The sequence below is a fragment of the Lepidochelys olivacea genome (genome assembly GCF_965140295.1).
Source record: "Lepidochelys olivacea isolate rLepOli2 genome assembly, chromosome: 11".
Classification (NCBI taxonomy): Eukaryota; Metazoa; Chordata; order Testudines; family Cheloniidae; genus Lepidochelys; species Lepidochelys olivacea.
Genome location: NC_140421.1, coordinates 43,828,119 through 44,116,476, shown reverse-complemented (window position 1 = coordinate 44,116,476; position 288,358 = coordinate 43,828,119). Strand labels below are relative to the sequence as shown.

The 288,358-nt window shown below is 40.3% G+C and overlaps 2 long non-coding RNA genes across 4 annotated transcripts; one reads left to right on the top strand and one right to left on the bottom strand.

The window, feature by feature from the left end:
- Positions 1-62,213: 62,213 nt before the first annotated feature.
- LOC311528386 lies at positions 62,214-144,718 on the bottom strand. Of its 2 annotated transcripts, XR_014713594.1 has the most exons (6): positions 144,635-144,718; positions 143,569-143,655; positions 95,785-95,852; positions 84,850-85,632; positions 69,974-70,072; positions 62,214-62,346 (listed from the first exon to the last, which is right to left on the bottom strand). It is a non-coding gene; the product is annotated as an uncharacterized lncRNA (long non-coding RNA). The 2 variants fall into 2 exon arrangements; XR_014713595.1 differs by lacking the exon at positions 95,785-95,852.
- Positions 144,719-145,909: 1,191 nt separating this feature from the next.
- Positions 145,910-229,119, top strand: LOC311528385. Of its 2 annotated transcripts, none has more exons than XR_014713592.1 (4): positions 145,910-146,236; positions 148,979-149,065; positions 228,630-228,798; positions 228,916-229,119. It is a non-coding gene; the product is annotated as an uncharacterized lncRNA (long non-coding RNA). The 2 variants fall into 2 exon arrangements; XR_014713593.1 differs by having other exon boundaries at positions 145,911-146,236; positions 228,627-228,798.
- The last annotated feature ends 59,239 nt before the right edge of the window (positions 229,120-288,358 follow it).

Here is a 288,358-nt window from a genome sequence, read left to right as displayed (position 1 = left end):
ATTTTAGCTCCCTGAAGCCAGCCCTGTAAGCCGTGTCATCAGTCGCCCCTCCCTCCATCAGAGCAACGGCAGACAATCATTCCGCGCCTTTTTTCTGTGCGGACGCCATACCAAGGCAAGCATGGAGGCTGCTCAGCTCACTTTGGCAATTAGGAGCACATTAAACACCACATGCATTATCCAGCAGTATATGCAGCACCAGAACCTGGGAAAGCGATACCAGGCGAGGAGGCGACGTCAGCGCGGTCACGTGAGTGATCAGGACATGGATACAGATTTCTCTGAAAGCATGGGCCCTGCCAATGCATGCATCATGGTGCTAATGGGGCAGGTTCATGCTGTGGAACGCCGATTCTGGGCTCGGGAAACAAGCACAGACTGGTGGGACCGCATAGTGTTGCAGGTCTGGGATGATTCCCAGTGGCTGCGAAACTTTCGGATGTGTAAGGGCACTTTCATGGAACTTTGTGACTTGCTTTCCCCTGCCCTGAGGCACATGAATACCAAGATGAGAGCAGCCCTCACAGTTGAGAAGCGAGTGGCAATAGCCCTGTGGAAGCTTGCAACGCCAGACAGCTACCGGTCAGTTGGGAATCATTTTGGAGTGGGCAAATCTACTGTGGGGGCTGCTGTGATGCAAGTAGCCCACGCAATCAAAGATCTGCTGATATCAAGGGTAGTGACCCTGGGAAATGTGCAGGTCATAGTGGATGGCTTTGCTGCAATGGGATTCCCTAACTGTGGTGGGGCCATAGACGGAACCCATATCCCTATCTTGGCACCGGAACACCAAGCCGCCGAGTACATAAACCGCAAGGGGTACTTTTCGATAGTGCTGCAAGCTCTGGTAGATCACAAGGGACATTTCACCAACATCAACGTGGGATGGCCGGGAAAGGTACATGACGCTCGCATCTTCAGGAACTCTGGTCTGTTTCAAAAGCTGCAGGAAGGGACTTTATTCCCAGACCAGAAAATAACTGTTGGGGATGTTGAAATGCCTATATGTATCCTTGGGGACCCAGCCTACCCCTTAATGCCATGGCTCATGAAGCCGTACACAGGCAGCCTGGACAGTAGTCAGGAGCTGTTCAACTACAGGCTAAGCAAGTGCAGAATGGTGGTAGAATGTGCATTTGGACGTTTAAAGGCGCGCTGGCGCAGTTTATTGACTTGCTTAGACCTCAGCGAAACCAATATTCCCACTGTTATTACTGCTTGCTGTGTGCTCCACAATATCTGTGAGAGTAAGGGGGAGATGTTTATGGCGGGGTGGGAGGCAAATCGCCTGGCTGCTGGTTATGCGCAGCCAGACACCAGGGCGGTTAGAAGAGCACAGGAGGACGCGGTACGCATCAGAGAAGCTTTGAAAACCAGTTTCATGACTGGCCAGGCTACGGTGTGAAAGTTCTGTTTGTTTCTCCTTGATGAAACCCCCCGCCCCTTGGTTCACTCTACTTCCCTGTAAGCTAACCACCCGCCCCTCCTCCCTTCAATCACCGCTTGCAGAGGCAATAAAGTCATTGTTGCTTCACATTCATGCATTCTTTATTCATTCATCACACAAATAGGGGGATGAATACCAAGGTAGCCCAGGAGGGGTGGTGGAGGAGGGAAGGAAAATGCCACACAGCACTTTAAAAGTTTACAACTTTAAAATTTATTGAATGACAGCCTTCTTTTTTTTGGGCAATCCTCTGTGGTGGAGTGGCTGGTTGGCCGGAGGCCCCCCCACCGCATTCTTGGGCGTCTGGGTGTGGAGGCTATAGAACTTGGGGAGGAGGGCGGTTGGTTACAGAGGGGCTGTAGTGGCAGTCTGTGCTCCAGCTGCCTTTGCTGCAGCTCAACCATACACTGGAGCATACTGGTTTGGTCCTCCAGCAGCCTCAGCATTGAATCCTGCCTCCTCTCATCACGCTGCCGCCACATTTGAGCTTCAGCCCTGTCTTCAGCCCGCCACCTCTCCTCCCGGTCATTTTGTGCTTTCCTGCACTCTGACATTATTTGCCTCCACGCATTCGTCTGTGCTCTATCAGTGTGGGAGGACAGCATGAGCTCGGAGAACGTGTCATTGCGAGTGCGTTTTTTTTTCTTTCTAAGCTTCACTAGCCTCTGGGAAGGAGAAGATCCTGTGATCATTGAAACACATCCAGCTGATGGAGAAAAAAAAAGGGACAGCGGTATTTAAAAAGACACATTTTATAAAACAGTGGCTACACTCTTTCAGGGTAAACCTTGCTGTTAACATTACATACATAGCACATGTGCTTTCGTTACAAGGTCGCATTTTGCCTCCCCCCACCGCGTGGCTACCCCCTCAACCTTCCCCCCTCCCTGTGGCTAACAGTGGGGAACATTTCTGTTTAGCCACAGGCAAACAGCCCAGCAGGAATGGGCTCCTCTGAGTGTCCCCTGGAGAAAAGCACTCTATTTCAACCAGGTGACCATGAATTATATCTCACTCTCCTGAGGATAACACAGAGAGATAAAGAACGGATGTTGTTTGAATGCCAGCAAACATACACTGCAATGCTTTGTTGTACAATGATTCCCGAGTACATGTTACTGGCCTGGAGTGGTAAAGTGTCCTACCATGAAGGATGCAATAAGGCTGCCCTCCCCAGAAACCTTTTGCAAAGGCTTGGGAGTACATCTAGGAGAACCGCAAGTGCCAGGGCAAAGTAATCCTTTCACATGCTTGCTTTTAAACCATGTATAGTATTTTAAAAGGTACACTCACTAGAGGTCCCTTCTCCACCTGCTGGGTCCAGGAGGCAGCCTTGGGTGGGTTCGGGGGGTACTGGCTCCAGGTCCAGGGTGAGAAACAGTTCCTGGCTGTCGGGAAAACCGGTTTCTCCGCTTGCTTGCTGTGAGCTATCTACAACCTCCTCCTCCTCATCATCTTCTTTGTCCCCAAAACCTGCTTCCGTATTGCCTCCATCTCCATTGAAGGAGTCAAACAACACGGCTGGGGTAGTGGTAGCTGAACCCCCTAAAATGGCATGCAGCTCATCATAGAAGCGGCATGTTTGGGGCTCTGATCCGGAGTGGCCGTTCGCCTCTCTGGTTTTCTGGTAGGCTTGCCTCAGCTCCTTCAGTTTCACTTCAGGTCCCTGTTATGGCCTCTGTCCTTCATGCCCTGGGAGATTTTGACAAAGGTTTTGGCATTTTGAAAACTGGAACGGAGTTCTGATAGCACGGATTCCTCTCCCCAAACAGCGATCAGATCCCGTACCTCCTGCTCGGTCCATGCTGGAGCTCTTTTGCGATTCTGGGACTCCATCATGGTCACCTCTGCTGATGAGCTCTGCATGGTCACCTGCAGCTTGCCACGCTGGCCAAACAGGAAATGAGATTCAAAAGTTTGCGGTTCTTTTCCTGTCTACCTGGCCAGTGCATCTGAGTTGAGAGTGCTGTCCAGAGCGGTCACAATGGAGCACTCTGGGATAGCTCCCGGAGGCCAATACCGCCGAATTGTGTCCACAGTACCCCAAATTCGAGCCGGCAAGGCCGATTTAATCGCTAATCCACTTGTCAGGGGTGGAGTAAGGAAATCGATTTTAAGAGCCCTTTAAGTCGAAATAAAGGGCTTCATCGTGTGGACGGGTGCAGGTTTACATCGATTTAATGCTGCTAAATTCGACCTAAAGTCCTAGTGTAGACCAGGACATAGATGTTGCAATGCTGAGCACTGCAATGCGTAAATACCATTAAAAATCTGGACCTAAGTCACTGTTGCTGGCTTGTGCCAAGGAATTCTTAATAATATAACGGATGCTGGAAACCAGTTCCGAATAATGTAATCTGAGAATGCTGGATATCAAGCAGCAATCTGTTTTGCCAGAAATCCAGATTACATTTAGGATTTAGTTTAGACCTTTTTTTAACCTTTGGATATATGCAAAATATATATATAGAATTCCTAGGCCATCAGTAGTGAACTGTGCAAAACATTCTCCTTTTACATTCATCCTGAGATATTTCTCTGAGTGAGGTGTGATATATGTGTTGAAAAGATGCCAGAAAAAAAACAGTGTATTTTGGACAGCATACTTCCATGTTGTCAGGTTTAACACTGGTAACTCACACTAAAAAGTCTCTGCAGTGAATGTTAAATGATTTTTGTTTTGTGCTTATATGGCTGTACTTTCCCAGAAATATTCAAATTAAATTCATCAAGAAAAATGTAGTTTGACTAGATATAATGAAACAGATGGATATAATGGATGCCAAACTAGCTGAAAGTGCCAGTCCTGTAGAGTTTGATAAAGAACTGATCGCTATTTCTTCTGTATCAGATTTCCAAGTAGTTTAGCTGATCCTCTTTTTAGTCAGGTCTCAGTATAGTCCCACCATGATCCCTAAGTGTTTCTGGTTTTGTATTTCATACTTCTCTGAAATTTCTTTTCCATTTTGAAGTGTCGTAGATGCAACCTAAATGATGAAGGCCCTTGGCTATACTAGATCAGCTTCCTGAACCTGGTCCTGGCTAATATCTGAGCTTTGGCCTATAAGGAATCCGATAATCAGGAGAGCAGGCTGTTGTACTTTGAAATGACACATAGAAGGTGTGTACCTTTCCCAAATCCAACTCTTCTTAAAAAAACAAACAAACAAAACTTACAAAAATAAACAAGACCACACACTGTAGGGCAAGATTTAAAGTGAAGATCCTATATCTACATTTAGCTGCTTTGCACTTTTGAAAATCAGGCCATTAATTTAGGCACCTCATGGGGATTTAGAACTCTAACTTCAGGCTTCTATTTTTTAAATCTTAGCCTAAGACTTTTTCTTTTATATTTCAGCTATGCTTTTGTCATCTTTGGCCCCATCTCCTTCTGAACACCTTAGAGGGAGGTCAGTTTATAATTTAAATATTATGATCATTTGTTTCCTGAGTATTTTAAGGAAGAGTTTGAGATTTGCTTCTTTATCTGATCTCCACCTGATACGTGAGGATTGATATGAAAGGTGTGTTTATTGTTTACATCTTCATTTTGCCAATAGTCAACAAATTAATTCCTAATGAAGTTCAAGTAGTTTAATTTAACCTGTAAAGTCCTTGATGCTTTTGGCTCTTTCACTCTAAGGAAACACCCCTCTAATTTTGTGATTCAGGCACAATCCTGCAGTACTTGAAATCACTGGGAATATTGCCTGAATAAGGACCACATGTTCAGGCCTCATACGAAATAATTATGAATAAGTAATATGTAAAATGAATAAGGATGAATAATTATAGGATAAGGTAGAGAAATTTGGGATGGTTTACAATCCCATGAATGACATTACAGTAATATAGACCTAATTCTGCATGTGTTATGCACCCAAATCTGTCACAGAATAGGAGATCAGGCCCTCTCTCTATTTGTCTTTGACTTCATAGACTCTGGGTATCCAGTTGGATGAAAACACAAAATAAATATATAAAAAACCCCTATTGCAACTGTAACATTTAATGACAGGTTTTAGAGTAACAGCCGTATTAGTCTGTATTCGCAAAAAGAAAAGGAGTACTTGTGGCACCTTAGAGACTAACCAATTTATTTGAGCATACAGCTCACTTCATCGGATGCATACTGTGGAAAGTGTAGAAGATGTTTTTATACACACAAACCATGAAAAAATGGGTGTTTATCACTACAAAAGGTTTTAGATAAGCTATTACCAGCAGGAGAGTGGGGTGGGGGGGGGGGGAGAGAAAACCTTTTGTAGTGATAAACACCCATTTTTTCATGGTTTGTGTGTATAAAAACATCTTCTATATTTTCCAAAGTATGCATCCGATGAAGTGAGCTGTAGCTCACGAAAGCTTATGCTCAAATTAATTGGTTAGTCTCTAAGGTGCCACAAGTACTCCTTTTCTTCTTGTAACATTTAATAGTAACATGCTAACAGCGTTTGTGGTTTACGTAATGTGGATAAATCCTTCTACTCCATTGTAAACTTGATTTAGTATATTTTAATTGGGGTTTTCCCCCTGATTTTTACAAGAAGATAAACTTGCAGATGAAAATTCTTTTAAGTCATAAATACCACTAATGCTGTCATGTCACAGAAGTTCAAATAAAGCCATTGGGATGTTAACAACTGCTGAAGTGCATTCCTTCCCTACCTAGTTGGCTCAGATGAAACTGCCCGCTATCAGTTTGTTTGAGCAGACGGTGTTTGACCCTTGCTTGTAGATATAAACTAAATAGAGCTCCTATCACTTAGTCAGAATGCACTAAATGACAAATTTGTCTACACCGTTTGACCTGAAAAGTGGAGGCTTAACCTTACACGGCAGCCTCTGAAGTTTCATGCATCTGCTTTATCTCTGTAAACATTCTCCAACCTTACCCATCTTATTCCTTGTAGACAAGGCCCCTGGGACTCTGTGATTGTAGAACTGTTCTCTGTACTCACTTCTTTATTATTCTTTTCTTTCTTTGCTCTTTTTTCCCTGTGTAATTGTGGATGAAAGGGATGGGATGGATGCCATTTCCTCTGTGTTACTTGGATTTGCTCTGCTGTCTTCTAGAGACTTAGATCCTTATTTATTTCATTCTCAGTTATTAAGAGCACTGGGCACAGTTAATAAATGTGTGACTGCGGTATTTACCTTGATTACTTTATTACAATTTTTGTGGTATTCCTTATCCTGAGAACGAGAAATACAACAGCTAATGTAACTACTTCAGGTGGTAAATTAATCAGTAATGGCCAAAGTAAATGTGAAGTAGCAAAAATAATTCTCAGAATATTTTCACAGTCAGGTGCTTCGACTCACCAGATCCTGAATTTGTATTCTCAGGTCAGGGTGTAAACGCTTAACATTACATCTGAGCGTCAAATGCAGGATATGATATCCTATTAAGAAGCACTGCCTATAAAAATAGCAGTTAACAACTATTGCACTGTCTCAACTATCCACTAGAAGGTTGCTGGAAAGGAGCTGTGTAGCAGGGAGAGAGGAGAAGGGGTAATTTCTGGAGTTCGTGTCTCAACCTCTAAACTCAAGAGACCCCTCAAAAGGATGAGAGGACATTTAAACCTCTAGATCAGTCAGTCCTTAACCCACTGAGACTGCCACGAAAGATGCCAATAATAGTGGTACCTTCTGTGATATAGTCAGCATATGAAAATTTGTCCAGGAACAATTCTTCCAAGAAGCTGGAATCAGGCTGTACATTTAACTGACAGGTGCTAAGAGCACAGTGAGCTAAATTTGTGTTTCATATATGGATTATTACTTACATTTGTTCTGTTCAGCAAACCTTGTCAGTCCTTGGGTTAAATAGGAGGTAGGGGAAGGAAGGAGAGTGGGCTTATTACATAAAGCTTACTCGTACAGCTTCAATTCTTTCTCAGAAATGAGAGAGAAGCCCCTTTCTAAATTCAATCAAGAAACAGGAATGTGATTACCAATCCTCCTTTTTTGTTCATTTGGAGGGCCCTTCTCTCTCTTCCTTCCCGCCCCCGTCTTGTTCTTTCTCTTTCTTTAGACCTTTCTGAACTTTGTACAACTTTTTACAAACATCTCCCCATAGATTAAAAATTAAAAGATTGCAAGATCAAAGGCTGAAGAATAAATGGAACTTGATTGGAAAAATCATGGGTGGATTCTAGACCTGGCTCCTTTTCTGACACTCTCTTGTGGTTCCACCTCTCTCTTTTGTGGATAGAATTTTAGTTCTAGTCCTCTCCATAACTGTTTGCTTACATATACAGAGAGAGAGAGCCAATTGAATTTAAGCCAAACACTACAGTTCAGTAATGGCAGATCTTTCCCAGTGGATTTCAGTGTGTCAGACATTGAATGTCCAGGTACAGACAAGTTGGTTAAACATTTCATACTATGCCTGTTGACTTAGAGCCAGATCCTTGGCATGCCATACCCCCTTTGCACTGTACTGCCCCTCAAAAACGTAATAAAGCTGGCTTAACCAGCTTTATTCCCCCATAATAGCAACTCTACACCTGCTCTGCCACAGAGTGCATGGTTCATAGATTCATAGATTCCATGGCCAGAAGGATCTAGTCTGGCATCCTGTATAACACAAGCCATAGAACTTCCCAAAAATAATTCTTAGAGCAGATCTTTTAGAAAATCATCCAAACTCAATTTAAAAATGGTCAGTAATGGAGAATCCACCACAACCCTTTGTAAATTGTTTATTACCTTCACTGTCAAAAATTTATGACTTATTTCCAGTCTGAATTTGTCTAGCTTCAACTTCCAGCCATTGGATCATGGTATATCTTTGTCTTCTACATTGAAGAGCCCATTATTAAATATTTGTTCCTCATATTGTTACATATAAACTGTAATCTACATGGGGAACAAATGGCTGGAAGTTGAAGCTTGACAAATGATTGGGGGAAAAGGCCCCAGTAGCTGGGTGTAATGTATAGCAGCCTTGAAGCAATGGGGACTTGCTGAGCCCCCAGATAGCCTCGGGAATAGGGATTGACAATGGTAACATAAAGCTACCATTGGCCTCCCTTTCCCCCAGGTCCTGTGCTGAATACATCTTGGCCAGGTAGGAGGATCCAGACCTGAATTTGTTCAGAAAAAAAAAAAAAAGAAAGAAAGAAAAAAAAAAAAGAGGCAGAAGAGAAAGAAGAATGAGAGTTCTCCCACTTCTAGGCTCTATATTTCCCCATGTATATTTATTCTTATTCAGATAATTTTGTATACAGGATATTAGTGTGGCTAGATTAGTATGAAAGATGCAAATGATAGATGTGTTATGGGAATACCCTTGACACACCAGCTAGTTTGGGCCCATGTAACTATATAGTAATGGTTTAAGGGCAATCCTGCAAAGCATTGCCCTTTGTAAGGCTCTGAGTGCTTTAAATTCCTATTGAATTCAAGGAAATTGAGGAATGTGCATCACATCACAGGATCGGGTCCTTAGTGCTCTTTTTCCAGCTTGACTAGTCACTCCAATGACTTTCAGTAAGGTGATGGAGAGAAGGAGGAGGATCCCATTAGCAATCCTCCTCCATGTCTCCCTCCTGCCTGAGAAACAAAGCTTCTCAAATTCATCTAGAGAGGATCAAACACCTTCTGCTGTTGTTCCCATGCATTGTTAATTGTTGTTAATTTCCAACACGTCATTAATTATTTGCTATTGAAGATGTGAAAGAGGGAAATGCCCTTCACCCATGGGTAGTCACAAGAATGGACCATTAATAATTCCAAAAAAATGTTTTCCTTTTTAAGTTGAAAGCAAGTTTGAGCTTTTGGAGTGAAAGTTGCTTTGTTTACAGAGAATGCCTGATGTTGCATCAGGGTGTCACTTCATGGAGGGCTGGGCCTGTGCCAGACCTTATGCTACAGAACAAATAATGCTGATGGGACAGTGATGTATTAGGAGATGGGGTAATTAAGAGAAAACTATGGAGAGAAATTACCCTCTGCACCCACCCCAACTTCAAAATTACCCTCTGCTCCCACCCCAAACCTCAACTAATCTGCTCAAAATCAAGTTAATTTTGGGTCAGTACTTTTAGAAGACATTTCAATATGTGTAAAAAATGTGCTATCTCTGGGAATTATAAACATTCTATTGTAATTTGCAAAACATATTGGGTCACTTATTTGTATTACAGTGGCAGAGTCAGGAATTGAACCCAGGTCTCCTCCCAAGATCATCCTTTGTTACCACTCTTAAATTCAGAGGGCTGAGTAAGGACTTCAGAGTCCCCCATGTGAAGGTTAGGAACTAGTGTAATGGTTTGCAGGGAACAGGCACGGGAATCCTTTGCCAATACTGTTCTATAGGGGCTACTGCAGGCTCCCTCCTATGGCAGGAGCTATGGCTCTCCACTCCACAGAAGCATGGTGGATTTTAATAATGTTGGTGGATCTCACAGATTTTGGCCTGAACTAAAGGAGGAGGAGTTCTCTTCTTTCAACTCCACGGTGTGAAATAACAAAGCATGGCCCTGCATTTTATTCTTTACAAAATTATGCACCAGTGTTCTAGAAAACAGCCATCAGTTCATAGATTTTTAAGGTCAGAAGGGAGCATTAGATCATTTAGCATGGCTTCCTGTATAACACAGGCCATAGAATTTCACCCAGTTATCCCTGGTTTGGTCCCAATAACTTGTATTTGATTAAAGCATTTCTTCCAGAAAGGCATCCAATCCTGAGCTGAAGACAACACTTCCCTTGGTAGTTTGTTCCAGTGGTTAATCACCCTCACTGCTAATAATTTGTGTTTCCTTTCTAATCTGAGTCTTTATTTCACAAGCACTTAACCATTATCCTGAGCATGAATATGTATTCAAAGCACAGATTGACTTACTACAGGGCACTGCACTCCCCTAGACCTTTATCTGTCTTGGATTTTACTTGGCAAAGAAAAAGCCTTCCCAGTAAATATTTTCATTAGATGCCAGTGCCATGTTTTTGTAGAGAAGCTGAAGTGTAATGATGTATCTGCCTTAAGACTTCCCAAGATAAAAAATGCAAGGTTAAGGCTAAAGCTTCATTCTTAATTCACTCTTTTATTAAGAAAAAAGAAAAGGAGTACTTGTGGCACCTTAGAGACTGACAAATTTATCTGAGCATAAGCTTTCATGAGCTACAGCTCACTTCATCGGATGCATTCAGTGGAAAATACAGTGGGGAGATTTATAAACACAGAGAACATGAAACAATGGGTGTTACCATACACACTGTAATGAGAGTGATCAGGTAAGCTGAGCTATTACCAGCAGGAGAGCGGGGCGGGGCACGGAGGGGAACCTTTTGTAGTGATAATCAAGGTGGGCCATTTCCAGCAGTTGACAAGAATGTCTCAGAAACATATGGGTGTGGGGGGGAATAAACATGGGGAAATAGTTTTACTTTGTGTAATGACCCATCCACTCCCAGTCTTTATTCAAGCCTAAATTAATTGTATTCAGTTTGCAAATTAATTCTAATTCAGCAGTCTCTCGTTGGAGTCTGTTTTTGAAGTTTTTTTGTTGAAGAATTGCCACTTTTAGGTCTGTAATCGAGTGACCAAAGAGATTGAAGTGTTCTCCGACTGGTTTTTGAATGTTATAATTCTTGACGTCTGATTTGTGTCCATTTATTCTTTTACGTAGAGACTGTCCAGTTTGGCCAATGTATATGACGGAGGGGCATTGCTGGCACATGATGGCATATATCACATTGGTAGATGTGCAGGTGAACAAGCCTCTGATAGTGTGGCTGCTCACCTTACCTGATCACTCTCGTTACAGTGAGTATGGTAACACCCATTGTTTCATGTTCTCTGTGTATATAAATCTCCCCACTGTATTTTCCACTGAATGCATCCGATGAAGTGAGCTGTAGCTCACGAAAGCTTATGCTCAAATAAATTTGTTAGTCTCTGAGGTGCCACAAGTACTCCTTTTCTTTTTGCGGATACAGACTAATATGGCTGCTACTCTGAAACCTTTTATTAAGGGAGTTGTTTGGTTTGAGAATTTGGCAGTGTTAGAAAGCATAACCACTACAGATAAGAGCCTGTGAACTCTGCCCTGAAAACTGACAGACTAGCAGAGGTGAGCAGTCAGTTATACAAAAGACAGCTCTTTTAGGTGTAATCCAAGCTGAATGTGTTCTTAGTCACTTCCCATAATGAGTCCCTAAAACCACAATCGCAATGCATAATGAAATGTGGTTCTAAAAGTTTGTCATGACCTATTTCTCTACAAGATATTGTAAAGAAATAACAAGTAAAGAATGAATACTATGAAATTTTTGTGACCTCTCCTATGCCCATGTATATAAGGTTGATATATTATTTGAATATACACAAACAATCCATATATCTGTATTGGAAATAGAAGTCACAGAAGTCGTATAGGAATGTGGGTGTGAGTGTTTTAATTTAATAAACCAACAATCCAACACAACCACCACAACAACTGGCTTCAGCTGAGTAGATGGTGTACAGAGGGACATTCTGGTGAGACTGTTCATAGTTGGGGTGATCCTGAGTTTGTTCAGTGGAATGTAACAAGAGTATATCTGTGGTGGGCATAGCTGACCCATGTCCTTAGTGAATGAATGGTCCCAGATTTTTCCCAAAGATTTAGGAGATCCTCCAATTCTATATGTTTTCTTTTCTGGGGTTAGAAAATACTACTAGTCCATTCAGCAGTAGTGGACAAAGATTCCTGAGACCAGTGGTGCATGGTACAGCTTCTCCTCAGAAGAAACAAATAAAAAACAAAGGCACTGTACAGCTAAATTAGAATTATTTGTTAGCCAAGCTATACCTGCAAAATTGGTGCATGCCAGTCTCATATTTGCACATTCCAACAGACACTAGCACGTGGAAATCAACTCACTGCATAAAATTTTGAAAAAGTAACATAGATAATCTTCTTTGAAAATGTAGCTCTAAGGGTCTAATTTGGACAAGCAGCAGGTGTCCTGTGAAAGCAGCTTTTCATGATGACCAATATTGTCTCGGTGTTACCACGTGACTGTCTGCATCCACTTGTTGTCTTATACTTGGGCCTGGTCTAAACTAGAAAATTAGGTCAATTTAACTATGTTGGTCAGGGGTGTGAAAAATCCACACCCCTGAGCAGTACAGTTAAGATAAACTAAGACCCCCTGTAGACAGCACTAGGTCAAAGGAAAAATTCTTCCCATGCCCTAGCTAGTGCCTCTTGGGGAGGTAAATTACCTATGCCAATGGAAGAATCCATCCTGTTGGTGTAAGTAGCGTCCACACCGAATCGCTACAGCAGCGTCGCTGTAGCATTGTAAGTATAGACAAGCCCTTAGATTGTAAGATCTTTGGGCAGGAATCATCTTTTTGTTTTGTGTACCGCGATAGCACAATGGGCTTCGGTTCATGAATGAGGCTCCTAGGCACTGCTGCAATACAAATAATAAATTATAATAATAATTCAATTCCTCAGGCTATTGTAAATGTGCTGGGGTCTGAACTAGCTCCTGGCTTCCTGTAGACTTGGGGGACAAAAAGATGGATTAACACCAACTTGGCCTCCCCCTGTCTCCTATGTTCAGAGCTTTGATATTCATGAAAATGTAGCTCTTAGTCTGAAACTTGCATTCATTTTGACTTCTTGTGCCTGGGATGGACAGCTGACATTCCTGTCTATCAGCTAATGACAAAGTTTGTGCCTTTCTTGAGTTTTCTGGGTCAGATTTTTCAAAAATTGGCATATAAGTTTTGCACATACTCAATTGTGCATTGCCCATTTGTGAGTGCAAGGGCTGAAGTTGCACTTGTAAGCAGGTAATTTTGTGTTCCAGAACAGTAATCACGTACCTAATGAATACCTTGGCATGTGCAAATGTAGTAACTATATGCATAAATGAGTATACATGCAAATTGTGCATGTGCAGAGTAGGAGGCTGGGTTGAAGCTGCCTGAAAATTTAGCCCTTCATGGTCTATGAACATTTTTATTTGTTTGGGTGTGAATAGCTTCAGTCCCATAGGAGATAGTAAAATGCATTGTTTAATTATCAGCATAACATTTTCAAATTCATTAGTTGTTGGCAAAAGCTTATTTCTTATAAAATAAAAGCTGGAATCTTGCAACGAGACTATTTATCTCTCTTTAGGGACTGGGGGTTAATATCTGATAGCTCATAACATCTTTATTATAATGCATTTATAATGATTTACTGGAATGATGCTATAGCTAAGTATCTAATGTCAAAGCCTAGAGCTGGCATGGAATAAAATGTCATATCCTTGGGTAGCTCTAGGGAAAATAAGGCCTCAACCAGTAGTTTCCCTGTAATTCTGCAGACTGTAATAAGGATAGGGGTAATTGCATTAATGTCAATTAAGCTATTAATAATGCCCATCTTGTCATTCCTAAATATAGCAGTCACTCATACATATATTACTGTTGCCTGTAAAGACTATACATAAATGAGATCATGGTTTAACTATGCTTCGAAATCTGGCCAACTTATATCTCTTGTATAATACGATACTATTATTTTGGGGGGTGGAAATGAACTCTGCTACTTAAACAATATAATGTACTATTTGTGTGCTGCTGATTGCCCCATCTTGAGTGCCAACTCCTGGCTCATTTTCACACTCCCAGTGTGCCAGAAGGCATGACTTTTTGTCATTTTCAGCCTCATCCCTGAGGATTCTTGGTGATGGCTGACAATGACGATCTTTACAAGCAATGTAGCCAGCATCCCTCCACCCCAAATCAAATGTCATCTTTATTCATTAGTTCACGTTTCCTGTGAGACAGTAGCACTGCTAGATGTGGGCTTTCACTGCTAACTTGCTGCTACTGAACATGTTACATTGGCTGTTTCCATCACGTGAAATTGTATTTTAATGATATTTAGTGAGATTGCTAATTTGTCTTTGGTAAATTTATAGCTAGACAGTTTAAAGACAGAAACCTGCTTTAATGCAAATGGACACGCAGTCCCCACAAGCCACACACAGATCTGAATTTAAAACAATTGCTGGAAACTGACACCGTCGTTTAATATGACAGAGGGTAGTTGGTGGATTGTGTTGTGCTCTGGAGACTGTGCCTGAATGCCCAACATCATCCGTTATAGTACACAGCAAAGGGGTAATTAGCAAATCTCCAGAACTCGATGAGTTACCGAAGAGGGTCACTCTAAAAGTTGAGCTGTCCCTCAGGGAATGAGGTGGGGGAAAAGGAATGACAGAAATACAGGAAGAACCTTTCCATGTTAGATCATGATAAATGACAGGCACTGGCCAGTCCCCACAGGAGGACAGAGAGAAGTACCATTGTAATCCTACTTCCAGCAGCAGGTGAAGGAGGGAACAGAGGATGTGTGTGTATGTGGGGGGAGGAGATGGGGGAATTGAGCATGAGACCTGAATTGCTTGTGAATACCAGTTATATTCTAATGCTGTTCAGTACTACATCATCCTCCAGAGAGCCCTGAATAAGGTTATTATAGGTGAAGTCATTTTTGTAATAAAGTCGGCTGTAGCTCTAGGTCATAAATCATGGGTTCTACTACTAAAAATTATCAAACATTCCTCTCTTACCTCACACTCTCCTTCCATTAAATACTTCGATTTGGCTGCAAATTACCGTTGAATCTAAAGGGGAAAAGTTAGAGGAAATAAGCAATTCCTTTAGCCCTATAAAGAAAAACATATTTGCCGTCTTGGATTATTTTCTGAATAGAGGCCATATGGATTCTCCCTCCAAAAGGAAAAAACAGTTCCAATTTGCCTATTGGCTTTTCCCCTGTGATTTAATTGATTCTTTACCACAAAGGTTTTTAATACTTCTCCAACTGGGCCATTCTCTGCAACTTTAAATACGGTGCGTTAAATACTATAGAGTCAAATCTCGAAGACTTTACTCAACTTTTACTCATTTCTTTGCTCAGACAAACTACCAATGAAGCGAGGATTTGTCCCAAAATAAGTGAAGTGTTAAAACTGTTAAATGTCAAAACTGTCAGGAAAAAAAATGGGCATCTCTTTCAAGTCTATTAGTTATTTTAGGAACAGTTTAGTAAAATAATAATATGTTCTTGTCCTTTTCCAAGTCTATCACCTTTGTTAAGTTAGGATGTTAGGAACTGTTACAAAGAAAACAAAAACCACATGGGTTGTTTAATTTCTTTCATAACTTCTCCTTTCAAATAAGGGCCCAATGCAGAATGAGAAAATGAATGTTATCATATGAAGTGCATTTTGAATGCAATCAGGCAGAAAGGAGTTCCTGGCCCCTGTGGCAGTTATAAGAGGGGAGATAGTGTGATCAGTGTAGCTCAGTAGCTGCAAAGCAGAAAATGAAGATTGTAAAAACGTCACATAAAGAAAAAATGCACAGTGGATTCGTTTTGCGATGCTCATAATTCAGTAATGCCTTTAAGTAGCTAGAAGAAATATAATAAATGTTTTTCCACAACATTGATCATACTGTATCAGAGGAAATATTAGTGTGCAGGGAGCCATGATTATGCTGGTAGTAATTCTCAGTGCAGAAAACTACTAGAAGATGGGACCCTTTATGGGCTGAACTTTTATTGGCTGCAGTTATTTACCTTTAAGAATATGCCTAATACATTGGTCCTATAGCTAAATATTGTTCTGAAAACTCAAACAAGCAACTGTCAGTAAATCAGAAACCCTGCCACCATTTAATAGAATTTATATTTTTCCTACGGATGCTCTGATATGTTCTGGGATACAAAAAACAGCCAATTGACCATATAAAAATGATAGAAAGCTTGTAAAACAAATTTTTCAGCTGTGTTGTAAGGTCTGGATTTGGTCAGACAGGTTTATTGTGTATGTTTCCATCAAAATATTGCTGGAAGTATAAAATATCCCTAAAAATTAATGGATTATTAGATTACCCAATATAACAAAGTACATGGTTATCTGTAGGATGTAAGAAAACATACACAGACCACTATGGGCTTGTTATATGTCAGGCTGAAGAAATCTTCATAAGTCACAAGAACATGCCTGCAATTTGGAATTTTATGAGGAAAATATGAGTACTGATTCCTAGCCCCAGTCTGTGCTCCTCTGCGTGGCAGGACTCAACACCTAGGGGAGAGAGTGTCTTGTGTGGCTCAGCAACAATCTCTCTAGCTGGGTATGGAGCTGCATGGCAAGGCTCCAAAGAAAACCACATCCAGCCTGCTTCAGTTTCAAGGATGGTGGTGGCCACAATACGTGTCTTCAAGCCGGTGGCGGGGAAGACTGAAGTGAGAAAAATGGAAGACTTTCAGGGCTCCTTCAGGAATACAGAGGCCTCCCTCTCCTACTCCTGGAGGAAAAAAGAGAGAGCTGCAGTAATGGTAATTTATTCTGAATAAGGTTTAAAGTTTTGAGCTCTGTTCTCCTCTCCCTACACATGTGCAGCTCCTCTTGGTGGGAATGAGATTAATTTATTAGCGTTCAGGAAGAAAGATCTCTGTAGCCTTCATTTCTTGCTCATGCCAAGCCCCAAATGGAGTGACTGGAGATTTTGGGTGCCAAGGAGTGCAGAATTGAATTCTAGTTTCTATTTTTGGGGTCTCTAACATAAACTGTTTTGTGTATCATAGGCATAGAAATGCCTATATACTATTGCCATTAAATTCCCAATTTAGCAAAGCATTTAAGCATGTATATAATTTTAAACACATGCCTAGTCCCATTCATTTCAATGGGACTAGTCTCATGCTTAAAATTATATATGTGCTTAAGCGTTTGGCTGAAGGGAGGCCTAAATCACAAGACTTCCTGTGATGTTCATATTATTTAGGCATTACAGAGCATGCAAAGTGCAGCTTTAGCCTCTGAACATTTGGAATTGGATTGGTTTTCTCAGCACAAATTTATGAGCAATCCAGATATGGTTGTTTCTCTGAGATCAAATCAGCCCTGAAGAAGGCAAACTAACAGCAATGGCACTTAAACTGGTATAATTCCATATTGTGCAGCCACAGTATGTGGCCATATAAATACAAACATCTTCTACTGAGGTCTCAGTGGAGCTCTGGAGAAACCTTGATTCCAGTTGGCCAAACTCTGCAAGGCTAGGAGGAAACATTCCCTGGGGCATGTCAGGGGGCAGGGAGAATGCCTATTGCAGGTGCAGGTTTGCACCTTCCTCTAACGTATGCTGCACTGGTCACCATTGGCAACCGGATACTGGGCTCGATGGACGGCTGCTCTGAGACAGCAAGGCAATTGTCATGCACCTTTCTTTTAAAATAAAATCCAATGGAGCCACTTTGGGGAGGAAAGGGAAAGATCTTACAATTCAAATGCTATCAGACAGAAAACACCTCCTAAAAGACTAACTGAAATGTTTCTTTCCTTTCATACATTAAAGTATCCTTTTCATGTCCTGAAAGATAGGGCAGTAACCATTTTTGTCAGTCCCTCCCACGACTCTAGTGTGGGGTAGTTGTTTGTGCAGAGGGCTAAGGGTCCAGGCTACTTGTCCTATTCCTTGGCTGCTTTGCTAACTTGGTGCATGGTTTTGAGCAAGTGACATACCCTTTTCTGTGCTTCAGTTTTTCCATCTTTAAAGTGGGTATAATGATATTTACTTGTCTCACAGGGCTGTTGTGTGAGACTTAACTAATTAAAGGCCCTTGATTCTTTTTGATACCACCAAAATTGCCCTTTATGCATGGGAAGTAATCTGAGTGCAATTTTATTGCATATGTTTTTTTCTTACACCTTTTGTAAAGCAACAGTGAGTACTCAAGGATCCTTATAAATAAGGTATGGTAATAATGGTAATTTATTTCTATATAATATTCCAGAAAACATGGGTCTGGTCTGTGTAATCGTATCTCTCTCTGTGTGTATCTGTGTATGTATATTGTGCAATAATAAGGGCTTTCAAATCGTACAATCAAAAGCACTATGTTAGTGCAAAGTGTTGTTGTTATTATCATTTGAAAAGGACTCATTGCCACAGAAGACAAGGAAGGGGTGGGATTTTAGTGTCCTAAATTGGAAGACCTAAATTTCAATTAGTCTCCAGATTAGTCACAGAGACTTAAACTGAGAGGTCAAATTCCAAAGCCCTGGATTATTTCTATGGATATATGCAATTCTGAATTTTGTAAAAGTATTGTATACCAAGAGTGTTATTCTTCTGTCCATATGGCAGATCACCTCTCCCTCCCCCCGCCATGTTACACATAGGAACGTAAAGCCTGATTTGTAGTGTTAAAATGTGGTAGAAAAAGTGGATACAGGATTTTGCAACAATTCAGTGCTATTCTTGCACTGATTCACTTTAGTTAACATTTGATTTGAATCCAGGTTACAGCCTTTAAAAAGAGCATATTTATTTTATTTGATTATTCTAAATTGTAATGACTGCAGTATTCCTCATGTACACATGTGAGTAATCTAAGCAGCCACTAGATGGCACTGTTGCATGTATCTGGCGGTAAAAAACTTACCTCTTATTAAAGACCACAATTTGAAAATGATAGTTTAGGGGTCTTAAGCATAGTTGTCCTGTGTGTAATTACTAAAACAAATTGTGCCATAATGAGAAATTCTTATAGCAAGATGGAAAGTGTAAAAGCTTGTGTCTGTTACACACATTAGTAAAAATGGAAATATGTCTTTAATACTGTTACACCTTTGTAGTTGTCCAGTCACACATTTCTAAAAGCAAAAAGGGAGAGACCTCTTATTAAGACACTGATTTTAAATATTTCCACTCCGCTTAAACTGGAAATCTTGCAAAGATCTAATATCTTAATTACTCTGTACACCTTCATCCGCACAAATGAACAGAGAGGAAAGAGACTTAAGAACAGTGAATAGTTAGCTAGGCCAATTCAAAAAACAGTTTGAATTTTGCTAGATATATTAATTTGCAAAACTAAATGCATCCAAATCTCCTTTTACTTAACTTTTTAAACCATAGAAACAATTTTCATGTAATATAATTGGGTTTTCCCAGACAGTGGAACAAATGTAGGGCCTGTTGCTTGAGGAATAGTGCAAAGAATGCAGCACCCTGTCTCTATCTACTCTATGTGTTTTGCTATTACAGTGAGGGACAGGAATGTGCTTGATGCCCAGAAATCAATTCAAAATAGAAAAATAACTGTTTGCTCTTTTCTATATTTAGAAATCACCAGAAGTTTCACATCAGTATTTTCTCAAGCTAGGCTCTCTCTTTGTCCTGAACCCCTCAACCCCCTTTTAACTTCCTTGCATGTTTATCAGTACAGGATTATTGTACTAGAATTTAGCTATGGGATTACATTCTGTTTTTTATAAATTATTACAGAACTGTGTTGCCTGCCATCTAAGGGATGCTTTGATCCAAAATTTTAGTCATTGTTTCCACATTTAGGGGCTGGAATGAACATCAAAGAAATGGGTGTACTGAATTTACTGAATGCCAGAGCAGTACAATAACATACAAAGGATATAAGCAAATCCCAAAGGCAAAATGTGCTGCCAAATCTTGCACATAATAGAAGCACGAAAGTGACAGTCTGTCTTTGACAAATGCATAATGATATCAATGCCAAGGGAAGGAACTAGCATACTGAAAGGTGAATAAAAGAGTTGGGAACAATTCACTGCATTTACACATTTCCTCACTGTGTTTTCACACAAGGAAGGCAGATGACACAAATGCATTAGGTAATCATCACAAAGGACCACAAACCTGCCAAGGTTTTTATACCAACCTGGCTCTTCCTGTGGCTCAAACTCCACAGTTAAATACAAAACATAGATAGAAATAATTCCTCTTCAGGGAGAATTAAAAAAAATAGTTACAAGGCAAGTAAAAATGGTTAATTGGTTCTTTCTTTGACAAATTCAAATTGAATATCCTTGTGGTATTTGCAATATACTGGTCTCCTTCCTTGGTTGATGCATTCCAAAAATGTTTCAAATAGTTTGTAAGCGAAAATTATGGGTTCCACATATATACACCAGCCTTTCCACAGCTATGGACTAACAGGATAATTTAAATGCTATTACTATTAGAACCACAGCACAGAAATCCTACGATCAGGTCCTCCTATGAAAATCTGAAATCTACTTGTTAAAGCCAGGGCACACCACCTCTCACTCAAATTTGGCCCAGCCACTCCTCCATCATTTTGGGGGCCCTTTCAAGTGCGGGGTCCAGGGCCCTTTTCCCCAGGCGTCTGAGTGGCTCTGGAGATGGGGCAGTGCGGGAACATTGGTTAACCAAGCCAGGGAGAGTAGGGGGAGCTCCCCACTGCTTTTTGCAGAGGAAAAGGAGCTGTACTCTTTCCCACTTCACACCTGACTTTCCTGTATTTTAACCCCTTGTGTTCCCATAAAGGCACTGAGCACTTTCTTGGGAGGTGGAATAATGAGCTTTACTATTGCTTCAAAGCAAAGATGTTTCTACAATGTAAGATTGTCAACTATTGTGAAGAATGTTCTCTAGTGTTAGATATAATCCTGCTTATCAGAACTTTTCAGAGTAGTGATCTAGGCTAACATATTTTACTGGTCCTTTTATTTCATGACCTCTCTCTACTTAAATAATTGGACAATAAAATTCAAATTTATTTGAGACAATCTGAGTTAGGTCTTTTTAACTGGGAACAATCATTGATAGGTATCTTGGAGAAAAATTAACCTTTTAAATGGGAGAAAGCAGGGAGAGAAGTAAGTGCTTGTAATCAAGGCTTTCAGCATTATGGAAATTGCAATCACTCCTCTCTGACCAGGACCACAGATAGGTTAGTGCTGGCCAGATGGTGCCAGGAGGAAACAAAATGCCTTGAAAGTTTTGACGTTTGGTTGCAGCTACTTTATTGGACATCTCAGCAGAATGACCAAGGATTAAATGGTGGTCCTAGATGATCCACTCAGCCCTTTAGGTTTGGGTTGCAGTGTAGGAGAAACTTGCACAACTGCTGTCTATGTTGTATCTGTATTAGTGCGGAGGAGAGGATGCCATTCTCGAGAGCTCAGGCTGGCATTTTTCAAAAGAACTAATTTCACACACAAAATTCAAGACATCTGCTTCCCCATCCTCCCCAAAAATGGGATTAGTGCACAGGTATTTCTTTGTGTCACTGTCAGAAACAGGTTTCAGAGTAGCAGCCGTGTTAGTCTGTATTCGCAAAAAGAAAAGGCATACTAGTGGCACCTTAGAGACTAACCAATTTATTTGAGCATAAACTTTCCTGAGCTACAGCTCACTTCATCGGATGCATCTGATGAAGTGAGCTGCAGCTCAGGAAAGCTTATGCTCAAATAAATTGATTAGTCTCTAAGGTGCCACTAGTACTCCTTTTCTTTTTGTCAGAAACACATGCACATGTGGGATGACAACAAATAACTAAGTATAAAGAATGCTCAATGCTATTATCAGACGTTGTGTACACTGTTACTTCTTAGTCCTGCCATGAGTGCAGGGGTCTGAACTAGATGACCTCTCAAGGTCCCTTCCAGTCCTACGATTCTATGATTCCATCACCAGCTCTGTTCTTCCAGTGGTAGCAGGGGTGGGAATGTGAGTATAGACAAGAAGCCAATGACAATCCAAACACCATCTCATGTTGAACTGCTCTGAGCACAGTCAGGTGACATGGTGCTTAAAATGTCATTGCTCACTGGAAGCCCTATTGACAATAGTGCTCCCACTAGAGCTGGGCAAAATTTTTCTGGTAGCATAGTTTAGTCCCTGAAGAATGAAGTTTCAGAATGACCGAAACTATTCATAAATTTGGGTTGAATTTGGCAAATAATTTCAGCTGAATAAAAAATGGAAGGAAAATTTTTTTAAAAGTTGAAATGATTCATTTCAACATTTTTGAAACTGAATGATTTTACTTTTTATTTTAAAATGATGATTTGTTTTGAAATTGAGCAAATTTTTTTTAAAAAGGTTAAAAATACCTAAAAATCTAATGTAACAAAAAAATTGGCCTGCGGGCACAGAGTGAGCTGTTCCATATCGGGGCCAAAGGTCAGATTAGTCTGGGGCCAACTCAAAACTGCAAAGTCAGATTCCGCTATCAACCTGAGAGGTGAGAATCGGGGTTGGGCCTGGCCAAAGTCTTTCACTGGGGTCAGCAAAGGTTTTAAGTTGGACACAGAAAACCAGGATCAAGGTTGGGAGCCAAAAATAGGTTGAGAGCTGGGAGTCTGGGATCAAAGAGAGTTTCAGTAAGGTGTGGTGAGTGGGGTGTAAGTCAAAAGCACACCAAAGGCTGAGTTGTTCAGACAACTTCCAGAAATGGCTCCCTGGTTTATATGGGGAGTGCCAGCTAATCAGGGAATCACAGAGGGTTGTTGTTGCTCATGTCCCTCAGGCAGAACTTCCTGCAGGGCTTAGCCTCTCAGTTCCTCTTTTTGGCAATCCTGCCTGGGCCCCTGTTGGCAATGAGGAAACAGCACCTGTCTCGTACCCTGCAGACCATGATTCTTGGCCTGTGGGTTCTAGCTATTATTACTGGGAAGTGTGGAGAGTGGAGCACATGGAAGTATAGTAACTCACGGTGCTCTCCGATTCTGGCCCTAAAAGAACAGTTTCCTGGGTTACTGGATCGGATGACAGGGGTGACTCATTGATTATTTTCTACCAGCTCCAGTGAAAGTTTGGACCAAAGGGGAATTTGTAGGATCTGGGCTGCCTTTGCAGCTATAAAATTATTGGCAGCAATGTCGTTGATCATGGCTAACTGCAGGGGCATTGACCTTGATCGCCCTAAGACACGTAATTGCAGTGATCTTTGTAAATGTGGAGAGACTGTGGAGTTTGGATTGGGCTCTTTTCAAAGGCAGAGAAACAAGCTCAGGGGTTGGTACACTGATGATGCCCAGGCAGTACCCCTTACTGGGCTTGGGTTCGTCCATATCTCCATTTTGGTCTGGATAGACAGGAAATTTCTCAACATTCTCCAGTAGAAACAGAGGTTAAGTTGCCAACGACATTCCTTTTCCTCCCAGGGCAAACATTTGTGACCTAGATCCACCTGCATTCGTTCAGGGTTTGCTTCCATGGGCTTGGGTGCAGTATGTGGGCATGGTGGCATCAGGCCAACTTTCTCTTCTCCTTTTGCTTGCACAGCCAGGTGTTAATATGAAGGTCAAGATAAATGAAGGCTTTGAGTCGAGTAGAGTTCTCTAAACTAGGTAACTCGTCTTTTACCTCTGCAAGGATACCCCACAGGAACTGGTGAAGTTGAGCTGCCTCTTTCCACTCAACATCAGCCACCAGTTTTCAGAAGTGAGCAGCACATGAAGTGGTCATGCCTTTCCCCAGCCTCAGCTTCTGGATGGCAGCCTCTGCTGAGCAGTCATGGTGTGGGTCATTAAAGATAATGGAGAATCCCCACAGGAAGGCATCCCATTTGGATTATACTGGGCAGTTTTGGTCTAACAGAGGAGAGGTCCAATTTAACGCTTTTTGCGTGAGCAGGCTAATCACCAGCCCCAACTTTTCTTGGTCTGTGGGTACGTTCAGGGACATAGCAGGAAAAGCACTGGTTTAGAGAACCCTGATATTTCCAGCGGTCCCTGTAGAATCGCTCTGGTAGCAGTGCTCTCCTGCTCAGGAGGGAGTGAGCTCTCAGGGCAGCTGCCTTTCCTTGTGACTCTGCAGGTTGCTCTTGGAGGGCTTGTACTTCTGACATGAGTTGTGTGGCATGGGTCTATGACTGAGCCAGCTGCTCATGCAGGGCCAGCCCTTCAGCCGTGGCCTGTGCTAACTGGGCCTGCAGCGTGAGGGTCTCCATTTGCAATCATGTAGCTCATTCCTGAGGGTTTGGGACCCTGTGGAAAATGAGAGATGGACCTGCCCCATCCCTCTTCTGTTGAGGGATTGGCAGAAGGGAGAATTTTGGAGGGGGTCTGAGTAATCTGTCAGGCCCGGGTCATGGGTGGCCTGGGGTATGGCGTGAGCTGCTCAGTATCGAGGCTGAAGGTCAGAGATCAATCCAGAGCCAGGCCAGGTCAAAACTGCAAAGTTAGATTTCATTCCCAAATTAAGAGCATGAGGCGAGGGTCAGGCTGGGCCAGGGTCTTTAACTGAGGTCAGCAATGGTCTTAAATCGGAGCCAGTAAACCAGGATCAGGGTTGAGAGGCAGGAGTCTGGGATCAAGGTGAGTTGCAGCAAGAAGCAGTGAGGTAAGGTCTAAGGCAGAAGCACACCAGAGGTCTGCATTACTTGGATAACTCCCATAAATGGCTTCCTGGCTTATATAGGGAGTGCCAGGGAGTCATGGAGGGCTGTTGCTCGTGGTCCTTAGGACAGGATTTCCTGCAGGGCTCAGCCTCTCATTTCCATTTGGTGGCAACCCTGCTTGGACCCAAAGCAGTGCTTGTCTTGCATCCTGCACTCCCTGATTCTAGACCCGTGGGTTCTTACATAAATGATATTTTTTGGTTCAGCCACCAAACCGAAAAATCAGTTAGAGCTCTGCAAATAGCTCCCACTGTTCTTTTGGGCTTTGGAGCTACACAGATGTTAACTGTAGTGGAAATTTTATAGAAAATAAAGACTAGTGTAGTCACAGCCTACGTGGACATGCAATAGGCAATTCAATAGAGTAAACTGCTAGTATATATTTTAAAAAATTTCACAGCTTAGTTAAAGACAGCTCTTCTATATTTCTGAAAGCAAAAAGCTGAATATACCCAGACATTGTTGTTCCCTTGCATCCATCAAAATAGCTCTGTTTTAAAATGATGTCCCACTGTCAACAGAAGGCAAGCATGTCCTCTAACATGTATCCTTTTAATTTATTTGTACCACAATTTGCTAAAGCTCATTAGCGTATAGTACTGTGATTTAGTTCATAAAAAAAGACATGCTTGAATAAATAATCTCTTTTAATTATAATTAGTACTTACCGGGTCCCAGGTAAATTAGATGATTTGGCTTCTTCATTATTTTAGAACTTCTTAGTGAAGTAACTAAATGTCCAGGAACATAAAAAAAAAATGTACAAATGGATGTTCAGTTGACTGTATGTAGTAAGATTTTCTGGCATGAAAAGCAAATTATTTATGAGTTAATTTAATCAGAGAAGAAAAATATTGAGTAGGTGACTGAGCAAAAATGATGACCGTGTATTATATTTTTGCCATGCAGCTGAACAAACACATTCAATGACAGACCGTGGCAAGAGCTGCAAAGATGTTCTCGAGAATGGCATGAATAAATATTAGGTGCTGCATACAATTCACTTCATCCCAGGTCTTGAGCAAAACCAGGTGAGCTTTGGCTGGAAAATGTGGAAGAAACAATGTAAGCATGTTGGGGTAATGTAAACATCTACAGTCCTCTCCCCAGATGCTTTGCTGTAACATTTTCATTTGCATCAGCAACAACTCCGTCATTTTTTATCTGCTTTGCTTTCATTGCACTTCAAGGAATCAATTAAAACCACAGCTGCTTTGGAGTTCATGGCAGGCACTTCAACAATATAGCATAAATAAAGGACTTTGATACCGGCTGAACAGAATTCCCCAATCAGATTTCATCCCTGCAACTGCAACCAGTTTACAAGCACATAAAGAAAAGTAAGTTGCTTGCGAGGTCCATTCAGAAACAGTGAGGATGCTTCCTCATGATTTAAAATTGAGTTTATCCCAAAAGGCCTCCTTTGTCTTCTCTAGCGGGAGGAAAGGGATGTGCCTGTTAGAAGAGTTGTGGTAAACGCTGGTTTTAGGGTAATACTCTGACATTGTCTCCATTAAAAGAATATGTGAGAAAACATGGAGGAAAAGCTCATTTTGCTGCTCATTGTTACTCCAGGGCTGGGGCATGGTGATACTGTTTGACTAGGGCCTACAGAACTGCAGCTAGTCTGCTAAATGGAACCATCTGTCTGCTAAATGGAAAAGATAGACAAGAACACTTCACACCAGTACTGTGCCCAAAACACTGTCTCCTCATTGAGTATGAAATTCAGTTCAAGGTCAGAGTTCTCATCTTCAAGCACCATGGGAGTTTGGCACCTAAACACCTTCGAGGATCTTGGCCTAACTGTTGAAAGAACACTTTCTCCTTCCACCCTGCCCCAGGAACCAACAGGGATGATGCAGCTGCTGGTGGTTTTAAGACAAAGCTGGAGAAAAGGTGTTTTCTGTGAAGGGTCCAAGCTCTTCTGCAACAGATAATGATGAACGTACATCTTTCCTACTTTAGAACAACATTCAAGACACATCTGTTTGCACAAGATATACCTGTGTTGGGGACAAATAAGGGCTGTAGCTGAGAAGAACCTAGTATAGCTAGGGGGAGAAAGATAGCTTTATGCCACTTTTGTGACTCTCCATCCTGTGCACATCCTAGTTATCCTAGCATAACTCAGCAGCTTCAGGGCTGCTCCAGTTGTCCTTGATTATCCATTGCCCAAAAAGGATGTTTCAGAAGCTGGTGATTGGTGGGTGTAGGAGTGCCTTGGCTATACCCCCTTTTCCCATCTAAACCCCTGTGCTGGAGTTTAAAAGAGGGTACATAGAGCTGCTTTCTCTGTAGTGAGGGAATATGTGCTTTTTGCCACTAGAGTGGCACAGAGCAAGTGGGATAAGGCTGAGGATCTTGCTGAGTGAGTGTAGCCTTCTTCTCCAGCTTCACTGCCTGTTTCCCCATTAGAAATGAAATCCCATTGAGGGAGGAATAGCATATGTAGTTCTTACAGGATGTCACTGCAGCTTTTCTGTTTAGTTCCTAGATATCAAGGTGACTAGCAGATTAAAAAACAGAGAGACACTGTACTTGGGGCAAATCAGTGCTTTTGGATGTGTGCATTTTGGGGTTTCCTTCTGAGTTTGTAAGGGTGAATTCTTTCTTATTGCAAGCCAAATCTGTAATGTATATGGTTTCTGTTCCTTAGCCATTGTCTGTGATAATCAATATTAAACAAGCTGGATGGCATTTCTCAGGCTCAAGATGCTCTTGTTTCCTGCCTCGTTTCCCCTCATCACTCCGTAGCATACTGCATCAGAAAGCCGAGCAACATTAGGACGGAGCTTACACTGAATGTGAGTTGGGCAAAGACCTTTTGGGATGGGGTAGCCTTCCATCAAGGGCAGTAGCACCTAGTGGTCAGCGTACCCCCTCCATTTAGCATGGACCTTTGAGTGTTTGAAAGGCCCAATAGGAAGATACAGAGAGACCTAAGAGAGGCAGAGATCATGAAGAAGCAGCCATGGGAATGAATACTGCTTGGAAAAGGAATCCTGTTACTGTACCTTCAAGAGCCTTGTAGTGGGGGTGGAGCAAGGTTCTCTCACTCAACCAGTTAGGAAGTTGTTGGGAGAAGGGGACTAGCACAAAGGCTGCCTACTTCCTCACACTAGGGCAGCCACTAACAGGAGAAGGCTGGCCTGCTGAATGCAAGAAATTGGAAGGCTAATTGGGAAGGGTATCCAGCTGAAGGGAGCTTGCAGCTGATTAACCTAAGGCTTCAGACACAAACTTCAGCTCAAGAAAGAGGGAACTTGTACTTGAAGAATAAGACTGACTGACCTAAAGCAAGAGATCTGAAAAAACTGCTAGCACAACAATCCAGTTGCTGCAGGGAAGAGCTGAGACTGGCTTTTAGGAAGTGCCTCTGTAGCTGGCCCCAGGAGAAGCCATGAGGAACCATAAAGTTCAGGTGGGTGCACCAGAGTCTGCAGATCTTGTGAAAAAGCTGATGATGAATCTGAGTCTATAAATGAAGTAAAGATAGGAGCAGCCCAGGGAAAATGGTGGAGGGATTGAAAGAGTAGTCCTTAGCTGCCTAAACAAGCTCCATGGACAGGAACCCAAAGGAGAGGGTTGGGCTGGGTTCCCCTATTGTCTTCCCCCAGACCAGCAGGAGAAACACAGGTGTCAAGCACAAAAGAAGCCAAGGACAGCAAGTGCCAGAAAGAGGCAGGGAGATGGGTTTGAGGGCCATTAGATTTTGTTTCCTATTTTCTGGACTCTTTGGTTAACCCCTGGAAGGGGAATGGACTAAGCAGTGACCTGGTCAGAGGGCTAGGCCATGTCCAGTAGCAGACCATTGTGTCACCAGAATAACTGAAGGAGGCGTTAAGCTGAGAGAACCCCAGCAACACTGCATCTGAACTCGAGGAGGCACTCAGAGGTGACAGGTGCAATTACAACCTGGTTCTATCATTCCTACTCTCACTGGGTTGTACCTTTTGTCAGCACCACAATAAAAGAAGATGTTCAGAACAGCTCAGCTCCCAATTAGGCACCAAAATAAGTGGACACATTTCCAAGAGTGCCCTCAGCACATTGAGATCTGAGCCTCATTTTTTAAAAAAAAAAAACTGGACGTAAGTCTCACAGTGGAAGCTGTCAGGTGCTACATTCTTTTGAAAGCCTGGCCCTTGTTTGGGTGTTTAAATGGGAACTGAGCTCTCCTTAGACTCCAGCTGCAGTTATGAGGCTGAACATGTGAAAATCCAGCTCTGAACTCTTTGAACATCTGGCCCGTAATATTTGATAACATAACTGATTTTTGTTTGTTAGATTAATGCTAGTTACCCCTCAAACTTGTCATTATTGGTCAGCTGCTTGCTTGTTGTCATCACTGTTGAAATGGGCCCTTAGGATAGACTTAAATGCTGGTAGGGTATCGTGTTTTGGACCAGTTCAGGAAGGATGATCCCAGCATAAAATAAATGTGATCAATATTTGTCATAGTTTCATGTCAGACATGTGGGGAAAGGGAGCTGGATCTTGCCTTGAATGATGCTTTCTCCAAGATGGTGAGTTATTTTACCCCCACCATCCTTCTACACTTATACAGCAGTAACTTAGTTAATCAGCTCTATAAATGTCTTGCTTTTCTATTAAAATGTTGAATATAAATATTTTAAAAGTGTGACACCATTATTCTCCCTTTATCCTTATGTGCATGTTTCTTAGAGTTCTCTGTACATATTTTCTCCACTTGACCTAGATCAATATCACCTAGAAGGAGTCTGAGCTAATCTGTGATGGCACATCAAATAGAACCCGGCAGTAGTGTGAGCAATCTGCTGTATGCTTGGACTATAGAAATTATACATGCAGGCGGATGGTTCTCCTGAACTTACAGAAGCACTGATGTTCCTTGTCTAAACTCTCCCCTCACTGAAACCACACCATTCATTGAGGGTCACGTCACAGCTCAGCTAGGCTGAATATTATGCTGGAGGAAGGTAGGATTGCCAGGTGTCCAGTTTTCGACCAGAATGCCCAGTCGAAAAGGGACCCTGGTGGCTCCAGTCAGCACAGCTGATTGGACTGTTAAAAGTTCAGTTGGTTGCAGCAGCCAGCTCTGTGTGGCTCCTGGAAGTGGTTGGCATGTCTCTCTGGCTCCTACGTGCAAGGGCGGCTAGCAAGACTCCGCGCAATGCCCCCACCCCAAGGGTTGACTCTGCTGCTCCCATTGGCCGGGAACCACAACCGATGGGAGCTGCAGGGATGGTGTATGTGGACAGGATCAGCACACAGAGCCCCCTGGCTGCTCCTGCACATAGGAGCCAGAGGGATGTGCCAGCTGCTTCCGGGAGCCACCTGAGGTAAGTGTTGTCTGGAGTCTGCACCCCAAACCCCCTCCCATGCTCCAACCCCCTGTCCCAACCTTGAGCCCCTTCTTGCACCCAAACTCCCTCCCAGAGCCTGCGCCCCCTTCTGCACCCCAAACCCCTCATCCCTGGCCCCACTCTGGAGCCCATACCCCCTCCCACGCCCCAATCCCCTGCCCAGCCTAGAGCCCCCTCTCACACACTGAACCCCTTGGTCCCACACTGCAGCCCAGAGCTCCCTCCTGCACCCCAGCCCTTTGCGCCAGCCCAGTGAAAGTGAGCGAGAGTGGGAGAGAGCAAGGGATGGAGGGATGGAGTGAGTGGGGGGTGGGGCTTTGGGGAAGGGGTGGGGCCACAGGGCAGGGGTGGGGCAAGAGTGTTCAGTTTTCTGCAATCAGAAAGTTGGCAACCCTGGGGGGGTCCTTGTTTTGCATCTTTTCACTCCATGCCCTTTTTTATGTGTTAAGGATGATTTGGAATGGCAAATAGCTATTTCTTTCTAACATGGCTAGGGGGCTGGGTACGGCCAACAATTACAGTATCACAAAGAAAGAGGGTGGAAGGTCAGTATCTCTCCTGGAAACCATAAATCCTCCCACCTTGTTATAAACACATACAGTCTCTCTCTCTCTATCTTGCTCCTGCCCCTCCCCAACCTCTCTTACACAAAATTTAACAGGTTATTCACCCTCATTTTTTTAACTTTATCATTTTAATTGAAGACATGCATAATGTGCCGTATTTATTGTACAGAAGTTGTGGTTCACGTTGTAAAGAGTGTTGTGTTCATATTTTGATTGCATTCATGCTTCCCCTGGCTTGTATTTTAAAAAGTTCAGATACAAAATTTTACTATTCTTAAGAAAAAAAGGAAGGGGAGGGGAAAGAACAAAATGCCAGTGGTTTCTCATGTTACTAGGAATGGGCTCTTGTTTCTGGGCTAACAGTGTAACTATTTCTGAACTCTTTATTGATGGCACCCAGAGATAATTAATTTTCATGCAGCTTTCCATACATATTCCTCAGTGACTGTTTTGTCTGGTATCATTGTTACCCAGAGGGTTGTGTGAGGTTTTGATACCATAGAAAGTGAAGTATACAAAAGTGTGGGTGTTTCCCCAGAACCTTGTTAGGAACTGGCATTAGAGAACAAGCTTGTAATAACTCCTAGGTGATATTGAACTAGGTCAAATATTTATATTCAGTGTTTTAATATAGCAAGACATTGATAGAGCTGAGCTACAGGGGATCAGCCATCTCCTGCTATCACTGAACATGGACTTTTTGGGTAACTTTCATCTATGCTGCAGTTTTCATTGCAGGATCTCAAGATGTTTTGGTCAGGCATTTTTTATCTATGCTTCAGATCCTAGCGTGGCACCATATTCAGGGGAGTACTCTGTCCTTGATGTGCATTCAAAATGTACATTTATATTAATGCAAGTTATGTGGATAAATCATGGGGAGGATAGATCACTCAGGGTGAAATTCCCATCCCTTGATGCTCCCACATAGAACCTGAATAAGTGGACCTTGTGCAGGGGAAGGGGCAGGGTTAATGTGGTGCCCCCAATAAAGTTATGGGGCAGCTCCACAGCCTTTCTTCAATACAGCTGCTAAACCTACACTTCCCCTACAGCAATCTGCTGGCTCTTAGAGCCATTCTTTAGCCTATAGTGTCTACTTGGTTTTGTTTCTTATATATGATCACTGACAGCAATTAAACAAAGTTAGTAGGAAAGACACATGTTGTCTCTCCTAGGGATTTACTAGAGCTGGCTGAAGGAAAAATGCTTAATTTATTCTTCAAATGGTGGGGAAAATCTTCACAAACAATTAGGGATTATTATGAAACCAGCTTTAGCTATTACATATGATGTACATGATATGAATTCTTAGTATGGAATAACCATGTTTTGGAGAGTTAGACATAGATTGTGGAAATAAGTTCTTGGTTTAGTTTCAATAGAGTTTAAAATTACATCTAATATATAATGTATCTTGTTTCCTTGTATTATTACTCTACATACTAAAATGTAAGCCTAACTTTAAAAAAAAAAGCCCACATTAGAGACAAATTCTTAGCTCTCCAAACTTTATTTTTACTTCAGTAGAGGTAAAGAAATAAATTAAAAAACTGAGGTAAATGGGACCCTTTGTACAATACAAGGACAAATTTTGGCCCTTCCTATGCTTCTGCCTTTAACCTGCAGATTTTATGATGAACTTTTTGGAGCAAATTATTGCACTGAATCAAATTTGGAGTTGTTAAACCAATGATACCCTGCAATTAATCTTGGCATTTACAATTTACAAAACTCCAAACACATTTCTTTTGTACACACTACTGAGGAATGTTACATAAAATTAAGCACCAAGTAATGATTTAATTTGTGGTTAATTAATAATACACAGATGATCACACTGCTGAAAAGTCTATCTCTTGGGACAGTAAGAGAGATACAGGCAAATGAGAATTTGAAACTGGCAGGCTATGAGCTATACATTTAAGAGGGAAAAGTCAGATGTACACCATCAGTATTTCTGCGTACTTTACCACACAAGCCTCATGGAAGGATTTTATCAGGAGAAGCCATCCTGCATGACCTTTTGTGTTTCTTAGATTACTTGCAAGTTTTTTTTGACTCCTTGCCCAGAGCAGGGATTTTACAAAAACTGAAAGGGGCCCTAGCTTAAGTTCCCACAATGGTCTAGACTCCCACACCATAATATGAACTACTGCATTTCACAAGCTACTGTAAAATTTCTTGGCAATTGGTGATAAACAGATATGCCTTATGAGGAAACCTTTCTTCCTTTTTCTTTTTTCTCTGTTCCTTTTTTTTTTAAACGAAAAATAAAATTCCAGACTTAATCCAGAATGAAATCAAACACTGTCACCATGTAGAAATAAAAAGGGTTAGTAACATAATTTGGATATGATGCATAAGAGCTAGATTGTGCCTTTAGGCTCGGCCAAGATGGAATGAATGGGTGGCACACAACTGTTCCACCTCAAAACAGCAACAGGAAGGAATTCTGAGTCATAAGCGCTGCATTCTCCCTGTTCCTTACCGCCCACTTCCTCACAGGGGAGAATATTTGGAAAATTGGACTGCTTTCTACACCAGATGCAGGTTGTCTGATACTACTACACATCACTCTAGTATCAAACTCTAAGGATACTACACTGCAGGTGAGAGTCCCAGTTCAAGGAGACACGCTCACTCTAGGTCTCATGGAGATGCACACTAAAAACAGTAGTGCAGCTCTGGTAGCATGGGCAGTAGCTGGTAGCAGGAGAATCTAGCTGTCCTGAGTACAAACCCATCTAAACCATGTGGGTACATTTGCAGTATTGGCTCAGGCTACCCACCCATGGCTACACTATTATGTTAATCCACTAGCTCGATGAATTTAATTCACTGACTCAATGAAAGCTAGTGTGGGTATGTCTTTTAGTTGGGAATCACACCCCAGCTCCAAGTGTAGACATATCCTATGATAGACCCAGACCCAGGATCCAAATAGGCTGAGCAAGAGGGTGAGGGGAAGCATACTCCCCCTTATTCCTTTGCTTGACTGAGTAAGGTTTTGTCTACATTAGAGACCTTACAGTGGCACAGCTGCACCTCTGTAAGGTCTCCCATGTAGCCACCCTATGCTCTCCCATGGGCATAATTAAATCACCCCAACGAGCATCTCCTGCTGACCTAGTGCTGTCCATGCTATTTGTCTCTTTTTTCCCCTGTTCATTTTGTGTGTCTTCTATTTCTCTACACTACATTCCCCCCCTCCTCCCCGCAATTTCTTTCTTGCTCCCTTCAATTTGGGTTTCTCCTCTCTCCCCTAGTAGCTGCACTCCCGGTTCCCCTGAATACTATGATGTTTGGCAGGGGAGCTAAGCTGAGTACCAGAGTGTAGAGGCAGCCATTATCATATGAGATGCTCTGGAGGTGGCTACATTAGGGACTGCCAGAGGAACAGGCCGAGGTGAAGTGGGGGTTGAAGGGATTAGATTTCAAATAAATATCTGGATGATTCAACCAAGAAAAATATTACCCTTTGAAAAAATAAAAAGTGCAAAGTGCTGAAAGGCTAACGAAGTTGCTAACTTTACTTGTATGTAACTTTTTGGATATGGTATTTTTTTTTTTTAAAGTGAGGTACCTTTTCAAGCAATCTAGCCCCATTTTCTGCTAAAGTACATGCAGCACTAAGAGCAGTAAACCCTGAAGTCCTTATTCTATATTTCTTTTTCAATTCTATGATGCCCCAAATATTCAGATTATGAGGGATTTTGTGGGTTAATACTTTTATATCCCTGTAAATTAGTGTTGTTTTTAGCAATATTAGCTATTGCCCATTTGTTTAAGATCATAATGTTTTTCTTCTAATTTGGTTTTGCCAACTAGTACATTTTTTTTGAGGTGTGAAAAAAGCCATTTGGCTCATGAAGGCTCATTCGCTTTATTAATAAACACGTACCATCCACAATCTCATTGTACTTGGTGCATTAAGACAGTCTCTTATTTTATGGTAATACAGAACTGATTTTTCAGTATGTAAAAGGCTTTGTACTGTCACTGTTTTACTTTGAATTTCTAGTTAGTGGGGTTGAGTAGATGTAAGAAAGCAGAAGCTGGCTCTTAACACTCAAAAGTGTAATTAGTAGAATTGACTTGACAAAGTATAAGGATTGGCTAAAGCCTGCAAGGTTGCTCATCTTAGAATGTGCCACTGCTGAGTCACCCTTAGGGTTGGACCAACAGTGTATGGTGCCTTTATAGGAGATGTAGGTCACAGTGCCTGGTCTGAGTAGCTGAGCTAACACAGCGGAGGTGTGCAGAGCAGGAATTATCCTCACTTATTCCATGGAATGGCTGCAAAGTCACTCTGGAATGGCTGAATGCAGCTTGTTTACTCAGGTTTCAGAGTAACAGCCGTGTTAATCTGTATTCGCAAAAGGAAAAGGAGTACTTGTGGCACCTTAGAGACTAACCAATTTATTTGAGCATGAGCTTTCGTGAGCTACAGCTCACTTCTGTAGCTCACGAAAGCTCATGCTCAAATAAATTGGTTAGTCTCTAAGGTGCCACAAGTACTCCTTTTTTTGTTTACTCAGTCTCTCCTCACCCCCATGTTGGGGGTGGGACTGAGGAGCCACACAATAGGAGATCATTTGTCCCTGTTCTCTCCTTTCCATATGAGCATACTGTGTAGGAAGTGTCACAAACAGGATGTACAACCTGTTGATGGTTCTACCAAATCGTCCTCCCCCTTGCCCACACATCTTTCACAGTGAAACCTTGCCATTCTGATGCACGTGGGCCTTAGTGCAGAATTCTATAATTTCATTCTATCTTGCCCAGATTTATCTTGTACTGTTCTAAGTACTTATTCAGCAGTTCTACCGAATGTTTTTAAATCATGTTAACAACATTATCTATTATGTATTACACCATATTTTTCAGTCTTATGGTCCCATTTCAGTTCTATTCCTTGTGTGTTGGTATTAATTATTTTTGTCAGTACTATCTGTGTTTGTCAATAATACATTAGATTTTCCATATGTCAGTTCTTCAGCCAGTCAAAGCACCCTGTCCTACTAGTTCTTAATCTTTTTTTCACTCATCAGCCACTTTTTTTTTTTTTTTTTGCCGACAGCCAAAATTCAAAACTAGAGATGTGCTGAGAGGTGGTGTTTAGATCCAAATTTGGGGTTCAAGGTTGAATCAGGGATAAGGTTGGTTTTGGAACTGATAGTGTAAGTAGAATTTTGATAGCATGAAGAGCTTGTGCTGGTATTCTGCATAGGGTGAATTATTAAATGCACTGTCACTGCTTGCTTTTTTTCTATAACCCTCTCAAAACTTGAGTCTGTTCTGCCCTAAATATAATCTGACAGTATGTATCTTATTACTATACTTAGCAAACTGTAAATAACTAATCCAAAAAATCCATCTTGCTAGTATGTTTCTATGAAACCTCTGACTTCAACCTGGAAGACTTATTTATGGTAGGGTTTCCACTATCAGAACTTTCTAATGGCTGTGTGATTTTTAATAACGTGAAATTTAGACATCTGCTTTTTTTTAAAGTATTAAAAACAAAAAATAGCACTTGTGCTTTTAATTTCCTTATGTCATCCTGTGTGATAAGCTACAACAAGATAATATGTTGCAAGTAATAAGTCAGTGTTTCCAAAGCAATAGATGCATTGTGCATCCAAATATACAAGGCTATTTCTAATTATCTGCATACCATTTAAAGTCCAGGATAATTCAGTGTCCACATCTGTACTTCACCTCTACTTATTTCCATTACCTTGCATATTATAGATGTCAAATTGATGGGCCTGCAGTTCCCTAGAGTGGCCATTATAAATATCAGTACTACAGTGAAATGCTTCCAGTCTTCTGGAACCTCATTTGAACTAAGCAAGTTCTCTATAATGATCATTAATGATGTATTGCTTGCATATAAATGTTGGATATTAATCTTTTGTATATTTACACTATTCTGTCAGAGGTTTGTTCATCCCTCTAATACACAGCTAATCAATGAATGAAACAGTGTTGTGCTTATGAGAACTCTGCATGTATACTTAGTGAAGTACTATTTTTATTTGTAGCTCGTTTGGTGGTGAGCCTTTTCACAATTCTAACTCTCTTCTGTTGAATGAACTGCAATGTCCTTTAAAACCAAACGTTGAAAATGCACTGAATAAATTAAGATGTACTCATAACATAAAAATATTTGCCGATTTTTATATACATTTGCTGATCATGTGAATTCCCCTTTGCACGTGTTTTTCACGAACATTTGAGTGATTGAATCACAAAAACCCAAATGTTCATGGAGTGTTAATTGCAAAGTTATAGAATCTGATGATGATTCATGTTTCAAATTAAAATGCAAAAGTGCTTCTCTAGTCATCCATTGAAGGAACAGAAAAAAACTTAATGTGACTTTTCTGACCAATTATGACTAAACAGTGCAGCTTAACTAACAAGCCCTGAATTCTTGCAGTGACTATTCATGATTTACAGAATTTTAAAAAAGTATATGTGGAGGGGAGAGAGAATGAATAACAAATACATTTGAAGAAATGAACTGCTTATCGACATTCCAAGAGTGGAGAAAAAAGAGGCTAAATTAGTTGAGACAATCCTAAAATTAGGGGCAGGAGTTTTGTCCTGCTCCTGGTGGGATAGGTGAGAGGTGATTTTTGTCCTGTGTGGATTTTTTTAAGTGTGTATTTGTACTGGAATGAGGCAAGTATAAAGCTTTGTCTGAGGTTATGATGAGTGTCCATTTCAGTCTTTTCAGGTGTTGCCAGCTCTTATGATTTTATCACCAGTCTCATGATATTTAGGGGTTTTCTTCAAGCTCCAAATCCTGAAAGCTTGTGAATCAATGAGTATGTAAAATTTTATTTTGAAATAAAGTCAATTTCTAGCCCTAATGGTCATGGAGAAAAGTTTGGAAAAGCAGCCCAAGTGTCCCTTGACGGCTCAAATCAGATAAACATTTTTGAAGTATTGTATTTTAAGTCAATCTTGTGTGTGTGGCATGACTTTTTTTTGTGTGTGGTCTAACTCATGATGGTAGAATGCTTGGATTTGGCAGTAGTGATGCCAATTTAGTTTTCTCCATATTCCAAAACTGATGATGCTACTTTGCCTTGGACTGAAGGGAAGTAGGCTCCTCCTACCATGAAAAAGGTGGCCTGTTAGAAACTTGTAACTGATATCAAAGAAGCAAGGAATAGTGTGTGTACTGCAAGTGAAATTTTTCAATCACACCTAAGGCACAGATCTTCAGAATGTACAGTATTTAGGCTTTTAACTTCCATTGAAAACAATGGAAAATAAGTGCCGGAATGCCTTTGAGGGTCTGTGTGTCAGTGATTTTAGAAGCACAGTTTCCATTGAAAGGGCCTTTTGTGTTCGTGTACATTGGTGTAGCTCCACTGACGTCAGTGAAGTTACTCATATTTATACCAGATGATGATCTGGCTCTCTTTCAGTGCATAGATGAGTGCCTTTCTGCAGCACAGTCAGCAGCCAAGCTGTTTGCTGCTGCTTGTTATAGAGGAGACATGCAGTGTGACTTCTCACTGAGACCTTATTCTTGTGCTTTCATGATTTGTTGTGCTGTTAATCTAAAATAAAGGTCATTCTGACTCAGCAGATATAGAATATGGAAACATAACTGACACATTTCAGTTGGAGAGGCTCTTAGTTGGTTCCATCAGCAGTTTTTAATGATCTCAAAATCAAAAATGAAGACTACAAAAAGTGGAAACATGGATGAATTGCTACGGAGGACTACGAAAGAATAGCACAAGCATGTAGGGCCAAAATCATAAAGGCTAAGGCTCAAAAATGCCTGCATACCTAGCAAGCGACATAAAGAAAATAAGAGGTTCTTTAAATACATTAAGAGGAAGAGAAAGACAAAGAAAAGTGTAGGTCCTCTAATTAGCAGGGAAGGAGAACTAATAACTGATGAGATCAAGATAGCAGATGTTTAATGCCTATTTGCTTCAGTCTTCATTAAAAAGGTTAATGGTGACCAGACACTCAACACAATTAATATTAACAAGGGGAAGGAACGCAAGCCAAAATAAGGAAAGAACAGACTAAAGAATATTTAGATAAGTTAGATGTATTTATGCTGGCAGAGCCTGATGAGATTCATCATACTGTACTTGAGGAAGTAGGTGAAGCAACCTCAGAATAGTCAGCAATTGTCTTCAAGAAGTCATGGAGGACAGGTGAGGTCCCAGATGAATGGAGAAAGGTACTATATTTACTCATCTTTAAAAGGAGGAACAAACGGGTCCCAGAGAATTATAGACCTGTCAGCCTAACTTTTATATATAGAAAGATACTGGAACAAATTATTAAACTATCAATTTGTAAGCACTTTGAGGATGATAATATAAGGAATAGTCAGAATGGATTTGTCAGGAACAAGTCATGCCAAACCAACCTAATTTCCTTCTTTGACGGGGGATTACTGGCATAGTGGGTAGGGGAAAGCAGTAGACATAATGCATCTTGTATTTTTTAATAAGGCTTTTGACACAGTTGCATATGACATTCTCATAAGCAAACTATGGAAATGCGGTCTAGATGAAATTACTATAAGAAGGGTGAACAACAGGTTGACAGACCATACTCAAAGAGTAATTATCAATGGTTCGCTGTCAAACTGGGAGGGTATATCTAGTGGAGTCCCACAGAGGACAATGTGAGATCCAGTAAGAGTCAATATTTTCATTAAATGACTTAGATAATTGAGTGGAGAGTGTGTTTATAAAATTTGTAGATGACACCAAGCTGGGAGAACAGGATTAGAATTCAAAAGGACCTTGACAAATTGGAGAATTGGTATGAATTCAACCGGATGAAATCTTATAAAGATAAGTGCAAAGAACTTCAGTTAGGAAGGAAAAATCAAATGAACAACTACAAAGTGGGGCATAGCTGGCTAGGTGGTAGCACTGCTGAAAAATATATGGGGATTATAGTGGATCATAAATTGAATGAGACAACATGATGCAGTTCAAAAAAGGCAATATCATTCTGAGGTGTATTAACAGGAGTGTTGTCTGTAAGATGTGGAAAGTAATTATCCTCCTCCACTCTGCACTGGTGAGGCCTCAGGTGGATTACTGTGTCCAGTTCTGGGAACCACACTTTAGGAAAGATGGGGATAAATTGGAGGGAGTCTAGAAGAGAGCAGCAAAAATGATAAAAGGTTCAGAAAACCTCACCTCTGAGGAAAGGTTAAAAAAATCCTGGGCATGTTTAGGTTTGAGAAAAGACTGAGGAGGCACCTGATACCAGGCTTCAAATATGGTAAGTGCTGTTATAAAGAGGACTGCGATCAATTGTTCTCCATGTTCACTAAAGGAAAGACAAGAAGTAATGGGCTTACTATGGTTTTACTTTGGGGTGTCTATGGCACGAATAGCTAAGATTCTGCACCATTCAGATCTGATGAGTGAAGTATATGAAAGCAGACATAGGACATGCAGAGCATTTGAAAAACGTGGCTGAAAGGTGCTGTCTGGCAGGACTAAATGGACACTGAATAATGCCTAGCTACACTGGCATATTTAATGACTTGTCACTTGTATTTTATAACCCTTTTGTGGTCTTGAAAATTTGCTTAGTTTGTACCTTGTAATAAAAGCTTGTGGCAGGATTTTTTTTTTATTACAAGCGTAGCCCACACCCCCACTTCTCCCACACCAAAAAGTGGTAAATTAACATTCTGAAGCTCAAATGATTTTTATGTCAAAAGGCATGATTTTGTTGTATATTGCTGAAAAACATAAATTGGAGCCCCTGGAGTATTTTGTGTCAGAACAAATCATCTTTGAGAGAGTCATTTCTTTTAAGGAAGTCATTTTGCCAATCACTAATTTATTTCAGTCAGAGTTTCATAATATTTTTTCATATGACTTTGTGTGATCATTTTAAAAACCTTAGCATGAAACCTTCTAATGTGTGGAGGAAGAGTTGACACAGAGTTCTTGAGACTGTTTAGGGAGGGGCTGAAGAACCTAAGAACTCTCTCTAGACCTTGAACGCAGGGCTGTCTTGCCTGAACTCTGCAAGAGATACTACATTTGAGAGCTATTAGCTGCAGTTTTGCTTTTGTCATCAATATCCCCCTTCCAAGGTGTACATGCCTGTCAATAAAATTAGAGTGGAAATTCAGTATCCTATGTGTACATCTATGTGCTTTTCTTCCAACATGGAAGTAACTCACTGCAAGATTCCCAGCTGCCCAGAAGCTGGGACAGTGAATTTTAGAGCTTGTCTACAGGGAGTAATTTATCCATATGACTATACTTAAGTCTCTCTAGAAACAATACTCGGTCCAGAATAAGAGTGACCATATAGGAAGTTATGCCAGTATGATTATACTGCTGTGTGCATGCTAGTAAGCTTCCACATATAGATAAGCCCTGAGTCACACTCTTAACTTTATTAAATTGCAGTTTCTGAGTATGAATAACAGTATATGGAATCTCAGAAATTACAGGTGGAAATGATCAGTTAAGTTATCTCATCAATCCACTGGGGGCCAGTGCATGATTGTATCCACCATACATTGTTAGTGCTTTGTCCCTTCCAACTTTAAATGTTACAAGGGATGGGCTTTCGCCATTTCCACTGAGATACTATTCCACAGCTCGTACTTCTTAGTGTGAAAAAGATACCCCTTATACTGTGCCTGCATTTTCCTTTAATTTGATGGCATTTTTAACTGTCTGGGGAATTAACAAAAATAGAGTGAATATTGTGAACGAGGAACTAAAACAAACTTTCTCCTATTTTTAAAAATATATCCCCTTAATGATCAGGTTAATGAATTTTATTCATCAGCTGTTTTTGCTGTCAAAGCAGAGCAAGTAGTTTTCAGAAAACAAGTTGAACTTCCCCTGTAAACAAAAGAGGGAAAATACCCCGGATTCATTGTCATGGATTTCTATTAATTTCACGTCTGCTTTAAATAAAGGAGTTTTTGTCATAGTTTACAAATAAAGACCTTGAAATGAAATGTAGAAGGGGGAGTTAACATTAAAAACATACCGGCTTCCTCCCAAACAGGGAGTGCTGACAAGTATAATCATATTACTGAAGTCACATCAGCAATGCGATATATTAAATAAAAACATTGTCTGCAGCAAGACTAGTTTGTATTTTGTTCATGAAAACACTGTTACATCAATCTGCCCAGAAAATGGGATACATCAGAAAACAATGTTAAAAAGGCTTTTAAAACACATCATTGAGATTACAACACCTTTAAAAATAAACAGCACTGAATACCAACGCAGGTAAAATGTCATTGTGAAACCAAGATCTGAAATTCAACAGCATGCTTTATCGCTTTCCAGTGTGTGATAAAATCTGTTCACCAGATGTACTATCTGTCTCCTGTGTAGCATACTTGAGCATCCTGTAGGCCCGAGGCCCATTTATTTCATGTAATTGCCTTCCCTGTGCACACCTCAGGGCACCCTAATTCTCCATTTTATTTCAGGCACTGTTCAGGGTACCATCTGGTAGAGTTAAGCTCATCTCATTTACTGCGCTACTGCAGTGGCTATATTCAGCCCTATAGCATTTTTTCAGTGGAGAGAGATCTTACTGCCAGCTATTTATTGTTGCCTGAAACAAGGTAATCTTTAACTATGCACGTTCAGAGTTCACAGGTGTATCAGTATTCCCTGAAAAACAGGTCACCAGTTTCCACTTCACGTTCTGAAATAAATAGTGAATTGCTAATATCCAGGTACAGTGCCATGTCGGCAGAGCATTTTCTTCTGTTAACTTGTGGGAGCAGTAGTTCTAAATTCTACTCCTGGTATTTCAGCTACTGATGTCTCTTTAGTATCTCATTTTTATTATTTCTATTAAAATGAGCACAAAATATTGTATCACCTTGAAAAAAGGTACCTTACTGAAATAGCTTAATATTCAAAGAAAGCAATACATTTCTCAACTGTACCTCATTACAAGGTTCATTACTATTTTAGGCCCAAATTTACTCCATCCCTCATAGACATGGTGTTATCTTATTGTTTATCATTGTAAATCATTGATTTGATACAAAAAGGGTTGAACTTGAAAGTGAGATCGTGGAAAACTTCATCCATTTCCAGCATCTTCCTTCTCCTCTGATTTTTTTTTTTTTTTTTTATGATCTCTCTTTCTCCTTTTGGGTTTTGGTCATGTATTTTAGTGGCCTCACTCTTCCCCCCCCCCCCCGGCAATATAACTTCCCTTTTTGTGCCTGCAATTTTGAGCCCACAGTTATTGCCATTTAGATGTCTGTCTACCCAATTGTGCTTACAGATTCGGTGTTCAGTGTAATTGCTCCCAATTTTCATGTGCTAATTGAAAGTCCTGCATCCCTAACTCTGACTCCAAAAGATGGGGGTGAATCATCTTCATACCTTTATGGATTTGAAACTTACATCCAGTAGAATTCAAAGAGCCAAATTCTGTCTTGATGTAAATCCCATTGACTTCAGCACAGCTGCAAGGCGCATAAGGCAGTACAGAATTTGCCCCACGACAGCAGCTTTCTCTTGTAGGAGAGAGATGCCCCTTCTCCAAAAGTCGCTATGAAACGGTGTATGCATCATATAAAACATCCCCAGTTTCAACTTTGGACAAATCCTATTGAAGCCTTGAGTAAAGACCACAGAACTTGGCTCAGCGTTTCTTAGGTGTGTAACCAGCTTCTCTAGAACAAAAATTAGCTACTACCCTTCAGGGTCCAATCCCACATTCCTTGTGTACACTAAAATTTCCACTGAGATGAGTGGGATTGTTGACTATGCAAATATGCAGGACCAGGCCTGTGGCCTTGAGAGAAATAGATCCTATTTTTCCTGTCACAGCAGCATGCATGTTAAAAAATGAGCTACTCTTCTCCCGCTAGCCTCTTTTTAACAAAACATCTAAATCACACTTTCATTGCATCCTCTTCACCTGAACTTTCTCTCCAGGCAAGGTCAGGGCAAGATTATGGCAATCTGATGTAGGCACACTGTAACATGGCCCTTTGTGGCTCTGCCTCCACTTCAAGTGGCAGTGACAGTAACATAAGGCCAACGCTGCGCTCTCACCCAGGAGTAGCAGCAGGAGGGTCCTCCTTCGAGGCAGAGATGGCGGCTTGGGAACCTCAAGTACTTAGCCCAGCAACTGGGATATATCTGCTTGGGTAGGTCGGCTAGGCCCACTGCACTTCTTGATACATATGGAGTGGCTTTGGCAGGATGCCCAGAACAGTGGGTCTTGGAGCTAATACCCCATTAAGATAATAGAATCATAGAATATCAGGGTTGGAAGGGACCTCAGGAGGTCATCTAGTCCAACCCCCTGCTCAAAGCAGGACCAATCCCCAACTAAATCATCCCAGCCAGGGCTTTGTCAAGCCTGACCTTAAAAACTGCTAAGGAAGGAGATTCCACCACCTCCCTAGGTAACACATTCCAGTGTTTCACCACCCTCCCAGTGAAAATTTTTTTCCTAATATCCAACCTAAACCTCCCCCACTGCAACTTGAGACCATTACTCCTCGTTCTGTCATCTGCTATCACTGAGAACAGTCTAGATCCATCCTCTTTGGAACCCCCTTTCAGGTAGTTGAAAGCAGCTATCAAATCCCCCCTCATTCTTCTCTTCCGCAGACTAAACAATCCCAGTTCCCTCAGCCTCTCCTCATAAGTCATGTGTTTCAGTCCCTTAATCATTTTTGTTGCCCTCCGCTGGATGTTTTCCAATTTTTCCACATCCTTCTTGTAGTATGGGGCCCAAAACTGGACACAGTACTCCAGATGAGGCCTCACCAATGTTGAATAGAGGGGAATGATCACGTCCCTCAATCTGCTGGCAATGCCCCTACTTATACATCCCAAAATGCCATTGGTCTTCTTGGCAGCAAGGGCACACTGTTGACTCATGTCCAGCTTCTCGTCCACTGTAACCCCCAGGTCCTTTTCTGCAGAACTGCTGCCTAGCCATTCGGTCCCTAGTCTGTAGCGGTGCATGGGATTCTTCAGTCCTAAGTGCAGGACTCTGCACTTGTCCTTGTTAAACCTCATCAGATTTCTTTTGGCCCAATCCTCTAACATGTCTAGGGCCCTCTGTATCCTATCCCTACCCTCCAGCGTATCTACCTCTCCTCCCACTTTAGTGTCATCTGCAAACTTTCTGAGGGTGCAATCCACACCATCCTCCAGATCATTAATGAAGATATTGAACAAAACCGACCCTTGGGGCACTCCACTTGATACTGGCTGCCAGCTAGACATGGAGCCATTGATCACTACCCGTTGAGCCCGACAAGCTAGCCAGCTTTCTAAGCACCTTATAGTCCATTCATCCAGTCCATACTTCTTTAACTTGCTGGCAAGAATACTGTGGGAGACCGTGTCAAAAGCTTTGCTAAAGTCAAGGAACAACACGTCCACTGCTTTCCCCTCATCCACAGAGCCAGTTATCTCATCATAGAAGGCAATTAGATTAGTCAGGCATGACTTGCCCTTGGTGAATCCAGGCTGACTGTTCCCGATCACTTTCCTCTCCTCTAAGTGCTTCAGAATTGATTCCTTGAGGACCTGCTCCATGATTTTTCCAGGGACTGAGGTGAGGCTGAGTGGCCTGTAGTTTCCAGGATGCTCCTTCTTCCCTTTTTTAAAGATGGCCACTACATTAGCCTTTTTCCAGTCGTCCGGGACCTCCCCCGATCACCATGAGTTTTCAAAGATAACAGCCACTGGCTCTGCAATCACATCCGCCAACTCCTTTAGCACTCTCGGATGCAATGCTTCCGGCCCCATGGACTTGTGCTCATCCAGCTTTTCTAAATAGTCCTGAACCACTTCTTTCTCCACAGAGGGCTGGTCACCTCCTCCCCATGCTGTGCTGCCCAGTGCAATAGTCTGGGAGCTGACCTTGTTCATGAAGACAGAGGCAAAAAAAGCATTGAGTACATTAGCTTTTTCCACATCCTCTGTCACTAGGTTGCCTCCCTCATTCAGTAAGGGGCCCACACTTTCCTTGACTTTCTTCTTGTTGCTAATATACCTGAAGAAACCCTTCTTGTTACTCTTAACATCTCTTGCTAGCTACAACTCCAGGTGTGATTTGGCCTTTCTGATTTCACTCCTGCATGCCCGAGCAATATTTTTATACTCTTCCCTGGTCATTTGTCCAATCTTCTACTTCTTGTAAGCTTCTTTTTTGAGATTAAGATCAGCAAGGATTTCACTGTTAAGCCAAGCTGGTCGCCTGCCATATTTACTATTCTTTCTACACATTCTTTCTACACATTCTGTCCCTGTAACCTCAATAAGGATTCTTTAAAATACAGCCAACTCTCCTGGACTCCTTTCCTCCTCATGTTATTCTCCCGGGGGTCCTGCCCATCAGTTCCCTGAGGTTGTCAAAGTCTGCTTTTCTGAAGTCCAGGGTCTGTATTCTGCTGTTCTCCTTTCTTCCCTGTGTCAGGATCCTGAACTCTACCATCTCATGGTCACTGCCTCCCAGGTTCCCATCCACTTTTGCTTCCCCTACTAATTCTTCCTGGTTTGTGAGCAGCAGGTCAAGAAGAGCTCTGCCCCTAGTTGGTTCCTCCAGCACTTGCACCAGGAAATTGTCCCCTACACTTTCCAAAAACTTGCTGGATTGTCTGTGCACTGCTGTATTGCTCTCCCAGCAGATATCAGGGTGATTGAAGTCTCCCATAAGAACCACGGCCTGCGATCTAGTAACTTCCGTTAGTTGCCAGAAGAAAGCCTTGTCCACCTCATCCCCCTAGTCCGGTGGTCTATAGCAGACATCACCCTTGTTGCTCACGCTTCTAAACTTAATCCAGAGACACTTGGGTTTTTCTGCAGTTTCATACCAGAGCTCTGAGCAGTCATACTGCTCTATTCGATACAATGCAACTCGCCCACCTTTTCTGCCCTGCCTGTCCTTCCTGAACAGTTTATATCCATCCATGACAGTACTCCAGTCATGTGAGTTATCCCACGAAGTCTCTGTTATTCCAATCACATCATAATTCTTTGACTGTGCCAGGACTTCCAGTTCTCCCTGTTTGTTTCCCAGGCTTCTTGCATTTGTGTATGGGCACTTGAGATAATTTGCTGTTTGTCCTGCTTTCTTAGTATGAGGCAGGAGCCCTCCCCTTTCGCGGTCTCCTGCCTGTGCTTCCTCCTGGTATCCCATGTCCTGACTTACCTCAGGGCTTTGGTCTCCTTCCCCCGGTGAACCTAGTTTAAAGCCCTCCTCACTAAGTTAGCCAGCCTGCTTGCGAAGATGCTCTTCCCTCTCTTCATTAGATGGAGCTCGTCTCTGCTTAGCACTCCTCCTTTGTGGAACACCATCCCATGGTCTAAGAATCCAAAGCCTTCTCTCCAACACCACCTGCGTAGTCATTCATTGACTTCCACGATTTGACGGTCTCTACCCAGGCCTTTTCCTTCCACGGGGAGGACATTATCTGATGATTATAAGATAAGTTCAAACCTTTCATATTGTTCCAGGCTGATACTCCTGCTTTGATCACACTCAGTTTGTGTTTTCAAACTTTTCTTTGCAACCATGAGGACTAGAAACTTACTTTAAAAAAAAATCTGATGTAATCACATGACTCCAGGAGCTGTGGCCTGAGGTACTGTTGAGCAGTGTCTGTGTCTTAACTTAGCCCTGGTCAAGGTGATGGGTGAGGGGCTACTTTTCTGGTCTGTGGAAGTACTGCTTCTCAAACAGGGAAGGGATTGTAAGTGATAGCTCACCTGCCACTTTGGTGCTCAAATTGGTTATCTCTCTGCATTATCTGCAGCATTTGACAAGAAGAAGATTCCAGAATCATTCAGAGCACAATCTGTTATGGCTGAGGTAACCAGCACAAATCAATCCTAGACCAAATCATTTCTAAAAATGCATCTTTTCCCGTTCTCCTCCCTTGTTACATTAATGATTGGTAATAGTCAGAGGATGGCATTTCACAGCTGCGTCTGAGAATACTGTCTTCTAGGTAAACTATAATATCGTAATTCCACTTTTTAAAAAGAGAGTTTGTTGTGTGAATTCTGTATGTTTTGTACTCATGGGCAATGACAAATGTAGGTAGATGCACCTGGATGTAGCTGTCTGCTTTGATATAAAATAGGGTTGAAGGAAAAGGATAATGCCCACTGTTATCCATTGTTGTAAGGAGAGTTTATTTTTACTATTTTTAAACTCAGCTGAAATCAGAAGTGCTGGATTATTATCAAACTGACAAATTCTTAATAGCCATAAAAATGCCTTTGGCTGATGTCTTGTAAATCCTTGGAAGTGTCCAATGACCAAATAGATTCATATTTATTTTCCTGGCAATTTACCCCTTTGAGATTGCTTGAGAGTTAGTCTATAAAAATGTTAATGTTGATTTCAATCTGAAGAGTAATTCTCCTCCCCCCATGTATTCTGTCAAACATTGCTTCCTAATAATTACACTTGCTTCCTTGTGCTAAGAGCAAAGTGGATGAACAAAGCAACCACAGGCCTTTGAGGACTGGGAGCTTGGAAATTTTTTAGCATATAATTCAATGCTGAGGCTTTTTGGATACCAAATATACTAAGAAAATATTCCTTAAATAGAGGAAAAAAGATCCACCATGGCCTCAATCTGCAGTTGATAGTGCATGGTGCCCTGCTGTATCCATGCTTTCATGTCTGGGACTGGAGCCTTAACCAGTGGTGAGCTGGAGCCGATTCACACCAGTTCGCGCGAACCAGTGGTTAAATTTTGAAGCCGGTTTAGAACCGGTTGTTAAAGGGGTGGGCAAACTCCGGCCCACAGGCCACATGCGGCCCGTGGGACTGTCCTGTCCGTCCTGCCTGAGCTTTAAGCTGGGGAGGCCCCCCTGTGAATTTTTACTCACCCAGCAGCATTCCGAGCCTTCGGCGGCACTTCGGCGGCGGGTCCTTCAGTGCCGCCGAAGGCTCGGAGCGACTGAAGGAACAGGTTCTTCAGCTTCTGGCAGCTCATCACTGGCCTTAACTATAATTAAGGCTGTCTGTTTTCCTCCCCATGAGACAGACTAAGGCCTCAGCTATTTCATTGATCAAAAAGGCAAGTGATAATTTAATTTAAAGGGGGAAAAAAAAGAAAAGTCATGGCACACAATTCTTAAATTTATTTTCCATTAGTCAAGTGCTAATTAATTGCCATTAATTTGTAGAAAAACACACTCCAAAAATCCAGCTATGTTAACAAATTCTCTGGAAGAGTCTTGCATAGTCTTGTGTGGACACCAGGGTAAAAAACACCTTTTTAAAAGGTCCACAAAAATCATGGCTGTGACAGTCTTAGTTATGACCATATGAGTTACAACTACCTAGGCAATAGTTGTACTGCGTGCAGTTGCAGTGATATAAAAGTGATACTGAAACAGTCTTCCCTGTTTCTGCCATTGTATAGTGAGGAAAATATTAGGGTTTCCATTGTACAGCCTTTCAGAGGAATTTCCATTGCAGCATCTGAATCTAACCCATGTTTTCTCTAAGTCTGAAGGGTGGCTTCTTAGCCTGATTTCTCTCTTAACCCTGGGAGACAATGAGTGAAGTAATATTTTCAGACCAACTTCTGTTGTTGAAAGAAACAAGCTTTCAAGCTACACACCACTCTTCTTCAAGTCACCCTGAGCTCATTCTTGATCAGGTCCCATTGAATTTGACAAGAGCTTTGCGTGCATATGGCCGGCAGCATTCCCCACCTCCCGCCCCCCGCCCGGTGTTTGTATGGTAAGCCCTGCTGGCATTTCCTGTTTATTTCAGGCTCTGGTCTGGATCTTGGAACACAAGGCCTCAGCCTGGAAATACTGTTCTTATTAAATGTAATATGTGTTCAAATTCCTGACAAACTATTTGGCTATTATATTTTATAGAATATTCCTGTAATAAAACAATTGGTTCATTGTCCCCTTGAACTGAAACTTACAGAATTTCAGTCCATAAAATGGGGTAGGCCCTTTTCCCAGTTATACACAAAATCCATAATAATCAATCCCACATCTGAGATAGTGAAGATTAAAATCAACCATTGTGTAGTAGATGAACAGTAACTATTTTTCATAAGGATTTTTACTGCACATTTGGGATTATGATTTCGTATTATGCACATACATTTTATGAATCCATAACACAGAAATGTGTTCTATTGTTAATACACATTTGCTGCCTATCATATAAAGACTCTAAAAGAGCTATTTTGGTGTCTGCTGTCAATGTGTATTCTGAATAATAAACAAAACTTGGCTAGACATATTCTGTATTCTGGAGAAATAATAATAAAAAAATCATACTCCTGTTAATATTCACTGACAGCATATACTCTAATGTCCCAAAAGGAGTCGTTCCAGTGCACATGAATGTTAAGAATACAGAAAAGTTGCCTAAATCATAAAGGATTGTGGGCGGAGCTGCTGTTGGGTCAGCTGTATCAGTGTTTCACTCAGAATGAAGGGGGAAAACTCAAAGTGAAATAGATGCACCCAAATCTCCGTTCTACATGCCAGTCACCTCTTAATTTCATAATGGGATAGCCCTTCTACGTGAAGAATTTGTCAGGGTAATTTCCTCCAGTGCCAACGCCAGTAAAGTAATACGTCTGGAAAGGGTCATTGCTGTACATACTCAACTAGGGGCTCCAGAAAGCAGTGGCAGATTGAACAACCTAGTACCCACCACAAAGTCCTGAGGAGTACTTTCAAAAGTGTCCTAAATGAATGAGTTGTATGCCGTGTAGTTGTAGCCATGTCAGTCCCAGGATAGTAGAGAAATGAAGTGGGTGAGGTAATATCTTTTATTGGACCAACTTCTGACGGTGAGAGAGACAAGTTTTCAAGCCACACAGAGCTCTTCTTCAGGTCTGGGTGGCTTGAAAGCTTGTCTCTCTCACCAACAGAAGTTGGTCTAATAAAAGATATTATCTCACTCACCTTTGTCTCTCTAAATGAATATGCTCACGCGTAACTAAAAAAGATACTTACAATACCCTACCTAGAATCTAAACTGTAGCCAACACTGAATGATATTTAGTTTGAAAAAGCCATAAAACCCATAGGATCTCTTTTTTCTTCTTCTTTAATATTAAGTAAAAACAAAGTAAACCACTATATATCCTACCTCCAGGCTGATGTATGTCCACAAAAATTATGAATGCAGCAGTTAAAAATGACTTGCAATTAAAGGGCATGCTCCTTCTTCCATTGATTTTTTTTTCATGGACTTCAGGCCTATATGCTGAATGCCTCTTTTTATGTAGTCCATGAAGCTGCACCAGCTGGTTTCACTCTGCTGTGATGCCCCGGAATGCATCTTTCTCTGGTATCACTGCTCTCAAGGTAGCACAGCTGGAGCCTGCCACATAACTATGCCATATAATTTTTTAAAAAAATACTACTCATTCTAACTCAGTGTGCTGGCCTCGTACCCGAAAAGTGTGTGTTTGGTATGTATGATATCGCAGAACAATACCTTCTGGGGTTTCGCTATGGAGTTGGCCAGTGCAACTTTGGGGGAAACAGAGAGAAATGGACAAATAGGTCAGTCTTATGGTTTGCACAATCAAGTATTTAGCTAGGTTAGTAAGGGTATTTTTCTGGAGTAAATGAAATGGCCTTGTTTAATTTCAGCTCAGTTTTATAGCTGAAACTCTTATCCTAAATTACTTTATATCATATCTGGTGTAGACATTAAAAGGAATCATGCCCACATAAGCTTCAGTACCAGAAGTCTTAATTTTGGATTACTTGTACTAATGGGTTGAAGACAGACTTTGAATATTATTTTGACTATTATTCTGTAAGACTTGGAGCTGTATTATGGTACTTCTAGCTTAACAACCTCTCTGCTAGTAAAGCTAGAAAAAATTAACAGAAGAGAATAAATCAATACAAAATGCCTGAAAGGCAAGGTCTCTAGAAAAACTAGTTTTGCTCAAACACACTTTTCTATTTTGAAAATTCATGCAAGTGTCCATTAAAGAAGAATCCATTTCTCTTGGAATGTTACAAGCATGGCATCCAAGACTAAAGAGATGTAAACACTCAAAATTATAGGGTTTTTAATGAAAATTGCATAACTATAAAGCCTTTTTCCCCCCTACTGCAGAATACATTTGTATAGGTAATTTCAGAAAACATTTGGAGAATTGGAAGTGTTTTTCTATCCATATGGTTCTTTATGAAGAGGTAATTTTTATCTGTGCTCCACTTAATTGAATATTTATAAGACTGCTTGGCCTCAAAGGTACCTGTTAAAAAAAAATACAATTGCCCTAGAATGCCTATAGTAAGATTTATTCAGTTACCCTTTAAGTACTTTGCAAGTTATTTTCATTTTCTTCCTATACAGTAATTTCGCTCCCAGTAAAATCCTATATTTTTCTAATATGCTTTATTTTAATTGGTCAATTCACTCTTAGTTGTACAAATAAGCAGTTTTAAGTTTGAGACTGTAAATCAGTCATCCATTTAAAAACTCTATTTCCTCATACTGCAAGTTTGATTCATTTAGAAGAGAAAAAACATTGGCATGGAACAGAATTATGCAATGTCATGGACACATTAACATTTGGATCAAAATTTTACATTGTGTCAGCCAGTAAACAGTATAAATGGTTCAGATTTGCAATAAATAATTGTCTATTAATACTCTGGCATGGTGTAGCAAATTAAAGTCTCACTCCAGTAAGCACAGATGTAGGTAAGAGCTAGGGCCTAAAGCAAAGCAACTGCCATACAGCATCGAATAGTAAGAGAGCATCATGAAGCATTGTTCTCATTGCTAGAAAAAAGCAATGTCTACAAATTTAAACAGCAATATAGAAGCATAGGAGGAGGTACATGGTGGGTGAAGAATCCAAACATTTCAGATTAGGACCATTATGTTTTAGGTGCCCCGGCAGTGGGAAACATATGTTATAAGAGTCAGAAGGGCATTCTTATTCGTAAAATGGTATGCTGTTTCTAGATCTGAACCAATAATTTATTCCATGAAGTTAGCCTCCTTTCTGTTTACAAATTGTCTGAAACTATCTTGTGATTTGTTTTCAAATGTATTCACTAATTAAATCTTTTTGCCAAATTACTTCTGTGATTTTCTTCATCTGTAGATTGTTTGTTTGCAAGCAGATAATCCTGAGTATTTGATATCTGAAATTCACAATTTTAGATGCACGGGTTAGTTTTTTTCTTGGACACACTGGGGCATGTGGTATTTTTGCTACCTGATTCTGTGATTTGCATTCATTGACTCAGGGATCTGGTGAGACTACTTGTGTATAGGAGTCTAACATTCAATTTCTTAGCATGTACTGTTTCCTTGACAATTCCTGCAGGTAAACTATGCTTGCTAGTTCAGGGTGGAATATGAACACAAATTGAGGTGTAAATAGGGACAAAGCAAATTCATCAGAAAATCCAAATGAATAGAAATGTTTCTGTTATTCACCTAGCTCTAGCTGATGCACTGTAGGACAGTTGAACCTTAGAATCCAGAGTGTGTTCTCTGTGTACTATGCTTGTTGTTAGAATCGACTCAAAACTGCTGTATTTGCCTTTTCTAACCGAATCAGTCTGTACTACCATAACACAATCTAGTCTTTCTCTACTCTAATGAGAAGGCCTTAGCAAATAAGGTGCTGTCTGTTACATTAACCATAGAGCAGAATATCCCTTTTCTTTTCCATATACTGTTTAAATATGAAGATCCAGTATGCTGGATGACACAGTTTTAACACAGTGTCTGCTTGGATGGCCAGAGAATCTCTTATCTATCTAGGCATTTCTACTGTGTTCATCTCCTTAGTATCTGGGTGTTTGGATCAGTGGGCTTTTGTGAAAAATGTATTGTTCCCCCCAAATATATAGGGATTGCACTTTGTAGGTAGGATAAGCATTTAGGGTCAAATTGACCATGGCCCTTATGCGCGTGCACGATGGGGAAGAAGGGGAAAGGAACTTCCCCCACCCCTTTGTACTTTAAAGGCCGCAGCTCTCAGGGGAACTCAGAGCAGGGAGGCCTGGGATTGAATCAAGATGGCTAGTGAACCACCTCCAATGTCACCCCTTGAGGTCACATTCCAAGTCAGGATTGAGGCACACTGTATTGGTATGAGGGAAGTCTAAACTGTTGCTGTCCATGCTATAGTTGTCCTATGGACAAATAAAAGATAGTCAGCCCTAGAGACTTAATGTGTCACTTTTCATGAACCTTACTTCTACCATTTCTATGAGTACGTACTTAATATATGAAAGAGTCCCTTAATGACAGCTCTCAAAGTTTTGCATCTTAGAACACAAGAATTAACTGGATGATACGTGACCAAACTTCACCAATTCTCCAGAAGATTGCAAAGTATTATTTAGATGAAACCTTTCATAAGGAAAATAATTTTTTTCTGTGTCTAATACATCTCATTGCAGCCCCAACATTACAAAGGCACACAGGCAGCATGCAAAAAATATGATCAGCATATAGGAATTTTCACAGTTAATTATAAAAATTCAAATAAAAAGCAACAATGAGAAGTTGTAGGTGAATGTATTAGACTAATTAAAAATATAAAGAAAGTGGGCCCTGACTGAGCTTTTGACAGACCACTAAAAACATAAAATTGAGTCAAGTACAACAGTAGATTCAATATAACAGAGTGGAATAAAATAGCGAGGTCTGAATTTACAATGTTTAAGTATCTCTTGCTCTTCTTAACTCAGTTTCCAGGGTTTGATGAATAGAGCGCAATGCTCAAAATTTCAAGTCCCATGTAATTTACTGTATTAAGTGAAAGATCATCTGCAATTTCCTCTTGTTTTTTAAATCATTATCTATTTGACTAGCAGCATCACCACTTGATTACATCTTCATTGGTCATTTTTAACCATGAATGAGTCATTTTCAATTATCTGAAATTATTTCAATCTACAGATACATATTTTCTGTTTTGAAAAGAGCATTGATTTGAATTGGGGCAGATTTGGTGCTGGTGTGTCATCTTTGGTTTTCAAGTAACCGGTAGCTGCAGGATCATGGTCTGGTAAGCATTTTTTTTCATAGTGGTCATGGTATATGGGTTGTTCCAATGGCTCACTTTGTGAATATCTTTACTGTTGGCCTTTGGTGACACTGGTGAACATACTGGGCATGAATTCTCTTACTTTGACTTCAGTGGAGTTCCTCCTGATTATACCGGTGTAAGAGAGAATCAAGCCTGTTGTTTCTGTAGTTATCTTTTTGGGATAAAATTCTGCCCTCATTCAGGCATGCAAAACTCCAATTCACATCTTCAGAAGTCTGGATTAGAGGGCTGATTTGAACATACCTTTCCTGACTAGACACCTTTGCATCCTTTCCTGCCTAGACACCTTCACATCCATAGCTCAGTTTAGAGTGTGAGGAATTGTCTCCTTGTTATGACTGGAGAACAGCCTGGTGTGCCATTGTGTTTTCAGCAATGTTCACTTCCCCCAAATGATTTGACAATAAGGAGGAGACCATAAGTCCTATAATTAAACAAGAAAGGTGAATTTTCTGCTGATTGTTGACCAGACCGGGAAACTTTCAAGAGGGGTTTTTTCAGTGTTTAGTCTGGGAAGCTCACCTCAGCTCAGCTTCAGCACTTGATTTTCAAGGAAGTCATCTTGCTTTTTATCCATTTCCTATATTTTGGTTGACTTAGAACCCACATACATCAGGCTTCATACCAAATTGAGGAACAGTCTTGAACAAAGTCTCAACCAATTTGGTTTCTAACACAATTTGGCCAGCCAGTGACAGGGCCAAACCATGTTTTAACCTCCCTCTCTCCTCCTCTCCCCACAACATGTTATAGCCTAGGTACAGAGTCAGACACTGCATGCTTATGTGTCAGTGCTCAAAAGGGGTAAGGAGACAGAAACTGTTTCCCTCTTAGATACCTGCACAGGGGACAGTCAGAATCTTGATGCTGAGCATAAGGGATATGGGAGGGGGAGGGAATGTAAGTGCCATCAGGAGTGCTAGACATCCCAAAGAGGACATAGCAAGGGAAAGGACATGGTTAGTGTCTAGAGTCCATCACTGCTAGGAGTGTGCACAATACCCTTTTAAAAGGTGTAGCAGTTGCTGCCTCAATCTGTCACCTCCAGCACTCTGAAAGCATTCTTCCTGCCTTTCTCCATAGTAGGAATCATACCTCTGGCATTTGCCACTGGTGCTGTGCACCTCAGCACATTTCCTTACTCCTCAGCATAGCTGTTCTTTAACAGCCACATTCCAGTGTTTGGATTAGAACAGTTTTACTATGTCCATATGGAGCAGGTGAATCGTGCTAGAAAATGTTTTAACTGGAGAAGTGTTTAACTGAACTGAGAAACCATATTTAAATTCAGTTATTGGTCTGGTGTGGATGGAGCCTCAGAAACCAGGTAAATGAGTAGCACAGGTTCACCCATGATCCGCCTAATGCCCAGCTCTTTTCTGCTGCCACTAGCTCACATGGGTATCTTTTCCGTAGCATCTAAGTTTGATCAGTCACAGAATTACTAAAATACTATAAAACAATAGAACAGGACAGAAAATTGCTTTCTTACATGACGGCAACAACATGCTCCTTCTTATACCCTCTGGAATGACAATGAGACATTTATCTTTGTGCAAAAAATACCAGTTCACTGTATGAATTGCCGAGTTATATATGGCTAAAACATTCCACTCAAAAAGTTATTCTTTGCTAAAATGAAAACTTCCCTTTTTTAAAGATCACAGGGAAAATCTTAAGCTTCTGAACACAATAATACCAATAGGTTAATATTTATAGACTGCCTTAAAACTTTTCTCCCAGTCATTCTTCTTCCTGATAATATTTGCTTGAAACTTGTGCCAAACTCTCGAACAACCTTATTTTTCTTAAATATTTTTAAATCTACTCACAAGGGGAAATGCTCATAAAATTCAGCTTCAGCCACAATCTGGACTACGGCCTGCCAAGCTCCACAGAAATAAATCATCAAGTCATTTTGGCATCCTGTGGGCCAGAAAGACCATCTTCTGAGGTAGATTTAAAGCGACATTGTTCTGTAAGCTATGTCTTCTGTGAAAGAAATTGAGCAGTAGGTTGAAAGGCTGTATTTTTGACTCTTACTTACTTGAATTTCTGCATATGATCATCCTAAATAAATCATGGGTGGGTGCGGGGGGGAGAGGAGACTGTTAATTACAAAATCATGGATCCCAGGACTGGTCATGAGATTCCCAGGCCAGCAGGAACTTGAGGGGCACTGTAGTGACCCCTCTAGCTAGCTGAGGAATGGCAATGCTAGACCCAAAGGAGTCCTGTTCATCTGACTCCTAAGAAAGGAAGGTTTCCTTGTGGGAGGGGTCTAAAAATAAACCAGAGTGACCTGTTTTCTGCATCCAAAAAGGCAAGTCACAAGAGACCATAGTCTGGCCCAAGGTCTCTTGACAAACCAGTGAAAGAGTCTTTACTGATTTCAGTGAATGGCACTGGGGTTGTGGCATAATGACAGACATAGGAAACTTGGCTTATTGTACTTGGACTGTGTGAAACTACTGAACGGTAACAAAAACAACTCAGAGGAAACTTGGTAGTGTCAGGTTTTGTTAGAACCCAAAACTTGGGGCAGATTCACAAAATATTCAAGACTCTAGTCTTGCCTGAGAAGGTTTTTGGGTGGAAAGCAAGCAAAATATGATGGCCTTGAAACCAGGCAAAAGTCAGAAGTTTTGTCTGAGTTTTGCTTTTTGTGGTTTCACTACAACTCCAAGGAAAATACTGAGGCATGCAAACTTGCATGAACTGAAAAAGGAAAATATTTGAACTTCCTGGGAAGTGAAGCAGCAGAATCTGGCAACGCTCCAACTGCACCATCAGTGGATCAATAACTGTTTTATGCCACCTCTGGTGGGGATGTAGCTGCTGCAGCCAGAATCTGGGAGCCATTTTCAATTGTCACCTGTGAGATGTAATCACACTAAAACAATTGTGGCTGTGCCTTCTAAAATCCTAATGGAAAAATTTCCCTTGAAGTTAAAAACAATATATGTTATGTGAAGACATGGTTACCTATTTCATTATCATTACTGATGAGCAGAGTTGGGCCTATGCTTTAAAACTTGGACCTGGATCTAGATCTGAAATCAAATTTCAAATACTCCAGAGTTTGTGCTGGTTCAGAGGCAGGGCTTTGGCTGGTCCGTTATATACACAGCAATCATTTAAAAAAACGTGGATTTCCCTCCCCCCCCAACTTCTCTCAAAGCTGAAGTTTCAGCTCATCTTTATTTATACAAAGAATCCTGTTAAATATTTTAGAGATCAACTGAATCAAAATAATTTTTCACCAGGATTGGATGACTCTGCAGATTATGTGTCAGGTTACAAGCAGTGTGGTCTAACTCTACTGAGACATGACAGTAGGTATAGTTATCAGATAATTCCTCCTTGATTCTCTTTTAATTAAATCTCTGTTTTTGTAGTAGTGGCAAGATAAGACTGATTTCAGCACTGCTTGGTTGTTGGAGCATTTATGCACTTATTTCCCTCATACACCTTTGAGCTGCAAAGAGGTACTGAGAAATACATACCAGGCAGTTAGAGGTTAAGGATCATTTGCATAAATTAGCAAGTTTTGCAAATGAATTCATCTAGTGAAAAGTAAGACACGGGACACTGCATTTTAATAATTGACATTCCACATGAAATGCAATGTTCTTGAGGAGGAAATTGAGCTCCAGGTTGCTATTAGACCCAGCGGAGCTGCAAGAGCTGGAAAGAAATGCCATCTCACATTATGAGAGTTACTGCTCCTGCATAACAACTATCTTCCATGCTGATGGACTTTTTAATAAAATTACTAGTAGGCATAGAGAGGGAATCAGGAGAAATCCAGGCATCAACAATACTGGACAGGAATCTAAAATGCAAGAGGTCTTTATGATGTGGTCTAAACATCCAGCCAGGAATTCATTATGCTCTGCTTCTAAAACAACCTCTCATTTTCCATTTTATTTGGCAGCAAAAATCCCTTTACTTTGTAATTTTACTAACCACTTATAAGATTACTTCAAAGTATGCACGGCTGAGTGGAAATTATAAATTATCTATTTTTGTGCCTTGTCACAGCATTGGTTAAATTACAAAATAAAGATAAGTGATCCACTTACCTGCCTCCTGCTGTCCTGATCAGTTTAAGAACACATTATGTTACAAATATTGGTCTTGGTACATAAGTAATGACTTTCATAAGGTGCTAGTCAGTCATTCAATGTCAGAGTACCTACATCATGTGCCATAAGTACAAATTATGCTCAGGAAGAGTTGGAAACAAATCTGCCCTTAATGTTTCCTGGCTTAATTTAAAATGATCTTAAAGTGAATTAAATCATTTTACTCAATGATATACTTTCCTAGGTTCAGGAAGAGTAACTATGTCATATCAATTAAATCTCAATGAACTGCAGCAGCCGATAAAATTTTCCCCATTGACTTGTAATATTCCTAGATATTGATGGGAGAGTTATTGTCATTAATCTGAATATAAACCTGAAATCATGTAGGGTGAGTGCTCTGGTAAACTTCCTGCACTGGAAAAATAAACTGATTAACTATACTAGCTGTACACTATCTTTACCATTGTGTTGTCCTTTCTCACTGTGAAAATTGTATACCGATACACTCTTACTTTTTGTATGTGTAATTGTAGTTACCCCATTTCTGCCACTGTATTTTCTCCATATTTTGCAAGTAATCTGCTAGCCAGTTAAGAATGACGGGATGAGATAATGTTACTAAGATTCTCTCCCTCCAGAGCTTGGAACACTTTGAAACTAGATTGTACAAAGTACTAGGAAATATACGGCAGTGAATAATGCTTTACTGGTAGCAGGTTGGACAAGTTCACCTAAAAGGTCTTTTGTGTCTCTAATTTCTATGATCCTATGACATGAAAGAATTCTTGATGGTTTATTTGTATTCTTGAATATGCTGTATTTCCTTCAGCAACAAACCCTCAACCTTATTAATGATATTTATTATAAAAACAATTAAGACTTTTAAACTTTGAAATACAGACATTGAGATTCCTAACTGAAATGAGTTTTGTGGTCTCAGCACACTGTTGAGTTGCTATGGGTCACTTTATCCTCAAAAATGCCACAGACATTATTTAGGCAGATGACAGTCCATGCTGAAGAGTGAATTCATTCAGACTGACTTCAGTGGGGTCAGGACTTCAACCATAGAGTGAATTCTGTAGCTCTCAACCTAAGAAGTATTTTCTAAGTCTTTGGATATATCATATTATGGAGAAGTGCCTTCAGGACTGTTTAGCAAGCCTGTGGATAAATAGAACTTCAATTTTTAACTCTTCATGAACACAAACAACCATCCCCGACAAATATTAATAGGAATGTTCATACAATTGTTTTCCAAGAAAATAAAAAACAAAGGGGATCTCAGATTTTTCACTGTAGGATAATTTAATATGTTTTCCCAACAAAAAGAAAAGGAGTACTTGTGGCACCTTAGAGACTAACCAATTTATTTGAGCATGAGCTTTTGTGAGCTACAGCTCACTTCATCGGATGCATACTGTGGAAACTGCAGAAGCAAGTTTTTTCATGCAGTTGATAGATTTCCACTCCATACAGCTAAATGCAGTGCCTTGCATAATGACAGGTTTCAGAGTAACAGCCGTGTTAGTCTGTATTCGCAAAAAGAAAAGGAGTACTTGTGGCACCTTAGAGACCAACCAATTTATTTGAGCATGAGCTTTCGTGAGCTACAGCTCACTTCATCGGATGCATACCGATGAAGTTTCCATGGTATGCATCCGATGAAGTGAGCTGTAGCTCACGAAAGCTCATGCTCAAATAAATTGGTTAGTCTCTAAGGTGCCACAAGTACTCCTTTTCTTTTTGCGAATACAGACTAACACGGCTGTTACTCTGAAACCTTTCCCAACAAAGTAACCCTGTATCTTAGATCAGTTTAGCCCTACAACATGTCATGTGCAAAAGAAACAGTCAGCTGGCCTAATAGATGCCCACAGCTCCATGGAATGAAACTTTATTCTTAAGAGTGTGGTAGCAGTATAAAGAGCCTTTTCACCAGTGTATTGCTGATGGATCTGAGCTACTTTTCATGTATGGATGCTACAGACTCCTTATATTTCTACATTTTAATAACAGTGAACAGCATAAATTATCTCTAATTCTTGATTCTGCAAGGAAGCAGCCATCTGGTCTAATACCACTGTGACAGTGATATAGGACTGAACACTCTGTGCTTGGTCTGCTGCACAGAAAAGGACAATAGGACATATTTTAAAATGTCAGGATACATCAGAACCATATTCAGGAAAGTTTGCATTTATGAAAATTGATTGTATTGGAGATATATCATGATGCAGATCTAATCATGGCTGCTGGTGTGGTGAATTAAATTAAGAGCTGATTTGAATTTTTCTAATTAAAGATGTTGTTCCTTCTCCTATCATGCTTTCTCTTTCTGTAAAGGAAGCTTATTTAAACAATTTTCAGAAAAGCTTAGTGGGACAAAATTAAAGCATTAACAGAGAGTCCTGAGTTCAATGGTCAGGTACATGAAGTGAGTTTGATTGCCTCATTTCTGTATTCAGTGGGCCCTCGTTTGTATCCCAAAACTATCAGTGGTATTTGCATAATACTTATTATTTGAACTGGACAGGCTTAGTAACAAGCAGATCACAGGTACAGCAAGTTAGCATTGAGGTACATAGGCAGAGTGGTTTGGAGAGCCTGCATGGTGCATGGTCTTGGATTTGCAAAAGTCTCTCATACACAAGACAGAGAAATGTAGCCTTTTTTGGAAGTAAATAGTCTTTAGAGGTAAGCAAATGAGTAAAACCAAAGGTATGGCTTGCCATTGACAAATTAATTTCAGCTTTACTTAGTAGTTTGTTAAATATTTTTGAATAAAGAAGCAAATTTCTGAAAACTTGTTAAGCTGTCATTAAAATTAATGGTATAGTGTATAGCTTTAATTTCACTGGTGGCCTACCAAGTTTTCAGACACTTACATTTGATTTAAAAATAAACTTTAAATACTACTTTATACAGCAGTTAAACTGTGGAGGGCAAAGAGTTAAATACTGTAGCAGGATTTTTAAAGGGCTACATAATTTTATGACCAGTAATAACATTTGTAGCTTTACTTGCTAGAATGGGGCAATCAAACTGCATAATTCAGGGTGATGATTACCATAGAGATATGAAGTAACCCTCCCACCCTTTCCACCATGGCGAACCCTGCATAATTGGCCAGCTGTTTTTCTTTCGGAGCATCAAACATAGTCCATTAGCAAGACAGAACTCCAGTCTTGATGGATAATTGGTCCAATCTGGTATGGTAAACTGTATGTTCCTTAGATGAGATATGGTTGGGTTTTTCAGCCTTCCAACTTGCTGTTCTGCCAGTACGTATGCCAGGACTCTGAATGAAAGGAAGTGGTACTTCTGGGACTAGATATCATCGTTCCTGACAATCAGAGTTGTCAAATGCTGTGACTTCACTTCAGGAAGCATAATTTCTAGAAGCATTATTTCCTGGACTTCATTCAGAATGATGCCACATGACAGTCTTTCTGGGTAAGTTGTGTAGTATCTGATCCATCTTTGGTGCTCCTCTAGATTCTGACATCACAGCCAATTCATCTTCCCAGTACCATAACACCCCCCATTCCTGGAATGATGCTTTCATTGATTAATTCCACCTGAGAGAGAGAGACAAAAACCAAATCAGTGAGGTTAGAACAAGATATGCACAAACAAAGGTAGCTTCCAGCTAAAGTGATCTGAGCATAGTTCCTAATGGGTTGGCCAGAGGGAAAGTCCCTGCTAGAGCTTCTGCCTAAGGACAGCCAGAGCTCTTTGAATCACAGTTGTGGTCATGTATACAATGCAAACAGGGTGAGTACAGTCACCAGATGTGAGGTTATGATAATTAAGGGCTTGATCTTCCATGTTTTGTGCACACCAAAATCCTGAGCAAAGAACCTGGAACCTAACTGTATCTAGCAGAGTCTCACATCTTACATAAACATAGTGTGTGTTTGTGTGCAAGGAATGCAAGGATCCAGCCCAGTGACTGTGCTTTATGTTCAGCCACTAGTTGGCCGCCACAAAAAAATCAAAACACTCATTCAACCCAGAGGTATCCGGAGGTTTTCCAGTGTTGAAGAGCACCTAATTTTTTTTGACAATAGTTTGGCTTATCTCTACTTAAAATTTATATCAGAGCTTGAGGGAAGATATAAAGAGTGATGGGTGATAAATATAATAAAGCTTCTTCAGGTATTCGAGATGCCCCGTTAGCTCACTGATAGATCACTTGACGAGCTAGTGGAAAAGCCAGGGGGTTTTAAAAATTATTTCTCCCTATTTCCTTCTGTTGCATATCTGATTCTTTCCTGTTCCACCATTTAACTTTGTGTTGTAGCTTGGTAAATAAAAGTGTAGTTAGGAAGCCTCTGAATGTAATTTTGTAACCCTTCTATTCCATAGAAGTGGCTACAAAGTATAGCAAGAAAATCAGTTTGACTTAACTATTTTGTCCGCCACTTTTGGGGGACCAAAGGAGAATCTATTTAAATCTATTTAGCTTAATAGGAAAAATGAACTTGAGTCTCCTTCCTTTCCCTGACAAAGAGAGTAGTAGAAATAGCAGTTTCCTAAAATTTCCACGTAATTACTGCAAATTCTATACTTTAGAAAATTGCTATCCTGGAAGCTGTAACTAGATGGAAATTAACAAACATACCTGGCCATATTCATATGTATCCCTTTTGCAACTCCATTAATGTTACACTTCTGTAGGTGAATGAGGTTATACAAGGGATAAATTCAACCCACTGTACTGAATTAAGGGTAAGAACTCTCGCTATGGGATGTATTATTAAAACAGGACATTAACAGCAATTTTGTTTTGTAGTTGAGGTGATTCACTCAGTGAAGTTTTGACCTTCTCTTCTCCTTTCTTTATATTTTAAACAAGTCTGTTTCCTCCTGCTAGTGCTTCTTCAACCTAAGATATTTAAGTCATGGGTTGAGGGGAGGGAAGAAGTAGACACTGATTAATGACCCTGCAATCAGGGGTGTTGGAATAATTTGTATAGTGGGGGTGCTGAGAGCCATTGAACCAAACTGTAAACCCGGCATATGATTGAAACCACTTGAAGCCATGGGGTGCAGCAGCACCCCTAGTTCCAGCACCTATGCCTACAATAACTCCTTGGGCTGGGATCTTGTCACGACTCTGAAGTAAGGCAGGGTCATGCCTGGCCAGTGCTTGTATGGGAGTCCTCTGAGAAAAACCCAAGATCGTACAGTAAGTAGCTCTCTTCTCTGTGCGTCGGTTCTCAGCCAGTGCCCAAGATCAGTGCTATGGGGAAAGCAGTGTGCTGTTGAAAGTATTGATTTTTGGGGGATGAGATGTAAACCCAATGTCTTGACTATTTGAATAGAAGAATATCAACTCAGATCATGGTCCAGAACCTTAATATATATGTTAGCAGGGCTCAGGAAAGTATAAAGAAGTAAAACCTTAGGACAAATTCATTGCTGAGATTGTAATCCAGCAAGAAGCTTGCCTTGTTGTGTAATCCAGAAAGAGGCTTGCCTTGTCAATGTGAAAGATTTATCTGAGCATGTCCACTATGGGCAACTGAGGAAGGCTGGAATGGTAAAAAAACTGACCTGGGTTAGAGGGGAAGTGAAGGGATCTATAAAAAATTGTATATAAGAAAGGAGAAGTTCATAGTAATGAATATGAATCAGAAGATAGGAATTGTAGAAAATTTAATAAGGGAACAAAATGACACAAGGAGAAATCTATGTCCAGCTGAGTTAAGGACAATAAGGAGTTTTAAAGTATATTAGGAACAAAAAGAATCCTAACAATGGTTTTGGTCCATTAGTAGATAGAAATGTTAGACTTATCAGTAATACAGAAAAGGCAGAAGTGTTCAATTAATATTTGTTCTATATTTGGGGGGGGGAAACAGCAGATGTGATCATATATGATAACTCTTTCCATTTCTTTAGTGTCTGGAGAATGTTAAATAGCAGCTACTAAAGTTAAAAAAAAGTTTTTAAAATCAGCAGGTCCTGATAACTTGCATCCATAAATTTTAAAAGAGCGAGGTGCTTGCTGAACTCTCAAATGTTGATTTTTTTCAAAAGTCTTGGAACACTGGGGAAGTACCAGAAGAGTGGAAGACAGCTAACATAGTGATGGTATTTAAAAAGGGTCTACACAATGACCTGGGTAATTATAGACTTGTCAGTGTAACATTGATCCTGGGCAAGATAATGGAGCAGCTGATACAGGACTTGATTAATATAGAATTAAAGGAGGGTAATATAATTAATGCCAGTCAACATGGATTTATGGAAAATAGATCTTGTCCAACTTGGTATCTTTTTATGATGAGATTACAAATTCAATTGATGATAATTTATACATAATAATCTGTAATATTCTTTTGCCTTCTATAAGGTTCTTGATTTGGTACTGCATGGCATTTTGATTTTAAAAAACTAGAAAGATGTAAAATTAACATGGTACACAGTAAATAGATTAAAAACTGGCTAACTGATAGGACTCAAAATCCGAGTAATTGTAAAGGGGAAAATCCTTATCAAACAGATGTTTCTACTGGGATTCCACAGGGATCAGTCCGTGCCCCTACACTATTTAATACTTTTATTAATGATATGGCAGGAAGAATCATCACTGAAAGTTTGCAGATGACCCAAAAATTAGGGGAGTGGTAAATAATGAAGAGGACAGGTCACTGATCCAGAGCAATCTGAATCACTTGGTAAACTAGGTACAAGCAAACTATGCATTTTAATAAGTCTAAATGTAAATGTGTACATCTAGGAACAAAGAATGTAGGCCATACTTACAGGATGCAGGACTCTTTCCTGGGAAGCACTGGTTCCAAAAAAGATTTGGGGGTCATAGTAGATAATGAACTGAACATGAGCTCCCAGTACAACGCTGTGGCCAAGGGAGTTAATACAATCCTTGGATACATAAACAGGGGAATCTTGAGTGGGAGTGAGAGGTTATTTTACTTCTGTTTCTGGCACTGGTGTGACTGCTGCTGGCACACTGTCCAGCTCTGGTGTCCGCAATTCAAGAAGGATGTTGATAAATTGGGGAGGGTTCAGAGAAGAGCAAGAGAATGATTAAATGTCTAGAAACATGCCTTATAGTGATAGACTCAAGGAGCTCTATCTATTTAACTGAAAGGTTAAGAGGTGACTTGATTAGTCTACATGTATCTTCCTGGCAAACATATTTAATAATGGGCTCTTTGATCAAGCAGAGAAAAATATAACATGATCCAATGCCTGGAAGCTGAAGCTAGACAAATTCAGACTGGAAATAAGGTGTAAATTTTTAACAGAGTAACTAAACATTGGAATAATTTACCAAGGATCATGGTAGGTTCTCAATCACTGACAACTTTTAAATTAAGATTGACTTTTTTCCTAAAAGAGATGTTCTGGGAATTATTTTGGGGAAGTTCTGTGGATTGTGGTATACAGGAGATTAGACTAGATTATCACAATTGTCCCTTCTGACCCTGAAATCTCTGAATCTGGATATGAATGGGTGCTAGTGAGGAGAAGATTACCAAAGCCTTGAACCTTTACTGTGTATGAACAGTGCTGAACAGCTCGTTTTCTATATCGTGATTAGGTTCTCTGGAAGCTGAGCAAAAGAAATCCAAAGAGAGTTTCAGAATACAAACATCAGAAAATCCACTATCTGTACATTCTAAAATTAATTTTCAGTATTATATAACTACAGTAGAACCTCAGTTATGAACACCTCAGGAATGGAGGTTGTTCGTAACTCTGAAATGTTCGTAACTGAAAAAAATTATTTTCAAAAGTTTACAACTGAACATTAACATAATAGAGCTTTGAAATTTTAGTATGCAGAAAAAGTCTGCTTTCCCTTTATTTTTTAGTAGTTTACATTTAACACACAACTGTACTGTATTTGCTTTTTTGGTCTCTGCTGCTGCCTTATTGTGTACTTCCGGTTCCAAATGTGGCGTGTGGTTAATTGATCAGTTTGTAACTCTGAAGTTCTACAGTATAGCCTGGTCCATGTTTCTTGATTAAACAGCAGGCATCAGTTGACTCAGATAGTTTTGTATAACCCACATATCATGAAAAGCAGTTTGAACTTCCTTTAACTAGCAGGAGAACTTCACCACTTATGCAGCTTGATTATTCACTCCAATTCTATGCATTCTCTGATTTTTAAAAAAATACATAGGGTTTTGAGAGGAGGAAAAGTAAATAAAAGGACAGTTCCAGTATATTTTCTGATAAAATCTGCCACACTGGAGATACTTCCTCCTCTGTACCATAATGAACTATGTGAAACACAATGAAATTTACTGAATGTAAAAGGAAAGTAAGACATTGCATGTTTCATAATGTGGGAAATATAGACAGCAGAACAAAACAGAAGCTGGATGGTTTTATGCTACATTTTATCCTATTATTTTAAAAGGCTGAAAATATTTTTTCTGGATTAGTGATATAAATAATACTTTTTTGTGTGTTCACTCAGTAGACTGTTAGCAAACGTTTTCCTTTCAATCAATCACTCAAGAAGTCAAAATCTTTAACCACATAAAAGTCTATTGAGAACAAGTTTTATTTACAATGGTGACCTGGCCAAGAAGGCACAGTAACTGAAATATGTGTCATTACTTATAGACAGACAAGCACTGTTGTATATTACTAGAAAGCTCCCAAACATCTCAGAATGCATAAATCAATTATATAAAATACCACAAACATCAAATAAAACAATAAAATAGAAAAGGTCATAACGCCACCAGACAGGTCATGAATAACTGCTACAAGCATCAGCCAGTGATTGATCCAGACTGAATAAAAGACCAAGAGATATACAAGTTGTTCCTATTGGAGCCTTTTGTGCTGTGTTCAAAAAAGTGTCACAACCTTTGATATTGTCTCTAACTTTCATTACTTTGGTCTATATTTCATTATAAGACATTAATTTTAAAGCTTTATATTTATCAAAACTGGGTTTTACATGCTTTGTATAAATGCTCATTCTTAACAGGTATATGTTGCTTTACAATTTTCAGTTTTCAGGCTATATTTATGAAGATTAATAATATTTGGCCCACAGTAATACTGTCTGAGCTATTGTAGAACCATTTATCCAAGAGAATTTGGTCAAGGAACATTGTTGGTGATGACACTTTTTTAGATAACCACATTTTTCCATAATTCAAAGTAACTGATTTCAAGAACACTGACAGTTTGAAATAATATTGAGCCAAATCTTGAGAGGCTGAAATCAGTGGGAGTGGTGAGTGCTCATGACTTCTAAGAATTTGGCTGATTGTTTGTATTTATATGTATTTGTCTTACGTACAGACAGAAATATAACAACAATCAAGTCAGTCTTTAAAGCTGATATAATCAGCATGTCTGAGCTATCTTCAAAGATAAAAAATCATGGATAATGCAATTTTAAATACAAGATCAGGGCTTTGTTAGTATTTATTTGTATGTCCTGTTCCCAGGTGCCTGTGCCCATGCCAAATGCCCACAAGCTCTGAGGGCCCTACTGCCCACTGCCTTGCACCTTATGAACTTATTTACATCTGTGTAAACCAGTGGCTCTCAACCAGGGATACACATACTCCTGGGAGTACACAGAGGTCTTCCAGGGGGTACATCAACTCATCTAGGTATTTGCCTAGTTTTACAACAGGCTAAATGAGAAGCACTAGTTAGCAGTACAAACTAAAATTTCATATGGACAGTGACTTGTTTATACTGCTCTATATGCTATACACTGAAATGTAAGCACAATATTTATATGTCAATTGATTTTTTTCATAATTATATGGTAAAAATGAGAAAGTAAGCCAGTTTTCAGTAATAGTGTGCTGGGACACTTTTGTATTTTTATGTCTGATTTTGTAAGCTGGTTATTTTTAAGTGAGGTGAAACTTGGGGGCACGCAAGACAAATCAGACTCCTGAAAGAAGTACAGTAGTCTGGAAAGATTGAAAACCACTGTAAACCATAGGCATAGTTTGACTTCTATATTTGCGTTGGGGGCAGCCATAGTCAGGCCAGTGGGGTCACACGTGGGGGGAAAACTCCACACCTGCCCATGACTTGCAGTTTGGGGGGGCAACGCCCCCACATGCCACCCCCAACTATGCCCATGGTGTAAATTCTGCCATTCTGATTAGGTAACATCTTACTCTTGCTTTGCTCAGGCATAAATGACTACCTCAGATCAAGACAGTGGAGAATCAGGTGCTGAGACTAAATTGTTTGTTATCTTGGAGTTTTTCAAAATTAGGAAGCCACATATGAAATTCAGAATGCAGCATGTATAAAAAGATTTATTTAGCACTTTCATTGCACAGCATGTAAGCATGCACCAGATGCCAGTCAACCATAATGTCAGTCAATCAGATAGCATGTTGCAGCACCAGGTTGTAGGGTCTCATCAATAAGATCTGGCATATAATTCAAAGTTCAGACCTTTCCAATGAAGATTTCAGCCATTTACATTCTAATACTGTGCAATTCCTGTTCTCCTAGCCTGGACAAAGTGATTTACTAAGCTGGCAATGCAGTGCCCTGCTTGAAATAGGATTCATTATTTAAAGAAAAAGAAAACCACCATCTTTGTGACTGCACCAAAAGCTTGTTGAATGGAAGGGTAAATGTGGCTGAAAACATTAGCTCAGATAAATTCCACCTCATTCAGCTCCAAATATGGCCATAATATTTATATTGAAATTCAGAGAAACTGGATCATACAGATGCTGTATTCACATCTCCAGGCTTCAGAGGGTTTTGGGTAAAAAAACTTAGAATGCTAAGCCATTTTGGACACAATAGTTTTTGCTTCATTGATGACATATGCATTTAGAAACAAATACTTCCCATTTAAACAACAAACAAAAAGCCCCCCTCAGTTTTCAAATACAGACCCTCCTCGCATACAGAGCCCGAGCAATCTGTTTTGCAACATGACATCCAATATGATTAAGAAATGTAATACATACTAAGAAAGTCTTAGATAATTTACATTATATATTAAAGTATTTTGCATGAGAATATAGTATGATGCAGACAGCAGAAGAATTATGTCTTTCATTAAAAGGTTTGAAACTCAGTGTGTTAGGATGTAACTACAGCAGTTTTTCTGTCTCAGTGAAGGCTTTTTATTTTAAACACTGCCTTGAAAACCAAGGGATGCATATTGCAATAGCACTACTTTAGCGATATGTTTTAACTTAATATCACCTCTTTGTAACGACACACTGTCAGTTTGCCTGATGTCCTGGGGTTATGGGTGAACAACTGTGTTGTCACTGTTCTTCATCTTGGTGCATCTGATGTGAGCTGTAAAATAAGGGGGCATTTTTTCATCATTTAAAGTAACAACAACAAAAAATCCTAGTTCAAAGGCTATTTGAAGCTGTGCATGAAGAATGATCTACATTCAGGTCAGGATTAAAAGACAACCCGTTACATGGAAGAAATATATATATGCCACAGATCTCTTATTTGTAAATCAAGATGTGTATTTGTTGCCTAATTTCAAAAGCAACAAGAACAACTTGCAGTGGTACATTTGGATAGCCTTTGAAGAAATGCAGATTTAATTTCTATGAAACTTAAGATGGAGGGAGGGGAAATATAGCATGATTCACCTGAGAAGGTGGCTCACGTGTTGGGAGAGATCCGGGCTCTTATTCTACTTACTTTGTACTGCTTGAGTGGTACAAAGCAGATGAAAAGTTGGTTTACCTGCATAGGATAATTCCCATGTAGTATACCACATGTATAACCCGATCATACCCCTACCCCATCTTTGTTGCCCTGCGCAGGATGGGAGTAGAGGAGATAAAAGGGATATGGCCAAGATGTTGCTGCACTTCAGTGCTTCCTTATTGTCAGAAGTGCCGCCCACACACCTCAATGGCTGGGGGAAGTTGATTGGGCTGGTAGTGAAGAGGAACAGCTCCAGCAGTGAGGGAGGGAGATACTCGTTGAGGGACACTGGGTAGCTCCTCCCTCCCTTCTTAGAGTCATTGGCCAGTCGGAGGAGGGAGGAAGCGGCTTGTGAGGTTCTGGCCAAGGGTATTACTGGTGGTCCTGCATGTGCTCACTCAGGGAACCACTCTGAAGGGGCCAGGTGGAATGCTCTGTCCCCTCTCAGGATGATGGAGTGTGGGTCGGGGCACACCTAAACTTTGTGTGCTGAGTGGTGGTGCCCGGTGAGGCATTCTGTGCCCATCTGGCATCACCCCACCCCACCCCACCTCAAAAAAACCAACAAAACCTGTCCACTTTACAGGAATCACCAGGGAAATGAAGTAAGATTTAGAAATGTGGGAAAGATTTCTGGAGGAGTTTAATAGGTTTCAATATGGTGTTCAGACTGGTTGCTCAAGGCCAAGCTGCAGGTATAATCCAACACCTTGAGGAGTGAGTTTTTTGGGGTTTACTTTCAAGGTAAGGGATGTGCTCAGAGGTGGCCAGAAAGTTGGGTGGCTCAGGGCACTTTGTGGATGTCACCTTGCTAGAGGTTTTTTCCCCTGTAGTGGTGGCAGTCATCATATCTGGAGCGACAACTGATCCGTGCTCCATATGGTGAGTAGACCGTTGGCTAAGAATGCTTGAAGCATGGGGCAGGTGAGGGCCTTCGTTTTACACTGCCGGTGGTTAAACATCCTTTCTTTTTATAAAGAGTTTTATGTTCATGAACTGCCTGTCCCAGGAGTGGATAATAGTGCTGCTGGGGCTCTATCTCAATTTCAGGATAGCAGATTATCACCCCGCCTGTCAGCAGGGATGCATGGGCAATGCCTTTGGAACCTGGATAGCTATAGGACTAGTGAGGACTCAGTTGCCCTGTGGACTCAGTGGGCCTATCAGAGTTCACAGAATTTAGGGCACAGGAAGAGTTTGATCACAAATGGCCCATACTTATACACCTGGTGGTGGGATACACTATGTCTTTGGCTCCCTCCACTATATTCCAGAACTGGCTACTGGTACGCCATGTGGGTACTTCATAGTACAGACGCTCTTAAAAGGTGGTCCAGGAGAGAACAATAGGTTATCCATAACAGTGGACACCCTGACCTGGCTATTAAAGGCTCTAGCATGTGTATGCAGCTGTGGTAGGGAGGCCATTTTATTTAGAGTGGCATTTGTTGCTGCCTCCTTCTGCACTTTCAGAGCTAGTGAGCTGGGCCGTTTGGAGCCACAGACAGATCCCAGTGGTCATTGAGCTCTGAAACACCGGCACTGGAGCTACTTAAATGTCTGGTATAGGAGAGTATGGGTGAACGGTGAGTAGTGCCCCTTCCCTGTGTCTAAGTTATAGTTGTGGCCTGCTGCTTAAAATCCATCCCTGTGTCTGGTCATTTCACTGCTGGGTCTGGAGCAATGGGCCCTGACAGAGGCTTAGAAAAGCTGGCTATGAGGATCTGGCCTTTTGTGTGTATTTTAATGCTGTTCTAGAAATCAAATCCAGTACAGAGGCATAGATTCAGTTTGCAGTAGCATTTTTCTAAAGCAGTATATTGTCATTCAGGTGACTTCGTCTCTTCCCCATTTCAGCCAACTCACTGCTGTACCTCCTACATGCTCTGTTGTTTTTGTCTTCTGTCATCTTCCTACTTTATTTCAACATCTCTCCTCAAGTTACAACATGCATTTGTAATGCCTACAAGCTTATCACATTTTTATGATAAATGTTTGGAATGTTGTTAACAAAACACATGAGAACAATTTTTCTACTGCAAAACTTCTCCCTTACATATTTTCAGGAAACGAACATGGAATTCATTCTTTGTCTTTCTCAAACAACTAGAGACTGTGTAAATGACATTTCACAGAGCCATAATTTCAGCACTTAGCCTTTGAAAAACTGTATTTCAGACCTGCTCAGTAGACACTTGGAGTGGCTAAAATCTCTGGAGATTTCATCCTCAGTGGCATGCTCAAGCCTCTCTCAGCTCCTAGTGCTGCCCAGACTGCACATGCACTATCTCCGCAGAGCAACTGAGCACGTTTCCTTCAGCCTAGGGGCAAAGCCAGTCTTTCCCTGTAATGGCCACTTCTGGGCACTAGAATTGAGAGCAGGGACTGTCTCTCTTGTACTCTCAATGACCCACTCTGTAGGCACCCAGGTAGTGTGTAGAAGGAAGCCCTCTGATTTGAATGTAGAGGGATAAAATCCAGAGGGGTGAGGGAGGGAAATTACTAGAGTGGGACAAAGAGTCTGATAAGACTGGAACTGGAACTGGGTATAGATACTGGCACTGGCTAGGCAGGGAGACTAGGAGCTGGGAGGGGAGGCTGGGACTAGTTGGCCAAGGAAACAGGCTGGGAACTGATAAAGGAAATGAGCGGGGGACCTGGGAGCCAGTTGGCTGGTGGGGAGACAATGTGACTGGGCAAGGAGCTGGGGTAGGGAAAGAGACTGGAGCAGGCTGCACAAAGACTGGGACTAGGGACCAGAGGTAGGGAATGGGAAGAGGGGAGGGGAAACGGATCTGAGAAGGACTTGGAGTTCAGTGGGAGAACTTGTACTGGCTGGGCAATGACACAGGGCTGAGGAGCCAGGGAGGGGGAGACTGGGCAAAGGAAATGGGGGCTGGAGACTGAGATTGGATGAGGAGTCTGGGGAGGGAGACTAAGATTGGGAGCAAGTGGGGTGAGGAAGGGAATAGATATATCTGACAAGGAGCTGGGAGGAGTAACTGGGAATGGCTGGGCAAAAAGACTTGGACTGGGTGTGGAGAGGAGGAGAGACTGGTACTTGGACAGTGAACCTGGAGGGGAGACTGGGACTGGCTGGAAAAGGAGACTGGGTGAGACTCCTGAGGAGTGATTACAGGCACTGGGTAAGTCAAGGAGAGTGGGACTGAGACAAAGATGCAGGGTGGGGAAAAGACAGGACTGTGATAGGGACAAGTTGAAGGGATGGGGCAGAAGGGGATCCAACTTGGTGTAAAATGGGCAGTTGAATCTGTGCCCACTACAGCACACTCCACTTCAGAGCCTGTAAAGGAACCCAAGATTCCTGAGTTTCACCCTTCCTGTACTTTCAGTAATTATCTGTGAAAACCTCTGGCAAAGTGTGTGTTTCATTCCCCCCTAGTGCTGGTCCACACAGAGGATGACAGCCTACTATTGCTATTGGTTACTCTGTGTGCTCAAGAGGCAAAGATCTGTATGGTGGATCTAAAGGTTCTGATCATGTGGTTGTCAGTATGATGCCATATGATGGAATTTCTGGTTGTTTTTTTTTTCTGTTTGTGTTCCTAAAAACATAGGAAATGATACATACACAAACTACATTGAAAGTACATTATTAAAGTTGCAAAGTCAAGCACTCAAAAGTTAGGAAATGCCAGAATTAAAGTTGTTTGTGCAACCTTAATTCAGTCCCCTTGTGCATATGCATTATTATGCTGTCTTTAATTACATGATCACATGCTATTTTCCCCACAGGTCCCCTGCCTCATTCAGTGCACAGGATGAACAGTGATCGATTAATGAATATCTATTCAATATATTATTATAATTACATGGACAACCTTAATTCTGGCATGTTCTAACTTTTTTGACTATGTGGCTTTGCAACCTTAATGTAGCTTTTGGTATAATTATTATATATATTGGTTGTGACCTTGAGAATCCAACTTGATTTCTTCTAATTAAGGCCCATAAGCTATTTCTTTTGATACAAAATATTAGGGAAATACTAGTATTTCACTTAATCTATGTATGTAACCAGGAGCATTCTGTGCTTCTACAGATGTTTGTATCCATAACTAATCATGGACAATTATTAATAAGAATTTAGGGAATGTTGCTTCTTTTGTGGTGTGAAGTTATATAAATCATTCTGCAGAAAGGAGAAGATGCCCTGGAGATATACAGTATATTGAATTTTTCAGAGGAAAATTATGTGTCAGTGTTTGCCATTTGATTCAATGATTGCCATGGCAAATGAAAGCATTTTAGAAAAAATATAATTTACATAGATTATCACTCTTTTCTCCACACCAGGGAGTCTTACATTTATGACAAGGAAATTTCTCTGTGCTTTGATTATCCTTATTTAGGTTTCAGGCCTTAGATGTCCATATAACATTTTGCTTTAGATGTCTTCTGCTTGGTTGAATTATGAAGATTTAAGGTATTGAGGTTTACAACCTGGAGTGGAGGCAGACTTAGGGAGTAGTTCAGAATGGTTAGCCCTCTGTGCTGTTGCTCTGAAATGTGAGATTCCTCTCACTAGTCAGGACTTGTGGCCTTTTCCCCCTTCTGAGGCCTATAAACTTGTCTCTATTGGGGTGGGGGTGGGGGTTTGATGGAGAGAAGGGATGTTCACTTCTGCACATAGCTTCCTATGCTAGGACTTGTGGCACCTTAGAGACTAACCAATTTATTAGAGCATAAGCTTTCGTGAGCTACAGCTCACTTCCTCAGATGGCTTATGCTCTAATAAATTGGTTAGTCTCTAAGGTGCCACAAGTCCTCCTTTTCTTTTTGCGAATACAGACTAACACGGCTGCTACTCTGAAACCTTCCTATGCTAGTTACTCATTACTGGGGATTTTCCCATCCAAAGTGATGATTTTGGCCTCTTTATCTGGTAAAATACTTTATCTCTCAAACTCTTGTATAAATGGTGAATGAAGGACTGTCAGTCCCACTACTGGACCAAATATATACCCAGTGGCATCTCCCTGCCTTGTTTTTTTTTTTAAAGTATGAAGTGCCACTTAAATTTCACAATGAAATTAAGGGCTTCTGTGTATCTTCATTGACATTGTTTTGCACATATCCATTGCCTCATATCCTAAACAAACGACTTCACATCATCTGACAAATCACATACAATGTTCTTTTTTGGCCCAGTTAATAGAAATGACATATAATGTATTACTGATCCATAACAAGGGGAGATGAATACATACTGCTACCGCAAAATAAGATCAAATTTCTAAGTTTCACTAATGAAATCAGAAAATCAAAATTATGGTTGTAAGTTTGTTTAACTGGCTCTGCTGTCATAGGTTTTATCACACATATAAATCTTGTTATGGTGTTGCTGAGCATCTGAAACTTCTACTGAGCACAGTAAGAATTGCAGGTATCTAGCATGCTGCAAAACATTATATGTTTCAGCATGAAGTTTGAGGCAGAACACTGCACTGCCCGACTTCCTGCTGGCTGACTCAGAGACAGGAACTAGCTGCTGAGACTGGGACAAGGAACAGAGCCAGGCTAGATCATAGAAGCACCAGTAATATGTTTACTTTAGAAGTTATTTGTTGCTATTAGCTAATAAATAAATTATTCTAAAAGCTGGCCTCAGTCATCACTGAAATACTACACCCAACATTAAGCCAATTAGAGCAAAATAGCCCACTGTTCTAAGGTTCCTGAAATACATAAGTAACTATGGAAGGGTGGCTTTAAGTCTACATTTCCTTGTGTGCAATCACTTTGTTAGATCTTTAGCCTTATTTTATTTTTTACTCTTATATATTCCTGTTCAGCTTATACAGAGGTGTCACTGTCACCTGGGTGGCAAGAAGGTGCCTTGCTAATAGCTTGGCTTTGTACCTCCTCTTAATTGTTAAACTTCTACACATTAAGAACTGTGGAATAGGTTTTTAGTTTGCCTTGTGTCTATAATTTACATATTTATTTGAGCAGACATGCAGACTGGACAGTACAGTATCAAAAAGACACTAGAAGTATTAAGTTCCCCAGATTTCACTTATCTTATGTCATAAAAATAGAAAAACTGTTTTGTTTTTTTTTTTAAAAACTGATGGATATGATATACTATTGTATATGTCTTAGGCAGTTAGAGAGATCACTAAAGGATGCCCTGTTCTTTTCATTTAGAATACATTTCAAAATTATTTGCAGTTCATTCCAATGGCACAATAGGAAAGATAAAGGCCCCTATTTCTTATAGTTGGTAATGTTTCTTAGATCCCGAGTTCTGCTCTAAGGCCTTGCAGGATCTGGCACTTAACATAATCTGCTAGCTTGAAAAATGAAACAGAAAAGACTGATGTAATGGTTCTATCACACATCTCAGTATATTGTACATTAATATTTATGTCCAGGGAGAGTACACTGCACTGGCTTACAGTCCCATTGACTTCCTGTCACAGGGTGGCTGGCCCCAGTAAATGAAGTATGTACAGCTCCCTTGTAATAGTGCATGTCCATTCATGTGGCCAGTTAAGAGGGTGGTGCAGCACCTAGAGCCTATAAAAGGTCAAGGAGAGACCCATGAGGAAGAGAGTCCCAGTTAGAGTAGAGTAGGTCAGGTCTTTGGGGAAAGCTGCAAAGAGTACTCGGCAGGCCCTCCCTGGGAAGAGGGAGGAATTGAAGGCAGTAGAGATGCAAGAGGAGTTTGCTGGCTGGTATCCCTGACCAGGCCAGAGGGCCGAAGACAGGATGAGCAGTAGCAGTTCCCTTTGCTTGCTGGCTCTAAGCTGGAGAGCTGGAGCTAAGGGACAGGAGAGGGTTGAAGGCAGGGGAGCCACAGAGGAGTTTACCTGCTGACATCACCATGGGCTAGAGAGCTGGACCCAGAGGAACTGAGAGAGAGAGAGAACTGGGGAAGTGAGGGACGCTCCCCAGGCAGTGATGCTTCCAGCAGAGGTTGTGGGGGTTCCTGCTGGGAAGAGTGGGGTTGCACTGCAGTTGGAAGGCTTTGGGTGGCTGTAGGGTTGCCAACCCTCCAGGTTTAGTCTGGAGTCTCCAGGAATTAAAGATTAATCTTTAATTAAAGATAATGTCATGTGATGAAACTTCCAGGAATTCATCCAGCCAAAGTTGGCAACCCTAGGTGGCTGCCTGGTACAAGGACACGAGAACTAGGGTATGGTGAGAGATGCCAGGGCTGTATGGTGTATGTATCTGGACTATGCTGAGGGAAATCTGGACTATGGTTGTAGGACTTGTGTTTTGATTTATATGCATGTGACTTTTATCCTAAATTAACCCTGTGAGGGCTGTCCTTCTACTTGGGGAGTGTCTGTGGACTTAATTCAGGCAACTCTGGGTAGATAGAAAACTGCAGAGGGCATGTCTGTCATGCTGTAGCTTGCTGCAGGAGGGTGCTCTGGATGCGGTGGCCCTATAAGACTTCCAAATATACTGTAATAATTTGGCCTGGTATTTAGCAGTTGATTATTTCCACCAGTGGCTCTCAACCTTTCCAGACTACTATACCCCTTTCAGGAGTCTGATTTGTCTTGTGTACCCCAAATTTTACCTCACTTAAACTACCTGCTTACAAAATCAGACATAAAAAACAAAAGTGTCCCAGCACACTATTACTGAAAACTGGCTTACTTTCTCATTTTTACCATATAATTATTAAATAAATCAATTAGAATATAAATATTGTACTTACATTTCAGTGGATAGTATATAGAGCAGTATAAACAAGTCATTGTATGAAATTTTAATTTGTACTGACTTTGCTAGTGCTTTTTATGTAGCTCATTGTAAAACCAGACAAATATCTAGATGAGTTGATGTACCCCCTGGAAGACCTCTGTGTACCCACAGGCGTATGTGTGCCTCTGGTTGAGAACCACTGATTTACACTATCGATATGACTATCTACAAATATAAACAATATAAAAGTGGAGGATTTTGTCTCATAAAGGGTAATTAAAATTGGCTACATATATTTTTATTTCATGTCTTTTCATATCTTCTAAAACTTCATCTCACAATTAATGCAGTGGCTTCCAACATAAGTGTTCCCTTTAGCCCAGCATGTGCTGAGGCCCCAGTCCTGCAAGCACTTACATATATGCTTGACTTCAATGGGACATAAAGGTAAGCATGTGCATATAGAGATAGAGATAGCAGAAGGGCCTTGCTATGTCAATGGTGGATGATTATTTCTATTTGCTGGGGAAGAAGCCTGAATTTGAAATGGGAAAATAAACAACTTTTTTTCCCACTCAGAGTCCAAATGAAACTTTTAAAACTGGGTTTTCTTTCTCCGTAATGAACACCCTCACTTTGAGGCAAACTGTACTTCTGAAGTATGTTCTACCTGCAATTCCCTGTGTGGAACTCCCACTGGTGGCCAGGGAAGATTAGCACAGTGAATTGATTGAGGACAGTCATGGCCTCATCCAAAGCTCATTTGTGTCAATGGAATAATTCCCACTGATGTCAGCCGACACTGGATTGGGACCTACAAGGCTCAAAGAGATCATTCTAGAGAGTTGCTGCATAATTGTGGACCAAAAGCGTTTGAAGGCAAAATTCTTCTCTGTGATCTGCACCGATATCTGCTTACCCATGCTGCAGATCAAACAATTCTGTGTATTCTACACAGAAGTCTCAGCGCCATCAATGATATGTGAAATGAGTGCATGACATCTGAATGGAAATACCCCCTGCAGACATGTTACTCTCAGTGCCTATTCATATTTTTTTTTTGGTAAAAATACTCAAAGCCATATATGTTTGATTCAGACAGCAGTCAGGTTAAAGCCTTATTTACTGTAGTACTTGAAGGGTTATTTGTTTTATTTTGAAGGTGTACTTAATCCATTGTAGTTGGTTAAGGAAACATATCTTAGTGAATCCAGAATTTTTCTTTACAGAACACTTTTTTTTGTTTTGGAAAACATATAATTTAAATGTACTTTCTCTTTTAAAGTTTTCCTTGCCTTGGCTCATGCATGTACAATATTACAAATATATCCGCTCGGAAAAAGTTAACTATGGAAATGATCCAGTACTAGAATAATAGAAATGTAGGGATTGGAAGGGACCTCACGGTCATCTAGTCCATTCCACCCTCCATGCAGAGGCAGGATTAAGTATACTTTAAATATTCGTTGAAGCCAATGAACTCTTTGTATTGATGTCAATGGTCATCCGACTCGGCACTAAAATCATAAAAGGGTGTGTGTGTCTGATTAACTCCTTTATTTCTTCAGAAACAGAGTGCATTAATTGTCTACAGGATTGTTTTAATCTTTATTTATGCTGTTTGGTCTACTTTGTTGATATTTCTAGTACCATCCAGTCTTAAATTGTAAGTGACACAAATTAATTACATAAGCCCTTAACATGGGTGTAGTTTGGCAGGGAACAGGGGGCGTTGCCCCCCCAAACTGCAAGCCTTGAGCAGGTGTGAAATTTGCCCCCCCCCCCATGCAGCCCCATTGATCTGACTGGCGCTGACTCCCCAAATATAGAAATCAAGCTACGTCTATGCTTACTAAAGCAAAGGTCCCACTGAGTTTAGTAGGAGTTTTGTCTTAGTACTGCCAGACCAGGCTCATAGAAGTTTCAGAAAAATAGGGCAACCTACAGTTACCGTAACTACAAGGTAGCTCCATGTTAAGTATACCAAAACTTGCTTAAGCACTGCTTCATTATCTATTGATAACTGTGCACTTAACTCAGATCACTGGTGTATAACATAGAACAACTAAGGAACTTTGAAAAACATATATTCCAGTTGTGAAATTTTGACCCCATTGATTTGATGGCAAAACTCTGAGGTATTTAGTTTCTGTGTGGTAAAATCTGTAGTCCTTTTGGAATCAAAACTTCCCTTCCCTTTAATAGAATCTATACACATGAAAAGGTCTGCAAGATCAGGCTCTTGTTCCTGAAAAGATTAGATTCATAGATACTAAGGTCAGAAGGGACCATTATGATCATCTAGTCCGACATCCTGCACAATGCAGGCCACAGAATCTCACCCACCCACTCCTGCGATAAACCTCTCACCTATGTCTGAGCTATTGAAGTCCTCAAATCGTGGTTTAAAGACTTCAAGGAGCAGAGAATCCTCAAGCAAGTGACCGCTGCCCCATGCTACAGAGGAAGGCGAAAAACCTCCAGGGCCTCTTCCAATCTGCCCTGGAGGAAAATTCCTTCCCGACCCCAAATATGGTGATCAGCTAAATCCTGAGCATATGGGCAAATGTACTGGCCAGATACCCAGGAAAGAATTTTCTGTAGTAACTCAGAACCCACTCCATCTAACATCCAATCACAGGCCATTGGGCCTATTTACCATGAATACTTAAAGATCAATTAATTACCAAAATCATGTTATCCCATCATACCATCTCCTCCATAAACTTATCGAGTTTAATCTTAAAGCCAGATAAGTCTTTTGCCCCCACTGCTTCCCTTGGAAGGGCTATTCCAAAACTTCACTCCTCTGATGGTTAGAAACCTTCGTCTAATTTCAAGTCTAAACTTCCCAATGACCAGTTTATATCCATTTGTTCTTGTGTCCACATTGGTAAGGAGCTTAAATAATTCCTGTCCTTCTCCGGTATTTATCCCTCTGATATATTTATAGAGAGCAATCATATCTCCCCTCAACCTTCTTTTAGTTAGGCTAAACAAGCCAAGCTCCTTGAGTCTCCTTTCATAAGACAGATTTTCCATTCCTCGGATCATCCTAGTAGCCCTTCTCTGTACCTGTTCCAGTTTGAATTCATCCTTCTTAAACATGGGAGACCAGAACTGCACACAGTATTCCAGGTGAGGTCTCACCAGTGCCTTGTATAACGTTATCTATGGGTCCAGTATTCCAAATTCCAGTGTGTCTATATTCTAGTTTGTCAGCATATAAGATCATTTTATACAAAAGATGTTGAATGACCTTTCCAAATCTGAAGTGAAATGTTACATTTATCTAAATTGATTTTTCCACTCTAGCCTTTACTTCATGTGTTTGAGTACACAGATATAAATCCTCTGATAAATTAATGAATTGGAGATATTTTTAATTTTTTTGTAAAGTCTAAGACAGTGCAAGGTTTGCCTATGTTTTTATTGTAATGTAATTAATTCATTTAAAATATAATTACTTTTGAAATTTAACTTTCTTCACATACATAAAGGGGAAAACCCCAGTCTATTTTATGTGATTGTTGTCTTTCCAGTGATGATAGAGAATTGAATATAGCTATGACCACACGTAAACATGATGTTACCCAAACAGTGTGCTGGTCTTAGAATCAATCCTTACTAGTGAAATTATAGAAGCTTGGATGGCAAACAGTATCCAAAGAAGATAATTGCAACTTTATCAGGCTGTGCTCAAGTAAGTGCTGTCACTGCCTGAATCTGGTGATAAATTGCATTGTTCATGTAGGTTACAGAACCCCTATCAGTATCAAAGAAAAGACATTATGTTTTGACAAAAAGAAAAGGAGTACTTGTGGCACCTTAGAGACTAACCAATTTATTGACAGTGGTGCCTCCTTTGCCAACTTCTGGAAGTGTTGTACTGCACTACTTTGAATGGCTTATTTAATAAATGTTTGTAAATTTTAAAGCAGAACTGTATTACTATCAATGTAAAAATATTTGGAACATTTTAGAACACTTAATTTTAAAGAGCAACTTCAACTAGGTAACAGTTCTTAACGACAACCATGCTAATATTATCGATATTTGTTTGTGGAAAGGCTTTGCTAACTACACCAATCATACAAGAGCATCACATTAAGTATTATGTGATCAGTTACTGTGAGTTTGGCAGGAGCAGTGAAGGGAAGAGTCTAGAGGTGAAATCCAGGCCTTGAAGTCAATGGGAGTTTTCCACGTCTGTTTGTTTATTAAGGCCCCATACCTTCCTTCCTTGGGTTCATTAGCATTGTTGTGCTTGTGCAAGGAGTTCTAGATTAAGCCCACAATCCTAGTATTTAATTTGATAGTATATTATTGATCTTGCCACACAGGACTAGTACTCAGGACACAGCTATGTGTGGTTAAAATATTAGGTGATGCTACAACTATAGGCCTGCCTTGACATAATTTCTTGCCTCATTTCTTAGTGGGCATAATTGGGATGGTGAATGGAAGGTTAAGTTGTAAATACAGGCTTGACAAACAGTACGCTGGAGTCAGGATGGCTGTGCTAGCTAAAATAAGTAGCAACACCTGGATGCTAGGGACTATGAATAAGATAAATCCGGAATGTAAAGATCAGGTTCCATGTGAACAACATGCTGTACAGGGATTCTTTCCTGCAAAGTAACCAAGCCAATTCTAAAAGGTGTGGTGTAATGTGTAGCAAATGCAGTGTCATATGTAAATAAAGGAAGAGATTGTTGTGTAACTTTGGATGTGGTATGCCCTAAACCTACCCCCTACACTGAGTCTGATCAACTCAGCATAGCTTTGCTGTATGCCAAATAAAGGAACCTGAGTGACGAAATCTAGAGTCGAACTAAATGTTTTGTATCCCAGAAAACTGTATGAAGTGCTCTACCAGAACAGGATGAGATGTTCTGGATAAGCCGGGTGGAAAAGGTTTCGGAGGGAGTCCCAACAACAACTTTATTAATTTTAAACAACAAATTGGAATTAAAAGGGAAGTCATATCAACCACCCACTATTTAGCACATAACTATCCAGTGCAAATTTTCTATACCTGGCCTCACTCCTGCTAAAAGAGGGCCCCATAAGCCATATATAGAAGGAAAGCTGTCAAACTACCTCTGTCCTTAATAAAGGGATATACTCCTGCAACTGCATTCCCTGGCTATACCTTTCTCATGTGAGAGTTACAGTTATAGAAGAAAGGTTTCAGAGTAACAGCCGTGTTAGTCTGTATTTGCAAAAAGAAAAGGAGTACTTGTGGCACCTTTGAGACTAACCAATTTATTTGAGCATAAGCTTTCGTGAGCTACAGCTCACTTCATCGGATGCATACTGTGGAAAGTGTAGAAGATCTTTTTATATACACACAAAGCATGAAAAAATACCTCCTCTCACCCCACTCTCCTGCTGGTAATAGCTTATCTAAAGTGACCACTCTCCTTACAATGTGTATGATAATCAAGTTGGGCCATTTCCAGCACAAATCCAGGTTTTCTCACCCCCACGCCCCCTCCCCCCCACAAACCCACTCTCCTGCTGGTAATAACTTATCTAAAGTGACCACTCTCCTTACAATGTGTATGATAATCAAGGTGGGCCATTTCCAGCACAAATCCAGGGTTTAACAAGAACGTCTGGGGGGGAAGAGGGGGCAGGAAAAAAGAAGGAGAAATAGGTTATAGATGAGGGGAGCCTCAATCCCCATTCAGCTTTGAGACTCTCAGTTGCCTTGCATAACATACCACACCCAAAGCTTCCTTTGGGTCATCAGTTTGCTAACCAGGCATTGAAAAGGCCACAATGCACAGTGGATACCTGCAAAAGTTGAGACATAAACATGGATAACACGAGAAACCATGATCTTTCGGTTACTGAGATGAAGCTGCAAAAGCCCACTCTGCAATTTTGGCATCATGGAAAAAATTCCTTCCTAACCCCAAAATGCTATTGAACTCAACACTTGGGAAAAATCCAGCACTAAACATACAGCTACTAACTAAATCACAGGGTGAAGGGAAAAGTGGATGTCAGATATGGCAGTCAGTCTAGGAGAACAAAGAAATCCCTGAAACGAATGAAGTCCACTTCTATGGCTGCTGGACCCCACAACAGCCATAGAAGTGGACTTCATTCGTTTCAGGGAATCAGAGGCTGCTGAGCATTCACACAGCTCCTCCCCCACCACAAGGTGTACAATAATGTAAAGCAAAGTGGGAGAACCTCCAGATCTTCTCCATCCTTGACCAAAACCCTCCTTATGTCTGGCTGACCAGCTCACATTCCCATTCCTTGGAGCAAGGTGAGTGGTATTTGTTGCCCTCTGCAGTTCAAAATAACATTTTTGCCATGATCTCAGTTTTGTATTCTCATGTTAAGATATAAAGTGTATATTTCCATGGTTTTCATTTCTACTTCATTTCTTGGAAGAGTGGAATTTATCTCCTCTTTACACTACTCATCACCATGGTATCTGAGCACCTTATTAATCACTAGGATGCCTTGTATTTACTCTACTATTTTGGCTTGTGCTCTTCCTACTCACAGGCTGTGAGCCTGCTACTCTTGAAGTAAGTTTCAGTGGGAGCAGGATCATGCTCTTTATTGCTTCCTTTATTCTTTTATTACTTTCTCAGTGCAGCAAGTCTCCATGATAGTTTCCACATTCATAGCTGTTTTGCCCTCCCCCACATACACACACAGTTTGTATGTAGTAGTATAAAGCATATACTTACCAACATGATAGGAAAGTAACACCAGCTTTATAGATGGAAAACGTTTAAGGTGAGCATGTGGCTAATTTTGAGCATTGTCGTTAGAACAACTGACTTTCCCATCCAGCGCTCAATATTGACAAATACAGAACAGGCATCTAATACTTCTGTTCCTTGTTAAAACAGAAAATCAGATCTTGATTTCCTTGCACTTATGCCCATTCAACAACAGATATTTTGGAGAGGTAGGTTTTGAGTTTCGATGTAGCCTTTTCTCTCTGTGTTTCTTAGCTGTTTCTTAAGTAATTCTACTCTGATTTTTAAAGAAGGAGTCAGGGACCACATCAACTATCTTAGCTGGCTTCAATAAAGAGTATTCGGAATTCAAAATAAACTGTCCCACAGGGTATGCCTGCTAACAAATTTCCACTAATTGACATCAAACTGGTTAATTTCCACATAATAAGTGTTGACTGATTCAAGGGCTTGATTCAACTGACTAAGACTTTCCTTGCAATGCTCACATATAGGCAACCTGTTTGGAACACAGAGTGCAATATTTAAGGTCTTGCCAAATTCAAAGATGCTGGGACTTGGAACAGTGTTTTTAATCTTTAGCTCTTTTGGCTACTAATTATGTGGCAGAGGCATAAATTGGGTTTTGCAAATCATTATTTCCATTAGAAAGGTGTTGGAAGCAATTCCACTGAGGATTTCCCTCCTATTTATGCAGCTGTTACTCCCACGGGAGGAGGCCATTGCAGTCCTGGCTGAAGCATGGGCTTCTGTTCTGTTTCCACAGCACTTGGAAGAAAAACAAAATAGGACTAATGAAAAACACACACGGGAAATGCTTTATTATTTCATCATCCTCACCTACTGAGATCTGGCACCACTCTGTGTTTAGGAAGAACTTCTCCCGCCCTCTCTCTCTCTCTCTGAGTATGGTTATAGAAGGCTGACACTCTGTCATTTCCTGTCAGATCATTTCAGAGGAATTTGCTCTTATTTCCTCCCAGCCTCATCCTGGCCTCAGCATTGGCCACATGCCCCAACACCCATGCTGTGTTTACTTAACCACATGGAGCACTGGGCAGGCTATGCTAGAAATTCTGGGGCACCACACACCCATATTAGTGAAACATTGCAAAACTTACCCTTCTATTCTGGAAGAATTTACATTTCTGTAAGGAAAACACCCAGGGTTCAAAACAAACTTATCCAGAGTTTAGTCAGATTCTGTGTTGGTGAATTTTAACTTCTCCACAAAATTCTGACAAAAAGGTCATTCAACCAAAATCAGACTTGGTTGGATTTTAGGCATGTCAACAAACCTCCCCAGGAAATGCATCTTTTTCTTGATAGCTGTAGCTAGTCAAACATGGATAATATGCTTAATTTATCTATACATCTGTGAGTTCAAACTGCATTTCAGACCAATTAATCAGGACCATTTTAAAATCCAAATAAAATTAGATATTTAAATAGATAGAAATTAAATTTGTGTAGAAATATTTAACACACCCAACAAATGTGTGAAAGTAAATCAACTGGCAACAGGACATTTATACTTGACATGTGAAGTTTTTCAGTGCTTAAAGTGGTCACAGTTGGATGCCTTTTAAAAAAAATAGACTTAAGTTACTAATAATCTTCATACTAAGATTTATGGTAAGGAAGGAAAAAAAGGTAAATTATCTGACTGAGGAGTCATATCTTCCTTCCCTGGCAGCACAAGGTTTGTTTTAATGCTGTTAGGAAAAGTCCAATTAAAATAATTTCTGTCAGAAAGCTAGGAGATATGTAGCTCCAGCCCCAGTTCAATGGTCTTGAGCTGGAATGACAAATCTTTCCTTAATTGGTACTTAATATGGTTGTGTGGGATTGGTAGTTTTCCGGGATAAAAGAAGATGGGAAATAGAAAACAGTGGAAATTAGATTAATAAATACTTCTCTCTGAAGTAGTTAAATCAACAACCATGATTTTGGGCATCGTTTATGAAATAATAGGTAACTAAGCGTATTTTATGAGATCTTTTAAATGGCACTTAAACACAAACACCTATCTTCAATGGAGAAAGAGAAACTAATGCCTGCCATTCCATTTACAACTCATTTTGTTCGTCCAGCCTGTTGTGAGGGTCTCAATCATTGCACACCTATGAAATTCTGTACTTCTATTGCTTGGAGCACTGTGGACTTCCTAGTGGATCTGTGGTCCCAGCTGAGACTGGAAAAAAACTACAGTTGTTCTTTTGATATCCTTTTTAGATTCATTTATTTTGCTTTATCACTGTTACTAAAATTTATTTAAACATAATAGATACAAACAAGAAAATAGCATACAACATTTCCATTGGCACACTATAGATTTTTCAAATATAATGAGCTATCAAAGAATTTTTAGGATTCATCAGTCGTCCTGGTACATATTTAAAAATGGAAGTTATTAGAAAAAGCCTCGATTGCCAAGATAAAAATATACCCTAAATTCTAATAGTATCAGAGGTATGTTTCTGTGTGATTGAATGTTTGCTATCAATTTAATATTACAGCATCATTATACATGTACAGGCCCAGATTCTGTCATCTTTAGTATTTATCAATAAAACTTCCCGTTTTAAATTAATTGGTCTGCTACAGGAGTAAAGTGCAACTCAACCTGAGGAAGGGTTGCAGAGTCTGAGCCATAGAAAGATGAATAGAATGATCAGGTCATTTAGTTTTCCTTTTGCTGTATAGTACATTTCCTAGTACTTTGTCCAGTTCAGATGTCCCAAGTGATGGGGCCTCCATCACTTACTAGGGAGAGTTTATTACACAGTTTAATAGATCTCATTGTCAGGATGGTTTTCCTGATATTCAGCCTAAGTCTTCATTCTTATTTCTTGGTATACTGTCTTTTTTACCTCCTTGCTGCTTACATTCTTTAAATATTGGAACAATAGATTATCTCATACCACTGTTAGTCATACTCATTTAGGCAAGCTATACACTTGTAGCACTCTTGACCTTTCTTCATATTTCAGTCCTTCTGGGTTCTCCTAGTAATTAAGGCCAATCAAAAAATATTGAGTATTTTCAGTGAACATTTTTTAAAAAGTAACATTTTTGTTTTGTTTTTGAATGGAAAAATTCAATTCCATAATGAACTGAACGGAAGCATAACATGTTATGTTGAGTAAATAATATATGACAAATATCATATTTGACGTATTTAGCCTCTTTTTCTGCTCATGGACAATCCCTGAGATGACAGTGATTGTCTTGAATGTATTCAACAACTCTTTACCTCAATGAGCTGATCATGAACAATTTTGCTGAGAATACTCACTACTTGATAGTCAAAATCTGAGCTAAGTTGCTTACTTGTGATTTGGCAGATAAGTCATATCAGTCTTGCCATCTTGGCATTTATACCAAAATCATCATGGTCCTAGAGGAGCATCTTAAAATAAAACAAAACAAGTGTTTATTGCCAGACAGTTCTCTCAATCCTCAGCTCCTGAAATATAGTGTCTAATCCCTGACTGGATGAATTGGCAAGGAGAAGGGGAGAGGAATTGATTACTGGAGCAGGGAGGAGCCTGAAGGGATTTGCGCCTCCTCACAACTTCATCCTGTACTGAACTTGGTATTGGCCATGAGAAAATGCAAAGAAAAAGAAAAGTGGTTGAGTCAGGAATGCCACTGCCTAATTACTCCTCCTTAGGGCATGTTTACACTTAAAATGCTGAATTGGCACAACTGCACCGATGCAGCTATGCTGCTTTAGCACTTTAACAAAGATGCTCTACGCCTACAGGAGAGATCTCTCATATCGGCATAGTTAATCCTCTTACCAGAGAGGCAGTAGCCAGGTCAATGAGAGAAGCTTTCCCAGCAACATAGCGCGGTCTACACGGTGGGTTAGGTTGGGATAACTACGTCACCCAAGCGTGTGGATTTTTTATACCCTAGTGACCTAGTTATACCAATATAGGTCTGTAATGTAGACCAGACCTCAGATAGGTATTTGAAACACTATATGGCCAAAGCTAAATATCAGAATTTGATTTTATTATTTGCTCAGTGTTGATAGTGTGCTAAGTACCTGGAAAGAGACAATTCCTGTTCTGAAAAGCTTCCAAACAACTATGACCTAACTTTTTTTTGGATTTTGGTCCACTGTGCCTAATAGCAGCCAAATTCTGATGCAATCCTAGCACCTAATGACATACTATTCATATTTTTCTTTGAGGAAAGTGATTGGTGGCAGTGTTTGTTAAGCACAGATCCATTTTACCAGGACACGTGCACATACATTGTGATTCCTCATGTCGTTTAGGAAATGGTTGTGCACTCTCTCTAGTTGAGGCCTGATGGTCCTATCCTTTAAACTGATGTATATCAGGAGGAACTTCCCAGAAATCAATGTCATTACAACAGTGTAAGATAGAATCATGCCTTGTATGTTTTTAAAGGAAGTTCAATAATGCATATTTGGTAAATTGACATTACTTTACAATAATTCAACTGTAATGCACACAAAACTAAGATCCATTACTTTCAAATAGGAGAATGCTATGTATACAGTAAACTTACTTTGCTTCAACAGACTTGTACAAGGACTTGTTTTCATTAAATCTGGCTTGAATTCAACTTAAAATATTGTTTTCTTTCTTTTTTTGTCTTCCTGTCCATAACTATTCCTCTGCAGTGTGAAAATACCACAGCCTATGTTTGATGTCTTCACCACAGTGGAATGCTTTTAAATTTAATGAAGAGTTGCAATAAATCAGTACATTTCATTCTGCTTTCTATCATCAACACATATATACTTTCTTTAGTATTAATCCCCTCAGAGATTCTTAGAAATCAGAGGGACAGGCTAGAAGTAATTGTTGTTAACTTGTAAAAGGGTGGTGCTGGCATCATACCTGATAGTTATCTTGTCTTCATCTGAAATAACATTTTGATATTGCCCAATTATTAATTCTTTGATATTAGCAGTAAAACAGCATGGGATGGACTATGACATTTAGCCCAGCCCTGCTTTGGGGTGGTGAAGCCCATGGGACTGCTCACTGTACATAAAATTAAGCATGTTCATAAATCTTTGCAGGATTGGTACCTTAGATTGTAAACTATTTGGGGCAGGGACTATATCAAACTTTGTGCTTTTGTTCAAAACTAGCATAATGCATCCTGACTGATGGCTGTGGGTACTACTTTAATATTATACTAATTGTAATCATAAATCTCATGAGAACAGACTTTGTCAAGATTTCTGCTATATCTTAGTTCCAGACAAGTGGAAATACTTCGAGGATAGATTTTTCTCTAGGTATTTTAGTATTTACCCATCTGTTTTCAGTGCACGTTCAGAACAGGAAATACAGATGGGAGTGAACCAATCGCCTGTTTCAACGCCTTGAACCTGAGAAATTTTGGATCCATATTTGAACTTCCCATCAGGATCCTTGCTCTATAATGGGCAAGACAAAAACCCAGGTCCTGTTGATGCTCCCAAAATTTGGGAAAGCTCAGACCCATCTCTACCCGGAAGTGATAAAATACACTAAGAATTTATAAATAACACGTACACGCTCTCATCTCATTGGTATAATTTGAACCTCATTAAAGCCTTTGGTCAATTTAAGTTTGGATAAAGATCCAAGTGAGCTCTTGTACTATCAGAACCAGTTTTCCCACCCCTCTTCCCAGTGACATAATTATATCTTAATTTAAATAACTCTAATTAAACAACACTCTTCTATGAGAGGCATTGGCTTTAGAGGGTTTATTCCTATGTCTAAATGACAATAGTAACCTATTAAGTAAAAGTGAAAACAGAGACGAATTATCTCATAGACTTCTTGATTTCTCTGGGTTTTTTTTATATGCTTTGGTGAAATGGAGACTGAGTATGTGATTTTTACAAATAAGAGTCTATATTGTAGACATTTGTTATGTGCAGAGCCAGTGCGAGGCATAAGCAGACTAAACAATTGCTTAGGGCCCTGAGCAGCTCCAGGGCCCCCCCTATTAATTATAAGTATGTGGTGTGTGTGTGGAGGGGGGGCAAAATATTCCTGCTTAGGGCCGCCAATGGGCTAACACTGGCACTGGTTATGTGATGTGATGTCTGGCTTCTTGGTGGTCTGAAATTGTATTAGAACTCTGTTTATTAACCGAGGTTCCACTAGGGTCCAAGGTATCAGTCCCTAAAGTCATCACATTATTGTCTAGAAAAGCTAATTTAGGTCATATTTAAAGGTGTTTTATTTTCACTTATCTCTTCCTCTGAGTCCTGGACTCATGATAACTAAGGTACCTGACTTATAGGTAGGGCAAGACAAGAAATAGTCCCAGTAAACATTTTTAAACTACTACTAATAAAACATTCCTAAAATAGTTATCTGCTGTATATTCATTATATCCAAAATGCTCAATGGCATAAACAGAATTAAAATGTTATTGGCACTTTGTTTGGGATGATCTGCATCAGGACTTGAACTGGGGGAAAGGCAGGGATATGGTGGTACTCTCATAGATTCTGCCCACAAGTCAAACTCTACCTACTTGAGTTAGCAAAATGACCATGCAGCACAGGTGCTGAAACTAGGGATGCTGGGGGTGGTGCTGCACCCCCTGGCTTGACATGGTTTCCATTATATGCAGGGTTTACAGTTTTGGTTCAATGGCTGTCAGCACCCCCACTATAAACACTGTTCCAGCACCTCTGCCATGCAGGTATTAATCAGACAATGTCCACTGGGCTTCTCAGCTTGGCATCCCCTCACCTGGGTCAGATGCACCCTTGGACAGACCAGATTAAGACATAGCATAGGCTTAGATCCTTATCTCCTAGATTTGTGTGATGATCTCAGAATCTAAGTTCATTTAAAAAATATTTTTAGCCCTCATGGTTCTAAAGAAAAGTCTCAAAATGTGACCTTAGTGTAATCAATATATCGATGTCTGTCTGCCTGAGTCTGCTGACAGCCTCCAGCAGAAGGCAGGGAAGAAGCACTTGGCTTCATATCCATAACCAGAGCATTTCTCAGGGGAGGGAAGTGCTGGCTTGTTGCATTGCTTGGATGTCCACTTAGCTCTGTAGCAGTGGCTCTCTCAGTGGGATTTGGATGTAGTCCTGATTTCTGTGGAATTGGCTTCTCTTTGGTGAGGCTTAAATACACTGTAGGGCTCTGCTCCACCCATATAACCTTTAGACTCCACAGGTCCTACTGAGGGGAGGAAATCTTCCCTCAAATTGTATCCACTTGTGCCACCAAAATAAGACTTGACTCCCAAGAGATAGAGTGATGATTACAGATCTGCAACTTTCTTATATGCTTTGCAAGCCGTGAAATAGTTTAGCAAATAGTTTAAATAATCATCATTGAGCATCTGAGTTAATACTCCATTGTGATGAAATGAGTACTCACTCCCCTCAGAGCTATTGTTTCAGACTCTCTGCAAATGAAGGTATGTGTCACTACATTGGTTTATACTTGTGAAGAAAACCTTGAAAATATTAAATATGGGCTACAGACTTCATTTTTTTAAAATGAAAACTGAGGTTCTGGAGAACAATACAGCAGCCTCGGAAAAGTGCCAGGTTACCAACTCAACGTGACTTTCTTAGGCCGATTTGAGCCCTTATCTCTATCTTTCTCTTGTGGCTTTTGCAGTTATGTGGAATGCAGCCATCCCAAACTCATGCTAATAAAACCTATACAACTCAAAAATGAAACCTTTTTAAAGCCAGTATTTATTTATTTAGGAGCTGTTGGATGCCAAACAAATCTTTTAAAAAACTATCAGATTTCTGTTATGTTATCTGTTATGATAGTTATGTTACTATCTGTTATGATAGTTATGTTACTTAGCAGCAGATAATACATTATCTTAAAGATGACTGTGATGAATGCCATCTATGTACAACATATTGTAATTTAAAGTGCAGAGTACTTGAATATAAAGAAGTACTAGTAAGAAACGTAATTAGAGCTTTGGAACACCCATCGACTAATCAACCCTTTGCACATGTGCAGTGAAATACCTAGGCTATAAGGTTTCCAATTGTCTTTGCTATTAATGTATGACAGCTATACTTTACGTTTTGCCTTGGGCTAAACTCATTTTCTGTTGACTACATCTAAGGCATATAGCCAACTCTTAAGTTCACTTTGGGGTTATGAGGTTTACATTTTATAGGTACTAACGTATAGATACAACAGTTAACTGGATGTTTTATAATTGGAGTCTCACTCTCCTTTTGTGGGCACTGAACCAGATCGGCTGTATTAGTTTATTGCCCAGAACTCTTCACATTGAATTACTTAAGTTGCTTGTTCATAAAAGAAAAAAAGAAAAAGAAAAACAGTCTGCTAGCTTTGTGTAAATTCACCGTCAATTTATATTGAAATACAGGGTTTTGCCACTGGTTTGCTTTTTGTTTTTGTGTGAAGATAACTGTGTAACTAATGGTTGGCTCTACTGAACAATTGCATTATTGTTGCACTTAAATTGATCCTAGAGGCCCATTTTAGTGTGATAAAAAATTATAAATGCATAAATTAAACTCTTTCAAAGTACAGGCATTTTACAACAGCTAATAACTTCAGAATTGATCTCTTTTGCCTATTTTTAAAAAAAATGTGTGTGTATATAGCGCACATGGGGATCATTCAATGGTTTAATTACTCTTTATTTCTGGTGTTTACTGAAATTGTACATCTCAGATGCACTGGACCAAATTCTGCTCTAAATTACCTGTGTAACACCAGTAATCCCTGTGAAGGACTGCAGTGAGCAGAATTTGGACTACTGTGTTTTTTTTTAATGTATTTTAAAATAGAGCCCTATTGAAAAGTAAAAATTTGTTAAGTAATCCTGCAGGGTATCCAGTCCAATTTCAAAGGGCTTTTTTTGAAGGATGCAGATAAGTAACAATATCTTGCAAATTTATTATGTATGGATGCTCTTTTAACCAAGCACAGAACAAGACAGAGCTAGGAAAGAAACTGTCAATTTGTCAAAACCAGCCTTGTTTGAAATATATGCAATACAAACTTCAAGAATTCTTTGTATTATGGAGGAGAATAAGTGATGAACTGGAAAGGTTAGTTCTTATTGCAGACATCACTTAAACCTGTCTTCTTTTTATAGAACCATAGGTGTAGCTAGCACTTTTACAGGCATATAAAAAGACAAGGTACTTACCCTTGTAAGTTTACAATCTATACACTTATGCTTAAGCACTTTGATGGATCGGGGCCTTAATCAGACCAAACTCACAGTAAAAATGAAACAGAAAATTGTGGGCTAGGGAGAGAGCAGTAAAGGGGAAGTGAACACTGCTCTCGGGGAAGCACCCCTTAATCACATCAGATGGCACTGTACAAAACCCATAGAAGACAGGGTTTCTACCCCAAGAAGCTTACATGCACAGTTTGACAGACAGTGACACTTGCGACACATTAGATACCAGATAACCAGAATATGGATCAAAGCAGTCCAGACATCTGTTTTCCAACAAGCTTTTGCAGATTAACAGTGCCATGCTTCCTAGAAGAAATGTGATTTTAGGTTACTGGGATGAGTTTGAATAAAGGGATAGGATGATTTTCCAGTGAAGATGGAAATGGATCCAGTTCCAAGCATAAAGCGAAGCATGAAAGGAGGCATGAAAATGAGAAGGATAAGGATACTACAGGAACCTGCCAGAATGAAGAAAACGGTAGAAAGGAATCTTTCAAACCACAGGATAGAACAAACATGAGCAGCAGCACTAAGGCTAGGTTTGCCCACTGTGGCACTCATATAAGGGGCAGATCATGGCAGTCTACTGCAAAGAGAGAACAGTCTTTCGGGGGAAAATTGGCAGGGAAAATCAGGACATCTATTAGTTTTGCTTCCACCCAAAACCGAGATTTGTTCGGTCACAAAATAGTTCTAGCCACAGCCTCCAGGCAGAGACTCCATTTTCAATGAACAGTCACCCAAACAAAACTCTTCTTGCGCAAAGGTTCAAATAGAGCGACTACAAAAGGTGTGCATCCATCACTAATCTAATCCAATCCTAATTTTCTAAAAAGCAGGTGATTTGCCCATCTGGAATAAGAAAACATACTAGCCCTCCCCCAGGCTGGAGTCCAGGTATCCAAATCTGAGAACTTGTATACAGTAGAACATCAGAGTTACAAACACCAGTTACAAACTGACAGGTCAACCACACACCTCATTTGAAACTGGAAGTACGCAATCTGGCAGCAGTGCACTTGTGAGCACGCGCGCGTACACACACACACAGAGTACAGCACTGTGTAAAATGTAAACTACTAAAAAAGGGACAGTTTACCAAAAAAAAAGATTTGACAAGGTTAGAAACTGTTTCTGTGCTTGTTTCATTTAAATTGAGCAGCATTTTTTTCTTCATAGTGAAGTTTCAAAGCTGTATGAAGTCAATGTTCAGTTGTAAACTTTTGAAAGAACAATCATAACATTATGTTCAGGGTTATGAACGTTTCAGAGTTATGAACAACCTCCATTCCTGAGATGTTTGTAACTCTGAGGTTCTATTGTATGTCCTTTTAAGCCCAATCAATTAGAGCAGGCTTATCAGTTTCCTTCTAAAATCATTATTGTAATAGGCATAAATATAACATTAACATTTTGGGAAATTATTTTATAAATCTCATTTAATTATAATCATGAAATCAAAGCTGAACTAATTTTCACCTGAATTGCAATTAACACCACAGAAAAGCCCTCCAATCTTCTACTTTTGAGCAAAATGAATTCCTTTTTTTTACTAGGTGTGTCCAGCATTTAGCACAATGGGGCCATGATGCAAGTCTGTAGGTGCTATCATAATGCAAATAAATAATGATGATGAGTAAAAGTAACTCTACATATAACCTGAACACATTTAACTTTCTCAATTATGGATAAGTGTCCAAAACCTACCTGTGACTGCTGCCTCTTAATTACTCACTCACTTGCAAGTGGAGGAATCAGGTCTACTGGAACAGCCTCTGTATATATATATTATAGAAAAGAAACCAACTTAGTTGTGTAAACAACTATGTGAACTGTACCTCATCCGGCCCAAAACAAACGTGCTATCAATCACTATGGTAAGCTCATGATGGGTATGTGTGTGAGACCTTCAGAGCAGGAAGTGCATACAAAAACATTAACCAGTGTGCGAGTTCCAATCTCCAGTAAAGACTTAGCTGCTACCGTAGCAATTCAAAGCAAATGAGTTCCCCATTAGCTGTCTCTTAACAACAGCAACAAAGTAACTTCTAGGTTTTTAAAATTAACTCACTGAAGAAAACTGTGCTCCCCTGCCAATGCCTAGGACACTGCACAGCCAGCTAGCATGGGTATAAATAGCAGTGCAGATGATAAAACAAGACTAAGAGTAGAGTGGAATGCCCATGCCTGAACCCCCAGGCTATATACCTATGTGGCTCTCTACATGCCCAGTCAGTGCTTCCCACATCCATGCTCCTGTTTTTAGCAGTGTAGTGTCCTCCTGCCTCCCCCCTGCCAAATCCTGTCAGTCCAGCATGTAGCTACACACCCTGGGTGACAAGTATGTAGGCTGGGGAAATATAAGGGGATGGTGGATGCACATCTGCACGTGGCCACCAACCACTGGTCTCCCTAGGAAGAGGCAGCACAGGAGCTGTGGGAGCTATTATTGTTTCATGAATTTCCCTCATCTGCCCAGGCAATAAACCTCAGCTAAGTCCTAGCTGTTGGCTAGGGTTCAGGATTTGCCTATATGTGGGGCCCTACCAAATTCATGGCAATGAAAAATGCATCACAGACCATGAAATCTGGTCTTTTGTGTGCTTTTACCCAATATTATACAGATTTCACAGGGGAGAGCGGTGTTTCTCAAATTAGGGGTCCTGACCCAAAAGGGAGTTGCAGGGGGGTCACAAGCAGAGGTGAAAGTAAGCCAGTCCAGGCTGGTACGGTGTACTGGCAAGAGCCAGTACAGTGTACCGGATTGGCTTCCCCAGGTGAGAGATTTAAAGAGCCTGGGGCTTCTGGAAGCGGCAGAGCCCCAGGCCCTTTAAATTGCCGTCCGAGCCCCCCTGTGGAGCCCCCCGGGTAGTGGAGGCGGCTGGGCGCCCCAGGGCTCAGGCAACAATTTAAAGGGCCCAGGGCTCTGCTACAGTAAAACCCGGGCCCTTTAAATCACCGCCAGAGCCCTGGGGTAGGGATAGCGGCAGCGGCCGGGGGCTCCAGCAGCGATTTAAATGGCCTGGGGTGGTAGCGGCGGCTGGAGCCCCAGGCCCTTTAAATCGCTGCCCGAGCCCCGCTGCTGGTGCCCCGGTGTAGCAGCGGCAGGGCTCTGGCACTGATTTAAAGGGCCAGGGTTTCCCAGCCACCACTACCGCAACAGAGCCCCAGGCCCTTTAAATCTCCACCAGAGCCCCGGTCTAGGGGCAGCAGCCAGGAGCCCCTGTGGCTCCAGCATCAGGGCCCTGGCGGCAATTTAAAGGGCCCAGGGCTCCCCTGTGGTTGTGGCAGCTGGGAGTCCCTGGTCCTTTAAATCACCGCCGGAGCCCCGGGCTGCCACTGCTACCCCAGGGGCTCAGGCAGTGGGGCTCGGATGGCGATTTAAAGGGCCTGGAGCTCCCAGATGCCACTACCACAGCCAGAGCCCCGGGCCCTTTTAGTCTTGATTTAAAGAGCCCAGGGATTTAAATGCCCTGCCTCTTCCGGTTGAGCTCACGCCCGTTTCAGTTGATGCCCCGCCCTCTGCTCAGGACTCCAGTGTACCGCTAAGTCCTTTAAGCTACTTTCACCCCGGTCACAAGGTTATTTTAGGGGGGTCATGGTATTGCCACCTTACATCAGCATTGCCTTCAGAGCTGGTTGGCCAAAAAGCAGAGACTGTTGGCCGGACACCCAGCTCTGAAAGCAGCATCCCACCAGCAGCAGGGCAGAAGTAAGGGTAGCAATATCATACTGTGCCATCCTTACTTCTGCGCTGCTGCTGGCGACGGCTCTGCCTTCAGAGCTGGGCTCCTGGCCAGCAGCCGCCGCTCTCCAGCTGCCCAGCTCTGAAGGCAGCGCTGCCGCCAGCAGCCGTGCAGAGGTAAGTATTGCAAACCACTCCCCCCTCTCTCCCCCGAAATCCTTTTTGGATCAGGACCCCTACAATTACAACACCATGAAATTTCAGATTTAAATAATTGAAATCATGACATTTATGGATTTTTAAAATCCTCTGACTGTGAAATTGACCAAAATGGACCTTGAATTTGGTAGGGCCCTAACTATAGGGGACTGTAACTAAGACAATGGTATTCAATTCTGTATTTTTGTTTATTAAAAACTTTGAATTATAAAGTTTGCTATAGTTATATTGTCCTTTAAAAAGTACTCGCAACAGATATTAAGTTCAAGGGGATGGTTGATTTATTACAAGGCACTTTAATACTGGTTTTCAACTCCTTTTTTTGTGTGTGTTTTAAAATTCTACATCTAGTGCCAGTCACTGCCAGCAAATAGGACACTTACGCAAGATTCACTTTTCTTGAAAAATAACCCCCAAAACATTACTATTTGGAGTGCCTGAGATTTAAGAGTGAAAATATTTGTAACAAAAACCTTCCTGGAAATAAATCCATCAAACTAACAGTTGAAATATCCATATGAAATGACAAGATTGACAAACATCGGCATACCATAAATCTGTTCATATTCTTAAAAAAACAAAGAAATATAAATATAAATATCACTGTCTGGCCTGATACACCTTAGATTAAAATAACAATACAATACACACTTTATTTTGTGTAGTATCTCTGAGACTTTATCTCAAAGCACTTTAGAGTTAAATATGACATAATAGGCAGAAGAGAGAAACTACAGAGAATATGCACAGGAGAAGAGAAGTGTGTTCAGCTGAGATTTGAAGTCAGATTGAGAGTCAATGAGGTAGAGAGATAAAGAAAGGCTGTTCCAGATGGCAGGAGCTGCAGAGCAGAAGGCTGTCTCAACCACCAATTAATTTAATAAAACCCGCCAGTTTCATCCAGAGTGTTGCCTTCACCATGTTAGGAGCAAATGAACCCCAGACTTAAAATGAAACTAAGTGGTGCAAAACCACAAAAACCCAGTCCTAAGAAGTCCATGCTACACTTGCACATAGACTCCTGCATCGATACCTGGCACTCCCAGACTCCTGGGTTGAAACCCCCTGCATGCAGAATTGGGCAAGTTTCTCACAGATGTAATGGTAAGTATGTCATGAGGTTAAAACATTTGGTTTTCCTGCATCCAGTTTCTGTGAGGTGGTGAACACCTGCAAACCCCCACTGACTTCTACTGGTGATGCAGATGCTCAGCACCTGTCAGAATTTGGCCCACTTCTTTAAATCAAGCTGCCAACTGCAAGGGATAGGATCCCTTGGCTAGGCAAAGAGGGGCATGAGTTGGGGAAGTCACCCATGGTGTGTGCTTCTTGTGCAGTAGGAGTCATTGTAGTGAGGCCAAGCTGGCCACAAGACTCACCATATCATGAATCCTCCAGCCCTTTGATGACAGCAAGGATGCATAAGATATACAGAAGGCTACTTCAGCCAGTAGGTTGAAGCAACCTCCAGCTATGCAGCTACTTCTGATCATGGAAGGGAAGATTCCTCCCACTTATGTTCCTGCATGTCTGCCCCGTGCCCAGCCTGCTACTTGGACTGGGCTCTGGGGTTGTTGAAAAGCTGAACAATAGCATGGTATGAAGCTCAACACTGTTAAACCAGCATAAAACTGAAGTAACTCCACTGATCTCAGTATTTATATATTAAAATGAAGGTATGCTAGGAAAGGGCATCTATCACATGCTCTAGGCACTCTTCACAGAACTTAAGAATACATCACAGATAATACCCTGAGTGCAGCAGTACAAATCACGATAACCCATCACCAGCAAGTCAGGAAACTTTAAATCTCAATTCCCCAGCTTGTCAATTTCCCCAATGTCAAAGGACTAGCAAAAAAGACAATCTTTGCATTGTACCACAAAGGTCATAAGATTCAGGCTCCTTTAGACCATGGATTGGGGTGAATTCCAAAGCTGTGAGGTCACTCCAGGGATCACCCTGCCAACAGGTTTTTCTCATATATACCAGTGAGCTTCAACTCAGGTACCTCTGCTGATCTCAACTGCAGCAGTAGGGCACAGGGACAGAGGCAATCTCTCAGGTTAAGTAGGTCCTAAGGTATTTAGGGCTATGTCAAGGTTCCTCCCCCACTCTGAACTCTAGGGTACAGATGTGGGGACCTGCATGAAAAACCTCCTTAGCTTATCTTTACCAGCTTAGGTCAAAACTTCCCCAAGGTACAAAATATTACACCCGTTATCCTTGGACTGGCCGCTACCACCACCAAACTAATACTGGTTACTGGGGAAGAGCTGTTTGGACGCGTCCTTCCCCCCAAAATACTTCCCAAAACCTTGCACCCCACTTCCTGGACAAGGTTTGGTAAAAAGCCTCACCAATTTGCCTAGGTGACTACAGACCCAGACCCTTGGATCTTAAGAACAATGAACAATCCTCCCAACACTTGCACCCCCCCTTTCCTGGGAAATGTTGGATAAAAAGCCTCATCAATTTGCATAGGTGACCACAGACCCAAACCCTTGGATCTGAGAACAATGAAAAAGCATTCAGTGTTTTACAAGAAGACTTTTAATAAAAAAAAAGAAGTAAATAGAAATAAAGAAATCCCCCCTGTAAAATCAGGATGGTAGATATCTTACAGGGTAATTAGATTCAAAAACATAGAGAACCCCTCTAGGCAAAATCTTAAGTTACAAAAAAGATACATAGACAGAAATAGTTATTCTATTCAGCACAATTCTTTTCTCAGCCATTTAAAGAAATCATAATCTAACACATACCTAGCTAGATTACTTACTAAAAGTTCTAAGACTCCATTCCTGGTCTATCCCCGGCCAAGACGACTACAGACAGACCCAGACCCTTTGTTTCTCTCCCTCCTCCCAGCTTTTGAAAGTATCTTGTCTCCTCATTGGTCATTTTGGTCAGGTGCCAGCGAGGTTACCTTTAGCTTCTTAACCCTTTACAGGTGAGAGGAGCTTTCCCCTGGCCAGGAGGGATTTCAAAGGGGTTTACCCTTCCCTTTATATTTATGACAGGCTACGTAAAACCTAAAACTTTAAACGTCACACACAAACTCACAAGAAGCCAGTGCAGATGGTGGAGCACTCTGGATATGTTTGTAGTGAGAAACTCCACCTACCAAGCAGGCCACTGCATTCTGTATCAGCTTGGGGGGAGAGGGGTTGGATGGTTTTAAAGCCTGGCCCCAAATAGAGTACATTGCAGTATCTTCAGGACCGGCTCCAGGCACCAGCAAAGCAAGCCCGTACCTGGGGCGGCACAATTCCAGGGGGGCGGCATTCCGGCCAGCCTTTTTTTTTTTTTTTGGCTTGGGCAGTTGCGCTCTCAGAGCTTGGGACAGCAAATTTTTTGTTGCGGCGGCAAAAAACCTAGAGCCAGCCCTGAGTATCTTATCTTTGGGTGATGACAGTCACAACCACTTGGCCATATGTAAATGATAAAAAAACCTGGCCAGGCCATTGATTGCTACTACCGGAATCATCTAGTTCCAGCTAAGAGACCAACTGGATCGTTAGATTATGAACCTGATCAACAAATAGACACGCACACTCACAACTGAAGGGTTTTCTTGCCATGTCTTTCAAGATGTGCTCACATAAATCTGGAGTAAGACAGTGGTGAATCAGACCCTACATGCTGAATCAAAGAAGACCTAGTTTCACAAGACATTTTAGTTCTTTGCTTAATGTCTAAAATACAATACAATACACTAAAAATCCAGATTTGGGCTATTGGACAGATGATAATAAAAAATGCCATGTTAGATTTCCACTTATTCGATCAGTCATTAAAAAGATTTACAGTTCATACCAATATCAGATTATAAAAATTGGGGCCCTCCATAAATTAAAAGGGCTTACTCTTGTTGTCATGTAATAAGAACAGTATTATGTCATATCTGAAAAGGTCTAAGGGCCAGAAAACAAGAGGTAATGAGAAGTGATCTTAAAAGCATATAAGAAATTTTAAAAGCAGATTACTGTAGAATGTAATGAAATATTAGTTAAAAAGGTAACTTGCCAAAATAACACTAAACTAACACTTATCCCTGTAATAGCCTTCATGGCAAAATTAGTAATACACTATTTTTTATTAAAGAGAGTCTGATATAATGACACTAAATTCCATGCAAATATTCTAGTTACTCAGGAGTAATTTATTGTAGTTTAACTGGAAATTTTTTCCCTTGGATCTTAAAAGATTTTACAGCCTCAATTTTAGCACTTTTACTCCTAATAATCAATATTGATTTTACTGTATTTTTTTTATTAATTTGTCTTGTTTTATATAGGATCCAAATCTCAATACAGTGTATAAAGTGATATATTATCTTCATTCTAAAATCTCATTCATTTAGTTAAATATTTTGGATCATCAATAGATCATTTTGCTAACATTACAAAAAGACAAAATAGAACAAAACCTTGTTTTCTGTTCATTGGGAAGTGGCGATTTTGTGCTATGAACAAATAGGTAGATGGCCATGGAAGGAAGAAAGAAAAAGAAAACAGGCAGGATGGTCCAGTGGCTTGCTTGTAGCTTTGAAATGCTATTATCTTTTCTCACAGATTTTTACTATAGAGCAGAATCTCTAATTCAATGCATGAGTTTCACCTGAGTCCATATCATATGCTCCTGCAGTAATCTCAGTGAGAACGGGAAAGAGGCCTCAGGAAACTGGACAAGATGTCCCCCACAGAGCTTCCACTACATGCTGTCCTCAGGAAAGAGAGTTTGTGGCCTAGCAGAGGGGGCAGATGTGGCATCCTTCTCCCCTGCAGTTTGAAAAGTTGCTGGAAACTCAAACTCCAACCCAGCATATTCATGGGCATCTGTATAGGGGCTCCTCCTTTCTTCTGTTCTCCATCCTTTTTCCCTCTAAGCAGCATGATTCCCTCAGGAGCCATGACATGTTTGCCTCTCACCCCTGTGGCCAAATCTTTAACTTCGCACTCTGTCCTGGCCCCTTGAAGAAAAGTCAATACTGCTTCTCGCTGTATTAGCTATGTTGGTCTTTGAGGAGATCATGCTGTGCAGGATGACTGCTCCCCAGTTCTACCCACCCTGAGGTGCCTTTCCACAGCACCATACTCTCAGCTACATGGTGTTAGCACACAGGGTTTTCCACAGGCTCCCAGAGTGGGAGGCACATGATGCAGAGGGCCTTCTTCCAGTGCTTCTCTGGCATTCCCTCTTCTGTATTCCCTCCTTTTATCAGAACAGAGGGGAGCCCTGGTCATTTATCCCTGTGTTTCAATCAACTTTATTTAGATAAAATGTGAGATGACTTCCCTTGGAGAAAGATAACTAGGGGGCAAGTGAAATTCTGGAACACTCATGTCTACACTATGAAATTAGGTCGAATTTATAGAAGTCATTTTTTTAGGAAGCGATTTTATATGCTGTGGGTGGGAGCTACAATTACATGTCTTTCTATATTTATAGCTGTGTTTCTGAGATGCCAGGAGTTCTCCAGTAATGTGCCACGTAACAGAGCTCCTTCTGCTCTAAGTGCAAGGCACATTTCTTTGACCTTGTCTTCTCTATGTGTATACATATAAATATTCCAGAACAAAACACATCACTGCAAATACCATTCTCCCAGGAAGAGGATGAGAGAGCTAACCTGTGATACATTAGTCACATCGTTTACTCCACTAATGGAAAGCGTTCAGATGCTAGGGTGATGAGTGCAATAGAAGAACCTATATAGAACAGAATAGACATGCTTTGTGATTGTTTCTCTTGACTTTTCTATACCTGGACAGTCTGCGGTTTTACTTAGATCTCCTTTTCCTTAACGCTGTGTTTATTTCACCATGTTTGGAAGTTAAAAGTTACCTTTTTGCTTCAGAATTAGTTTTGACTGATTAAAAGAATAAATCCCCGGAGCTGTCTTTTTCAATCAGGCATTGCACAAGCACTTGAACTGACTAAGTTCTGCAGAACATTGGAAACATGGTATGCCCAGGAAATGTTTGCCATCACATTAGTGATGCTATAATGGGCATCACAAATCACCTGGACATTAATAGAATGAAATCACTTACTGCTTCTGAGAGCAGCTTTATTCTCAGTTGGTGTCCTGAAGGCACCATGTGTGCAGTCTAGAGTTTCTATCACAAAGGAGAAATTTTCAAATTCCTGTTTTACTTGCTGCTGTTAGTTTAGTTAAAGTCTTTACCTATTGCTTCTGATAAGAGAATTTTGCACATAACTAGCATTGGAAAGAAAATGTCAAAATGTAACTAGTGTCACATGTTGAACTTCAAATGATCTCTGATTATCCAAAAGCAGGATGCACATGACTACTAATGACTGTCCTCTCTCTCTCACTTAACTGCAATAACCCATCAACTGCATTTCTTTAGCCTGTTATTGCTGTTTTGAAATTTGATCATCAGACACATCTGAAGACTTCTCTCAAAGCTCTGCAGATGTGTCTGTAACAGAGGCAGAGGTGCCTGTGTGCACTTCCCATTTGGCTTAGAAAAATGAATAGCTTCTGTCATCATAATCCATGTCAAACAGACAGCAGTGGTAAAATTAACTATTTCAATCAAGGAAATGGGCTGTTAACATCTTTGATTTGCTGTCAAGGAAGAATTCTGAATTGTGCCCTTGTTCCTAGACCAATTTAATTTTTTTAAAGAGATAGTTTAGGTAATGGTCCAGCAAAAGTAAAGAAAGCATATTTATACATTGTCAGGAGAAAACAGAGTTACTGTCCAGAAAATAAAATGTCTATCATCTAAGACTTAGCTTTCTGCTTTTAATTTACTTTCACTTTGTATTAATATAGTGTTTGTTACACCATGTTCAAAAAAGCATTTAGTTTCTCCAGTGTTATTCTAGCACTCAAATTGATAGCTGTAAAACAGATAAATAGTAGCTGTACTCCACTGACTCCTGCTCCATTTTTCATCTTTTGAAATAAAATCCCCAGAGTGTTTTTTTTTTTCAGAATAAATTGGAGATAAGAAAGTTATCTTTTGATATGTATACTTCTGAACACGGCAGATTTATGGAGCATTTTTTCCAGCTAGGACTTGCACTCTGCCTTTTCAGAACATATTTAATATTAAGAAATAATCATGTAACACAAAATTAATTGACTCAATTAGAAGCTGAGGTATCTAATTCTGCCACCTTCACGCACATTGATTAGTATTTTATTCCACAAGTAGGCCTATTGAAATCAACGGAACTACTTGTGAAGTAAGGTACTACTTATTATGAGTGAAAATGGCAGAATCAGGCCTTAACTCTTTTCCTCTCGTCACTGAGCACAGTTCAGAAAGCTGCCCTAAAGGGCACTCAAGGATTCCCACTTTGCCAACAGTTCTACACCTCCACTTAGAGAGTTGTGGGGAGCAAGGGGTTGCAGAAGAAGTGATAGGAAGCAGGCATTGGCTAGTAAACAGTTCTACAAGGTCTGCTGCAGTCCAGGTAATTTAGAGCAGTCCTTAGGCTGCATCAATTTACACAAAGAACCATTCTGGTCACAGGCTGATGCAAGATCAAGGGAACAGAAAGTTGGCTCAGAGACAAGTCTGCCCTCCGCTTTCCTGTCACAGCTGAGAATTAAACCCATTTTATTTAACTATGTTATCACGTTCATTAATTTCAAACATTACAAAGAGATGATATTTTGGTATATGGTTCTACTTTGTGGTATGACACATAGGAATGTACTAAACATTTTCAACTCAAGGAAACCTGATTACATTTTGACCTGAAATAACATCAGCTTAATGATTCTCAGTATGCTGCTGCATATTATCCCTGTTTTCCTGTTCCAGGCAGACCTTTTGAAAACAATGCAATCTACAGCAAGACAAAATGGTGGCGTAAACTGCAAGAAATGGGAAAAAAGTTTTTAAAAGCAAATGAACTAAACCTCTATATTTATAACTTGAAAGCCCATGCTCCTGCTCCCCTTCATACTGAAGTTCACAGTAGATGCTTACTTCATTCATCTATATAGTCCAGCATGTTTTTCATGCAATGCAATCCATTAGACATCTAGCAAAGGCATTCATCAGACAGATTGATAAGACAAAAAATAGTGAACTAAACTGATAGTGTACTGCAAACAACATAATAAAAAGAAGGAAGCTAGATTAGTAAAAGAGTTAATTTCCCATAGACTTGCCAAACTCAATTCTCAGTGATCCACCATTACTTTAAAAATGGCATCTATGCTATACTATAATGGTATCTATCTAGTCTGTAGGACATTCCATCTTCCATAAAATTTTAGACTGAATGAAGTTGCATTGCTATTAATTTGGGGCTATTTAATCCTACAAGTTGTTGAGCAGAATTGGGCCATAGACTTTATAACAGTAAAATTACTGTGCATAAGGGCCTACTCCAGATCCAACTGACGTCAGTGACAAAACTCTCATTGTTTTCATGGGAACAGGTCCTCCTTTGGTGACCACAGCAGGAGCAGTGCATCAACCCTCCTTCTCTGCAGCATAAAGACTTACCAGACCCTTATGCACCAGGCAATCCAAGGAACAAGCAGCAGTTCCCAGGGTTGGTCTTATATGTGGCTGGTGTACGAGAAGCCCATTGTGCAGCTATTCTATAGAGGATGAGACCTGCCACAGCACTCCTGCTAAGAACCTACACTCTCCAGCAAGCAGGTCCCTCGGGTAGAGAATGCAGTGAAGAAATTATTGCAACCCTGGCTTCTTCTTCTAAGTTCACCCCAGTGATCTCCACAGCCTTATGCACCCCCCAATACCCTTGCTCCCTTACCTATTCTAACCCTTTCCCCATAAGGGCACATTGAAAATGTAGTCAGGTTAGTAATATGGGATGTCAGGGCCTTGGTCTTTTGATCACCAGAAGTGATTCCACTTAACTATCCAATTTATCGAGGTAATTAGATAATGGTGCTAGAGCTACTCAGATGCATTGCTATCATAATCTGATTCTTTGGATTCCAGTCCTCTTGTGTTCGAAGTTTGAATAAAGGAGACTCTTCAATAATTTGTTGCTGAGAATGTGCCTTAATTATGTATCTAACACCACTCTTGTGAAGGAATGAGTCAGGAGAAAGAAAGAACATGACTAGTCAGAGATTCAGAGAGGACAGGAACATAGATTCATAGGATGAAGTTCTGGTCCTATTGAAGTAATTGGGAACTTTGCTGTTGACCTCATTGGGGCCAGAATTTTACCCATAGTGCTTGGAGTTGGAAAGAGCCTTGCATCATTTTCAACAAACATAAGAAATGCCCATTCAGTATGTCTGTCTGTCTATCTATATTAATATTATAAAGTGGATGGACTCAATTATTTTCACAAAATAAAAGTAGCAAAGGGAAGTTTATTGGTATGGTTAATTAATACAGCTGGGTGACTTTTTTGACAAATTGTATTTGGGGGGCTGGAATTTTTTTAAAACATGTTGAAACTTTTTCATTACAAATATTTTGTGTAGGAAAAGTCAAAACGTTTTGTTTTGACTTTTCAGGATGGCATTTCAATTGCAGACAGTTTTTAAAATGGAGGGGGATGGAAAACACAGTGACAAAATCAAAATGAAAATCTTAATTTTGTTTTGTTTGTTTCAAATCAATTCCTCATGTTTTGGTTGATTCAAAATGAAATTTTGTGATTTTTTTTCACTGTGAGGAAAATTTTTGAAACTTTTGTGTTTCAGTTTGAATTGAACTGGAATTTTTTTCAGGTGTTTCAGTTTGGCCCCCATTATTCACTTCCGCTCTTTTAATGAATAGCCTGCATTTGATGTCTCGTGTCGTCACATAAGGAATATGGCCACTGAAATATTCTTAGCATAGATCTGGTGCCACCAGATGAGACTGGTGATAACTAGAGATGGGGCCAAACAAGAACTTCGTATCTAACCCCCTCCATCTTTCTGTTGTATGTGGTACGAGGGTAAGAGGGGTTGAGGAAACTGTAGAAGAGCTCTGATCTGTTAGGACCAGAGCGAACATTTGGGAAAGAGAAGAAAGGGATTGTGGATTAAGGCTTTGTCTAGAAACCATGCAAAATTGATCAGCTTTGCTCACAGTCCTGCAAACATGCATGTGAGTGCCTCCATTGAGTTCAATAGAACTACTCATGTGACTAGAGTGTTCTCCCTTCCTGTACAGAATCAGGATCTTAGTATGGTTCTACCTCAAACTAGGTAAAACTTGTCATCTTTAGTTTTTCCCTGAGCTTTTCAGGCTCCTTTTATACCCCAAATTCTAAATTCAAAGTCATGTGAACTGAATTGCCCTCCCTTCAAAAAAACAAGAGCTCACCAAAACCTTTGTGGAATAAACCCACTGAAGCTACTAATGACTTTCATTTTCTGATGCTCACCCAGTAGAAAAAGAATGCATAATCCTTTCCTCTTAAAGGAAATGAAGAGCTCCATCCTCAGTGTGTGGGAGCTGAGGGGAGAGCTAATTACTTTTTCCATGCCAAGAAAGAAAGGACATGTGGCCAGAAAGAAATGTGAATTCTATTGACTCCATGACCTCTGTGTATATGTGAGTCTGGCTTGTAACTAACTACACTGGAACTGGTGAGACGTTTACAGTGTGTGTGTGGCATGGGTCTCAAAGGCAAAAAAGAATGACATGCAGCTAGAGGAATATAGCATAAATAATGTGTCCATGAAGCAGTCCGTTTATTTGTATGGACAGGCCTTTGTTTGGCCCATGAATTCACTAATCCAGTTGGGTATCAGAATATTTTAATTTTTGCCAGTTTTGAGTTTGGTCTTACTGTTGTAAGATGCCCATGTACTGAGGTGATGGATGCTAGTTAGAAATCTGTGTATAAATAAAGAGAAATTAACAAAACATTGTTGCTCTTACTGCTATTGGTCTGAAAAATCACCTAAGAAACGTCAAGTCCCCAGCCTTCCTATTTTTACCCACTTGTAACTGGCATTACTAAATTATTTTTTGCCCTGTGATTTGATTCACAGTATAGGATCCAGGCCCCTGGAATATACTCATGCAAAACTCCAACTGCTCTGAATGGGAGTTTTGAGTGAGTAAGTTATTGACAGATTGGAGAAGAACTCTGAACACCCGACTCTCAGTCCTAGATTTCCTTTTCTGCATGCTGTCTCTATATGGTTAGCATCCTTGTATTCACTCTGTAATTGAAACTGCAGTGTCTCCATCAGTCTGGCAGTGGGAGATAGGGAATAGGACATGTTTCTTAATTAGTTCTTTGGTGGCAGTTTTCTTTTTCCCTTCTGATATTTTTCAGGATCAAGGATCTTTTTTAATAGAAAAAGATGCTTTTCAGTCACCCCCTTTTCTTGTTTCACGACCAGGAAATGCTAGTTTAATTATTTTTATTCATTGCTTATCGGTTTACTATAGCTAAAAATTAAAGACAGGTATTGCCATATAGGGATGCGCTCTACACAAGAAAGAATATACATATAGGGAAAAATCATTATAAACCAAATTCCACTCATCAGCATTCACAATAATATAATACAAAATAAAAGGGAAAGTGCATGTGCCCATATGAGAGAGAGAGAGAGAACATGAGGTAAAATATAATTGAATAAAACCAAAAAATGTATTATTTTATAGGACTAAATTCATTCAAAAATGTACACATAAACCCCAGGCACCAACATCTACTTTATTCATGAAAGATCACTGCAGAAATTCCCATAAAATTGACAATAAAGGGGATGTGATGTTAAGTCAGTATATTATTATTAGAGGGTTTTTTTAAAAGACCCATGTGTCTGGGAAGCCTAAGGAAGAGCCACTCCAGTCGTGTCCTTTACAAGGCTGTCCTCACATTCTGCAGTAGAAGTCCCACATCAAAAAGGTTCTTAACAGCATCAGCATTCTGAACGAAGAATTAAACCCCATGATGAAGCAACTTCAACTTAACTGGAAACAAAATAGCAGCCTCAATATTTATGTAACATAATTTAGTTCTCATTACTGAACATTTTCTTCTGTTACAAAAAATAGTAGGGGAAAAAATCATTTTTTCTCTTATCAATGTAAAGGTACGTTCCCACTGTTGCAGCCTGTAAAATCCTCTCACTCCTTATCATTGAAAGAAGGATTAACTGTTAGGGTGACTGTTGAAGTTGTTGAACAAGGGTCTAGATTCAAAGTGTGCAGCCTCACAGGGATACAACAACACTTACTCCGTAGATAAGACAAGAACCAATTCACTACAAGTGAATTATTTTTCTGAAATCCAAATTTAGTGACCTCACTGTTTGATCTGGAGAGATTTGACCTGAGACAGAACTACGTGTCTCCACTTTTACTCCCTTTTGACCTGCCCTTGTTAGAGGTTGAAGTTAGACATCCATAAATATCTCATAGCCAAATATTTTTTCTTTAAGTGAACAGAACTATATCAGCTCTGTTTAGTTACATATACATCATGACATCTCACAGTGAAGTCACCATCCTCTGAAAGGTAAATCTTGTAATTATTAGAGCTGTGCAGAGGATGCAAGTTTAAGTTTTTTGAGATTTCAAAATTTGGCTTCATTCCAAACTGGTACAAAAATGGAAAATTTCAAAATTCTCTGTGAATGCAAATTCTAAAGAAAAAAAGTTTGGGGTTGATCGAAATGTTTTATTTCAACAAAATTCAAATGTGTCATTTTGATTTTGTCTTTTATAGTATATTATAATAGATAACATGATACAAAATTTAAGGTTTTTCAAAGTAAACAGTCATTAAATTAAAATGTTTCATTCCAAAACTGTATAAGTGGGATGTTTTGGCCTGGTTGTAACTTTTTTCTGTTTTTCTTCCTTAATGAAATTCTGGTGAAATTGACCCAGTTTTGTGAACCGTTTAGATTTCAGCAGACCTGCTTATTCAGATGTAATATGGTTCCATCAAAGTTTCTCTGATCAGCTCTAAGAATTAGTTGCTATACTCTATGCGTGAAACCATCTCCTTTTTTGTATGCAGCAACAGTAACTTTCTCTTTATTTTCAAAATGCACTTCTTCCATTAACCGTTTCAACAATAATCTATCAGTAAACTGGGGGGAAGAGGGGAATGAGAACTACCCTGCTTGGAGGCTAGACCTTTCTAAACTTGGGGAAAATTTTTGAAAAGACCCCAAGTGACTGACCTACCTACTATTGGTAGTTATATGACCCCATCACTGAGGACTTCACAATCTTTAATGCATTTATTTATCCTCACAACATCTCTGATCTCCCATTTCACAGAAGGGACTATACAGAGAGACTAAGGCCTGCTTTACACTTAAAATGTAGGTTAACATAGCTACATCTGTCAGGGACGTGAAAAATCCAACCCTTGTGTCATGTAGCTATGTCAATCTAACCCCCAATGTAGGTGCAGCTAAATCAATGGAAGAATGCTTCCATCGACCTAGCTACCATAGCTTGAGGAGGTGGTGTTCCTATATTGACAGAAAAATCCCTGCTGTATCTACACGAGGGGCTGCATCTACACTGCAGGGTTATGCCAACATAGCTTCAGTGACATAACTATGCTGCTACAGTCCCCATAGTGTAGACACACCTCTTAGGACTTGCCTATTCAGGGAAATTAATTCAAATTAAGAAAGGGTGTGAATTTAAAGGCAAATAGCTATTCCTGATTAACTATTCCTGTTTAACTCCCTGTGTGGACACACTTATTTTTGTTATTCTTGGATAAAAGTGCCTTGTTCTGAATTAGCTTAATCCAAGTGGATTAAATCTAACTGAAAATCAGTGGGATTTAAACTCAGTACTTAAGACACTTCTGAAAATAAGACCTAGGGTGGGATTCACAAAGGTATTTAGGTGTCTAACTGCAATGATTTTGATGGGAGTTAGGTACCCAAATATGTTTGTGAATCCCACTTATAAGCTTCTAAATCACTTGTGTGCTTTTAATAATTTTACAGCAAGATGGTGCCTATGGTGACAAGGCAGCAGCAAATAATAATGGAATTTATCCAAATGTAGGAGTGTTAAAGTAACGTTGCGTACAAGCAACTTTTAGAGATTTTATTTTATTTTAGAGATTATTTTATTTTTGTATTTTAATATTATTATTTAATTATTATTTTATTGTTGTATTTTAGAGATTATGGAACAAATTGTACCCTCAATTACACTTGTCCTCCCAACTAAAGGGAGTGAAGTTAGTGGGGTCAATTCCATTAACTGGCACATTGTCACTTGTGTAACCTGAGACGGGTATAGCAAGGGGGTAAGTCCCAGTCCAGCAGAGCACTTAACCACAAGCATAGGCTTTAATGTTATGCTGAATAGAGATGCTTTCTTGAATCATGGTCTAAATGCTTAATGTTACACACACACACACAGGTAACTTGACGAACAGGGCCTGAAAGCTTAAGTTGTATAACTTCTATTTTACTCATGTTTTGTTTACATTGGCTTGTTTCAATATCCTGTCAATTTATCAGTAATTTTGGTATCATAAATAGCATGAAAGTGTTAATGTTACACCAGACAAAAAGGCATAAGTTTGATTTAAAAAAATAGAAAGGCAATTGCTAGACCTGTCTGGAGATGGTCATTCAATGATCCGAACCTGTAGGACTGAGATAAATTACTTCTGGTAACATTTTCCTCTTGGAAAATCGCAGATGAGACTAAATGAGACGTTTTATATATATAGTAGCAAACAGTCATAGGTACATTTCATTTTGAAAGTCCCATCTGTCTTGCAATCCAAACAGTTTTTGACACCACAGAATGATTGCAGCACTTCACATTATAGGAAAAGGCCATAGGAGTTGATATACATCAGAATTCTAAAGAATATGCTACGTTTTACCTTACTTAGAAATTATATTGGAAAACTGCTTAAAAATTAGTTCAGTTGTCTTAAGAACAAATTCAATAAAACAAATGGGATTTCTCCTTTGATCCCGTTTTTAATTGACTACATTAAAATTTGCATACTAAGACAAATTTTAGCTGACATATTTCTCAGAGACTGATTCAGCGTGCAGCTTAAAACTAATTCTGTGTGACAATCCACAAAGCCAGTTTAAAATGATAATACAGACTTAGCTATTACCCTCAAAGCAAAAAGCTAATTAGCTCCCTGTTTGCAGAATACTACCAAAATCCTCAAGTAAAATAACTTGAAATGATTGTGACTACCACCAGGAAAAATAAATGTAGAATTCACTCAATAGTGGAGGATTCATCCATGATTAAAGTGGGATAAGGGTTTATTGACTTATTTCTCATAGGAAAAGAAATATCAGCAACACACAGAGCAACTAAAAACAATGACATCTTCTTCACTGAGAGTCTAACAATTACTTCACCTGCAATTAAATTATGAAAAAAAAGTTTCTTTAAAGTTATGCTTCTGAATGCACATTAGTTGGATCCTGCATATTCTTCCATTATCACCAAATGATATACAAAGGTTGGAGAGACGATGCTCCCCATAAGTTATAGGAGTCTAAAAGGTGAGCAATCAGGGCTTTATTTTCTAAATCATTAGGCCAGGATCAGCCTGGGAGGCACCCTCTTCATTTTTAAAAAGCTTTCTATTTGGGATGGATTTTGCCTATATGTCTGTTTTCAGAAGTAATCTCCTAAATATCAGGAATGATTTTTGCTGGGCCAGAAAGCCAATTTGCTCTTTGCCTGAATATCTTTGGGAAGAAAGCAAAGGCCTGATTTGTAGCTTTGCCAACAGCCCTGAGTAAGGGGTGCACATAGTTGTGCAGTCCCAGGAGCAGACCAAGAACCAGACTGTAACTCATAAATTGGTCCCCTTGCTTCAGGAGGGAAGTACTTTGCTGCTGGCTAGTTTGCTGGGGGTGTGTATGTGAAACTATGGGTCCCTCCTATCCACACCCCAATGGCCCTTCAGAGGCCATTAAACACTCACACCACTACCCATGATCATGTAGCCCACATAGGGGAATGAATGGCAAGTGTATGTTTCTTTATTCCCCCATGCTGGCACTTTGGGTGAATGACAATCTCATAGTTACAATATGGGGATGGAACGGTAGAGTGGCTAAAGAGCTTTTTTCTGAAGTCACAAGCTATAACAATACTATTTGCACCTAGCTTATGTTCTGTTAATTCTTAGGGGCACAGGATAAATTCTGCATAAAGGCCATCTGGATACTAGCAGGTGCTCTGTTTAATATAATAAGCTATTAAATAGCTGCGAAAAAGAATTTACACAAGACTTCTCCTTAAATATCAGCTTGCAGACGCAAAGGACAATGGTATCTAGGAGCATCAGGAAGCCCTCTCAGCATTCTGAATCTGAAACAATGCTTAGGGATGATTTAGAATCCCAAATGAAGAACAGAGAAAATACAGCTGAACAGCCAGATTTTCCTATATTAATACTGGGAGTCAGAATTTGAAGGAATACCAGCCAATACACTGTGGCACAACTCAGCATGCCCTGATAAGCTACAATAGTGCAAACCATAACGGAAGGCAGATACACCAAAGATCACATTCCCACGTTCTTAATGAACAGTGGGAGTTTGGTGCCATACTCTGACTTTCAGAATAACAGATGATTTAATTGAATCTGTACAATCTAATGCAATCAGTCTCATTTAACTAAATGTCACCAAGGGCTCTATTCACCAAGAAATAGTTTATATATACACACTGAGGAATACAACCCAATTTATGAATCTCCCTTACCACTGTAAGATCAATTGTCATGTACATTACATAGAAAAATAGTGCTACGTGCCTCTTCCATTTTGTTTACATTGTTATTGCTAAATAACACCCTATACAAGTGATATATGAAAGGTGAGTTTACTGCCTAAAAATGGGGGGTGGAGCAAGAGAGCGAGCACTAGAATAAAACGGAAACATACATAATATTATCTGTATTATCTCTAGCTACATTGCAGGGTTGGAGTGTTTGTGATTTTGCTAATTGTGCTAATAAAAATATTACAAGGTCAGAAGGCCTTTCCTAAGTGTGAGTGTCTCTCCTGTGCACCCTGGATGTGACACTGCATCCCTTATTCTTCATAGAGATATTATTATGACAGATTATGGCATAACTATGATGTATGTTATGCAAGATAGATCATGTGGGTATCATTGAAAAGGTTATGATTTACTGAATATGATTATACTATTTGTATGCATGTATCATTTTTTGTATCTGAAGTTAGGAATATTGACTATAAATCTGTATTACAAATCTGTTTACAACTGGGGAATACCCACTAGGCAGAATGCACTAGGTAGATGGCTGACTGGGAAGGGCCATTAGAGAAAACAATAGGCCTTAGAAAAAGTTTATCTTCCACCTGGGAGCCTTCCTGAGGACACTACAAACAGCCTCCGAGTCATGGCTGATATGACACTACAGGGGCATATGACCAGATCACCTGGTATTGGACACCATCTTGGAATACCAGTGTTTTTCCACTGAAAGGCAAGGGACCCAAGCTTGGAGATAAAGGGTTCCCGCCATATGCAAAAGCTATTTAAGGCAGGGGGGGAGTGACATCACTGTGGTTCTTCACGGACTCCCCGCCCAAAGGAGACTCTTGGAAATATCTGAGGAACAAGGACTGAACTGGGGGGAAGTGCTGGACCCAGACTAGAGGGGTTTCTAGCCTGTTAATGGAACACCTGAGGTTTTGAGCTGAAAACAAGTGCAACTTGTCCCTTAAGAGCCTGCAGCCGGCTTAAATAATCATTTAGGGTGAGAATTTGCTATTCATATCCAACCTCTTTAGTATATTAAGCTTAAATTGTATTTTTGTTTATTTGCTAGGTAATTTGCTTTAATCTGTTTGTTATCCCTTATAATCACTTAAAATCTACCTTTTGCATTTAATACATTTATTTTTGCTTTATCTAAAACAAGTATGTGTGGGAGTCATAACTTGGGGCAGAAAGCTGTGTATATTTCTCCCCACATTGAGAGAGGGAGCGAACATCATGAACTTACGCTGTACAGTTCCCTGCAAGTTAATGCCTATGTGACAACACACAGGGACCCCCTGCAAATAGGGCTCCATAGCATCCAGGAGTGCTCTTCCCCTGTGTAGGTTCCACAAGTCCTGCCCACCCTTTGCAGAGGAACTAAGTCATTCTGCTCCATCTTGGGACCACCACCACTGTGGCAGAAAGGACAGGATTTACTCCACTGGTCTCACTGAAGTCCAGGACAGAACTCTCAGTGGCTCCAGTGGGACTAGGATTTAGCCTATAGGACAATGTGCAGCATGCAAGTAGTATCCACCTTCCCTGATTCCTAGGACAACATTAACTTCTAGGAAGACCCTCTTTGCAAATGATAGGCTATCAGCTAATTAAAATACAGAAAGTTTTCTTGCAGCTGTATAAACAAGTGTGCATAGCCTATGAATGTGTTCCCATAAGATGGGACTGTCCCAAGCAATTCAGGACATGTGGTAGAGTGATGTGCAGTGAGGCTGAAGTCAGTGATCATAAACCATCTTGAAAAGAAAAATATGTGCAGTTTACTGCCAGAGATTACAGAGAGAAAAAACCTGTTTTAAATCAAGAACTGGAGCCCTTTCAGTTCCTTAAACTAGCTTCATGTTAGTTTTGAAGAGAGCACTGTTTTTACACCCAAACCAATAGGTTTAGTCCTCTCTAAAGGGAAAGTATCATAACAAATGGAATCTCTGCTCATTTTTGTACATTTTCCACATTTCTACTGGCACTTGAGAACTACATCTTTTGTAGTGGATCGTTATTTGCTTAATCAGATATTGTAACTTGCTGGTAATAATTTAGGACCCAATCCTGCCACACACTAAGCACCCACAACTTCCACTAAGTTGATTGTAATGGGAATTGAAGGCAAATCAGGGCTAGCTTCACAAAGGGACTTAGGTGCCTAACTGCCACTTTAGGTATCTAAATCCCAGAATCAGCCACCACTGATATTAATAAAACCTCTGCTCAGCTACCGCCAAACTCTGTAGGCACCTAAGCTCAATTGCCACCTACATTTTTGCAGTAAAAGCTCCCTAGGTGTTTAGGTTTCTGCCTCCGAGCATGGGCACTGCTGCCCCACTCTAAGCATCCAGATGCCAAGCCCCAGTGTGATGCACAAACTGGGGGAAGATAGGTGTTCCTCTGCCGAACTCACTGGTGGGCCCGATCCGGTCAGTGTGCTCAGAGGACGCTTACCAGACTGGGCCCTGCACACAAGCTCTCACAAAATGGGCAGGGGGAAGAGAGGAGGAGGACGATGACAATTTCCCTTATAACTTTCAGTCCAGGGGTTTGACTAGTCACCTGGGATGTGGGAGACCGTCCCCCCCCACCCCCAGTTCAAATTCCTGCCCTTCCCTCTGGCTGCCTGCAAAAAAAAAAAAAAAAAAAAAAGGTGTAGGCACCTAAGTCCAAGAGACGGTTTGCAGCTGAGAGTCCAAGGAGTGGGAAATGCCTCCCTCCAGCCCGAACTTAAGGGCTGAACTCCCTCAGAGGGTCAGGGCGTAGGACACATGCTGTCCTTGGCATTTCCCACTGGCTAGCTCATGCGGGGAGCTGCCTAGCGTGCTGGCATTTGTGAATCCCATTTTTAGGTGCCTGTCTCCCTCCATTCATTGTATAGGATGCCTGGGTGTCTGACTCAGGCTTTGTGGATTCCAGTGATTTTCTAGACCCTAAAGTTCCTTTGTGAATTAAGCCTTCAGTGCCTTGTGGATCCAATCCTCATTACCACATTCCCCTTCCTCCCAATTTTTTTTTGCATCTGAATCTTTTATTTATTTTTAAGTATATAGTTTAAATCTTCCTGAAATCCCATTGTATTTTAGAAACGGGCACATACAAGTCTAAAAATTATCTTTCTACTTATGCCTGACAAAGGATAGGTCATTGCAAGGTATGGTTTATGGGACTTTTTTTTTTTTAAAGCAAAATTTTGTCATTGTTATCCATTCTAAATATTTAGAACCGTGTCAGTCACATCTGTAGAGAGAGGTCTCCTTTAAAGGGACATCTATTTATTCAACAGTGATTTTTATTCAGCTATTTAATGTTAAGCAAAGATTTATTTAAAAATTAAGTTATCTATTGTTTTCATTATATGAATAGTTAACTTATTTATAATGATTATAATAACTATTATTCATAATTCAAATGGTCTTTTAAAACCTGTATATATTAAAGAATAAAAGGTCAATATTGGTTGCAACAGCCATTACAAATAATAATAATAATTAATAACAATAATCAGCAGGTGCAATTTGCAATAAATGTACTACATATCTATGTTGTAACAGATCAAAAAGGGCCAAATTCTGACTCAGTAATACCACTCTAAATCTACTCCCGATTTCAGTGAGTTTCTACCATATTTAAACCTGTGTTATGAAATTTGGCCTGCAGTTTCAATGTTCCTCATAGGTTGTATTTCTGTACAACATACATTAACAACAAACAAGTTAAAAAGCCAATAGCTTTCAATAATTTGAAAAAAAATTACATGATGGTGAAGCTAAGTTATTGTTGTTATTATAAAAATAATAAGAAAAAAACTGTTTCAGACACAAGGAGCCAGATTCTGATCTGTTACCATGATGTAAATCAGGAGTAACTTCAATGAAGTCATTAGAATTCAGTGGGCATAAGTGTGATCGGAATCAGACTTATAGCCACCAAGAGTGTTTGGGTCAAATTCTGCTGTCATTTACATTGATGTAAATTTGGAGTAAGTTCATGGAAGTCAATGGTGTTTAAAAGTATAAATAAATATAGGTTAAAAACACATTTCTTTCTTCAGTTATCTACCAAGATTGAGTTGGGTGCAACATGCATACAACAAAGGTGAGTTAATATAATTCCCATTTGATGGTTGAGGAAACTGAGGCAGACAGAGGTTAAGTGACTTGCTCAAGGTAACAGAGTGAGTCAGTGGCAGAGCTAGGGCCACATCTCCTGACTTTCAGACTCCAGCTCCAACCACTAGACATGCTTCCTCTGTTTCCTAACACAGCTATGATTCTGAAGTGTCATCTGGATCATGAGATGTCATAATATAGGAACATTATTCTGTCTTTTTATAGAATAGCTTTAAAAAAAGAACAGATGGGTTTATTTACATCTAGTGGACCAGCTCTTGCAACCCCCTATTCACCTAAGTAGTCTCCCTGATTTTGTTGTTGCTGTGGTTCTGCTATGGGATAGAACAGTTGGGTCTGTAACAGCCAGTACAAATGGCTGATGTTCCAGCTCACAGGCTGATGTATGGGCTGACAAGGATCACTGTTGCCCAGTGGTAGTGGGTTTTGTCCCTTCTAGCCCGTGTGCACTTCTTTCTTGTAAAACCTAAGTACTTAGGCAGTATGTCGGTGAGCTGAATTTTATCGTGAGTGTGACTCTACTCCTGGGCACTATTTTGTCAGCAGAACCAACTGGAAATCAGCCAGCCCATGGAAACCTATTTTCTTTGAAATGACAGAAAGCTCAGGCATGGGATCAGTTTGTCTTGTTAAGTGGGTCTTGTCTTGGATATGGTTAGCTCCTTCTGAGTCCTATCAAGAAGGGGCATCACTGAGATACAAATTCACACTGATATCACCCTGTAAAGTACATTTATTGTCCACCTTGTTTGCTCAAAAATCTGCTGATAACATTCTTGGGAGAAAGCAATAGTTATTGTGAGATTCTGGCTGGAGAATCTGATCAATTAAGCTTTGGCTCCTCTTAAAACACAAACACACAAAAAACTTGACACTCGGCAAATCACAGCCAAAGAGACAAAGCTTAGAACTGCAAAACCTCCATTCTGCATGTTTGTAACAAAGTCCCTCTACCAGTTGGTCAAATACTGGAAAGGACTAAAAATAGAGTTAACTACAAAGAAGGCCAGTCCTTACAGATTTGTATTAGGGCTTCCATGTGTCAATAGCGATCTGTCTTTCAGATTCAGTGCCCCAGTTTCCAGTAATCTCACCTGGTGGTTGTGGAGCATAGTTAAAGCTGGTGTCTTCCCAGCTTTTTCTAAGGATGCCAAGAAACACAGATTAATAATTTGGAAAAATTAAAATGACATGCTGAATGGTAGGGAATTTGTAGGCCCCATTTTATTTTTATTAAATAGACTGTTAATGCAAAATGGGTGTTTTTAGGCCATCTCAACAAATGGTATTAAATTCTAAGAAACCGGTGTTAGGGATCTCTGTAACAAATAAAGGGATTCTGTGCACAAGGAGAATGTCCTCACTCTCACCGATCCGTTACATGTTCTGGGATCCTGCCCTGGGCCAACAGCCACCCAGACTCATTCGCCACGCACACTTGTCTGTGTGATAGTTTATTGATACGAAAGGAAATTTTACAAAGAATTTTTTTTGTTACCCATGTGGCACCACTGGGGTAAAACAATAAGTTATCTTACTGCAAAGCAAGGACTTCTGACAGATAAAGGGGAGGCTTTGAGGGATTCAGAAACCCACCCTCAAGAACTAAAATTAAGTAAAAGATTCAGTTATGAGACCACAGAATTGTGTAGAGGTTAAAATTCCCAGATGCCTTTCAGAACCTGGGTAGAAGCCTGTAGTATTAGCTACTGTTACATTTGATGTAGACAAAAAGAACAATAGAAAATGTAGCATCACAGATAGAAAAGGCTTTTGTTATATTGCTAAAGGGGAGATTTTGACATAAACATTTATTCCTTGATAATCCTAAAAAAACCCAGCTTTGGTTTCATGTAGCTGTTGTTCACTGCAAGGTTTATGGAATGCAAAATGTAATTTATCTCCAGACAATAACTAATTATTACTGATTACAAAGAAATAAGTCAACAAAGATATTTTCTTGTTTACATTCTTATCAGACTGTATCAGGACCATCTGTATTTTCAAGTCCTTTATCCCAAGGGATAAATAATTTGCATTGTTCACTGAATATATTCATGCAAACATGGTATTTGGATTTGATGCACAGTTGCAAAGCCATAGCCAAAACACTTTGGTGGGAAAACACTCATTAATATACAGTAAGGAAAACACACACGTGCACACACACATACACACAGAGACACACAAGGGAGTGGAACCTAAACACCACAGCAAATTCATTGTTGAGAAACTATATAAGGATCAGATTGCATTGGAGTAATGCTTGTGTTTGAAAGCTATTCTGTGTACAATTATCTCCATATTCTGCAGATATTTGTTCTGATTATATTCACATATATATTTGATGTGTGTGGCAGTCGCTTTTATTACACCAGAGGCATGTCACCCACACTGCAAAGTTCAGATCCAAATCTGGAGGAGGCATGAAATGGTTATATAACTTGAACCTTAAAAACTCCAGGATGAGTCTGTGTCCTGTGGGCTCTGAACTGAGAGACAGGAATATAGTGATATCCTATGCCTCTTGTCCTGCTAACAAGAATTCCCAGCTCACTCCTGCTTCCTCTTCCAGCCTCTGCTCAGTCAGATAAAGCCCTCTCTTGCTCTCAGCTGAACTGAAAGGCCCCCTCCCCCTTTCAGCAGGCCAAGATTTTCAAACTTCCTGCCCAACTCCTCTCTGCTGCCAGCTTCACTGACCCCACTCTCCCTGCACTCACAGGTTGCTGGCATAGTGGTGGTGGTAATTCTTTCTAGTATAGTACTGTCTTTGCTGATTTTTTTCCCCCATAACTCTTTCCTGGCTTTCCAGGCTCAAGGGAAGAGTCAGAAAATTGGAGGTTCAGGAAAAAGGCAGGGCATGTCAAGAAGGCTGAGTAGCGGGTAGAGGGTTTTCCCAGCAGGGGTAGGCAGGACAGCTCGGACTTGATCTAGGCATGAGTTCCAGCCTTCCCCAGCTGCCAGAAACCCCAGCAAATGGCAGTCTATTTGGTTCCCCTTAACGCTTAAAACGTGGCAACTCCCCATCCTGTGAATCAGAGGGTGCCTTAAGCATTACTTCTTTGTTTGGTAAGAGATGCTGAAAAATAATCGTCAGTGTTATATTATTATTCATCTTGCTAAAGCCCAAAAGTACACGAGGCCCCAGAAGTATAAAGGTTTCAAACCAGTTAAAACTTTACTCTCATTTCTTTGCGCTCCTCCGTCTGTTTATTGTACCTTAGGTGCTGTCCTGACACAATAACTAATAAACTGTTCTGACTTGAAATGGAAATGGAGACAGTTTGTACACATTCCGTAATACCTGCCAGCTCTCACGCACCAGCGCAGTGATACAGTCATGGTCATACAATGCCCTAGGAGCAATAAATGGAGACAGTTTGTTTGCGTATCCTGGTACCTGGTACAAAGTTCATGTTCACTAGTGTAGTAAAAGCATGATGCTCTTGGAGCCTAGATATGACATAGAAATGTACGTATTTACATATGTTTATGTTTATTTACACATTTATTTACTATTGCCCATGAACTGGCCTCTTAAGTCTTATCTCTTATGCCAACCAGATGGCATTAAAAATGTGCCTAATTGAAACCTAGGGAAAATATCCTTTTCAGCTGGTGTGGCAGTGCAGATCATTCTCACTAAGACTCTTAATGGGCTAGGGGGAGACTCCATGTCCTGAGGAAGTAACAGGCTACCTCATGGCAGTAAGAGGCTGGAGTGTGCTGATCACTGCACAAGGCTGATTAATGGAGTGATTAAAGAACCAGAGGGTTAGGGCTCTGGCAGCTGGGGCATAGGAAATGGGCATGGGAGAGGGGAAGAAATATACAGCTCCCAGAAATCATGAGATTGAATTCCCCTAACAAATACTTTGATGTTGCAGGTGGGAAGGAAGAAACACATCAGGCAAAAAGAAATAAAGTAGAAAAGCACTTAGAAGTCTGCTGCTTACAAGGGAAAGCTCCCAACATTTTTCTCGCTCAGCAGAAGGCAATAAAGTTGCCTGTTGTGAGGCTTGCTGTGACGTATTGCTAACCTATCTCAGGCCTGAGGTTGTTCGTTCAGGCTCCAGAAATCTGGTCCCTTGGAAAAACAATACAGTAAATGCTGACTGACAGCTTCTCAAACCCAGCAAAGCCAAATAAAACTCACTGCATAGGCCCAGGCAGCCCTGTGCTTCAGCTACATCTCTTACCTTTCCTATTCCCTGTCCTTTTCCTTACTCCTCGGTCACTAGACTTTTAACTAGAGATGATCCAAGGCCACAGCATTTGAATGTAGATACAAATTCCCTCAATGTTCAAGGTTTGGATCCAGCGTTTTGGTTTAAGCCTTTTGTATGGCAATAGATGTACAGATGAGTTTTTGATTTGGTCCATTATACAGATAAGGACCATCCACAGAGTTGGAATCTGTATCTGGATTTAAAATTCCCAAGGCTCAGAGGGGTTTAGATCAGATGTCTGGGAATGGAGGTCTGCATTATAGCCCCAGACATCTGATCTAAAATAACTTTAAACTTGTAACTATTTTCATATTTGCTTCAACAATAGAAGCCTGGGAAACAAGCAGGGAGAACTGGAAGTCCTGGCACAGTCAAGGAATTATGATGTGATTGGAATAACAGAGACTTCTTGGGATAACTCACATGACTGGAGTACTGTCATGGGTGGATATAAACTGTTCAGGAAGGACAGGCAGGGCAGAAAAGGTGGGGGAGTCGCATTGTATGTAAGAGAGCAGTATGACTGCTCAGAGCTCCGGTATGAAACTGCAGAAAAACTTGAGAGTCTCTGGATTAAGTTTAGAAGTGTGAGAAACAAGGGTGATGTCATGGTGGAAGTCTGCTATAGACCACCGGACCAGGGGCATGAGGTGGACAAAGCTTTCTTCTGGCAACTAACGGAAGTTACTAGATCGCAGGCCCTGGTTCTTATGGGAGACTTCAATCACCCTGATATCTGCTGGGAGAGCAATACAGCAGTGCACAGACAATCCAGGAAGTTTTTGGAAAGTGTAGGGGACAATTTCCTGGTGCAAGTGCTGGAGGAACCAGCTAGGGGCAGAGCTCTTCTTGACCTGCTGCTTACAAACCGGGAAGAATTAGTAGGGGAAGCAAAAGTGGATGGGAACCTGGGAGGCAGTGACCATGAGACGGTTGAGTTCAGGATCCTGACACAAGGAAAAAAGGAGAGCAGCAGAATACGGATCCTGGACTTCAGAAAAGCAGACTTTGACAACCTCAGGGAACTGGCTGTATTTTAAAGAATCCTTATTTAGGTTACAGGGACAAACCATCCCGATGTGTAGAAAGAATAGTAAATATGGCAGGCGACCAGCTTGGCTTAACAGTGAAATCCTTGCTGATCTTAAACACAAAAAACAGCTTACAAGAAGTGGAAGATTGGACAAATGAGTAGGGAAGAGTATAAAAATATTGCTCGGGCATGCAGGAGTGAAATCAGGAAGGCCAAATCACACCTGGAGTTGCAGCTAGCAAGAGATGTTAAGAGTAACAAGAAGGGTTTCTTCAGGTATGTTAGCAACAAGAAGGAAGTCAAGGAAAGTGTGGGCCCCTTACTGAATGAGGGAGGCAACCTACTGACAGAGGATATGGAAAAAGCTGAAGTACTTGTCATAAATATAAAGGGAAGGGTAAACCCCTTTGAAATCCCTCCTGGCCAGGGGAAAGCTCCTCTCACCTGTAAAGGGTTAAGAAGCTAAAGGTAACCTCGCTGGCACCTGACCAAAATGACCAATGAGGAGACAAGATACTTTCAAAAGCTGGGAGGAGGGAGAGAAACAAAGGGTCTGTGTCTGTCTGTATGCTGCTCTTGCCAGGGACAGAACAGGAATGGAGTCTTAGAACTTTTAGTAAGTAATCTAGCTAGGTATGTGTTAGATTATGATTTCTTTAAATGGCTGAGAAAAGAATTGTGCTGAATAGAATAACTATTTCTGTCTGTGTATCTTTTTTGTAACTTAAGGTTTGCCTAGAGGGGTTCTCTATGTTTTTGAATCTAATTACCCTGTAAGATATCTACCATCCTGATTTTACAGGGGGGATTTCTTTATTTCTATTTACTTCTATTTTTTATTAAAAGTCTTCTTGTAAAAAACTGAATGCTTTTTCATTGTTCTCAGATCCAAGGGTTTGGGTCTGTGGTCACCTATGCAAATTGGTGAGGCTTTTTATCCAACATTTCCCAGGAAAGGGGGGGTGCAAGTGTTGGGAGGATTGTTCATTGTTCTTAAGATCCAAGGGTCTGGGTCTGTAGTCACCTAGGCAAATTGGTGAGGCTTTTTACCAAACCTTGTCCAGGAAGTGGGGTGCAGGGTTTTGGGAAGTATTTTGGGGGGAAAGACGCGTCCAAACAGCTCTTCCCCAGTAACCAGTATTAGTTTGGTGGTGGTAGAGGCCAGTCCAAGGATAACGGGTGTAATATTTTGTACCTTGGGGAAGTTTTGACCTAAGCTGGTAAAGATAAGCTTAGGAGGTTTTTCGTGCAGGTCCCCACATCTGTACCCTAGAGTTCAGAGTGGGGGAGGAACCTTGACAGTACTCAATGCTTTTTTTGCCTCTGTCTTCACGAACAAGGTCAGCTCCCTGCAGGAGAGGTCAGAACAAGGTCAGACTACTGCACTAGGCAGCACAGCATGGGGAGGAGGTGACCAGTCCTCTGTGGAGAAAGAAGTGGTTCAGGACTATTTAGAAAAGCTGGATGAGCACAAGTCCATGGGGCCGGATGCGCTGCATCCGAGAGTGCTAAAGGAGTTGGCGGATGTGATTGCGGAGCCATTGGCCATTATCTTTGAAAACTCATGGCTATCGGGGGAGGTCACAGACGACTGGAAAAAGGCTAATGTAGGCCCATCTTTAAAAAAGGGAAGAAGGAGGATCCTGAGAACTACAGGCCAGTCAGCCTAACCTCAGATCCTGGAAAAATCATGGAGCAGGTCCTCAAGGAGCCAATTATGAAGCACTTAGAGGAGAGGAAAGTGATCAGGAACAGTCACCAAGGATTCACCAAGGCCAAGTCATACCTGACTAATCTAATTGCCTTCTATGATGAGATAACTGGCTCTGTGGATGAGGGGAAAGCAGTGGATGTGTTGTTCTTTGGCTTTAGCAAAGCTTTTGAAACAGTCTCCCACAGTATTCTTCCAAGTAAGCTAAAGAAGTATGGACTGGATGAATGGACAATAAGGTGGATAGAAAGCTGGCTAGATTGTCGGTCTCAATGGGTAGTGATCAATGGCTCCATGTCTAGTTGGCAGCCGGTATCAAGTGGAGTGCTCCAAGGGTTGGTCTTCAGGCCGGTTTTGTTCAATATCTTCATTAATGATCTGGAGGATGGTGTGGATTGCACCCTCAGAAAGTTTGCAGATGACACTAAAGTGGGAGGAGAGGTAGATACGCTGGAGGGTAGGGATAGGATACAGAGGGACCTAGACAAATTAGAGGATTGGGCCAAAAGAAATCTGATGAGGTTCAACAAGGACCAGTGCAGAGTCCTGCACTTAGGATGGAAGAATCCCATGCACCGCTACAGACTAGGGACCGAATGGCTAGGCAGCAGTTCTGCAGAAAAGGACCTAGGGGTTACAGTGGACGAGAAGCTAGATGTGAGTCAACAGCGTGCCCTTGCTGTCAAGAAGGCCAATGGCATTTTGGGATGTATACGTAGGGGCATTGCCAGCAGATCGATGGACGTGATCGTTCCCCTCTATTCGACATTGGTGAGGCCTCATCTGGAGTACTGTGTCCAGTTTTGGGCCCCACACTACAAGAAGGATGTGGAAAAATTGGAAAGAGTCCAGCAGAGGGCAACAAAAATGATTAGGGGACTGGAACACATGAGTTATGAGGAGAGGCTGAGGGAACTGGGATTGTTTAGTCTGTGGAAGAGAAGAATGAGGGGGGATTTGATAGCTGCTTTCAACTACCTGAAAGGGGGTTCCAAAGATGATGGATCTAGACTGTTCTCAGTGGTAGCAGATGACAGAACGAGGAGTAATGGTCTCAAGCTGCAGTGGGGGAGGTTTAGGTTGGATATTAGGAAAAACTTTTTCATTGGGAGGGTGGTGAAACACTGGAATGCGTTACCTAGGGAGGTGGTGGAATCCCCTTCCTTAGAAGTTTTTAAGGTCAGGCTTGACAAAGCCCTGACTGGGATGATTTAGTTGGGGATTGGTCCTGCTTTGAGCAGGGGGTTGGACTAGATGACCTCCTGAGGTCCCTTCCAACCCTGATATTCTATGATTCTATGAATAAGAAACATGGGAATCTGCATTCTTAGGCTGCAAGCATAACTTCTCCATGCTTTCCAATGCCACATTTGATAAGAAATACTTTCAGTATTAACATTCAGCTCCTGTATCATGCATGAAGGTTAATAGCCAAGAATATCCTTAGAGAGAAGGTGCACTGCATTTAATAAATGAAGACCAGAATGGGATATGAAAGGAAAGTAAAATTCACCCTCAATCCACTAGAGGGTAGCTCCCTTCCGATAAAGACTGAAACACTTCAGACCAGTCTGAGCAACTCTCTGCTTTTTTGCCTGCACTTTATTTGGCCTGACAAAACAATATTAACATTCATTTCTCTCTCTCTCTCTCTCTCTCTCTTTCACTCACTCACTCACACCCACTGAGCTTCAGTTTCTAATTTAATAAGCCACAACAAAAACATCAAAATTCTGTAGTGACTCTGTGATGGCAGCATGGAAAATTAGCATCCAAGGACAATATGCATCTCAAATTACATTAGCTATCAAAACCTTTTTTTAAAAAATAGACAACTGGTCACTAAAACAATGGATTTACTGTGAAATATGAATTAAGAGGTCCTAAGTTTAAATCCCCCGTACGTTATTTAGCAGTATTTGTGGAGCACAGACATTGCTGTGGAATGGATCGTTCATGAGCATTACAAGGAAAGCACATACATTATATATAATGCTTATAGAAATCTACACTGCCTTCAACATGCCAGCTGTTTCTGTTTGTGACACTGAGTTATTCATGAAATCCAGGAAGACATTTTGTAGTAAAACATGCTACCTGCTCGCTTTTTAAACCACTGGTGTTTCCTGTCCATCTAGTTAAATAATTAGGGAAGCAATGTGGAATTAAACATTATGTGCCAACTCACTTTCCCCCCTCATTGAACCTGCTGGTAAGAGGAGGCAGGAACTGGAGAAAAATATGGCTTACAGGGGTTCCTTAGGTGTTGCTATCATATGGACAGACGGTGAAGAGAATGTTTCCTGTCTGTAATTGTGTTCACTGTTCAGTGTAGCAAACCTTTCTCCTTGTTGCAGTAGAGCAAATGGGGTGTTTAATTTGGGATTCAGTGTAGTCTGGAGTCAAGGTGTAGCAGTTTTATAACAGACATACCATTTTATTGGAGGCTGACGGTTTAAATTCCACCTTACATATATCCATATATATGGAATTTCAACTCGGCAGACGTACAGCATCTGTGTGTGTTTGTGTGTGTTTAGTGGGCTCTCTGATTTCTGAGTTTGAGGAGGTGGACGAATTATGCTGTAAATACATTTGTTTCAGAATATTTCTAATACAAGTGCACTTACAAGCATTCTAAAATGCAAAACTAAAATAAAATAAAAAATTGCTCATCAGGCACTGTTTGTCAGTTCCTCCTTAGATTTTAGGGAACACGGTTGAGATCTCTGTTTCTAGTTTATGACTGACAAAAGAAGCATTTATGTTTTGGCAAATATTTTCTTTGTTTAGCCTTTCCCAGCAAACAGCACCAAAACCCTAAGGAAAGGTATTTGGATCGTGTAATTGCTTCTTTTCTGTTTAGCTTAGGACAGTCTTTTTTCTGTGCAAGGATTTTCTGGCAAGACCACAATTTAATGTGTATGTTTGGAAATCAAATTATTTAGAATTATGACCACATCATCAAAATAAGCCATTTTGAAATGCACTGCCAGCTCACAAAACAGATTGTATGGGGAAGAAATGGATAATGCTTGGCTTGAGTGCATAAAAGTCAGTAAAATCTAAACACTGAGAATTGTTTCATTTTGTTTTCCTCAAAATATAAATCCATCTCTGATCGTGATATTTAAAACTGTTCATGGGGTGGACCCCCTTAGTGTGTGAAGTCTCATTGATTTTTATCAATACCACATTCTGCGAATTAACCACCAGGTGGTGCCCTTAGTTTATGGACATCCGTCCATTCCCTCTTTCCCAAAGATACAGTGAGATTAATATTATTGGAGCAGGAATCTTGTTTCAGACAGGGGATTTAACACCCACAGATAAAAAAAAGGAAGCTTCTGCCTACACTGGTACAATAAACCTGGCTTTAAGAGCCTTGTTACTACTAGATTTAATAGCCTACACATTTTTTCCTCTGTTTACAATCCTTGCACACCAAAGACAGAAAACAATATGGTTGTGTGGGCCATAAATACGTTGCTGCAGATCTATCTTATATAGGGCAAACTGCACACTGACTCTCAACTGTTAGCATATTTCTGTTTCATTGGTGGTTGCTCCTCTGCTGTGAACCTCTGCTTTCTCAAGTATAGTAGAGTAACTGTGTACCTGGGGAAAAAGAAATAATGTTTGGGCAGAGAAATGAAGATGCTAATTCTGCTGTGGGTAATCAAATGCAATTTGCATTTCAGTTACCATTTTTCTAGTTCTCCTTCTATTGCACTACTTGAAATCTAGCTAGTGATAGCCCACCGTCACAGTTTATTATGGCTCCTGTTTAGCCACAAGGTATTTACACTGATGCATGAATCAGCTGTTCATCTGTATAGTTTTTTAAAAAAATTGGCTGAATAACTTGCTTGTGAGGGAAAGACACTGACAGTCTAAAAATTAACTCCTGTATTAACACATGCACATAGCTGCAGAATGAGCTAACCCACAGTATCTTGCCAATGACCTCAACCTTGATCTGGAGGGACCATTTATTCACAAGCAAAACATTTATTCTTAATGCAAGCTGGTCCTGGGGCTGCTGACTATGTGACATTCGGAGCTCTATGAATAACATGAATATATACACCCACAAAGTTACTATGATTATTCTTGTTACTGTTTGGGGGTGTATGTAATGTACACGATTATCTGATCATTCCTGGGGAACTGTTAATATAAAGTCAGGGTTCACTGGCTTTGTACATTTCACAAAGAAAATGTGGATTTGGAATGTGGGGAGATGCAGGGCTCAGGAAGTACCCTGATGTGTACATGAAGCCCAATATGTCCATTAGAAACCTTCTTTATTTTTGCCAGCGCAACTAAATATTCCATGATATTACAATGAACATGTTACATGTCCTTGTTCATTAAACTCCTAGTAACCACCATTTTGCTGTCTGCCCACAACAGCAATAAAATGGTGGTACAGAAGAGAGCTAACACATCGAGCTCGGTATAAGAGTTCCTCTGCTCACACTAACCTCAATTACAACTAGAACCCTGCAAACGTTATGTAGTTGTTGTTACTAAATAACAACAGTTTTTAGATTAAGAAAAAGACAAGGAAATGAGAAAAATGAGATGTGCATCAGCAAAACACACTGGGTAAAAATTAACCTTGAAATTGAGAGAAACAATGTATCTATTCATTTGAAAGCAGCCCTCCTGTGAAATACTTTTTAACTACAACAAAGTGTATCCTACTTTTAGAATATCCGGCTTTAAGATGATGCAAACCTCCAGCACAATATGTGACTTTGTGAAGCTGCAGAAGCTAGGAAAGTATTTTAAAAAATAAAACCAGATTGTAAAAATAATTATAACCAAGTCCAAGAAGAAATTAGATTCATCCCTGCAAATGATGCACCAAAAAGGAGATTTTTTAATATTCTGATTTGATTATTTTGGAGCATAGCGAGTCTCATTTTTACAGGGTTCTGCTTACTGGACACCCGTTTGGGGATGTAATGAAGGGTTGACCAATTACACGTGTGGAAAGGGAATTTTAGTGATTAAGAAAATTGCAGGCTTCAAGAGTGAGTGAGAGAGAATGTAATTTCTCCCTTTCAAGACAGAGCTGTGGAAAATGTATGTGAATGAAACACATTGCTAGAGCCCATATGTAATATATAACACAGTCCACCAGGGGCTGAACTGAAACCAAGACTACTGTGCCTTAGGACCATTAGTTGGTCTTAAACCAGGTGTCAAAAAGGCAAATACTAATGTTTCACTTATTAGGTTATGCCAGCCATCTCCTTACCTTGTTGAAGTTTTTGCCTTTAAAACAAAACTTAGATCATAACACTAGGCTCAAACCATCACAGAGGAACTAAGAGAAGCAGTGCACTTTATCATTTTGGTCTCTGACCTAATAATGCTTTTCAGTTAAATTCAAGTGCTCACTGCCATTTCAATTCAAAGCTAAGGAAAGACCCTTAAGCTTAATTTTTCCCTGTAGAGTTGGTTTTTACTTTTTATGGTTAATTTATTTGGTATTAAACAGCAAATCCAAATCCAACCAAGATCAGCTGCTAAATTATATTTCTGTGCATTCCTGACCCAATGCAAAAATTATCAGGGGAAAATAAGATCTCTTTACAATACTGAAGGCTGTTTTGTGTCTTGACATACACTAATTTTCATTGGATCATATAACGTAAACAAGAACAGTTTGCTAGGCTAATAAATCCAGGATTCTGGTCAAGAAATAAATGTGGTGTCGGTAACCCTTTAGCCAGATAATAGGAAGGAGATTATGTGATTATTTTGTCCAAAAATTAGGCTTCTTGTTTCTAATTGGTGTCATATCCTGTCGAGAGCCTGTAGGGTTTAAATCACAGTCCACCATATTAGACAGAGAAGGAAGCGTTATAGTAAATCTTTTCATCCAGTGGTTGTTGGTTTTTATCTGTTGCCCTAATTTCTATTAAAATACTTCCCAAGAAAGATAACAGGAAACAGTAAACATGGCAACACCACAAAATAATTTTCTGATGCACTATTTCTGTCAGTGTTCAAAGAATAAGTTGTACAGGCTGGAAAGGAAACTGCTGTATCATTAAAACCCATGCAGGCTAAAACAGCCACCCTTTCACCCTTTTGTAAAATGACCCCCCTCTCCACCATATCTCATAAATCTTTCAAACTAGGCTAGAGCCATGTATTGATGCTGCTTCTTGCATTAATGGCTTGAAACTGTTGTGCATCACAGTGCTGCGTTCAAAGGGAATCAAGAGTATTTAAAAACAACTTCTGGTGTAGAATGCAATTATAACTGACAACCAGATGTCTGCCCTGTCTGGCACAACAAGCCTAGCAGAGATTGCAAATGGTCTTGAGACCACTGGATCTAAACAGTGCGTCTAAAGTGACTGATATACAGATAAACAACAATACCACAAATCACCGACACAAACTGAGGAGTTGCTAGTACTGATAAAGATTTTAGAAGTCAGGAAGCAGCTGACCCCTCCGCCCTCGCTCCTCTTACTTTTTACTGTGCCAAACCAAAGCATGTTAGTGAAAAAGGACCTAGCACATAAAGTCTGTTTATATATCCACTGCCAAAAGTTCATCTCAGGAGGAAGACCCCATGGGTAAGTGTTTAGATTACAAAGTCTAAATGGACTCTAGTGAGAAGTATTCAATACTCTGGTTAACTTACAAAGGTCTGGATAATTTGTGTCAATCTCTGTGCTGCATTTAGATTCCTTTCCAAATTAAGTATTATCTACTGGAAGCATTTAACAGTGCTTTTACATCATAAAATTAAAAGCAAACCCTCATCTAGCTGCGATCTGATTTGATCACTAGGAAAACCTATTTGTAGGTGGTACAGGTTTGATATGAAAGTGCACTTCCAATAGGAGTCCAAACCATTGGTTAAAAATGTCCTTTTCTTTACTCAACACCTACTTTAAATATCTTCTGTGTACAACACACTCACAATGCACAGAATCAATATGTGCCTACACATACATTAATACACAGAGAGCCATGAGAAGTTCCAACCAGACCCCGATTTGTGGGAGGGCAGAGCAGGAGAACTCATCTATCTTCATATTCTTTATCTACATATTTCTGTGGATTATTCTTTGTGGGTCTGTAATAGGCAGCAGGTTTAAAACAAACATAAGGAAGTACTTCTTCACAAAACAGTCAAAGTTTGGAACTTGTTGCCATGGGATGTTGTGAAGGCCAAAAGTATAACTGGATTCAAAAAAGAATTAGATAAGTTCATGGAAGATAGGTATTTCAATGACTGTTAGTAAGGCCATACCAAATTCATGGTCCGTTTTGGTAAATTTCATGGCCATTGCATTTTAAAAATCTTGAATTTCACGTTCTTACAAATCATGAATATGTATTTAAAATTATAAACATATAAAGCCCTTAAGTCAACATTTCTCAAATTGGGGATCATGACCCAAAAGTGGTCTCAAGATTAGCGGGGTGCGGTCACAGTATTGATACCCTCATGTCTGCTCTACCTGCAGAGCTGGGCAGCTGGAGAGCAGTGGCTGCTGGCCAGAACCCAGCTCTGAAGGCAGGGCAGAAGTGAGGGTGGCAATACCACAACCCCCCTACAATAGCAAGATTTCATGGGGGAAACCAGATTTCACAGTATGTGATGCGTTTTTCACGGTTGTGAATTTGGTAGGGCCCTAGCTATTAGCCAAGATGGTCAGGGATGCAACCCCATGCTCTGGGTGTTCCTAATCCTCCAACTGTCAAAAACTGACACTGGACGACAGGAGATGAATCACTCAAAATTGCTGTATTCTGTTAATTCCCCCTGAAGCATCTGTTGCTGGCCACTGTCAGAAGACAGGATACTGGGCTAGATGGACCATTGGTCTGATCCAGCATGGCCATTCTTATGTTCTTAATCCAAAGCCCATTAAAGTAAATGAAAAGACACCTTCCACTGATTTCCATCAGTGGATCAGTCCATAAATGTCTCCAATGACATTTTTGCAAGAGTGTGCTATCAAACTGACATACTTTTAAAGTATCAATATATTAGACAGTAGACAAAAATTTCAACACTCCTATTTTGAAATGGGGGATCATGAAAGGAGTATGAAGTAAACTAAAAATAAGCTACTATGTCTTCACAAGACCCTATAAATAGGTTTTTATTTTAATCTATTTTAAAGACACTCTTCTTCTTCAGATATTGCAATTATCTTTTTTTAATTATTTTATTTATAAAACATTTCTCTGCTGTGAAATCTCTTATTTTTGTAGTAGATTGCTGAGTTACAAATGTGAACTCCAAAGGATCTGAGAAGATCCTTCCCTTATATCCCAGAGAGGAAATACATTGCATCACTTTGTTACCACAAGTCTTCACTGTGTTGCAAAAGTATGTAATTAGAATGAAAGCTAAGGGACTCTATAATACTAAGATGGCATTAGTGATGGGAAAACTGCAATTTTGAAAGAGGCCCTATTCCAAATATGAAGCTTGAAAGATTTAGTGTCTTGAAACATCTTTTGGGTTGGTGCAATGTCACTGCAATAAAAAGTGACAGGTTTCAGAGTAGCAGCCGTGTTAGTCTGTATCCGCAAAAAGAAACGGAGGACTTGTGGCATCTTAGAGACTAACAAATTTATTTAAGCATAAGCTTTCGTGAGCTACAGCTCACTTCATCAGATGCATTCAGTGGAAAATACAGTGGGGAGATTTATATACACAGAGAACATGAAACAATGGGTGCTACCATACACACTGTAAGGAGAGTGATCAGGTAAGGTGAGCAATTACCAGCAGGAGAGCGGGGGTGAGGGGGAGCGGAACCTTTTGTAGTGATAATCAAGGTGGGCCATTTCCAGCAGTTGACAAGAACGTGTGGGGAAGGGGGGGTAAACATGGGGAAATAGTTTTACTTTGTGTAATGACCCATCCACTCCCAGTCTTTATTCAAGCCTAAGTTAATTGTATCCAGTTTGCAAATTAATTCCAATTCAGCAGTCTCTTGTTGGAGTCTGTTTTTGAAGGATTTTGGTGAAGTATTGCCACTTTTAGGTCTGTAATCAAGTGACCAAAGAGATTGAAGTGTTCTCCAACTGGTTTTTGAATGTTATAATTCGTGACGTCTGATTTGTGTCCATTTATTCTTTTACGTAGAGACTGTCCCATTTGGCCAATGTACATGGCAGAGGGGAATTGCTGGCACATGATGGCATATATCACATTGGTAGATTTGCAGGTGAACGAGCCTCTGATAGTGTGGCTGATATGATTAGGCCCTATGACGGTGTCCCCTAAATAGATATGTGGACACAGTTGGCAACGGATTTTGTTGCAAGAATAGGTTCCTGGGTTAGTGGTTCTGTTGTGTGGTTGCTGGTGAGTATTTGCTTCAGGTTGGGGGGCTGTCTGTAGGCAAGGACTGGCCTGTCTCCCAAGATCTGTGAGAGTGATGGGTCATCCCTCAGGATAGGTTGTAGATCCTTGATGATGCATTGGAGAGGTTTTAGTTTGGGGCAGAAGGTGATGGCTAGTGGCGTTCTGTTATTTTGTTTGTTGGGCCTCTCCTGTAGTAGGTAACTTCTGGGTACTCTTCTGGCTCTGTCAATCTGTTTCTTCACTTCAGCAGATGGGTATTGTAGTTGTAAGAACGCTTGATAGAAATCTTGTAGGTGTTTGTCTCTGTCTAAGAGGTTGGAGCAAATGCGGTTGTATCGTAGAGCTTGGCTGTAGACAATGGGTCGTGTGGTGTGGTCTGGATGAAAGCTGGAGGCATGTAGGTAGGCATAGCGGTCAGTAGGTTTCCAGTATAGGGTGGTGTTCATCTGACCATCGCTTATTAGCATCGTAGTGTCCAGGAAGTGGATCTCTTGTGTGGACTGGTCCAGGCTGAGGTTGATGGTGGGATGGAAATTGTTGAAATCATGGTGGAATTCCTCAAGGGCTTCTTTTCCATGGGTCCAGATGATGAAGAAGTCATCAATGTAGTGCAAGTAGAGTAGGGGCATTAGGGGACGAGAGCTGTTCGAAGTCAGCCATAAAAATGTTGGCATACTGTGGGGCTATGCGGGTACCCATAGCAGTGCCGCTGATGGACTACAAGCTGTCAGGAACAGTATCCCTGGTAATGTCACGGCAAACCTGGTGGCTGAACTTTGTGACTTTGTCCTCACCCATAACTATTTCACATTTGGGGACAATGTATACCTTCAAATCAGCGGCACTGCTATGGGTACCCGCATGGCACCCCCTAACACACTGTTCCTCAGACGTTCTTGTCAACTGCTGGAAATGGCCCACCTTGATTATCACTCCAAAAGGTTCCACCCCCACCTCCCGCTCTCCTACTGGTAATAGCTCACCTTACCTCATCACTCTTCTTACAGTGTGAATGGTAACATCCATTGTTTCATGTTCTCTGTGTATATAAATCTCCCCACTGTATTTTCCACTGAATGCATCTGATGAAGTGCACTGTAGCTCACAAAAGCTTATGCTCAAATAAATTTGTTAGTCTCTAAGGTGCCACAAGTACTCCTCTTCATTTTACTGTAATAAAAAGAATGTCACCTAAATCACAGCAACATGATGTGCAAACTTGTCCTGTTGGACAAATTGCTCAAGGTGTTATTCAGAGGAGAACTGATATAGCTAGTCTAAGAACCAGCCCAAACTTTTGCTCACTCTTTGAAGCAAACTTTTTAAAATGAGTTGAAAATGAGTGGTTAAGGACCCTTCCCATAAAGGAAGACCTAAGATGGCCTCTCTTCTCTGTGCTTATTTTTCTTGACCCTCAAGTTTGGCCTCCACTCCTGAGAGCCTTTCTGCAAACCCCTAGCAAGCCCAATCAGTCTGTCCTTTGTCTTTTGGGGTTCTAGAGCAGTACCCAGTCCCTCTCAGAATCTCTCCTCTGGGCCCACACTGCTGCTAACTCATCTGCTATGGGATACAACATGAACAAAATGGATTGCTTAGCCCCCACAGAATGGAGAACTTAGATTAAGCAGTAGTGGAGAATAGTAGAAAGACTAACAAAGCCTCAACCTAAGAGAGGGGAATGAAATCATGGCCTTGAATGTCTTCTCCTCAGAAAGAAACTGCTGTGAGGGTGGGGGTATGGTGGGAGAGAGAACTAAAAGCCATGCCTCTCTAAGAGAAGGTGAAAAGTACAGACCACTGATTTCCCTCAACAAGAAAAGGAGCTGCCAGGAGGTTGGGTATGAAAGGAGAAAAGAGAAGAGAATAGCTGGAAAGTAAAGGTTTCAGCCTTCCTCTCAAAGACAGAGGTAGGGTGACCAGACAGCAAGTGTGAAAAATCAGGACAGGAGGTCGGGGGTAATAGGAGCCTATATAAGAAGACCAAAAAATCGGGACTGTCCCTATAAAATCAGGACAACTGATCACCCAAGATAGAGGCCTCCGGGCAGTCCCACCGAAGGAGAGAAGTGGAGCCTAGTGAGGATTGCTCTCGATGGCCAGCATCAAAATCTGGGTAATAATTCAGCTAAGCTTTAAGTAAGCTTCCAGAAGCTTCTTTGAACCAAACTAACCTATCAAGTTGTGCTGGGTTTTGCTCCTCACTACCTATTATTCCTTCATCAGGTTTATCTTTATGCTGGGACTTCTGTTTGTCACCAGAACCCTAAAAACTTCCTTTTGATCTGGTGCATTTTGTATTTACCTATTAGCTTTAAAAATTATTATTATAATTACTATGCAGTATTATGCATAGGTACGTTTCTTTCTGAGACCTTTTTTGTTGACATTACAGAATTTTAAACAAAATCTGTTGTCAGTGTAACGTCATACTGATAATGTTATATCAATCATAACTGGCCTGTTTAGGATGGTAATCATTAAGAAAGGGATAGATAATAAGACAGAAAATATCATATTGCCTCTATATAAATCCATGGTATGCCCACATCTTGAATACTGTGTGCAGATGTGGTCACCCCATCTCAAAAAAGATATATTGGAATTGGAAAATGTTCAGAAAAGGGCAACAAAAATTATTAGGGGTATGGAACAGCTTTCATATGAGGAGAGATTAATAAAATTGGGACTTTTCAGCTTGGAAAAGGGACGAATAAGGGGGGATATGATAGAGGTCTATCAAATCATGACTGGTGTGGAGAAAGTAAATAAGGAAGTTTTATTTACTCCTCATAACACAGGAACTAGGAGTCACCAAATGTAATTAATAGGCAGCAGGTTTAAAACAAACGAAAGGAAGTATTTGTTCACGCAACACACAGTCAACCTGTGGAACTCTTTGCCAGAGGATGTTGTGAAGGCCAAGACTATAACAGGTTCAAAACAAGAACTAGATAAATTAATGGAGGATAGGTCCATCAATGGCGTATGTCTGAGACCAAGTCTGTTGACAGGTAGTGTGGTCTGACAGAATGTGGCATGTTGTGGACCACTCCAGCGTACAACATTCAGCCCCTAAGCAAGCTGGATAAGAGAGATGCATTCACAAAGCATGAGTTAAAGTTGCCTTCAGCTTTAAATTGCTCATATTCCCAATAAACAGACCAAAGACCACCTTTACCAATAAATGGGGACACAGGAAAGACGGGCTGTCTGTCAGACAAATTTGCTTCTGCATGAGATTCATTCAGGCAGAAACCAGAGAAAGGGAATAAACTCTTTACATAAAGGAGAGGGGAAATTAAAATTTAAAAAATGAAGAAAGTTAAGAAAGTTAAGAATAGATGGAAGAAAGAAAAGGAAAGACAATAAATAGAAAAAAGAAGGAGAGGCAATATGGTGTCATGGAAATAGTGACCTTGCAAAGCAGCATTTGATTCCTTGCATCAGTCCCCCCTACTGTGATGTTATTGACTTGAACTGGGACCATATAGATCATTGTTGCAACCAAGGTCTTTTAGTGGCACCAAATCTTATATAAAGGGGGTCAAATGAGGTGTCTAAGACAAAATTATGGTTATGATTATGCTATCTGTATATGTGTATCATTTTTATAGTTGAAGTTATGAATATTGGCTCTATACTGTCTGTAGTTCAAACTTATGCTATGCTTCTGGGTGATACCCCAGACAAGTTGGTGTCAGCTCTGTCTAGCTTGCTTGATGGCCCATTAAGGACCATCAGCCATATAATTGACCCATTGAGAGAAGGCAGACATTCCTTGGGACTCAGCAAAGTATGCAGGGACATGCCTATGGACAGAACTCAGAGGTTTTTCCAGACCATGTGATGGACAGCTTCTGTCTGGAACAAAGAAAGAAAGACTACATGGCAAGAGAATATAAAAAGCTGCTGCAGCTCCTCCATCTGGTCTTCAATCCTGCTTCATACCTCTGGAGGAACTTGGCTACACTGAAGCTTTGAACCAAGGACTGAAAGACCCATCCCAGCTGTGGATGTACTCCTGAGACTTGATTTGAACCTGCAGTTTATTCTATCCCTGCTGCAAGCCTGAACCAAGAACTTTGCCATTACTGTATGTAATTGATTCCATTTACCCAATTCTAACTCTCATCTATATTTCTTTCCTTTTATGAATAAACCTTTAAATTTGGGATTCTAAAGGATTGGCAACAGCGTGATTTGTGGGTAAGATCTGATTTGTATATTGACCTGGGTCTGGGGCTTTGGGATTGAGAGAACCTTTTTTCTTTTACTGGGGTATTGGTTTTCATAACCATTTGTCCCCATACGAGCAGCACTGGTGGTGATACTGGGAAACTGGAGTGTCTAAGGGAATTGCTTGGGTGACTTGTGGTTAGCCAGTGGAGTAAAACCAAAGTCTTCTCTGTTTGGCTGGCTTGGTTTGCCTCGGTGCACACAGAAACCCCAGCCTTGGGCTGTAACTGCCCTGCTTGAAGCAATTTGTCCTGAATTGGCACTCTCAGTTGGGTCCCACCAGAACCAGCCTCGTTACACCTACCCTCTGTTATCTTGAGCTGATAAGTTAATGAAAGCGAGAGCCCAGAATCAGGGGGAGACTAAACCCCAGGCAGACAGAATGCATTCGCAGGCCGATGGAAAGAATTGAAGTGAAGTTCAGAGAATTCAGAGCCAGTGATTGCAGCAAAGCCCCTAGTGATCCCAGGCGCAGTTTGGGGATTTTGCTGGCTGGGAGCTGAGCTCTAGGATTTAGGGCTGACCATGAGGTGGGATTTGATTGGCACAAAGAATAACCTTTTCTATGTCTGGAGAGACCAAACTGCCCCTCTTGGGCAGCGTGGAACAAGTTCCACAGGAGGCTTTTCTCACGGCAACATCTGCTCCGGGGGAGGCAGGTTCACTCTGCCTGAGACAGCTCACAGGGACTAAAGGAATCTGGGCCCCCCCCCAGGAGTGTCCTCTTGCCTGGGCAAGGTGAGGGCAGAAGTTAGTCATGGGGGCAGGTTCAGCAAAGTCCCAAGGAATCGTCCAGCTAGACAAGCCAGTTTCCCACTCCTTGGAGAGGGATTTTGATCAGTTAACGTTTCAGTGGCCAAAGGCTCAAAGATCTGTTGACAAATGGTTTTTCCTGCATTACCCTCGCCCAGGGAGTGGCACCTGCCCTGGTCACTAATGGTTTTTACTAAGCAGAAGATCAAAACTTTTCCCCCTAGGGGCAGTTGTATCTTCCTCTTGTCCAGCCTCCCCTTCCCCCTATATCTGGCTTTTCACCTCCTTCCTCCCTGCCACCAAAGAATCTAAGATGAGCCCCAGTTTCGTGCTAAGCATTTATTCTGCCACCAGAAGCTCTAGTCAAACCCCTCTCCTCATTCACAGACTTTCAGCCCAAGAAACCCCGACTGCACTTCCTTCCGAGGACATGCCAAGTGAGACGTAATGACATTGACTTGGTGTGCAGCAGAATCTAGTAAGAAGAACATGAAATGGATTTTATTAACACTATTGAGCTGCTTGTGAATGATTTTGTGACTATGCAAATTGGCAATTTCTTTCTCTAAATATCACTGTAATTGGCAGTGAAAGTTGCTACTTGCTAGATTTGTCATTGGTCGCTTTGACACTTATTTCCGCATTAGGGAAATCAACAAGTTGCTAAATCTAGTGACAAAATTGCTAAATTTGGCAACACTGGTAATGATAGCTTGCTATAGAAGATGGCACCCCTTGCATCACATCGGGAGAAGGGATGGTCTAGTGGTTAGGAGACTAGCCTGGGATCTGGGTTCAATTTCCTAATCCACCATATACTTCTCATGTGACCTTTGACAAGTCCCACCTTGTCTCTCTAATATCCTGGGGCCGACATAGCTACAACTACACTGCATACTTAGACAAGTCACTTAGTCTCTCTGGGCCAATTATTATAGGTATTTAGGTATCTAAAGAAGCGGAGAGACTCCTAGTGGGATTTTCAAAAGCCGCTCAGTGTCTAAGTGCCATTGATTTCAATGGAATCTGGCACTCAGTGCCCCAGTTTTCCCTCTGAAAATGAGAGTAATAGGACTTATCTGTCTCACAGGGCTTGTGTGTTAAAGATTGGGAGGTGCTTACATATTATGGTAATGGAGGTTATGTTAATTACCTTAAATAGCATTGTCCCTTTGTGATCGCTTTCTCTTCAGCCAATGGACACTTTGCCTTAATAATACAGCGAGTTCCTGCACTGATACTGTTCCTTTGTTCTCCCAGGAGCTGTCATAAATGAAAGGACTTCACAGCAGTTCTGATATTGCCCTTCATCTGTACTTATTAGGCATGTACATTGACTTTTCACACAGGACTCTGTGAGCATGGGGGTTAGTGTGTGTGTGTGTGGGAATAAAGTATTATGGCAGTCCCGAATTCCTACCTGATCAGCTGTCTGAACAATACAATTTGGTAGAACTTCTCAATATAAGGTAGAATAAAGTTCTCAAATTACCCTTATTTTGCTGTAATTGTTTTCATTTTCTGGAGCAAAGGATTGCCTCTCTGGACCCCTCTAATGATACTGAGTAGTGTGCTTCCAAGGTGGTCTTATTAGATTCTGTATCCACTACTTTATCTACTACTTCATCCCTTTATCTGCTACTACTGTTACCATAAAAAGAGTAGCCTCCACAAGGTAGCAAGAAACAGACCGTAAATGGACAATACCTTTTTGTTGAAAACAAGTAATGGGCTATGTATAGTACAAATATAGGAAAGAAACATGGGACCAGGCTTGAAGTAATTAACGAGAGAAACTGATCTGAGAACGACCACTTGTCTTAAGTATATACAGAAATACTCAACTCAAGCTATGTCAAATTATAGTTGATAACCATGTGCCTAAGCCCAGAGATAAATCCCAACTCCTCTTTTGAGAATTAGAGATGCTCTCCCTTTCTGCCCTCTGCGTTCAAACCCATAGCCTGAGCTGCTGTCAGCTATCTCAGAGGGATAACTGAGTCTTCAAACTAGGTCCACCCATCAGATGAGCCTGGGGTTTGCTTCCACCCTCCCCTCCAAACTGGGGGTACAGAAGAAAATCCAAGGAACTAGGGAAGTATTATGTTAGATAGATGCTCCACTGATTAAACAGTCGATAGCTAGTTTTCCACCCAGTTTTTCTTATCTCACTTTCCTCTCAGGAAAACCTTTATATGATACACCCTGTAAGGGTTCTTTAGCAACTGGCATGCAGCTAGCACAATGTTCAGTGGCATATGCACATTAAATTACACAGCTAGAACTTCCACTACCTTGTTATAACATTTTTAGTGCATATTATCATCATTTGCATGAATTTTTGCCCTAGTGTATCTGTCTCCAGCATATCTATGTAATTGGTGTTGTGGGTTTATCATCATTCCCACATTCTGCATTTTCAAAGAGCCAGTTGTGATTTAGCCACACAATTCACATTTCAATCAATAGGAGTTTTGTGGCTAAATCCCAAGCAATTCTTGTAAACTGTGTTATCTTCTTTAATCAGAGGTTTCTGGATTGATTTTCTTTGCTTATGGTTTTTGCAGTTGTTTAAAAAAGAAGCAGACATGGTGTAACGTGTGTGTGTGTGTGTGTGTATATATATATATATATATAAACATGTATACACACACACTCTATTATTATTTAGTCCATTACATCAGTCCATAGCATAATACAGTACGGAATAATGTCGGTTGATATTATGACACCTTGATAATGTTAAAGAAATGCATATTAACAATTGTAACTAATAATTGCAAGTCAATGGCAAACCTCTCCACGTCTTCTGTGGGACCAAAAATTGGCCCATTATAGTTATTAATATGTATCACTCTATGACCACCATAATGCCAACTGTCCCCATGATGTACTATGGGCGTAGAGTTTGCAGTTTTATCCTGAGTTCAGTGGGACCAGGATTTCCTGCTCTATTAAAAAAACAACAACTGTAGAGTCAAAAATGTGGAAATATATTCACATATAGTGGCCAAGAATATACACCAGGCTAACAGCTTGCAAAATGTAAAGCAACAAATATTGTCTCAGACCTACACTGCAGATGTCTTCTGCAGCACGTTCTCCATTCACTCAGTGCAGGGCACTACCACTGACATCAATGGGGGGTTCATGTGCAGAATATCTTGTTGAACTGACTTTACCAGCATTGACACTGATAGTGGTGGTGAGAGACCATTCATTAGACTGGTATTTGTCCTAGCAGAGTACAAAGCTTTCTGGAGGTTCAACCGTCATGCTGCTGTCTGGGAGTTTTTCTGCTGAAGTTACCCCTTTCCAGCTATAGCAATGAAATCAGCACTTCAAAGTTCTGCTCACCCATTTTACCCTCACCTGAGCACCACTCCAGCCACACAGTCACTGTATCGCTTACCCTCCATTTCTTCACTCTCTCTGGCAGTGGGACTCCACACTTGCTTCCTCAGTCCTCTTTGGGGGTTTCAGAAGAAAATCCAAGGCACTAGGGAAGTGTTAAATTAGTTAGATGCTTCATTGATTAAATAATTTGTAGCTAGTTTTCATATTTACACTCAACGAGTCTCTCTCTCTCTCTCAGTGAGTGAAAATGCTTCTCTTGCAAGATTAACTATTTCCAGTCCATCATGCCTTTCTGCACATCATTTCATTCTACAGATTTCCAATTTGATGGTTATTAAAGGTTTAAAAAGTTTAATTTGACCTTGGACCTGTAAACATATGATTAACAGTTGATGATATTGTTCTGGGATAACTGAACGTCTGTCTTCAAGCAAATCTGTATTAAAGGATTTGTTTTACTTACACTGGGCCAGATTCTGATGCTCTTCCTAACACTGAGTAGTACCGTAACTCCTTCAGAAGCCCCATTGATTTCAAAAGCACTGCCCCAGGAGTTAGGTGCCACTCAATATGAACAAAGGTATCAGAATGTGTCCCACTGTTATTGGGGCAGGAAAGTCCTTTGTTCTTAAGATTGTGCTGATTTGGAAGATAAACAGTTTGAACAATTTCCCACTCCTTATGTCTTTTGCAAAGTACATGTAAATTCTTACAATATGCTTTAAACCCAAATTAACTACTGCATTTTTCTTTTAAAACATCCCTTTTGGCAGAATCATGGGCACCCTTGCAGTATCACACAAGTGTATGTGTTAGAGGCAAAACAAGCACTGTACATTTGAATATGGAAATATATTTTAGTTCTAGGTTTCAAGGGGCTATTTTAAACCACAGTGAATAAAACAATTATTTTTAAAATGATGGACAGCCCCTTGCTGGTGTCCCTCTGAAGCTAAAACTTTAGAACTGTGTGCGTTAGCGAGACAACGCTGGCATTTAAAAAGTGTATCTTGTATCATCGGTCTCTTTTATCTTTTTTGGCATGCTCTTTAGGAAACAGCAGAGAAAGAAAAATATGAAATTGAACACAGCAAATTTAATTATAAAACAAAACCACCCACCTTGCTTTCAGGGTCAGGAAGTATAATCGCCTCCTTTTGACGCAAGAATGAGTTTAACGACATATGTTAAATGAACAATTATTTAAAATAAAAGGAAATGACCTTAAAAACAGCTGCAGTATCTCAGGCTATAGCACAGAGAGCACTGCAGAAAAACAGACCATTGTGGAACTCAGGCATATACACAATCAGAGTTCCCCAGTAACTGTACCCTTTCAAAAACAAAAACCAATTGCTTCAGAGAATACTGTAATACACCTTGTTCTGTATTTGATCTCACCAATATAGTATCTCTCCTTTTGCTGCTGGAGCAGATCAAAAGTCACTGGTGGCTGCCAAATGGTGCTATAAAAGTCTATTTTTCAATAAACGGTGTTTTACTGAAGGTTGCAAGCACTTCAGCATTAAATGCACACCTAAGAAGAATAAAAAGAAAATAGCATATTGCAACAGAATAAATTCATTTTTATTGAAACAGCCAGCAGTCACATGACCAAGCATCTAGCCTTTAGGATAGCAACAGAACTAGCTTGAAATGGTAAAGGAATTAACCAGTCTGCCTCCTCCTTCCACTAAGCTTTTCAGCCTGTCGACGGTTGCATGTCCATATCCTTCACAGCGCATCTGTAGAGCTATTAAACTGGATAATCCCTCTGGCCTTTGATACATTTCTGGACATGATTATTTCATTACTCGCAGTATATCAGTAGGATCATAATAAAAAGGACTTCTGACAACCTGCCAAGAGTTTTGTGGCCTTGTAAACACAAAAGTGCTCTAATAAAATTTTATTAAGTGTTAAAAAGTCATAAAAAGTGAAATAACATAAACTACAAAATTTACTGTCCTCAGCAAATGCTGAAAATATCGTCCATAGTAAAATTAAATTAGCATGTAATAGCCAGAGAAGCAGTGTGGAGTGGGTTTAAAAGAGGATCCAGGACAAAAAAATTGCACTGGAACTGGGTCCTGGGGATTGAGTTTATGGAGATCCTTTCTTTTTATTGGAGGGAAGGTAGAGAGGAATGAATATGCAGATTATGGACAGGGGCGTTCTAAGGTCATTTGTGTCCTGTAGGTTGTTGATACTTCTTTTTTTGGGGGGGAAGGGGTGGGGAGGGGGTTATATTGAAAGCTGTAATAGGGGACGGGAGGAGGGAAGCGAGTCATGGGTGCGGCTGTTGTCCACTAGGGAGCGCTGTGAGACTAGAAATCCCTCTGCCGTACCTAGGGAGGGGATGGGGGACCTAACAGGAATAACCCTACAGCTCAGTAGGAATGTTCACCCCCCACTGTAGAAATTATATTCACATTTTTGGCGTTTTCTTACAAATAAAAAAAAATGGAGTGAAGAAAACAATGCTGCGGAGTTGAGCTGCCCCAGACTTTCTCACGGGGAAGGGAGAGAAGGGGCTGGCTCCTTTGGCTGCATTGTCCGTGCCTTTCTCCTGCGACTTTCCGTCCTGCAGCCCCGGGGGGACGAGATGTCCCCGAGCCCTGTTTCTGGTGGGGGGAGGCATCAGCCTTAGGCGCTGTGCTTTCCGCTTGCTGTCCTAACATTGCAGCGTAAATGCCACCAGGGGCCAGAGCGTGTGGACCCAAGTAAGTTGACTCTTTTGCTTGCATTTGATGCCCTCTAGGCAATGCCCCGCCACGCACTCGGGGCAGGGGTGGCTCGGCTGGTGTTTGTAAGAGCGGACTGGGGGTCACGGAAATAACCCAGCCGTTCAGGGAAATCCACCCACTGCCCCGCTCCCAAACGCTGCAGGCGGGAGGTGCAACGCGAGCCACAACCTCCCCACGGCCCGGCCCAGGGAGCGGCCGCGCGGGCGGCGCTGCCAGCAGGCGCAGGGCCGCCGCGGCTGGGGCTTGAGGGCCAGGTTCTCGCAGACCTGCCAGGGCTTAAGGCCCCCGAGGCTGGAGCTGGGCTGCGCTGCAGGCCTGAGGCTGCCTGAACCCAGCCCGCTGCGGCTGCCCCCAGGCCTCCGAGCGGCCCAGCAGCATCAGTTCTGGCTCCGGCCCCACGTCGCTCAGAAAGGACCCTTCGGCAACCCGCAAGCAACGTGTCCCGCCCACCCGAGCCCTGTGCCATGGCTCCAGCAACCCCTGCCCCGGGCCACGGGGGGAGAGGTCTGCGGAGCACCTCCGAACGGACCTGGGCGTTCCGGGGTCACCTAAATCGCCTCGGGGAGGCCCTCTGAGTGCCGATTGCAAATGCCCGGCTGCCCTGGAGAAGGGGGGAAACAATCTGTTGTATATTGGTTGATTTAGGAGTCAACAGTGCTCTGCTGAGCGGGATTGAAGCAAACAGGAAGTAAATGAGCAGGCAGTGCCAGGGGGTCGTGCCATCGCCCTCAGGATTTCCTTCGCTTTTTTGGCTGCACTACGATTTACCTGAATGTTGCCAGAAAGGAAGTAAACGTGTTCCCGTCACATGTAGACACTCCCCAGAGTGCTGGCAGAGCTGCCCCAAAGAGAGGGAATTTTATATTGATTCATGGACAGGACATTTTTTTAAAAGTTTCGTTTTGTTTCAGATGAAAAGGATAGTTGGCTTTCAGGTGGCAAGGCTGGAGGCCAAGCAGAGCAAGATACTGTATAAGCCTGTTTTGTCTTTGTGCTGAATACATGCTGAACGTGTGTTGAATACCTGCTGTAAAACTAAATCAGAAGTGCAGCTAAACATAGCTGTTTTGTGGAAATATTTGTAGGCAAACCAAAAAAAAAAAAAGTTTTAAGATACATATTCTACACAGACAGCTAACCAAGGCCTTTGTCCTTATTAAGCAAACTCCACATAAAGTTGCTTTTAGGAGTGATTTGAGCAATTGTGTAAGCAATTAGTATTTTAGCAACAGAGGATAGAGTTTTAAATAAAAACAAATGGGTTTATATGCTATTATTTTGAGCCATAGGAAACAGGAGCTAATGAATGAGTAGGCACAGTCTTACAATACTGCTTGCTTTACACTGAATGCTATAAATTGCTAGGTTCCAAAATATGTATTTTAGCTTGTATATGATATTGGCTAGAACCATGTGCATATGTAGAACCTACAAGCATAAAATAAATATTCACCACTATGTTTGAAGGCTATAGCAGTAGTTTAAAAAATCCTTATTTTTGTCCCTTTTGGAATTAGAAGTAAGGGGTTATTATTGTGTGATCAATATTTAGTTATATTAGCAAATTACAGAAAATGCATTTTTATGCAGACGATGTATTTAATCAATAACAAAAGTCTTCACACTTATCTGACATTTTATTTTTGAAATATCTAATATTTAATATTAACACCTAATTGGCAACACTCACAGAATATTGTACAGAACACGTTTTGGGAGATAATTCTGCGTTTTTTAAAAGGAAGGTTAAGAAAATTACCACATCATATGGTCTCTTAATTTAAGAAATCTGTGATCAAATATATCTTCTGCATAAAGTGCATATTTTAAATGTGAAATCAAAACATTAGTTATTTTTATGTACTACTTAGGGGCATTTTTAAAATTCTGTCACAAAATATCATTTAAGGACTATAAAAATATTGCAGTGCAGCAGAAAAATAGTACAGTCAAGGCTTTGAACTTAATATATGACTAAAAAGTTACTGAAGCATTATAGAATGCTTTATATATATGTGAATAATGTGTACATATACAGTATGTGTATAGCTTTGAGAGAGTTTTTAAATGAAATGAAGAGGTGTTAGCATTTGTATTACTGGAAGAATCAGCATTGATCATTAAAATGTTGGAGCATTTACCTTATTGCTCTGATTTTTTAAACACCCTTGAAAAAATTGCTTTGGACTTTGACATGGAGATGTATACATAATTGTTCCTTTTAAATATATATTTTAAAACATCTCATTATATCAGCTAACATAATGTTTGTGGTTATTTTGCTTTGCATTCTTTCAAAGGACCTGATTCTGCCCAAATATATATGCAATTAAAACCTCAGTCATGCAAGTAATCCCACTTACTTCAGTGGGACTGCTGATCTGAGTAAATGGGTTACTGGATCAGTGTTTATATTATTTGAAAAACACTTTCTTTAGACTCGGCATTGTATTTCTACTGGGAACTTTGAACATGTAGCTTTGTGGGTGCAAAGGATTTTCCAAACTGGCTTCATGGGATGTAACATTGGAAAACTACCAAAGATATGCAAATGGAATCTTAAAATAGGAATTGTACGTTTAAATGAGCGTAATAAAAACACAAATGATCCAGGGCCTGATCTTGAGAGGTGATAAGTATCTGCAACTCCTATTTAAAATTCTTTCAGTTCAATCCTGTTAGTTTTAAAACACGAATAATTTTTTATTTGTTTTATAGCGTGCCAAAGTGTGCAAGGCACTTCACATGAGACTTCGTCCCTGCCTGAGACAGTTTACAGTCTGAATTTCGGGCATGACACAAGAGGTGAGGAAGACAAACATAATAAGGGGTGTGGACAATGGTCACAACAGGCAGTTATGGATCAAATCCTATGCTCAGAAACTGAAAGTTGCTTCTTTTGCTGGGTTTCTTTAGATACTTAAAGAATTTTAAACAACCCACTACCCCATACTGTCCCAGTTCTCTGATTTAGGGTTGCCAGGTGCCCAGTTTTCAACCAGCCACCTGGTCGAAAAGGGACGCTCTCCCCAGCCCTCCCCAGGTGAAAATGAGAACGTGAGTGAGGGTGGGGGAGTGTGAGCGATGCGGGGGGGGGGGGGGATGGAGTGAGCGGAGTGGGGCCTTGGAGAATGAGCAGGGCAAGGGTTTTTGGTTTTGTTCAGTCAGAAAGTTGGCAACCCTACTTACACATACCTAAGTCTTTCTGAATTAACCATTGGCTTCAAATCTTTTCAAAACACTGTATTACAGAAACAGATCATGGGTGAAATATTGGCCCCATTGAAATCAATGGCAAAACTCCACTGACTTCAGTGGGGCCAGGATTTCACTCATTCTATACTAATACTTTACATCAAACATATGAAAGAAATTTTAAATTGTCTTTAAAAGAACTGAAATTAGCTGTTTTCAAAACTATTCTAATTGGTTGCTAACTATTTTTCTGCTGGTAATAACACAGGTAACATATAAGTGTAAGTTCATGTATGTGACCTGTTCTTATAACATTTTAATTTCCTGTAACTACCCAGTAACTATAAACTAACACTTTCGCTCAAAATCTACTACAGTTCGTTTATATAATATATGTAAAGTTTGTAGATAAGAATAAAAGGTCTGATCTAAACTAAATCAATGGGAGTAGGGACGTTCAAGATACTCATTCCATCCACAATTCATTGCCATCTTCAAATGTGCAATACATTAACACAAGAGATGGGTTAAGCAGGAAGAGGCAGTATTAAATTTGAACTTCTTGCTTTTGTGTATTTGAATCATGCCTTTAGTGTTATTTAAATGATTTTTCTAATTTTAATTTCCCTTGATTTTAGCAGCAATATAATACTTATATACCACTTTTCACCTGATATAAAAAAATCAAATCAGAAAAAAAACAGTATTGCTTTAAAAAAATGTCAGTTCCCCTACAACTACCCATACAGACACTTCTTCACTGACATTTTTTCTGGTCCATCAGATTGGGGTGGAACCAATCCTTTGTATGTATTACATTTTCAACATTTGGATGGAATTTTGAGCCATATTCATCCTGTCCACAGAATGCATTCTCCTTAAACCCAGCCTGAACAAATGTTTCACACCACAGTGTTTGTGTAAATTTTAAACTATAAAGCTACATTTTCTTCTCTGGGATTCTGCAATGTGTTCACACTGGGCCAAATCCATTTTTTCAATTTTTTTTTCAATTTCAAGAATTGAACGGGTAGCTACACGGGCAGAACTGAGAACAGTATGTGTGCAATGCATTAGGGACAGCAATCCGTGTTGGAAAGGGTTATGAAAATTAGCTGCTGAATGCTCTATAAAAAATAGCTTTTTGAACTGAGTGAACTTGTCTGTAACTCATCAAATTGATTTGAGCCCTTCTCTTTCTCTGCATGAAGGGAAAATGGCTTGCAATCATTCATTTACTTTTTTAAAAGTATTTAAACTGCCCCCAAATAAATTCTTTTTTTATTCACAGTTCTTCTGTAATAAAAACCAACTAAACAGGTTTACATTAAATTTGGGGGGGGAGGGGAATTTCATTCAGGCATAGCACTTGTATATCAAACTTTAGCTTGATGTGATTTTAAATGGCTAAGCTATATACCCCTCAAAAATGTGTGTTTATAATTAATCAGTGGACCTCTCCTTAACTACAATAGCCTTCTTAGTAGCATTTTAATATATACCAGGTACAGTCCATTAAGCTGGAACAAATATAATCCTGAAAAGACAAGCTTTACATTTTCCTGATCGTGGGTAATTTTCCACATTTCTAAGCTACCATTTTGAAGGCATTTTCTTATTTCCTGAGTTTGAAGTACAACATAGCATCTTTGTTGCCTGACTGCTTAGCTTTCCAAAGTTCCTTGAAGTTTGTGGCCCATAAGTCTTGGAGCCTTCAATATAGCTCTAGCTACCGGATACTCTCTGAGATAACATTTTATGAAATTATCTGCAGCTGTGTGATTCTCATGTGCAAGTTACTGCCTGCAGATGTCAAATTCATAGTGCTGTTAGTACTGTATGTCTAGGTCACAGAGCCTAAAATGAAGGCCTGGAGCCAGATACTCACCTGGGTGCAACTGCAAAGAAGAAAGTGGCTTTCATAATGAAAAACTATATATCAAAATTCATGGCTTCTCAAGGCAGTAGTAGGAGTGTGCCTTAAGGGCCTGATTCTGCTCACACTGAAGTCAACGAGGATTTTACCAGTGACTTTAACATAAGCAAGACAACGGGCCCTAAGTATCTAGATTCCAAAGCATAACCAGAGTCCAATGTATTCTAACACTTTAGCCAAGATTTTCTGCATAGTCTAGCCATTGCTGCAAAACTGTGTGGCAGAATTAAAGTTTAGATTAAACAGTTGCGGGCATGTTGATGTCAATGGAGCTGCACCAATTTACACTAGCAAATAATCTGACCTTACATTTCTAGCCCTTACAGTTGCAAAAACAGCCTTCCACATATGAACCCAATGCAAACTAATGAGTCTGCAGAATAGCTCTGAGAAATGTGAATTGCACCTATTAATTTCAACGATGTGTTAATTTAGACACCGAATAATGACAAGTTAAAGAAATGGTTCGATTGTTAACTATTAAACTGCTAATATTTTAGCAGAAGCATTCAGCTAACGTGCATTGATAGACATAGGGGCTCCAGTTCGGGCAGCAGTCGCGCTTATACAGCTCATGCAAGGGATTAGCTCCTTGACTGAGAATCTGATGACACAACTCACTCCTGGATAAGAACAAGTAACAATCTAGCTCCCCTGTGATCTTATTCCTGTAACCTTTGCCCTTCCTCCCTATTGTTTATTACCTTTGCATTGTGTCCTGTACTGAACTAGAAAATATTTGCCATACCCCTTTAACCAAGATGGGTTAAGGTATCAGCAAAAGATACATAGATGGACCTTGTTCCTTATTCTCTCCTGGCTTACATCAACATCAGAACAGATCACCATAAGAAGACTTATACTAGTATAGAAACAGGACAGTTCACAGGAAAGTACTACATGGAATGTGTGGGCATGTCTGCCACACTTTGAATTTGATCAGTTTTGGCTTCTTTGCCTTACAACTGGTGCTGTGCCTGAGCCACACAATTCCAATTCAGACGTGGCTCCCAGATCCCCTTTGGTCCAAATCTTCTCTAATGACACCTTTGACATCAGTGGTTCCTCACTTTTCCAGACTACTGTACCCCTTTCAAGAATCTGACTTGTCTTGCGTACCCCAAGTTTTCACCTCACTTAACAACTACTTGCTTACAAAATCAGACATAAAATTCCAAGAGTGTCCCAGCACACTATTACTGAAAAATTGCTTACTTTCTCATTTTCACCATATAATTATAAATTAAAAGATTGGAATATAAATATTGTACTTATATTTCAATGTGATTCTTGAGTCTGTTTTTCACTTGTGAGCCATGTCTGAAGCCCAAGCCCCCCAGGCAGTGGGGTTGAAGCATGTAACTTAGCTTCATGGGGCTCCCTATAGCATGTGGCCCCGGGCAGTTGCCCTGCTTGCCACCCCTTAATGCCAGCCCTACACTTGCAATCGCCCTAAACCCATCTATGATCCCCCCTGGGAGCTGCAAACCCCAAGTTGAGAAACACTGATCTAGATGAGTTGAGCACCCCCAGTAATATATCTCTGTGTACCCCAAAGGGTACATGTACCCCTGGTTGAGAACCACTGTTTTAAATTATGTCAGTGTAGATTCTTGACTGAGAATCTCATCACACAACTGACTTTATTTTTGCTTAACTTTAATATTGGCACAATAAGTGGAAGGAGCATCAGAACTGAGGAAAAGAAATAGGGATTTCCCCCTACTACAGTCAAACAAAACAAGCCTACTGTGTGAGGGTATACACCATCCCTAGAAGTTAAGTAGAGGAGCATATCAGGTTCATAGGATTTTTCGCCCTCCCTTCAGTCTGGGCTGTAAAGTTTCCTCTTCTCGTATTGTCAGCCCTACAGCCTGGCGAACAAAGAGTCTCAGAAGAGACTCTGTATCAAACTGCAAGTAGGATGTCAAAAAGAATCCAATTCTCATAATTTATGAGAGCATCACTTTCAAAAGGCTTCCAGTGCCTCTGTCAGCCTGAGGTCATGCTCAAACTCAGGTTCCTAAATGGTACCGGCCAAGCCACTGACCAGACAGTTTTACCATTTGGTCTCTTTATATGGTCACATTATTACCCAGTAAATTGTCTTGATCACCTCAGTGCTCACATATCTGAATTATAAGCAAACTTGATTGGATTTTTAAAGCAACATGAAAGAGTGCCCCTTTGATTATATACTTTCACCCAATTTATATTGTGAATAAGACGCCATCCAGTCTTTGCTTACTCTTGTTTAGTGCATGCATGATGTGAAAGCCAAAGCCACAGGAGTAGGATGAACAGCTGAAATATCTCTAATGACAGCACTTTTGAAATTGTATAGCTGCTATTTCTTTTCTATGGTTTCCAAACAACAACAACAAAAGTAATGTCTGTGTTAAGAGCATCAGTCGGGCTCGTTTAATTGGATAATAGTTGTCTGTGTAATTTCTTTTTTTTCCTTCTGATAATTTAAAATGAAAAGGAAGAAAGCAAGGAATTTTCATGAAGGTTATAAAATGTATTTTAGTCACCTGGGAGACCAAACCAGCTATATGATATTTTCCAGGTGCACATGTATGTAGGCATTTTAAAAGATACAGTGTCACCCAGTTAAATATGTATATTCATGGTCATATTACATGTAATTTTGTAGATTGTAGGTTCAGCAGTAACAATGACATTTTGCACTTGCATCTCAGATTCTACAAGTGCATTACAAATATTAATTTATTCTCAGAACACCCTACTAGGCAAGTATTAACCCCATTTAAGAGATGGGTGTAGTGAGGCACAGAGAAGTTCAGGGTTAGGTTGTACCTGTTCAGCCCAAAAGAAGCTCTCTTGGCATGGTGGGGGAGTGAATACTGCTATACCCCATGAAGCAGTTCAGTATGCTCCCCTGGCTACGTCTTCCAGCTGTTGTGAGAGAGGAGTGGAGCCAGGGCTCTGCCTACTGCTTCACCTTTGAGGTGCCCTATAAGGGCTGGGGAGAATTTAGCTCACTGTCAGTGGTTTGCGCAAAGAATGGCAGAGCTGATAAAATGCCCAAAGTTCCAATTCCCAGCCCCCTGCTTTAAACCCTATTCACAATAGTCCCTCCTAAAGTAATAAAAATGAATGGGGCTATTGAGATGACCATCACCGTTAATACATGCCATGGCCACTTGAAACTGAGCTCTGCTCATGGTAATGTGGATTGCTACAAGACCCTGTGATGATCACTGATTTAACCCAAGTCTCGACCATATTTTAATATATACATTTTACTGTACAGTTTGTTAGATGTGTGAATTATTCCAAGACAATATGTCCTAATGACTAATAGCCAAATTCTGCTACCCTTATGTTGAGTAAGTAGTACTTTACTCTGCAAGTACTCCTATTGATTTCAATAGGTGTAATCCTAAATTAGCAAAGTGTGAGTAAGAGTAGCAGAGTCTTAAACCCCAGTCCTGCACTCCACTAGCTCCTGTGTGCTGCCCCGTTGAATTAACTGGGGTGCTACATAAGCACAGGTTCTGTGTGAGTGGATCTGAATGTAGGACTGGAGGCAATATCAATGCACATTTACTTATTTTAGCTGAAATATTCAGATACACATTAACACTGAAAACATGTTGAGGCTGTATAACTGCTGTTCCTGAATTCCCATTTTCTAGATACTTGTTATCATTCAGTGTCAGTTAGTAAACTGGAAAACATGGGAATTCTTGTAAGAAAGGTTAATAGCGTGGTATACATGAAAACTGCATTTTGGACCCAAAAGTCTCATCTATTGTAATGTATTCTTTTCCCCACTCCCAAATAATCGAAAAAGAAAGCTACCTAAAAGCACAGTTCACATTAAAAAAAGCCATAATTTTAAAATGCAAAATGGTTTAATAGTTTTTAGTAATAATATAACCAGCCAGAAAACTTTTTCTATTTCAATTTTGTGCTTTTATGTAACTTTACTATTCCACATCAGTTTAATGTCAAAGTCTATTAAAAACATATATTCCCATTTGAGATTAGAACCAAACATTCTGTGATCCAGAATTAATTTTTATGGCCAAGATATAATCCCCTGAAGTAGGGTCTGACAATGGAAATCCTGACACACCTTTAAATGTAGCATGATGATTGGCATCACTATCACATTGAAACCAATACACAAAATAAACTTAAGATAATGGCTACATAGTGTAAGCAGCAGTGGAACTGCCATAACTTTTATGTATGACTACATTACACTCTTTAGATAAATGGCTTGATGGAAATCAGCAGTGTAGGGCCAGTTCATTTTTGTCTATCTTAAAAAGGGCTCCGAAAAACATCATTCCTTATCAAATGATCACTGAAAAGACAGCTTCCTGTAATACATGGAGATAAAGAATGGGCTCAGGAGAGGAATGTGCTGTCTTATCAGGATGGACTTAATTGTCCCTAACAGCCAATGTAAAGCTGCATAAAGATTATATTAATTGTTAATTAAGCTGATTTTAACTTTGTTAGACCAAAAAATGCTGAAAAATATACCAACACCCATTTTATGAGGCAGTCATCACGCTGAGGAAGTGTCTGCTGTGCAGGTTTCTGTAGCGTCTATGGTTTGCTGCAGTAGGTCTACCACCACGGATCGTATTTCATGACAAATTCTCCACTTTACCGTATAGGGGTTTTTCACTGTAGAGCCACATAAACTAGTTGAATTTCATGATGAATTGCCTCTGGCCTCCACATTCCACCACCAGCAGTATGGCGGAGGCCTGTCAATCACTTATACCTTGCTCCCATGCCTTTTCCACATCCTATTTCATCTAATACAAGAAAGGCTGTTACGCTATAGAGTCCCCACACAGATTTTGTAAATAGAGAACTGTACAAAAAAGCTACTATTGACATGTATTCTGTGTGTATGTCACTAACAAGGAGGGAGGCAGAGAAAGCTGCACTGGTGGAAGTGTCCTTGTTGCTTGGGCGGTGGTCTAGAGACAGGGTTTGGAGACAGCTTTAACTGTTCTCTGGCTGCTGATGTTAGTTAGTGGCAAGGTCCTGCTTCCATTGCTGATTTCTCTCTCCCCTCCTCCATAAATTCCTATAAATGATGGTATTCATTTCCCAGCTTGTGATGTTATCTGTTTTATGTAAATGTTCTCTGTATGTGAAAGAGTTAGATGCTACCATACCGTGACCTGCAGATTCTTGTAACATTTCTGAACATCTGAAATTGACTTCAGTGGGGCTGCACAAGGATAGCCAATGGGTGAAATTTGATCCTTTTTGTGATTGGTAGCAATTGTGATAGCAATTATTTCAGCCGGTGACATATACATACTGTACCTTACACCTAAATCAGACATGCAGGACTTGATTTTGCTACTGTGTTATTCCTATTTTACACGTGGTAGATCCATTAATGTCAATGGAGTTACACCAGTGTCAAAATGGATTAGTGCAGTAGTGGATCCGGGCCTCAAAAATTGTTCGGTCATTCAGGATAGACTCTCATGTTCCGTACAAACATCTGGTCCAAGCTTTCAGCGCATAACATCATTCATCACTATTTGACATGTTACCACTGCTGCCCACATTCCATCAACACGCCACAGAACATCTTTCCTTCTCTCGACACCTTACATTTCATCTGGTCATAGGGATCATTCATGTAGTCTTACAAAAAAATGCCACCATTCATGGGTTCTAACAACATAATCACTAGTTATACAGCAAGTTCTCATTTAGAGTATCATGTCCCCCGTGGTCACTGGGGGGTGAGTGAGTGAATTCTGAGACTGGGGTATGATGTACTCCAATGACATGATCTGCTCCAAAACAAAAGTATTCCTAATTAGTAAACAACACATTCAATTCATATAATACTTTTCATTCAAGGATCTCAAAAGTGCTTTACAAACATTAATCCTGCCAACACAGCTGTTAGGTGAGTATTATTACTGAATTTACAGATTGGTAAACTGAGATATGCAAAAGGTAAGTGACTTCTCTGGGGGCGTGTCTGCACAAACACTTAGTTTGTGGCAAGCTGGGCGGTAAGTCTACCCCCACACCAGCCAGCCTTGCGCTAAGTGTCTCTGATCTAACCCACTTTGAAATGGGAGTAGTTTAAGGAGTACTCTGGACATTTTTCTACACATCAGCAGGGTCCAAATGGCATGTAGCAGGTTAGATTTACATCCTACTTGCCACAAACTAAGTGTTTGTGGAGACAAGGCCTGAAGGTCACATGGAAATCAGTAGCAGAACCCTGGAGTCCTGACTTGTTATTAGACCATAATGCCTTCCAAAAATGCTGAAATGTTTGTTTACCATAATTCTCATAGTTCTCACCCCCTCTTTTCAGCTTCAAATATAAAAATATTAAAGGTCTTCTTTTGATAATCAGTAATAAATATGTGGAAGTCAGAATAAATAATTATTCTGGAGACTAATGAAAGAGAAAAATATTATTTATTTATTATTTATTGATTATTTATTGATCTTGAAGGAAACTGCTTGGGAGACATTACATTTCTGGGGGATCTGGTCTTGTTTGTGTAGTGTAATCTGAGGACACAGGGATTCTTGTAATTTGTCTGTACAAATACCATTATGTTCATTTCATTGTTACAATGCAGTTGTTGTTAATTCTCCTTGCACAGAACACCATTTTTCTGCTAATAGAGTTGAATTACAGATGTGACCAGTTCATGCTGAAGCACTGAAAGTCTAGTGGGTCAGTCTGCTTCAAGTGTCTTATAGTTGTCTGGATCTGGACCACACAGACTCAAGTTGTGCTAGTGTGTCCTTAGAGGAAAGCATTTCCTTCTCTACAAAATGAATGCTTGACCAGTTAGACCTTGCTGTAGTCAGCACAGCTGGGGAGTATGTGTAGCCTATCCAATTGATAAGTTCTGCTCAGCAGAGCTGGTCTGAGTTCTAATTTTCAATGTTTTGTTACTACACAGTGTGTAATGTTATCCTGCCATCTGATATGCATGATGGATCTCAAAAGGGACAGGTGAAGTTTGTCTTTGGCTTGACAGCAGTAGTATATCTGGATCCACAGTCAGAGAAAATAGCTAAGATCACTCTGCTTGATAGACTTTGAATTGAGCAGATAACCTGATAGTATGGAGATCCCACACATACTGTTTAAGTCTTTTAAAAGAGAAACCAACCTCTCTGATGCAAATGTACAGGTTCTAACCTGTGGAAGCAGTTCTCAATGGTTGGAGGGTGAAATCGGCTATGAAATCCAGCTCAGTAGGGCTGATGCAGATGGGTGTTATGGGACATTGTTTATCTGGTACGGATTGGTACTTTCACTTCTATTTTCAAGAGAAGTTCTCCTGCTGAAAATCTGCCTAGTGTAATTTGAAGATGTTTTGGAGTATGTGCTTCAATTGCACAGTCATCTCATCAAATGAGGGCTTGTTGTGAATGAGATTAGAAAGGAAAGATAGTCCAGCCAGGAATTTGGGATACTTTGGTTCAATTCCCTGCTTGGCCATAGACTTCCTATGTGACCTCTCTGCCTCAGGTCCCCATCTGTAAAATGGGGATGATAGCATTTCCCTACCTCATGGGGCACTGGGAAGATCAATATATTAAAGACGGTGAGGCGGTCAGATGCTATGGTGCCAGTACCACATAAGTATCTGAAATAAAGAGTTCTTTATTGATATAAGAACAGGAGGACTCGTGGCACCTTAGAGACTGTCATAAATATAAAGGGAAGGGTAAACCCCTTTGAAATCCCTCCTGGCCAGGGGAAAGCTCCTCTCACCTATAAAGGGTTAAGAAGCTAAAGGTAACCTCGCTGGCACCTGACCAAAATGACCAATGAGGAGACAAGATACTTTCAAAAGCTGGGAGGAGGGAGAGAAACAAAGGGTCTGGGTCTGTCTATATGCTGGTCTTTACCGGGGATAGACCAGGAATGGAGTCTTAGAACTTTTAGTAAGTAATCTAGCTAGGTATGTGTTAGATTATGATTTCTTTAAATGGCTGAGAAAAGAATTGTGCTGAATAGAATAACTATTTCTGTCTATGTATCTTTTTTGTAACTTAAGGTTTTGCCTAGAGGGGTTCTCTATGTTTTTGAATCTAATTACCCTGTAAGATATCTACCATCCTGATTTTACAGGGGGGATTTCTTTATTTCTATTTACTTCTATTTTTTATTAAAAGTCTTCTTGTAAAAAACTGAATGCTTTTTCATTGTTCTCAGATCCAAGGGTTTGGGTCTGTGGTCACCTATGCAAATTGGTGAGGCTTTTTATCCAACATTTCCCAGGAAAGTGGGGGTGCAAGTGTTGGGAGGATTGTTCATTGTTCTTAAGATCCAAGGGTCTGGGTCTGTAGTCACCTAGGCAAATTGGTGAGGCTTTTTACCAAACCTTGTCCAGGAAGTGGGGTGCAAGGTTTTGGGAAGTATTTTGGGGGGAAGGACGCGTCCAAACAGCTCTTCCCCAGTAACCAGTATTAGTTTGGTGGTGGTAGCGGCCAGTCCAAGGACAACGGGTGGAATATTTTGTACCTTGGGGAAGTTTTGACCTAAGCTGGTAAAGATAAGCTTAGGAGGTTTTTCATGCAGGTCCCCACATCTGTACCCTAGAGTTCAGAGTGGGGGAGGAACCTTGACAGAGACTAACAAATTTATTTGAGCATAAGCTTTCGTGGGCTACAGCCCACTTCATCGGATGCATGCAGTGGAAAATACAGGATGATTTTATATACACAGAGAACATGAAACAATGGGTGTTACCATGCACACTATAACGAGAGTGATCAGTTAAGGTGAGCTATTACCAGCAGGAGAGAAAAAAAAAACAACACAAACCCCCCCCCCCCCCCAAAAAAACCTTTTGTAGTGATGTGTCATTACACAAAGTAAAACTATTTCCCCATGTTTATTTTTCTCCCCTACTGTTCTTCACACATTCTTGTCAACTGCTGGAAATGGCCTATCTTGATTATCACTACAAAAGGTTTTTTTTGTTTTTTTTTCTCTCCTGCTGGTAATAGCTCACCTTAACTGACCACTCTCGTTATAGTGTGCATGGTAACACCCATTGTTTCATGTTCTCTGTATATAAAATCGTCCTACTGTATTTTCCACTACATGCATCCGATGAAGTGAGCTGTAGCTCATGAAAGCTTATGCTCAAACAAATGTGTTAGTCTCTAAGGTGCCGCAAGTCCTCCTTTTCTTTTTGCGGATACAGACTAACACGGCTGCTACTCTGAAACCTGTTTATTGATATAGTTTGTGATGTGCAATTTGATCAGACTCAAGAGATTGGCAGGTTTGCAAAACCTGATGCATGTCTACAATATATTAACCTCCTTTACTACATCTTGATGCTAACCTGTTCTCCTCCTATACCTCCCTCCTTAGTCAACGTCATCTTCTTCCAGTGCCTCTCAAAGCCTGGCTTCAACCCCTCTGTCCAGTCTAGCACTTCCAGCAGTCTGAGATTTCTCCCCCGGATGTTCCACTGCCAATTAAGGTTCACATTCTCCAAAACTGAACATCCTACCTTTCCTCCTAAATCTTTCCCAACACCTCTCATCTGTTTCCACTGACAGCTCAACTCTGATCCATCTCTTAGGCTCACAATTCTGGGGTCATTTTCAGTTATTTTCTCTCCTTTGCCAATATCTGCTCTGCCGACATCCACTCTATTACTATTGCCTCTATGCCTGTTGCCTCTCTCTCTCTCCTTTAATACATCTGCTCTTATCATCTCCTTTTGTTGAATGCCTTTCACTAGCCAAGCTGTAAAACTGACTCCGTTCTTTGTGATCTTTTTCCTCACACAGCTCTGTATGCATATACCCACTTACTGCCCTGGTCTTCCTTGCGTCTTCCCTCTCACGGTCCCTCCTTAACATGCACTGCTTCCAAAAGGCCTGTGTTGTTTTTCCATGCACAGAGAGCGAAATATATATCTTTTCAGTTAGATCATTTATACTAATGTAAACAACAAGGGAGAATAGCTATATTATTTTGTATGATTATATGTGCCTCTTGATACCTTCTTGATATTTTTCATGGAGTTAAATCAAAGGAGGCTGCTAGTGGGGAGTAAGCAGGAAACAAACCAATGACAGACAGAAGCTATTTCCAGAGAGAATATCAGGGGCCCTGGAGAGAAACAGTGACTGAGCTAGTCATTGAAAAATCCCCACCTGCCTGTCACCAGCAGGGTGACTGGTCTGTGTTTCCCAGACAAGAGTCTACGATCAAATGAACACTAAGCAGTTAAAACTTCTGGCTCAGAGGAAAAAGAAGAAAGGCAGAAATGGTCAGCAGCTTCGTGCGCAGATAGACTGGATGAGGCAAAGGATACAGCAGGGCTGTGGAACTAAGGCAGAGGCTCTGGAGGATGTGCCTGAAATAACTGGGCTTGCTTAAGCTTTCAGAGTTGAGGAGCTGCAAGCAAACCCTGGCTGTGCAGGCCTGTTGTGGGTTTCGTCCTTTCCCCCCTCCTGGTTGTGTACCGTTGGGCACATGAACAGTATGTGTGTTTGGAAGGAGCTGATCTAAGTCATTTTAAACAGCGTCTGGTCACAGGCACCCAAATGGGAGCGTTGTAACAAGGTGGCCTTCCCCTTTAAGGGCCAGCAGGCCTGAGACCAGTCAGCCCTGCCTCCTTATACCTGTGCTGGGTGTTGGACTTAAGAGGAGGAAAAGCCAGCAGTAGAGGGCTGATTGGGAAGGAGAGCAGAGAGACTGCTCCTAGCCCTACCTGGGTGCAAGAAGCCTGGGTGAGAGCCAGGAGCTGTCTGAGGGCTGTGGTTGGTCAGTGTCCTTTGTAGGAGCATGGGCACAGGACCAGCTGGATGGGTTGGCGAGAGCTCAGGTATCTGTTGAAGCAGGCTGTTGCAGCTGAGGCTCCCCTGTAAGGAAGGGGGCTGGATGCTGAGCTTGGCTGAAGCATCCTTTGTTTGGTTTTCCTTTGTCTAAATGACTCTGTTACCGTGGAAAGGCTAGAACTCTAAAGTGGCTTGGCTGGAGGGCCAAATCCTATCTGTGGCTAGATTAGGCCAAAAATCATTGTGGGAAAGCTGTGGCAGCCTGTGCTGTATGGGAGTGCTTCAGGCCAGGGAGTCTTGTAATAAGTGTCTTGCAGGAATTGCAGTTGGGCCTCTCGTGGTAACATGGTGGAAGCAGGGGGGCTGCTAGCCTGGAACTCTGATCATGGCAGAGCCCTGGGATTCTGCCCAGAGAGAGGTGAAGGTAGCAAAACCTGTCACCTGAGGGTGCACTCGTGAGGGACTGCAAGGGAGTGTACGGCAGCGCCTGCAATGTAACATGGCAGGACGGGGGAATAGGGGGTTTTGTAACATGTTGGTCCAATCTAAAGTGTGGTGAACTATGGTGTTCCACTGGAAAGAAAGTAAGTCAAGGCCTGTCACTTGGAAAGAACATCCCTGGGAGAGACCAGAGGGGCAGCTCACCCCTTAGCCATTCCACTACATAGTAAGGAAAACATGTAAGAAAGAACAAATATATATCATTGCCATGAAAGGGAAATTACAGAATTACAATGGCATCTCTTTTCAATGAAACAGCTATGTACATCACAGCCTATAAATCCTATCAGAGAAAAGGCCTATCTATATCCTCTGTTGCTGGTGGAGATAAATTAATTAACAGAAGATTGAACATCAAACACTAAACAACACTTTGGTAAAAAAAAAATTGCGGCACTAACAAATTAGCTCTTAACTTCCCAATCCAATCACATTGCTTTGTTCCCTTCCACACACCCACCCTTTTTTTGTCCATTGTCTGTTTAGATATCAGCTCTTCATGGCAGGGATCTTGTCATACCTGTTTGTAAAGCACCTGGTACGCTGTTAGAGCTATACAGTCAGTGGTGCTGGGGGTACTGCCACACCCCCATGGATTGAAGTAGTAAAAACAAACACTAAATACGTGGCTTCCATCTTCAGCACCCCCGCTATAAAAATGGTTCAAGCACCCCTGCATACAAGTAGTGATTAATCAGAGTAATAATAATAATAAGCTGTATGCCACTTACTCAGCCCCACCCCACTGTAAACTGCTCTAGCTAGTGCTATTATTCACTCACTTTCACAAATATCAAATTCACCCACAAACTTTAGGGGGAAAATATTTGGTAAAGATCCATGTTCCTTTCTGTATGTATTACATTGTATTTGACATGCACCAATATTTATATCACTGTGACCCATCTAACCTGTTGCTGCACCTTGACACAGTCATTGAGGCACATGTGCTTTGAAATGTAGATGCTTCCAAGACATTTCATGTTTATCAGGTTGGCAACAGATTTTTGCTGGTGATGAGATTAGTCTGAGTCACAAAGCATTAGAAGCCTGTTTCTGTTTACCTTGCCAATACATTTGTGACCAGCTGTTCTATACCAGGAGATGATGATAAAGCAAATACACAAATTGAAATTGTCCATAATAATCAAGGCACCAAGGCACCATGTGATTGGTCCCATTCAAAGCCTAACTCTTCTCTCTCTTTAGCAAAGCTTTCGGCATGGTCTCCCACAGTATTCTTGTCAGCAAGTTAAAGAAGTATGGGCTGGATGAATGGACTATAAGGTGGATAGAAAGTTGGCTAGATTGTCGGACTCAACGGGTAGTGATCAATGGCTCCATGTCTAGTTGGCAGCCGGTATCAAGTGGAGTGCCCAAGGGTCGGTCCTAGGGCCGGTTTTGTTCAATATCTTCATAAATGATCTGGAGGATGGTGTGGATTGCACCCTCAGCAAGTTTGCAGATGACACTAAAGTGGGAGGAGAGGTAGATACGCTGGACGGTAGGGATAGGATACAGAGGGACCTAGACAAATTGGAGGATTGGGCCAAAAGAAATCTGATGAGGTTCAACAAGGACAAGTGCAGAGTCCTGCACTTAGGACAGAAGAATTCCATGCACCGCTACAGAGGGGGGGCCCTGGACTGCCAGAGGGGGGGCCCTGGACTGGGGAGGAGCTGATTTCCCCAGAGCTGCCAGGAAGAGACACCCTAGCAGTGAGTGAATGCCATCACTTCCTCCAGTAATGCCCACGTGGCTTCAAACTAGATGTTGGCTGGCAGCTCATATGGCACTTCGCTTTCCTTGTTATCACTCCTCCATGTGTTCTCTCTTTAATATCTCTGTGTGCCTGTTTCTCTAGGTTTTAATATTTCATCTTCCTGTGCTTAATGTCTTCTGTTCTTCAAGCATGGAAGAGGGCACTCAATCCACAGTAGTACCTAGTTATAATCTCCTACCTCAGCACCCTTTGGGATTCCAAAGCTTGTTTATCAAACTGTTTTCTGTATGTTTTTCTGTGTAGTGTTATCATCATGATCATCACTGTCAATATTTATGAAGTGCTCCTCACTATAATTTCTGGGTTCATATCGCAAGATTTAGATCTCATAGTACACAGTGAAGAGTGCATATGCCTGTAGCAAATGAACCTTGGAGGGAAACCTGGTCAGTAGTCAGACTACAAACTGTGCAGTTATTACAACAGCTGGATAAAGAGGTGTGGCTTTGCATCACCATAAATATGGCCAGTTTTTGAATCAAACATTTCTGGAAGGTGTGAATTCCAGAAGCAAGGGCCCACTGCGTAGAACATCCACTAGTGCTGCTTCTTATGAGCTTTGTCTTTGGGTCTGACAGCTGAAGTATTTCTGCTGAATATAAATGGCATAATGGGTCATGGAGGAAGAGAGATACTCTCTGAGGTAAGTGGATAGGACTTCATGCATACAGAATAGGACCTTGAATCTCCCCTGGAGATTAAGTGTGAGTTAGTACAATACCAAAGCAGAGGTGTAATGTGCTGCCAACAATCTGTCCTACTTAGGACACAGGCAGACACTTTCAACTGAAGCCTTCAGGTGGCTTTGAAGTTGAGTTTTGGATAGATCTCATTACTTAAACCTTGAGATATGAAGAGGCATACATGGCTAAAGTGAGGTCCACTGAGAGAAAGGGCAGAATATCTTAGCTGGTCATTGATGATAAAAGGCTGTTCTGGATAATGCTGCCCTCTGGAAGTCCAGGATCAGAGAGGAGTCTAGTCAGAACCAAGAATGAGAAAGGAGAACAATTCTATAGTTATCTTGAAAATGTTCATTCTCATGTTTTGTTCTTGTTAGGCAGAAAAAGTATGCTCTGTGTGACTTGGTGTGCTAAAAAAGCAACTCACTGCAAAATGTGCCTCAGATTTCTATGCACAAGCCAGAGCCTCCAGCCCTACTTGGTCTGCTTCCGTGCAAATATCATCCTAGAGGAAAGATCTGAAAAAACAAAATCTGCAAACTCCAAAAATTACGGGGCATGACCTAAGAAAATGTAAGAGGAGCTGCAGAATGCTGTACTAAGTATGCTACTGTGGGAAAGTAACTTAGATTAGTAAAAATAAAAAAGGATAGACTCATAGAATCATAGAATATCAGGGTTGGAAGGGACCTCAGGAGGTCATCTAGTCCAACCCCCTGCTCAAAGCAGGACCAATCCCCAATTAAATCATCCCAGCCAGGGCTTTGTCAAGCCTGACCTTAAAAACTTCTAAGGAAGGAGATTCTACCACCTCCCTAGGTAACGCATTCCAGTGTTTCAGCACCCTCCTAGTGAAAAAGTTTTTCCTAATATCCAACCTAAACCTCCCCCACTGCAACTTGAGACCATTACTCCTTGTCCTGTCCTCTTCTACCACTGAGAATAGTCTAGAACCATCCTCTCTGGAACCACCTCTCAGGTAGTTGAAAGCAGCTATCAAATCCCCCCTCATTCTTCTCTTCCGCAGACTAAACAATCCCAGTTCCCTCAGCCTCTCCTCATAAGTCATGTGTTCCAGACCCCTAATCATGTTTGTTGCCCTTCGCTGGACTCTCTCCAATTTATCCACATCCTTCTTGTAGTGTGGGGCCCAAAACTGGACACAGTACTCCAGATGAGGCCTCACCAATGTCGAATAGAGGGGGACGATCACGTCCCTCGATCTGCTCGCTATGCCCCTACTTTTACATCCCAAAATGCCATTGGCCTTCTTGACAACAAGGGCACACTGCTGACTCATATCCAGCTTCTCGTCCACTGTCACCCCTAGGTCCTTTTCTGCAGAACTGCTGCCTAGCCATTCGGTCCCTAGTCTGTAGCTGTGCATTGGGTTCTTCCGTCCTAAGTGCAGGACCCTGCACTTATCCTTATTGAACCTCATCAGATTTCTTTTGGCCCATTCCTCCAATTTGTCTAGGTCCCTCTGTATCCTATCCCTGCCCTCCAGCGTATCTACCACTCCTCCCAGTTTAGTATCATCCGCAAATTTGCTGAGAGTGCAATCCACACCATCCTCCAGATCATTTATGAAGATATTGAACAAAACCGGTCCCAGGACCGACCCCTGGGGCTCTCCACTTGACACCGGCTGCCAACTAGACATGGAGCCATTGATCACTACCCGTTGAGCCCGACAATCTAGCCAACTTTCTACCCACCTTATAGTGCATTCATCCAGCCCATACTTCTTTAACTTGCTGTCAAGAATACTGTGGGAGACTGTGTCAAAAGCTTTGCTAAAGTCAAGAAACAATACATCCACTGCTTTCCCTTCATCCACAGAACCAGTAATCTCATCATAGAAGGCGATTAGATTAGTCAGGCATGACCTTCCCTTGGTGAATAGCCAAGGAAGGTTGTGTTGAGTCCCATTAACTTTCTATCATGGCAAAAAAAAAATGTTTATGTATATCTCTCAGCAGAGAGGAGACATCTTCTGTTGGTGGGTGGCCTGCATCTCAGTCTGTAAGAGAGTCTGAAAGGGTTGCTGCACATTTCTGTATGTCAGGCCTCTCGACTACAGATGTTGCCATATGCCAAGTAGTGCCGTGCTCTGCATTTTCATAATACAGCATTTACCGTTTTAACCTCTTTAGTGGGTGTTTTTAATCATGATGGCTGTCACTTTCAACCACCATTTTTTTCTCTCATTTTTGAATGACATAACACATATGAATTTCCTTTGTAACTTTCTGAGGACCTTAGCCCTTCCTGTCCCTGTTTAGTAGAAAGGGAGAAATATGGCCCCAAAGGCTCCCTGTGAAATGGTAAGTGACAGTTTCATTTTTGGCAGAAGACTTTCCGCTTGTGACAGCTCCATTGCTAATTGTACAAGCACCTTTCAATAGACTCAGAGTCTGTTGTGTGAGCAGAGGGGTTTCCAGGGGCTTGCAGAGAAGTGGAACAGGCAGAAGAGCTGCCGCTTCCCCCTTTCCATATATCTTGAGCAATTCGCACAAAGTTTTCATTTTTTTCCCCCTCTCCCACCTACACAGTGGAAGAGACCCTTTGGCCCTTGATCATGGATATATTCTTAAATGGATGTATGTTGTTCCCTGGAAACCAGGCACTGTTTTTTTGTCTGTCACTATAACGAATAAAGGAAAGTTGTGCTCCAGTGAGGCTATGAACAGGTTCAAGAAATTTTAGGCTCACCCTAACCTTTTGCATATTAATGCTTTTTGCTCCTTACAAGAGGCCTCACATTACGTGAAACAGTCTCGTAAATAAACCAATACAAAAACAAACACACAAAAAACATTCTATTAGAGACGGGCTTTGCCCACCCCTCATTCCCCCAAGGCCTTAAGACTTCCCAAACTTTGTCTCATCCAGATCTGAACTTTGTGGGTTAGCCTATGCCTACCCATTGTTGGTCTGAACCAATTAAACATTTAAATGTAATGAAAGAGTTTATTTTTGTGACATTTCAGCTTTTAGTGACATTAAAATGAATCCACTCAAAATTTAGCAACTGACTGAAAAAAAAAATTCATGAGTTTGAAGGTATATATTAAATTCTTCCCAAACTGCCATCTCAGGGAAATGATGACAGACTGGTATTTTCAAAAGAGCTCAGTATCAATAGGAACATAGTTGGAGCCATACTGAGCACTCTTGAAAAATCTATCCATATTGAACATTATTATGTAGAAAATGAAGAGGCTCCTACCTTTCAGCTACATCCTAGGCTTGCTGTGTCTCTGGTAGGAGGATGCTGACTTCCCTGTTCTGAGCCTCAACCTCAGTGATGTACTTCCTGATCAAGTCAGCAGCTCTCAGGATCAGAACCTTTGAGGATCCTCACTGGCTGATTCTCAGAGCTCCATGGACAGATGTCCAATTAGGCGCTTTGGTCAGAGGACAAATCGCCTCAGGAGAAGTTTCCCCCAAAAATGAATTTTTAAGGGAAATATGGGAGAAATAAAATTAGCTCCAGAATAAAGATCTGGACAAAGTCAACATTTCAATACCTTGGCAGCACTGACCACCCTATGTCCCACAAAAAATCAAGTTGCAGACATAATGAGCTGTGTTCTTCCAAAAGCTTAGCCAGCACTATTACACACAGTTGAGGCTTGTCATGTCTAGGTTGTAGGATTTTTGATCTATGATGTAGCATAAATACAGTTACAGATACTTTACTTACCTGTATTTATCACTCTGAAAAGATCATATCTATTAATCACAGATAAGAGCATTGCCTATTGTGCCCCTTACAATTAGAGTGCTCTGCCAGCAGAACTGAAGCAAATGCCAAGATCAAGGAAATGTAAGATCGCTATACAGTCTCATTTCAGAAAACCTTGCGTATGCTGTAACCAGGGTCTTGTATGGATTCTTTTTGAGTTTGCTGCCGTTAAAAGTGAATCCGAACATCCCTGAATTGTGGCTCAAGATCCAAACATTGGGGATTGGGCCTGTCTCTAGTAGTCTTCCAAAAGTATTACAGTAGGTATGCGTCTTTGTCCTTGGGACTCCAGCAGAGACGAGCTACTGGGCTGTACTGGAGAGAACTTTTAAAAAACATATGTATAAGAGCCAATGTTTTCAGATTTAGGCATCTAAGATTAAGCATCTGAATAAGTAACCCCATTTTCAAAGGTGATGAATGCCCACAACTGCTGTTTATCTCTACGCAAATTCCAAGCACACCAAAATCTTGGAGAGTTAAAAATCTGGATCCAATTTTGCAGCTTGAGGTCACTTTTAATTAAGAGTCTGTAGAAAGAAGTTTGTAAAATATTTAGATCTCGTTTTTTTTTTAAACTATTTGTCAGTCTGAAAAAGGCTGATTAACTTTTACTACTAAGTTTAAGGGCTGTTCATATACAAGAGGTCAGACTTGGTGCTCTAATGGTCTCTTTTGGCCCTAAACTATGAATTAAACTCTATGTATTTACAAAGTGTCTACAACATGAAAGCACACAATGTAACCGTTAGTGCACAATAGCAGTGTCCACACTTAGTGCGTGGCAGACTAGTGCACTATACCGTCACATCCTGGCTTGCCACACACTAAGTTTCCTTGTAGACAAGCCCTAGCTCGTGTGTGTGTATGTATGCATATATATATAATATTCCTGAGAACTAACAAGATGCCTGTCTTACCATTCAATTGCATTGCTTTTGTTATTTCTCTTCTCCCCTTCCTTTGAATAGTGTATGCTCTTAAGGGCTGGGGCCTAGTATTCACACATGTCTGTAAAACATCTAGCACACTACAAAGAAATGTAAGCAGTTTGGTGCAGGGAACATCTTATTGTTCTGTTTGTACAGCACCTAGCAGAATGGGGTCCTGGTCTATGATGGGGGCTCGTAAATGCAACAAAATAATAGCACATTGATGCTATACAAATAAATTAATAATAACTAGTAGATCGGCCAGGTACCTGAGCACTAAGAGTGTTTGTTGTAAGAATACTTGCGCCAGACAGCACATTTTGAGAGTGGGTGTTTAATTTTTCTGTGTTTGAAGAGAAGCAAAGTTTACATTAGGTAGCTGTGTTTTTCCTATATTTATTTTTAAATCAGCTGGATTTTGACAGAAAACATTCTCATTTTTCTGTCCCTGTACATAGTCTTAATTAATAAAGGTTCCTGTGTGGCCAGGTTTATAGTTCTAGTGCTAACAGCAAAGTCTGAGTTTGTAGCATGAGGCAGATCTGTATATTACGGCAGTATGATAGGAACCAACAATAAGATTAGTCACTTTTATTTGAATAAGGTACCTACTGAATTTCTGTCAATATCACTAAGAGTTCTTCAGGAAAGCATTACCCGTAGATGCACTGGTCTACCCATTTCAAGAGTTAAAAGCCCAATAATAGGCTCCTGATCCCACTGAAGCCAATAAGTGAAATATATTTCTGGCCTAAATCCACTATTAAGTTACAGTAGGAATGCATTTAGTTTATTGACTCTCAGAGTGAACACTGCATGATTGGGGATCTCTGGGTTATGGGGGAATTGTGAGCTAAAGGAAGGGTGGGTGACAGGGCAGCTGGAAATTCCGGCTGGAGTTAGTGCTGCTCAGAAAGGGGCAGTGCACAGGCATAGATGAAGAGGCAATGGCAGCATGGATTCTCAGTGAGTCAGTTTACTGCTCGGGAAGGAAGGCATATGGGAAAATGGAGCAGCAGTGAGCACCTGAACCTCCTAGAACTGTGGGGTTTTTCCCACTGGTTTTAGGGCATTCACATCACTTGCCCCTCTCTGGATCTGCACATGCCTCCTTTACCAAAGGGATGATGTGTTGAGACTTCTGCATGGTTTACAACCGCTTGCAGTTTTCTGAGGTGCTATTCTGACCCTGAAACATTTTCCTTACAGGAGGAGAAAATTACTGTTTTGGGAAGGGGAGTTGCCCCTTATCCAATGAAAAGGAAATCTCTGAGGACAAAGTGTTCAGAACTACTGGAAGGAATTCTTAAATCCATCTGACCAAAGAAGTGCATGGTTTCTGATATTCTTATGCTTTGTTAACTGGATTTTTCACAGCTGATGATTTCACAGCTGATGATTTCCTTTCTGATGTGTCTGAAAATGGATCCACAACCTACACCTGGTGTAAAATAAGTAAAATGGTGATCACTCTTGTTAAGTCTTCATGAGCATGATCATTTAAACCAGATAAGAATGGCCATACTGAGTGAGCACAGTGGTACATCTAGCCCAGTATCCTGTCTTCTGGCAGTGGCCAATACCAGATACTTTAGAGGGAATGAACAGAACAGGGCAGTTTAGTGAGCGATTCATCCCCTATAATGCGGTCCCAGCTTCTGGCAGTCAGAGGTTTAGGGACACCCAGAGCACAGGGTCCTTAACCATCTTGGTCTATTGATGGACGTATCCTCCATGAAATCTAATTTTTTTTAACCCAGTTATACTTTGGCCTTCACAACATTCCCAGGTTGACTGTGCGTTGTGTGAAGTACTTCCATATTTATGTTTTAAACCTGCTGCCTGTTCATTTTATTGGGTAGCCCCTGGTTTGTATGTTTTATGAATGAGTAAATAACACTTCCTTATTCACTTTCTCCACATCATTCATGATTTTATAGACCTCTATCACAACACATACATCCCCCCAGTTGTCAATCTCTCCTGATATGGAAGCCATTCCATTCCCCTAATCATGTTTGTTGCCCTTCTCTGTACTTTCCAGTTCTAATATCACTTTACGAATGTGGCAACCAGAACTGCAGGCACCATTCAAGGTGTTGGCATACCATAGCTTTATATAGTGGCATATTTTCTGTCTCATTATTGATCCCTTTCCTAAGGGGTCCTAACGTGCTAGCTTTTTTGACTGCACACTGAGCAGACATTTTCAGAGAAACATAGGACCAAGCATGAATGTATAACCACCAGATTTGTTTTAACAAGGTAACTAATTGCATTCTGGCTAGGACCTTGTGGACCAGACCTCATTCACATTTGAAGTCAATAAGAATTTTGCCATGTGACTGCACTGGGAGCAGGCACTATAAGGAACTATCCCACAACAGCAGAATCATTGCATTATTTTACTTATGGAAACATTAACTGTACATTTTACCATTGCTAAAGTGTATCCTTTTAGATATAGTATAGTTGATCAAATAATATATCATCCCATCAGCAACAGATCATGGCTGAGAGTGAAGGCTCATAGTGCTCCTTAAGCTTCACAGAATCACAGAATATCAGGGTTAGAAGGGACCTCAGGAGGTCATCTAGTCCAACCCCCTGCTCAAAGCAGGACCAATCCCCAGTTTTTGGCCCAGATCCCTAAATGGCCCCCTCAAGGATTGAACTCACAACCCTGGGTTTAGCAGGCCAATGCTCAAACCACTGAGCTATCCCTCCCCCGTTAAGTGATTAAGTGATTCCTAATAATTAGAGAAGATTCATAAGTTATATATGATGTTACAACTAATTTTCATTTTGGGTGACATAATAGGTGGTATTTCAAATTATCAAGCCTTTTTCTCTCCCTGCAAAACTTATCTTTATAACACATTTAGAACAAAATAGCAAGATGGATATTAATTGAGACTCTAAGTAGCACTTACAAACATTGGACCCTTTAAAAGTGCTCAGTAAATCAGTTTGATTTAGAAACATTTACTTTGGAATAAATGACACACACTGTCAATTGGTTTCCAAACAATCCAGAGCCTTGGAAAGAGAGAGAGAGAGCACATTAGATCTGAGAAATGCATTCAGGAGTTTCAAGATTAGTAAACAGTCACTTGAAAAAACAAATACATGACAATTTGTGGGAGGTTGCAGAATGTGGGTTGAAGTCTACTGATAGTTTCTGGGACTTGATGCTCAGGAGATCGGTAATGGGATACAGTGCATTTCAGCTCCAGGTCATTGGGTTGAATCCATGCCATCTCAATAGAGACAGAAACTCATTACAATGAAGTCTGTTCAGTGGCCTATGGGAAATGAATTGTCAATGCCAATGCAGTTCCTAAATGATGGGAGTTTGCAAGACAATTGTCCCCCTTGTTAGCAGTCTCAGTAGAGAAGCCAAGAGTAAATATGGTTGTGGCATACCAAGGCTGAAGCATGTTCAGAGTGGGGAAGCTTATTCTGCCACTGGCTGAACCACAAAGCAAAGATTTAGGACCCCTGTGCTGTCACTAAAATCAGTTTAAATAAACATTCCACAGAGACATCAGTTTTATTATTGGAAATAAGATATTAAAATGGCATGTACAATATGTAGCATTTCTAACATTACAGTATGGTGGTTAACATTATTTTGTACTGAACTCAGAATGTTTTAGAAATCTGTGCTAATTCTAAATGAGTCTGGAGATCAATTCGGCCAAGTTTGTGATATTTTTGTCTCAGCTTTTACTTTCAATGAGAGAGCTGTTTTCCTCTACTCTGTCATTGCAGTTGTGTAAAATCTGTAATTCTACTGCCTCTAATTACATACAGCTCAGAGAATTGTCCACTTTCAGATCGAGGCATGAAGATGGGAATGTAGGATAAGATTTTGGGAATTTTCAAGTGAGAAGGAAGGAAGGCTTAAGTTCTGGATAGAATTCATCCAAAAATGTAGGTTGTGTAGTCTTCTCTATTCCCAGCACACGCAAAAAAGCTAAACATGTAAATTAAAGCTACACGAGGGAAACCCTACAGTATCTAATACCCTGGAATATGCAGCCCACTCAGATCACCCCACTCACATATTCCTACCCCTAATAAAACAGGAAATATTGTACAAAGGAAAAAACATTAGCCAGACTCCAGGAATGATCCAAACGTGCAGCAATATAATCTTAGCATTCAGCATGAAATGTAAGTATTAAGATGATTATCTTATTTACATGGTGTCCTGGGTCTCTGAAATCTGTGCATAAACTGCAGAATAGTGGTCCAAATTCTACCCTCACTTGCACCTGGCACTGTCTCAGTTATGTGGTTGCATCCAGTACTAGTGAGGGCAGGTTTTGGCTCAGGTTCTGGATGCCTAGATATCAACGTGATAGGTATTTTGGAAATACCTTAGCGAGACAGATTTGATGTAGTCTATTGGGCCACCATGACACTGACGGATGATCCACAATCCTGAAGTCCTGACCTCAGTGGGAGTTTTGCCCAAGTATGGACTTCAGGCCTGTGCCCAGAGTAGACTGTCTGTGTGACATTGCTTTTTCATAAAAATGATTTGTAAACATTACATCACTGTTCATGGCAGATGGAAGAACGTATTGTAAATATGTAAAATAATGCATTAGTACATTAACATAAATAACGGTAAAATTGCATAGTTTTGTAGAAAATGGAAAATCACTAATGGAATAATGTGCAGTTTGTTGATGCTTGGAGCAGACACCAATCATAAATATTGTGCAACTGCTAAGAGCACTAGCTAACAATAAGATTTTTGAAACTTTCCTTTAAGGGCAAGTTAAATCTTTTATTTACCTACAAAACAGGACCATAATACATATTAAAAGAGTCAACAACCCTTCTCAATCCAGCATGACAGGATCATCTCTAGAGATGAGCATAGAACAGTCTCTGTGCATGTTCAGTTCATGGGTTCTTTATGGAGGCTGCCAATAAGGGTGCCAATTAATGGCGATTTCAATTCTTTTAAAATTGATATGGGCACATGACCCCAATAAACTGGACTGAAACTCAATTCATTTCACGCAGGCCACTGACCACGATGACATACAGAAAATGATGGTAGTCTCTTCCAGTGTGGGCTGGACTTGAACATACTAAAGGTAAAAGCACAGTGCCTCTCACAGGTACTCCTAGGGTGGTATATCCCAAATGTGGGCTTGTACATAAAGGCCCTGATTCAGCAAAGAATTTAATGGCAGAATACTTACACGTTCAGTTGTGCCTCTTGGCCCCAGTTCAGCAAGGTAGTTCAGCCTGCTTTTGTCTTGAAGTCAGTGGTATTATTTACATTTGTAAAGTTAGTCCACTTATTGAATCAAGGCCAGAAGACACAATTGTTCACAAGTGTTCTTCCATTAAGTAGAGATCTTACAGGATATAAGGGTGCAAAGGGTGCCACTATAGCTCCAATGAATGAATCTTTTCCTTACATTAAGCACATACATTTTCCTTTCATTATATCTAGAAGAGCCCCTGTCGCCTTGTGAATTTGGTTCAGACTTTCTTATTAACAAATGAAAATGCTTTGAAGCCAAGTTACATAGATGACTTGCAAAATGAAAGGCCTTGGCTGTTCAGGCTGTTGTTGCTGGATAAAACAAATAAGGCCTGAAGGAATGGAAATCTCTAATTCCTCCACACATTGAATTTATTTACGGTTCACTTGGCATGAAATATTTTTTCCCCTTTGGAAATTAGTTTTTAAACTAGAAGCAAATTCTGATATTAAAAAAAAAATTGGCCCGTAAAAACAACACCACAAATTAACAGGAATGAATACTTTCACACAGGAAAAATGATTCATTAACTGCTCTTTCCCTGTTGGAGAAGAATGCATTTTTGGCTTGTCCTCGGAGAGTCTAAGGACACTTATACTACAAGCAACGTTTAGAAAAACTTCCTTACATAGAGAAAATTCCAGGCTTCAATTTTTCTTCTTGAGAGAGTTCAGTGGTTGCTTTATTTTGTGTGTGTGTGTTTTTATACACAAAATTAGGTTCTAGCAAAGGGAAAGTGCATTTATGCAAAAGCAATTCATCAACCACTTCTGTGCTCAGAATTCACCGAGGTAATTTAGATACTTTAATGGCAAGGTAGTTTAGGTAGGTATGCAATAAACGTTTTCCCCCAACCCCAACAAACAGCTAGAGTAATGGAAAATGTGTGCTCTAAATGAACTTTTTCAGTAAAGTAATTCTTGTTTTAATTATTTAGCAGTTACCAAATATGAAATAAAACCACATAGCAGACTTCCTTAGAATAGTGTCTCATACTGTGGGAACACTCTTATATTTGATAGTTTTTATATTGGCTGTAATGAAAAGGCTAACATAATGTAATATGCTTCAATAATCTGTTTCTCATAACATTAAATGTGGAGCAAGCTCCTACCCCTATGAGAAGACCCTTTGGATCCGTTATTTGCAATATTTTCAGTTGGCCTTGACCTTAATGATGTCAGACATATATTACATCTGCACTATAATTTACTATTGACATCATGGATTAAATTTGTTGTTTCAGCTAATGCAACAGAGCAAGCAAAGGCAGATTGTGAAACAAAGCCAACTACTGAAATACGACAGTTGTCAAGTATAAATTTACAAAAGATATTCAGACTGAGCACGGAAGACAAAAATAAATGGACAGAGAAGCCATTTCTGACAGACTGCAAGGGGCTAGAGGCTTAAACTTGAACACTGTAAATCCAAATGTCACAAAATGCTGCTACAGAGTGTGAGATGTCTGTTTCTCAGGAATATAAATGGTGATATGAAACCAAACTTTCAAGATGCTGTGCATTTTTGAAAAGTATATCATTACTGCCTGATAACAAACGTGGTGATCTTCTTTCCGTTAGCTTTAAAAGCATAGAAAGTCATACTTTAAATCCAACCACCAAGAAATTAACAATATTTCAGGCAGCTGGATGAGAAAATTAGCAAATATCAGTTCTGTGGAGTTTTCTATTTAATAGAAAAATAAATTATATTATATGGTTACTCAAAATTTAGTGTGTGACCTGTGTCCAGTTAACTGTTGTGGGTTTTTTTTATGCACAGAACTCAAGAAAAGTTAGTGTTTTCTTATCTATTTTACAACCATTGGGATAACAGGAGCTATATAAATGTAAAATATTTTTACTATTGCAAATATGTTATGTTATCACATAACTGTCAATGTTTCCTTTTGAAATGGATTTATTACAGTTCCAAGGATGATATTGTATCTTACTGTCTATTGACAGGACTCAATAAAATATGACATCCAAGTATTCTGGGTGTGCAGAAATGCTTATGCATGCCTGCTGCTGTATCCTTTGAAATATTCTGCAGCTACTTTGTTTATTCTAGATACTAAAATCATGACAGGAATAACTGAGGCTGTAAACACAGGAAGAGAACACTAGCCAAGCCATGTAGCTCAGAGCTTTCCAGTTCTCAGTTGAAATCAGCTACAAGAATGTGCTTTCTCCTTTCGTTACAGTTTTGGGAATAAATCTGACATGAGGAAATTAAAACACTGGCTCCATGACCTAAATAAATTGTCAGCATAGATTTAAGAGGAACATATTGTAGAGTAGTCACAAGATCATCAATGAAGCAACTGTGATCTCTAACAAAATATAGAGCGGCAGTCTTTTGGGAACTGTGGAGAGGAATGGTACCTATTTGTGAGATATATAAGATAACTAAAAATTGACCTGCATATTTCAGAATCTCTCTGTGTTTTAAATCCAGTTCTGATCTTGGTGATGTGATGACTCCCTTTGGCAATAAAAGGAGAAGATCTGAAATAATGTATAGAAAGAGTTCTTAATCTCTGTGGGCCTGAGTTTTAATTTCTTCTGCATGTTAAACTCCCATTGACTCCACATAGGTATAGATTGCAATAACACATGATGAAATGCAAAGTTAAAACAGACACTCTTTAGCTCTTCCTATTGTGTCAAAGACCTTGCAAGAGATGATCAATGTAGGCCTGCTCCAGAGAAGTTCTGTGCACCATTGACTGTGAACACCTCGTGGGAGCAGCTTTTATGTGGTGTGCTTTAATACCTAAGGACAGCAACATGAGTTTAAGATTAATTCCAAATGGAGTGTCAGGAGTTTTGGGATCCAGCATTAAATGTTAATTGTAGCATTTTATGGAGCTCAATGATTTATATCAGCTAAGAATGTGCTAGTCTTTAAAACCTATTATACAAGACAAAATTAGATAGGGATATTTAAATTGGCAATGTTGTATTCATATTTATGGCTTCATTCAGCCTATATATTGATTTCCTTTAATCTTTCCATATAAGGTAAATCTTTTACATTGACACACCTGGATAGTGGATATGCTCAGCCAATATACCCTGCTATTTCATATGACAATTATTTTGTAAGTAATTTAAATGATCACTACAGAAGGGTTATTATGATCCGTTAACATCTTTAACAATTACATCTTGCTTAGGTAAATGTTGTTTGGTAGTGTAAAATACCGAAACAGTGGGGGCTGATGAGGAAAAAACAGTATATTGTCTTTTCAGAAGTGAGCAAAGGTTATCCCCATTTGCATATCTGGTGTAAATGTAAAATAAATGAGTTCTATCTTTAATTTACTTTTTCTACCTCAGTGGAAATCCTAGGTGTTAGAAAAGGATTGTGTTGAGGATGCATTCACTAGACAAAAAGTGCTTCTTATTATTAATGGCTGGAGGAGCCCGCTGTGTAATCCAAAGGCACAGCTGCAGTGATATGCAGCCAGTGACAAAGCCAGAGATCTTTCCTTCTCAGTGCCACAAGCCTACCAGCTAAGGGCAAGGAACTTCCAGTGCTGTATATCTGCAAGATAAATAGCAAAAGATATGAATATATGTGGTGCTTACAGTCTTGTAAAGTATTGTTGTTATATCCCCCACATACAATCATTCTAAATATGACTCGGGTGCATTTTTCACAATTTCAGCGTTATCCTGGCTGTTTGTAAATAGAAATAGTTTCTCAGCAGAGATTTAAAACCCTCTAACTGTGCTGCTTTCTGCGGTCTGATTTGGAAACCGGTGTCTCGGCAACTGATGGTGTCAGCAGAGCAGCTTTCATAAGATTCATAACCCCCTTTTACCATGGCAAGCAGCAGGGAACTTATCAATGATAGAAATCATCTAATGAATATACAAGAATCATTTTTATTTGTGTTACTCAGCTATGTCTCTTTCCAGCTAAATAGGAAGAGATTTCTAGGGAAAGACAAGGCTAACAATAATGTTTGATTGATACAAAATGATGTGTTCTTGTGCTTATCAAGACCTTCATCACCGCTGGGATGGCTGTGGTTAATGTCCAGATTTACATGAAAAATTAAAAGAAGTGAAGCTTTGAATGGGCAAGACCAGCCCTTTCATCAGATCAATGGCAGAAACATGTCCACACCCATATAGGAAGTCAATGTAGCTCTGTGACCTTTTCATGAACTTTCTAGGAGACGGAAAGATCATTCAAGGAGGCAAAGGTCAGTGTTCATGCTGGTCACAAACAAAAATCAGATTTAGTCAGGCATTGAAAGATAGTTACTAGGTCCTCTGCTTACTTGAACAAAATACTATTTGCATATTTTTGCACCGCTACAAAACAAACTGGTTTAGTATTTACAGCATTAGTGTAGCACAGCTCTGGTATAGTAAATTTGCTTATTAGAAAGTATTCTAATTTATCACATGTAATGTATCCACCAAGGAAAAAAAATTGTTTCAATAATGTGATGGAAGTGACACACTATGATAAAAGTCTGGAAATTTAAAGTAAACACAAACACACTCCTTTGCTTGTCCTATGGAGGCAAAGATATTGCAAGAGACGGAGATCAATATATGGAGTTATGTGCTACAATACTTATGAAGAAAAAGCATGAGTTAAGGATAAGGTGACAGTAAAAAGAGAACTGCTACTCTAGTATTTGGAATCAACCTTAATGGATCATAAACACAATGGAGTCTTTGTTTAAATAATAACAAAAAATCTAAAATGAAATATACAAGAAATTATCTTGCTTTTGGCAGGTCATAAATGAAAACCAACATGGTGATCTCAGTTTTCTGTAGCCCACTATGGACATTTGTCCACATAACACCACCACACACGATACATGGTAATCTCTTCTTGAGCCTCATCCAGGAATGGACAAGTAGGTGATATAAATCAGCCCTGAAGTCCACTCAGTACAGATATCTGGGGATGTTTGTACCGTATCACCACTTACCAGGGCATGTAGATAATTTTCATTAAAGGCAAAATGAAAAGCAATAAACCACTTCTTTAGGGTGAATAAAGGCTCGCTCAGTGGTGTTGGTATCTTTAAATTTAAACCTCCCAACACTTTCCTTGCTTTTCATTCCCCAACATTAGAAACATCAGGTCATCACTTCTCTCTTTGATCTGGATGGCATTGGCAAGAGAGATAGAGGACCTGAATAGTCATGTCTTGAGAGGCTGTAACCTGAATGCCAGATCTCTCTCCACCTCAGTTGAAGGAGAGAACTCCGAAGGAATAAGACTTAACAGCCTTTCTCTCACCTGAAAAAGCAGAAAGCATTATATATGTTTAAAGTGTCATGCGGCTATCTCTAAATATTGGAAGAGAATAGTAAAGGGCAAAAAACACATTTTTGCTTTGGTTTTAATTCAAAGTTTATTGTGATGGCTAGAACAGAAAAGACACTTAGGGTGAAGTCAGTGGGAGTTTTGCTGTTGACTTTAATAAGGCCAAGATTTCACGCTTGGACAGTAAGGTTTAGATCCTGAAAATAGTCTGCACCCCAGCTGGATGTATTTGCAGAATCTAGTTTAAAGAATCACATAATTAGAAATAGGATAGATTTATGTATTTGACTATTCTGTCTGCCAAAGCCTAATAGCCTAATGGAGCTGGTAGGCAGAGCTGAGCAAACAATGTTTTGTTCTTTCCATGAAAACTTAGAGATTTTAGAAACTTTCCTCTTCTGCACTGGGATGAACCAGACCTTTCAAAGTTAAAAATAAAAACAAAAAACAAGAGAGAGCACAAGACCGCAACATAGCAATGACCTGGTGGTTAGGGTAGGCATGTGGGATACCTAAGTTCAAGCCCCGGGCTACTGGGGCTTACTCTTACCCAATGGTTATTGAATTATTTATACAAAGGGAAACAGCTTCACAGGAGAGATTGAGATGGGCTCACCCCAGAATAGCCAATAATCTGGCTCTCACCTGGGGTGTGGGAGACCTGAGTTCAATGAGGGCAGGGACTGAGACATCCCAGCTGAATGCCCTGGCCACAAGGCCATTGGCTCTTCTCCACTTGTTCTCTCCCTGACCAGAAAGTCCATCCTGGACCCAAGACATTTTTCCTAAAAAAAGTTTTGGTTTCAACAAATCTTTGTTGTCCAATGAAACAGTTTTGTCAAAAAATTCCTGACCAGCTCTACTGCCAGGACGTGTTTAAGGTAAATATTAGTGATGACTAAACTTCAAAAGAGCTCTGAAATCCGTAAGATATTGAGTTCCTTCAACAGCTTGAGAAGTGCACCGCTAGCTTATTATTGCACACCCTGAAGTGTCTTTGCTATTGTAGGATGGCTCATTAATATTACATTTAATTAAAAAATTACAGAGGTTATGAAATATATCAGGGGTGGGGAACCTGTTTTTCTATCACGGGCCATTGACCCACAGAAAAAAAATCAGTCAGGTGCCCCATACAGTAAAAAGCAACTTAATGTAGGGTTTTTTTTAAGAGAGAGAACTATACAACATTGAACTCACCTGCTTTTTTTTAGTGTTTTGGCTGAGGTTGCTTCTCCTTGGCACAGGCACTGAAGAATGAACATTTAGACAAAGGAACGTGCTGCACGGTCAGGAGGAAATGACAACTGCATCATATGCAGAAGATTCTGGGCCATGGGCCGGATGAAATTAAGTGACGGGCCATAGGTTCCCCAACCCTGAAATATATCCGTCTACTATGAAAGTAGTTCTTAGTAAAATCAGAGGGGGAAAGTAATAAATACATTTTTCCTTATTTGATTATATTAGTTTCTTATTTTTTTCTAACCCTCACTCTCTTTTTCTAATGTTCTCTGGACTGGTTGGACCACGTACCCCTATCTCGTAGCCCTGCAAACCCAACTGACTTTTCAACAGTTATTTTTTGCTCGGTAACCAATTTTAACTCACTTCCCTTTGTACAAATTAAATCTGGACTTTGGTTCAGCTTTTGCACCACAAAATGAAGGAAAATGTCTCTGAAAGGGCCACACACTACAGCTTCAGGCAGTTGGGAGGGATACTTTCTGTTTAATCACCAAGAACTGAAGTGTATTAAAACAGTTGGGGCCTTTTTCTCAGTTACACTAAGAATGCTTTATGCTGTTTTGGCACTTAGTGAGGATGGAAACAGTCCCCTGACCTCCCTGACTGGTGCATACCTGGTATAAAGGCCATTCACCAGCTATTCTCCTAGATTTGTAGTAAATGGGGTAGATCAGAGCTGAATTCTAGGTGTGGCCAGAGCACATGGGTGCTATGGGAAACAGAGTTTAAGTCAGAGCAGCCATGAGGCTGTTCTAACTTTCACCAAGGCCCAATAATTTCACAGGACTCCAAAGTACAGAGAGCACAAAGAAGGCTTAAAGCCACTGTTACCCCCCACCCACTTGTTGCTACCTTAAGTCCAGAAATGGAGTGACTGAGAATCAGCCCCTCTCATTTTTATTGTAAATATTTTAATTCTACTTTTTAACACCTCAAAATTACAGTGTGTGGATTTTACAGCACTTCTCCTGCTAAAAAATAATTACCCTTTCCAAAAAGTTATGATGTAGTTTATGGGTTTTCATGGCACTTTGGTTCTTGAGCCAGCTCTGCAGATGCTGTACTTTCTATTCCATCAGTAACTAGGGAGGATGTCTAATAGCAGCTATTAAAGTTAAATCAGCAGGACTGGATAACTTCTTGGATAATCCAAGAGTATTAAAAGAATTGGCCAAGGAACTTTCTGATCCATTAATGTTGACTTTTAACAAAGCCTGGAAATCTGGAGCGGTTCCTGAGCACTGGAAAAAAAGTTAATGTAATGTGAATATTTAAAAAGGGAAAATGGGATAACTCCCACCAATATAGGACAGTTTGCCTGACATTGATCATAGTCAAATATCATGGATGAATGGTAGCATAACTAATGCCTACCAACATGGTTTAATGGAAAGATGGGTCTAGTTAAACAAACTTGATTTTGTTTGATAAAGATAACTGTGCTGATATACTATATTTATGGCAAGGCATCAGACTTAGTACTACATGACATTCTGTTACAAAAATTAACACTATACAAAATCAATGTAGCCCATTTTAAAGGATTAAAAACTGGTTAATTCACAGATCAAATTAAATAAATTGGAAATAGTCATCCTCTGGTGGTGTTTCTAGTGGGGGTCCCACAGGAATCTGTTCTTGTCCCAATGCTATTAAATAGCCTTATCAAGAAAATATAAAATCATTTCTGGTAAAATTTGCAGATGACATAAAAATTAGCGAACTTGCAAAAAAGTGATCAGGACAGCTCAATTATACAGCCTAACCTGGATCACTTGGTAAGGTGGGCTCATTTGAGCAAACGTGTCTTTTCTCACACCCAAATGCAAGGATGTATCACTAGAATCAAAGAATGTTGGTCACTCTTACATGATGGGAGACGGTATCCTGGACAGTTGTGACTCTGAAGTCATGGCAGCTCACCAGCTGAATATGAGTGCCCCGTGTTACGTTAGCTAAGGGTGCTTTGGTGCATAGGAAGAGGAATAACCAATAGGAACAGAATGGCGGTATTACTGCTGTATGTGGCATTAGTGGGACCATTATGGGACTATGGTGGCCAGTGTTGGTATCCACACTTCAAACAATATGTTTAAAAATTGGAAAGGACTCAGAAAAGAGTTACAAGAAAGACTCAGGGTCTGGAAAACTGGCCATATAGTGATAGATTTAAGAAACTCAATCTGTTTAGTGTCTCCAAGAGATTATGGTCTACATGTTTGTACATGGGAAAGAGATTTCTGATTCTAGACAACTATTTAATCTAGCAAAAAAAAAAAAAAAGGCACAGTGAGCTCCAGTGGCTGGAAGCTGAAGCAGAGGTGCTGGAACAATTTGTATAGTGGTGTCCCAGTCACTGTAAAATTGCCCCCATGGGGTCCCCTGAGTAAGCACCAGCATTGTATATTGCTATATATATATATGCATAGGAAAGGATTTTGGGAGGGGTTGAAGGTGTGAGTGTGGAACGAAAGATTCCTTTGCAGGTTGCGAGAGGCCGAAGGGGGAGGAAGGGAGAAAGGAACAGGTTAACTTGACGATCCAGCTAGGTCCAAATATAAGAAGCTGACTCCAGCCGCCCAAGGCCAATGCACACAAGCAGACTCTCTGATGCCAAGGAAGACAGTAGCCTGGATTCCAACCCCGACCAGCCATGAGAAAAGAGAAGTAAGATGAACAAGACTGCAGGGGATTGCAAAAACTAGTGAGACAGTGAAGGCCAGTGAGGGAGAAAATAACAGTTTTGCGTCCCTGAAGCCGGTGTGTTTTGGGAAGGCTGAGGAAGCCACAGAAAGCTGGTTTGGACTGGTACAAAGAGTATGGGGGACAGAGGTCCCTGAATGAAACACCCCCAGAAGAACCCAGGGCTTAAAAATCCTCTCAAGAGCCAAAGCAAGTCGGAGATCAACAGCGGACCCTAGACAGCCAGTGCACAGGACAGAACTCTCGTCTACCCTTCCCCCTCTTCTTCTTACCTTACACCCAGGCTTGGCCAGCCTCGGGTCATGCGTGTGTGAGTATGAAAGTGGGTTAGGACTGGGGGACTAATGCTTTCTTTCTTCCTCCAAGTGACATGGGAGCGTTCCCAGCACTCGCCACTGTTATTTTATTAATAAAGCTTTAAAATTTAGTCACTTGGTGTGCTCCTTCATCTCCTCCCCTAACGATCCTGCGGCCTCAGCTTGATCACCTGACCCTCAGGCAGATTGGTAACATAAATCTGTTACAGCGGCAGCTCTGAGAGCCATTGAACCAAACTGTAAACCCTTTATATTATGGAAACCACTTCAAGCCTGGGGGTGTAGCAGCATCCCTAGTTCCAGCATCTATGAGCTGAAGCATGTTTTAACAGTGAGGGTGGTTAGTCTTGGGAACAACTTACCTAGGAACACGGTGGATGCTCCATCACTTGAAATCTTTAAATCAAGCCTGAATATTTTTCTAAAAGATGTGCTGTAGCTCAAATGGAAGTTATGGGCCTGCTGAAGGAATTACCAGGGGTGGGGGCTCTATGGCCTGTGTTACACAGGCGGTCATATTCAATTACCATAATGGTCTCTTCTGGCCTTAAAATCAATTGAGCTAAAGAAGGGAAATCAGCTGTAAGGAGACGTAGTAGAGGATAGATAAATAGAGAGGGAACAAGCTGGTTACACATTGTTCTGCCTTTGCAGCTAAAGACCTGTGTGGGTATTTAAAAAAAAATCACTTGTGAAACAGTGGTTGGGGTGGAGAAAGGAGGATAGATTTTATTGAAAACAATATTTCCTACTATTATTTTTTCTCCTCATCCATTACACCTAATGTGCATAGGGCCAAACTTTTCACATGAGTGATGAAGTTCCAGCTTGGTGTCATTGTGAGGTGGTACATGGCTATGGGATCACCAAAAAGGCCCAAGCAGCCAACCAGAATGCACCTTCAGACAATCAGTGTCCTGGCCATACTCTGGTAACTACTGGGCACTCACCGTAGCTACTTATGAAGTACAAAACCTTAAGTAAGGTTGACAAATACCAACTGTGTCCTGTAAAATTTTGGACCCTAAAGCACAAACAGCTGCTGGATGAAGACATCTGTTCCAGGATTGCTGGGCTCTTTGTGATCAGAGGAGGGATCAGAACTGAAGAGCACAGAGAGCTGGTTTCAGTGGTTATGCTGAGTTATTCTGTTCCTGTTTCCTTCAGGGATTCAGTAGCCTTGTCCATAACCCTTTCATAGCCTTCGCATGTGTAATGAATACAGCCTGGGTGGGATACTTTGTGGGGATGGTATGGGAATGTGTGTGCATAGCTGTTTGTACATACTTGTATATCTGTGCACGCACCATAACCCCCAACTGCAATCAAACAGACTTGCAGATTCATACTGTGAGCTCTTTGAGGCTGGGATTGTGTCTGTACAGCCCCTAGCACAATGGGGCCTCGAGGCACTAATGTAATACAAATAATAATAAACCCTCGTAATGACTGATGAAAGGTTCCCTAAATTCATTTGCCAGCTGACCCTTTCTGATTAAGTCTGCACTTGGCCTCCACCATTTAAATTTTTCAAATATCAGTTTTCTCTCTCCCCGCAAGAAGCCTGTTCAAAAACAGTTTCCAAATTTCAACCCTTGCAAGGGATTTTTAAAGGAAGACATTTTCTCTGTGCTCCCCTTTGGTGTTAGGCTGGCCAGTGCTTATGGCTCAGGGGGCAGGACCCTCATCAGTGATGGCAGCCAGAAGAGGTCACTCTGGGTCATCCCCCAAATTTCAGTTTCCATATTGAAACTTCCAATAGGCTTTGGATCTAGTCTTCAGTGATTACATCCCCTCCCCCTGCCACACACATAACTTTTAAAAAATCAAAGGAACTTTAAAAACCTGAGAAAAATGACTACCAAATCTATCTTCTGTGACCTTAAAGAAGTTTATAGTGGACATGGGAAGAGAGACCAACATGAAAGGTCAACTAGTTAAAAAAATGGGGAGGCACTGTGGTTTTGCATGTTTTAAAATTTTATATTTTTCTCTTTTATGTTAGTTGCTCATACAAAATCCTAATTCAAGAACTGGCATAAACCAGTGTCTGTTTATGAGCTGCTGACATAAATAAATGTAACAGACACATCGTTACAAAGGGGGTACATCGTAATTTTCACAGTTCCATTGACTTTATGTCATCATGATAGTTTAAACCAGCTGAGGATCTGCCCCTTTGTTTTTAAGTCAGAAAAGTCAAGAGCTTGCTACTGGCAAACGAAACTTATAAAAGGAATACCTTATGATGCAATCTATCCTTAAAATTAAAGCTCCTTCATATCTGCATTCCCTAAGTGATCTGACAGAGTCCTCACAAATATATAATAATCATAATTTTCGTATAACTGTGGTTGGATGGAAAAAAATATTAGCAACATGATGTCTACCAGATTCTGGACCAACTCATCACACAGTTGACTTCCTGTTAGACATATTTTCAAAACTGCACTGCTCACATGACATTCTTACTAAGCAGCTGCAGGTGATAAGAGCTACTCTACTTAATTTACTTTGAAGTATCTTTGAGATAGGATTAACCACATGAAAGGTGGGGTTTTTTTGGTTGGGTTTTTGATTGGTTGGTTTGTTTGTTGTTTCCCTACAGAAAAGTTTGTGAATTGCAGATACCTGTTAGATATTTGTTTACCCTGTGAACAGACTGTCCATATCGCACCCCAAATACACTAATTTTCAGACTGTTAGAAATAACCAACATTTCTCACACACATGGGGAAATCTGTAACTGCTAAAATCAGCGACAGTAAAAAAGCACTGTAATTAGCCAGTTTAAGTACTTGACAATGCATCTGATTTACAAACTATTATTCTCATCTCTCTCTGCATCGTCTTTCTTCCAAGTCCAAGTATGCATTGTTTTAAAATCAGTTGATTTTGAAACATGTTTTCATTAAACAGAACCAGTTTTGTTGCAGTGTTCCAGGAAGAGAAGAAAACATATTTATATTTGTTGACAACAATATCTCTATCTTTTAGACCACTAGATTATTTCAGTAGCTTCTTACAAGAGACAGGTCTGCTAAGGCAGCAACCACAAGATGACATCTTTGCCCATTAGTTTTCTGCATCACTTGTTATGCACAATGCAAAGGTCATGACTATGAAAATGCAAGCTACTATACAAGTCTAAATAGTTCTAACAAGACAGTATTTTGTACATCTGAATAGTCCAGAAAATTAATGGATAACATTTTCAGCTACTATGATAACACACGGGCTATGGCAAGGAAGTTGGAGGTTTAGATTTATTACTTCTTCCTCAACTCCAGTTGTTGACTAAATGAAAGACCATTTTACAGAATATGTTTAAATATATTGCTTTTCTTATGTTCAAGTTTTTTTCTTTATTCAAATGAAACACCTCACTGGTGTAAGATTAAGAAGGTAGATAAAATCAAGGTCAACATTTTATTAACTTTTGTTTTAACCCGTTCCCTGCTTAAGTGCATCTGGTCTGAGATCCCCTGTCTGCATTCCCTGGATGTTTAGTGGCAATATTTCAGAGCGTTTAGGTTTTATGGATTCTACAAGAACAATGTAACATGATACTGACAATAATAAACAGATACCAACTGTTTTAGTTTGGAAAGAATTGCAGCCATATAACCCTTGGTGGCCTCTTTTATATGAACTTTTATTTTTCTTCGTACAATGGCTAACATGGGAACTATCACCCGTCCAATAGCACAGCTTGTATTTGCTCAGGAAATGGTTACGTTACAGCAGGTCACCCCTGTTACTTCATGGAAATGCTTTGGTTTGTCTTCCATACAAAACCAGTTAGAGTCGTTTGTTTTACTAACAACTCCCATCAGAGCAGAACCTCAATACTGTCGTTTTTTTTTAATTAACTTCACTTTAACAAGACTTTGTCAAAAGGGCTATTTCCTTCTAAGAAGAGTGCAAATTTTATAAAATCTGGCCATAAAGTACTTAAAAGAACAGACTTTAGAAAATGTTATTTACTTGGTTTTTGCTGTCCAGACGACAAGTTCACCAACAGAGTTTTCAAGAGATATAAATATAATATTATTCTAATCAACTTAAGCATGTAACACAAGAGCACTGGAGAAAAAAGCAGCCTTGCTTCCATATTGCAGTCAGAATGGTTATGGTTACGAATGTCACATCAGCGGTCTAGTGACATTAGTCACATTTAAAAATTTCCTCCATGTTGAAAGATTCTACCAGTTTGAAAAATATTCCCTACACTTAAAACTAGGGAATAATATCGGTCAAAGTGGAGGAAATGTTTTTAAGTGCAACCACTTTAATATAAGATATTGGAAGTCAGATTTTAGTTAAGAAACTTACCATCAGTGAGACTTATCATGGTTGCCTTAATTTTAGCCACTGTTTTCAGAATGGGCCACATGAATGTGAAACATTTTACTGATGTGTGGTAAGCTCTTCATATCTATGTCTCTGTTGTTTAGTGTTACTACATTGCTGTCACATTTTCCACTGTAGTTCAATGGTGAGAAAGCTACTGCAGTCTCAATGTGCAAAAAGGTTGAAAATGCTCCCTGGACTTGAAATAGAGGAAAGGAAAAGCCATCTCTTTGTTACAATTTCAAAGCACTCCAAACTCACTGCAAACAGTAAAGCTAAGAACACCAGGCAATATCAAGTCATTAACCTTTTAGGATCCAATCAAAGCAGTGCGGTGTGACACTTTATTAATGAATGCTTTAATGTGGTATATAAAAGTTAACAAACATGGAAACTTGCAATGATTCATCAAATTTAATAGTCCATCAAACTTTTCATTTTAAAGATTGATGCTTTTTTGAAATAACCAAATGAAATAGAATTTCAGCAAGGTGCCTTTAGTTAAATTTGTCCTAATATTACTAGGACTTCTCAAAATTTTAGAAAATCAAAGTCAGAAAAATAAATAAAAATGAAACAGTTGTATGACCTTCTAAATAACATTGGAACATATTTTATGGAATCTCTTTAGAAGAGTGAAGGAAGTTGTCCTTGCAAATACATTTGCAGTTTAGGTCACACATTGTCTGCAGTCATTGCTAGGAGGCAAAAGCCCCTGTTGTAAAACAGCTGGGCTTCTTGGCTTGGGGCAAAGGCAAATTCCACAGGCAAAAACCTAATTAGACACTTCTAAAATTCACAACACTCTTTCACTCTATGACTATTCCCCCCCACCCTTTGTATCGTCCCCTCACCCCCAAACAAATGAACATTTGTACTGCCTGGTCACTAGATAAGTTGTCTTTCTACATAAATACAGTCTATGGGGCACATTCCATACTCTTGGAAACAGGAACAACCTCGTGGAAGTCAGTGGAGTTGTGCTATGGTTAAATCTGGCCCTAAGAGTTCTTTTAACCACTGACTAAAGCTAACTTCCTCTGTCCTAGCAGATATCCAGAAATATGGGCTATAGATGCCTTCTTTATCAAATACAAACACTTGGGACTATAACATCAGAAAACATATATTCATATATGGCCCCCATCACCAAATGTACGATAGACAGACGTTTCAAAACTTTTCATAGGGAAAGATGTGTTTTAATTGAAATATAATGTGTCAAGGAGAAATGCCATGAAGAAATAAAGTACAGAATGTGTGTATCCTGTAAAATAAATGAAGAATTCTCATAGAAATGAAAGGCTATTAAGTGCCACTGAAAAGCAGTAATTTACTATGATGATACCATTATATATCATTTACTTGCATTGTCTTGATAACATAAATTGTCGTTCTAACCCAAACGCATTGCTAGCCAAACAGCATGTTCTGTCACACAATTTTTCACTTAAATAAAATAAAAATGGTAGGATTCCTCTATTTTTAAAAAAAGATATGATAGACAAGAGATTTTAACTGAGTTGGGTAATGGAAGACTGCTGTGTTACTCTTGAGATATGTCTATAACTCACTTATGCATTCTGGTATCTGTACAGTATGTTAACTCATGAATCACAGAATAGCTATCATAAAAAAACAATGTCTACTTGATAAAGTATTAAACTCAGCTGAGATTTGCAGTAAAGATGCATGACTACATTTTTTAAAATTATAAGCACTATTATGTCAGATGTTTTGGGTTGTTTGTAAGAATACTGTAGACTTGCATAGCCCATATGCTGTCCAGAGTGCTATACAAGCATTAATTAATTCCTCCTTACAATACTCAATGAAGTATGATCCTCATTTTACAGATGGTAAAACTGAGGCAAAGAAGTTAAGCAACTTGACCACAGGAAAAGTCAGTTTCAATGCAGGAGGTTGGAACTAGATTTCTGATCAAACCTCTTCTCTCTGTTGTCCCTTGCCCCAGCATCCAATCACATCTGCGAGCAAACCAATGGGATCTCTCCCTTCCGCAATTACCAAGCACACACACAGAGCTAGCTAATTTAGAGTCATGAGGCTTCTTTCAACTATCCTTGAATTTAGGGCTGATGTTTTCTCCATTTACTCCTTTCACACACTGACCACAGAGTCAGCCTGGAAAGACAGGCAGCCTTTTCAAACTTGAATGGCCTTCTGTAATCCAGTCTGAGAGAAACATTCTGACGATTTTTCCAGCCTGAGCTGCTTTGCTGGCCTGAGATTTTCAGAAGCCCCGAGTGAAATAAGATATATGGGGATCTTGACAGATTTTGGTAAACTGCAAACCATATTTAGATTGTGAAGAGGTTAGAGGTGTCCACGAAAAGGATCTTAGAAGGCTTTTGTCATGGCTTAGAGTGGAGGAAGGGGGAAAGAATTAACTGAAATGCTTATCAGTAATAGGAAAGAGAGGAGTTCAGTAGCTGGATGGGATTGGATCTGGTTGTTTTCCATGGAGGAGAAAGGAAGTTAGTCTCTCAAGGTTTATGGGGTAGATGGTCATGGCAGGCAAGTAGGTGAAGGCTTGCATAAGTGTTTGTTGGGTGGGGGTGTAGACAGAGCAGGAGCCCAGCAAAAATAATTTGTGACTTCACACAAAATCAGTCCTCCCACTCTGGTCTGAGAAAGACAATTCTTGGGGTCCTTCACTGAGTATCCCAAGTGGCAGCACCTACTAAGCCATCCTGAGTAAGCTAAATGTATTATTCAATGGACATTAAACATACCGGGACTGATTTTCAGAAATGCTGAGCACCTACAACTCCAGGTAAAATCAGTGGGAGCTCAGGGGATTCAGCACCTTTGCAAACCAGGTCCCTAAAATCATTTTACATTTCATATTCTACAAGGCGTATGCATCTAATATACACCATTGCAATTTGCATTGGATTAAATACTTAAATCAAAAAGGGTTGGAGTAAAATATCATTTTCAAGTGTAATTTTAATCATAAACTAAAGTTCAAAAATAACACCAAGTAGGCACAATTGCTACCTGGTCAGCATTGTCAAGGTCTCCTAGCAAAACTAATTAGTATATTACAATCTATCTACATACCTCTGAAATAAATGTTATTTGTATCTCCTTCTCCAATGACAGAATAGCGATTGTTCAGTAAAACACTGTACCTCTTCTTATGCAGGTTGGTTAGAAGAGCAGCTTAATTCATATTTTCCCCGGTTAGATAGTAAGTGAACAGCAGTAGCAATATTAATCTGCAGTAACCTGTCAGTGAACTCTACAGCTAATATGATGTAGTTATGATTTTACCATCAGTCAGAACTGAACAGGCTCTGGACAACCCTTACAGCACTGCCTCAAAAAAAAAAAAATCTAATTGTACAAAAGCTTCATTGGTTTCCCAACATTTCTTTTTTATCTGTCACAGACTTTTGGCCTACTACACAACATTTTATTATTGCCCTTATTGCATTAGCTTGTCGGACAAAAAAGAAAAGGCTAGATCTAAGTGTTCCCCTGCATTCCATCATTTGTTTGCATGTGGGATCCTATGTGACAGTTCCATATTGTTCTAGATGTAGATAAATATTATTAGGACATATGGTCTTGTATGAACTTTTGAACCATCGATTGCCAACATATCAAAAAGCTAGCAGTATTTACAATTCTGTATTTGCTAATAATAGGAATACACAGTGAAAATGGAAGAATCAAGTCACACTGGGGTGTTATATTTTAGATTAAAAGAAACCCCACATGCTTTCCTTGGTTAATTTCATTCATGGAACAGCAGAATGGTTAAAAATGGAATATTAAAAAATAAAGGTGAAGTTCAGCAATAGTTAGGGATTATTTGTATTCAAGATGCTGGCAGCTGTTTTATCTAGATATTTTAGTGTGCCCATATTTTTCAGTTTGTAATGTGTTTTGCTTTTAAATTTTATCAATAGACGTATGCATATATGTGTATGTCTCTCTCTCTCTCTCAGACACACACACACATATTCTCAGTATATTTTCTTTCAGACATGGGTTAGAAGAGATGGGGATATAAACATTGCTAGCACACTGTATCCATATTGTTTCTATTGACAGTTTTAATTGACTTTAATATTTTAAACATATAAAAACACCAAGGAAGATGAACTATTAACTTTATATTTAAGATGCAAAAGATTAAAATGGCTAAACGGATAATCTGGCTTTTCAGAACTGAAATTGCTAAGCAGCATGTTGGATAAATGTTTCTGTTTAAAATGTGCACACTGAGAGCTAACAGCTGGCTGTAAAGTATATCATTATGTTTGTGATTTAATGTGTCACAAACTTTATATTTGATTTCATTTAGCTTTACTGGGGAACTGAGAATATTTTTGCGAGCATGATTTATTTTTACAGTGGTGGAAAATCATAAAGCAATGAATCAGGTGTGCAAATAGTGCATTATGCAGTCTTCAGAATGAGCATCTGCTTTTAATAAAACAAAAAATTATAAACAGTTTCAAATGATTTCATCCACTTCTAACCTCACGTGAAGGCTGTGCATATGCACAGCCCACACCGTATGTTCTCCAGTGTATTGTAATACTCATCATTCATTAATCCAGCAGTCTGTACAAAATTTAGAGAGACCTTTCAAAAAAAAAAAAAGATCTCTAACATCAAAGAAATCTTTTTTGGCTGTATGTGTAGCAAATGGACAGATGAGTTTTAACCCTCAATGAATCATAATGTAAAGTAGTTCTAATCTAATAAAAATAGCCATACAAAATGAGGAAATGGCTGTTGCATCCTGTTAAAAACAGGCAGGAATGCAGCTTTGGAACGACTGAGGCAGCCGATATAGAAAGACAAAAACAGGATGTCAAATTTTTACTGCAATTGGAAGCAACTGACTTTTTTCTAAGCACATCATCAGCACTTCAGATATTTTGTTAAACTGCCCCTAGGGGGTTCTGTGTGGCTGCAGAACCCCAAAATGCTTTGCTGCAAGCCCACACTGCATCTGAGACGGACAGCATGACAAAGAGTAAGACATATTTTTAAAATAATTGGAAATGTAAACTTTCCTCAACGCTGCTGCCATTTTGACCATCACTCTAGCCTAAGTTTCCTTTAAAATTGACCACAGCAAAGTGAAGTTCTCAAATTGACCTCAAAACTTCAACCTACTGTGATTCAAAATAGCATCAGACAAAAATATATCATTGTTATGGTAATTACATGGGTTTTCAATGTATAATTAGATTGGCACAATTTTTAAAATACCTATATTCAAAACTTTAAAGTTATTATATTCAAATGAGATGAACTCATTTGCCAACCATTTAAGCAATGCTAAATATTTTCACTCTACGGTCCATGTGTTTTTAATGACTATCTACATTATGATTTTATTTTTGTGGGCCTGTATAATGCCCTTTATTTCTCTGCAAAATATCTTCTTTCCAGAGGGCATTGCAAATGAATGAGATCTTTAACTTAACTTTTCCTCTAGTCTTTTGACAAGCAAAAACAAAACCTGTTTTAAAATGGTACCCTGTGATTTTCAAGAAATAATGTTGAATTAAATATAAAAGGACAAGAAAAAAATAATGTAAAAGTTAGAGCTGCAGTATGTGTGGAAGCTGATAACCACAAACAGAGAAACATAATTATAAGCTCAGTTGATCAGAGAACAATAAAACCACATACTTCAAAAAGAGTTCGGAGATTAATGACAAAATCATTTAGAAAAAAAAACCTCAAGTAATTCTGGGGTGAACATGAATCATAACAGGATTAACAACATTTGGGGATTTTTTTAAAGCTACTAACAAGTACGTTGGACTAGATTCTTCAGTCACAACAATGTTTAGTTTGCAATTTCACATCTATTTACTACAGAGAAGGTCAGTGGATGGATATTAAAAAACCAGTTTAAATTAATGTGTTTTGCTTGTGGTGCCTCCAGCAAAGCCAATGCTTCGCAACAGAGAATTCAGTCACCTCTGCCATGGCTGCTGTAGGAAAGCCACTATTTAAGGCAGCCATAATGGGGCTTTTTAATGGAATTGAGACTCGAAAGCAATCCAGATAAAGAGGATTTTTTTTGTAAGTCATGTAACATCAATGTAACATCAATGTCAATGTAAGTCATGAACATCAAGAGACATGTTCCCATTTCAAAGAAGTGAATTTTCAGGTAAATAGGGGTTCAGATTATCAGAGTTTTACTATATATTAGAATACACCTTTTGCTGCTTAGTCATTCATTTTCCTCAATTTACCTTCACATCCTTCTTCAGCAAAGCACTTAAGCACGTGTTTAACGTTAGGCAAATTAAGTTAAGCATATACTTACAGACAATTATATGAACCTTTCATATGGTCATTTTTTGGAAAGGCGATATCATACCATGGAATGGAATGATCAATTTTATGCAGGTCTGTAATACTGAGGGTGGACAAGTGAGCCTGTGCCCCTCAACCTTTTTGGTATCTCCAATTTTTCTTTTCTTTTTCTTTTTTTAAATATACAGTTTTAGTCTAAGTTCCGGATCCAAAGTCATCTTTGGAATTTGACCAACATAGCATTGTTTTACCAAGTTTGCATACAGATCAAATCAATAGCATCATGAGAGGTGGCAGTTGCCTAGGTATGTCTCCACAGCATGTTGACTCTGAACCCTAATTATGAAAATGTGTATGTCACCAACTAATACCTCCCTGTTGACTGTATTATTAAAAATATCTTGTCTATGTACTTATCCAGTCTGGTCATATTGTCTATTCATTTGAAAGGACTTTCCCCAAGAATAAGGCTGAAATGTTTAAATGTGGGATAGAGGACTAAGCATTAGGTTTGAAACACTTAGACTCTCTGGAACTATAGGTTCAAATACGGGTAGAGTAACTCCAATTAAAGTACTATTCAGTTTACTGTGGGTGATCCTTAAAGTTCCAACAGCTGAATGGGGGGCCTATGAAGAGACTTTAGCCTGGTTATGCAACAGAGTCAGGTCCAGTGCACAATACAAACATTAACTGTGTTCTAACTGGTTCAGGGGATTTAGTTATCCTTGCAGTGTGGATGGGCCCTTAGATGAACTCTTAAAAAACCAAGCTCCTGTCTTTGCCTGCATTTCAAGTACTGGAGTGTACTTAGCCCTTTGACAATGCACTACACAAGACACTGAGAGTGTAAGAAATCTTCCCCCAGCCTTGTGCTCCTGTTCACGGTCAAGCAAAATCTAGGCCCTTGCATTCTCAGCATGCAAGGACTAGGGGACTGTAGAATCAACCACTTCCAAGAGGAGGCAAGAAAGGTCAGAGAAGGGCTGATAACAGGGGTGAAGAGAGCATGCTGCAGCCTGTAAGAGGTTGTAGTGGTAGTGTCCTCTGACTTACAATGCCTCCAACTTCAGCCACTTGGCACTATACTCCTTTAACAGATGGGAAACTGAGAAAGAGAGGACAAAGTGATTTGCCAAAGCCATAAAGGATGTCACCCAAGACTAGAACCCAACTCCCAAGCCTGTGCCTTAATAAGAATGACACTCCTCCAGTTGTGTTTTTCTGATATTATAAATAAATAACAAGGAGAACAGTAATAGTAAAGTCTTTTCATAACACGTTGGCCGACACAAAGAACTGCAAAATGCAGAGTTCTATTTGATATTGCCCAGTGCATGAGAGTTCTTTATATTTAAAGAAGGCAGAAGACAAGCACCTATAAATTCAGCAACTACATCTGTCTACATTTCTTTTCTTATTACAATGTAACTGTGTAACTACTTTGGATGAAACATTAAGAAGCAAATGAGGAATCTGAGTACAAATCCACTCATCACAAACAAGACCTTCAAGCGAGAGATTACAAATGAGACCTGAAAGAGAGAAAACACTTTATTTATTGGGCACAGTTATGTTGCTTTTAAAATATATATTTTAAAAATCCTTTTTTCCAGTTTTGGAGACACAAGTTGTGCCACATCCATTCTACCAGCTATTATATCTCCCTGCCTCACCCTGCAAAAAAACATAAAGCCAATGAAACAGCGAAAGCAGAGGGAGCACTTTATAATGCTCTGGAAGATCTTCTCTTTGACCAACCAAATAATGGCTTTGACAGGCACTAGAAGAATTCACATTCAGCTCACCCTGTCAGTTGGAGTGCTGGAGGGCAGTATGAACAGGACGCACACTCAGAACACTCCCTAAAACAGTGGCAGGTAGTGTGGGTGACTGAACTTGGAGCTGGAGATCAGAAATACCTACCAGTTCCAAACATAACACTGCCACTCAGAGTGGACTGATCCAAAGTCCAGTCAAATCACTGGGACCCTTTATATTTATTCCAGTGGTCTTTGGAGCAGGCTCTGTGTAGCACTGAGCAAGTAACTGGAGCTGGATGGTAAGCAGTTTTCCCGTCCCAGGAAAGTATTTGTGATTTCAAAAAGTTTCCCCATCCTGAATCTGGATGAGAAGTCAAAATCTCAAAAATGTTCACAAAAAATTGGTTTGGATTAATCAAAACATTTTGTCCAATAATTTCAAAATGTTTTGATTCACTTTCAACGATTTATTATTATTTTTTAAAAAACTCTAATGAGCTTACATTTTGAAACAAAAGTCATTTGGAATGAGGACACTGGCATTTTTCATTTCAACAATTTCTAAAACTAATTCTCCAAAAAAATTTGGAGTCAAGAGATAAGTCAAAACTGACCCTTTATCACAAACAGTTTAGGTTTTTGCAAATCAACTTTTTTGTTTTTGACGGGAAAACATCTCATTGAAAAACTGCCAAGCAGCACTATAAATAACCTGTGCGCCTTCCTACCCACCTTGTCAAACAGGGATAACAGTACCCACCCTGTTGGGCTGAGGATTAACTGGGTAATATTTGTGGAGGGGTGAATATATCTGTGTTGAGTATTTTTGTGCTTTCTGTACCGCAGCGCAAAGGAACTACATCTTCATTGCATTAAAGGTGCATAGTGTAAAGAGGAGATTAAAAGGAAGTTTAAAAGGAAAAATAAGCTATGCAATGAGATTCATAATCAGTACTTGAAAACTGTTGAAACTACTGCTAGAGAGGCTATTTTTATATATTCACCTCATGTATGGAGTGAGGGCACAATTCACAAGCTGATTCCTCCACTCCCAGTGGAGCTAAGGAAACTCTCAGGACCACAGCTGATAACACAGCCTGTGTTAAACCAGAAGACTCGTAGTTGCACTTTGAATTGAGCAGAACATTTAAAAATAATTAATAGTATTTGATGCAAGTAGTATTATTTGATGTGATACGTGCATTATACTTTTTATTGCCAACAACCAGGGCTTAAGTACTTTCTCAGAGGAGGTTGCATGCCAGCAGTTCAGAAAGTAGTCCCTAGGCAGGTCAATATATAAATAGCTTTGCTGAGAGCGCAACATGCTGAAGGCTCCACAGAGCCAACAGCACCTCAAGTCATTTAAAAATACCGAAATATGTCAATATCTCTTTACAAATGCAAACCGTGTATTTAAAAATGTTATATGGGTTAAAATTGAATATAACAATGATGTGAATGGGAGTAAAAGCACAAATATGAAGCCAGGATAAGTAAAGATAAGAGAAAGAGCCAGACTCTCCCTACACAGGAAAAATCTACATAGGAGCAGGAAACCTACACCACATCCTCCCATCAGGGTGTAGGGTTTGCTCACTCCTCTGCGCAACATTCAGAGGGGTTGTGTCATCCCGCCCAATGCTGCAGGTCACCCAAGATCCATATATTGCCTGAAGGTCTCATGATTTTTCAGTCCTTCCTGCATAACCCTACCCTTGACCTCCTTAGCAATAATGCAGCACGGCTCCTGTAGAAACTCAGATACTGTGGTCATGGGCATGGCATAAAAACTTTGATTGATTAGATAAACAAGCAGGAAGGCAGGAGACAACATGCCTTTGTTTTTTTTACTTATTACCTTAGGACTCCACCCAGACCATTACAGCTTGATTTTCAAAGGGGCTGAACACCCAAAACTAATAGTAACTGCTACAGGTGCTAAGTGCCCTGAAAATCAGACCATGACTCCTTCCTTGACTGCTAACCCCCCTTCTCTGCAAAGATTCTTCAGTAATTCCAGGTGACTGTAGCCACAGAGGCTACTCTCTTGTCAGGCAGGATACTTCTATCCTGCATGAATATATTCAATGTTGATTTTGTCCTTGCAAAATAACCCAACCCTAGACCATGTCACAGACCTCCCGATGGCCAGTTACATATAGCTACAGTACTTCCAATGAGGGAAGTAAGAAAGATGTAGCAGTAGGACTTGGGATACAGAGGAAATTAGGAATGCATTTGTTCCAGCTCTATGACTCCACAGTGCAAAACTAGGCTTTTTTTCTTTTGGCCTTGCAAATCAGACTGACACTCCTTTGGGCTAGGACGTCCTGATGTGCAGCCAGTGTATGTGGCTGTCTGGAGTCTTGTGACTCCCAAAGGCCATACATATCTTCTTCTAAATAAGGCCCTATGTGACGCAGCAGCACCATCAATCATGTCAGCAACTGGCACTGCTCTAGGGACATGATTTGTTAGTTAACGCGGCCTTTCACTGCTAGTTCTCTAGTAGCACAAACCAATGTATGATCTACGGCTTTTAAAAATTTGTCAGCAATAGACTGGAAGAAGTTAAATGAAAATTAGTGGCAGATCCTTGCATTATGCTGATTTACATCTGCTAAGAATCTGGCCATAGGTATTTTACCATCCAGATGACATTCTCCACCAGAGAATCTGTGTTCTGAGACAGGGTAAATTTCGGCTCAAGGTACTCTGCACACACAGTCCCTCTGAATCTAGATTTCTCTTCTTTTTAAAAAGCATAGTAGGTACAGGACCCCTGGCTGGGAAGCTTATGTGTCAGCATTTATTCCTATTGATTTGGCCTATTTCTTTATAAATATGAAAACGAGCATATTTACAGCACAAGTGTCCTCACTACTAATGCACATGGATACATATCAGTATGCTGCATCCGAGGAGTAAAGCTGAGAGCTGATGACATGAGGAGAGTAATTTACTGTGCTCTGGCTTCAGCAGATTTTTTTTTTTTATAATGGTTGTTTCTTGAAGCAAGAGTGGCAAAAACTTCAAAAACAGACTCCAACGAGAGACTGCTGAATTGGAATTAATTTGCAAACTGGATACAATTAACTTAGGCTTGAATAAAGACTGGGAGTGGGTGGGTCATTACACAAAGTAAAACTATTTCCCCATGTTTATTCCCCACCCCACACCGTTCCTCAGACGTTCTTGTCAACTGCTGGAAATGGCCCACCTTGGTTATCACTAAAAAAGGTCGTCCTCCCCCACACACCACCACCCTCCCGCCGTTCTCCTGCTGGTAATAGCTCACCTTAAGTGATCACTCTGGTTACAGTGTGTATGGTAACACCCATTGTTTCGTGTTCTCTCTATATATAAATCTCCCCACTGTATTTTCCACTGAATGCATCTGATGAAGTGAGCTGTAGCTCACGAAAGCTTATGCTCAAATAAATTGGTTAGTCTCTAAGGTGCCACAAGTACTCCTTTTCATTTTGCGAATACAGACTAACACGGTTGCTACTCTGAAAAATACCTGGTATTATTCTACAGGGCTAGACCCGTAGGGATTCCGCCATATCAGTCAGTCATGAAAGAACAGCTAGGTGGTTAAAAAAAACCTGTTCCAATGGATTATTGGATATTTGCCACATTGATTTAATTTAATTTCCATTACTAATTTTATTCTGCAATGGTTTAAATATAAAGAAACCCTAATGTGTTTCAGTGCGGTCTGGGATTTATTCCTTGAATGAGGAAAGATTCTTATGTGAGAGTCATGAAGCCTTATTGGCTTGATCCTTTATCATAAACATGGGATTCAAGAGTTACAGTGAATAGTAAATTGATACGATAATTGTATTTTTATCTGGAGAGCAACCTAAAAGAGCAAAGAGCAGGCTCTGAGCTCTGCTTTATTTAACTGGAACACCCCAAAAATGTAACTAGTTTTATATTCTCAAATTCCCATGGGGTGTATTTGAACAGTACAGTTGTGTGCGGTACTATTGTGCCTTTGCTGCCCCCTCGATGGCCAGAGTTCTGGGGCTGGGAGCAGCAGCGATACGTGACTATTTCTCTCTCCCTCTTTTTTTAACTAGGCAAAAAATGGAAGAGGGTAGAGCAGTGTGTCTTAAGGCGTGGGGCAGTTAGTGACAGGACTGTCCTTGGAGCTTGATTGTCCCAGTGGGAATGACTTGTATACTGCAACAGAAGAAGTGGCCCTTGGTGGCAGGAGAAAGGGACTGAAGAAACATCAGCCCCTCGTATATTTATCTCATATGTCCCCTAAAATATGTAAATATGAGCACGTCTGTCAGATTTTATGGACCAGCTGAGAATCTGGCCTTAGATTGATGTTTTGCTGATAGCCCAAGGCTAGCTGTGTATGCAGTGTTTCTGAGCAAGGTAACTGGGTCCATCTTCTTGTTATATGTCGGCCCAGTGCCTTGCATAACAGAGCACAGGCATCCAGGTGCTATTGTAAAACAAACAATAAAAAAATGCATGTAGTTATTTAAATTGTGGGAATTCATTAGGGATAGCAGGGTGGAAATGTTCTTCCCATCCCACCTGTTCTACTTCTAGATTTCCACTGAATTTGGTGTTATTTCTTTTCTTACATTATGCTGCTATTACACAATAACTGCCATTTACATCTAATTTATTATAAGCACATGTTGAGTAATAGACCATAAAGCTTTTGCAGCTTCTGTCCTTAGTTACATTGTACCACTGCTGAATAACAAATAAATTGCTAAAATTTATTTTTCAACAGGACGTTGATTAAAAGCTGCTTGAGTTTAAAATTTCCAACCGTCTAAAATGAAATGCCTTCACATACTTCATACACCAGGCCAGCCAGAGAGTTTATTTTCCTTCAGTGTATAAATAATGGATTTTCCCATTTAAGTGAATCCATCATTAGACTAGGTTGAATTCTCAAATGATGACAGCTTGAATTGTCTTGCAGTGAAGCTAACTAGCTGGAACTAATTCGGAAATGGGTATAGAGCATAATTATGGTAACCTAGTGTAAGAGGAAGCATCTCACCTGAGTCAGTCATACCTAACAGCAGGACAAATAAGAACAAAGACTACATTGAAAACACATCTGCCTGGTTATAAACTACATCAATTTTTGTTTGCTGATTTAAATCTCCATATTTAGAAGGGAGCAAGTGTCAAAGCTAAAAATATTTCATACTAGCTTTACTGCTGAGGGCTTCAGGCATAACCAGTAGTAACTGCTTACAATTAATCTTACCTCCAGAGATGAGAGAACATGTTCAAAGAAAATTTAAACCTATTCAAATGTCATGGTTCTAAAACGTATCCTTGAAATTGTATCTGTAGATTTTATTTTTAAGTTTTCAGTAAGCTCAGGTTCTGAGATGACATAGTAAAACCACTGAAAGTCCTCTTTGTAGTGTGTGGAGCACCCCAGAAAGTGCCTTATCCATGCTGAGTAGCACACAGATGACCATCAAAGTAAGGAAAACATGTGATGGAAAAAAAAAGAGCAACCATGTTGGAACTAGGGATGGGGAAGGTTTATGGTAGCAAGACAGGTGCTATCAGAAGGATTCGGAAAGAGCCTGTCAAGGGGGCTATGTGTCAGAAGGGAACTGGGTATACAGGTGAGCGAACAGTTGATTTTTTTTGGTTTGGTGACTGTACCGAAAATCCAAACTTTTTTTTGCATTGACATAAAATGACATTTGTGGAGGGTTTTTTTCATTTTGTTTCCTTTTCCGGTGTTATTACCCCTTTGTTTTTGTTTGTTTTTTAAATATATCTAATTAAATTTCTAAACAAAACACCATTTTGAAACAAAAAGTTGAAATGAAACATTTTGGCTCTTTTTTCTTTTTTGGGGCTGACACTATTCACTGAATTTGACCCAAATTTGGAAATAGTTGCGGTCTACTGGAAACTGCATTTTTTTCTCAGATAAACGATTCCTTCAAAAAAAATCCACCCACCTCATACTGGGAGGGGAGATGTAGATGAGTGAGCATGACATAAGTGAGGACCTCAGGGAGCTGAATCCAGAGAGAGATCTAGGAGTAGATAAAGGAGCTTCAGAGCATTTTCTGTAGAGAGAGGGAGAAGTCTTAGGGGACAGATGAAGTCCTAGACCAGAAAAAGATTTATGGAACTCTGAAAATAGAAAGAAAGATGGGGCCCTTCAGAGAGACAGCTAAGGATGAAGGACACTTCCAGTGAATCTAACTTTTGGAAATCCAATTAGTTAAGGGAGCTGTGAGATCTAAACTTTCGTCGTTGTTGCATGACTCAGGTTGTAAAGTAATTTCTGCCTCAACATCGATCTGTGGCTAGATGAAGCAGACTTTAATTGCCATTCCAGCTCCATCCGTTAAAATGTCTTCACCAATTCTCCAGTGTCATTAGCTAATCACAGGCTTCCTGACATAACCAAGGAGGTGGGCTATTGCTGTGCAAATTTGTTCAGCTTTTTAAAAATGACAGGAGATGCATCCCACAGCCTTGTACCACATTTAATATCTACCTCAGATGTGGTTCCTCAAGAGCCATTTGCTATTGTGATCAATTGGTAATCCCACCGGAGGGTTGCTGAAGACAATCTGTGGATATCACACTGGTGATTGTTTTATCTACACAGCAGCGAGGTGGGTGCTTAGTTTTTTTACCACACCTGTCAAACAGTAAAATGCTCTTACAGCAGCAGTTACAGTTAATTTCAGTTTGATTCAGTGGAGTGCCCCAGGGGTCGGTCCTGGGGCCGGTTTTGTTCAATATCTTCATAAATGATCTGGAGGATGGTGTGGATTGCACTCTCAGCAAATTTGCGGATGATACTAAACTGGGAGGAGTGGTAGATACGCTGGAGGGCAGGGATAGAATACAGAGGGACCTAGACAAATTGGAGGATTGGGCCAAAAGAAATCTGATGAGGTTCAATAAGGATATGTGCAGGGTCCTGCACTTAGGACGGAAGAACCCAATGCACAGCTACAGACTAGGGACCGAATGGCTAGGCAGCAGTTCTGCAGAAAAGGACCTAGGGGTGACAGTGGACGAGAAGCTGGATATGAGTCAGCAGTGTGCCCTTGTTGCCAAGAAGGCCAATAGCATTTTGGGATGTATAAGTAGGGCCATAGCGAGCAGATCGAGGGACGTGATCGTCCCCCTCTATTCGACATTGGTGAGGCCTCATCTGGAGTACTGTGTCCCGTTTTGGGCCCCACACTACAAGAAGGATGTGGATAAATTGGAGAGAGTCCAACGAAGGGCAACAAAAATGATTAGGGGTCTGGAACACATGACTTATGAAGAGAGGCTGAGGGAACTGGGATTGTTTAGTCTGCAGAAGAGAAGAATGAGGGGGGATTTGATAGCTGCTTTCAACTACCTGAGAGGTGGTTCCAGAGAGGATGGTTCTAGACTATTCTCAGTGGTAGAAGAGTACAGGACAAGGAGTAATGGTCTCAAGTTGCAGTGGGGGAGGTTTAGATTGGATATTAAGAAAAACTTTTTCACTAGGAGGGTAGTGAAACGCTGGAATGCGTTACCTAGGGAGGTGGTAGAATCTCCTTCCTTAGAAGTTTTTAAGGTCAGGCTTGACAAAGCCCTGGCTGGGATGATTTAATTGGGGATTGGTCCTGCTTTGAGCAGCGGGTTGGACTAGATGACCTCCTGAGGTCCCTTCCAACCCTCATATTCTATGATTCTATGATTCTATGATCCTATGATAAATGCCAGAGTTGCAAATTCTAACAATTAAAATCCAAATAAGAACTGTCCATTTGTACAACAAAGTTCTTTGTCCTATCATGTCTGGTTCACATCATAAAAATTAGAGATGGAAAAGAAAGGTTAAATCCCCCAGTCCCCCTCCCTGCTAATGTAGGATTGTTCCCTATAATACATTTTCTAGTGCTTTGTCCAGTCTAGTTTTAAAAGTCTCAGGCAATAGGTCGCTCACCGCTCCCCTGGGGAAACTATTCCACAGCCTACTGCAGTTCAATCTCAGGAAACATTTCTTGATAGCCAGTACACATTTTCCCTTCCTAGACATATCCCATAACTGCTACTTGTGTCCCCCTGGAACACACTGAATAATTCCTTTCCCTCATTGGTGGTGGTCTTCAAATATTGGTAGACTGTTATCATCTTCCCCATTAATCATCTCTTTGCAAAGCAACAGATGTATTTAACTCTTTTAATCCTTCCTTATAAACCAGTCCTTCTCGCCTCGGGATCATCTTTGTTGCTCTTCTCTGAACTCTCCAATTTGTCAATATCTTTCTGGTGACACAATGTCCAACACTGAATACAATATTCCAGGTGCGGTTACCATATAGAAAGTGACTATTTTCTCCCTTCTCCATTATAAAATGCCATTTATGCAGCCCAAAATTGCCCTTTTCATACCATATCACTTTGAAATGTCATGTGTAATTTGCTGTGTGCTATGCACTTAGATTTCTTTCGTCATTGTTGCTTCCTAGGTTTCTTCTTCCTGTTTTTCCTGTTCAGATGCACTAGCCTGTATTTTTCCAAGTTAAGTTTCACTTAGTTATTTTCAGTCTGTATTTCTAATTTCTCTAGGACCCTTCCCATTACTTTTCTTTGCTCATTGATCTTTACAATTCTCCTGCTTATACTTGTATCTGTGAATTTCATCAGAGTTGTACACTCACTGTTCCAGATCATTAATGAAGTAGTTAAATAAGACTTGGCCTAACATTGATACATGTGGCAGCCAACCAGACATTTCTCCCCACTTTGATACATTGCAGCTTATCCTCACCTTCAGTTTACAGTCTTTTAGCCAGTTTTAAATCCATATGAAAACCAATTTGAATTATTTTTTCTATTAAGAGTGTGTGAAGTACAATATAAAATCCTTCATTAAAATCAATTTATAACCCAGCTATGATTCCTTGTCTATTTAGGTCCTAATCCAAGACCCACTGAAGTCAAAGGAATTCTTTGTATTAACTTCAGTGGGTTTTGGATCAGGCCGTAATATTGTTTTGTTTTGTTTTTTAAGAAAAGCAAACCAGCTAATTTGACAAAACTCAGTTTTTTAAAAAACATCCATGCGATTTACTTCTCATTGTTCTTTTATCTGCTAGATATTTTTTATTTCTTTTTCTTTTAATGTTTATTCCATAGCCATAGTAGGGAGAGATGTAAGTTGGTAATACATTAGAGTTCTCCTCTTTTCCAGTATCTTTTCACTTTGCCTCTGACTTTTCCAAAGTAAATGCCAGTGAATCTAGCTAATACCCTTAATTAATCTAGGACGTGGCTTTGATTTGTATTTGTTCACATTTGCCAACCGCATTCCCTTACCTGCTCTGTATCAATAGCTCCAGTTACTTTTACAGGGTCTTCATCCCCTCCCTCAATTCTGCAAATTTCCCTGCTTTATTTTTCTTTCTGAGGGCAGATTTTTTAAAGGAATTTCGTATCAGAGCCATTTCTGAGTCATTTATTTCACCCTCCTCGTTTGTTAATGGCCCTAGTTTCTTACTAGTACTTTCCCCCCTTGATATATTTGCAAAATATCTTCTCATTCCCCTTGACCTCTTTTGGTTAACATAAATACATTTTTTTTCTTTCCTTGGCTGCACTTATATTTTGCTTGCAAGCCTGAACTGACGGAATATTCTGAAGAGAATCATTGCTTTTAAATATGGTTCTACTGTGTATACAGGAAATATGAGATCTGCTATGTAAACAAACTTCGCTAACTAGCTTCTTCTCCAGTCTTATTGGCTTGAAACAAATGACATTAGTGTAGAAATGTTTATATTGGTATGAAATAATCAATCCTGACCTGGGTTTATTGTAGTAGACCTTAACTCTGGATTATAGTATATCTAGTTTTTCTTGATCTCATCATATCCAGGTATAATTACATTTAGTGACCATCAGAGTAAGATGAAATAGAGTTACTTTACACTCTTAAAATTGCATTACTAAAATGATCATTAAGAAGTCAACTGTGAGTGGATGGCAGTAACTTCTCCCAACAACTGATGAGAAAACCTGCAGGACATGATAGCTATCAGAAATGAGAATTTTTTCACTCACAACAAATAAGAGCTAAGAAAGCCAGGGCAATAATGCATATACAGAATAAGGAACAAATTGTGCCCTACATTGCACACATGCCACTCCTGTTTACTTGGAAGACTTCATTAAGCATTAACTAATCCACATAACACTCCTGTGAGGAAGATATATATTATCCCTATTTTTCAGATGGGGAAACTGAGGGAGAGAGATGTAGTGACTTGATCAGTGCTACACAGTGACCCAGTCTCTGAGACAGGAATAGAAATCAAAATTCCTGCTTATTTCACTAGACCATGAAACTTCTCCATTAAAACTAGATTGAGTAACACTCTAAAATATACTGTAGGAAACAATACTGCATTGGTAGGGGGATGGACTAGATAATCCAATGCGGTTTTTATATCTCTACCATCTGCTGTCGTAGCTGTTGTCTATAGTGCTGCTAACTACCTATCAGATATGCTAGTGATATTTTGTAGACCAGTTAATTAACAAGATGATCATTTCATCCTTCCCTTGCCCCCTGCAGGCCTGATACAAAGCTCAGTAAAATCAATGGAGAGGCTCCCGTTGACTTCAATGGTCTATGGCTCACATGGTCTTAAGTCCATGTGACAAATTAATCAAAGCATGTATATTTCAAATGTGGTCAAATACTCTTTGCAAAAAAAAAAAAATCTTGTATCTTAGACATACGATATTTTACAAGATTTCTTGTATAACTAATGTATAAAATTTTCAAAAAGTTCCACACTAAATAGTTCCACCGCTTTCCTTTTATTCCATTTTTTAAAAATGTATTCTTATCTGAAACAAAGAGTTCTTCTTTGAGGATGCAGGGAGAAAGTAAAATAGATTAGTAGTATTGCCTGTTGGGTGGCCTATGTGAAATGAATTACTTATACCGCTATTGCCTGCTCTGTCTTTGAGTTTACAGGGCTATCAAGCTAGCAATTTTCAAAAGACTATTAAAATTAAAAGCCTCATTTTACCCATTCACAAAGGACAAACTCGATCTTGTATCTACACAGCCTGAAAGTTGAATCACAGGACTGGAAGGGACCTCGAGAGGTCTTCTAGTCCAATCTCCTGAATAAGTGTTGACATCTAAAAAAGGGTGTGTGTTCAGATGACCACAGGAGCATGTGTGATGTTTGAGGTACAAGACAGTCTGACATTCAAGTAGGGCTCACTTTTGCCTGCTGCCCTCATTCAAAATGTGTGCCATGCTGCTCTTATTTCCCCAACACAGTTGTGAAGGATACATGGCTGTTTTCATAACCTCCGAGTTGTACACTGCTTCCCCCTCTTTATTGCCCCATATCAGCAATAATATTGCAGCATTAATCTTGCTCTGTGACTGGAGGGTAGGTCTGTGGTGGCCAAATTATTTTGATGCGTGGGCTTGCATAGTAACTGCAGAGAGAGAAACACTGTGGGCTGCAAATAGCCTACAGCCACTTCCTTCTCTTGCAACTACACCCTTAAGCTATCGTAGGCCTTTGTCTTTCTTTGTGACCCTCTTGTAACTCTCCTACCATTTTCTATACAGGTGAACTTCTATTATCTGAAGCTCAGTTATCCAAATCTGTTGCCTGAAACACTGATGTCTCCTTATGTCTATTACTTTGATTCTCTCTCTTATTCAGCACCCTCCATTATATTCAATTGTTTTAATTTTTGGCAGGGAGGGAGAGGGGTTGAAATGCTATTATGTTCCTTTTGTGCTTGGACCCCCTTTCTGGCTGTATGCTCTGTAACCCATGGCAACCACATAAAGTCATTACAAACACTCTCAGTCGCTACTTTCTGGCATAACTGCTATGCAGAGGCCCAGGCCTAGAAGCAGTTCTTCTGTGGACTGGGCTTGGCAGCATTAATCGCACTGGAGGGTTGCCTGTGGTTCTTCTAAATGCTCTGGCCTCTTCTGTTCTAGGCAATGCTCAGGAGTAGTACAGGCCATCCTGTCTCTTCCAACCAGCTAGTCTAATGTGCAAGAGTATAGCCTGAACTCAAACCCAGTTCTGTTTTAATTTGTTAGTATGAATTAGTTAATAAAGTTAGCGTGAACTTCTCTAGGGTTTATACAATTTTAGGGCGAGCTTTTCAAAAGCACTCAACATTGGCCTAACTCTGCATCCAGTGATGTAATTGACTGCAAGGCAGGACAGTTAGGTCAACACTGAGTACGTCTTAAAATATGCCCCCTACAGAATTATTTTTTCAATAAACCAGTAATAATTCATAGTCTGATGCTTTTTGCTGATTGTGACTTTTTTTTTAGCTGGGAAGTTTAGTTCTGCTTAGCAGCAGCATGTGAATTTCAGTGAAGATCTGATTTTTACCCAGTTGTACAGTTAAGTTGGCTGAGGCACAAGCTGGTCAGTCATCTGCCCAAAGTTTTAGTGAGTCAATGGCTGAATCTGGATTCAAATCCAGATTGTCCTGGATCTGAGAATTTAGTTTAGATATAAACATTATTTTGTGTTTTCTTTCTTTAATTTTCTGCTTCAAATGTGCATCTGTAGAAATGTCATTTGGAACTGGTGATAAACTGAAATACTTTGAATAAATGTGTGGTGATCCTAATGTGAATGGGAGACTAATTCTTCCCTTGGATATGTCTGTGTAGATACAATTAAATTAATGGGAACCCCATGGGAGCATCTGAGAGCAGAATTTGATCCATTCTCAACATCTTGCTATGTATTTTCTTTTCAAAAGAATATTTCAGAGACAGTCAGGACAATGACAGAAACTCTTGAAAGCTGGCACTGTGAAGTTGTTCCCTGAAGAACCACTACCTTCTGATGGCAGTATTTCAGCAAGTATCCAAAGGTAGTGGTGAAGGGGACAGAGGTACTTTGTATGTCTTTAATTTACAATGGAACAAGAGAAGAAGGTGTGTCTTTGAGGTGACAAGAGCTCCTGAGTGATCTACATTTAATGAGATTGTAGCTTTCTCCTGTAGAACAATTTTTTCCTTTAGAAATGCAGTAAAATGGTGGCCACTTAGACCTAGAGATGGGCTCAAACCACACAGTTCAGCTGCAGATCAAAAGTTTTCTAAAGCCCAGTTCTATTTATAGTCAGAGTTTAGGTTTGGCCCATTGTAGAGGTAGGGATCTGAAAGTCTAGATCCAAGCCAGGATTTGAACATCTCAAAAGTTTCAGTTTGTTCATGTCCAAGATTTTGACTTGGGTTCATCTTGACTTTCACTGTAAGGTATGTTCAGTGTTTCTTTGTTTACAGGCATCTGTGATTTGCTTAATCCTTCCATATTATCTTTTGTAAGAGAAAGTTGTAGCATTTTTTGCTTCTGTTTCTGGATGGTACATCAAATGTTCATATTTGGTTGGTCCTTACTGTTTGCAGGATTTTTGTTTTAGAAACAAAGTTAGGTTTTAGATTTTTTCTCCAGCCTCTGAAGATCTGCATCTATTTTAAATCAATATTTAAATAAACAATTAACGGAAGAGTTAATGAATAATAATGTGATTAATTTTTGTTTACAAATATTTCTGTGCTTAGAAAAGTCAAAACCATGAGAGTACTGTTGTTGAATAAAAAATGAAGGCCACATTTTTCAAATACAGGTACCTAAAGTTGGAGAGCAAAATAACAGTAACCTAAATATCAGCTGTGCTGAAAACTTGCAACTCCCTTTGAAGAAAATAGGAGGTGTGCGTGTCACATCACAATGGTAAAGAAATACAGGAAGAATTTACTTTCTTCTAACACTTGAACAAAGAACTTTCTCACAATGAGAAAAACAATGTCACCTCAAAAGCTTCCCTCTTTTTCTCTGCTTCACTGCAGAGCTTTTGCCTACAACCTTTCCAACTCCTTCCTGGCTGGCTTCCTGCTAGTTTTAAAGAAACAGCGTTCATATCCTTGCAGTAGGCGGTAAGTATCTTTGGAAATCAAGCCCCTTTTCTTTAAGAATGAAATGTTCAATAGTGCACAAGGAACTTAGGTGCTGATTTCCCATTGAAAGTTGGAGGGTATTGGGCAACTAAGTGCCTTAAATACGTATGAAAATTTCCTCCAAAGAGCCTAAATTTGCACTGAGGTTTCTAATGTTAAGCACTCAAGTTTGAAAAATTTGGCCCAAGTGAATAATTACATCAGCCTTAAAATACTATAGTTACAATCCAAATGTTCTTAATATGAGAGGGATTATAGGTCACTCCTTCACTGGGGAAAATGAAAAAAATATTACAAAAAATCACCATTGTTTGTGAGGCAGCAGTTTGGTTGCCGGTCCTTCACTCTCCAACCCATGGTCACCTTCTTTATTGAGTAAAAAGACATTAATGATAGGCTAGTTCTTCCCCCTCTCTCAGCCTGTCTTACTACTGGGTTGGAGGTTGGAGTTAGGGAGGGAAGGAGAATTCTTCAGAGGTTGTCCTGTTAGCTAGCACTGTCTGCTCCCTTCCCTTCAGCCTGTTTGTGCCCTAGCAACTTTCCCTTTAGTGGACTTCTTTTTCTGTTCCCTTGAGCTTGAACAAGGAGACTCAAAAAGGGATAGGTTCTCGAAGCTGGGGAGTAAGGTCTCTGCATTTCATCCACACTTAGGTACCTCATACTGCCTGCCTCAGCTAGTCGTAAGAAGAAAGAGGTGGGAGTCTTAAACCTAAAATTGACCATTGTGAGTAAGAATGAGAGGTGGCGCAGGACTACTCATGCCACCCCATCCCATTGGTGTTCTGGTGGGTCTGGGTCTCAGATTTGTCCCAAGAATAACACATTTTGGTAAGTCAGTGTTGCACTTCCTGTCCTGCACATCTATTCTATTCTATGTAGTTCCTGATACCGCATCATCTTAGCATCTGAGTGAAGGCGGGTACCTGGAAAATGGTACCAACATGGGTCAAATTAGTCACCGATATAAGCAACTGCAATTCACAGCTGTCTCTACAACACTCAGTGGTATGGTGTATGCAAATCATTTCCAGCTGCAGCTATGGTTAATAAAAATGATGGGACAATCTATTTGAAAAACTCCAGATCACAAAATCTCAATATCTCCACAAAAGCCATTGTCTTTTATATAATGGGAATATTCTCTTTTCTACTTATGTTTCAACCCTGCATTCCTTGCACATCCCAAACTCCTACTTAAGCCCATTTTGGAAGCATTCAGTTTGACAAGACTGCAGGATCCAACCCCCAAATTGTATGAGCTGAAAGATGGCAAAAGAAGCAAAGTCCAGCTGCATATCCCACTTACTTGAAATGAAACTTTAGGGAAATTCTTTGTCTTCACTGCACTTTCCAATAGAGCAGAAAGCACTTCACAAATAAAATACCTGTCTCAGAATTGCCATTGTGAAGGGCATGACTTTAAATGCACAAGATCTTTAGAATCAACTCTATAGTAAGGCTCTGATCCTGTAAAGGTTTACACTCCTGCTGTACTTTAAGTCAGTGGGATGACTCACCAGCTTACAGTTAAGCAGGAGCATAACTGTTCACAGGATTGGGGGCCTTAATTTTTCCAGAAATGTATTCTATCCTTTACCATTCACAATTAAAACACAGTTTATTTTAAACACCTTAAAATCTGTACCTAAATAAGCTTGTAGCTTTAAGGGTAGTTCAGAGTTATTAGCTTTCTATCAAAGATGCAAGGTTAGCTTTTTACCAAGTATTGTAGAAATCTTGTATTTTTATAACAGATTAAAACCCGAAGAAAGTAATTTTAATTATGAACGAAACATTGCAATAAACGAGTATTTAACTGCATGTTTTACAGCCTGACTCATGTTGTGTAGAAGCAGCTACACCTGTACCTTTTGCCATTTATTAAAAGGGAAGTATGGCTGCTGAACTGAACATTATTGCTATATTGTGTCTGCCCACTAGGTGTCGTTGTTGCTGGTTCTGTGGTGATTGGTGTGGGAGGGGGACTTGAGGAGAGTAGTCATGCTGTAATAAAAAAGGAAGCAAGTTATTGTTGTGGATCCAGCCATCTTGGCTCAATGTATTCCACGACGTGAGACTGGAGGGAGGCGGGATGAGAGAGAGCAAAAGCAATAATATAATAAATTCAGATTTACCCCTCTAGAGAGCTTCAGTTTTGACCAATCTGTAGCATTCTCTGACACCAAGCTCTGTTTTGACTGTTATCAAATCACTGAAATGCTCCTGTGGAGAGCAGAAGAAAAGTCCAGCTTAATAACTCCCTTACCTATGGAATGGGCAAACAAGCAGAAAACATTTCACATTGCTTCGTATTCAGGGAGGAAGTATACAACGACAATTGTGATTTGGTGCTGAACAAACTTGATGAGCAATTTATATCACAAAGGAATGCAGGGTACTGTATGTGCTCAAAGGGACGCTTTACAAGAAGCTGATATAATTTGCTAGAAAATTGAATTTAGGGGCAAAGAGAAAATCAAATCAGGGACAGGAAAGTGATAAGAATGCTGAACAAGGGCTTGTCCTAGAAATCACAGATAAAGACTGATTTCACTGCTGTAGAAATGGCAGAGCTCTCTGAGCTCACAGAAAATTAAAATCAAGAGGGTCCTAGGAGGTCCATTATTGTGTAAATGCCCAAGAGCCTTCCTCTCCTGAAGACCTAGGGTCAAATTTAAAGGGGAGTCTAAGCTGGAGCAATTTACACCTTCTAGCCCCTCAGCATGTAATTCACTGCAAGTTGGACTCCCTTTCAGAGCTACTTGTCAACATGTAACTTAAACCTCCTTACACATCACTTTTGGTTTTGGTCCCCGGAGATAAATTTGGAATAGACTACTAATGAACAGAGACTTGATGGTCTCAGCCGAGTCATTAGTGGATGATCATTTAACATCATCAAGCCAATATCCAGTGTGACACTGTGACATTCACCTGTCAGTGAACCTCAAGTTAAAGGGCGAAGAGACCAAGTACATAACCCCTACAAAGACACAGGTTCATTACATTTAGCAACCTCTGTTCAGGGATACCCAGGACTAGAATAACGGGTTTTTCTGGCTCGGACTGATGTTTATTGGCAGAACTGTGTTTCCGAAGAGTGCTTGTGGCCGTGGAGGTTGCTGTCATTCTTTCATTCTCAGCTGTAAAAATCAGAACATTTAATAAATGGGGGTGGGGGGAGAAATGGAAATGGAAATTAGGGGGCAAGAGGCCTGAACTAGGGCTGCTCAGTCATGGTATCCACAGACAAAAGGGAAAAATATCCAAAATCCTATGCAAATAAAGTGCCGTGTTCTGCACTGACTCAAACCTTGAGCAGCCCTCTTGATGTAAAGGGGTACAATGGTGCATAAATCAATACAGGATTTACCCTATAGATTGTATAAAAGAAAGGTCTGGTGCAACCTGAACCGCAGTCTGCTGCTCAGTCAAAGGCATAAGATATCATTTCTCTGCATAGTTGTGCAAATTCAGAACTTTTTGCTTAGCAAGATGACATGTAATGATCAGTTGGAGCCTGTTTTTTCAGGTGAAATTTATGGTTAGAAAATGATCAGCTTCAAAATACAGTTCAGGTTGAAATAACACAGAATTCCTTTTCCCACCAACTCGTAATTGCCTCAAACAAATAAACTTGCTCCTGATTAAGCCTGAAACCAGCACAAGCAATGGATAATTCAGCTCAAACAGCATTTTAGGAGCCAGCTTTCATCTTTACAATTTGTTAGTGGATCCGAAATGGATTGTCTCTGTGTTAGAATGTTGCCACTATTAGTAAATGGCAAAAATTGGAGCTTTCCCATTTTCTGCCCTTTGTCACGCAACGGGTTTCTGCCCCTTAATCCATCAAACTGGAGCTGTGAGCTGGGAGTAGCAGTGCCCATTTTCCCCTTGATATTGGGAGGATGGGCTTTACAAAGCAACAGCTCTCAGCATTTGCCTGCTGCAGGTTTTGGTGAGGCCGCCATATCTAGTCTGTATTGCCTTATAAAAGAGTGCAAGGAAGGCCAAGTAGCAGCCTGCTACTGTAATTTTAAAAACGGCTTACTCCTCTTCTGCCCAAACCCTGCCATTCTTGATCCATGAATTTGCCATAGTTCTAGCTGAATGTGAGGTGACATGTTACTGAGACAGCAGGGACAGATTGGAAGTCAGTTGTGTTTTTTTACTCTACACTCCTGAAAAGTGCTCTATTCTATGAGCAAATAAATAAATAAAGAAGTGTATGAGTGTGCAAGAATTTCTAGGTAAGCGTATGTGGAATTAAATCAGCCCACATTGCACTTGTCTGTGATCTATTTGTGACCAGTGTTTGAGTTAAAATCTTTACTCGGTTTCCCTATAACACCAGTCACTTCCAACTAGGTTTCTAAGCAACCCAATTTCTAAAAATGTCTTTGACAAAAATGTTGTTAAACTCGAGTTACTGGCCAGTTGTCCAGTGACCTGTTTGAATCTTCTGGAGTTTGAAGAAGTTAAAACTTCTGTGAAAGCTATTGGAATCTGTAGAGCAATATGGACAAACACACTCAGCTGCTTACACAAATAAGACAACCCATCGTAGCCACAACAGGTCTTGGAAAATGCAAAGGAGAATTCCCTGATCAAAAGATCACCATGGGGAATACAATATTTTTAATTTTATGTTCTTGGCTAGTCAGATGAATCTCATGGCTTATTAATACAAAGTATAGTCATTCCAATAACGCTTCTAAATGAAATCCTAAATCTGATACTTGAAGGTATCTAGCAATGACAACTTGCTGTATGCAGTTTGTGTCAGTGCCTTGCATCACTAAAGATATAAAGAACAAAGGAGCATCATGCAACTATTGCTTCAGACATGCAGAAGCCAACCCCCCTCCCCAAATAACCCTTGTAACCATTTCTCTACCTGACATATTAGACTTGAGTTCAATTAAGAATACTCTTTCCTATCGTGAGATTTAATTGCTTCTTAATTTGTTAATTAAACCACAGAATTTGTAAAGCGTGACCAGCAGCAGTGTAAGCTTTCACCAAATAGTGCCCCAGCTCTGACCCACAAGGACCATGTGCAGGTGTGAAAGAGGCTCAGTGCCTGGGCCTATCCACTGAGTCTGCTAACAGCGTGTTAGTTAGTACCAACTGTGGTAGTGGACACCTGTCCATTATCCTGGAGGGAGTCTAGCAAACTCCTGTCACATAGGCGACCATCCCATGGTCGCAATCTTCAATCATTGTGGACTAGAGCTGGATTTGAACGGGCAGCCTAGATTCCATTGCAAGTTTTTTAGCAACATTAGCAGGTTTTCTAAGTACATGAACGAATACTGAAAGGCATAGAGGTGCTAAAGTTTTTGTCTTACTGCTAATAGTGGTACCCAGTTTGTGAACGCTGAATTTCTGGTCCTTTCAAGTAAGTTATGATGGACATATAAAACCACCTGTTCACTTACCCAGAATAAGCACAGAAGAAAGAAGAGGTGCACATACTACTTAAAGGGACCTTTGTCAAGATAAAATTGGGTGATATCCTCACTCCCACTCCAGCTCTTACCCAGCGTAAAGGAGCCCTAAAAACACGGTTTCAGCTATGAGAGGATTCCTTTGGCACAGGCAATGCAGAGACAGCCATATGGCTGCCTTTCAAGGCCCCCCTTATAAGCCCCGGTGTAGGGGTCATGCTGGGGGGTGGCTGCAGCACACAATCCTGCAGAGATTCTCGTCTTGGCAGCACTGAGACACATAGGACTGTAAGGAGAAGGCTGTGGTAGCTTAGGCTGGCCTCCAGTCTGTGGCCCTGAGCAGCCTAGGATCTGGAGAGCACAAAGGTAATTTAACACTACCTTAGATCCATCTCCCCTGGTCTGTCAATGCTAGGTTGTACCTGTGAGTGTATATCTACACTGCAATAAAACACCTGTGGCTGGCCTGCATCAGCTGATTTGGGCTTGCAGGGCTTGGGCTGCGGGGCTAAAATTGCAGTGTAGAGATTTGGGCTTGAGCTGGACCCTTCTCCCATGCAGGTCCCAGAGCCCAGGCACTAGCTCAAGCTCAAATGTCTACACTGCAATTTTATAGCCTCACAGCCCAAGCCCTGCAACCTTGAGTCAGCTGACCTGGGCCAGCCAGCGGTGTTTTACTGCAGTGTAGATGTAGCTTTAGAGGATCAGCACACAATCTCATCCAATACAGATTTTTAAAAGATGGTGTGAGCAGTATTACTATTCTGAAACAACTTTAGATTGTTCAAACTGAAATTATTTTAAATATCAAATACACTTCCAACCACTTGTGCTGCTTGCTTACTTTTGCACTTAATTCAGCTTGGAGAGTGAAAATCAACTGGGCTATTTATAGTCAATTTCATTTCCTGATTCTCATGTGGTAGCTTAATCCTTCAGTGTATAGGAACGTATATATTTTTAAAAACCTTTCTATTGACATTTAGAGATGGATCCAGGATGTTTCTAGATCTGGATTAGGTTTAGGCTGTGAAATCATTCAAGCTGTTCTTAGAAGATTTTGGGTACATCTGCCTCAGAAAAAAAGACCCTTTTACTTTTGGATCCTGTCTAGAAATATACCAGTAGAGGACTACAGGGATTTTAATAGAAACAGATACTACTGAATTTGAAGAGATTTGGATTTGAGATTTGGGTTTTGACCCTTTCCATTCATATTAGTTTTTGCAAAACATTTTTTTTGTTTTAGCAAAACCTACATTTGGCATCTGACCTCCTTGATGGTGCCCTGTTAAAGAACACTGAAACAGAACAGTCCACTAATCTATTCCTAACATTTAGAGATCAAAATTTCTGTGGGAGCAACAGATACCAACCCAGTTCAACTTCTCTGATGTGGTAGCAATTAAAGCACACAGTTCCCATTCTGGTAGAGAATCTAGCCCCAATTATGACAACCCCCTTTTCTCTCTCCTCTAGCCTCCTCACACCTCCCTCCAAAAAGTAGTAGAAAGTTTAGAGGAATTAACTTGGTACATGTAAATTTTCATGACATATCACTCTACCAGAATATGAAGCCCACCCTGAACTGGATGATTTGGTCCATGTAAATGCTAGAGCTAAGGCTACTCCAATGAAAGGGAAGGATAAGTTCTTTCTGTGTTAAAAGGAACAATGAGAAACGTTAAGGGCTAAATTTCCTAATGTACATACTCAGAAGCCATGAAATTCACACAGTACTTGCCTTTAAATTTTATGCAGTGAGTGCCATGTTAAAATGCATTTGAACTCAGAGGTACCATGGAGCCATACATGATCCACAGTGGTGATCTTATGTCTAGTAGGACAGCACTTTATCTTAGTGGGATAAGGAAATGTGCAAGATTCTGTAATAAGTAATTATTTAAGAGATCTGAATAAAGATAAATTGATGAGAACCTTTCACAGATAAACAAATATATCTTTATTCTTTGGGATGTAGGAGATAACTACACAAATGACAAGCTTCATTTTATGTGATGATGAACCATGTGTTGCTTACTAAATTGAATATAGTCACATGAAAAAAATAATTAAAACAATTCTTTTACTGAGGAAGGAACAATACCTAAGGCTATTACAAACTTAGATTATTACAATTGAAGAATTTTTTAAAAACTCTTAATTAGTTTTCAATATTTATGCCTCTGTTTCTGTTTTGCAATTGACTTAGCTTAGTGAGTGAAACTAGGTCACACAATTTCACTTTCGGCTCATAGTTAGTTTCATTTACCAGTTTTCAATAACTATCTCTGTGGTTTTGTGTTTGGAGTTCCAGTGCTGCAGGGACACACTGAGATCTAGGTCGTCTGGGACCCCAAACATTCGATTTATTGAACTGAAATGAAAAAGTATGAAAATATATTCGATGTTTGTAAATTCTTCCTTCCCCCACCATCCTTACTTTTTTTCATACTGAAAAAACCACAACACAACAAAATTGGTATATTGTGTTTTTAAAAATGTCCCTCCAGGGAAAGGATAAAGATGTTCATTCTTCGTAGAACCTTTTCGAAAGAGGGAGGAAGTGAGAATAGTTATATAAAACCTGTTGTGCTATGTTTGTCCACTAAGTGGTCCTTAAAGACAGATATTTACAAAAGGCAGATTCAGGTTTATGCTTTCACATTAGATTCCGGGGGGAGGGGAGCTATTTTAATATCAGCTAGTAGATGAGGCCAAAACATTTTTGAAAGTTTTGTCTCTATAACCTATAGTTATGTTGCACATCTATCAGAGTTGAAAACTATAAATTATAAAGGCCTCTCTTGCAATAGCCAGAATTAAAACTCTTTCCATCTCTCACAGAGTCAACTGAAAGTGTGAACATGTTTCCTCTTTTGTTCTGTATAGGCATTAAACCTTACTAACTTTATGCAGTAGTACATATGTATTTTCCAAAAAGTTAGTTTCTAAATATAAGAAATTAAATTTCTCCAACACATTTTAAAAAAGTTATATTCTATGTAGAAATGGAAAACTAAAGTGCATAAAACAGACTTGCATTCACTGCATGTGACCTTTGTATTATGTTTTTGTAATTTGATAGTTTGTTAATGGCTAATTTCTAAATACATTGTACTAATTTCTAAATGCATTTTGGAGTTAGGCACGCATTTCAAGAGTGTAAAGTATGTGATACTGTGAGACTTTATTGATTTATAGAACAATGTAGTATTGACCATTTCTTTTGTTAAGAAATGCAAGCAGGAATGAGATTAAAAATTATTGTTATGAATTTTAGAAATGGACTTCCTTGTTATTACACAGTAGTTCTTCTGAGAATTAGAGTGATAGGTGAATATAAGCAGTGTAATGCGCAAATCTATCTGAAGGGTAGAGGTCTAAGCAACAATATTCTAACAATAATAGGCCCTTGTATGTAGATATTACATATCTCATATTATATAGGGCTGGATTTTAATTATTCCTAGTGCAGTCAGGTTGGAGTGTAAGGGATCTTGGCTCTTCTGCATGGCTATGTTAAGGCTACCTAGAGCACAGTTGAGATGCGGGATGGAGAGCAAGAGCTAGGGACCCAATACTCCCCTCCTCCCCATCAAAAACTGGTGGGCAGGAAGAGTCCATAATAATGGCTTCATGCCCTGTGCACCAGTGGAGTTAGCTAGGCATCAGGAGAGGGAGTAAGGTATGCCTCAAAAAGGGGTCAAGGAATGTACACCATTCCCACAGCAAGAAGAGATCACAGAATGGAATTGTGACACATCCTTCCTGGTGCTTCTTCTGTGGTGGCCCAGGTATGTGCCACCCCTTACTCTATGCTTATCTAAAAGCAGTCTTACCTATAATATTCTCCTAAGAGATCCCCAAATGTTTCATAAACTTACAGAAAGAGAAATCACTGGACTGCAGCAACCTTTTGGATTAGAATGCAGTGCTTGTTTAACAGTGCATAGCACTGCTACTCAAGAGTAGTTTAGGACAAGGAGTGTATCTATTTGAGACTGCAGGTGGAAATTAGGTAGGAAGAATATAATTATCTAAACTGGAATTTGGTCAGGACTAACAACCCTGGTCTTGTAAGAACAGTCATAGAGGGTTTGGTTGGTTATGATGAAATGTTTTTATTGCATGGAGGAAAAATACAAAATTAAATACAACGAAGCCATGTTCATCCTATCTTATAATGGTATGTTGGATTCCTTTACTGCTTTATGGGGTTAGAGAAGAATCTCCATAATAAAGGGAAAAAATAAACAAGCCATATAAAATGAGGTAATGCTACTCAGAAACTGCCATCATATAGCAGTCACATGCATCTATAACTACTCCCAGCAGTGTTTCTTCAGTTTCCTCAGTAGAGCTCCCCATTCATATAATCAAGCTGCCATTATCTGCCAAGCTACTCTAAAAAAATAAAAACCATAGGTGAAATCCTGGCCCCACTGAAGTCAATGGCAAAACTTCCATTGACTTCACCCCAGCTGTCATTTTCACATGATCTGTCATGTCACTTAATACTCAAGAGTAAGAGCAAGAGCTTTGGGTCAATGAGCCCTGTCATAACCATACAGCTAAGAGTAGCCTAGAATTCCTCCTTATCCATAAGGGGTTAAGAAGCTCAAATAACCTGGTTGGCACCTGACCAAAAGGACCAATGGGGAAAGAAGATACTTTCAAATCTGGGGTGGGGGGAAGGTTCTTTGTTTTTTGTGTGTTCTCTTTGGAAGCAGAGAAGCATCAGGTTAGAAAACTCCTTCTCCTATAAACCATCCTAAAAGTCTCTCATATTACAAAAATTATAAGTAAAAGCCAGGCAAGGCGTGTTAGATTATATTTTGTTTTGCTTGTGAATTTTTCTTTGCTGGAGGGAGGTTTATTCCTGTTTTTTTGTAACTTTGAAACTAAGCCTAGAGGAAGTTCTGCTGTGTTTTTGAATCTTTTGTTACCCTGTAAAGGTACTTTCCATCCTGATTTTACAGAGGTGATTTTTACCTCTTTTTTAAATAAAATCCTTCTTTTAAGAACCTGACTGATTTCTCTATTGTCCTAAGACCCAGGGGTTTGGGTCTGTAATCACTTTGTAACCAATTGGTTAGGATATTATTCTCAAGCCTCCCCAGGAAAGGCGGTGTAAGGGTTTGGGGGGATATTTTGGGGGAATAGGAACTCCAAGTGGTTCTTTCCCTGATTCTTTGTTAAATCACTTGGTGGTGGCAGCATACCCTCCAAGGGCAAAGAATTTGTGCCTGGGGGAAGTTGTAACCTAAGCTGGTAGAAATAAGCTTAGAGGGGTCTTTCATGCGGGTCCCCACATCTGTACCCTAGAGTTCAGAGTGGGGAGGGAACCAAGACAAGCCCCGATAAAACAGTTTGCACTCGAAGAAAAGAGAAGTCTCTAATATTAAAGTTCATTTTTAACTATGCCTGTTCCGAAAAGTGCCTAATTTTCTGACAACTCCATAACTATCAGGACAACCAGCTATGTCGTCAGCACCAAGTCACATACAATGGGCTTGCAGAGACGAGAGGCATCCAGACAATGCTACCTGGTGCCTGCAATTGCCAGTAGAATTCCATTTGCTGGGACCACAGACTGAGTGGATAGAAAAGGTGAAAGAAGTGCCCTTGGGAGTTGAGGAGCAGGAGAAGGTAGCAGAAGCAAAGGAGTAATAAAAAGAAACACTTGCATTTCGGCCTCCAATCTGCGATGTGGAAACATTCTATAAGCTATCTCTACCACCTGGTGAGGGAGGAGTACTTGTGGCACCTTAGAGACTAACCAATTTATTTGAGCATAAGCTTTCGTGACACGGCTATTACTCTGAAACCTGGTGAGGGAGGGAAAATCAAACAGGAAGGCAGCTGATCTGTGACTCCTTCCCCTAGCTAAGCCAATGCAAAGAGACTGTATTGTACCAACAAAGAAGGCCCATTATACTTCTCTTCAGATATTTTGTCTGTGATTCAGGATGTATGAGGATTTCTAAGAACCACTAGGACATGGACTCTGCACTGGAGTATCCTTTTCATGAACTCCTGCTCATTTTAGTTAAAGAAGCAGGATTCACAAGGACCTTTTAGTACATTAATCACCTTTGGCAAGTGCAGCTCTAGCCATGCAGTTCTACCCGATGCAAAACCCTCACAAGGGAATTTCATCTGTGAATGCTGTGCACGATGGTCCAATGTGTATATAGGAAAGCGAGCTTTTGGCACCTATTCAAAGGCAAAACATACCAGATACAAAACTCCATCCTGTGTGACCTAAGTCATGTGATCCAAATACTAAAATATCCACATGGGCCTATACAAATAGCAGGAGCAAAACAAACCGCTTAAAAACCAAGATAATTGAACATAAAAGCACCATGAGGAAACATCACGAGTCCCTTGTCATTTCACATTTCACGCAACACAAACATGACATCTTATCCCTTAGATTGCTACACATTAATCAAACATACCTCCACACTTGAGAGGATAAATGCTATCTAAGGAGAGAAGCCTTTTGTATATTTACTTTGTATTCTTTAAGCCCTGCAGACCTCAGTAACGAATGGAATCTTAGGCCATTTTTCACATGAAGAGCCAGGATGTCATACAAAATTTCTCGTTTCATACTACACTGTCCTCACATGTTGCCCACATAATTTCTCAAGACTGGGATGTCCTTTAAAAAGCAACACTTTTTGTTGAGATTTATTGTCAGAAATAATGGATCTGGTGAGCCACACTGCTGTGTGCATTTCTTATTGTAGACAACAGCATTATTAACTACACAAGCACTGTCACCCCCCCAGGCACTATGACAATTCCTGATGCACCTTACAAGTGCTGGTGCAAAAGTCCTTTGTGCTGTTTGTGGGCATTCCCATGGGAACTCAATGGAAATTGAAAAATACCATCTACTATTAAATACGCCTTTTACCTATTATTGGTCTACTGGCAAACAACTGTCTGTAATATGTGAATTGGAAGGATTATTTGGGGGGCAGGTTAAACGTTTAGTGATGGGCCCATGTTGACGTTCCATCACTGACCATTTTTAAATCAAGATTGGAGGTTTCTTCTAAAAGCTGTGCTCTAATAATTATTTTGGGGAAATTCTATGACCTGTGTTATGTGGGAGGTCAGACTAGATGATCACAATGATCCCTTCTGGACTTGGAATCTGTGGATCTATAAAAATGTTAAATAATCCAAATGTTTAGGTGCTTATCCTAATCTTTTGGATATTCTGCCACTGCAGGGGCCTTGGGCACTGGTGCACCTCAGCTCGTCCTAGTCTCTGCCTGTGGCACATCATAGTCTAGTCTCTTGTGGGCTGGAACACTTTGATCTCATTTGGTTGTTGGGTTCATGTGCAGGAGCTGGGTTATATACAGGAGGTCAGATGAGATGACCCGGTGCTCCTTTCTGGCCTTGAACTCTATGATTCTACCCCTACCCCACCACTTTGCTGCTTTCACTTCATGTCCCAGCCCCCTTTATGTCCCAGCCCTATCTGAGGCTGCGAGGAGCATGACCGCCTCGGAGGGCCATATGCTGCACATTTCCCACACTCTAGAACTTCCTTGATCACAAGCACCCCAGAGCATCCTGCCTGCCAAACTATTCAAAATGTGTATGGCCTGGTATTGAGCCAAGTGGCTGTCAACAACACAGAGGCTTATGGAAGCATTTGGAACAGGGTAGATAGGAGGTTGGAGGTCACTTGGGTTTCAGGGAGGAAAAGAAGATTTAAGGAGCCTGGGAAGAGAGGGAAATCCAAGCCTTTAAAAGTCAGACTTCAGCTCGTCATTAGGTGCTGATTGTTTTGTCCATCCCTACTTTCATCTTTAAGGAACAGAATACTTCTATAAAAAGTGAGCTGCTGTTAGTAATAAATAATCTTAACAATTAGCTCCTACATAGTATTTTCCACCCATAGAGATCTGTGATCAGACGACCACAGTGAAGGTCTAATTCACTACAGCTAAATAGTTGACTATTAAACATTTCATTGTGTGAGACTGTAAATTCTAGTTATTGAAGTAGGCTAAATCTTGGTCTGCTTTCTGGATTTGATTGCTTTATAGTTTCGAATTAGCTCCTTGCTGACATTTACAAGAGTCATTATTTCTTCCAAGTACATTATGAGAAGAAGCAATGTGAAAGCAAAGAAAAGGAAATATAATGGCAAAGGCACTAATTGTAACAGTTGCCTCATTTGTTTTTGTACAAATCAATTGAGGCCAAATTGTGCCGTCCTTAATTGAAGAAAACTCCCATTGACTTTAATGCAGAATTTGGTCTGAAGAATTTGGAATTTGTGACTTTTGGTCACATCGTTTGCCCCTCACTGTGGAAAGGATTTCCTTTCATACAATGTCAGAATGTAATAGTGCATTGGAATTTGTATTAGCAGCATGTGTCTTTTTAAAGGAAATGGTAATATCTTAAAGCACTCGCGAAAGTAAAAACTCCAATGATGGTCTTTTCCTGACCAAGGGCTTCAAAATTTGTCCCTGTATCAGTGGAAACCAATGGAGATCATTTGAAAAAAAAATTACTAGTGATATGGGGTGCGTCAGTTCTTGCATACCTAATTTGAGTGCTGAGTACCTGCCATCTGAACATTGGGTCCCTATTAGGGATCTCAAAATGGGCACCCAAAACCTAAGGCACTCAAAATCACTAGTGACGTTGGAAGATGCAGATCTATATTGCATCTGTTGCTAATTTGTACACTACGCAAGCTACTGTAACAAATTATTATAGGGTAGTGTAAAGAGGCCTCTGTATAAATAAGGCCCCATGTATTTACAATTGGGTGAGTAAATCTCTTCATGGTATATCTGACATATATCTTTCTTGACCTATCTTTTCCATAGAGAATTGGGGGAAAAGAGAGAGAGAAAATACATGGGATGAAATCTTGGCGTCATTTGAGTCAATGAGAGTTTCATCCATGTAGAGGAAAAATGGGGTCTTGAGCATGAAGGAAATTATTTTTAAAATCTGCTGTGAGTTACAAGAAGGTCTGATGTTTTCTAAATTATGAATATTGATTAATGGTTGTGCTATGTCAAGTTGTGAGAGTATTGTGAGCTTGAAACAAAGCCCTAGGTCCAAATAGCCTCAGCCTTTGGGAAGTTCTGATCCAGATGCAAACTTTGCAGCTCAAACCCATCTCTAACTTTATGCAGGCTTCACAATAAACCTGCTACAAAAATTAATTTTTAAGTCAGACTAGGCACTTTGTAAAACAAATATTGTAATGCCGTGCTGGAGTTTCTGGCATAGCAAGGCCTAGGGACATGAAGACAGTGAGGTCAAACTGGCAGCCAAAGTGATGGGGCTGATAGGACTGGCAATAAATGTACAATTTTCTTTTTTGATGGAAGGGATGAGAGTGGCGGGAGCCTCATAGGGAAGGGCTGAATGGTGGAAGCTGACTGGCAGACCAAGAGGAGAGGAATTATAGAAACTGAGCTCTTCCCAGTCAATTCTCTCACTTCCTCTAAAAAATAATATGTCTAAAAATAGCATGTTAGCCCAGCACTGGTTTTTGTTAACAACACCCACTTGAGCTCTGCTCTCAAGATTTATTATAATACCATTAAACCCCTAGGGGTCATTACAATCTTGCCTTTCATTTGGTCTGTACATAAATAATTGATCATCATAAGGATCGAAAACTGTGGAAATGAAGACAACTTAACACAGATATTCTTTATGACATCAATTACAGGGGAAATCATTTGATGTGAACAGAGAATATTTCAAATGGTACAATGATGATAGCTACTAAAATTACTTTATAGGCTAAATGAAATGTGTACACTCATTGGTTCTGTTGCCCATTTACGGAGAAAGTGTATTACGGTTCAAGGGAAAAGATGCTAATTATCTGAACATACATAGGATGTGATTCACCACCCACCTTACTGCAGTTTTACACCTATATGACTTCCATTCAAGTCACCAGCCGAAAATTGGCATGATGAAGTGGTGAATCAGGCCCATAGTTTGTAAGTAATTTACTGCTGTCAGTTGCAGTACGGAAGGAGGAAATGTTTTGGAGTGCTTGTTGCTGACAGTTAAGCCCCTGGAGTGTGCATGCTATTGTCAGCAGTGGAATGTACTATGCCAGCGGTGTCACAGGGTTAAAGTTTGAGAGTAGCGGTTACAACAGTAGCTGAAAACATTTATGACATTAAAACCTGGGGACAGGCTGAAATACTGTAAACAGTATCCCTGAACCTGTTGAAAGGATGTCAGAGTTCAAATATTTTTGTATGAGGCAATTTATGTAGTGTTGACTGCTGAATTTATACATATGGGGGTAAGCACCAGGCAGCTGGTTTGGTTGGAGTGGACATTTTCTCTCATTGTTATTAGTTGTGGTGTTTATATATGGCATCATTCCATTTTCCCAACTGGCACAGCGATAGGTAGTTTGGAGGGTATTCAAACAATACTGGGAATGATATTAAAAATCTATGTGAATGGTAAGTATAGGGGTGCACTGTATTCCAGTAAGGCAGAACAATGACTGGATGCGTGTCTTCTGTTATTTCTTTAATTATAAGGGACGTACTGAATATATAGAGTGATAACGTTGTTTTATTTCATAAGTCATTGGGAAGGATGTTATGCCAAGTGAATATTGGATTTTGAATGTGAGTAAGGGAATGAAAGGGAATGTGTTTCAGTGAGCAGTGCTGAGTGAAAAGTTGCTGGTCTGTATCTTATGGCATGTATGTTACAGTCTGGCTATATAGAGAGCACGTTCTAGAGGCATGTGACCTCCACTGAAAATATTTTGCCTGGTCGTCCTGAAGAGTTCAGCGGCAGGAAATTTAGAAATTGTGCTGTGGAGAAAAGTGAAACAGTAAATTTGAATTCATGTCATCCTGAAATCAACAGGACCACACGCTGAGAAAGTAATCACACATGAGTGAAGGTGTCAAGGTCTTGAATTTTGACTGAATTATCATATTAGGATGATATTAATCCTGAAACTATTGACGGATCATATTATTATTTATTTGTATTGTGGTTGTGCCTAGAGGCCACTGTTGTATGTGTCATTTTGTGTAACAGTAATAATACTTAACAATGAATTGGTTACAAGCAGCACCATGAGTGGAGAGATTTTTCCATACAATGACTGAACACAATAATGTAAAAAGAAAAGGAGTACTTGTGGCACCTTAGAGACTAACCAATTTATTTGAGCATAAGCTTTCGTGAGCTACAGCTCACTTCATCGGATGCATACTGTAGAAAGTTTAGAAGATCTTATTATATACACACAAAGCATGAAAAAATACCTCCTCCCACCCCACTCTCCTGCTGGTAATAGCTTATCTAAAGTGATCACTCTCCTTACATTGTGTTTGATAATCAAGGTGGGCCATTTCCAGCACAAATCCAGGGTTTAACAAGAACGTCTGGGGGGGGGGGGTAGGAAAAAACAAGGGGAAATAGTCTACCTTGCACAAGGTAGCCTATTTCCCCTTGTTTTTTCCTACCCTCCCCCCCCAGACGTTCTTGTTAAACCCTGGATTTGTGCTGGAAATGGCCCACCTTGATTATCATACACATTGTAAGGAGAGTGGTCACTTTAGATAAGCTATTACCAGCAGGAGAGTGGGGTGGGAGGAGGTATTTTTTCGTGCTTTGTGTGTATATAATAAGATCTTCTAAACTTTCCACAGTATGCATCCGATGAAGTGAGCTGTAGCTCACGAAAGCTTATGCTCAAATAAATTGGTTAGTCTCTAAGGTGCCACAAGTACTCCTTTTCTTTTTGCGCATACAGACTAACACGGCTGTTACTCTGAAACCTAACAATAATGTAAGGAAGCTCTCTGAACACTTTTTGGGTGAGGCAATGCATGTAGTGGAGAGGTCTGCTGAGGATGTAGCTGGCTTTGAAGAAATAGGTTGAGGCTTGATATCATTTTTATACAGTTGTTTTTCTGGTATTCTTTTCATTTGATAAAGTAATTTTTCCCTCCTCTCTGTCTCCAGCAGGCTGCTAACTTGAAGCAAGACTTCTGCATGTCTGCTCTTCCCTGGGCAAGGGTGTGCAGCCCCGTCACATCCCCCACTAAGTTTCCATATATGTGTCAGTTATAGATAAGGAGGGGATTCAAAGACACCAATGAGAGGGGCGAGGCCATTGTCCACCACCACATCATGGGTAGGTAGAATGTTGAGGCTTCATTTGTTAATTTTGCACTGTGTTACACACTCAGAAACTGCACAAAATCTTTTTTTTTTACAGTCTGACCCTAACTGGCTGTCTTTTTCCTTTCAGATCAGAGGAATGGAGATCGTAATCCAGCAGCAGCCTGAGGAACATTAGTGTGTATTTTTACCCTTTCTGGTGTATTTGCATGAAATCTTGTACCCTAATGAGGCTCTTGGATTGATTTCCCTTTTAAGACCTTGTGGGAAATGGTTATAGCGAGCATTTCATTTTTTGTACAAAGAGAAATAAAGATTTTTTATTTTGTGGTAATTCTATGTTTGGTCTCTCCTCTTCCCCCCCCCCCGGCCCCCTGACACTTGCATGGCAGCAAGAAGGCTGGGCAGCAGGAGAATCACAGGCGGCAGCAAGGACAGTGCCTCAGGGGAACAGAGTATGGTTCATGGAGAGGCAGATTGGGCAGTATGAGGGATTGCACAGTAAAGCCCAACCCCATTTGGACTGAGGTTCAGGAAGAAAAATGGCAGGCAGGAAAGGCAGAAGATAGAGGAAGTAGGAGGCCAAGCAATAATTAAAATGGCTGATTCCCTTCAGTAGCAGCCATTTTAAACCCCACTTATTCATACATTATTAGGGAACAGATATGTACAAATAGCAATCTGGCTAAATTACCAGATATCTGTACAAATCAATTGCAAGTTTGGGAAAATCCCAAGTGTAATAGAATATGGATGTGGGGTAAGGAGGTTGGGTGCTTATGAGGTAGGGTTAATTTCCAAGGGGTTAGAATTGTTCTAGGAAGTTTATGGAAATCTCAGGGTGTAGTACAATCTCTTGTTGCTTTATACTGTTGTTTACTTTCTGTGTTTCATAATTTGAGGCATACTCATGTATGAAGAACAGATGTGCAGATGGTAGTTTTTGACTAGCATGCACAGGGGAACAAGTATAGTTTAGGAATGATTTTAAAACCAGATTTCTTAGAAAGGTATGTCAAAGTAGTACCATAACTGGTTATCTTTCTGAAAACAGACATACCTGTGAGACGTCTCTAAATCTCCACGGGAAGAACAAGTCATGCCAACTGGAAAACATTGAGAGGAAACAGTGTCTAAGAGGTTACTCCAAGTTCTATTCCCATTGCAGACAGATGTAATTTGCATGCTTGTTACTCTGGAAACTTTTCAAAGTTGTTTTTCCACTGCAAATAGCAGCAAAGTGTTCTGGGGACGGGGGAAACAAGTATTACATCTTTTAAAGCTGGCTGTCCCCTACCATTAATGGCTCTTCTAACTAAAGGGACGAAATTAAGGTTGAGGACACCACAGTATGTTCAATGTACGTAGGTAGCAGTAGACATTCATATTCTACACACACACACACAAAGAAATATGAGAGAAGGGGGCAGGGTTTGGTATATGTGAACACTAGGACAATCTGCATCTGGCAGCCGAATGCTAAGCACTGATGGAATGATTCACATAAGGAGCATATTTTCCAATGATTCACATAAGAAGCATATTTTAATTATAACAGTACGTTAGCACATTTCTATCCCTAGGTCTGCAAGCACTTTACAAATGGCAAGTAAACATTATTAGCCTGATACCTGTTTTGGGGTTTTCTGTGGAGGAGGGGGAATCACATTGCCTGATGCTACAGGCTCAGCTGATCTGACCCTGGCTGCGTGGCCTGCTCCCACTCCTTTCAGTCTTCTGGAGCTGACTGGCCTGTGTTCCCCATTCTATCATTATGTGGCTAGCTGATTCTGCTGCCCCACTTCCAGTTTTCTGGTGCTTACAAGCCACTCTGAGGGATGGAATCTTCTGGGGAGAGGATGAGATGCCCACACCCACTCTGCATTCTTCTGTGGATGGACAGTTTGAAGTCTCCAACCTTGGAAGAGATGAGGGAGGTGGGAAAGGGTTCTCAGATAGTTCTGCATTTAGAATGCAGTGGTGGCTCTTCCAGATAGGCAGGGTAGACTTTGTTTATCATGCTTTGAATCAAGTACAGTATAACCTTTTCCAGTTTTGACCATATTTTTACTACTCAAAGTCACCTAGTCACTTTCATACGTCACCAGATCGAGTGCAAGAAATGGAAAGCAGAAAATGCCATCTGGCAGATTTGATGGAGGTTAAAAAATGGAAAACAGGCTGATTGGCCAACCCATCCCACACTCAATCCCACAGGAAGTAGGCATGCATGGGGTAGAGAGAAAAGAAAGCAGTAGGTCATTCAGTCACTCTCAAAAGACCTGGAGGGCAGCAGCAGGCATCTTGGTTGGGCCTAAAGTAAGAAACTAGAGATGAAAGGGTTTCCCCTAGAAGACAAGCAGTCAGGAAAGAAGGACATGGAGGGTGGTTGGTGACTTCGCCTCCCGCCTCTGAAAGTGATATGCTGGGGGGGTGAACATTTCATAACCTCTAAAACCATTTGATTTGAGTTTGAGTACTGAACAAAGGTTCAGGAGATTCTTGTTTTAGCCAAAGCAATTAATCAGTCTCTCTATATTACTGCTTCATGCCTTTCCTTACAGTATAACCACAATCACATTCCCCTTTGCCAAAATAAATCTATCTTAAGGGGAGGAAAACCAAAACAAATGTGTCATTTGATTTACTACGTTGGGAATACGTAATTGTCAGGTGCTAGCAGTGGCTGTAGCTACATCAGAAGTTGCTCTTTCACGGTTCTTGTTGGGGCACCCATTTCTGCTAAATGAGGGTGGGGGTAAAACGAGTGTCTGTAGAACCACAGATTTTTTAAAAAGCAAATGATGACTATCTTTCATTTCTCTTTGAACTTCTTACATAGTTTTCTGTATGAACAGTTATTGAATTGTCATGATTTATATAAAATGGTAAGAGCTGAAACTATTAACCAGTTTTTAGAAAAACTCTTTGATCCAGATTTTTAATGACAAATCAGGTAACCTGTGAAGTCACAAGGGTGACAGCAGCCATTACTTCACCAGAAAGTGACAATGCAGTTAAGTGCTTGCTGGCATTTTTATAAGTAAACATACACTCTGAAACATATAGCTGATATGTAAAACACCCACCAGGTGGAATTCAGCTTCTGCCATGAATAGTTTTAATCCAATACAAGAGTGGCACAAGAACAGCTGTATGTCAGAAGCATTAACTTCCTAATGCAAGGCACCCCTAGAATTGTCTGTGCTTCAGCCTAAACTTGGGCTTTCCTCCCTTGACTTTAATGGGATTAGTGATAGGTTTAAAGTTGGGAACATGCTGAAGTACCATGCCAAATCACATCCTTAATGTTGTTCACCTAGTATCCTGTCCTGCAAGGTACTGAGTGCCGTGGATATCAATGGGATTAGAGAGTGCTTAGCACTTCGCAGAACTTCGCCCTTACAGGCTTCTGACTGCAGGCTGAATGTGCCAGGCAGGAGTCCGGTTATCCAGGAGCACCTGTGCTTAGGATAGCAACATTAGTTACAGTGAGAAACCAGTGAAATTTGTGACCAAAGGAAGTCCAAAACTTTAAGTTACAATTGTTTAAAAACAAAATTGCATTGGCCTGCAGCCTTTGGTTCAGCCAAAACTTCCTTGAATTTCACTGGGACATTCGCCCGCATGAGGAACACAAAATTAGGTCCTCTAAAGAAAAACTTCAAATATATCCATAAATGTTCCTTTTAACAGAGTTTTGTAAGTGTCTTTATAGAACAACTCCTTTATATTTTTGTTAATTATTTAGAAGCGCAAAAACTGCTGAATGCATTTTTTAAAATTATCCATCAGTTGAATTTTTTTCTTACTGTTTGAAGTGTACTTTATCCCTGTGTGTGTACTTTATCTCTATGTGTGTAAGAGAGCAACCATGTGTCTGTTTTTGTTGTAAAGTCCTGTTTTGCCCCAAATTTGTTGGGTGATGTTGATCAAGACAAAGAACTCCTCAGTGTCCTCATATGTAAAATAGGGATAATGAAATTCACCTCCTTACAGTGGCGTTTTGAGGCTAGAATCATTAATGTCTGTAAAGCACTTTGAGAACCTTCGATGGAATGCACTACATGTGTACAGGATATTATTGCTCTGCTAACACTCCTTAGTATACGTGAGAGAACTGAAGGGAATACACCTGACTGATTGATTGTTATGGACCAGCTCACTTATCTTGTGCTTGCATTGTAAATATTTAACAAGAAGAATTTCCCTTCCCTGCATAGAAGTGCTTCACTGTATTAATATATTTTAAGAAAAGCAATGACATACAGCAACTACGCTCCTACCATACCCAGTCTGAACCCTGGAGTTGTTCTATTGTATCTTTAAAAGCTTCTGAAGACACAGCAACATAACATGAAGGCCAACTGCTGCATGTTGGGAGAGATGATCAGTCGCTTACTTTTTTGAAGTTAATTCAACGATGTGTTCATAAGTCCAGAGTGAGTTCTTAGACCTATTGGGTTAATGGGAGTTGTTCTCTGCTTAAGGCCTGAAGGCCCAGATTGTTCAGACCGCCACTGAAGGATGAATCCAAAGTTCTCTCAAGGAAGAAAGTTTGAATTTTAAGAAGCACTCGGTGTTGGCCCAACTCTTCTCCCATTAAAGTCAACGGGAAAAAGCTCTGCTTGACTTCAATGGGAGCAAAATTAGGCCTACACTGAGTGGTTTTGAAAAATCCCACGCTGAGAGTGGGCCAAACCAGTGCTGCGAGTACTTGAACTGGTTTTTGTTTCCACAGCTGAATTCAGGTGAATTATGTTAATCCTACAACAAAAAGAAAGTACTTTTCAAAGCAAATGCAGTATATACTTTTATCAAGAGCTCTTGTATTCAACTTCTGTCTCCAAAATGGATGTTTTCTCCCTTTTGGGGAGGCTGTAGTAGCCTCTGAAGTAATGGGCTTGTGTACACAAAAATACCTAGTGTGTTTAAAGGTAACAATTTAAAGGCAGTAGCCTTGGGCCATCAGGATGATTTAGTAGCTTGGTTGTCTTCGGATCAACAAGATATTTATTGTAGGATTTTTTCTTGAAATCAGCTTCCTGGGGCCTTCCTGGTGCTAATTAAATCCTCTAGTATTTATAAAGGAAAGGACTTCAGTCTCCAAAACTGCCAGTCAAAACACTAAAGCCTTTCACAGACCATAAATTTACTTACAAATAGAAACCATCATTGGGGCAGTTGTAAAACTCTCCCTGAGGACGGTCTGTTCTGCAGCACCAACAAATCAGCAAAAGGGATGGTTGTGATATTATGGTTAATGTCTTTGTGGTAAGAATTTCCATTCAGCCAATAAAGAAACTTGTGCTGATGATATAGAGCAGCTACTATCACCTTTCATCAGTACTGAGGAGAAAGGAAATGCCGGATACTCCAGATGGGAATCTGCTACATGTACAGTAAGAGATCTGTGTGCATTTCCTGTGATTGTTAATGAAGGACAGAGGGGGGTGTTACTGATCTTTTTGAAGTATTATTTGTGCTAATGGCCACACCCTAGTGATTGCTATTTATGTTACTGTAGTTTACAGTAGTCCATTAATTTTTTCAGTAAACCTTACTGAGACGTGCTTGCTGTTACATGTTCTGCTGCATTGAGGATTAGGAGTTACGGAGTAAATTTCCTCCTGTTTTTCTGCAAAAGTCCCAGCATATTCATCAACACTCATACAGTCTTTCCCAACAGATTTCTGCTTATTTATTAACAAATAAATAAATAAATAAATGGGAATCTTTGCCATGAACAGTTCAATCTGTTGGGCCTCGAGGCCTCTTTTTCCATCACTTGTGGTGTGGGATGACTTGAGATTGTGACCACTTCCTTAGATATCTATCTTGTTTTGAGATAGTCACGATTCATTTAAGTTTCTCTTTGTAAATCATTCCTTTCCACATAAACTTCAGAGGAGAGATCACTTGTGTATTAGATGAATGGTCATGTCTATTGGTAACAGTATGAAATAACAGAGTACAGTTATGGAATCAGGCCATTTGGCTGGAGAGTAAAGAAAGACAACATAATGTACAGGCGGTAAAAGCTGTGCAGCAATAAGGCAAGGGATTCATATTGTCACCTCGTAATTATTTAATGCAACATTGAGTCACAATATCCCTGTACTGGTTTTATGATTGAAGAAGAGGTTAATTCTGTGGTTATTAATGTCATGAGCCTGATGTGTGAGCTAATTGCTTCCGCTGGCTCTCCAGGATATCCAGTGGTAGTTTATCTACTCCATGTTTATAGGAGATGTGGGTGGCCATGTTGTTACATGAGGGTTGGAGGTGAGACAAAGGCAGGTTCTGAATCTAACCCCAACCTTCTGGACTGACAGCATTGCAGAGGAAGCATACAGCTCCCCAGTGAGAAAACAGTGTATTATGTCATTTACTAGTTACCTGCACTGGCTAATACAAGCAGCAGCATTACCAGGCTCTGGGTGAGTCAGGGCCACACAGCAGGGAGTTGGGTTGGCCAAAGGGGTAGTTTGCCTCAGGACCCCATTTGAGAGGGATCCCAAAATGACAGATGGGTGGCCAGGCCAAATTTGAGCCGCATTGTGACTTGGAGCATGGATTTACAATGCCATTCAGATTTGACGCCTGCCACTGATAGTGCAGGGAGCGACTTGCCTGCCGCAGCTAGGCCCCAGATCTCACTGTCACTGTGCTGTCAACATTACACCAGGCCTGAGGAGACTCACCAGGCTGAGAGCCCAGAGCTAGGATCAGGGATGCCACTCCCACCATGGTATAACTTCCCCTATCCCTGCAGGGAGGGCAGTGACCCCATAGGCCTGGGCCCTCTCTGACACCCACCCTGTCCCCTATTCTTGAACGCTTTCATTTCCATGGTAATTTTTGGAAGGGTGAGGGCCTCAATTTCAGATTTTGCCCCAGGCCCCCAAAACCTCTGAATAGCCCTGGGGGGGAATTGCATTCAATTCTTCTCTGCTGAAGAGGGGTCACCACTGCAAGAGGCCACTGAAAGGGGAAAGGTAGGTTTTTTTTAAAAAAGTGTGGGGGAAATACTGATGGAGGGGAGAGTATTTTGTTTCCCAGTACGGAAAGGAGGATTATTGAGGGGTTGAGAGTCTGTTCTGAGGCAGGAGAAATCTGAAGACAAAAGAAGACGCGAGTGTGTAAGAGCAGGAGACCTTATTGTTAATGACAGGGGACACTGTCTGAGGGAGAAAGGGACAGTTTTCATTTGGAATAAAAAATGTATCCATGGTTTCTCCATTGCTGATGTTGGGTGTTTTCATTTAGAAAAAAATATTTCACTGCCAACACTAAAAGCAGGACCAGAAACCTTTGAAGCAGATTAAAAGCAGTTAGTGTGTTTCAATTTGAGAGTCACAACTGAACAGATAAAATTCTCCAGGCTGTGATCCAAAACCAAAACACAACTGCCGGTATTTTGGTAAATGATGCTGGATTTTGTCCCATCATCTGTAAGACACTTCCTGTGTGTCTTTTAAGCTCTTGTCTGGAATGTTAAGTGAGCAAACACAAAACAACAAGGAGTATTACTGCACTGTATGTCTGGCATTTGCTTGCTGATATTTTAAGCTTTTTATTAGGTACAGTCTGACAATGCTGCTTGCACTGTTCTGTTGTATGTATCAAATAAGGAGACAACTTTGGCAAATATGGCTTGCTGCCGCCTCAATTTCTAGTAGAAGTCATGTTACATCGTAAGCTTGAAGAATCCTTGTCCAGGTCTCTGGTGGGGTGCACAAATCTCATTCTAAGTCAAGACAGGAAGGGTTTGATAGTCCATCCTGATAATGGAATTAAATTGTCCTAACCCTGTAATGCCTGCCAGAAGTGTAAAGCTTAAAAGGAGGGTAGTCTATGGTTAGTAATCAGAAGGCAACTGGAGATAATGGGTTCAAAGAGCTGGCTGCCTTGATAGACAGAGGATCTGTCTCATAAGTCTGGAGGCAATTGGATCCCAGAGGCTTGAGACATGCTACCAGCAAGAGAAGGAGTTTTCCTGTGTGAAAACAAACAGACCACCCATATCCCAGCCTTCTGAGGGCCCTCTTAAAATGTGGTCACTCTAGCCCTTTGTTTGTAGTGCAATTTGGGAAAGCTTGACTGTCCACCAAACTTGACCTATCCAGAGGACAAAAAAAGTTGACCAGTGGGATTGTGGAATCCCTTTGATGGACTCCCAGAGCATGAGTCGAGTGAGGCTGTGTCTACACTGCAAAACAATAGAGCTTGAACCCTGGGGCCCAGCTTGACACAGTTCAGACTTACAGAAAGGCTTCAGCAGTGGGGAGGCAGAGGGATATTACACTGCTAAAAATAGCACTGTAAATTTAAATTACTTTTAAAATAGATAACATTGACAAATACTTTAATAGCATGTTAGCAAGGACTTTATAGCTCCTCCGACATGAAAGAATTCCAAAGAAACATCAGAAGTTCTTCTCATCTTACACTCTATGTGTCAATATTAGCCTATCGCCAGCTCCACTGAGATTTGGGAACTGTACAGTACTAAACAGTGGGGATATGCTGTGTTCTGTAATGTGTCTGAAGAAATGTGTTTCATTAGCAGCTGAATGTCGACATTTCACAAATGCCCCTATAATAAATGTAAATGTAATTATAGAGAGCTGCCGCAGCATGCTTTGTAAACTGAGGATCATTTTCATTTTGGTGTGCCCAGAGTTCTTGTATTACTTAAGGAAACTGATTAATGCTGTCAGGAGCAACTCTTATGTTACCAGCACACGGGCTTATTGAAGTCAATGGCAAAACTCTCTTTGACTTCAGTGGTGAAGGATCATGTGTCATGTGCACAAGTGCACAAGAGCACTGAGTCAATTGTTTGAGGATTATAATCTAAAACTTTAGGGGAGAATTTGAATGAAAATTATGTAGAATGGGTTTTAGTACAATGTCGGCAAAGACCTTTAAGAGCAGACAGAGAAACAAATCATATCCTTAAGGGAAAGCTACAATACAACATACATTCTAAGACTATTTCTAACAGCCAAATGCACAAATAGAAAGATCTGCTACTACAGATGGACCTGAACCAAAGCTGCAGATCTACACATCTCTAAAGTATAGAAGAATCTAGATCTGGATCTGAACTTTGAGTTGGACCTATCTAGATCTACTTGGAAATTTTTTGACAAAATATATTCCCGACTCCTTTAACATTTTGTAAATGAAAAGTTCAATTTTTCTGTTTGAAATGACTTTCATTTAGAAACATAATTTATAGTAAAACAATTAAATTTAAAAGGCTGAAAGCTAAACAAAATATTTCAAAATTATCAAAACAAAATATGCTGATTAATCCAAGCCATTTGTTTGTTTTAATTGGTTTGTGAAAATTTCACTTTTCATCATAGTTTGGGACAGGAATTGTTTTTTTAAATGTCAAAAATTTTCCTGGGACTGGTAAACTGTTCCCTGCCCAGCGTTAGACCCTGCTCCATTATATCTTGGGAACATCAAACAGTGCGACTGCCTGACATGACAATGTGCAGGCTTTAAATGTTTTTAACTGTTCTGTAATATTTTTAGAGAGACACCAAATTTGAATTTACAGACATTGAGTAATGTTTAAAAAACCCCTATTTTCTGATAGGCAGACCTTTAAATTGCATGTCCTGAGCTTTTAAAAATGGGTTTTCTCTTCCCCCTGATGTTTACAAAGGCGTGTTGGGTGAATCTGATAGCAATACTACCAACTGTGCTTAAGCCTACCCCTTCTCTCAGCTCATGTCTACTTAATGCCTTTTAAGTTTCAGCTTTGCTGCTACTCTTGCTCGTAAACAGTCTTGCAGTGCCTGGGGAAGAGTGTTCATGAGAACAGTATTAACTAGTGTCTGAGACAGGAAATGCAACTGACTATCGACAAACAGTGAAAATGATTGTGTGTTCTGGAATGCACAAAGTCAACAAACTGAAAAAATAATGTTGTCTAATCTCCTTCAGTTACATTAATTAGCAACACCAACAGGTACAACATTTTCAGCTAGAAATTTGATTTTCAAGTTAACAATATCCTTTTAAAATGTACTAATTATATAGGGCAATGCCTTTTGCTCTGTTAGCTTCCTAGTTGCTAACAGCTTCTGCTGGTAAAACTGCTGACCTGCAAACTACTGGCTGAGACAGAATCACATAACCTAAAATTGTAGGGCCCCAGCATAGAGTAAATCTGATATTTGATGGGAGCATGTTTAGGGCTGGTGTTCTATAAAAGGCCAGAGAAAAATGATCCTATATTAGCGACATCTGAATTTGTTGACAACAGTTGAAATTATTCTGCAAGCAATTTGGGTCTTTCAACATGTTTGTATAGGGTCTAGTGTGGTTTGCTCTAGGGGCACCATAATAATATAAATAAACAACAATAATAATTCTATTACAAGTGCACATTTCTTGATTCTTCTTCTTTATTATGTGCTGTCAAAAATACTGTAGGAAACAATATTCTTTGGCTGGGGGGAGGGAAGGAAGTAAATGGTGTCAAATTACAAGTATATGAATATGGTTCTTATACATCCTCAGAGATGCTAGCAACGTCCTAAGTAAACATCCTGCAAAACTCATTTATTCAAGACCTCTGCTGCAACTATAGCTGAAGCTTTGCTGCTGACCAAGAGACACATGTGGCTTAGAGTTAATCCCAAGAAGTCTCAGCAGAGGGGAACTGAAGCTACAGCACACTTTAGGCAAAAGGACATATTGGAAGAGATCATAAAACACACTAGACTGGGATCTTTAGTTGAAAGGAGAAACTATTATTCTTTGGGTTGAAAAGTGACCTGTGGCTTTAGGCATTAGTAATTTTTGATAAATGATCTATTCTTCCCTTTCCCCTTCCCCAATTTGAGGGGCAATTCTTTTCCACCATAAACCTCAATGCTAGACAATACACTTAGTAATTAGTTTATAGCAAGGTATCTTTCATAGCCTCATATTAGAAAGAAAGTATACTGGAGAGTCTTTAAAAATGGCTTCATTTTATTTTATTGGTTGACACAGTGAGATAACTTTATACGTCTTCAGTCTCTGGAAAAGGCTTGCAGCTTACTACCCTCATTAAATATATTTATATGTTAATAATACATTGATTTAAGATCTTTATTCCCCCTGTTTTATGATGTGGTTGTGGGTTTTTTTAATAGAATATGTATCAGTATGACTTTTGGCATGTTATGAAGGCTACTTTGCTAAAGCACATTAACTGCTTTGGTCAAGAGCCACGTTAGCTGCTCTATCAATTACACTTTTAAATGCTTGTCACATTAAAAAGCAGCAGCCCTGGGCCATTGAGGATTTTTTCCCCTTCTTTTTAGGCAAAGATTTTGAGTCCTCTTACTGCTTTTGATCTTCTTCTCCCTCTAGAAATGTGCTTGTTTCTTTTATATAGTGGAAAGTTCTTTGTCTAAAGAGAAGCTTTATTACTTATAAAACTCATTGTGAAATCAAAATACTTGAGGTATTTTATTGTAATTTGTATTACTGTAAAATGTTATATTTTCCAATTGTTATAGCAGAGTGGGACAGCAGATGCAATACTGCCATTATTTCCTATAGGGAAATACTATGGTATCTTACCACACAACTCCATGGTATCTATTAGCAAGTGTTAACTTTTCCATGGTGACCATTGCATACAGTCACACAGAGCAGGCTAAACTATTTCCCCTAAATACATTTCTTGTTGTGCAGAAGCTTTTCTGCTTCTAAGAGACAGGTAAGGAAGATTCTGAAACAAAATCTCAACTGGCCTTCAAAATCCATGGGTATTTAAAAAACACTACCTTTGTGTTCAGTAGGCCAGGGATTATTGCAATGGATACATTGGATCACAACCGGTATTAAAGGAACTATTATGAAATCAGCATCTTTGTCATAGGATAAGGGAGATGGACCAAAAACATGAGAAGGAAAAGAGAAGGACACACATGTGAAGGGGGGAAAAAAGTGAACAGTCCTATGCTTTCTAATGTTTCCCACTAGCTAATCTCAAATAACACAGCTGGCAGACATATGAAAGTTTTTATAGTGTATATTTAGGTTTTTCTATGAATTGCACAATAAATAAATACATTTGACATCATAGCCAGCTATGTATTTTGCAAGGACGCCTCCTGACACAGTGGCTGATTATGCTAAAGCAGCTTTCCCTGAAGAAAGCAGTCCATCTGGGAATGATATACAGTGGTCAAATCACCAATTTTAGTGCTAAAACGTTGTGCCCTTCCAGACACAGTACAGGGAATGACAGCCAGGAACCTAGAGGAGAAGTAAAGTCTCTTACTCACTGTCTAGTTGTTGGGTACCCCTAAGATATATAAAAGGGAATCAGATCCTCTTTAGGGTTACCTGCAGCAACCCGAGTTAATAGCAAACTGCTCTTCCTCTCAATTAGGTTACCACTCAATGAAAGAGCTCAGCATCTCCTTTTCTACATGTCTCCAATGTTCAGTGCTTAATCTGTAATGAAAGAGGTGCTGGGGCTCAAGCAATTTTTTTACTTTTTTACTATAACTGACACAGCAAGCCCAGAGGTGCTGTGGCTATGAACTGCCAAGCCTAGAGGTGCCGAGGGTCAGCCCTGGCACAAATTAAGTGTTACAAATGCTAATGTTACAGTACTGTGTAGCTGTTTGAGTCTCTGTGTAATGTTATTTGGCTTACACGTATTTTATTATATTTGGCTGTTGGTGATAGTTAGATTAAAATTATTTCCAGATTATAATACAGGCAACCCTAAACTTAATGAGTGCTGTTAGATCATTGACCATATTAAACCAAAATTTTTAAAAGGCCATATATCAAACTGTGAGGAAGCCATTAAAAAACCTGCAGCATTATTGGCTTAAAGCAACTACTGAACCTTGGGAAGAGATTTGTGCCATGTTTCTTATGACACTGTAAAATCACCAAGGATATAAACCAGTCATTGGCACTCTCTCAAAAAACACATCATTATAACAGTACCACTGCGACATGCGCACATAATATTTATAAAAGCGAGACTAGGAAGCCAGCTGACAGCTGTGATGTATCATTTTATAAAAGAGAATATACATGACAAAATGTTTCAAAATGAACACTAAAAAAATATACTGTCAATGTTAAAACAATTCAGCTGTTCCTGCATGTCAGCATCAGCTGGGGCTTCCCCAGAATATGCTTGTGGATGACCTTTTAAAAGACATATATCATATATTCATGTATTGACTATGTTTTCAGACAATCTTCCATATCTGTGCAGAATGCTGTGTACTGTATATGGTTATTATAACACTATGTAATACTCTGTTGGGTTTTCAATTGTCTTGTTTTTCTTATAGAAACCAGACACATCAGTGGCACATCAGCCTGATTTCTCCCCACAAGAGACAACAGACTACTGGCCTCAGCAGTATGGATGCTTTATGTGGGCTCATAGGGAAGACACACCTGGGACCCAAAAGAGCGCTTTTCCCCTGCTTCCCCGGTTATATAGCTGTGCCCTTGTGAGACCCAGGGAGATGCAGCATGGCCTACACTGTGCTTCCTGACTGTGTCACAGCTGATTGATTCATCCATTCTCAGGGGAGGGCTTATAAACTTTGTCCCTTCATGGGGCTTCCAGTGGCACCATGGGGTTTGCTGCTGTCAGCTTTTCCTCCACCAGGGTCAACATAGGACCAGATTTCTGGGCCTTCTGGGAGCATTGACCAATACTTTAATGGGAGCAGAGAGGAGGGAATTTCCCCTCCTTGCTGAATTGGCCATGGTGGCGAGTGTTTTTTCACCTTGTTCTCAGTGTCATGGGGTCCCCAGGACTCCAGGAGGTTGTGTTAATATTCTTCTGTTGGTTGCAAACATGCATGTGGCCAATGTGGATAAAGGGGTCCATCAATCCTGGCTAAACCTGAGCATAGGACCAAGAATAGGAGAGGGTATCCCCTGCAGAAGATGCGGTCAGGATGATCTCCAGTGATGGGTAGGGCAAGGAATTCTCTCTCCCCTATGTAACTTGTATCCTCCTATGAGAGAAGGGGAGCAAGGGATTCAGAACTGGTGTTGGAACATTTTTTTAATTCGCGGGGGAGGAGGGCGATTCAAGAGGTCCCAAGATGAAACGGCTGGTTTTGTTCAGCACAAAGGGTTCAAGTATAAAATGACTTTTTTTCAATCATTAAACTTTCTGGATTCATCAGCATTTGCACGAATGCTCAGATTTGACCCCGGGGGTATCAGCAAGCCAAATTTGAATTACTCATATGCAAATATATTGCTGAATCAGACATTTTATTATTTGACCCATTCTATCCAAGGTAGCTGTCTCTTCTTAGCAATAAAATTACTTTTGCAGAAGGCCTGACCCATCTTAGCCTCTAATTCTTGAATAATGAGCATTTTCTGAAAGACTGTCTAAAGGAATGGTGCATAAAAGACTGGTGCTAGTATGCCCCAGGCTTAACATGCTGTACCAACTGGCAGTTAAAATGGGATAAAAATCTGCGAAAGTTTTAGGTTCGTAAACATGCCTCAAAGTAGCCCATATTCGTCATTTGTATATGGTTGTGATATTTCATTCAAAGCATACCTTGTAAGATACCATATGATATGCTGAAACTCATTGTTATGTCAATATATGTGTATCATCATTGTGTATGGAATTATGATATTATGCTATATGGTTATTATTGAAGTATGTCGGGTGTCTGGGAGACACCCACAGCTAGCTCTTCAGGGGCAACAAAGGAGGTGACCCTCACCCAAACAGGCATTTAGTGACAATCACGAGCCATTAACCAGCAGGGAATTGTAAACAAGAGATTTACAATTCTGTAAGAGATAGGTGTGCAAGCACCACACAATGAGGATTTTTTCAATGCTGTGACACAGCAAGGCCCACCAGGACATGTCTAGGCCAGTATCTTTCCTGGGACATGAATTGAAAATATAAAATAAGGAACAGTGATATCATGAGATGACCTCTCCTCCTCCTCCACCTACTCTGAAGGCAACAAGAACACTGGGAAGACAAAAACTTTGAACTGGGGAGATTGGTCTCAGGCTGAGAAGGGAATTCAGCCTGTCTATTCAAAACTGCAACATTTGGGGGGTGGGGCGGGGTGAGAAAAGCTGTTTAAATTCTAAACTTTATCAGACTGAGATTTGAATCAGACTGTGATTTTACTTTTATTTCTTTTGTAATCATCTTTATCTCATATGCCTACCACTTACAATCACTTAAAATTTATCTTTCTGTAGTTAATAAACTTATTTTAATGTTTTATCCTTACCGGTGAGTTTGTCTAAACTGCTTGGGGAATCTGCTCAGATCACAAAGGCTGGTGCATGTCCACTATTCTTTATGGAAGTGGCAAACAAATTAATGAGCTTGCATTGTTCAAGAGAAGCTTTTGAGCAATGTAAGATGGTACATTTGTGGGGTACAAAACTGGGGGGATTTCTTGGTGTCTCCCAAAGTACAGTTCATGAGTGGCTTCGAGAGCAATTCATGTAATTTAGCTGGCTATGTCCCTGCATGTTGTTGACTGAGTGATCACAGCATCCGGAGAGGTATGCTGCTTGTCACTAGCAAAACATTATGAGAGACAGCCCAGGCTGGAGAGTTAAGGGGGCACAGCGATCCCACAGTTCCGGGATCCCATCACACACACATTTTCAAAAACAACTTACAATATCAGTGGTGAGTGTAAAATTGCATGTTAATTTATTTGTATCCTGTGATTGCACGCGTTTAGAAGGCTAATTTACAGATTCCACCTGTAAACTTTAAGTGCAAATAATTGTGCCCGCATGTGCAAGTACAACATTGCATCTGCAATATTAGAGCCCAGGCTGAGGCCTGCTCAGAATTAGGGCTGGACTATTTATTTTTTATGGGGCCATCTCTGAAATAACTGTTGGTCACAATCTAGATCTAGGACAAAGATCTGGCTTCCTGCTATTAGTAATAAGACATTATGAACAAATGCATCTGACTAGAATTCATCAAAAGAATAAGTAAAAATTAGTACACATTTGGTAACAATTTGATTCCAAGTTTAGCTTTTTTTCAGGAAGGATTAATGATCAACACTGGAAGATGTAATCTAACTTCAACCTGAATAACAGAAAATCTGCTCTTTACATTTAAATTTATAAAGTTAAAGCTAGATTTAGAAAGTGGCAATTAGTTTTTTAACAAGACATAGGAAAACGCCTTCATTTTCATCTGACCAAAATTATACTTGCTTAACACTTTATTTTAATAGGTGTACAAAAGTCAGCTGGAAGTTTAGGTACAAGATTTGCTGTAGGTAGGAATAATCTATAAAACAACAAATAAGATGTAAAGAATCCTGAATGTATTTGTCAGGCATATTATAAATAAAATCCAGAGATCACCCTGGTTCTGGGTCAAAATTGCACAACAGCCAATAAGATTTCACGGTCAATCTATTTTTTAACCCTGATTCAACCACAAATTTGAACCCTGAGTCTCATGCTAATCTGTATAAAGCCACCACTTTCTAAGCCCCTTTTCAGAATTGGTCTCAATGAAGTAGTTGAAAAGGTTTTTTTTTAAACTATAACTGTCTGTTGTCAGATACTCCCGGGTATGGATCTCTGCTCTAAGTGTCTGTATGGTAGTTGTGTTTAGTGTGGGGGGAGGGGCTGAATATTGTTTAGTCTGAGTATTGACAAACATTTAAAAGATGGCCTTAATGCTAGCGAAGAAGGGAAATAAACACTTTATTGTCAAAGGGTTCAAGTCTCAGCCACCACAACATACACAATCATCCAGGAATCACAAGTCTCCTAGAAAGTGTCTCCACAACCTAATATCCATTAAAACTTGGTGACTGCCAGAAATGGAGATTTGATGTTCCGGTTCAGACTCAAGGGGAAGTTGTCTTTAAATTTCAAAATGCACAACACAGATAGCGTGGGCAGAGATGTGTCGCTTTTTGAGGCTCACATTCTTCAGGTCAACTTGCTTTATTGACTTCAACCGGAGCCTCACTGAAAGCAAGAAGCATGTGGACTAACAAAAAGGAAGTTGGGTGCCGTTCTTGGCCTCTGTCCACCCTCTTCGCTTAGGGTTTTTTGGTTTGTTTGTTTTTTAATTTCTACAATCATTTATAATATTTATTCTTAAAACAATATACTTTCTCAAATGGCAGATAATGTTTCCATAACCTCTTCTGCATTAAGTGCAGAATATAGAAAGAAGCATTTTCCAGCTTGGTGAGAGTTCTCTGTCTCAGGATAAATTCTAATAAATGCCTACAATTTATAATTGATACTTTCAGGATAGTCTCAAAGAATTTCAAGCAATCTAGAATTCAACAGCAATCAACAGAATCAAGACAAAGTGAAATGATTACATCGGAACATACTGAAAAGTGAGATTTAAATTGATGTTGCATATTATTCATTTTGACAACCGCAAACTCATATTAAAGATAGCAAAGACTGAGGAGACAGCAACTAGATGGGGTAATACTAATTACTAACAGAAAAACAAATCTGAATTTGAATGGATGCAAATACTGCTCTGTGAGAATTATAAAATACATTGCAGTTCTCCAGCACCTTTGATCAAGAGAGGCCCCAAAATGCTTTTCATACTTTATATACAATGGTAACCCCAACACCTACCACTGAAACACAGCTGCCCCTGGGTGGAAATACAGTAGACTTTTCAGCAACAGCAACTCTGCACAATAATGATTAGAAGGCAAAGTGAGAAACATCTTAAACTGAAACTGCACAGGAAGTGTATGTAGATTGGTGCGGAAACATGTTTTATTACTTGGGATTAGAGGGACTGGATTTCAGAAAAATCTAGAATAAACTCCTGACCACACTACACATTTACTGTGTGATGTTCGCCAAGTCACTTAATTTACCTGTTCTTCAGTTTTCCCCTCTATAGAATGGGAATAATACTTTCTCACCCAATTTGTTGTGACGTTTAATTCATTAATACATAAAAGGCTAGGAGATCCTTGGCTGCAAGGTGAGGCATAAATTCATAGTATTAGAACTCAGAGCCTTTGTTTAGTTTCTTCCTAAATCCAGCACCTCCAGTAAAAACAAAAAACATGTCCACTTTCATCTTACGTGGGCAATGATCCAGTACTAACACAGTGGGCAGAGTGCATCTCCTGAGTCAGCAGCAGTACCACTCACTAAAATGCCTGGTTTTTGTTTTTAAGATCACCTGTCCAATTACAGATCAGGCAGAACCCTGCTTATCTTATGAGAGCTGAAAAGATCAAAGCAGAAGCTACTATGGCTGCAGGCCCTTTCTCTTTTAGATGAGGCTAAATTCCCTTTTTAAAATTAACTACCTACATCTGGACTGAATGGGAACTTATCTTTGAATCTTCTCCAAACAAAGAAGAATCAACTGTTCCCATTTTTAGTGAGAGGAAGAAACGTAATGGTAGTAGGAATTCATTCTAATATCACCCCTGCCATACCTAAAAGCAAAACAGTTGTTACTACAAAGGGCCTGGTCCAAATAGATAGTGCCAGCTTTCAGGGTTCATCTAAACTGACCTTCAGATTATCAGAGTGGTCAGCCATGGCCAACCCCAAAACATTTCCTGGGGTTTACTTACAAAAATCAAGGAGCTACAAGAGACTTGCTGAACTTCACCATTCAGATCCATCCATCCTGTTCCTCCTTCCTTTTACAGTCTATTTAATGTGTTACAAGCGCTTTGGGACAAATACCTTGTCATCTTGTGCTGATTGTAATGTGGGCACTGCACAAATAATACACTCACTTAGAATCAGAGATGTCATTTTCTGTTAGGCCACCTGATTCTAATCCCATGTATATCAGTTACCAAGTGGTATCCGGTGGTAATGGTTAAAGAGGGATTGTAGTCAGGCAATCCAGTCCCTGACAATACTAGTAATACAATACTATAGTCCCTGACAATACTCTCTGTAAAAGGCTTTGGAATTGTTCAGTGTGACAGTCACTGATGTAAATGTAAATGACTACATAATTTGGGGACATCTAACCAGAAGTACTGTAAGAATGGTGTTCTGCAATCCTTAGGCCTTACCTACTATCACAGTTGTTCAACTCAGGGGGGCAATCTAAACCAATGAGGGGTTGTGGCACCATTTGCCCTGCAAACCTGGGTGCCTCACAATGCTTTGCTGCTCTAGCTCCCAATATGGGATGCTCACAAGCATGTAAGTCACACCCTGAGTGTCTGTGTGCTAGATAGCCCTGGTTCAGCATCCCTGACTACAGCCCCACTCTGGCTTCCATCAGCCTTGGTTACAAGCAGCAAGGTGGCCCCAAACATGCCCAGGCCCAAACTTTGCCAGAACTGTGTGCCCTTCCTGGACAGTTTAAAGAAAATGGACCATTTGTTCCTCTAAAGACACAAAAGCACATCACAGCATATTGACTTAACTGGGCTAAATACACCCTTCTGTTTCAACACAGCACTGAGTTAGTTTATAGTAAAAATAAAACAAATGTATTAACCTGTGTCCTATTGTTACGTGATTCCAAGTCAAAGGAATAAAGTTAGAAAGGGTTACAAGCAAATAAAACTGAAAGCATGCATCTAAAACTTAATTTAGCAAGTTACAGGCTTTGTTCAAGATGGTTTCTCCCCTATATTCAGTTTCCAGAGACTTCACCCCCCTTTGGATGAAGGGCTCACCTTTCTCATCTTGTTCTTTTCCCTTGTGTCTGTCTAGTGATACATGCCAAAGATGGCTTGTGTCTTTGCTTATATCTTCCAAAGTTCAATGACTTTGTTTCAAGAGGCAGGATGACTTCATGCTATTTTCCCCTTCCTGTGGGTTTCCCATGCCCTCGTATAATTTCTATGTAAATGGGGCTTCCATTGTTTCTGATTCCACTATACTTAACTTACATCAGAGATGAGTAGATAGCTGTGACATTCCCTCCTGTCTGGGCAGACTGTATAGCCTAATATCAATGAGTATCCATAATTCCTTGTATAGTGTTAATACATACATTTCACAATGCTATTAATCACCAATGCATCATTAGCTTTCAGAAAAGATCTCGCTCTATATACTTTTATAATACAATAATATTGCATATAATCAGTTGATTCAGTTGCTTATCACCTGAGGGTCAGTTCCCACCTCCCATCTTTAAAGATCAGTAAATCTTTGCAATGTATTCTTTGAAAAGTAAAACCCAGACCAAGGTTCTCTCTCCAGTTGGGTGTAGATGCCATGCTGTCTTCTCCCCGACTTGTAAGCTTTGATGGGTCTGCTTAAATGATGTGTAAACAAATTCTCATTCTCTTTTGAAGTACTTTAGAAGTAATTCCCAGGAGGGAAGAACACATTCCTTTGTCTAGTGCAGACCGGTTTACCAATGCTCCCTGGTATACCAGGTTGACACTCACTGTAGTCATAATTTCAGCATGTATTCATAACTCTTAATGCTCACTATGTACAAATATCACAACAGAATATTAATAATCAATGACTTATTGTTTTTAAATGACACCTCACAAGGCGTATTTTGTGCAGATTATTACAATAGTGTATAGAGTGTGAATACAGGGGTACTTAGTGCACACCTACCCATAGGAGAACAACAGTCTTATTACCAGCCATAGTCATTTTTGAGGGTTGGAATGATGATATTGTAGTATACAGAGACAGGGACTATTTTATTATGCTCATTAACTGATGGAAGTGGCAGGTATTTTAAATCTACCACATCTGTAGTACTACTGACATTTCATTGAAAAGTAAAATATATTATACAATATTCAGGGATGGCTGCCTAAGGAAAGGGTTTACTTGAGAAAGACAGCTTTCGGAAACTGAAAGAAACTTAAAGGACTGATCAGCCAATGAGAGATTTTTCTGATGATATAATGCTTCTAGTCTTTGTTTCACTGCTGAGTATGTCATTCAATACCCTGATGGAGTCTGGAAGAAAAGTGGTAAGAAAACTCAGAAATTGCTCTGCAGTACATTACGTTCAATTAACTTATTAAACTAAGTAGTTTTGTAACTCATCTTTGGATTATTAAGTACTATTTCTTCAGATACAACATGATTTACTTTTCACTTAGTAGATGTCAAAATTTTATCTAGAGATGATTGCAAGGGCAATAAGTCTTTTAAGTTAACTGTCCTCTGAAATCTGAAGGGCCTATTCTCTCCTCTGAAGCTACTCATAATTTCTATTATTGTCAATGGGAACTACATGTGCGTATTCAGTAAAATGTAGACCTTGAATGGGTGCCTCCCAATTTTGAGAAGATTATGGTAGTGTTGAACATAGGAAATCACTTTACTTAATATCACACTTAGAACAGTACTTCCTAGGGCAGTTCTAAACATGTAGCATATGTTTGGGTACACTTAAGAGCTCTATGACCAGCCTAGAGACCAGGCTGAGTTACAGTCATCTTTCTCCCAAGATTATAAAGCAAAGGCCAGCACCGACTGCTCTAAAATAGCTCCTCATTACAGAAAGAATATGGTAAGGGAAAGACCAGATGGAAAGGGGCGTCCGAAGAGTTGAAAAGTGGACTCAGCAGCTCTCATTGATATAGTGGGTTTGAGTACATCAGATAGAATAGGCTAAGACACTTTAAAAATTAATGAGCTGTTCAAGTTTAGGATTACTCAGATGGACAACCATCAGATGACAAAACTGCATATGAAAACAAACATTGTAGAAATTTAGGGTCCTAATATCTCCCCATACTTATACTATTGTAAATCAGTATCTACTTAATTGAAGTCAATTGAGTTACAGTAGTATAAATGTGAGGAGAATGTGAGGAGTAACATATGATTAACACCTTAAGGCCCCTTTACACTACCACCTAGGTATAAAGTGGCCTTAATGTAAATTAAAGTCAGGTCTTTACTGAGCAATGTTGTTGGGAATTAAAAATGGTGACTAGACACTAGATTAGATGCAAGATTTTAAGATACAAAAATCTCTTGAGGTATTCTTACAATGTTGCTTAAGTATAAACCATACATTTTCCAGACATAAGAAAATTAAATGTATACACTATGGATTGTTTTAATTTTCAAATAAATATAAAATATTTACAAAAGAAATCCAGACACTTGTCTTACATACAACCTAAAATAGGGTATTTTCCACCTATAATTTAATAAATCTACAGCATAGTACTTAGGGTTTTGTATGTTATCCCTGGCCTTTAACAATCTTCTTCTTTGTCAGGGTACCACTGCAGAGTGACTGATTTTTTCACAGGCTGAATTCTCCATATCTATTCTCATCTAATAAATTCATCCCTCCAATCAGTAAAATGAAGAATACACTCTGATAAGCCCTTGCATTTGCATTTACCACTTCCACAAACCAGCAATACCAGTTCTGAAAAATCTTGGGACAAACAGACAAAAATTACTTAAACTAAATAGGTACTGTGATGTGGCCTGTGCCCCACACTGGCAAATAAAGCGTTTACAGGGAGCCCGAGGAGCCAATTACCCAGCTGTGGAGAATGAGACTGGATGGTTCCTCCAAAGGAAAGACTTCAGGGCCATTGAGGGAGGACAGACAGGAGAGCTGCAGGAGGGAGCTTATACTCTGGGATTGGCACTGAAGGAAAGAGGCAGCAAAGGTGAAGGGAACATTTAATATGCACAAGCAGGATCTACGCAGGCCTGTTATTGTGCAATGCATTGGTCCACATTAGAATTTACACTCCACTAATGCATATTACCCCACTGTGCAGACAAGCCCTAAGAGACACCTGAAGAAGGCTCCTTGGTTTAAAAAAAACCCCAACCAGCTAGGAAAAGCTTCATGGAGAAATGAAACTGCAGGGAGAGGGGACTGGAGAGCACAGCTCCACAACAGATGCCTGCAAGATGGCAAAGTAAGAAGCTCAGGGAACAAGAAAAGGATGATGAGAAACACACCCTAGATGCATATCACAAGGACCCTGGACTGGAACCCAAAGGAGAGGTCAGAGGTCAGGCATGGGTTCCCCTACAACCCTCTTGCAGGAAGGGCAGTGTAAGCAGGAATGGGGCAAGGACTATTGAACCTGGACTAGGACTGAAGGCTGGCTATGTGGTCTTTTTGTTTGGACTTATTTGGGTACTCCAGAAAGGGACAGACCATAGGGCTAAGACACAGAAGTTGCAAATTACAATGTCTGATGCCAGGAGGCACTATGGCAGTGGGGGCAACCACTTTAAGGTACATCTAAAAAAATTGTAAATGAAAAACCAACATTAAGCCTTCGTCGCATGGAAGAAAGGACATGGCAAAGCAGAGTCGGAGCCACTGTTTAAAATTTTATTTTGCCAAATATCTTTCCTCCCCATACTCCAAGAACTGCTTTATTCACTAAGTGTGAATTCAGAGTGTGAATTCCCAGTGGTGAGCAGTTATTTATCCAGGTAGTCTCATTGACTTCTATGGGACCACTCAGGTTAGTAAATTGGTTTCCAAAGGGGAGCAACAAGATACTGGACAAAACTGGGTCAGCATTACTTGGGGCACTGCTGTCCCACAGATAAGATGACCAGTGTATCAAAATGAAAAAACAGGACAAGTGCCAGTCAGGGTTGGTGGGAGGAGGGGTGAACCTTTAAGAGCTTTATAGAGAGCTAGGAAATAGTGTAATTACAGCACCAATAAGATACTTCATTATTTAAACATAAACAAAAACATGATATAGAATTTTTCCAACTTCAAAGCTGATAAAACATCAAAATGTCAATTTTTTAATAAAAAGCCCCATCAAAAATTATTTTAGAGTAACCCTAAAATACAAGCTGCTCCATTCATACATCACACCATCCTGGCCTGTTTCCCACCCCCTTCTCAGCTGGGGGCTGGGGGTGCTTCTCTCCTTCTCCAGTAAGGAGCCTATTTTCTGCACTCATCCCCGTCTTGCTACTCCTGGCTGGGCCTTTCTCCTGTGCCCTGATGCTGTTGCCCTAGCTGGGCCCGATTCCTGCAGCCTTGGTAGTGTTGCTGGCACCACCCACCAGTCCCCTGAGGTAGTAGTCTGGGACTGCCACTAGTGGCCTCTTCCTGAAAGTGTGGCGGGGGCTATGTAACATGGCTGCCCAGAGTTTGCCGCTGTGCCATCTGCTAGTGCGGGATGTGGGGGAGTTGTGGACTATAAAATAGGACATTAATATATGAGGTTTTACAGCTCCATATTTCCAGGATGGAGAGCTGAAAAATGGAACTGTCCAGGGAAAACACCAAAGGCCTGGTCACTTTACCCATAGAAATACCTGTAGGGTGAAGGAATAATGCTACAGAAAGCAGCCATCCTTCCCACTCAGCTCAACTGTTATTATTCAGTTTTAGGTTTTTATACTGCACCAATCTCCATGGTGTCTGAGCACCTGCTGTCCTCCTCTACCACACTGAACCTCTGCTTCCATGGTGTGAGAAGTGGGATGAGAGGGAACAAGCCAACAGTCGCGAACTCTTCCCACCCTACTCAGCCGCCTAAGACTAACCTACTAGATCTAGGTCTCCTTTGCTCATGAAAGCAGACAGACAATCTAGCCTCCCATGAAATGTACCCAACAAACCAGTTTAATTCAGAGGAACTGTGCTGTGTTGTTAAAGACCCATAATCTGTCATAGTCAAGTGAGAAACTAAATAATTCACATCAGAAAATCATGCGTTGTTTTAAAAAAGATATTCAGTACATAAACCACATTCAAACAGTGTTATGAAGTTGACTTATAGCCAGAACATTCTATTTAAGTAAACCTAAAGTATGCTGTTCCACTTTTTTTTTTAAGTTTGAGGCCAGAAGGATCAGACCTAACCTAGAATTTCCTGAATCATGTGGTCTAATGTATATTAAATATTGTTTTTTAAGTTGTTAAGTAAATATGTGATAAACTATTAATCCATTAGGAGAGGAACTGGTCTTTTCAAATAAATTCACTAATCTTCAAATATTGAATATTATAACATGGTCAAATTTCACATTACTCTTTATCTAAGTGAACATATAGTTTCAAGATATATTTAGGAAGGAAATGTGTGTTTATTGATTGTATGAGTGAAATGACTTTAATTAAGGAAACAGGCTCACTGCCAAAAAGTGCATACATGCTATTAGTATGAGCTGCTTACTATAACAGCACAAGAAGTCATTATCAAAAGCAGATACCTAAGTTGGCTACAGCATACAGTCTGGTCAGACAAATCCTAATACTGTACCTTTTTGTGACACATAGATGCTCTTCACTTTGAAAGCAAACTCAACTATACACAACCCTGATCTTAGTTTTTTCTGCAGAATGCTATGTAAAACCCTTTAAGCTTGAAAGTAAAGCTAATTGTGAGTCCTCTAACTGAGCAAGATTCTGTTGTGAAGATTTTGAGGTCATATGATACAATGCATCTCACCATTTCAAGATGGGATATGGAGAAGAAAAGCTGAGAACCTTTCAAAGAGGCAATGTAAATACCTTCCTATTAGTTTGTACTCTTCTAAAAATGGTTGTGATTCATTACATTTTTCTCCAGGTTTGGCTGAGGTTACATTTCATGTTCAAAGATAAAGGGAGTAATTGGGAACCAAAAATATTAAGATTGTGCAATATGTTTTTGGCTACTGTCACTTACAAAGTTCTAGATGTTTCAGTTCCTTGCATGAAACATTAAACTGAAAATGCTACACAAACAACAGTAATAATTAGTGAAGATGAAACATCAGTTGTTTGGATTTGGTTTATTTCATATCTGCATTCAAACATTCTGATCTGTATTCACACCGCTTAGTCTAGGCCTTGGTCTGGGAATCCCGTGGGAATTTTAACAATTCTTCTGGTACATCTTGGTTCAAGTTGTTTGGCAAACAACAAAATAGCCCCTCTCATGGTATTTTAGTGCTTCCACACAAAACCAAGGAGAGGAGCTCCATAAAAATGAAAAAAGTTAGTTTTGTGACCTTCAGGAAAAAGTTAGTTTGGGATACAGTATGATTTTAAGGGGAAAGCTCAGTGAGCTACTTCTCCAGAATGGCTCATATGTCATCTCTGCAATTCAGAACTGAACCTTAGCCTGGTATTAAGTGTGGTACTGTGCTGGTTGAGTTGTCCTGTTTTGGATGAGAAGTAAAACTGTTCTAAGTGTAGGGGCCCACTATACTATGGGGTCTCAGTTTAATGATAGCTAGTGAGAGTATGTGTCTGTGAATCACACCAAATATGTACATGTATGGGTAATAGCCATATAATAAATTGCATTTGTTGTGCAACTCGAAGTAGGTAGCCTGCTCTCTGCCCACTAATCCACATCCCTGGGATTAATTCTAACATTCTAAACCCCTGATCAGACCACACTATCCATTTTTATTTAAACCAACCTGCCAAACAGAGGTTCCAGTCTTTCCCCTCCATGGTAGAAATTTTTATACTACTGAAAATGGGAGAACCCTAGTTTTCAAATGCTTCCTTCTAGCCATCGAAAATGTTGCGATATCAGAATTTAAACTTATATCACTTATATTTGGAAAAAACTATTTTAAGTCATTTATAGAGATATTTCAAATGGATTAATTTTACATTTTTTCTTCCTTTGAGCCCTGAATAATTGAGGTAAAATCTTGGCCCCACTGATTTTGGTGAGGCCAGGATTTCACACGGATTCTCCATGAGGCAGTATAAAATAAATATATTTTTGAAAGGTTAAATGCTCGAGCAGCTTTGCAGTGAAGCAGTATATACAGAGCACACAATGATGCAGAATGGGAAAAGGGTTTATCAACACTTGTCTGGGAAAACCTTCATAATTTACTCAGGGTATTCTCATTCTTGATTAATGCAACAATCACAGATGAGTGCCAATAAAATCTTTATGTCATACCACAGAATCATGTTTTTCATTATATAGTGTATAAATGAAACAATTTTTAATATTTATAGTGTAAATTATATATACACACTCATCTATAACACATGCTCACACGCTCGTGTGTATGGATCGCTCCCATTCGACTTGAAAGTATCAGACTGTATCCAGGACATCTGTAAAACCAGTAGCCAGTACTTAGCAAACATTTGACAAGTCATCAATAAACATCTGTATTGAGCCTTGGAGAAAGGCTGTGCAAAGGTCCTCCGGAGAAGACATATAACCAGCAGCTGCTTTGGGTTAAATCATTTTACAGATTTGAAGACATAGTTGGGATTTTAGAGCTGTAGACTTGTAGTACATTGAGTCACCAGTAAGGGGAACCCTCTTTGCAGTAAACCTTCAAACCTTTACTGCTTTGATTGAAAGTGTGGTTATAAAGATAATGTGACATTTTGGTTCCAAAAAAATTATGTTTAATCAGAAGGCAACCAGAGATAAGCAGTTTAAAATGAAATCTGAATTACAATTTCAAATCTCCACTTTTTTATACTTCTCAATGAGATTGAAGAGGAAATGTGAATGAACCTGCATATCAAATACAGGCATTAACCCGTAACAATCTTAAATAAAAGAAAAATAGAGGGAAATAGGTTTTGTCATATTACTCAGAACTTCAGAATAAATTTCTCTATTAACTGGCATTCTTATTAAAATAATGGAAAATAAATGGTTTATATGATAACATAAAACTTAGTAATTTTACCCATAACCGAATCAATCTGCATTTTTAGAGCCAGAGAAACACAACAATTTGGAAACCTAGAAATTAAGGTTTTAAATATTCTGATAATTAATAGCCTGGGTAAATGTACAGATAAGCCTCACTAACATAGGTGCACCAGGATCAACTCCTGAAAAAAGTTATGATAGTTTGAGACCCATAATTAACCCTTTTGCCGCCCTGTGTATGTTTGATTCATGACTACATTGCTATGTTTGCAGCCTATGATTATACAATGTGCATCTCCAGAAATGATAAAATGTTAATATGGTGCAATGGACACAGTGTGAATATTTGTAACCTGAGTGGGGAGTAGGGATGGTGTTCATGGATTGAGTAGAAGTGGTATATGTTGAAGAATGGTGTGCATTGCAACATCTCTTTTGGTAAATAATCTAGCTATAGACTCACTTATATAAAATGTGAGCTACTATGGAACTGTTGCAACTAATGTGCAAAGAACCACCTCCTCTCCCTTTCTTAGTGAGTGCTCTTCCATTCAACTCAGGCTAGAAAAGACTCTTCATTTACCCAGATTTTTTTACCTAGTAGTAAATATTTAACTACATGGAACCACAGGCTAGTGCAGAGATTTAATGCAGGCCATAAAATCTAAAAGTAAATACCACTCTCAGTCAGAAACCAGAATTTCTGCCATGGTTGTTCAAATACCCTTCCCTCTAGACAGCCAGTGAGAGTGGCTGCCTTTCTCTAACTTTTGAATACACCATAAATGCCTACACAGACTGACAGCACATCAATATTAATTAATAATTCACAACTCTGTCCAAATTTTTCCCTGCATGTAATCACAACTCTAAATCTTTGAAAACCTTCCTTTAGCTAGCAGGGGAGAAAAACCATTTCACTCCTTCCACCCTACATTGTTTTCAGTCTCTTCTGAGGTGCATCAGCAAATATATGGGAAAGTCTGTCTTGGATGTTTCTAGCTGTTCCAATGCTTAGTGCTGTAATGCAGTTACATATTGCAGATGGGTGCTTTTATTCCTCATTGGAGCCATTCCTAGGATGCACCGTGTTTTAGTTATAAAAATGTTAGGTACGTGGAATGCTTTTGCCAGCTGCACCTAGTTAGGAAGTTGCAGCCCTAGCTTTCAAATATGGATCTTGCTCCTGTAATGTAATCCATGCCTTCATCACCTCAAGATGAGTCATTGCAATGTGCTATATGTAAGGTTACACCTTAAATCCACTGAGAGAGTGAAGTTGGTGGATCACTGATTTTGGTGAATCACTTATTAAGTGACGTACCCTGCTAGCAGGGCAGCTCCTGTGCTCCCACAGCTGCATGGACTGTAGCTGCAGTGCCTGCCTATTGGTCTCTAGGGGTATGTCTACACTACGGAATAAGGTCGAATTTATAGAAGTCGTTTTTTTAGAAATCGGTTTTATATATTCGAGTGTGTGTGTCCCCACAGAAAATGCTCTAAGTGCATTAAGTGCATTAACTCGGCGGAGTGCTTCCACAGTACCGAGGCTAGAGTCGACTTCCGGAGCGTTGCACTGTGGGTAGCTATCCCACAGTTCCCACAGTCTCCGCTGCCCATTGGAATTCTGGATTGAGATCCCAATGCCTGATGGGGCTAAAACATTGTCGCGGGTGGTTCTGGGTACATATCGTCAGGCCCCCCTTCCCTCCCTCCCTCTGTGAAAGCAAGGGCAGACAATCGTTTCGCACCTTTTTTCCTGAGTTACCTGTGCAGACGCCATACCACGGCAAGCATGGAGCCCATTCAGGTAACCGTCACCCTATGTCTCCTGGGTGCTGGCAGATGCGGTACGGCATTGCTACATAGTAGCAGCAACCCATTGCCTTGTGGCAGCAGACGGTGCAATACGACTGGTAGCCGTCATCGTCATGTCCGAGGTGCTCCTGGCCACGTCGGCTGGGAGCGCCTGGACAGACATGGGCACAGGGACTTAATTTAGAGTGACTTGACCAGGTCATTCTCTTTAGTCTTGCAGTCAGTCCTAGTGAACTGTCTTATGGTGAGCAGGCAGGCGATACGGATTGCTAGTAGTTGTACTGTACCATCTTCTGCCTGGCAGGCAAGAGATGAGGATTGCTAGCAGTCGTATTGTACCATCTTCTGTCAGGCAGGCAAGAGATGAGGATGGCTAGCAGTCGTACTGTACCATCTTCTGCCGAGCAGCCATGAGATGTGGATGGCATGCAGTCCTTCTGCACTGTCTGCTGCCAGCCAAAGATGTAAAAGATAGATGGAGTGGATCAAAACAAGAAATAGACCAGATTTGTTTTGTACTCATTTGCCTCCTCCCCTGTCTAGGGGACTCATTCCTCTAGGTCACACTGCAGTCACTCACAGAGAAGGTGCAGCGAGGTAAATCTAGCCATGTATCAATCAGAGGCCAGGCTAACCTCCTTGTTCCAATAAGAACAATAACTTAGGTACACCATTTCTTATTGGAACCCTCCGTGAAGTCCTGCCTGAAATACTCCTTGATGTAAAGACACCCCCTTTGTTGATTTTAGCTCCCTGAAGCCAACCCTGTAAGCCGTGTCGTCAGTCACCCCTCCCTCCGTCAGAGCAACGGCAGACAATCGTTCCGCGCCTTTTTTCTGTGCGGACGCCATACCAAGGCAAGCATGGAGGCCGCTCAGCTCACTTTGGCAATTAGGAGCACATTAAACACCACACGCATTATCCAGCAGTATATGCAGCACCGGAACCTGGCAAGGCGATACCGGGCGAGGAGGCGACGTCAGCGCGGTCACGTGAGTGATCAGGACATTGACACAGATTTCTCTGAAAGCATGGGCCCTGCCAATGCATGCATCATGGTGCTAATGGGGCAGGTTCATGCTGTGGAACGCCGATTCTGGGCTCGGGAAACAAGCACAGACTGGTGGGACTGCATAGTGTTGCAGGTCTGGGACAATTCCCAGTGGCTGCGAAACTTTCGCATGCGTAAGGGCACTTTCATGGAACTTTGTGACTTGCTTTCCCCTGCCCTGAGGCGCATGAATACCAAGATGAGAGCAGCCCTCACAGTTGAGAAGCGAGTGGCGATAGCCCTGTGGAAGCTTGCAATGCCAGACAGCTACCGGTCAGTTGGGAATCAATTTGGAGTGGGCAAATCTACTGTGGGGGCTGCTGTGATGCAAGTAGCCCACACAATCAAAGATCTGCTGATATCAAGGGTAGTGACCCTGGGAAATGTGCAGGTCATAGTGGATGGCTTTGCTGCAATGGGATTCCCTAACTGTGGTGGGGCCATAGACGGAACCCATATCCCTATCTTGGCACCGGAGCACCAAGCCGCCGAGTACATAAACCGCAAGAGGTACTTTTCGATAGTGCTGCAAGCTCTGGTGGATCACAAGGGACATTTCACCAACATCAACGTGGGATGGCCGGGAAAGGTACATGACGCTCGCATCTTCAGGAACTCTGGTCTGTTTCAAAAGCTGCAGGAAGGGACTTTATTCCCAGACCAGAAAATAACTGTTGGGGATGTTGAAATGCCTATATGTATCCTTGGGGACCCAGCCTACCCCTTAATGCCATGGCTCATGAAGCCTTACACAGGCAGCCTGGACAGTAGTCAGGAGCTGTTCAACTACAGGCTGAGCAAGTGCAGAATGGTGGTAGAATGTGCATTTGGACGTTTAAAGGCGCGCTGGCGCAGTTTACTGACTCGCTTAGACCTCAGTGAAACCAATATTCCCACTGTTATTACTGCTTGCTGTGTGCTCCCACAATATCTGTGAGAGTAAGGGGGAGACGTTTATGGCAGGGTGGGAGGTTGAGGCAAATCGCCTGGCTGCTGGTTATGCGCAGCCAGACACCAGGGCGGTTAGAAGAGCACAGGAGGACGCGGTACGCATCAGAGAAGCTTTGAAAACCAGTTTCGTGACTGGCCAGGCTACGGTGTGAAAGTTCTGTTTGTTTCTCCTTGATGAAACCCCCCGCCCCTTGGTTCACTCTACTTCCCTGTAAGCTAACCACCCGCCCCTCCTCCCTTCAATCACCGCTTGCAGAGGCAATAAAGTCATTGTTGCTTCACATTCATGCATTCTTTATTCATTCATCACACAAATAGGGGGATGACTACCAAGGTAGCCCAGGAGAGGTGGTGGAGGAGGGAAGGAAAATGCCACACAGCACTTTAAGCACAGCACTTTAAAAGTTTACAACTTTAAAATTTATTGAATGACAGCCTTCTTTTTTTTGGACAATCCTCTGTGGTGGAGTGGCTGGTTGGCCGGAGGCCCCCCCACCGCATTCTTGGGCGTCTCGGTGTGGAGGCTATGGAACTTGGGGAGGAGGGCGGTTGGTTACAGAGGGGCTGCAGTGGCAGTCTGTGCTCCAGCTGCCTTTGCTGCAGCTCAACCATACACTGGAGCATACTGGTTTGGTCCTCCAGCAGCCTCAGCATTGAATCCTGCCTCCTCTCATCACGCTGCCGCCACATTTGAGCTTCAGCCCTCTCTTCAGCCCGCCACTTACTCTCTTCAGCCCATCACTTACTCTCTTCAGCCCGCCACCTCTCCTCCCGGTCATTTTGTGCTTTCCTGCACTCTGACATTATTTGCCTCCACGCATTCATCTGTGCTCTGTCAGTGTGGGAGGACAGCATGAGCTCGGAGAACATTTCATCGCGAGTGCGTTTTTTTTTCTTTCTAAGCTTCACAAGCCTCTGGGAAGGAGAAGATCCTGTGATCATTGAAACACATGCAGCTGGTGGAGAAAAAAAAAGGGACAGCGGTATTTAAAAAGACACATTTTATAAAACAGTGGCTACACTCTTTCAGGGTAAACCTTGCTGTTAACATTACATACATAGCACATGTGCTTTCGTTACAAGGTCGCATTTTGCCTCCCCCCACCGCGTGGCTACCTGCTCAACCTTCCCCCCTCCCTGTGGCTAACAGCGGGGAACATTTCTGTTCAGCCACAGGCAAACAGCCTAGCAGGAATGGGCTCCTCTGAGTGTCCCCTGAAGAAAAGCACTCTATTTCAACCAGGTGACCATGAATTATATCTCACTCTCCTGAGGATAACACAGAGAGATAAAGAACGGATGCTGTTTGAATGCCAGCAAACATACACTGCAATGCTTTGTTCTACAATGATTCCCGAGTACGTGTTACTGGCCTGGAGTGGTAAAGTGTCCTACCATGAAGGACGCAATAAGGCTGCCCTCCCCAGAAACCTTTTGCAAAGGCTTTAGGACTACATCTAGGAGAACTGCAAATGCCAGGGCAAAGTAATCCTTTCACATGCTTGCTTTTAAACCATGTATAGTATTTTAAAAGGTACACTCACCAGAGGTCCCTTCTCTGCCTGCTGGGTCCAGGAGGCAGCCTTGGGTGGGTTAGGGGGGTACTGGCTCCAGGTCCAGGGTGAGAAACAGTTCCTGGCTGTCGGGAAAACCGGTTTCTCCGCTTGCTTGCTGTGAGCTATCTACAACCTCATCATCATCATCATCTACTTCATCCCCAAAACCTGTTTCCGTATTGCCTCCATCTCCATTGAAGGAGTCAAACAACACGGCTGGGGTAGTGGTGGCTGAACCCCCTAAAATGGCATGCAGCTCATCATAGAAGCGGCATGCTTGGGGCTCTGACCCAGAGCAGCCGTTCTCCTCTCTGGTTTTCTGGTAGGCTTGCCTCAGCTCCTTCAGTTTCACGCGGCACTGCTTCGGGTCCCTGTTATGGCCTCTGTCCTTCATGCCCTGGGAGATTTTGACAAAGGTTTTGGCATTTCGAAAACTGGAACGGAGTTCTGATAGCACAGATTCCTCTCCCCAAACAGCGATCAGATCCCGTACCTCCCGTTCGGTCCATGCTGGAGCTCTTTTGCAATTCTGGGACTCCATCATGGTCACCTGTGCTGATGAGCTCTGCATGGTCACCTGCAGCTTGCCACGCTGGCCAAACAGGAAATGAGATTTAAAAGTTTGCGGTTCTTTTCCTGTCTACCTGGCCAGTGCATCTGAGTTGAGAGTGCTGTCCAGAGCGGTCAGAATGGAGCACTCTGGGATAGCTCCCGGAGGCCAATACCATCGAATTGAGTCCACAGTACCCCAAATTCGAGCCGGCAAGGTCGACTTAAGCACTAATCCACTTGTCAGGGGTGGAGTAAGGAAATCGATTTTAAGAGCCCTTTAAATCGAAATAAAAGGCTTCATTGTGTGGACTGGTGCAGGTTTACATCAATTTAACGCTGCTAAATTCGACCTAAAGTCCTAGTGTAGACCAGGGCTAGGAGAAGCTGAAGGTCTTGATTTGATATATGAAGCCCCAGACGGCCTAGGGCATCACCTCTCTTCCTGAGCATCTTTCTACGGTGAAGGTCAGCAGGTCTTGCAAAAGTGCCATGGTTATTTAATTATCACAAGAGAGAGGGTGGCAGATACAGCATTGACTGTGAGGAGTCTTTGGCTCTGGAATTCACTCCCTCATTGGTCCAAAATAGATTGATAAGTAGGGAGGACTGAGGATATGTGGTGCATTGGGATGGGATGCATCTTGCACATATATCTACTAGCTGATATCTTAATTGCTATGCTGAATCAGGGTCTGTGTACCCTGTTGTAACCACCAGACAAAACTTCTTCTCTGTTGCAGTAGTTTCCTTACCAAGAAATAATAAGAACGCATTTATTTGATTTCTTTGTAGGTATTTCTATTGCACTCCTCACTGCATTATCTGAGCACCTCAAAGACACCAGTGAATTAAATCTCATCCCTGAGAAACAGGAAAGCATTATCTCCCCCATACATCACAGCCTTCCTCCTATACAACACATCCCTGGTCAAAAGACTTCTTTGGCTTCCTAACTATTGCCTTCCCAGTCCATGGATTTATCCTTCCCATGCTTTGTCCATCTCTCTGAACTCCTATCTTCCTACTCACCACACAAACCTACATCCTTTTAAAATGACCAGGTGGAATCTTGGTCCCATTTAAATCAATGGAAGTGTTGCTATTAAGTACAATAGGATTCCTTTCTGTTCCTTTTTAGCTCTCCATAGTAGCCATAGGCTATTTCTGAGGTTGTACTTGTCTGTGCTTCAACAATTCCATGCTTTCCCAGTACCATCTGAAAACGTACTAATGTCCTGGGATTCCTAGCTATGTCTCTAATCATTCAAATACTGTGCTCTGGGATCTTCATTTTCCTTATAATAAAAAATCACCTTACACTTACATATTGCAAACAAGCATCAATTCATCCTCTACTGGAATGCAGCCACATCTGAGATGGAACACACACACACACACACACACAAATGTTTACCCATTCATATCAGTGCTATAAATTAGCTTAGGGTATGCGTACTATGGGGGAGCTGCTCAGGGAGGGAGAGTCTCAATGGCACAGTCTAGCCTCATGGTTCAGCACTGATAAAAGGGGAATACTGCTCCTGACTGCATTTCCACCACCCAGCTTTCCATGGCGCTCTCCCAGCCAAGCACTAAGCAGACCCATACTTGCTTAACTAATGACGTCTGATGAGATCACATCCGGAAGCAAGGCAGCTGCCTACTAAGCATAAACTTCTTGAAACTTGACAATTTTACCTTTCTTCAGATCTTTCCCGGTATATCAACAGCTACCATGTATATGCTATATTGTAATCCAAATACTTTAGATGCATTGATTGTGAATCATTTTTTAAAAATTATTTGTGAAGCTTACTAACAGAATACACTGACTCTTTATATAAAACTCAGTGTCAAGCAAATTTCATTGATCAAACTTATTTTCAAAATTTGCACAGCACCCTTGGGTTAAGTCAAGAACAGGGTTATCTGCAAGCATGTAGGAAGACAAGACCCGCTCTTCAAAGACCTTCCAAATGAAACAGATAACCAGGAGATGAGAGAGGGAGAAAGATGCAATATAAAGGCAGAGTGGGATAGTGGTGATGGTTAGGATGCATCTCAGTCCCATGATTTTTATTTGGATTTCTTTTTCTTAAGCTTCCCCCTCTCTCCTGTTGTGTGGGTGCGTGCTAAGGATTCCCTTGTCTCAGTTTCATTCACTTTTGTTGTCATTCAACCCAGGTGTAAGGTGCATATCCCGCAAGTAGCTCGCAAAGTCTCTGAAGCATCCCAAAAATTATGTTGGGATGATGTGATGATATTACATCATCAGAAAGTACACTTTTGGTGACAAATTTTCCATTAACTTAATTTGGCCCTCTTGGGGCTTCATGAATGAGCAACCAAAATAAATAATAACAAAATACGAACAAAAGCGGAATTTGGGGCAGGATTTTTTACACTTAAATATAATTGGGCTGCAGATTTTAATCTACATTAAATGTACAGTGTTTTAAATAAAATAACATTTTTACTTTACATTAATATTGACATTGCAACTAACTCCTTCCTAAGGGTTGGCTGGACCAGTCAATATGGCTCTGTTAAAGCCATTACAAGGTGTTTAGTCAACGATCTGTTCATGAAAGTCTCCATACTGCTATAGACAGCTCATCGCTGGTCTCTTTATCAGAATGTGTTTTCTGAAGAAAATAGCTATTTAAAATATTGGTAAAATGATGAAAAAAATAAACCAAAAGCAGTCCTAGAGTAACTATGTTCACTTTTATGGTTACACCAGGGATGGATTTGGCCCAATACATATACTTCCAGTCAAAGTGGGCTATAACTTTTTTCTGTGATTGGGATCCCATTCCCATTGTAAACATGTTCATATATATTTATATATAATACAACTGTTCATGTTAAAATATCCATTTGACAAAGTCTCAATATTACAGATGGCCATGGTGCTTTGTAGCAGCTCTGTGTTGTGTCAAAAATCTCTTTCTTAATGCCTTTGTACAAGGTCCCTGGACAGCTGTTACAATGTATCATGTGAAAGATCCCATTTAATAATGTCTCCACATACAACAGATTGACACAATCCTGCATTAATACAGCTGCAAAGAGTAATTTGCTTCTGTAAGGACTGTAGGCTCCATCCTAAGATTACAATGGGGGGAAGGTGTGAGGGGGAATAGCAACAGTTCTATTATGAAGTTAAGTTGGTAGGTAAGCCCTCTACTATTACCTCCTCTCTGTCTCTGGGAATCATCCCATCTTCTTCCATAGTGAAAAGGTACTCCTCCTTCACTGTAGAAATACTAAAGATAAGAAAGACGGTTGCCTCTTGCTTTGAACTGAAGACAGACGACCATACTATCAGAGTGCTGAGTAGGAAATTCTAGCTATTATTTATCATGTCCCAGCAGAATGTAACATAATGGGATTTGATAGAGAAAAAAGCCTTTTTCTATTATTGTGACTGAAAAAATGCATTGACAATCCCAATCAAACTATTAGATATGATAGAAAAATATAAATGTAAACTCTATAATCTGCATCTGCAATAAATGCAGAAGGTAGCTTGAGTTCAAGAATAATTTTTTACATTTTTGTAATGTGGCTGTTCTAAAGATGTTTTCTAAAAGATTACTGGATTTTCCTTAGAAATAACTACCCTATTGTTCTTTTATAATGAAAAAAGTTATATCTACTGACATCGCCTAGACTTTTCGATACTGTTTACTCATCTCAGAAACAGCCAAATGTGGAGCTATATTTCTATAGGAATTCCTATGCCATCCTTGCTTTTCTTTTTCTTTTTTCTTTATTTGTTTGTGTGTGTGTATGTGTGTGTGTATATATTTTTTAAATAGGAAACCTTATTTCTACATCCTGGGTACAATGTAGTCCAGACAAGTTGTGACTGAAAGTCATTGCCATGTAGGAGCATATCCTGTTTACCTTTCTCAGACTCATAGTCTCTTTGAATTCAGTGGGACTACTCAGGAGAGTAAGGTGAGAAATATTTGGTTTGCTGGTCCTATTCCAGCAAAGCACTTCAGTCTATGCCTAACTTTAAGCTCATGAATCGTCTCATTGAAGTTAAGCACATGTTTGAGTGCTTTGCTGGATGGAGGCCTAAATGAATAACTGATCACGGTACTTTTAGTGAACAAGACTCTAGCACCCTCACAAATGATACTATCTGGCTAGAATGAGAGAATGGAATAATACATAAACATTAGCAGAATCAATGTCTTTGTTATATGCCTCCTGCATCAGCAACTTCAACAGCTTAATTATATATTGCACAAAAATGTATTTGCTCTTATCCATGTTAATGATATTGCCTTTTAATTGTGTGTACTTCTGTATTCTTTTGTTATGGGAAGATAAATAAATAAATAGCATCTGACTCCCTGTTTCATACTCCTTATCCTTTCCTTTTGCTGAACATTTTCTTGTTCTGCTATATCTTTATTGAGATGAGTTCAATGGGAAGGTTTTGGTGTATACAGTTACTCACACATTAGAGTTTGCAGGTTTGGGGGCTGGATCTTGGAAGGAGTGGGGGGGGGTAAAAAGGCTACAGTGGTAAATGAATAACAACATCTGTACTTACATTTGCTAAGATACAATAATAAGGGACATCAGTTTTAACGACTCACTGGATAAAATGATTACTAGCTGGGGATGGGAAAAAGTTTCCCCCAGTGATGTATTGAATAGTTAGCTGCATTAAGAGTTTTTATGCCAATGAAGCATCTAATATTGGCCACTATGAGAGATAGGGTACTGTACTAGATCACTTAGCAGTCTGCTGTACTTCTTTCTAAAATATTTATTTAATGTACTTTTCCTGCTGCTGGAGTCCTAGCTTATTACACCCTTAACAACAAAACAAAATTATAGTATTTAAAACTGAAGAGCTCTCTCTTACCAGTTATCTAAGATGCCCATCATCATAATATCTAGGCTTCATTAGAAGAGTTTTAAAATAGAGCAGATTCATGGTGGTCCTATAATCATAGGTAATGGGGAATTAAAATTGTGATTAGAAACAATTATTTGTATTGGCACTTTCATATATTACTAAAGTCATGTTGTCCTTTTAATAAGTCACTGCCCAGCCATAGCTCTTTTAATTGACTATGGTGCAGGTACTAATTAAAAAATTGTTGTCTTGGAAATGGTGCCTTTTATTTTCCAGGCGTCCCAAATCCTTTTTCAAAGTATTGAGTTACATCTCATGTCTGTGAGTAAAAGAAGCTGCCACTGTGCACTCAGCAATCCACTCCCACAGATTTGAAAAACAGTGTTATTAAGGTGAAGAGGTGACCAGGACCAGAGATAGAACCAAGCTGCAACCTGGATTTCAGTCACCTCAGATATCGGGGTGTTCAGATTGGGTTTGCCACTGGTTGTCTCTCTAGTCTTATTGGAAACTCCTGAAATCCACTTAAGCATCAGTCACAGACAGGCAGAAGTCTAACCCAAAGGATGCCACCTCCAACAACATATCACCTTGCTGCTACTGCAATGTAGTGTTAGCATCGAAGTCATGGGGTGGGGTGCAGCACCATGCTCTAAGACCACAGCGTGGTGCCATGTGTCCTGCTTGCTTTCTGAACCAGGGCTTGAATTTACCCACAACTCTCTCCCACCCACTGTGTTGCTTCCCTCAGCCTGCCTCCTCCCAGGGCTCTTTGTGCTATCTTTCCCCTCCCCCTGCAGCTGCTGTATTGTGCTCTACATCTCCAAGAGGCATGCTAGCAGCCAGTGAAATTGATCTGACTCCAGCACTCAAACACCAGCACAAAATGCTGCAGAGCTGGGGAGAGCTGTTGGTTTTATTTATGCTGTTGGAGTGACAGGGAAACAAAATGGAGGAGTATGGGGAGACAGATAACACAGACGTGGGAGGTGGATAACACATTGCAGCTATAGGGAGATAGAGACAAATCAAACAACACAAGAGAGGCTACCTGGACTCAGGGGAAGGGGAGTTGTGAAAGATGGGCAGAGAACAGCTGTGCATGGATGGAAACTCCTATGCCATGACATCTAGAAAGGTTGAGTTCCAGAGCAGGTGCAGAGGAAAATATGACAAGTACTGGTGCAAGTATGGTAGTGGAGAATCCTGGGGCGTGAATGGAGGTTTCCTGTTAAATAGGTGCAAACTGATTTACCCAAGCCGGTGCAAACTGGGCAACCTACTGATTTCTCATGGAACTCAAGTCTGTCCATCTGTCTGTTCTTCCCTTCCCCCTCCCCCTCCCCCTGCCCAGAGGTCTTAGGTAGCAAGACGCAGCTCATACTTCTGAGCACCAGTATTGCCAAACCCAAGAGCTCAAAAATTATGAGCTTTTAAAAAACTGCTATTATTTTAAAGCTAAATAATATATTTGGGGGTTCTTTTATTTGCTTTTTGCTTCCTACATCTTCAGGGTGTGCTCAAATCACATTTTCAAGATTTTCTCTGCAACCATGAGGACCAGAAACTTAATTTTGAGTATATGAAAATAGAAGTTCTTATGAAATCACAGGATTCCAGGAGTTGAGGCTTTAAATCAAGACATCAAATATTGTGAGACTCACAATTAAAAAAAAAAATCACAAGAGTCAGAAATACTGCACCCACTGCCGGAGCATGATTAACAAACATCACACTAAAACTGGTGGAATTCCCATGGCCTGGGGCCCCATTGCATCTGCAGGATTGATAGCATTATCTGAAGCAGCCTACTTCTCAGCCCCATCTGGCTTGGCACTGCAGATTGCCCCTTCTTCCTCATTGGCTCCTGGAGGCCAGTGCGGGAACCTTGTCAGATTTTGCCTTGTTATTGACGGGAGTGGCCTCGCATAGTGCCTGATGCCACATGATGCTGCACAAGAAATGTTCGTGCAAATGGACTGGCAATACACAAGGATGCACCAAGTAGCCAGGAAAAGTGGGGGTGGGAATGAGAGAACGATTGAGCAGAACACCTTCTTTCTGCTGACAGCCAGGAGTGGGACAGAAGCCTTGAAACCACAGAGTAATAGTGTCAGAACATTGTTCTGCAATTATGTTTTGTTTCCTGCAACCTCATTTGATAACGAAGTGGCTCTTCAGCCATTGGAGGCTAAGTACCGTAGCACTGGAACATTATGGCTCTGCAGCCAACAGTATCAGCATTTCCTGCTACTGGAGATAGAAATTTGAAGGGTTAGCTTATGTTCTATGTAGAGTGTAGAGCCAGGCAAATAAAGAAAAAAAAGGAAGAGTACATTCACCAATTGGCTTGACTACTAGTCACAACCCATTGCATTCAATCATTTGGGATGAATGTATTCACCTGGCAGGAATGTTCATGAGGAACAAGTGTTGCATTAATATATATTAAGGAGCGTAGAAGTGTTTTTTTTTTTAGCCCTCATGGAAAGTCTCTTTTTATTATGTATGCCAGAAAATTGATCAGTGACAAGTGTTCAAATAATTTGCATACAGAAAAAGGGGATTCTATCAGCTTTGATCATTCAATCAGAGTAAAGTTCATCTTTGTGGGAGACAGAGCTTTCTAAGGGACTGGTGTGAGACACTAGAATGAACTCCCACGGGAATGAAGGACTATGGCAAACTTACCACCTTCTGCTCTAAGTGCAAGGTGTGCTTCTTTGCCATTGCCTTCTCTAACAAACACACAACAAAACACTACCCTCCCCACACAATTCTCTCCCTATGAAGAGGATGAGAGGTAGAATAAACCATCCATGACAGTTGCCAGTCATTTGAGAGAGAAGATGGGTGAGGTAATATATTTTATTGGACCAATTTCTGTTGGTGAAAAAGACAAGCTTTTGTTCCACACAGGTCAGGTCTACAACAACACTGCAAATGACAGAGGTCAGTCATGTCACTTAACACACTGCTGGAAGGTGCTCAGATACAACAGTGAGGAGGGTGGCCTAAGAACCTAAGAGAATAATCCTATAATTTACAATGCATGTAGCACCCAGTCAAACATGAATGCTGCCATGGAAAAGGATGGTTCAGCAACATTATAAACATAAGTCTCATAAGAGGCATTTAACTACTGTATCTCGATGAAGGACTCAGTACACAAATTGAAATGGACTAGTCCATTAAGCTCCCCAATTCTGGGAAAGATTGGAAAGAACAACCTGATTGTCAAATACAACTTTAAAAAGAGAGAAATTTAACAAGTTAATGTCAAGTCATTTTGATCCACCACTGATTTGCTAATAGTTAAGGGGCTGATTTGATGAGTTCACTGATGTCAAGATACCTTTCTAATTGGTACCAATGATATATAGTAAAGTTGAGCACTCACAACTCCCACTGAATTCAGTGACAGCTGAGTGTGCTGGGCACTCATAGAATTAGAGCCATGGTTAAAATCTGTAACAATTACAAACTGCCTAGGTGCGCTGACATTGAACTTGAAGAAACGGACTCAGCTGTATCATCAGAAAGAGCAAAACTAAAGTTGGCTGTTTGCGTAATGTTGTCCCGTTGGCCAGCCAATAACTGAATATTTTGGGCCTTTCAGCATTGTTGCCATTAGGAGGAAAAGTGGATTATACGAATCAGGTATATTCTTTGGTGTAATCCTGTTTATTTACAAAGTATGCAATGTTCTGTTTCCCTAAACACAGGAGCGACAAACAGCAGGCAGTTTCCTTGCTCACAATTTCCAAGTATGTAGTTCCACTCAGTTCTGTGTCCCAAAGAGCTCTGTCTCTCTTCTTCCTCTCAGGGCCATGCTCATGACTGAGTCTATCCTGTCCACTGGCTCTATTTCATCTCTTCCCGACCCCTCCCCACAGCTTGTCAGAAGAATTCCTAGCCCCTCTGTTAGCAATTAGGAACTCCTTCAGCCCCCACTGCTATAGCTTATCTTGTCTCTCACTAGATAGATTTAGCTGGAAAGGAGGGTGCGTGATATACCAGTCAGCTTTTACCTGGTCTGATTGTTTATAACTCAAATACCTGTCTGATGGAAACCATTAACACCTTCCAGCTTAACAATAACCATTATAATTCACTTTACAGCACGTAGGAACAGATACTTAGGAGCATGGATCCTAGAAGTTAGAACAGAATGCTGCAGAGACTCCTTCTGTGGAGAGACACTAAGCCTCTGAGCTAAATTTGCTGTAATCCAAAAGTTTAAATACAGAGATCTTCCACATTTGTTTCAAATCACACAGAACATTTCAGGAAATGCTGCACAGAGATTTATAGGGACCCCTAAACACAGTCCACTTTGTGACCGATACTCAGTGCTAATCCCTTTAGGTTTTGCCTTCCGAAAAGCCAACATTGTTACTACTTCTCTGGTCAAAGGTTACGCTTCCTGCTCTCCATCAATGCAACAGACCTGTGAGTGTTTTCAGATATTAGCCAGGTCACTTTCTTGCAAGAATCACTCTTGCCAATAATCTGATTACTGTGGCTAGTGAAGTTAATGCTGTTATTAAGAAGGCATTACCTACATCTTTCCTTTTTTATATAGGTGAGGTAAAGAAATGCAGGCATCACACTCTTCCATAAACTATCAATAATTTTCAGAGTTGTGAGACACTTTAATTTTACACACCCAGACCTGCACAGATACATGTGGCTAGGAAAATCAGCAGGTAGAGAAAAAAAATTCAGGAAGGGAGAATACTATTAATGGGAACATACAGGCTAGATCACAGTTTACACGGGGTGTACTGTATCTGACCTATTTATCAGATGAGAATCTATGTGCTGCACAATTAAATCCCTTCTATTAGGAAATGCAAGACCCCAAGTGTTGGAGAGGTGAAGAGAGTTCATCATTTGACAAATCACTGTCTAATTTAGATGTAATTCTTTGGGTTTAGTGAAGGTTTGAGAAAGATAGTTACTGGTCTTTTCCAATTGCTTTAGGGGCTTCCTCTTTTAGCCTGTTAGTCAAACTTCTAAGAGTTTTATGTAACAGAAATCTGATGCATACCAACAGATAATTAGTGAAGAAAAATAAACTGAATTTCTATATGAGCCGAGTTATTTACAGTACACAGATGTTTAGAATAGTTCTGAGTTCAGGTGTTGGGGCTGGGTTTGACATCAGCTCAAGACTCAAGTTTTTTTAAGCATGTAAAACAGTCCAGTTCACCTCTGCCTGAACTTGGACCTTTCTCTCTGAAAGGCTCTGTTTTCCTGGAGTCACAGACCCTTTCCATTTCTGCTCCTCCATGCTGATGCAGCACAGTTTGTACTGAGTTGTGATGAATTTCCGTTCTCCACATATTTCAGTACTCAGTCCTTATCCAGGAAATTAAATCCCTTACAATAAATAAAAGGACACCACAATGATCTACCTATATGCAGAGCTGCCTTTAGTCCTCAGTTTCAACAAGTTTTCATTAAAGGTGGCTAAACAAACATCTCAGCATCTATCTACTCCACTAGCCATCTCCCATTCTTCAGCTAGCTTTCTTCTTTGTTTCTTCTGATAAACCCTCCAATCTTACATCATTCCCTTAGGGCAAACTTTGAAGGTCAACTAATTTAGCAGAGCGAAGTTTAATTTGCTGAAGGAGAGGATTATTAATTTGTTCTCCTTTCTTTTGTTGATCTTCCAAATCTCCTACACACTTACACATCTGCAGCTTACATCCAGTGAGCTAGTGCATATGTTTTTCAAATCCCTAAAATATATTGGAAAATAATGTTCATTGCCTCTTCTGGGTATTTCGTATTATTTAGAAACAGTGTTTTGAATTCTATCATTTTGTATTTGTAGTCAGATTTCCCCATCGCAACATCTATTGCTGGCAACAAGTCAGCACCAAGGAATTGATTTTTTCATGACAATTCAGAGAGAGAACAGGAGAGAGAGGCAGTTCTACACAATCAAAAAGTGATACTTTTGGAGAGTCAAGTGGGTCAAAATTCAACCTGGTGAGACTTTATTGACAGAATAAATTTAGAGCATTTTAGCTTGTTAATTATTAGTAATGCAACACCCAGAAATATAGTAGGTAATTTTCAGATCAAATAGTTTCTGCTCCAAAGTCCCTACAATCTTAGGCCCTACACATGCACAATGGTCCACCCTAGCAAATCTGGTGACTAAATCGGACACTTAGAAGCAATGCAGTGAGTATAGGTAAGAAACAATAGGTGGCATGGGGTGAGGAGAAAACATTTTCAAACATGTACATGCTTATTTTATTATATCTCTCTCTCCAACCTTTGGAGGTAGTTTTTCTTAAATTGTCAGATCTTTGGGCAGGAATCATGTCTTTGTATGTGTTTAAACAGGCCCCAGTACAATGGGGACTCTATTCTTTATAAAAGGAAGAATATTACAGTAACAAGGTCAGTTACAATACAGTGAGTGCACTTCTTAATGGTTCCAGTAAAATTAATTCTTTATACTAAATTAACTTACTTCATGTAGATAATTTAAGAAGGGGCCAAAGAAAAAAAAAAAGGATCATGACCTCAGATCCCAGGGATCCTAAATAATAGCATTATCCACAACACAGTTAAAGCAAATAATTAATGTTTTGGCTTTGGAAAGTTATTCAGGAAATTGGATGTTCAATGAAGGTTTCCTGGTGTTTGGTCTTTCTGGAAGAACCCATCTATTGGTGACTACATACTACAGCTTTCTAGCACTACATACCTTGTCTAGGCATGGGCAGGGGTATATCTCCTTACATCATTCACGAGCCACCAAAGCCATTTTTCACTGCAGTTTTCCAATCTATGTACCATGTCAGCAGGGCTATCCCCTAGTCCTGAGCGATTGGTATGGTCCAAAACTATATTTCAATCTCAACCAAAGCAAAAATCGCAAAAGACAGATGTGATGCTACAGCCACTGGTCTTATTAGTGTTGTCTCTGAAGGTCCTAGAACATTAACCGCAGGAGAGCTGGAGTTATAATACTGCTGATACTACTGCTTCTTTTGCAGTACTGCTACTGTGTATTCAGCAAAGCCGGAACTACTGAAGAAGAGTGTGGTATTGATGATGAATGACAACTTAAAACAAATTGATACTATAAAAGGCTCGTCGTCAGGTAATCTAGGCCCACACATTAATGAAAACTAAGGTTTTAAAACATATATTGCAAATGCTTTCATGAATAGAAAAAAAGATCAGCGAGCAGTTTGTTTGAATTTAAATATTCCCCAGCACTGTTTGCAACACAAACACTGCAGCACTAATCTAGTGCACCAACATGAGTAAGAAAAACTTTTTTCATAGTGATAAATAAATGTGAACTAGTCTGTTTTCATGTTGAAGTTAGATTTCCAAATATTCAGGTTTGTACAGTAACTAGTATGAATCTGATACTGAAGAGATAGTTCAGTGTCTCCGATTCTTCTTCTTCAAGGCCTTGTCTACACTCGCAATGTAAGTCGATCTAAGTTACTCTAGTTAAGTTACATAAGTTATGTAACTTACGTCGACATAACTTATATCAACTTAACCCGGTGTCTACATTGCACTATGTCAATGGGAGATGCTTTCCCGTTGACTTATCGTGTCTTCACCAGAGCCCGCTAAATCGATGTCCACTGCATCAATTGCAGTGGCACTGATATAGCCCCAAGTGAAGACAAGCCCCAAGACTGGATGACCACAATGGTGAATCATGCTGGGAAATTCTGTAGAAGGAAGAGGAATATTCTGTTAATGGTTTCTTCAAAACCCAGAACAATATTTTCCATCTGTCACAAAAACCAAATGTCATCGACATTTTCTACTTTGTGTTGACAGGAATGGCCATTGCAGTGAGCTGTGTTTGCAAACCCTAAACTCATCCTGACATACAAATACACAGATGTTGCACAAAAATCTTTTTTCATTTTAATGAACATTTTAAACCATCTTTTTAGAGTAACAGCAGTGAGATAAAATTGGCATGTGTAGTGAAGAGAATATGCATAAGGATTCTTCCATTTGTTATTCCACCCTGTTACTTGAATCATATTTAGTTCTCATGTAGCCATGTAGATCAAATCTGAGAGTTAGCAAAGTTTGCTAATAATTATTTGTTATTCATGCTGTATGATTGGTACATAGTACTGTCTGAGCACCTTCCAGTAGGGCACTTAGTGGCATGATTAACATCTGTTGAATGTGGCTTGTTCTTTTTCTGATCCTCTTCTGGGGGGGAGAATTGTGTGCAGTGTATTGTTTTGTTTTGTTAGGGTTTTGTTTAACGTACATGCTGCTCTGGATTTGTGTTAGAGAATGCATGGCAAAGAAGTGTACCTTGCACTCAAGAGTGGAAGGTAATGAGATTTGAGGTGGTAGTTACTTCCTGTGAGAGTTTATTCCACAGTCTTGACTAGCCCTCAGGAAAACCCTGTCTCCAGCATAGATGAGCTTTTTTCTTATGGTACAAAGTTCCTTTGTTCCTGAGAAGCAGAACTGTCAGCCACATTGCTCATCCCTGAGCTGTAGGTCATCTTTCTGATATGCTGGACCAAGGCCACTGAGTGCCTTGAAGATAAGAGCCAAGACCTTGAACTTGCTTCAATATTCTATGGGAAGCCAGTGCAGATAGCAGAGGATAGGTCTGATGTGCTCCTGGTAGCCCATTTTTTCTGAGGAAATGAGTTGCCATTACAACACTCTCCTTTCTGACCTTACAGAAAAATCTCTTTTGGAGCCTGTTTCTTTGGTTCTGATGGTTGCATCTGCTTCATACGTCAGTCTACTGCTCCATATTCCACAACCACATGGTGAGCTTCTTTCAAGCAATATATTGATTTTAAAATTGCTCTCGACTTTTATTTAATTGACTTTATTTCTACATATGCATCTGGCTGCTTTACGAGGTAGAAAGATACTGGATTTCTTACTATTCTGGTCAAAGATCCCATGGCATTTTCTTGAGACTAGGACTGATAGTTCTAGTGTTTTGACCAAATACAACTTTGGTTAACTACATTTTGTCCACTGTACCTAGTATTCACCACTCTCCACTTTTAAATTGTTGTATAGTGTTGCTGTGTACTGTTTAAGCATTTTGATGCTGTACACTCAGAGCCTGATTCCCAGTGAGCACTATACGTGTGTGTAGCACTTCTCTCTCTCTCTCTCTCACACACACACACACGGTAGATAGTAAAAGCACTTTGGTGCTCCATACATTGAAGATATTATTAATTCAGTAAATGTCCATCCAGACAGGAGTGCTTTGATTTTTTTTTCTTTTAACAGCATCTATTATTCCTCTCTGTTTCCAAATAACAATGTTATATATCTGAAGAAAACAGTAATTTTTAGTCACAAAGCTTGAGTCATATGGTGATGCCAGTATTGGCTCTTCTAGTTAGTAGTAATTATAGGTGGAGAATTATCACTTAGACTTTCCCATGAATCTGAAAGCATTCATGTGCTCTCTGTGGTCAAAGTATAGCAATTCAGCATATTTCAGTCACTTATATTTGTTCTCCATCAGAAAAGTCGTCTTTCTACCTCTTAGATTTGCTAAAAAGCTTTTAAAGTTCAACACAAGAAAAAGGGATCAGATTTCTGTATGACAGGAACTACAGCAACATGGAAATCATGCAAACCCACAGAACTGTAACTGTTTAGCATGAGAAACACTGTCGTTAGCCTGCCCTTGGGTTTCTAGTGTGTTATAGTAATAGAACATACCATCATTCTAGGTATACTCTTTATAACTGCTTCATTTACAAACACAAGCACAAGCAGGTGGCAATTAGAGTATATAGGTATGGAAAGACATGCCACCAGGTAATGTAATGAAGCAGCATAATTCATCCTTTGCTCTCTGCATTATGTAGGGGGAAGCAAATGTGCATTAATCATGCAGAAAGCGGGAAAAGGAGATATGATGTGTACCCCTCCCTAGGCCTCACATAGCTGGCAATAGGTTCACCTGTTGAATAATGTATATTTTGACATACACATCATTTGACAGGTAAGGCCACTAAGAGGGGGGATGTTAGGAAGCAGCCACTTTTTACCAACAGAAAGGCGTGAACAAAGGGTTATTACATTTAAGGTAAAGTAATGCTGACTCAGTTGGCATCCACGGAAGCAGATAGGGCACCACAACATGTTTTCAGCTATTGGGAGATATTCTTATTACTCCGGAATTTTGTCTGTGGAGCTAGGACAGAACACTGTCATCTCTAACAGGTGTAACAATTCCAAGGAGAGAGAGAGAGAGAGAGAGGAGGAATGGACCTGCTGTATTGCATTATCCATGCATACAGTTCTTCTTTCCACTCTAGCACTCAACAGTCAGGGCCCCCTCTCACAATACAGAATCCACAATTGCTGGACAGAGGCATTACTACCTTTGTTATGTACTAAGTGAGGCTGTTCTTTCACTTGTTTGTTCACTGTACTCTACTTCCATTTCTGAAGTGGCTGCGTTTCAGTGGTGAGTGAAATGATCTTTGTACGTACTGTATGCTACAGGGCCTTCTGAATCCTGGAAGGCTCTGTATACATCAAATAAATCACTGTAAAAGGAAATTGCTAATATTTGGTTAAGCTTCACAGACCTCACCCTTACAAAACCCCCACTGAAATCCAGATTAAACACTGAAATCAGTGGGAGTCTTAGCAGGTAAGGTCAACAAGATGTGGTTCAATATATCTGAGACAGTAGACTGAAGCCATGTGAAACCAGACTTATGTTTTTTGTTCTTTCTGGATAGCATTTAGTTTTTTGCCCAATCATCTCCATGATATCTGTGTATTTTCAATAACTAGGATAAATCCACCCCCTGGGATGTCCGCAGTGCAGATCCCAACTGAAGTTATGTGGCTCAGTCGGGCCACTAATTAGAGAATCCGAATCAGATCCTGACTATTGCCCAAGCCACCAACTCCCATTCCCTGAAAAGCTTTACCGCCCTAGGCATTACAATGCTTAGGGCCCTGTGTATTTATACTTAAAATACCAGTTATGCCTGCCTCATTCAATACAGCAAGAAAGGATGCGGAATGAATTTCTCCCTATAAGCCTGTTGTCCAAGGAGAAGGAATACAAGTCCACCTGGCCCAGAAAAACTGAATGGATCTAAATGGTGCAAAAGAGGACTGAAATAATAGCTCCAAACTGGAACCTAGAAGAAAGTCTGTGTACTGTGTGACAGGAGCAGGACTCTTTCCCAGTGCTATGTGAGATGGGCACAGCTGCTGCCCAGAACCCCCTTTGAAAGCCTTTCAACACCTCTCGAAGGCCAGATCTTTATGATACCTAAAGCCTCAATCTGGGCTCCTCTCTTCCCACATATGCAGGGGCTAATGCAGCCCTCTATGGTCCCACCACAAGAAGGGGCACTAGAATTTGTAGCGTCCATCTCAAGAGATCTCCCTGCCTCCTAACACCTGAGTGCAGAAGGGTTGTCACAGAGCTGATTGCTGCCATCCTGCACCCAGATCAGCTGTACTGTGTAAGAGAAGGTTGACTGTAGCCTAAAGCAATTTGTTTGTACAAGGGCTTGATGCTGGAATGAAAGTAAAGTCTAAGACACACAACTGTGCTTATGTTTAGCTGTGAGCTAATTGTTCAGGTATAGAATTCTCAGCCCCCTCGTAGTGCAGCAGACACTTCCATAGCTAGCCTTGCTGTGGGAATGGAAAAGAGTAGCAGGGATGGCCTGCTGCTTGGCTACTGGACTTGAGCATAAGATATGTAGGTTTGCGCTGTTCACCTATGTACAGGCCACAGCCCTGTGCAAAAGCCCACAGAGGAGAACAAATTAATTCAAAATTCAGTGACTCCAGCAGAGCACCTGCACATTTCCCCTCAAATCCCAGCTGCTAGTTTCCACGACCTGTAGCAGTGAAACAAAACAAAACAAAAAATTAAGCAGTGAATGGGCACCTGGGGAGCTCTGTGCTCCATAGATCCCAATCATGACTCTTCCTCTTCACTCTCCTCCAGTGTCCTTCCCCAACGCCATGGCAGGGTGTCGAGGCCAAGGGCTGCGTTATCAATGGCTGCCACTCCACTGCCGCACTCTGATCGCCGCCCCGATGGAATGGCAGAACAAAGACGGAGTTAATGCTACTCAAAGGAATATGAACTTTCTACTAGACTTACCCTACTTATTTCACAGTTCTGCTGGGGATGCTACTGCTTAACGTCACTCATTTTTTTCCATGCAGACCTTTGGCCATGTGTTTCCTATGTAGAGGGAGTAGGGTGGCTCCATGGAATAGGGCATCCCGTGTAGCCACCTTTTCTCTTCACACCCTCCTAATGGAGCTTTGTTTTGCTCCTTTTTATGCTGCCAAAAGTGAAGGGGGGCAAAGTAATTGCCATAACTGATCACATCATTGATCCACTCAGTCTATTATTCTGCTTATGGCAGTGGCAGTTACTTGATGCTACAGAAGAAGCCCTCGATAGACTCCTATCTGGCTAATTTTCAATTCACAAAAATCTTACAAATGACATTTATCATCTTACATACTTTCAGTTTATATTGAATAAGGCCATAAAAATGATTAAGTGTAAATATAAAAGAAAGTCACAGGAAAATCAGTTCTGACAGATGTTCACTAGCCTGATACACTACATATTACTTGCTTAGCTGTTTTCTCTTCTTACCACTAGCTGGCAGTTAAGGTAAGTTAAAGATTTTTTTCCTTATTATCATTATACTAAATATCACCTTTGTTTATTTCAGTTACTTTTCTTTTTTGTTCTCAGCTCTGTTTTTTTAGCTTAATTTTATTTTGCTTGCTTTTGTTTTTTTTACAACAGCTTCTTTTAAAGTGATGTATATTTAAAGCAGATCATATGGAAAATATCTAACTAAACAATATCTATCTCCCTGAAAATATCGTACTGTTTAGGAAGGTAACGTGGAATTTAAAAAAATTATTCACACACAGAAAAGTGCTGTGTAAGAAAAATAATCAACAAAATACACATTTGGAACTTTCTAAACCTTTGTGCTGGTTGTGTGTTAAATTTTTAACATTTACTTTTAATTATTTATTTTGAATTTTGGGCTACCTATTTTCAAAGCTTGAATTAAGAATTCAGTTGATCAATTTTAATGATATGTTGCACCAGAATCTTTGAGGTTCGACGCTCCTTAGGATCAGACCCATTTTGAAAACTAGGGAGGTCTGACTTGCTGAGGTTTTTGTTTTTCTTTGATTTTACAAAAATCTCTGGGTATATATTTCTAGTTAATAACATAAACTAATATTTCTAGATAGTATTTCTAGTAATACTTTTGCCGCTTCATTTGGTCTCCAGCCGACAGGAGAAATTTGAAATGTATCATACTCACTATTCAAACTGATAACATGTGAAAGGTCCAGAAGAAACTGTTTGTAAAATTTCTTACACAATATGTCTTGTAGTGCTGCTTTGTGTCATGTTATGTGGTTTTATGTCCTAATCTGACATTATGAGATTACATGATATATTTGATCTTTAAACAAGTATTTCTTTAAAATGTTTGGCAGGCTTATAGCACTTCAGGTATTATTTTTTATTATGGACAGATAGGTCAAATCTGCAAACAATTTAATGGTCATATATCTCTACCCTTGTTAAGTCGATCCTCCCAGCAAGTGTACTACAGGCAGGAGGAACAAATTAGTAGACTAATCTTTCAAGGTGCTAAACACACTCAACTCGCATTGGTTTCAACTGGGAGTTGAAGTCTCTCAGCACTTTGCAGGCCTGAGCCTCCAATTAGCTTAATTTACAGTCTCAGTAACACAGTTAGTTGGTACATCCTGCAGGTATTTCAGGACTACAGCTATCTTTTAACTTTGCCTCCTGAAATCTGAGTAGGAGCTATGCAGTTTTAGAGCAAAATGACTCCACATGGGTCTCAGCTCCAGTTTTGGCTGACATTTTTCTTTCAGCTGAGAATTCGGACCTCAGCTCTGCTGAGCATAAGAAAATATGGTGTTCTCATTAACACCTCGTCCCTGTTTCCAAATAAACTGCCTCACATCACCATTTACCTTACCAGTGTCTGGCAAATCAAAAAGTTTTGAGATGTAAAAGGGGAACAAACTTGACACAGGAATTCTAAAAAATAAGTAGTTCCTTGCTCGAAGAGATGGAAAGGAATAGTGCCTGGAGTACACACAGCCTAGTGTTACAAAGATCTAACTTAGTAATTCTTCAACTAGATTGTTTCAAGGGGGCTTGCATGAGCTGTGTGCTGTCTTGGTTAGAACACAGATGTTTCATCTCTGCAGCCATAATGGAGGTACCAGAGAATGTTTCCTCATGTGCTGGCTGTAAATAAAGATTTGGAAGCCAGGATGCAGCTGGGTCCTACTTTGAGCTGATTCACAATGTAGCCTAAAGGGGATCACATCACCTCTTTCTCACTCGATCAGCACAGATGAAAAACCTGATAAAAAACAGAGTCACACCAAACACCTGATCCTTGGCCTCTGAAGTTTTCCTACACATAGCAATGTTTGTTTAAAAGGTATAAGAAGGGATAGTTGCCATCTCAGAAAGATGCAGATTCCACACACTGTAATGATTAAAATATTCCTTTTGCTCCCCAAAGCCTTCACTTTTTATTCACTCCTCCCTGACTTTTCATCACTGCCAAGTACTGTATTTCTGCTTGAGGAACAGGCAAGTGACTCTACTCTGAACCAATAGCCAAGATGCGCAATAAATCAGTGGGGCCGGATGTGCTATAAAAATCATATGGTGCTTCCATTCCATCTCTTCACAATGCGCATTAGTAGCAAAGCACATGAAGAGCACTGAAAACAACAGGAACAAAATTCACCAAACCCAGGATGCTCCATATCCTTGCTCCTCCCTCCAGCATAAGCAGCATCTTTTGTGTGGTCTTACCCACTGGACACATGAGGTGTGCTAACGTGGAGCAGGGGCAGAGGGAGTCAGGGGAATGTCCATCCAAGAAAGTGGGAGGGAATGTGCATGACTACAAAGCTGTGGGATGCACAATGTTCCCCCAAGGCCTCTGCTGGTGCATAAAGGAAAACAGTCCCAGGCTACTTTCACGTAGGCACCAAAGGTATTGTAGAGAGAGGAACATGCACAAAGGGGCTCTGGGAGCGACTGGAGGGTCAGCACCAGACCCGTAGGTTCATTACTAAAGGAGCTACAAAACAGAGACCAACCATTCAAAGTCAGAGTGTGCATGAGGACTGTGGGGGTCTTCTGTCTCAAGAGGCCTCAGAGCACCCCTTGTCAGCAGGAAAAGTGGGGTGTTCTGTGAACACTGTAGCTGTAAGTGAAGTCTCACTTCTTGGTAGCCATTGATAGCCCCAGAGGGATGACATATAAAGATGTCCTACTTTAGGTGTAAGGAAACCACGGGCCATTTAAACATAGGCCATTTAAACATTTAAACATGTACATTTCTTCAAGAGTACAGAAAGAATATTGTAAATGTTTCTCCACTGAAAAGTAGGTTTTCGCTAGGCAGGGTGTGTTTCATGGAACCATCGCACTCCATGTTTATACTCTAATAGCAGCTTACTAGTGAAGCAGCACTTCGCTGTAATAGCACCTTGGTGGTGAATACTGATGTTAAAAGCTGGTTTTAACATTTAATGAGTATGAAGTAGAGCTGAGTGAGTAATGGGAAAATGCCTTTGTGACCACATTCACGAAATCAGATGTCAGGATTGATTCAACCCTGCTTCTCGTCCCATTCATCTATTTTTTCTGGAAAGTTCAGGTTTATGTCATATAATGCTTGGGGAGGGAGCGTCTATTAATGTGAATACTTGTTAGCATAACGAGTCTGATACTCACACCGGAAGAGCTGGCCCATACATCACTACACATATCAGCTTTGTCTGTTTGAGAGTGAGGGTGTTAGCGAGCAGGAAGTGAGAAAGCTCATGATTACATCACAAACAAAATGGAGATGGGACAGGCAGCAGTATAGAAATGGTCAGAGGAAAGTCAGATATCCCTATAGCAGACTGGGCTCTTGCTTGGAGACATTTTCAGCATGCCTCAGTTCCAGAACATGTCATAAGGTTCCAGTGGTGGGGCCACAGATACATTTGTTCATCACGTACCTGTGCCATTCATACCATGCTGGCCCAATTTATCACAATGATAACTCCTCATCTATGGTGTGAGTGTATGAACATATGTGCACATTCACCTCTAATTTCCTCAAGACAATTTTAGTAGCTTTGGTTCTTGAGATGTAATATCTCTTTTCAGGGGCCCTGAACTCTCAGTAGCACTAGACTAGAAAAACAAAGGAAGTCTCTCATTAAGTATTTCCTTATTTGTTAAATGACAAATTTGTTAAATGACATCTTACAGGAAGTTGACCAGAAGGGAGACTTTTAAAAAAATGGGTGGTGGGAACCCTCTAATTACTTAATGATGATGCTTCAGTGCTGTTTCTAATACAGAAATAGTTTATTTCTGTATTGATTTTAGAGCTGATAGCAATGCCTTTAGTTAAATTGCCTGACATTTCCTACTATGAGACCTTGTTTTGATTGCTTATAACTTTGCCGAATTTTAATCATTTGAGGGGAAATTTTCCATGCTGAATGTCTGCCTCAGGCTGATTTTATTAATTATTATAAAGTTTCAGCTAAAATGTTTCCACTATTTCTGAAAGTCAGGTTACTGACAAATGCTTTATTTTGTCCCTGTTAAAAAATTTCTTCCAACCTTTTTGTTGAGAAGCTCTTGGAGCTCCATTCATTGGAGCGGGGCCTTGAAATTTGGCAGAGAGGTCAGACTGGTGTCAGAGATGTGCTTTTTCTGTCCCTGTGAAAATCTACCCAAAGTTGGCTAAGTTATAAGCCTTCAAAAAAATAACTCAGTTTGCACATGCTTAGGAGAGAGTTGTAAGAATTTGGCAGCTAAATTCTCCAAAGATTTCATCTGCAATGAGCATGATGCAGCCCCTTACAACTGCTGCATGCTGACCAGACTTTGCATCCATCATTCCACAAAGCAACTGAGCATACTTCATATTAGGGCTTCAGGGACTGATCAGGACTTTCCCTGCAATTGCTGTTTCCAGGGGCTGTTGTGGTGCTGGACACAAGAAGTGAGAGCAGGGAGACTGTCTCTCCTCCTATATTCTTAATACCTCTCTTGCTGTGGCTCAGGCAGTAAGAAGGGGAAGGAGGAAACACCTGATTCAAACACAGTGGGATGAGAAATGGGGGAAGACTGGGAAAGGAGGTTGCAGGAGTCAGAGGGCAAGGAGGTGCCAGGGGCAAGAGCTGGAGGGCAAGGAGAAGCAGGGAGGAGGGGTAGTTAGAAGCACAGGAGAAGGGCCATAGAAAGAACAAGATGGAGAATTGGATAGGAGCACAGGGAGACATTACCATGATTCAACCCCAGAGCACAGATTATCCTGTGCACTAAAAGAGGCAGGGGTCCTGTGAAAAAAAAATAGGAGGTGACCATGCAATTAAAAGGTGTAACATAATACGTATACACTAGGGGGTGAATTAAGGTTGCTCAGGCATCCTTCAGTGTGGCATTTCCTAACTTTTGAGTGCTCAGCCTTGCAACCTTCATGTTCTTTTAACACACTTTTTTGGCTATAATGTAGCATATGGTAAAGGCACCTACAGCACGGTCTACCGAAATCTAAATAAGTAAATACGTAAATATCTTTGAGGTGATGTCCAAAACATGTAGCCATTTTAAAGCCAGGTTTTCCAGCCTTGTTCCTTTCTACTTTCTGGTAGACAAGAAGAAAATAAAATCATCTTATTGTAAGAAAACAAAGGCAAAGAAATCTATGTATAGTGTCTAGTTCCAGAAAACAGGGCACCATAGAGAATACCTGTGGCATTTAGAGATGTGTGCTTAGGTAGGCTCTCATACAGCAGAAGGATAGAATAGAGCTTTGACATCTCAACTGACCCAGTGACTATTTTAAATGAAACTGAATATGAAACAGGTTGACATAAAAGTTACACTCTGGTCTTAAAAGATCTTGTTAAGTGCAGGTAGTCACTGATTTCAAGGCATAAATTGATACCGATCCGCAAGGATCACAAAGGAATTGTTTCCCTCTTTGTACAGCACTGAACGGTTGACTCAGTTAATTATGGGAGGCTTTTGTCTCTTGTTCTGAAGCAGCAGGAACTGCCAGAGGCAGGATGCAAAACTTCCTATTACACTTGGTGTATGGAGTTTGTTATATCTTAAATGCAAATACCTTTGTAATATCTTAAATACCTTTCTCTGCTCTGATTATTTCAGAGTTTGGCAATGATCATTTGTACTCCTAAATCACCATTGATCTGAAAACATTAGTCCAACATTACTAGATTTAGCCCCTGATATACAGGTATTACCATCTCCATTTTATAGATGGAATAATTGAGACACAGATAAGTTAAATAACTCAGTAAAGAACATTTTTAATAATCATTCAGGCTTTTTTAATCTTTCCTTTCAAAATTTAAAGGCATTAAACCATATTGTGGCCTAATTTCCAGCAAATTTTTATTTGCTTCATATATATAGTGAAAGACCACATCTACTTGTAAATCCCAAACCAGCAAAGCACTGAAGCATATGTTTAACTTTAACTAGGTGCCTAAGTCCTATAGAAGTGGCTGGGAATTAGGCACATGCTTTAAGAGCTTTGTTGAATAAGGCTAGACCATTGAAGAGGCGCTAATCATTAACTTCATTTTGTTTTTGCAATGCAATAACTTAAAAATAATCAAAAGAATTTTCAACAGAAATAATTTCTGAGACAGACATTCCACGTCAAGTATATTGTATAGCTCAAACAAAATGTATGAACTTGAAGCAGTTTGCTGAGTGTGTTATAAAGGAGTTAATAATATCAAACATATCACACAGAAGGTCAAAATAGATCATCATAATGGTCCCTTAAAAGTAAACTCCTAAATATTGGGCGTCTTAATTAACACAAAGGAGGACTCAAGTATACCAGTGTTAGTGAGTGTAGTTTGAATGGTTGAATGATTATCAGTTTTTTTAAATAACATTTTTTTCTGCTTACAAATAACAAGAAAAGCCAAATCTGACATACACTCAGTGAAACTTACATTTGTGTTTTTAACATTATCTTTTTTCTGTGTAATTCACTGGTTTAAAATGTTTAAATGACTGCTAACAGTGTAATATAGGTTATCTTGTTCATATAGACATTTGATATGATTAAGTACCTCAATGTACTTTTTCTGTACCAGCTTTAATACTGCCACCTGCAAAGGTTATTATTTGAAATCTAAAAGAGTAGGCTTGTTTTCCTGAAAACAGGTTATCAATTATAACTTTCTTTTATTGAATGAGTAGTGATGTCTCCTCTTTGGAGTGTGTTGGATTGCACATATATGTATTCAGGGACTTTCTTCTCATGTGTGACAAGTAAGTTTTGTTTCTAACTTTCCAGATGTTTTAAACAGCAGAGGGACAACATGAAATATTATTAGGAAGCAAGAAGCCTAGGACACATCCACAAAGCAACAGCTCAACGAGATTGTGAACTTTTCTTTTTTGACATTTGTAATGGAGCGGTCTTTGAGAAAGAACATAAGGCCTAGAGCGCTGGATTGTGAAAGTGTGAAATAGGTGTTCATTATCAATATTACATTCTCTATTAAGTCCTAAAGAAAAGAAACAAAGTACAAACCAACTGCAAGGTTGCTTTTTCCCTTTCCCCTTGCCTTTATTTTGAAATGATTGAAACAATTGATAGATATATTTACCTCAGAGAAACACGCTGATGAACTTCTCATAGAGCTGAGAAAAATTGCTACCGCAAAGCTGTGAGACTCCATTTTGAAACAAGTGGAGGGGGTTGGTAGGCCAGGACCTATTATTGGTGGGGCTAAAGAACTATAAAGAATGATTCAGCAGACAAGCTCACTCTATTTTAGCAGCATAGTCTCTCTTATCAGAAGTGTTTTCCTGCCCTAATTCTAATTTGGGAGCCTAGATTAGTTGGAAAAGTTCATTCTGTTTTAGGAATTGAATATAGACTGGGAGCATTGTGTAGCTCAGAAACTCATTCCTGCTTGACAGTGTAGTTTAGCTTTGAAGCTTGTTCCAGCTTGTGTGTTTCGTTTAGCTGTGGAGCTTCTTCTAGCTTCGGGAGCTTACACCAGTCCTGAGAACTGCTAGATTTCTCACATCCTCCAAGCGCAGTGTGACAACGTTTTTAACAGTTGATGGATAACATATGATATCACTTTAAAACCACAGTGTAATTTTTGGTGACAAGAAGAAAGTGAATATTGTCAGTCATTGTCAAAGGAGACAGAAACGTGTAAATTTGTTATTGTTCCCTTGACAACTTCTGATCATGCAGTTTGTACATCGCTTCACTCTTAAGTGAAATGGACCCCATGTATTTCCATGTACTTTTAAGGGCCAGATTGAGCTTTAAGCCACTGGCCTTGTTGTAAAGAGCTGAGGAGCACAGAAGTGTTCAGAACTCACCACAGAGGCACTAGAAAAATGCATGCTGGATCAGGAGCTCTGCCACCCTTCTTCCCTCTATAATAGTTGACTTACAGGGAAAAGAGACAGTGGCCCACCACACTCACACCCTTTGAGAGTCTAGTATTATGTCTGTGCTTCCTAACCACATTGTGATTGGCCACCAGATTGGCTCAATGTGATCAAACTCAGTCAACATTTTGAAGCTATACAAAGAACAGAACTCATGGTTAGTGGCAGATTTATTGCTCTTACTGACCAGGAATGTAGAAGACCCAGGTTCAAGTCCCTGCTCTGAATCAGGCGAGAAAGGACTTGAACGTGAGATTCCCCCACCCTAGGTGAATACCTGAACCCCCAGGCCATGGGCAGGGCAGGGAGTGTTTGTCTTATGGGCTTTTTTGTGAAAATTTTTACAAGGTCTCATTTTCTTTCTGGGGCAGAATGAAAACAAATTTCAATGCCTCAAAATTCTTCACATAATAGAGCGGTTGTATTCCGGGCAGCCTTTGTCTATACTCAAAAGTGCTTGGAAAGAGGTTACCATAAATTGACTATAAAGCTTTTCCCTACCACAGAAAGGAGGAAACACAAGGAAGACTGAAAAGCCAAATTTTAGCGTGCTCTGTTTCATGTCATTTATTGCTCTGCTTTGTCTCTG